At 39.7% G+C, this 257,148-nt stretch overlaps 2 protein-coding genes across 3 annotated transcripts; both read right to left on the bottom strand.

Annotated features, from left to right (window-relative positions):
* Nucleotides 1-24,292: 24,292 nt before the first annotated feature.
* CNGA3 (cyclic nucleotide gated channel subunit alpha 3) lies at nucleotides 24,293-91,528 on the bottom strand. Of its 2 annotated transcripts, XM_075200123.1 has the most exons (9): nucleotides 91,014-91,528; nucleotides 58,982-59,126; nucleotides 53,974-54,090; nucleotides 52,228-52,407; nucleotides 40,663-40,713; nucleotides 36,287-36,379; nucleotides 30,524-30,631; nucleotides 30,310-30,416; nucleotides 24,293-26,342 (listed from the first exon to the last, which is right to left on the bottom strand). In XM_075200123.1, the coding sequence occupies exons 2-9, from the start codon at nucleotides 59,083-59,085 to the stop codon at nucleotides 24,922-24,924; spliced, it is 2,181 nt and encodes a 726-aa protein (XP_075056224.1). In that variant the 5' UTR covers nucleotides 59,086-59,126; nucleotides 91,014-91,528; the 3' UTR covers nucleotides 24,293-24,921. The 2 variants fall into 2 exon arrangements, with proteins under 2 accessions (XP_075056224.1, XP_075056223.1); XM_075200122.1 differs by lacking the exons at nucleotides 36,287-36,379; nucleotides 40,663-40,713 and having other exon boundaries at nucleotides 91,014-91,526.
* Nucleotides 91,529-108,629: 17,101 nt separating this feature from the next.
* VWA3B (von Willebrand factor A domain containing 3B) lies at nucleotides 108,630-238,202 on the bottom strand. Its single transcript, XM_075197718.1, has 34 exons — nucleotides 238,088-238,202; nucleotides 237,660-237,748; nucleotides 236,943-237,193; nucleotides 234,447-234,603; nucleotides 229,335-229,504; nucleotides 214,941-215,044; nucleotides 208,128-208,238; nucleotides 207,199-207,392; nucleotides 205,710-205,864; nucleotides 204,669-204,807; nucleotides 203,718-203,849; nucleotides 186,759-186,857; nucleotides 185,608-185,790; nucleotides 181,165-181,295; nucleotides 180,356-180,492; nucleotides 177,665-177,802; nucleotides 176,245-176,302; nucleotides 176,012-176,168; nucleotides 156,651-156,769; nucleotides 154,978-155,028; nucleotides 152,093-152,297; nucleotides 149,222-149,342; nucleotides 146,888-147,012; nucleotides 146,323-146,460; nucleotides 146,039-146,136; nucleotides 142,530-142,696; nucleotides 137,320-137,414; nucleotides 136,204-136,363; nucleotides 119,533-119,619; nucleotides 118,537-118,658; nucleotides 116,624-116,716; nucleotides 114,617-114,782; nucleotides 113,655-113,886; nucleotides 108,630-111,256 (listed from the first exon to the last, which is right to left on the bottom strand). The coding sequence occupies exons 1-34, from the start codon at nucleotides 238,200-238,202 to the stop codon at nucleotides 111,061-111,063; spliced, it is 4,695 nt and encodes a 1,564-aa protein (XP_075053819.1). The 3' UTR covers nucleotides 108,630-111,060.
* Nucleotides 238,203-257,148: the final 18,946 nt, after the last annotated feature.

Raw genomic sequence — 257,148 nt, 5'->3', positions numbered from 1 at the left:
CTTGGTCACATTGGTAAGATGTGTGCTGTGACTGAGATCTTCTATTAAATAGAAAGGTTTGACAATATGGATCTGTATGTTGGTACATATATTGCTGGTTTACATTACACAGAAAATAAAATAGCTGCTCTTACTGGTTCACAGCACTATCTAGTGCCTACTGTGAACTTATACGTTGGTTGTGCAATCAATTTCTGGTTCTATATTGTGATTTACATTGCAGTCATGTGTTTTAAATTATGCTGTTTGGAATCAAGGTAGAGTACCTTTTCTACATGCAGATTAAGGGCACCTAGAAACTTTTTTTTTTTATTGTAATAATGCAAGTCCAGCTTCAATTGTTCTGTAGTTGTAATAATAATGATCTGGAGACTGCCATTTAATTATATTGGTGCTCAGGAGAGTTACATCCTTAAGGTGGTCTGCCTACATAGCCGTAAGGCTGTAAAGCTGCACAGTTTGTATCCCATTTTTCTAGCCGTCTTCACTATTGATAAGAGGATTATGTATTTTGGAATTCTGTATATACCTTGGTGAGTGTAAAGTTTGGAGGTTCATTGCTTGGGAAACCTGAATGTCTGAGCATCGGAGCAACCTTCTTGTCTTCAGCACGTAGTTATCCATATCTTCAATCATTAGTCTACATTTACATTTCTTAAAATCGTGAAAGATACGAAGATGCTTTTACATCTGCAGCAATTGCTGATCGGTTTGTGGTAAACTACCTATCTGCCATCTCAAGCACCATTATTGGGAGGCTACTTTAATATATGCTATTTGTATGAACTTGTCCTATGTTTAATGTGGGAATCTGAATTTGTAAATGTTTTATATGTATATTTAAAGCCTATTTATGTAACTTGGTATTTGTACTGGCAAAAATGTGTGTGGTTTTGTTACTTTGATTTTAGTAATGAATGAAAAGTATTGGAAGCAGTATTGCTTTAAATGTCTAATTTAAGTTCAAGCTACACAGTTGATTCAGTAATTCAATTTTTTGTATTATGCAAAGAAAGGCAATATAGTACAGTTCATCCTCCTTTATAAAGTATCAAATATGTATTTCTTTCTTTTAGGGGTTTTCTTTGGTAGTTTCACTTTAATCACTAAAATGGGAACCCATCATATTAAATAAAATTGTTTATCTGTCCAAATATTTGTGTAGATCACATTTTAAGTATAATATTGCTGACTACAATAAAATATACTCTACTGTAAATATTTTCATAGATTACTAGAATATGAATGTAGAGTTGTAAGTAATCCATAGAGACCAGTCACTTGCTTTCAGTAGGCAAACTTCTGCTGGACCATTCAAAGCTTTTCAGTCATTGGTTGATAGGAGAGTCTGCACTTTTTTAGCACTATGTTAGTAATTATTCCCCATGTGTCCCCTACATAACAAGTTTCATTTAGATAAACTAAACTTTCCTAGTCTACATATAACTATTTAAATCTGTCTAGCACGCTAGAAAACGGTAATACCAAGGTAACATAAGTGGCAGCTCACTATAATTGCCAAATAGCTTCCTTTTATTCCAAATACAGTAAACAGCAATAATTTTCCTCTTGGCCACGCCATCGGATACTGGTGCTTATAATATTTCTGGTTACTACACTTGGATCTGAATGTTCTAATGATTATCTGACAGTGCAACTAAATTTTATAATGCTGCAACTGCAATAGGTTGCATGTGAAAGTGCTCCATAGTCACGAGTCCTCCTCTTGGCCAATGACCACTGCCTCTCGTCTGTTTACCACTTCTCACTCCCGCCTCCAAGTCTTTTCCCCACGCTGCAGCCCATCTCTCCAACATGTGCCTTTGACCTATCATATACTCACCCCATTTTCAATGATTACCAAAGGCTACTAGACTGTTGCCTAACACCTCCCGTCCACCTCCTTATCCCCCTCTATATGACACCCCCTTGTTCTTCCGTTCCAACCCTCTCCTTTAGATTGTAAGCTCTCATGAGTAGGCCTGCCTTTCTCATTTTCCCTCCCTACCCCTCCTTCATCTTGGGCTACTCTTGCCATAATTATAATTGCCCTTTGTAATATGACTTTATTTATGCCACTATTTCAGTTCTGCTTCTGCTGTGTAAATTTCTGTTTATGTGAATTATGTCTACCTTGTATATACTACCGCTATGTATGGAGCTGAGGAACTTTGTGCTGCCCTATACATAAACTCTGATTGTGATAATAAGAATAAAAGTGCTGAAACCTTAGTAATTGTCTGTTATCTAGGTAGCAGAAGTGTTCTGCACAGGTTTGTGGATTCACACAACAATAAGGGCATGTGATAGGATAGCAACTTTCATGGAGAATAGCTGAAATGTTTAGTTTTGCTGCTTGAGATTTTTGTCCACATATCAACAGTATTTTGACCACTGCCTATAACCTATTTTTTGCTGTTTGTGACGGAAGGGAGAATCGGTCTTGCACTTTTTTTTTTTTTTTTTTTTAATATATAACAAAGCTGCAGTTGTATTTACTCTTTTTATACAAGAATGTAGAAAGCAATGAGCAACTGAAACAATTCTTGACCAATATTCAGGACATTGTGAGTATTCTGTCAGTCCACGCAGTGAATACTTTTACTTTGTGTGATGGACCTGTGCTCAGAGAATTTTCTCACTGTTGTGAAAAATACAATAAAATCATATGACTGCTGGTAGCTTGATCATTGGTGGGTAAACCATAAACCTGATATTGGCTCCTATTCAATGTTCCTGTATGTTGGGCTATTTAGAATAAAAAAGGTTCAAGAAAAGGTTTAGTAATTTTGACCAAAGGCCAATTATTTGTAGTTTTCTGCAAAAACCTAAATACAAATTCCTAGGATGTATATGTTATTTTATTAATGTGTATTAATATACTATACCATAAAAAACATTTTCTAACAATGTATGCCAATACAAACTAATACAGAATCTAAAATGAAAAATTGATTTTATTAGTATTGTGCAATAGGCAATAATTATAAGTATATTGCAATGGCATGAAATAGATGAATGGGAACTTCTAATTAAAATACCACTTATTTTTAAACGAACGTTTAAGTTTTTTTAAACACAAGTGAAACTATGCCTAGGTTTGCATTGTTTAAAAACATACGTCAAAAATTACGCTCTTTGGGGCAGATTCAATAAATAAAAATATTTGCGCAAGGTGCCTCAAACGGCCATGAGACCTGTCACGCAGATTTTTGAATTAGTGCCATAGAGATGTGAGCACATATCTGCGTTATTTTTTTACCATAATACCGGTAGAAAGGGCGACTGCAATATTTTTAGGAACATCTCAGACAATTGAATCTGCCACTTTGAAGCAGACAATTTGGCCTTGGGTCAGATAAGCTTTGAGATGCATTTATTTACAGCCACTCAAAACTGCACTTCAGCATAGTCTACTATAGAGGTGCCAACAGTTCATGTTTTTGGGATTTCTTTAATCATGCACAGGTGAGTTAATATATTTTTCAGGGTCAGTATTTATCCCACCTGTTTCTACCGGCAGAAATAATCAAAAGATGACCTGTTGGTAGCTCTTGACTGGGTTTGAGCACCTCTGGTCTATGTATAATTAGTGGACAAAATGAACAAATGGGATATACCACTATAAAGTTACTAAATAGAACATTAGGCGCTGTACGGCCAGTACAACATGCCGCTGCCGTAGTAGTTGTTACCACTGTATGGAGTTGTGCCGGAGGAATGCAGCACCTTTCTGTTGTAAAATGCTATTTTGGACGTTCTAGAATATCCCATAAAGCAAGTCTGGCCAATCAGTGCCTTTCTAGGTGTTGTGAAACTACAAGCCTCAGCATGCTGTGCCAGATGATAACTGCAAGGGTATGCTGGGACTTGTAGTTTTACAACACCTGGAAAGCCACAGGTTGGCCAGGCTTGCCATAAATGCTCATTTCAGTTCGTATCTGGTGACTGAGAAGGCTAGATATATGGGTAACCTCAATATCTGGGTCATTAAACAATTTGGAGGCGTGCTCTGTGTATAAGAGCATTGCCATCCTGGATGAACACCCCCTGTTAAAGCATTTTTCTGACATAAGGGGTAAAGATGAACAACGTGCCTTGACTTCTTGCACCCATACTATGCCAATATAATGTGGCCCCCAACATTATTGAACCAACAGAACCCTTCACTTTTGGAAGTAAGCAATCGGAGGTGTAGAGCTCCTTAGGATTGTGCACTTATCCATTTGTTCAGAACATGGCGAAAGATAATTATTCTGAACACATGCACTACCTATGCTCTTTGCACTGAACCTGTATATGTGCAATGCCTGGTGTGATGAGCACTGAAACATGACTCCTATTCTGCTATATGGAGTTTTCCTTGGATTTATGTTACTGTCTGCTCACACTATAGGTTGACATTTACAGGCAATTGCAGTTTTGTTTTTGCACTTCAAATTAATGACAAGATATAACAATTCTGGCACTTTTGGCCAATTTTGCCTTTGGACAGTCCCTTGCCAAACATTAGGAAGTTGATTCATCTTGTTCATTGAAGCTCTTGCCAAATGCACCCCAACAGTCACCCTGCTTTGAGTCACTGTGATCTTCTCTTACAGCCATGCTAGCTATAATTATAAGTAGCCTGGGTAGGCCAGCATTTTGTTTTATACATGACTCTGACCATGCTGGGATATTCTTTGCATAATGCATTAGCCATACCTGTCTGGTAGAGCATGTGGTTAAATATGCTTATTGTACCCTAATTAACCAGGTGCTCTTTTTTTTTTTTTACTTTAGTGCTTTGGCATGAACTCTGTTATATTTTAAGCAGCATTAATGATTGTGCAGGCATAATCTGTGTGTGTTAGGGAATTTAATCTCTTTGGGGCAGGGACTGATGTGAGTTCTCTGTACAGCGCTATATAAATGTTGATGATGAAACTGAAGCAAGAAAGCTTGTTAGTGCTTATGAATCCTAATCGATGTGTCATTCTAGAAGTTTGATGTGCAATTCTAAAAGTAACTTTAAACAATGATTTAGAAACAATACTATGTTTGTTAGGCATTGCAATGGCAAGGCTACTGTTGCTTTTGTATGGAGTTTTCACATTTGACTCTTAGCCAATTTGTTGTAGTAAATGCATCATTAATGCACCAGTACATGTTAAAAATACATTTTATTGTCTGATTCAGTCACTCTGAAACATGACTTATTCCATCAAGCAGTCTATTTCTAATAACTTTAGTAGCGTTACAAATCCCTTTTCATAAATGGGGTATATTTTTCTACACGGCTATACATGATGCAAGAGAAAAATTACCAAGTTAGAAATGTCTAATGACCATGTGTGCTGAAAAATCATGAGCCAATAAAATGTAAATACACATTCGGTACTGCTCCTTTTCTATGGTCACATAATAGGTTATTATTCAAGTTTAATGTTTTTATATTAATCCATCTAAATATTTTACAGCAAGCAAAGGAAGAATTAAAAAAGTATTAAGCTGTGTCAGTGTGTCTCTCACCGTGATCTGTTGCTCACTATTCTAAGCTCTGGTAACACTGTATCCACTTTACGATAAGCAAAGTCCAGAATAACAATCTCGGAGTGTATAACCTAACACCCGTTATTTGCAGATTCACAGATTTCGCAAAAATGACTTCAAGCATCTCTAAGAAAACAACATTTGAGTCCATATTTAAGAAGTAAAACAAATACCATTTGAAGCAGAGGCTATTCAGCAGAAATATATGGGTTGTTGTTGATCCAGTTTCTTACAGAATAGTTCTCTTTAGTAAGAACCATATTATATTGTTCCATGAATAGAATATCAATAGGCACATCTTTTCTGGTGAAGTTTCTATCCAGTTTCTTTATGGTAACACTTCGGTGCTGTGTCTCTTCTCCAACTGGCAACCATTGGTTTTGTTCCTCCTTGCTTGCTAGTGTTGATATTTCTTTTTTCCCTGTTCCATCCAACATTCTCTGGGAATAATAATCTCTTAATGTAGAGTCATGTTGCTGCATGGATTTTACTTTTTCAATAAACAATTTCACTTTATTTTCAAAATGATCTTCTCTATCAACAACCATTTTCTTCATGATGCTTGAAGAGCTCTGTAACTTGCTTCCACCATTGTTTAACAAAAAACTTGTGGATTTTGGTCTTTTTCTCACCAAACTTGTATTACTTGCTGGCCATTTTGTGTCATTTGCGAGTGTTTCATCTTCTGTTCTTGGAAACTGTTTGAATTCCATTATCTCTGTGCCAGAAACTTCTACAGTAAGGCTGTTTTGTTTAGGTGCCATTGAAGATGTTTGGGAAAGTGGATGAACAGGTGTATCCAGACATTGGCTTTTAAGTTCATCTTTTTCTAAAAATTTGACTTGTGTCTGTCTGTTCCCAGATCGTCGTCTTCCTGGTGCTGAATAGAACCTCTGAGAAGTATTCGGATAGGTTTTCCTAGTTGAGAAATCCATTCCTTTGGATTCACAGCCATGGCTGATATCAGTTCTGTAGCTTCTATCTTTCTCTGACATTCGAGATGTAGGTCTACATGGTGCAGAGACTGCCCTTGGAGATTTGCCATTTTGCAGTATAGCTCTTACTGCTTCTTCTGTTCCATCATTAAGTGTTGTGTTAAGATTAGAGAACATTGTCCGTGCCAGGTGTTTAATCAGATCTCTGTTCCCAAGGAGCTTGGCATGTGCCAACTCTGATCGTCTAAGCTTCAGTGTAAATTGGTTATATAAAATTTTCTGGTCAAGTGTCAGTGAGTCAGCTGCTTGTTTCTTCATAGAATCCAATGAGAGAATTTTCTTCTTTAGTAGACTTTCTTCTTTTGCATTGAATGACATAGTGAGGGGAGATTTCTCAGCTTCTCTTGGTTTCTTCTCTGTCATTTTTGAACAGAAACTTGTAAAGTGAGACAGATTTTTACTTGATCTAGGCTGCTTTACTTCCCTCTTCGTTGCTGCGAACTTCCAATTCTGTCCGGTTTTGTTGTTGGAAATAAGGCTGCTTTCTATTGAATGTTGTCAGGGAAGTTAAACAGGTAGCTCCACTTTGATAGAGCTACAGGTGATCTTTGATTTATAGCAGATTGCCCTAGAATCTACCATCTAGACAATGGGACTGTTAGCTATTCAGCTGCTATTTAAGTAACACATTCCTGAACAATGTCAGACCTGCTGTGCAAAAAACAAATACACTTTGTTGTTGGTAACCAGACCATTGATATGGCTATGTATATATACATTTAGCAAAGCAAAGCTTTTCTCTCTCTCTCAAGATACTTATTAATTTACAGTTTAAAATGCATTCACCATGAAATATTTTTGGCATTTAAGATTGATCGCAGCTGCAATACAGTTGAATTACAATAAATATCGATATTGTCTGACCTATAATCAAAATTCACCAGCTTTACTTAATACTTATATGAATACTTATAGTATAAAATGTTGAATATATCTGAAAATAAATGTTCTTTAGATGGTTAACATGTATTATTTTCCAAAGCTAAACAGGCTTGTATGATAATGATATGATGCTATTGAATGAAATAGTTGCATATTTATGTTCAGATATTTGCTCTGTGAATTATAAACATTATTATGCATAAATCATAATATTTCTGACCACCGTGTGATGTACGAAACAGTAATTTAAAACCACACTAGTGAATTTTATTTGAAAGTATTGTGTGAACATCCGCTGTTCAGCCACAACATTAAAACTACCTGCCTTAGATTGTGTAGGTCCCTCTGGTGCCGCCAACATAGCTCTGACCAGTCGAGGAATGGACTCGACACCTCTGAAGGTGTCCCATGGTATCTGGCACCCAGATATTAGCAGCAGATCCTTTAAGTCTTGTAAATTGTGAGGAGGGGCCTCCATGGTTTTGACTTGTTTTTCCAGCACATCCCAGAGATGGTCATTCGTATTAAGATCTGGGGAGTGTAGAGACACCTTGAACTCTTTGTTATGTTCCTCACATGATTCCTGAACAATCTTTGCAGTGTGGCAGGGTGCATTATCCTGCTGAAAGAAGCCACTGACATCAGGGAATACAGTTGCCATGAAGGGGTGTACTTGGTCTGCAATAATGTTTAGATAGGTGGTACGTGTCAAAGTAACATCCATATGAATGCCAAGACCCAAGGTTTACCAGCAGAACATTGCTCAGAGCATCACACTGTCTCTGCCTTCCCATAGCGCATCCTGGTGCCATCTCTTCCCCAGGTAAATGATTCACACCCGTCCATTCACACGATGTGAAAGAAAACATGATTCATCAGACCAGACCAGACCAGTCTTCCGTTGATCCATGGTCCAGATCTGGCACTCGTTCACCTTGTAGCCACTTTCGGCAGTGGACAGGGGTCAGCATGGACACTCTGACCAAACTGTAGCTATGCAGCCACATACATTTTGTGAAGATACTGGGTTTATCTGGCCCAATGCTACCCACTTCACTCTGGCTGGCCACCCATGGGTGCATTCCTATGCCAGGGAAGTCTACCCAGTACCTTCTAGGATTCGTATGGTCACTCAGGCAAAATGCAGTTATAAAAATACAACAGTATCTTTATTGTCATACAAACAACACTAGAATATTATGTACACACAGTAAATAAATGCCAGGCAGGTTTACCACATTATCTGTCCCTTACCCCAATAGCTTAAGGAGAAATAGTCACCTGGCTGTCCAGACCTCACGACCCATGGATCTCTCTCAGCTGCATATATAGACTCATATATAGTTAGAGAACGACAACTCAACAGCTAGATCTTGCAGTCTTCATGAATGAAATCCCAGAATGAACACCCTTCCCCCCCTGGAGTCGTTCCTTATATCTCAGGTCTAATTTCCACAGTCTTTCCCCTCCCTGGGCAAACCCCTGGGTCTATTCTTCTTAACAGTTGGTCAGTGCAGGACTAGGGGGTTTGGACAGGGCAGAGAAGATGAGCTGTCCTTTCACAGAAGCCCCCTGCTGGGATGCAGACAGAACGTCTGGACTAGTCCTGAGGAGAACAATTGATGCTAATTGGCTTCCCCTACTTCCAAGGATAAGGTAGAAGTGAACCCCTCCTAAAATTAACCCCTTACACTACTTTGTAATGTCACAGGGTCCCCAGCTGTTCCATGCTTCCTGTAGAGGAATTAGGGGGTTGAATGACTGCAGCTCCTGCCCTCTCACCTGTATTGTGGACACCACCTGATCTTTACCCATAACCCTCCTGGCTTCAGTTTAAGGACAATAAATAACATTAATGCAATTCATCAATATATAATACACAATATACATATGTACATTGAACTACAATGTCCCATTAACCACATGTAATTGGACGATGCAGTTGTAGTCTGATGAGCTGGGGAACAAAAGCAAGGGCTGTAAAAAGTATTTGCTATAATCCACATTATGTGAGAAACGAGAAACAGAACGATTAGCGTATAACACTCATTTGTCACACATTTCATCTGCCATGCATTATGTCTTCTGCATCCTTTCTGTCATAGCCAGCATTAACCTTCTCAGGAATTTGTGTTCCAGTAGCTCGTATACACTAATCTCATATCTTTTCTACACTGATATCACCGAGCGCTCCTCAACAAGCCCTGGACAGCTTTCTTCTGAATTTGGCATTTTATCCAAATTCAACATGAATTGAACCCTAGCATTCAGTATGGGTTGCTGGCTTACCCTATATAGTATGGGCTAGAGCAGAAATTGCATAAATTAACTGCTTAATAGACAAGTCATCCACACAACCACTCACTTATGCTCAAGCTATAGAATAATAAATTAAATTCCCAGACTATTTAAATGAGGGCATTAGTGCATTCTCTGGAACGGACTGGCACAACCCTCTTGTCTTCTACTACTCAAACCTCCCGCTCACAAAGTCATAACTATACATTATTACTTATGTGACATGATCAACCATGAGGAATATAAGGTGGGCATTACCCAATGTCTTAACACTTGCTACAGATCTTAAGTGGACTTACAGCATCATGCATGCTGATACCTGCAAATACATATAATGAAATGTTTATTAACATATGTATCATAAAGCCTACCTATCACCTAACAGAACATTCATAATTGGCTTAACTGATTCTCATGCTTGCCCTAAATACTCCACAGCAGAGGCTGATTTGTTCCATTATCTTTGGAGCTGTCCAATGATTAGGTGCTTTTGGCTCCAAATCAGAAGGTATGTGAATAATCACATGTTAAGCTATGTACTTCTATTGCCTAAATAGGCCATACCATTGAGTGTCATCCTTTTTTTTACCTGAGAGTTACAAATGAGGGGGCAAAATTTTGTTCGCTGTTTCAGCAGCAGCCAGAAAATTCATTTTTAGGTGTGCATACACCATACTACCCCTTCTATTGAGCGGTTTAATAATATATTATTCCACTATTTTATGATCAATTCTTCTGTATTATGTGGCTTGAGACATCATAAAGTTATGAAAAATGTACCCAAAACCTTTTGGCAACATGGGACATCTATAGTCACATTCCACTTTTGACCACCAAAAGTCAGACCCAGAGATGTTTTCTGAACAGTACAAGGCAAGAGATATGCATCCTAGCAAAGGGCACTCCTATTTAACCTTAACTAAACATAGAACTCCTATTTCACCCAAGTGCAACTCTCCACATCCCTCGACCTACAAAACACCTAGCATTACTTTAGAGTTAACAGGAGATAGTAGTCACATTTTTGCTTGTCATGTCCAATTGTATTATTAACTTAATGGAGCTCATTTATCAGTGTAATGACAAGGTTGTAATTTAATGTTGCGAACTATATGAACTTTTGTCAAGCCAAAACTCAATATTATCTGTATTTGCTTTTCCATGGATGACTTTACTATACTAGACAGAATGAATTAACAAATTAACAAATTAATTAACTTAAAAATGTATTTCTGGTAGGTGCTTATTACTTGTCCTTTGTTTATATACAAAGTCCTTTTAAAATGTAGTATTTCCCTTAAAATAATCAGGGTCCAAGACACCAGGGCGTGTTAGACTCCGCATCTCTTTGTCCAGTAGCATTATCTACTGGCAGGCAGCTATCCTCTCACACCTTGGTTCATGACAGACTAAGAAGCTCAAATTCTAATGGTCTTCCTCACATTTCACTATGCTCTCCATTTCCAAGAAAACTTCCTCAGACTTTTCTACAAATTGAAGGCTGATCTAACCTCCTGGAGCCCACTTTCTCCTGACTGGCCAGGATTATAGCAGTTAAATGAATATCCTCTCCAAATGGCTTTCCTTTAAACCAGTAAGGGTTCCCCTCTCCCACATTAATAATATGCATAAAACCCTCACTTTATCTGGAATAATAAACTCCCGAGGATCTTGGTCAACATTCTGAAAGATCGATTCCTGAAGGTGACAGGGGTCTCCCTGATATCAAACTCTACTACCTGGCGTCACATTTCTTTCATATCTTTGCTCCCCCCTGGATCCACCTCCTGCCTTGATATCGAATCTGCCTATTTAAACATTTCTGACCTCCCTACGGGGCCTAACTACTAAACAGCGACCCCTCGACACCAAATTGCTCCCAACTGTTCAATTTGCCACAAAGCTATGAGACTTATACCCCTTACAACTGAAGTTTACCTACCTGGGATCACCCTTGACTCCTATCTGGCAAAACCCCAGGTTTCTCCCAGGGGCATTTACTGCAAGATTTCTTAGTTGTATCCAGGCTAATTTCAAATTCCTTGTTTATTTCTCCAGACGTGATCAATGGCTATCCTTGGCAGAGCTCCAACAGAAATCTCCCTCCCAGATACTGAATCCTTTTCAATTCTTCCAAATACAACATTTTTTGCATTCTTTATCCCAAACACACATGTTCTGGGATATTACTTTATTTGAAAATAGATGTTGATTTCACTGATTGGCTAAAGGCATGATTTATTCCCAAAGGGAAAAGCTGGGAAAGTGGGGAAAGGGAAAAACCGCTCCGCACTAGACAACAACCAACCTCACTGCTTGGATAACTCAACTTAGTGAGGGGGTGCTAAGGTCATATATATGGCATATGAATTAGAAGAGAAAGAGAGTTTTGACCTAAGAAGCACTCCAGGTGTGAAGTAAATAAACGTTTAATACTAATATTTTAATGGTATGCGTTAAAAAGGTGTATGTCAGTATACAACTGATTAAAAAAGCGAAGTATTTAAAAGTAATAGTGTTGAAAAAAATAGAATTAAAAATAATGTAACCCTGTGGTGGAGCCAATCTTAAGAGTACTGATAATGGGGGAAGATCTGCCAAATAGAAATTCCTTCCACATGTGTATACACAATAGATAAGGTGAGAAATAGCCAAGGAGAATGATTATAAGGTCCTATAGTATGGTAACTATGTTACATTCACCAAAACCCTATTCCTGTTGTATTCATGTAGACTCTAGATGGCAGTAGAACGTGAACTTCCTCCCTATGATCTTGACTCACTGGAGAATGTCCCTCTGTTATTAATAAATCAGAATCCTAACCATAGTCAGAAGCTGAATCGCTGGATATTCCCAGATAGACAAAACATATATAACGTGGCTTTAATAATTCCCTAATGGCATAACTTCAGGGAGACCACTCTTATGTGCGGTTTATATTGTTACCTTACCAATAAACTGTACAGTGTAGTGACAAAGCGCCTTATTTTATGTTATAATAGTGCGCTTATAACCAAAAGAATTTATAACCAAAGGGATTCACCCTAATAGGAGACAGTGTAATACAGTGAAACCACTCATTCATACATCCTATATTACTGCCATGCCACAAGGCTGCACAGTGCAGCGACAAGGTACATTATTCAGTGTTGTTAATGTGGGTTTATAGGCAAAGGGATTCCCCTGGTAATAGGTTATAAAGTATAGTAATAGGTCGCTGTACTTAAATTTGGTATACACTTGTAGAGAGAAAGATATCTACTCTAAAGGTCAGTTATTCCTTACAACGATAAAGCGCCGTAATTGTAGTTACTATGCGCCTGTGAGCAAAAGGATTTACTTTAAAGGTAAGTAATACGGTTCAGCGGCGAGACACCGCACTGAGAATTATGTTATTTATTTTATTTCATAGACAGAGAGATTCCCCCTAGTAGTGAGTAGTTAGATAGAGAGGCACAGCGCCGCGATTGGCTCCGCCCACTTCCGGGTTTGACGTCACCTATTGTGACGCCGGCCCGACGTACGTTTCGCTTGAGAGCTTAGTCATGGAATGCTTAAGATTGGCTCCACCACAGGGTTACATTATTTTTAATTCTATTTTTTTCAACACTATTACTTTTAAATACTTCGCTTTTTTAATCAGTTGTATACTGACATACACCTTTTTAACGCATACCATTAAAATATTAGTATTAAACGTTTATTTACTTCACACCTGGAGTGCTTCTTAGGTCAAAACTCTCTTTCTCTTCTAATTTAAAGGCATGATTTCCCAAATCTATAGTATTTTTCTCAACACTACCCTTCCCTCCCAAAAATATCATGAAGAGGCATGGGAGGACATGAGACTGGAGATTGCTAAAAGTTCCATCTCAACAAAGGTGAAACTTTTTACAAAATCTACTGTAAATGATGATATACCCCAGCGAGGCTCCATAAAATGTTTCACTGTTTTCCACCTCACTGTTGACGTAGTTGTGGTCATAGTGGCACAGTGGTTCATATTTGGTGGACGTGTCCTGTGATCACTCCCTTTTTGGACAAAGCTCATAGTCTCCTGAATGGCCTCCTGTTGACCCATGGGCAGTGAGTAGTTTCCCAACCCTGAGGCTTTTATTTTCACTTCAGTGTGACCATGTTACCAGTACATTCGGAGCTTTTCGTTACACTATGAGATACCCTATTATGAGCTGTTTCAAGGTTATACCCCTTCTCTATTGGTCCGGTAAACCCTCCCTCCCCCCTACCTAGTTTCCATCTATCTTACTACTAAAACTGTCCTTAAACCTTAAAAACAATGCTTATATATTTTCACTCCTTGGTTCCTGGTTGTTATTGCCCACTTTTACCCTATTCCATTTTGTTTTGTTTTTCTGAGACCTGAATACATTGTCATGTTATATATTTGCTATTTGAAGCTCTTTTACCTGTAACCTTGTTGACCACTCAAAAATAAAGAATTACATATAAAAAAAACAGGTAAGTGAAGAAAATGATAATAAGAACTATCAGTATCTAATACTGCTTAATAACTCCTATTTATTGTCCTACTGGGCCTTGTCCAGATCCTCCTTCTGGTTTCTCCCCAATCTTGAAGAATACAGACTATGTATAACTGCCATTCTGTGTAGGAAGCAACAGGCTTAAGTACAGATAGGGAGTGCGAGTGGTAGCTGTTGCTGGATGGCAGGAATGGCAGCGCCAGGGCCGGATTTACCGCTAGGCAACCTAGGCACCTGCCGAAGGGCCTAGCGGCTCTCGGGGGGCACAGCTGGGGGGGACAGGAGCATTTTTTTAAAAAAAATCCCCCAAAAAATACGGCCCCTCCCCCGACTCGCGGGGGTGCCACGAGTCGGGGGAGGGGGGTCGGGTGCCGCGAATCGGGTCCCGGCAGCCTCTCCTCCTCTCAGTGTCTCAGTGAGAGAGAGCGAGGAGAAGAGGCTGCCGGGACCCGACGAGCGATCACGTGACTCTTTTTTTTTCTTTTTTTAAATCTGTTTGTACTGACCGAGGAGGAGCAGCGCGCTGGAGAAGAAAGGCAATAGAAAGGTAAGTAAAACAACGGAGGGACAGAGGTGGTGATGGTGAAGGGGCACAGAAGTGGTGATGGGCACAGAGGTGGTGATGGTGAAGGGCACAGAGGTGGTGATGGTGATTGGCACAGAAGTGGTGATGGTGAAGGGCACAGAATTGGTGATAGTGATTGGCACAGAGGTGGTGATGGTGAAGGGCACAGAGGTGGTGATGGTGAAGGGGCACAGAATTGGTGATGGTGATTGGCACAGAGGTGGTAATGGGCACAGAGGTGGTGATGGGCACAGAGGTGGTGATGGTGAAGGGCACAGAGGTGGTGATGGTGAAGAGGCACAGAGGTGGTGATGGTGATTGGCACAGAAGTGGGGATGGTGAAGGGCACAGAGGTGGTGATGGTGATTGGCACAGAGGTGGTGATGGTAATTGGCACAGAGGTGGTGATGGTGATGGGCACAGAGGTGATGGTGAAAGGGCACATGTGATATTGTGAAGGGGCAAAAGTGACAATGAAGGGGCACAGTGTGATGATAGAGGGACAAAAGTGACAAGAGCACATACTTGGATTTATGCGTATTATTTTTGCAAACAACTTAAGTAAGTATTTCTGCCCTGACTTCAATATTTATTAAGTTGTTTTGACCCAACTACTTAAAAAAACAGGACTGCTTGCTAATTATTTAGGGGTGCCTTTTTCTGCAGCAGGGTTGCCTTGCTCTTTTCACATGTTAGGTACGCCCCCAAAGATGCAAGCCACGCCCTCACCTCCTTTGGCGGCGTGCCACCGCTGCGCGCCGGCACATGCTTTCATATCTACGTAACTATAGGGGTATATGGTAGGCTGCAAAAATATAGTGCTATGGATTGTTTCAGGGAGGGGGCCCAAAAACAGTATCCTGCCTAGGGCCCTATGAGGTCTAAATCCGGCTCTGGGCAGCGCCATTATTACAACCAGTGGGCTTAAGAAAGGGACTTAGAAGTTGGACAGAAAGTGATGGTGCTAGTACCTGCCAGAAAGCACAAGTTAGAGGTGACCTGGGCAGGGCCACATACCGTAGTGGACAGACATTGCCGGGTTGATTACATATTGCAGTAGATCGAACCGGGAAGCGGGTGGGTACCTATCACATTAATAGGTTAAAGGAGTACATCACCAGGGAAATAGGAGCTGTGGCAATCTGCTGCCCACCTATGGATGACCCAGAGATTGACCCCATACCCGACATTCCCGCAGCGACCAAAAAGGACCTAGGGGTGGAGACGGCGCCCATAGGCCAGCAGTTTACAGGAGCCAAGACTCAACAGATGATTGGAGTATTGGCAGTAGAACGACCTCAGTTCACCAGCAACCCTAGGCGCACTCATGTAGTGGCCCATCATGTCAACACCGGGGAGGCTCAGCCTATTCTGCAACCCGCGTATCGAGTGAGTACCGAGGTGCTTGACATGATCAAAAAAGAGATTGATAAAATGCTGGCACTGGGGGTCATTATACCATCCAATAGTCCCTGGGCGGCCACTGTGGTGTTATTGCCCAAGAAAGACCAGATTACATGCTTCTGCATGAATTGTAGGACACTGAACGAAATGATGGTGACAGACGCGTATGCTATGCCCCGGGTAAATGAGCTGTTAGACTGGGCGCGGCTCGCTATGTGTCTACGCTGGACCTTAGTAAGGGGTACTGGCAGATACCCCTTACCAGGGAGGCACAGGAGCAGTCCGCATTCACCACTCCGTTTGGACTATTTGAGTTCACTGCCATGTCCTTCGGAATGTAGAATGTCCCACCCACCTTTCATCCTACAGTAGACCATTAGCTGACAGGGTGTGAGGAGTTTGCCCAGGTATACCTGGATGAAATAGCTATTTTTAGTGAGACCTGGGAGGACCACCTGCAACATGTGACCCAAGTATTAGCCCGAATTAGGCAGGCAGGGTTGACGATCAAACCAGACAAATGTTAGATGGGGATGGTGTTGTACCTCGGGCACAGGGTTGGTGGAGGAAATATTCGACCGGAGCCGGCAAAAATTGATGCAATCCTGAATTGACCTCACTCCACCAACCAAAAACAGGCACGCGCCTTCTTTGGGACAGCGGGGTTCTATCGCAAGTTTGTGCCCCAGTATAGCACTATTGCCAAGCCACTGACTGATTTGATGACCAAAAAGTACTCCCGACAATTTGACTGGACCCCTGATTGTGAGCAGGCCTTTTCCCAGCTTAAGGATATGTTGTCCCGGTCCCCTGACTTCCAACAGTGGTTCATTGTGAAAACAGATGCCTCAGTCTGTGGAATAGGAGTTGTCTTGAGTCAAGTAGGGGAGGATGGTTGTGAACACCCAGTGGCCTATCTCTCCCAGAAACTTGTTGATCGCGAGATAGCATATGCCACTGTTGAAAAGGAGTGCCTGGCCATGGTTTGGGCTCTCGAAAAGTTGCAGCCGTACTTATATGGGCACGAGTTTTCGTGGTCACAAATCATAATCCCCTTAGTTGGCTACAAGGCACCGCAGAAGACCATGGACGGTTGCTGAGATGAAGCTTGGCCCTACAACTGTATAACTTTTTCATCTCTCACAGAAAAGGGTAAAGCACACAGGAATGTGAATGGCCTGTCCCGTCAGCAGGAACCAGACTCAAAGCCTTGTCACGCCCCTGGAGGTGTCTAGCTAGCCTCTCTCACCACGGGATACACGGACTAAAAAGTGAGGGGAGAAATGTAAAGAAACTTGCATGGTGTATGGAATCAGTGTTACAACCCCTTTATTCTAATCCGTACCCGGACTGCACTTTTTAGCCATGTTGTTATTGGGAAGTATCAGTGATGGAACTCCAGGAAAAATACTTCAGGGGTTAAATTCCACCTCCATAGTGAACACTCAGGAGCTGAGTGAATTAAGCTACCATTGTTATTTCTGCTTGCTCCCTATTGTCCTCTGGTGAGCTCTACAGACAGCCAGGAGCCAGACCCAGCAGGGATCACCTGAGGGAGGACACCTGGGGAGGTAGGGGAGGGGGCTGGATAGTGTGAGAAGTCCACCAATTGAGACCTTTTGCAACTCCCCTGGGTCGGTAGTTCCCAAGGTGTGATTATGAGGTGATAAAAGACACTACCCTGGGAGCTGGACACGTGTGTGGCTGACTTTGTCCAAGAGGTGATGCTCTGCCAGAGATGTGCTGTGAAACATATCTCACTGGTTTTATTTGAACTGATTTCCTCACTTGTTGGACCTGCTATTGTTAAGGGGGCCATGCTGTATTTAATCCTGTTCTGCAGAATAATATCATCTAGAACACAGCTATTTCTTTGATCAATGTAGAGATTGAACAATTCACTCCTACACCTCCTCGCAATATTCCTCTGCTGAAGGGGCTCTAAATCTTCCTCCTATTTCCGCTCATGTGCTCTTTGAAATTCTGTAGAATATATTGTAAATTACAGAAATAATGCCTCTATGTAGAGGTGCACAAACACAAGATTCCACAGGACTTCAAAAGAGTGAGTAAGTGGAAAAAATACTTTAGGAACTCATATGCTTCATTCAGTTTAGCAAATTTCTATTGGATGGAAGACGAGCGAGCCCATTTTTCCCCCAATGTAAGGTCTGCTATATATTAAATTCCAGCTCAAATGTAAGCATCTGAAAACGTAGAAGAAAGGCCTAGGGAAATATTCCGATTGGCTCAGAGAAGTGTAATGGAGTAATTGGTAAGAAGATAAATGTCCTTTAGTCTTATCTTCAGAGATATTTGAGAGTTGGAAAAAGATGTAATTGTGGAGGCCACAGATAGATGAGAGAAGACATAGCTTGTGAAATTTGGATTCTATATACAGTCACAAGATTGTATTAGCAGACTAAGCTTGTGGCTACTTGTGCTCAGATGTCCAGTAGTATAACTTGGTATCATGGAAGCCTTGGCCTCATAACTGTTGGGTTCTTGAATGTGACTGTCCAAAAAAACTTGAAGAAGGTTCTCGGTAAAACAGCAAAAACTGAAAATGGCATCTGAACCATGAGGGCCTGGAAGTGATATAGTAATTTTGGTAGTAAATTAATTTTGATCATGATGATCCTATCTAGGCATGAGTTGATAAGGGGCAAGATCTAACTTAAGCCTCATAAAAAATAGAGGGGTGAGGGGGTTTTGTGGTACAATTTTTCATAGAAAGAGGCAACATAAATTGCCAAATACTTAATTTTCTTTGGTAGACATCTAAGAGTAAAGCTAGCTATGAGCGCTTCCTCTATGTTTAGGAACATGTAACAGCATAGCCTCTAATTTTTAAAAATTTGTTTCTTAGCCAGTGATTCAACTAAAAAAATAAATATATATATATATATATATATATATATATATATATATATATATATATATATATATATATATTGGGAGAGAGATCAAAGGCTCTATAATGATCAAAGATATCAGCAAGTAGGGATATCTTAACATTTGCATCATCCCCCTTTAATCAATGCACATCCACTGAGGACCTAATCATAGCAGTTAAGCAGTCATTATTGTGGCCTGTGGAGGTGAATATAGGACTTGTACACCAATAAGAAAATCCCAAGTCATTCCAAAGATCTTCACAGTTTATTTTGAACAAAACAAGGCCAAGAGATTCTTTCAAATTCTTTTTCAGCATCAACCTAAAATATAGGTGTCCGGGTATGAATAAGTTACTCCTCATGTTATCACTAGCTTATACCATGGGATGAACCCCACCTGGTTGTTGTGCACTAATACAGGAAGATCCCAATTTAGATTATTAGAGAGAATTTTAGCACAAATGCTTTATATCAATATTAAGCAGGAAGTTGTGTCTGTAACTTGCATAATTATGGCTGTCTATACATTCCTGCAATTCAGGCTATTATCACAGTGTTTGGAAAGAGGCTGGACATGCATTCATCATCATCTGATAGTGTGCTGGGAAGGGAGGAGGGGTTAAGAGCTAGAGGGCACAAACAATAGGAGAGATGGCAGTAACATAACAGAAAAATAAAGCATCTTAGTTAGTTATAATTTATTTTGAATAACCTATTGTTAGGGTTAAATCCACTTTGCATCCTGTGATGACTCAGATCGGCCATGTACTTCAGCTACATAGGTGTGCCTCCAATTAACTCTAAACTGTAGTGCAGATGCAGATATACCTTCCCGTGTGAGTTTATTGGAACACTGCTCTATTTAAACCCTTACTGGCCATGCACTATGTGCCAGTCATAGCATTTAACACTTATGCTCTTGGCTCCTGTATCCTGACCTGTTTGTTCCTATCCCTGCACCGGTTCCTGTTTCAACATTTATTTGCATCCTGATTTCTGGACTGCATCTTACAATTTTTCTGGTTCTGGCTTTACTAATTTTGTTCACTTTGTTTCTTTCTGGCATTGCTTTTGTTTTCTCCTATCTTCAGCTAAGCATCAACTCAGAATCTTGAGACTTGGACTGCAGTTTCCTCTAGGGCTTTGCAGTTATTATTGGACTCTGTGAGCATTTTCACCAGCATTGTGGCTAGAGACATTACTTACTACCTCGCATTGTCTAAGACTGTGTTACTATCTTCAGTGTTCTACTTCATATTTTGCATTGCCTCAGACTGCCATATTCCTGCATGATTAATTTGTATCTTGTGCCTTATCTTCATATCAGCATCACTTCAGATATTGTGTTTATTTCACCCCTGCTTTTGGACTCTTAAATAAACTGCGTATTGTTTGGAACTACAACATACCTCATTACTCCTCTGATTTCCTAATACACATTTTACTTTTTCTACTTTTACTGAAGCTTTGTCCAAACAATATTTGTAGTGTTCAAACTTTAATCATTACGCCGTCACAGTCAAGATTAATATAGGACACACACCTGTCTGTTTAGGTCACTATGAAGAATCACTGAATCACTGCACTGTGATCAATATGTATAAATTCAATTTTGTGGTATAAGCAGCAATTTAAACAGAATATATATATATATATATATATATATATATATATATATATATATATTTTTTTTAAACACTGTCATGTTAAAAAAAACCTGTGAAAATTGGACAAATTGAAAAATTATGCCACAGTGTAATTAAAGAAAGGGCTTACACCAACACTACACATCATCATCATCATCATTTATTTATATAGTGCCACTAATTTCGCAGCGCTGTACAGAGAACTCACTCACATCAGTCCCTGCCCCATTGGCGCTTACAGTCTAAATTCCCTAACATAGACACACACAGACAGAGAGAGGCACACACAGACTAGGGTCACTTTGTTAGCAGCCAATTAACCTACCATTATGTTTTTTGGAGTGTGGGAGGAAACTGGAGCACCCGGAGGAAACCCACGCAAACATGGGGAGAACATACAAACTCCTCACAGATAAGGCCATGGTTGGGAATTGAACTCATGACCACAGTGCTGTGAGGCAGAAGTGCTAACCACTACGCCACCACTAACCACTACACGAACCCCTTCACTCACTGAAGTATGGGTTGCTTTCATTCAAGATTTCATACTGGATCACTTGAGAAGACTTTTGAGTGTGCTGTCCAGATAGGAACATAAGAAAAGGAAGCTTTTATTTGAAACTGCTCAAGAGCCCTGAGGAGTTACTATAAGTCTTAAGTGTGGGGCAGACAGTTTCACTTTTAACAGGACAGGTGGCGCCATCCTATCTGGTGAAATTATCTAGACTATCTCCACCCCCTTCAGAATCCTACATACTTGGAAGCCTGTAGAATAAAGGAACACAGTAACAACCAGTAAATGTTGTCAAGAATCACAACTTTGTGTTAGTCTAGGTAGATGGAAAATATATTCAAAATAAAAAAATAACTCATTTATTTTAAGATAGATAATGTAAAAACATGGCATTATCTTTATTCCAGACTAATGACATGAAAGAAGAAACATATGAAGTCGCCATTGTTTTGGAGCCTTCTGGATTTTTTGCTCAGTGCTTTATTATTTTCTGAGGTATTTCTTAATTACATTTTGCCCTTCAAGCTAGCATATTTCTACTCCTACGCATACGTTTTTATTTCATTAATTTTTGGAGTTTTTATACTCTTTCTGCTGTCTTTAGTCTCACACACTTACAAAATCATGATAACATAGAAACCAGATTAAGGAACTTGTACACAGGTCCATATTTGTCAAGATAAATGGGAGTAAAGTCATTTCCTGTAAATGGGATTTCTAAAGACAGCTCCCATACATGACTGGGTCTAGAAAATGCATTCAGGTTTAGAAGACAGCTGCAGCTGTGTCCAAAGCTTCCAGGACAGTGGAGGCAATGTCATTGTTTCATGTTTCAGTGGCTCAGCATCAGCATATACAATAGGTAAAGATAGTGTTGTCACATTTTAGCACAGTAGCTCTGCACAACGCTTCTTCATAGTAATTCTGATGGCACAGAGTAAATACTATAGTTAAAATGGTTACATGGGAGGGTCATCCGTTCCCTGCTGCTACCACAGAATGCCAGCAGACAGCAGTGCTTTCTGTCCATATTTATTTCTTATCCTGTCCTTGTGAATACAAAGTGTTATTAAACCATACAGTATATAAAAAAAGACAAATGTTTTTCATGACAATGTATGCTCATTTAAATGTATTAGAAAGCAAATGGTAACAATGGCAAAATCTGTAAATAAGGTATAGAGGTAGAAATGTGCTTTTCCTATATTGAGGTAAAGGACAGAAATAGCCATCAAATTTACAAAAGGATGTTTTAACATCATGTGAACACTGGGGCTCATTTAGAGTAGGAGGCACTAGCACCCGAACATAAGCAGGAAAGTACACACATGAAAAGGCGCATTTACCAACACATGATCCATCGGACATCTCAAGGTGTGTCCAGCTGAACATCAGTAGCATACGTAGCAGGTTTATGTCAGGTGCAACAAGTGTGTAAACTTATGTACCATGATACCATATAAATGTGGCTTGATGGTGTTAGTATTTGCCTAATTTGCATCACCCTACTTGGCACAATGTAATAATGTAATGGTGTGCCATATGATTGGACAGTGTCATTAATAGATACCAAAAAATATTACACTTACGGATTCAATCAGAGGTGGTTAGCACGGTGGTAGTCACTAACGCGTCTACCACTACACCGACAAGGACTTACCCGACTCAGGTAGAAGGTGCCAATGACGATAGGATGAGAACAGCGAAGCTTTGAAAAGAGGACTTTGCAGAATCGCAAGCACACAGAAAGTCATGGGACTTTCTCGGACTGTACTATTATTAGGGGTGTTTGATGAGTAATGCAGGGAGCCGCAAAATGTAAAACATTTTACAGCCACCCTTCTACTTGGTACATTTCAAACTCCCTGCATTACTCATTAAACACCCCTAATATTAGTACAGTCCAAGAAAGTCACATGACTTTCTGTGTGCTGGCTTCTGTATTGATCGTTGTTCTGCAAAGTCCCCTTTTCAAAGCTTCGCTGTTCCCATCCTATGGTCATTGCCACCTTCTACCTTATCAAGTCGGGTCAGTCCTTGTCGCTCTACTCAGAGTCGGGGACACGTACCCCACCCGGCTAGCAAGTGCTGCCAATCATCATTATTATTGCATGTTGTTGCACCAGCCCACCAGTATCCACAAGAGTTACGCCTCCTGACAGGTGTATCTGTGTCTGCATCCAGGTCTAGCTCAGTAGCAATTATGTAAACACACCCTTACTGTACTCAGCCTACACATGCCCATCCCTTCTCTCCCTCATTCCACCTCTCCAAGCGTCAGGAGTAGTAAATTTAGGCCGGGTACAGTAAGGGTGTATTCATGTAATTGTAACTGAGCTAGACCTGGATGCAGACACACATACACCTGTCAGGAGGCGTAACTCTTGTGGATACTGGTGGGCTGGTGAAACAATATGCAATAATAATGATGATGATTGGGAGCACTTGCCAGCCACCTCTGACTGACTGATTGCGTACGTGTAATATTGTTGGTGCACCTCCATCTCTAAATCACCCCACTTTGTTGATTTCAGGTCTAGTAATAATAAAAAAAATATAAAAAATGTCATATACATTTAAACATGTTTTATTTCTATGCAACATTTGTTTAAAAAAAATCTCTTCAGAGGACAATAAATATATTGTTTTCTAAATTGGTTAATTATACTTCAAATTGGCATACTTAAAGTTCATCTGCAAATGAAGACTGAAGCTTATTAAATTTTGAAATATTTTAGAGATTATAAACCATAGATTCAATTTAACAGTGAGGCCTGAGAGTACAGCTTAGTTAAATAGGTTTAAAGCCCTTTAATATGTTAATCATATGTGTCATAAATGAATAGGTATGTTTCAAACAGCAAATAAATGCTGTCTATGACCCCATCATAACCACCCTCACCTGGGGGTATATTTACTACACTGTGGGTTTGAAAAAGTGGAGATGATGCCTATAGTAACCAATCAGATTCTAGTTATCATTTATTTAGTACATTCTACAAAATGACAGCTAGAATGTGATTGGTTGCTATAGGCAATATTTCTACTTTTTCAAACCTGCAGTTTAGTAAATATACCCCCAGATATTGTAACAGAAACACTTTAAACAGAATACAGTAATTTTGTTATGTGTCACCCTCTTTTTTATGCCACCTTAGAACTCTATATGCTGCCAGTACAGAGAGACACACACATGTAATAATACCCATCTAGTGCACCTAACCCGAATAATGTCTTGTGAAATTGATGAATATATGGAGCATACGTGACCATTTATACCTTTATAGTATTCATGGGTAAAATCAGCTTGTCAGAAATATTATTCTACATTCTTATTGTATGCATGTACCAAGAGCAATAGTCATTTATATTAAAATAAAACAAAAAAAAATAGAAAATACATTTCTGCCACTACCCTATCTTGCACCAAATAAAAACTGAAACCTATTGATAAACTTTTTGTGCCATTTTATTGTCTAGAGAATTCTAAAAGCTCTTGAGTACAAAAATATATATTTGAAGAAAAATGAAAATATATAAAAAAAAATGTTTTTATCCTGTATAAACTCAGAATTTACTAAAGCTGATAGAGTAGGAAATACTATGCAGTTCATTAGAAAGAATGTATAAAATGTATGGTCTTCAGTTAAATTTGAAGTAACAAAAACTTTCTTTATGCAGCAGTTTATTTATCATTGTCTTTGGGCTTAGCATTGTCTGTTTCTGCTGCACTGTCTGGTCCTTCAGAGAAGTACTCAATGCCGTAATTCTTTATTCTTTTCTCGACTTTCGTTATCCTTTGTTTAAGTTTTAATTGAGTGGAGTTGTAGTCCGCTAACAGTCTGGCAAACCTAGTCTGTAAACTGTCTAAAGCTGTTTCCAACTTGTCGACTTTTTCATCTATGTCCTTTGGGTCGGACCCTGCCTTCGCCGCGTCTTCATCAATTAAACCGTCCTTCATAAGGATTTGTCGCCCTTTTTCTTCTAGCACTGTTTTAGCGTCTGGGTACTCGGTGAGGGCCTCCATTAAGTCATCCTTAGATAAACAGAACAAGTCGGAGTAGCCGATACTTCGAATGTTAGCTGTCCTTCTGTTTCCTGATTTACTCCCTTTAATGTTCAAAATACTGATTTCTCCAAAATAACTGCCATCACTCAGGACCACAAACTGAGTTACACCATCATCTGCTACTACAGCCAGCTTACCTTCTTTAATAATGTACATTTCACGCCCAATGTCCCCTTTTCGACAAATATAATCACCAGGACTGAAGACTTGAGGCCTTAACTTCAGGACTAATTCTACTAGTAACCCTGCTTCACAATCCTGAAAGATCCTAACCTTTTTCAAAGTATCCAAATGAACATTAATTGCAATTTCAGCTTTCAGCTTGTCAGGGAGGTTCTTCATGACCTCTTTTTCATCAATTGTTTTCTTGTTTGTCCAGAGATAGTCAAACCATTTTATCACCCTGGCTTCCAGATCTTTTGACACATTACGGAACTGCATATATTGCTTTATAGAGTCTATTTTTGACTGAAACTCAGCCCTAGATGCGTTCATATTTGAAATCATGGACCCCACGTTGCCAACAATAGTAGCAAATATAAGAACACCAATTAGAAAATCAAACACCACAAAGAGGTATTCAACATCCTTCACTGGGGGTGGTGTCTCCCCAATAGTGGTAAGGGTGAGGGTTGACCAATAAAGACTATAAATGTATTTTCGTGCAAGACGTCCATATTCTGGATGAGATATATTGGGATAGACCCATGTGTCAGAACCAAACCCAATGGCTTTTGATATTGCATAGTAGATGCAAGCATTCCAGTGTATTATGATAAGGATATAAAGCACAAGGTTCCCAATGCGAAAAATATTAGGATAATTAGTTCTGGTTTCAGTGCGATCAAAGAACTCAAACATCCTGGCAAACCTGAACAGGCGATTAAATCGTACCTCTGGGAAATTAAGTCCCACTTTGAAATAGACCAGGTCAGTTGGCAACAGGGACAACATATCAAGTTTAAACTGCAAAGTCTTTGTGTAATATTCCTTTAACTTCTTGGCATCTTTCACTAGCAAGCCTTGCTCAAGGAAACCTGGAAAAATGTAAAGTATTTGTTTGTGAAAAGGTGATATTTTACATTGTAAAAATACATGTTTGTATCCCAAACTGATGTTTGAGTCATCAATATACTTGTACATGCTCACTAGTCTCCATTGTCTTGCAGCGTATTGAAAATTGTAAATAAAAAACAAAAAAATGTTATATTATACATTACAGAGAAATCTGTAAAGCCAGCAGCAGTCTGGATCAGATGGTATGTAATCTAGATGGGAGCCTAGGATCTGGTGGATCTGCTGCCAGGATTATCCTAACCCTTTTTTGTTTACATTTTACACTGAGGCCCTCATTTGTGGGCACCTGGCCCTAATCTAAATTGCTCTGGATTATTATTACCTAAAGGCGGGGCCCTGCCATTGCTGTGCTTCCTTGTGGCAGGCCCCTTCCCTGCAGTCAGCCACCAATGAGCTGCGCTGTGGATCAGCGATCTGGTCCTCCCCTTCCTTATCTCCATTCCTCTCCCCACCTCTCCACTTCTGTCTCCCATTCTCTCCTCTTCACTCTTCCCATGATGCTTTCCTTCCTCTCTTCCCTCCCCACCACTCTGGCTCCTACAGTTTTTAAGGATATTTAAGTGTATTGGGGGGGATAAATGTTATGTGTAGGGGTGTAATGTTATGTGAGTGTATTTATTACTGTTATGTGGATGCTAGTGAGTGCTGCATTATTGTTATGTTAGGGGCTGGTATAGGGGTATTAATATTATGTGGACCTCTAATGTTATGTGGGGTTCTTTATTAGCCCCAATCCCGAGGGTTGGTGGAGTGAATTATTATTATTATTATTATTATTATTATTATTATTAATTTTTATTTATAAGGCGCCACAAGGCGTCCGCAGCGCCGTACAGAGACAAACAAATTAAAATACAATGGGAGACAGCACAGTACAGTTAACAGTAAGCACAGCAAGACAGTAAGCTCAATGCACAGCTAGAGAGAGCGGGGAAGGGGGAGGAGGATCCGCAAACGACGGGGCCCAAGAAGGAGAGCGCAGAAGACAGGGAGACCCCCAGGGGGGAGGAGGGAGCGAGAGTGGACGTGGGGTGGAGGACCCTCGAGGAGGAGGGCTAAGTAGCTGGAGAGCAGAGTTAGAAGTGGTGGAAACAGGAGGAGAGATGGCCCTGCTCAGAGGAGCGTACAATCTAAGGGGAGGGGTGGACAGACAGAGAGACGCAGGAGAGAGAGGGAGAGTAGGGGGACGGAGGCAGAAGATAAGGTAGGAAGTTAAGTGGGAGACAGAAAGGCTTTAAGAAAAAGGTGGGTTTTTAGGGCCCGTTTGAAACTGGACAGATTAGGGGAAGTTCTGATGGAGGGAAGGAGCTTGTTCCAGTGGAGGGGGGCAGCGCGGGCGAAGTCTTGGATACGCGCGTGGGAGAAGGTTATAAGGGGGGAAGAGAGGCGATGGTCAGAGGCAGAATGGAGAGGGCGGGATGGAGCATGAATAGAGAGGAGGGTGGAGATGTAGGGCGCAGTGGAGTTGGCGAGGGCCTTGTAGGTGAGTGCTTTATTAAGTGTGGAGCTTTTCATGTATTGTGAAGTTGGCAGTATTATTAATGTATTGTAGGGGCTAAGAATGTAATGTGGGATCTCTATTAAAGTGGGGTTATTAATTTAATGTTGGGGCTATTGGAAGGAAATAGGCTTATTCATTACATTTTAATTTTATGCTATTAATTTCTTATTGGGGCTATTGGAGCTGATTGGGGAGGGGATAAGTCAACTTATTAAATGTGAATGCTGTTAATTTAATGTCAAAGCTGGTTGGGAGAAAGGAAGACCTAATTTAATATTAGGGTATTTTGGGAGTATGGAAGGTCTAATTATTACATGTGGGTGCTATTGATTTACTGTTGGAGCTGGCTGGGGGGAGGGAGGCCTAGTTTGTTTACTCATTGAAGGGCTCGACTTTCCAGTAGGTTAATAGTATCTATTCCTTTACCAAACAGGGCTGCAATATTACAGGATCCAGCCAAGCAGCAATTGAACTTGAGACACCATCAGCAGCAGGTAGCCAAAGCTGCAAGAACAGGTGGCAGAGAGCAGAACAGTCTGCCAACTGTCCGATTCTAATGCAACAGTCCATTGGAGGGACTGTCGGCAGGTATGTTCGGCTTTATGCGGCTTTGCTTGTGAAGGGTGAGCTACATGCATCCAATCACTGTCTTTGGACTGAATGAGGGCAGCAATATATTTATGCTTATGTGAGAGACATAAGGCCAATTAACCCTCCTTTTTGCATCAGGAACTGACAGAAGGGTGCAGCATTAATCAGTGCTAAAAGTTGTGCACATTCACCAGGCCAAATTTATGAAGCATAAAATGGACAAGGTTCAGTGCAAAATATATTTTAGTGATATCACCTTGATTTACTCAGGCACAGCTAGCTTTGAATGGCATTTGCATGACCTTTCTTCATAAATGGCGATAGGGCTACTTTCTATTGCAGCTATTTGCAGTGAAAGAAAACATCATATTGCCATAATTTATCAATAAAATCTCACCAAGGCAGCTGAGTTTCACTGACCCAGAGTGAAAAGAGTTAACTTACGCTTCCCGGACCAGTCACAAGCAGGCCCGGTGCTCCCATTAGGCAAGGTTAGGCACTTGCCTAGGGCGCCGGGCTCTGGAGGGCGCCTGGAGGGCGCCTGGAGGGCGCCACAGAATTCTAAAATACTTTAAAACTGTGCGGCGACCGCTGACCATACCTGTCACGGCCGCCGCACTGCATTCAGATGCACGCCTCTCAGCTCCATCTCCTCCCCTCCACTTACTAGTGTCAGTGAGTGGAGGGGAGGAGACGGAGCAGAGAGGCGGCGGTGGTGAGACAAGGTAAGGAGAGGAGGGAGGAGGGCGGCGATTTTTGCGGGGGGGCGCCGCTTTTTTAAAAATGCCTAGGGCACCGTGGACCCTAGCACCGGCCCTGGTCACAAGGCATGTGTGCACGCATGCCCTGACTAGCATGTTCACACATGTGCAAGGTAACTGAAAGCCCAGAGGTAAGATTTTCAGTTCCACTTAGTAATACAAATAAAAATACTAAATAAAATAGTTAAAAATAGATTTAAATGATAAAGAATAAAAATTTGTTTTTAAGTTTTCCCAAATGAAGGGCACCAGCCATTTCTACTATCAGGGGAGGGCTGGCAACATTTTAGCCCAGGGGACAAGATTCGACTCAACATCCTATTTTAAAGGGGAAAAAATGCAGGTGACCCAGCCCAAGGTAGCCCACTATGGGACTGCCCCAGTGGGCAGGTGCCTCCCTGCCCCCTTCCTAGCCTGCCCCTGTCCACTATCTAAAAATACTTTTGATTTTCCACTAGCTTAGAGCTGGCAGAGATGGGGTCTTGTCTTTTACTTAATAGGGACAAAGGTGCTGAATGATATAAGAGTAGGAATAAGAATTTGACCACCGTGTGGTCTATGGGCCAACAGCTGGTGGGAAAGACCATCCTCCTTTTGCAACTCCAGTGCCTATGGGAAGCCTAAATGGCTGGGAAGGTGATGGTGAGGGCAATGTGGTACTAAAGTTGTAGGAGCTGAGCATGTAGCTGCACTGTGCAAAGTCAAAGCTATTAGTAGTGCACACCCAGTGCTCTTCATGAGTGACGTCCACTGTATATAGTACATATGCGGCTTGTAACTGGGTCCCACTGACCAATTTACGTGAAAAAATAGGTAGTGCCATATTGAGGTCACACAGAGTTGACAAGACACCAGTTATCAAACGTGCCACAAGGCAATATAAAGTCCGGTTTTACTGATAATTATTTATGAAGTGACATGGAACATATCATATTAAACATGAGTTTACCATGATGTGCGTTCCTCTTTATACCTCACCAAAATAGCCTGTTAATGTACATGTGAGGGGGTACTATTATAGTGCGCTAGCTCCCAAGGCCAAATTCCAACAGTTTTGGCATGAGCACAACTCACCTGTTCTGAATCTCACTATTGTGTCAATGATGTATATAAGATCTGCACTGTAATCCAGGACCAGCCACAGGATGACATTGTTTTTATGCAGCTCATCAAAGCAAGCCCTACAAAACAAATAAACATATATATATATATATATATATATATATATATTAGTCAATACACATACACATATATGCATACACACACATATATACAGAGATATCTGCACCTGCACACTAGAAAACACCAGTTGTAGAGCACAGGTATAGAGATGATCGATAACCATCTGTAGTAGAAGTTGCTGGCTGGATCAATTACAAATATTTCTTTCTTCTTTCTGTAAATAAAAAAAATATATATTATGGATCCCGGAATGTGGTAGATGTGTATGTAGTGTATTCACCTGTGCTCTAGTCCCTTCTGGTTAAAGTAATATAACTGATGTTAATGTCACTGTGAAAACAATGAAGTAGTTACCGCCAACTAGCCTTTACTTGTCTGTCAACTGATGTGCTGCTAAGTCTCTTATTTTAAATGTGGGGTCATTTTGATATTGTAATACCCCAATCAGTAGGAGAGACCCTGTAGTCTGGCATGTAGATAGGGCCAGGCAATGTGCTTCCTTTATTGCCCCTGACACCCTATAAAAAGAGGTATAGGATTTCTATTGCTGAAGCTTTCTTGATCTTTATACCAAGAATATATACTCTACTTTGGTAAATTGAAAACTACCCACTTGTTCAAACACAGATGGAAAATATTAAGATTATTTATAGGGCTGGACTGAATGACAACCGTAGCATAACCTGGAAACAATAAGTTGTCCAAAATAGTTGTTTACATAAATATATAAGTATATATAAGTTATAATATATACACTTACATGAAAGATGACAATGAAGAAGTCAATGGAGACCCAGTCATTTTGAAATTAAAATATTGTCACAATAAAGGTCAAATTAATAAAGCATCAAATTAATTCTGATAATTTAATTAGTATAGCGATTGGACTATCCTTCCCGATTTGCTATTAGATCTAGGGCTCTCTTCTGCAATATGTTAATGTATAAAGCCGTTTCTGGAAAGTAACTGTACAAAGTTGGCACTGAGGCCCATAGCAACCAATCACAAATTGTGATTAGTATATATAACAGCACCACTCTTGCACATTTAACAATACATTATTGTTCATAAATACCTCTATGTCAAACGACACAAGGTAACATTAAAAATATTACTATTTTCTTCTCTGTGCTGGAAGAGACCCAGGGAAAAAATCGTCACAAAAGAGGCCCAGATCTATAGTTTTACAGCAATGCAATATGAAAATGACACATCCGAAAGTGGATATCTTATTTAACTGGTTAGTGATTGGTGATTATAGGTACCAAAAACTCACTTCTGCCATTTTGTGTTGTCTATTTTAAAATTTCCCTATTTTAGTATTCAAAAATAATCATATCAGCATGATAAATATACATCTTTCTTAATAATTTATGTATCAAATCACTAGCTGCCAATTAAAGATGTATGGTTTAGTTGATCTCCGCAAATCTTGCTGATTTATTACCAATTTTTAATTTGTTACCATCAAAAACACCAAGGAACTACACAGAAAAAGGCTTTTCTACTGCTCAGTAAAAAGAATAATGTGGACCAAGCTTTTCATCTTTCTAAACCCTCTGGACAGATATGGCCTTTATCAAACAAGTGAGTATCATCAAGTCATATCTATATTTATAATGTGTGCAGTATATAACAGACCAAGGTAGTCAGAGTGTCATTTAAAAACAGAATTTAACCATGTGAGTGTCAAAATTTGCTCAGCTGTTCAATGGATATTTAAAGTGATGTGTGTAGGTTCAATGGTAAAATGTCATTACAGTCATATGATAAAAATTCCTTTGTTTTAAAACTGACCGCATATGTCTGATCCTAATGCTTGGTGGGCAGGATCCTTGTTCAGTTTGCCCACATACGTTGGAAGCCTAATGACTCAGGCCAAATTAATTCCAGCAGGTGGCAGATGGCCGCATACAGGCAGATAGTGTTCCTTTTCTGACAGCAGTAACAATCTAATCAATGTCACTTTTGGATTAATATCAGGCACATGCTGCTCTATTAGGCCAAATTCCAGGTTTTAGCTGCAATATCACAGTCACAGTATGTATGGCCAGTTTATATAACACCTTGATATCTTATCTTTGTGCCTTACCTAAATGAGATGATTTCCATAAACAGTAGTAGTGAATCAGCAAGGCATTAATGCTGAGCATATTATCATCAATATACTCGATATAGAAAAATCTGTTATTAAACATGGAGATCTTACTACCTGTTTATTTTAAATAAATTTCGATTTCTGGTTCTCTATCTTTTACTAATGTTGTTCCTCCAGCAAGAAAATAATACACTAAAAGCATAACCGTCTACAGATTATTAGCTATTAGTTGCTAACATTTGTTTTTAAGTGTCAGCATACAATTTGTTTCACAAGAAAGTAGAAACTGGGTCCACAAATCCTATGTTTAATGTCCTCTAATAACATTTCCACACCAACTTCACACTTTTCAGGTGCTGAGAAGAAACATGGATTAATTCAATATTAACTTGCACACCACTTAGAAATGTGTCCAAATGTGAAACCCTTACTGGTGCTGTATGATCACTTAATGGGGTGTCATGATGTAGCATACTTACCCAACTCAGGAACTCTATGGCTATTTGCATACTAATCAGGTTATGGACAGCATGCTAATTTGTGCCATTCGTCTGCTCCAAGTCAACACTGTGTACCAGTGAGAAGTTATTGCAATTAGTACACTCGGTTCCCCTAACAAGAAGGGAGCCCTTTTTTCTTTTTGCTAGCGATTGCGAATAGTTTGTACATAACAACTGAGGACCTGGCACCTGTTAAACAGCATTGTGATTATTGTTCATATTACACTGTTTGTTTGACTTTACTTCTGTAACAGGAAGGGCTTACTTTGCCAACTGATTGGAGGTTCACCTCTGTCACAGACCACTTCTACTGGTTCCAATTGGTCAAAACAACTACTTGAAGATTGCAAGCATCAACCATGTGGTAGGAGGTTATTTCTGCAACCACCAAGCTCCTTCACCAGCATCTGGAAACATTTACGCTTATGTCTGGTGTGTATCTATGAATACCGTCTTGTGGCCTGGCTTGGATACCATATACACTCTGGTTAGCTGATGGGCATAGGCAACTAAAGACCAGAGTCCACCCCTCCCGCCGAACACCGTTTCCCTGGAGGTGGACACAGGTGTTGTGGGTAGTGCACTGCAAACTCAAATAAGGTTGGGAGCCAGATCATCTCAATTCAATGAATATATAATTTTATTTACACTTATCCTGCATATAATCACTTACACTCACAGCCTCTCCAAACACTACAAGCACATTACTTTAGCAGATGGTACATGCAACATGTTTACAGTCTCCTTCTCCACCTACACAGTACTTGTTACAGAGATGACATCATAGAAAGCTACATAGTAGTAGGTGCTGCTGGGAGCAGTAGTTTCACACATATTCTCACAAGGCAGCTAGCAACCTTCTTATAAACCATGGAATCGTCCACTCCATGTAGCAACACTGTCAACGCACAGTGATTCACCCTCACTGTATAGGGGCACTTTCAAGGGGGCTCACTCCCTGATGTTGCATTGATAACAATTACACATATCCAGGGACTCTCTCTCTCAGCCATCCAGCTCCAGGCAGTGCTTTCCCCACTGTGAGGTTCATCTAGGCTGCTCCCTTTACCTTCCATCCCAATATCTAGAGACTCTCCTCTGGCTGCTCTACACAGTGCCCCCACCTCTAAAGGGTTACTTCCCTCCAATTGGGCTTTACATAAGTTAACTCATTCCAATTGGCACCTCTGTAGCCATGCTGCTTCTGCAGTGACCCCCTTTCCCTTTCTATATGGGTGTACTTCTCAGTGGACTCTTTAAGTTAGACTCCGTCTCCTCTTAGTGTGAGAGGGTGCCCCCCCCCCACTGTGGAGCTCATGAAGAGTAAAAGACTAATTTGTCCTGGGATCCAGCAAAGGTAAGCTTCAATTCTTCTTTCTTCCATGTCCTGCCACTTGTGCAGGCTAATTAGGAATGATTCGCTGTCAGTGGCCAGAAAGCTGAGCCAACTAGGTCTCACCTCTGGGTGTTTAAACTTTTGGCGCTTCAGTGAGCCAATTGGGGCTTGCTGCATCATTGTGGGCAGTCAGCGCGACGGTGGCTAGTTAAGCCGTCACACCTGGCGCCATTGGTAGTTCATCAGCGGAGCCAGATAGAGAGGACATCTGGAGTCTGGCGAGAGGCAAGACAAGATGACCGGTGGAAAGAAGGCATTGAGTCAAGGAAAGAAAAAGACAGTGGCGGCTTAGAGATTTGCAGACAACCATCAAGAGGAGGCAGAGACCATTCTTGGATGAGCACCATTTTTTTGGCTGCATCCCTCTCTTTGTGGGGCCCTCATTCATAGAACAGTGAGTAGGGTGTTCAGGCGGGATTCTTCCCTGTCCCGAATATCCATAGTCCCACACCCAGGCCCAGAACAAAACGAGGTGTCGGCAATCGGGGTAGAGTTAAGTGTGTCTACTCCCTGCCGTCACCTCGAACACCCACTCGCCTTCCATACCATATCCCTAACCTTCAGTAACCTGTCTGGTTTCTTGCCTAGACTGAAGGACTGAGAAGTCTGAACACTGAGATTGGACCACGGGGTTCCTGGTGAGGACTGTACAGTGCGTCTCATAGTCGTACCTCAGGATCAGGTAAGGACCTGGGGATTTACGGTTAGTGTTGCCCTAGGCACCTTCACATTACTGCGCTCACTACTGTGCATCTTCCCCTTCAGAGTATAGTTAAACTTGCCTCCATGCGGTTCCTGTCAACAAACCCACTCCCAGGGTGCTGACACTCCTCCTCAGGGTAGATGTTTCTTTCTTGTATGGGATCTCTTGGTTGTTGGGGGTTCTTATTTATTGGGGTCTCTCATTCCCCTTTTTTCATTTAATGTCCACATCCCACTACTCCAGACGTAGACGTGCCTAAGTGCCAGAATCACATAAGTCTGCATAGGAGCATATACATGTGCCCACTTTCTTGGCATGTGCAGAGCGATTTCACACATAATACGCTATGCACACTGGTGTGGTGCTCACTCTGCATCCGCCCCATAGACTTTTCAGTCTTTAGTACAATTTTCATACATCATGCTGGAGGGAGGTAAACCAGCCCCTTGTCTCTTTAATCAATTCAGGCTCATCCATTTATCAGTGAAGAATCAGTCTGGAACTTTTAACTTTACATTGATTTCACTGTATTGCCAGAAAGAGGGGGAGCTCAGCCCACTCTCTGCCTTGACTCCACTAAGTCTGGCCTGGGACATTTAATCTTTAAATCTTTCACCAAAAGCAGTAGTCTGTAGCTACTGCAGCCAGAGCTCTTTGGACTCAGCTGTAATGCTTTTGCATTCTGGGACCCCGGGGAACAGTGCACTATCTGAATTCATTTGAAATCTTATACCACCAGAAGGGACTCCAAGGCTACTACCCTCCAATCCTCACTTGGGAAATTAAAGTGAAGTAACTTGGCCTCTTACCTCTCACTGCCTGCTGTCATTTCCAGCACTTGTACTCCTAATATACCTGGATCACCACTGGGCCACCTTGGTAAGTCTTTTTTTAATTTAAATATATTTATATAAAGTATAAATTGCTAAACACATTTATATTGTAGATCTGGAAATGTGTTTATTCCATTTATTCCTCTGGTTAAAAACTGTCTTTTTATGTATATTTGTAAACAGAATTTGATATAAAAAACAATTTGGTTAAAAATTCTTTAAATTCATACCTATATATTACATTTCTGAAATACAAGACATCTTTGACAAGTCTGATAAGTATGATACAGTGTAGATAAGTATGATACAGTCTAGGCTAGCAAAGCTTTTAGTACTTACTCATTTTCTTTTTTATCATCATTTTTTGCATCTTTTTTGTCTGTTTGTTTTTGCTCTTTGTTCTCATTCACAGCGTTCTGCTCCTTCTTTGTACTGTTTAATTGAGTAGATTTTTACATAGATACTGGAAAGAGGCCTTTCAGCAGAAGAGAATAGCAGAACAACAAGATCTAGCTACCTATTTTCAGCTACATGAATATGTGACCATTTTTCCAGACGTTCTTCAGATTGTGATCTTCAAATAACTGGTTTCAATGTGCACAAATGTTGTCAGTTTAATAGTGGATGGAAATGAAAATCACAATTTATGTTATTTGAGATACTTTGTAAGACAACATTTCATGAGCTGCATCCTGTTAGAAAAATAGTATAGTGATGGGTGTTAATATGGACACTTTGGGACTGATTCACGAAGGCACATATCTGCCGATTCTGTACATATTGCAACTCTGACCATACTCAACTAAATGCAGCAACGTTCAATGCATTTACGTACACAAAGCACAGTTACTACAGCCTACAATTTCTGGAAGGGAACAGGGCGGTGAAGCAGCTGTAGTCAATGTACAGTAAGGGTGTGTCAAACTAGAGCGCACATAGCCTCTTCCGAATCAAGCTTTGGGCATCTCAAAGTTACTTGTTTTTCTGCCGTATCTCTTGCTCCAGTTACAGGGTTAGTCTAAGTCCTGGGTATGAGTGATGACAGTCTCGTATGCATGCTATGACATGTGTTTGTAATCAAGCGCAACTGTAAAATTGTATTTTATGTTTAGTAGACATTAATTACATTCTAATAAATGTATATCATGGCGAAAAAAATATATTAAAAAAATAGTTTTTGTTTTTAACTATTTTATCATTAATGTTTATATTATTAACAGCTAACAGTAGTAAGTCAATATTTTTTTCTTTTTCTGCGCGTTATTTTGCGAATGTATACCCATATAGGCTTTGGACGTATCCTACAATGCCTTGTGTAGTAGAGCTGAGCAGACTTACACACGAGTTCATCAGCGCACATATCTTCAAATCCATTCCTTGTTGAATTCAGGAGTATGCAGAGCTGATTAACGTGCTTTTTTAAACAGATGCACGTTGCGTTCAGTATGCATGCCTTGATGAATCTGGCCCGTTAACTTTGTATATACAGAGGATAATCTATTAAACCTTGTAAGAGATTTAAAGCCTTTACAAAAAACTGTTCTGCTGTTTATAATAAATGACACCGCTATTTGTGAATGTTAGATATTGATGTTTTGCAAAAATATCACATATAGTCCATAAATGGGCAAGAGGCAGCTCAGCAAGCTCTCACAGGGGTCCCCCTGATCCTTCCTGATTAATGCTCCTGGTGGGGCCCCAGGTGAAGCTCAACCCTGGAGTAGCTGCAAGAGCATCACATGACCCCACAATGCAGGAGATGAGATCAGAGGAGGAGAAGGGAGTGCAGTGCAGTCAACACCGTGTGATCGCCCTCCTGCAGGAAATACCGTCATTCCTGATTCTGTTAACAAGTGCACTTTTTGCTGCTGAATAGTATGAATTAGTGGTAATTATTGCCCATTAGTTGCTAATTAGGGGTGATTATTTAATTAGTAGGGGGGGCATATTGGGGCTCTGACTGGACATGTTGGGGGAGAGTTTTAATCACATGTCAGGTGCACTGTCACCTAGAAACACCTCCTACACCACCATTTCACTCCAAATTAGCCCTATGCATCTTTCAATGAGGTTATTTTGGATGTTGGACAGTGAAGCACGACAGGGATCGATGTGGGGGGCAATGAGAGTCATGAGAGAGAGAGAATAATGTGGTGGGCAATGAGAAGTATGGCAGAGGGATCAATGTGATGGCAATGAAAGGAATGAGAGAGGGAGTGATATGGGTGGTAATGAGAGACATGATAGTGAGAACAATGTGGGGGGATTTGAGAGTGGGCAATACGGGTGAGTATGATAGGCATGAGAAATGGTTCAATGTAGGGCACAAGGAGAGGCATGAGAGAGGGCAGTATGGGTGGTCATAATTGGCAGATGGCAGAGTGTGGCAATGAGAGGGACACATAGGCTGGCAATAAGGCACGAGAGGGAGCAATTGTATGAGAGGAGATGGTCATATAATAATAAAAAACTATATAATATAAAATGTTATTCAAATATGGAATCCCCCTTTAAAAATACTGCCTTTGCTCCCCCTGTGCATGTGGGGAAGTGTGCAGGGAGGTGTGCATTACATGTGTTCTGGGGATATGTGGGGCATTTTGTGGCAAGTGGGGGTCTGAGGGTATGTGTTGGTACAGACAGGGCCGGTGCTAGGGTTCGCGGCGCCCTAGGCAAAATTTCGCCACGCCGCCCCCGCCCCCGAACACACTAAATAAAAAAATAATTTGATTTTTGCTTACCTTTTCTTCCTCTAGCTGCTCCTCGCGATGCATGCTGAGAGGGGAGGGGAGGGGGACGTTGGGAACAACTTTATTCACACTGTCGACAGTGTGATACTTCAGAGGCGCCGCCGGACAGGCTATCACATGATCACTGACGTCAGTCAGTGATCATGTGAGATGCGCCGTGGACATTGAAAAACAGTGGCGGCACCCCGCCGCCGCTGCACTACGTTCCCGAGCCGCTGAACCGCTGACTAGATTAGAAAATCTGCAGGTCCCGGCGCCCTAGGCAACTGCCTAAGGTTGCCTAATGGGAGCGCCAGGCCTGGGTACAGAGATCATTTTGGGACTGTTTTTATAGTGCGGGATTTTGTGTTTTAGAAAAAAATATCTTTATTTTGGTGCGTAGACAAATTTGCAGAGGGGAGAAGAAGAAAAAAGGAACAGGAGTAAGATAGAGGAGGTGTGTGTGGTTAAATGTATTGTTTTAAGTCATTACTGAAGAGTTTTAAGTTGCCCTTCACTAATCTTTTTTCTTTATTCCAGTACCTAGTCTGTTTGTTTGTGGGTTTTTAATTTTATATGATAGTAGTGGGGGAATAATTGTGGGTCCTAAAAAGTCATATAGCCTTACGTGTTCCCCGTCCAATCTTGCTGTCCCTCCTGAAGGCTCCAAGTGTCCAGCACAGATTGCCACTGTACTACTAAGGTGGCCTATTTCAAATAGACTGAGCCAGTGTCAATGGCCCTTTGAAGTCCCCATTCGCATAAAACTGCCAACACCACTATTACTGTTTCAATTAGATAAGTGGCAGTAGGTGAAACTGTCAATATTATTACATGTTACTGAATTTCATCCAAAGCTAAATGATAAGTTCTTGTTTAATAACCTTATTTTATATTAATGTTTATACCTTTCCTCTATGTGCCTTCTCTTTTCTAAACCGTGCATATTAAGATCTTTGATTCTTTTCTGATAAGTTGGTTTGTATCCTAAATATTATTTTCATATCTCTTATCTGAACTGATTTTAGTTTAGTTTACTAATTAAAAAAACTACGTAATACTCAATGTGTGATCTTACTGGTGACCTATAAAGTGACAATGTAACATCTCTCTTCCTGGTATTTATGCCTATTTACAACCAAATATTCTACTTGCTTCTAATTGTAATTTTAAATTAAAATTCTCTGGCCCCTTTACTGTATTGTTGTTGGCAGCACATTGCTATTTATTATATATTCTGTATTTGGATTCCTTCTTCCAAGGAGTCCTATAGCATTGACTACAACACACTGGGCTTTTTGGGGTCCTGTTTTCATACTACTCAACATAATCATCTTCTTCTGTATTTAGCTTCGCTCACTTTTTTCATTTGTCTGATCTATAATAAAAGAATGTGCTACTACCTTTCTTAATCAGTTATACAGTTATTTTGTTTATGCTTTAGTTTATACTATTGTGTGTTTAGTTTTGACTAGCTTTTTATATTAACTTTTTTTCCCCTCTGATTAAAATTGCCTGCATTTCTTATATGCAGCTTTGTAGGTGGTGTAACATTTATCAGTCCTTTGGGAGGCCACATTGATTTTCTTCTTCATTTACTTTTACTCTAGCAAAAAGCTGTTGACTTTAAAATTTGAGATGTTACTAGTTCCAATAGATTTGATGCATTATCATGTCTATTGGTTTAGCTAACAAAAGTGATGCCTAAAATGTGTGTGTTGCCTTTGTATAGGCAACAGGCACACGTTAATGAATGGATAATGGCCACAATTCTTACAAACTAAAAACAATAACAGTAATAACAATAAATAGGGCAATTAGGGTTGCTATAGGTAGGTCAAGCACAATGTTCTATTGACTATATAATGAATACCTTTGGGGTAATACAACAACATCTACATCTATATCTAAAGCGGAGAGAACGATCACTACTAGTATATTAGGATGTTAATTTTATTCTACAATAGTAAACAGATGTGAACTTACTCATCCGTGTTGTTGCTGTTGTTGACATTGAAATCGGCAAGAACCCAGTGACTGTGATGATTTAATAAGAAATAAACAAATTAAAAAATATCTGCATCCTAATTTATTCAGTTAAAAATCTGAACAGGTTGCTGAATAAAGCCTTACTGGTTAATCAAATTAATATAGACTATCAAAGTGGGCCTGTCACCTGCACACAGTGGAAGTAACCATTTTGTGGGATGGACAAAATATTAATGGGAAGCCAAACAATTCACTAGTAACTAACACCTTGGGCCTAATTCATTAAGGAACTTAAATGAATATGTTTCTTATTTAAGTCTCCTGGATAAAACCATGGTACAATGCAAGGGGTGCAAATTAGTTTTCTGTTTTGCACATAAGTTAAATACTGCCTGTTTTTTAATGTAGCACAGAAATACTTGATAGCTTATTTGTACACTGAAATTTAAAGTTGATATTTGTGTGCTACATGAAAAAACAGTCAGTATTTAACTTATGTGCAAAACAGAAAACTAGTTTGCACCCCTTGCATTGTACCATGGTTTTGTCCAGGAGACTCAAATAAAAAACTTCTTAATTTAAGTTCCTTAATCAATCAGGCCCCTTATGAATATTAGCCAAACCAGATAATACCATGGTTCCTAGCAAACTGACAGGCTGCATCCAGTTCAATCCACAAAATGAATGCCCACAATGTGTGGGCATTCAAAAAATAAGGTTTTTTTACATAGTTGCAGTTGGGCAAACACAGAAGTTCTGAGAGAGGTTCCCATATGTAAATGGTGTAATAAAAAATTATTACAGGGGCGACAAAAGGATTTTTGAGATAGGAGATTACAAATGTAAAGGTAGAATACATTATTATCAGCAACTATTAAAGGAAAGGGATTACACCCTTAGTATTTGGCAAATTCTACTTCACAGTTTTAATATAACTATGTAAATGGTAAATACATATTACAATTTTACAGAGTATATGAATGCTAATATAGTTTCCACACTACATTGTATGAGTAATACTATATAACTTTTAAAATGGATGGCTCTCTACCACCTGGTGGCCATATGTGGTATGTTTTGTTTTTTTTTCAAAGAAATTGATTTAAGATGGCGGATCTTCCCTAAGCCTTTACCTCAATACAGTACCTCGACCTTGTAACTTAGCATGCAATCACTGTTTTAACAGAGACAAGGTCTTCTTATCCACATGTGCTGGAGAGCGTAACTACTGTCAATAGGGAGCGTCTACTGACACTGGTATCTGGTTGCATTCTTATGGCATCTGTTCATTCTGCCCCTTGAGGAGACTGTGCTTGATATAGGAGTGGTGAGAGCTGGGTTACAAATGAACTTAATGCTGCAATCTGAAGGGGGCATGTGTGGATCAAATCATGCATAAAAAAATTGGTGTAAATACCCGAGTCTGCAGGTATCTCACAACATTCTCAAGTAATACATAATAATAATATGCATGTAACAAGCTATAATATAACGTTCCTGAGTGCAATTAAATTACCACCGTACTTAAAAAGGCTTAAAAATGAAATATATGGGCAGTCTCATATGATTGTCTGCCATCGCCTACATTGACATGTTAATGGCCATATTTCACAAGGTTCCTCTTAGTGGCCATGTTTCACCAGGTAAAGCTAATGGCTTAATAGGCTCATTTTTCTAGGCACATCTCACTCTGTATGTCTCACTAGATAACCTTGAATGGGCATGAATCGCTTCACTAGATGCAGCTTCCTGTGTACATATCACTGTTCACATTTGGTAGTCTCATCTCAGTAAATACAGATTAATAAGCTTGTCACTGGTAGTAATCTATGAATTAGAGATGCAATGTAGAATTAGCTTTGGTCTAACAGTGCAATTCGGCTTGAAGTTTGCACCAGCTTAGAGATACCAGTCTCTGAGCCTCATGCTATACTTTTAATGAGACCTTAATGGTGCACGATGGAGGATATATTTCTAGGCATACTCAGAACAGTGTAAAAAACTGTTTGAAAAAAACCTGACTTATGTAGTAGAGACAGTCCCAATGCCCCATCACTCTCATAAATCCTTTAAGTCATAAATTATGCTAAATTAAACAGCACTTAAGGAGAAACACTGAAAGGTATAATTTAAAGAAATGCCTGGTTCTACAGGGGGAGAAGCACCTTTCTGTATAAGGTTGGCTTTTGATGATGAAGATTATGAAGATACATTTACACTTCTTCAGGCGCACCTCCATTGCACAAATGAGGCCATCTGATGATAAATATGCAGGGGTGGCAGGTTATCCCTTCTTTCATTATTTTAACACTTTTTTTTTATTTCTAATGCATATCTCCCAGCACTACAACACAAACACCAATTGTAATTTCTTGCACTACTCCTAATTCTGAAGTTTAATTAATTGTTTATTTTATACAGACAAGACATAGAGGTGGTTGGTATCATGGAGATATGTGGTAATGGGAAGAGGGGTGTAGGGGAAATCATAAATTACTTTATCCAAAAATAACCAGTGGGCCTAATTTATAAGACTCAAAATGGGTGCTGTGTATCTCAACTTTCGCAGGCGCTCCTTGATTTTCCCACAAAACCCATGGGTGGAACAAGATGATGGGGTTTGTGGAGGAGCAGAAGTTTGCAGTCAATGAGAGGAGAAGTTGGGCATAGTGATGGCGTTCCTTGCTACGTATGATGCCTAGTGCTGAGGGCTACACAGCCATTTATACTTTGCAAAAATACTTGATTGCTGGACTAGCTCTGAGCTGGTTGAGGTTAAGGACACAGTAGGGATAATCTGCAGAAACAAATGCAGTCCCACAAAACATTTAATTATATGAAAAAGCAGATATATATTCACCTAGTACATGCATAGGTGCACACCCTTATTCCACTTTTGGGTTCTGCCCCTATAATAATGGTCAACATGACCAGTTGAAAGATTGTGGATCCAAATGGAAATGAGCATGGTGTAAAGGATAAAGGAACATCTCAAATCCTGCTTATTTGCACTGTAAGACAACCACCTTCATGAATTATAACTTTAAAATTTTTCTCATTTATATCTTAAATATACTAAGGAAACATCGGGACTGTCTTTATAACATATTTTATATCTTTTTATTACAATGGAAGAAATGGCCCTATGAACAAAGTGCAAAGACATTCCATTGAGAATATAGACTGAGGCCTGATCTATGCCATTTGTAAAGACATGTAAAAATCAAGTGCTTTTGGGGGAAAAAAGGCCCCATGGCCGCCCCAAACCTTACGATCGTAAATTAACTTATTGCACCCCTTTTGCTTACTTAAATATCTTGGTCCACAAAGCAAATATCTAATTTTTATTTTGCTTAGGTACAAAATAAGCCATGTGTTTGGCATTCATGTTTACCCAAGTACTCTTATCAAAGGGATAACGTTTCTGTTCTAGCAATTGCCACCACCTTTGAAAAATTGATGCATGGTTTCAGAAACCGTGATTTAATAAAAGCTACATATTGGCAACGTTATAGATGACTTTTTTGACTAATTTCAGATTACAAAAATATGCACAGCAGTTTCACTTGATTATTTGTTCTGTTATATTTCTGGTAGTTCTTACAATGCTGCAAAGTCGAATATGTATGTTTCTCTATGAAGTACAGTGTGGGTAATTTATCATTGTCTATATAACAAGTAGGGAACAAGCAAGAAGGGCAGCTAGGAGCTAGAGCCAAATAAAACAGAGGACATTGCTATAAATGTACTGCAATGACATGATAAATGTCAGCATATTCAAGGTGAGATACAACGACACATTGTGTGCACTGCGCTTAAAGGCATGCTAAGGCAGAGGCGTGGAAACACTTGGGACAGAAACTATTCATGAACTAGTTCATCACAATGCTTTTTCTTTCCCATTTTTATATCAATCCCTCTAATTTGGTGTACAATTTCAAATTCTACTTCTGTCTCTAGAATATTCACTACCTTGCACCTATTTGCATTTTAAACTTTTCTCCTACTAGTACTGCTCACTAAACTCTGTGACAGTCCTTATGTGTCACCCAATACCAACACGTATTTATCCCACTCAAAGTGGACGTGTCACTTACACATTTAGCGTGTATCAGAACAAACAGCATATACACAGGTATAGCACGCTCATTGCGTGTTTCCACTGTATAGTTTCTTCTATGTTGAATTTTTTACGCATCTACATGAAGGTTTTGTGATAGAAGCCATGCGCAAGCATTCCATATACTGGCAAACATACTTTTATACATAATGAGATATCAGCAAAGAGTTACATATTCTGTTTAAAATAGTGAAGTATTGGCTTAAGATTCTATGCAATATATATAGCTCATGAAGACAAGACAGAAGTGCTAAAACATAGTGTATCTCATTTTTTTCTATTTAATGTACGTGCATTTATTTGCTTGACCTTTTATATTAAACTATATTTTATATGAGATATCCCTGTATTTTGAATATATTACACTATGGCATTCTTATTTGCTTGAATTGCAGTACACGATTTCCACATGGACCAATATTGAGGAAGATTCTGATGTTCCTGTGTTTTTATCAGATAAGCAATATATTTATTACTCTTTGGCACGCGGCTATTTATTCATCATCCGTTTATATCAGTTATTTTTGGTTTCACACTATGTTTTGGTGCTTCTGTCTTTTGTTTTATGTCTTAATTTCTAGGTTGTGCATCCGCAAATAGGTGCCATTAGATGTGAAGCTGCCTACTGTATGTGTGGTATTTTTCCTTGTATTGAACACGTTTTGCACTGTATTACACTAAGTGCCGTTTGGTCTATTCACCGTTTTTTCACAATATATAGCTAATTTCAACTATTTAATTAGCATTGATGTTAGGTTTCAAGGTTACCTTAGTCAGTATTTACGCCGGCCTTCCTAGGGCGCGGAGTCTAACGGCCCTCCCGGTCTTCTCCAAGAACCGCCGCAAGGCAGGGTGGGTTTTGCTGCCGGAGAACCGCAGGTCGCGGCCCCCAGGTTAGCCGTATACTCAGAAGGTAGTAGTCTGGAGTAGAGACTAGCGGGATGCAGGAGTCAGTCCACGGTACAGCCCCAGGAGCAGAAGCGTAGTCCAGAATAGCCGGTTCGGTACACAGAGATCCGTCCGTTATGCAGTACCAGGGGTTAGGCAGAAGAATGGTCTGGAGACTAGCTGGTTCGGTACACAGAGATCCGTCCGTTATGCAGTACCAGGGGTTAGGCAGGAGAATGGTCTGGAGAATAGCGCTGGTTCGGTACACAGAGATCCGTCCGTTATGCAGTACCAGGGGTTTAGGCAGAAGAATGGTCTGGAGAATAGCGCTGGTTCGGTACACAGAGATCCGTCCGTTATGCAGTACCAGGGGTTTAGGCAGAAGAATGGTCTGGAGAATAGCGCTGGTTCGGTACACAGGAATCAATAGTCACAGAGGAGAACACCAGGGTCCAAGCACAGGAAGTGCAGCCAGATACAGGAAAACACGTTGCTCTGACACCTGCAGTGTGTCAGAGCAGTCCTGAAGTAGGGATTTGAATTCCCCGCCCAGATCAGCTGAGCTGCCGCCGGGACCTACCCGGAAGTGCGGCAGTCCAGAACGGGGGAGCGGCGCTGACACGGGTAAGCGCCGTGACAGTACCCCCCCCCATTAGGGATGGCCACCGGACAGCCTATAAGGTTTCTGAGGGAATTTGGCATGGAATTTTCTTAACAGTATTGGAGCATGTAGATCACGTGCCGGAATCCATGAACGCTCCTCTGGTCCGTAGCCTTTCCAATCAACCAAGAATTGTAGAGAACCTCTGGAAATACGAGAATTTAGAATTTCCTTGACCTCGAATTCATGATCTTGCGTAGAGACAGCGGCAGGAGGTCTCTTGGAAGAGGAAAATTTATTAATGACCAGTGGCTTGAGGAGGGAAATGTGAAACACGTTGGGAATCCTTAAAGTAGGAGGCAACTTTAATCTGAAAGCTACTGGATTAATAACCTCCAAGATCTTGAAGGGTCCAATGAAACGGGGAGCGAATTTCCTAGAAGGAACCAACAGGCGAAGGTTCCGCGTAGATAGCCATACCTTATCGCCAGGAGAAAGTAATGGGGAAGGTCTTCTTTTCTTATCAAACGCCTTTTTGCTGGTGGCAGTGGCGTGAAGTAGGTTACGTTTGATTATACCCCACCTGGACGAGAAGTCTGACCACATGGAATCTACAGCAGGAATTCCGGATGTAGGCAAATCATTAAAAGGAGGAACTCTAGGATGAAAGCCTTGGAGAGCAAAAAAAGGGGAAACCAATGTAGAGTCATGAGAATTATTATTGTGAGCAAATTCTGCCCAAGGTAACAAATCAACCCAGTCGTCATGTTTAGCTGAAATGAAGCATCTGAGGAATTTTTCGAGCTCTTGATTAGTCCTCTCCGTTAGACCATTGCTTTGGGGGTGGTATGCAGAGGAAAAATTCAGTTTGATTCCACAAACACGAGAAAAGGCTCTCCAAAATCTTGCAACAAACTGTGTTCCACGGTCTGAAACGATGATCTCTGGGCAACCATGGAGACGAAATATTTCCTTAATAAAAAGTTGTGCCAGCACCGGAGCAGATGGGAGGCCTTTTAGAGGTACGAAATGAGCAGCCCGAGAGAAACGGTCTGTGACTACCCAAACCACGGAAAAACCTCTTGAAGAGGGTAAATCAGTGATAAAGTCCATGGAGAGATGACTCCATGGACGATCCGGAATGGGTAAAGGCTGTAACAACCCATAGGAGGCTTGTCGAGGTACTTTGTTCTGAGCGCAGACGGAACAAGCCGTAACGAACTCCCGAACATCAGAGTGAATCGATGGCCACCAGTAATTACGGGAGACAAAATCCAGAGTCTTCCTGATCCCAGCATGACCAGAGAACCGAGAGGCGTGAGCCCACTTGAGGAGTCTTGATCGAAGATGAGAAGAAACAAAGGTCTTCCCGGGAGGAATCGCTAGATGAGCAGGGGTGGTGGCCAGTATACATTTGGAACCCAGGATGGGTTTAGGAGTATCCTCAATAGTATCAGTGGCATCAAAGGATCGAGAAAGAGCATCCGCTTTCTTGTTCTTAGATCCTGGTCTAAAGGTGATGATCATATCAAACCGGGAGAAAAACAGGGACCATCTGGCTTGCCGAGGGTTTAAACAAGAAGCTGTTTGTAAGTATAGAAGGTTCTTGTGATCTGTAAAAATCGTGATAGGAAACCTAGCTCCTTCCAAATGATGTCTCCATGCTTCTAAGGCTAATTTGATGGCCAGGAGTTCCCTATCTCCGATGCCATAATTCTTCTCGGCAACAGAAAGTTTACGGGAAAAGAAACCACAAGGAGATAATTTTCCACCAGAGTCCTTCTGTGACAAAATGGCCCCCACTCCCACCGAGGAGGCATCGACCTCCAGAAAGAAGGGAAAGGTAGGATCTGGTTGATGGAGGATAGGAGCTGTTGTGAACGCTTTCTTTAGGGAAGAAAAGGCCTTTTCTGCCTCAGGGGGCCAAAGTTTAGTATTGATAGCTTTCTTGGTTAATGCAGTAATGGGTGCGATCACCGAGGAAAAGCCTTTAATGAAATGCCGATAGTAATTGGCAAAGCCTATGAAACGTTGGATTGCTTTCAGGCCTATCGGCTGAGGCCATTCAGAAACTGCCTTTATTTTCTCGGGATCCATGCATAGCCCAGATCCAGAGATCACGTGTCCAAGAAAGGGAATATGACTTTTTTCAAAGATGCATTTATCCAAATTACAAAACAGTTGATGTACCCGAAGGCGTTCAAGTACCAAGGAAACATGATGGCGGTGCAACACGATGTCTGGAGAGAATATCAGGATATCATCCAGGTAAATAACTACGAACTGGTAGAGAAAATCTTGAAAAATTTCGTTGATGAAGTTTTGAAAAACTGCGGGGGCATTACATAACCCGAAGGGCATAACTAAATATTCAAAGTGTCCATCATGGGTATTGAACGCAGTCTTCCATTCATCCCCTTGTTTAATACGGATCAAATTGTAGGCACCCTTCAAGTCTAATTTGGAAAAAATAACTGCACCTTTTATTCTATCAAATAGCTCTGAAATCAATGGTAACGGATATTTGTTCTTCACCGTTATGGCATTCAGCCCACGATAATCTATACATGGACGTAGACCCCTGTCTTTCTTTTTAACGAAAAAAAAACCGGCTCCTGCAGGAGAGGATGATTTTCGAATAAAGCCTCTTTCTAGGTTTTCTTCTATGTATTTAGACATGGAGTTGGACTCTGGTAGTGATAGCGAAAAAACGCGTCCTCTGGGTGGTATCTTGTCGGGTAAAAGCTCAATAGAACAATCCCATGGTCTATGGGGAGGTAATTTGGAGGCCTCCTTTTCGCAAAACACATCAGAGAATGAACGGTATTGGAGAGGAATACCAGTGGACTTAAATGATGATGCAGCTTCGTTCTTAGTGAATTTATTGATTCTGGGAAGGCAACGAGAATGACAGGCCGGGCCCCAGGCAAGAACTTCTGGCTTATGCCAATCTAATGTAGGGGAATGAAGTTGGAGCCATGGAAGACCAAGAATGAGGGGATTAATAGCCTCTGGAATGACCAACAAGGAAATAGATTCAGAATGCAGGGCTCCTACACGAAGAGAGAGCTTGATGGTACGTTTCTTGAGTGATCCTCCACTAATACGTTTTCCATCAATGGCTGTGATGGCAATCGGGGGATCCAGGGGAAGGGTAGATAAGGACAACTTCTCCACTATGTCAGCTCTTATGAAATTCCCTGCTGCTCCGGAGTCAATGAGTGCTGGAAGAGAAAGCTGTTTGTCAAAGGATTGTAACAGAACCTGGATAGAAAAACTAGAATCAACGGGAGAGGAAATACGTACACCTAACTTGGCCTCTCCATCGTTAGTTAGGTTCGGTCGTTTCCCGGACGCTTAAGACAATTGTTTAGCAAATGGCCAGGCTCTCCGCAGTAGAGACATAAACGATTTTTGAACCGTCTTTCCCTCTCTTCTTGAGAAAGGCGAGCTCTTCCCAACTGCATGGGCTCCTCCTCAGACATCACCGGGCTCTGAAAACGTGGGACCAGACGAAAAGGAGAACGACGAGAACTCTCTTTCTCCTGAGAGCGTTCACGGAATCTAATGTCGATCTGGTTACATAGAGAGACCAAAGCATCCAGAGAAGTTGGAAGTTCACGACCTGCCAATTCGTCTTTAATGCGGTCGGTCAAACCCTGCCAGAAGGTTGCTACCAGGGCCTCATTATTCCAACGTAACTCAGCCGCCATAGTGCGAAACTGAAGGGCATACTGGCCTATGGTCATGGAGCCTTGACGCAGACGAAGGATGCCAGAGGCAGCGCTGGAAACTCTTCCTGGTTCATCAAAGACGTGTCTGAAAGCTTCCAGGAAGGTGGAACAGTTATGTAGTGAAGGATCATTGTGTTCCCATAGGGGAGATGCCCAGGCAAGAGCTTGACCGGTAAGTAACGAGATAATATACGCTACTTTAGCTTTTTCAGTAGGGAAGTTCCCTGGCTGGAGTTCGAACTGGATATCACACTGATTTAAAAATCCACGGCAGGCCTTGGGGTCCCCATCGAATTTCGGAGGATTAGGGATGCGAAGTTGGGAATTCACCGGGAGAGGAGCGGCACCACCCCCCTGGGCAGAAGCAGGTTGGGGGGGAATCGGTAGTGGATCAGGTACCGCTGCCTGAACTGCCTGGGCTGACACCGCCCCCTGCAGTGTGTCCAGGCGAGCAGACATGCTCTGAAGAAACTGAAGCAACTGTGCCTGGTTCTTGTCCTGTTCCTCTACCCGGGTAGCTAAATGTTCCAATAACTCCCTGGTTGAGGGGTTCCCGGATCCGTCCATCAAATAGATATATGGTCAGAGCAAACTGTTAGGTTTCAAGGTTACCTTAGTCAGTATTTACGCCGGCCTTCCTAGGGCGCGGAGTCTAACGGCCCTCCCGGTCTTCTCCAAGAACCGCCGCAAGGCAGGGTGGGTTTTGCTGCCGGAGAACCGCAGGTCGCGGCCCCCAGGTTAGCCGTATACTCAGAAGGTAGTAGTCTGGAGTAGAGACTAGCGGGATGCAGGAGTCAGTCCACGGTACAGCCCCAGGAGCAGAAGCGTAGTCCAGAATAGCCGGTTCGGTACACAGAGATCCGTCCGTTATGCAGTACCAGGGGTTAGGCAGAAGAATGGTCTGGAGACTAGCTGGTTCGGTACACAGAGATCCGTCCGTTATGCAGTACCAGGGGTTAGGCAGGAGAATGGTCTGGAGAATAGCGCTGGTTCGGTACACAGAGATCCGTCCGTTATGCAGTACCAGGGGTTTAGGCAGAAGAATGGTCTGGAGAATAGCGCTGGTTCGGTACACAGAGATCCGTCCGTTATGCAGTACCAGGGGTTTAGGCAGAAGAATGGTCTGGAGAATAGCGCTGGTTCGGTACACAGGAATCAATAGTCACAGAGGAGAACACCAGGGTCCAAGCACAGGAAGTGCAGCCAGATACAGGAAAACACGTTGCTCTGACACCTGCAGTGTGTCAGAGCAGTCCTGAAGTAGGGATTTGAATTCCCCGCCCAGATCAGCTGAGCTGCCGCCGGGACCTACCCGGAAGTGCGGCAGTCCAGAACGGGGGAGCGGCGCTGACACGGGTAAGCGCCGTGACAATTGAAAGTCTTCTTTTCTCAGCTGAGCTCTGTTTAAACAGACTTTTTGACTTCTCCAGTAGTGTTTATCATCAGTTTTCAACAAAACTAGCAGCTAACCACATAAGAGACCCAAACACATGGGTCTTTTGAATACTTACAGATTACAGAAATCATCACACAAAAAAATGCCCTAAGTATCCTCTGCCCAATGACACCCCCTCCATTAGAAAAATGATTTCAGGAATAACACTGATCTGTAAGGAGAGAACATCCTTTGAAAGATAACACTGGATATATTTCCAAATCTTATTTTGGGACATTTCCTTGTCACTATCAATTATTACATTGTTATAGTATCATCAGATGAATACTCTATCATATCCACATGCAGACAAATCATATGAATTTACATATGTGGAACACTTGTTGACATCTCACCCTCAATATTAAATAAATATGGAATAAATGTACCATATTTATAGATTTCAAAACTCGCGAGATCCGAGATCCGACGACGTCACAATGACATTTTACCTCGCTTTGGAATCCGAAATAGCGCGACAGTACCGAACTGACTCGGCTCGGTACTTGGATCCCCGATGTTCGGGTGGGTTTGGTTTTCGGGAAACCGAGCCCGCCCATCTCTAATATAAACGTCATAATTTTGTGATCAAAACCTCACCCCCACCTAAATATTTCATATTTCCAGATGAAGGCACCACAAAGCTGGCCCGTGAGATAATAATTTGATTGAAACTGATTATTGAAAAATGTGGTTGCTCAGTGAGCATCATATCACACAATAACAGTGTAAATTGACTTCCAAACATTCTAATCTAACTTAATATTATTTTATTTGAAAGTACCTATTTGCTCTCTGCAGTCTGTCTTGGTTTTCTAGAACAGACTGTGTGTTGCTGTTCCTGCTAGAGACCTCTTTCATCTCGGGCCCTCTGAAACGCTCCAGAAAAGAATCTGGACGTTGATCTTCCTGTGTCAGATGTCTCATTGCCCAGTTCCGCAGCGTGAGGATAAATCTTGACAATCTGCGGACAATACAGTAGTACATAATTTCTTCGTTATTATTCCAACTTTTCTCTTAAAATATGTTGTATAAAGTTCCAGATAAATAAAACATAACATTATTCAAGAACAACTAAGTAAACTAATTTAATATATTTTTCTTATATAAGTATGGCAGTCTAATACCCTGTTCAGCATTACAGTGGATGCAGGTTTGTGAAACAGTAAATTGTAAATTAGTTTTATCACCAATCTCCACAACAAACAAATTACCAGTCAGAGGATTTGTAGATGAGGGTTTGGGAAAGTGCTGGAGAATGTGTCTTTTTTGTGGGGGTCCCCAGATCTGCATGATATATCGGTATGTACCCACTATACTAGGTGGAGGTGCTGTCTTGATGGACATGCAGTGAACCAATCCTGTCTGCATTCTGGCATTCCCTGCTTGAGCACATCTCCTGATTGGCTCTAACTCCATTTAGTTAAATTTGCACACAATATTAATTTACAAAAATAGCTGATTTTAACAATGGTGTTTATACTGCCACTGACACACACACACACACACACACACACACACACACACACACACACACACACACACACACACACACACACACTAATGTTTAATGGGAGAAGATTTTCATAGTAGTATTTTCAATAATAGTTCAACTAGTTGTTTTCTTGACTTGAATGGGTTTTTTTGCACTCTGATTACTTTTCTAATAGTATTATAAATTACATAAATGTATTTAATATATTTTGCTATGGCAATAACAATGTTTTAGGGATACTATTCAATTATTATATTACAATTAAACATTACACGCTGTTTGAAAAATACTAAAATAATCAAAGGCATCAGAGTAATTAGCAGTCACCACTGTTTGGAAGTATATCATCATCATCATAATCTATTTATATAGCGCCACTAATTCCGCAGCGCTGTACAGAGAACTCATTCGCATCAGTCCCTGCCCCATTGAAGCTTACAGTCTTACAGTCTAACCACTAAGCCACCGTGAGTATTTTTATTTATTTTCATTTCCTTTCCATTGTACAGTACACCGCACTTCTGCCTGGCTGACAGGGGGAAAGATCTATGATCTACAAGATCCGCTCTTAAATATAGGGCTGTGATCCCCATTAAATAAATTCATTAGTCACTAAATAATTAAGGACATTACTATTGTTTAATAATTATTGACATTACTAATTATTTATTAAAGTTGTTTGCGTTTACACTGCAGAGCACTCCAGACTCTTGGTCCAAATCTCATGAAATTGAATGTGACATCTTGAAACGCTTTAAGAGGTGAGTGGGAAATTTGAGTTTTTATTTGGATTGGTAAATATCGAAAACTTGATTCAGTGGAATCCAAACTACTCCCCTCTAATTGACATACAGACGAATACACAAATACTGCAACAAAACACACATACTGCACAAACACTACATTAAACACATAGACATATTGCTTTCAAACAATAATTTATTCTTTTAATATGATTTAACATGAAAAATGAATTGTATCAATGATAATAAAGCAATCTGTTGGAACTCCACTACTTATTGTCTCTTCTATTACCTAGCCAGTCCTCCCCTTCCTGTAAAAGAGCTCCTGCGGGACTCGGTAAGGCCTCTTGGATCCAATGCAATAACATGCTGGAGCTCAGATGATGTGTCCTCACACACTGAGTGAGCCCTGCAATATCAAAGGTTAAAATCACAGTTAATTGTGTATAGAGAAATTCATCACAAAGCCAAGAAACAAAACCAAATTTTGCCCAGGGTGAAATGAGAGATGACTAAAATAGATGAGAGACATTAGAGAAATAAGAAGAGATTTCTAGAAAGTCAAGTATACAAAAAAACGTATGTACACAATCTGTACTGCATGTGCAAAATGTGGCAAAAGTGAGCTTAGTGGAATAAAAGTCCAATTCAATGCTTGAAAAATGTAAATATAACATATATGAATTGTGCGTGATCTTTTGGAGAAAAGTTATCACGTGGATCTAATAGAAATAAAATAAGAAAAAAAATGTCTCATATGTAGTATTTAAAGTATACGTACCAGCACTTCAAGAACAAGTATAGACATTATCTGACATATATATGCTGGCTTCCCTACTACATTAATGAAGACAGTTGGCTAATGCTTTTAAAAAGCTCATGGTTGCATGTTTTTTTATCTTGCAAGTGATATTACTATTTTGGTTTATATCTAAATAAAATGATATGGCATTTACTTGTTGCTCCCAAAAGGCTTTGGTGCCATTACCAAACTATCCAGTCCATCTCTCAGTGACGGCATTCCTACTGTGTCACAGACCTGCATTCTTTACAGCTGATCAAAATTATTATGATATGCATGATTGTTACAGCTTCCACAATGTCTGATGTTGGATGTTTATGAGTTGTGTGTTATCACCAGTTTTGCAAAACTGCATTTTTTTTTATCTGTTTTTTATGTGTGGCGGGTAAACATGAGACCAAACTGCACATAAAATCGCATCTTTTTAAACCACATGGTTTGAAACTGCCATATCGAACAGTGGGAGATTGACAGTGAATGACACCCTGGTAAGAATGCAGAGAAGGAAAAGGAGAAAGATGAGGAAGGAGAAGGAGGAAAAGTAGGAATGAAGATCCCTATGATGCTGTCAGCATTGTATTTAAGTCCCTGAAATGTTCTCTATATCGTAGGGTGATCATAAGGATGATTTCAGTGTTACCTGTCAGTCATTAGGATGCTCTCTGTATTATTGCCAATAAAAGCTATTTTGCCAAGCTTTAGTCACGAGACACCTTAAAGTTTTTGCTACAGGTACGCAAAGATAATACGATTTGTTTTTTTCCTTCTATACTACTATTGAGACTTGGAATAATGTGTTTTTTTTCCTTTTACACTGCTAAAACCAGTGAATATTGGCAGTGGATGAGACCCCAGTAAGCATGATCCATCTTACAGAGACCTGGCTCTATTCATCATCAAGGACACCCTAAACTTAATTACTATGACTTCAGCACTAACCCTGGGAATTCCCTGATGTTTGATTGAGTTGCACCACTTATAACCAGTGTGTGTACTCCACTGACTAGTGTCACGTTTCAAAGTAAGTAAGTAACAGCTGTGGAGCCCAGCATGTGATAAAGAATATAGGTGTTTATTGATTAAAATGCAGATAAATAGTACAAACCAAATAATGCTGAAACTGCATGGGAATATCTGAGATGACTGGATACTGGTTGCAAGGAATACTACAGATACAGGAGGAATAGTAGATGAACAGGGATCCGGAGTGATGTGATGTCCAAGAGTACAGGAGAACCAGGAGACAAACCAAAGGAGAAGGCAACAAAAAAACAATGACCAGCACAGGAAATAGAGGGAGTCAGGTATAAGTAGGGAACACCCAGGTGCAGTACATCTGGTGAACAGAGGTACTGCCAGATATATATACAATGAACACAATAATAAAGTCCAATAATCCTGGAGGCAGGAGCTGCAAAGCAAAGCAGCAAGCTGCAGGCAGATCATGACAACTAGTATGCTGACTCTGCCTATTTGTGTTTGTTTTACAAAGCAGTGCAGTGCTTCACTTACTTGTGTGTTAGGTCCACCTACTGTGACAGGCTCCGCCAAGTGTTATTGTGACTCTCCTACCATTGTACATTGGCTTCACCTGCCACCTATGTGGATATGGGTATTGGTGTGCTAACACCGTTTTATTGTGTTGACCCTGCCTACAGTTGATTTGATCCAGCCTATGTGAGGCCATTTTAAGAATTTGTGCAGGACCCCTTTAAGTTCCCAATACACACCTGATTGCTGAAAACAAACATAAAACCTGCTTGCTGCTGTTGCCAAATAAAGTGTTATACAGAAAGGGCTAAAGGCGGCAGTGTTATGTAAAAGGGCACAGCTAAGGGTTGAGTGCCAGGTGACAGCTAATAGGAATGAACATGGCTGGATATTATTAGTTTACAGGGTTGTGATTGTCAACGTCCTCTCATTGTCTCTGATTAGAAAATAAATGAGTTTTCACACATTGCCAGCTTTATTGAAATCAGACACACTCTGAATCTGCAGTTCTGTATTCAGCACCTTATGTGCTGAGAATGAAAGCGTTCTCTCCTTTCTCCAGGCGTGTAATGTACTGGGTGCGCATATGCATGTATGTGAGCCAGTTGCAATATATTCTAACACAGCTACCACTGGATAACAGCTGGGGCATTTCTCTTTGATTGCGGGATACAGGCTGGTATTGGAGAACCTGTATTAATTTATTTACAATTACACCAAACATGGGAATGCCAGGCATCATTCTGCCAATTCATTCTAGCCCAGATGGTGTTATTGGTCAGCATACACTGCTTGTGTGCAGTTAGAAGTAGGTTGTGAAGTGATTATTATTACTATTATTATTATTACAATTTTTATAAAGTGACATATTTTGCAATGCTATATAGTTTGATTTACTGTATATCCTGTATTGTGATGTCTTCTGCCACTACATTTGGGGTTATAATTATAGCTTTCTTTCTTTATTTCTTTCATACATTACTCTCATATATGACAGGCTGCAGCTAAACTCTGTCTACTGAATTCAACATAAAGATTTTACATAAATATCTATTCTGTGCACTATACCCAACTTTTGTTTGTTTGTGCTAATATTTAGTGTTTCAATAAACCAGGAACAAGTGATATCACAAAGCGATGAGGCATGATCAGGGCTGCTTCGCCCATGGGGAGAAGTAGGAATCTCTTCTCAGACAGCAAGAATAAGATTTTAACCTCATCTCTTGTCCTCTTAATCCACTTTGAGTCACTTGTTTTCTGACTACCATTCGGAGTGCAGTGTGACATCAATCACTTCCTCCTGGAGTTATTGTATTAGTAGCTCAAAACTGGCAGTGCAAGAAACAGGATGGGAAGTGATATAAATGCTGCATAAGTTAAACACTCATCTTCTGGACCCTATGGGCCTGATGCCGAGTTGAACGTACACTTGTTTGCGTAGCATAAATTGTGTGATTTTGATCTGTGCATGTCCACAAAAAACCCAGCAAGTACCTATGCCCATGCAGAGTGGCACCTGCTTACGCCCGAAGATTGGGGAGGGAAGGGGCATTCTAACATATGCCAAGTACAGAGCGGTTGTGTTTGTGGAATTCTGAGCTGATGCAGACCTGAACGAAGATGCAGAACAGGAGAAGAGACGTCACTGATTGGAAGGATTGGAAAAGAAGGAAACCGAGGGGAAGAAATCTGTTTCCTGCAAGGACCAGGTAAGTATGTTTTCCATACTTTTCTCTTTATTCCGGCACAAGGCCCCAGTAGCCATTTTGTGGTGGTCATTAGAGACCTGTAATTCTTCCTGTTTCCTGTGTTTTTGCACCCTGTAGTCAGGCCCCCATTAAAGGTAAGCTAGTGGTGATTCCTAATCCTTAAGTCATTGTATCATGTGATAAGTATTGTATTGTCTTGTTATTATTGTTTGCTGTGTACTGCTGTTCTCCTCTATCTAGTCCATTGGGCAGTACAGTGAGTAGGGTCTGGTCAGAGATAGTGCACCTAGTTGGCTGCAGTGTTACACATGGACACAGTGCTGTTGTTAGCAGGTGGGGGGGGGGGGGGTTGTTCTGTACGCCCCAATAGCAGCTGAAAGAGAATTCACAGCTATCAAGAACACCGGACATTTCAGGTGAGTGGTCCCATTCTGTTTGTCCTTTGTGCTTCTACCCTCCAGGGCACTGCCGGTCGACGGTTACACTTATAGACTTTGAATATGGCAAAACGTTGTGGAATCCTTGCAAGGGCAATTGGTTCAAGACTTCAAGGATAACTGAAACACCTCCATCTGGAGCCCTTTTGTGGATGTCCCAATGGTTGCATCATGATCAGGTTAGATCTGTGTGCGTGTTGTCATTGTATTATATGAAGCCTAACAGCAAATCTCCTAAAAACTACAAAATGACAAACTAACAGTTATACGGGAAAAAAGACACAAGGGTTCATTATAGTGGTGAATGGGCCACTGCAATCTAGTTACTATATAAGAAATAACTTTGAGATTCTACAACATCTACATTTGTAATTAAACTACCACAATTAATAAACATTTTACCACTCTGGGGTTCCAGCGATGTTGAGGGATTTTGTTCTTTGACAGGTACATTTTAGGCAGTCACAGTCAAATCGGAGAAAATGACAGACTTTCCTCAGAACAGGATTAAACCTAAGTGTTTATGTTATATTTATATTATTTTGGCACATGTCCTAAATACAATTTAAGTTAATCAACCATATTTTATTTTAACTACATCATATATTAAATTGTAATACATCACAAGTAATGCTACCACAAGGGAAGCTAAGGTTCGCAGTCACATGGCTGTAATCACATGGCTAGCCGTAAAAAGTCTACATATGACATGCATGTATGAGCAAGTACATACAATGCTTACAATGTGGCAGACATGGTAATATCTTTTCCCTTACATTTTACACAATATTTCTGGTTTAGGTGGTTTATTCCAGATCTGAATTTTCTTTGTTCGTTATATGAAATGTGACATTACTATACCTGCTGGCTCCATTTTCAATTCTTTCTATATCTTCATCAATAGTTCTGATTGACAGTCTGTGCAACACTGGGTATGATGTTTGCGTGTTCACTATTGCAGCCATCTTGAATCACAGCCAAATGGTCTTCACAGTGCAGGAAATGGCTATACAAACATAAACCAATATTCGTATAATTAGTTATTGTTTTTTATAGTGTTAAGCATTACAATACTGTACCTTAATGATATATTTAAAGACCTTTTAGAATCATAGGGGTATATTTAGTAAACTGCGGGTTTGAACAAGAGGAGATGTTGCCAATAGCAACCAATCAGATTCTAGCTGTCATTTTGTAGAATGTACTAAACAAATGATAACTAGAATCTGATTGGTTGCTATAGATAACATCTCCACTTTTTCATACCCACAGTTTAGTCAATATACCCCATAGTGTCAGATTGACACATCCACCAGAGTCAATTGCATAGACTTAAAAAAAAAACCCTACCAAAAAGAAATGTTATTTTCGTATTTCTCGATCCACTGTAGTTTTATTTGGGGATAAAGATAAGCATGTTTCCCAACACTCAATTAGCAATTAGAGGCATCAGTATAAGAGACACTCCTCTGAGAATCCATTTAGTCCTGGCTACAAAGATAGGTTAGAAAGAAGGTTTTTAAAGATATTTTTTCTGTGTGGACTAGGGATGATTGAAAAAGAAGAAAATATTTATTTTTGTAAAACTATTGGATTACAACTGAATATAATGCTGTACATAGTGTATAATAAATATTACCTCACAGGTAATTGGGATGGAAGAATCTTTAAAGATGGCATTCTAGTGCTGTGGGCCATTACTTTATCTTTGAAGGTTATTCATTTGCCCTGCTCCCACTGCTTCGTGCTCACTTTCTTCCCCAATTTAATTGCCCCAGCCCTGCAGCCCAAGGTTGGGGTTATTTATTTCAGCTGCACTACCAATGCCCAAGGGTGGCAGCTTGGCATAATCATGCCGGGTCCCCCTGTACACGGACGACCCCAGTTTAAAGATCCCAGTACCATGCTAGGCGCTAACATTTTTATTACAATTATTTCATTATATTTTTACACAGCCCTGTCCAGCTTCTGCACTGGATATAATTTGATATAAGTTAAAGTTAAAAAAGGTAAGAAAAGCTGATTTGTTGTTTAGCATAGCTCACATGCAGAGGACATTGAGGTAAGTGTGAGACATCTGCTCAGAAAATAAAGCTGCATCTAAGATTGAATTTAGTGGATAATATAATTGGTGCTTAGAAAGGATAACTGAACAAAGGTGTCACTCACCGGACTGTGAGTGCTTCTTCCCGGACATTTAGGAACCGTGGCCGTCCTCCATCCTGAGGGACTGCGCATGCGCAGCCCTTTCTATACCTCCAGTGTATGTTCCTTTAACTTAATTGGCAGATCAGGCAACCTCCCTATATTAAGCACCTGTGGTCATCACCACATTGCCTGATCTTGGAGTCTCATTCCTCATGAGTCTCTGAAGGTGTTCCTGTATTCCTCGTGTATTCAGCGCTGCTGATTCCTGTGGTTTCCAAACCACTTCTATTCCTGTGGTTTCCATACCACTTCTACCATCAACTGTATCATCAGGACTGTTTGCTGATTCCTATCCGCTGCCTCCGTGCACTACAGTCTTCTAAACCACTTCTACCATCAACTGTATCATCAGGACTGTTTGCTGTTTCCTATCCGCTGCCTCCGTGCACTACAGTCTTCTAAACCACTTCTACCATCAACTGTATCATCAGGACTGTTTGCTGATTCCTATCCGCTGCCTCCGTGCACTACAGTCTTCTAAAACACTTCAACGTTATTGTATATCAATGTGACTGTTTGCTCATTGCTATCCGCTGCCTCCGTGCACTCTAGCTTTTACTTCACTCACCTGCTTCTCATCAAGTCTGTTTGCTGATTCCTATCCGCTGCCTCTGTGCACTACAGTCTCCTGCTTGCAACTCGCCTGTGTTCATCATCGTGACTGCCAGCTGACTATTATCCGCTGCCTCTGTGCACTACAGTCTCCTGCTTGCAACTCGCCTGTGTTCATCATCGTGACTGCCAGCTGGCTACTATCCGCTGCCTCCGTGCACTACAGCCTCCTGCTTGCAACTCGCCTGTGTTCAACATCGTGACTGCCAGCTGATTACTATCCGCTGCCTCCGTGCACTACAGTCTCATCTCATCTTTGCTGTGGCTTCCTCGAGACTGCCGCTTTCATGACCATCTGCTACACTTCATGATCAACAGCTCCTGCCCTGCGCTGCACTCCTGTTGCCCATCGCTGTTGGTTCCTGTGGTTGCTACTGGTTACCTCCGTGTGCCGCTGAGCCCTGCTGCTGTGGTCAGCGCTATCGTCCATCTCCTGCTGATCCACTCTCCACGCCTTCACGTGTTCCACTGGTCTCTACCCTCCTGTCAGCATTGGATTTGTATCTCATCTACTACCCTCTGCTGGATCATCTCTATTCTCCTGGGGCTCCTATGAGTCCAGTTCCACGTGTTGCTGACTCCTGTGGATTCGTGTCCCTGTTGGTCTACTCACCTGTGCGCTGCACCTGCTAGACCTCTGCCTCACCTGTCCAGGGACTTTTCTATCCAGTCGGCCTCTAGCCGCTCAGGTACCGTTGCAATCCCATCTGACTGCTACTGCTGAACCACGGTATGCATACTTCTCATTGACTGTGCTGTGTATTGCATATCTTGCTGGACTGTGTTTGGTTCTCTCTGGAGTCTGCTATCCTCTGAGTCTATTGCCATCATTGACTGTGTTATCATTGTGCTGGACTACTTCAAGAGACTTTCTAGATTGCAGACCTGCTCAGTCATTTATATATATATATATCTCTTTTGTGCATATTACTGTGGATCGTGTACAAGGTGCCTGTGTATATCCTGTGTTGCAGTCTTCCCCCGTGCACCTCCTCACATATATATTCAGTGGTACAACTTGCTGATGTCAGACCACTGATCCCTGTTTCCGGTATCACCTGTTCCATCATTCTCTCACATAGCAGTGGTACAACTTGCTACCGCAGACCACTGACTACCTGGATACCTCCACTTGGATTCCATTCCTTCACTCTGACAGCGGTGCAACTTGCTACCCGCAGACCGCTGACTCTCATCACCTCCTTGTTTCTGTTGGACATTTCTCCTCACTATAGCAGTGGTACAACTTGCTATCGCAGACCACTGACTACCTTCACGTGTCCTTGTCCATACAGTTCCTTGTGTATTATTACCTCATTATTACCAGTGTTGCTAGTCATAGACTTTCCTGAGCATCTCATCAGCCATCATTTCATGTTCCGTGATCACCCAGCTGCCAGAGTACTCTATTACCATCTACATTGCTCTGGTAAGCCTACCATCTGGTGATCCCTGGGTAAAGACTCCTAGTGCCCGTGACAGTAAGATCAGGCCATGACAGACCCAGATGCGGAACCTACCGCCAAAGAGATGCTGCAACATCTGGTTAGCCGTGTGGAACAACAGGATGCCCGCCAACAGCTGTTACTTCAGTGTTATCAGTCATTAACCTCCCAAGGAACATCTGTGACAGCTATTACTGAAGCTCCTGTGCTTTCCTCCGTTTCCCCATTGCCATCCCAGGTGTCTACAGCTTCCACGCTTCACCTGCCTACTCCGTCAAAGTACGATGGAGACCCCAAAACTTGTAGGGGTTTCCTTAACCAATGTTCAGTCCATTTTGAGCTCCAACCTCTAAATTTTTCTACCCATCGTTCCAGAGTGGCCTATCTTATCTCTTTGTTTTCAGGACAAGCCCTGGCTTGGGCCTCCCCTCTGTGGGAGAGGAACGATCCAATATTACAAGATAGTGCCAAATTCATTTCTACATTCCGAAGTGTGTTCGATGAACCAGGTCGTGTGACCTCCGCTGCTTCCAGCATCCTCCGTCTACGGCAAGGATCTCATACTGTAGGCCAGTACGTCATTCAATTTAGGATCTTAGCCTCTGAACTTCAGTGGAACACTGAAGCCCTAGTTGCCGCCTTCTGGCAGGGGCTTTCCGATAAAATTAAAGATGCACTGACTACTCAAGAGCTTCCTTCGTCCCTTGAAGATTTGATCTCTCTATGCCATCGTGTTGATATGAGATTTCGTGAAAGAGAGGCTGAGAAAACGACTTCTGCTAAAGCACCTCTTCGCTCTAACCCTCAATTTCGTCCAGTGTCATCCGCTGTGATTCCCATGGAGATAGGACGTTCCAAGTTATCTTCTGAGGAGAGGAAACGAAGAGTCAAGAATAGACTCTGTATCTATTGTGCTGATTCCACTCATGTCCTCAGCTCCTGCCCTAAGAGATCGGGAAATGCCAGGCCCTAACTAGTTCTGGAGAGGTGAAGTTAGGGTCCCTGGAGTCCTCTCCATCGTCTATGAAATCTAAAGTCTGCGCTTTTGATGTGACTATTTCCTTTGCTACCAAAACCTTTGAGTCACAGGCATTGATTGATTCCGGAGCAGCAGGAAATTTTATTTCCAAATCGTTAGTAAATCAATGGTCTCTACCAATGATTACCTTAAAAACTCCCATTACTGTGACGGCTATCGATGGATCACGTCTCATCAACGGTCTCATCACCCAGAGTACGTCTCCAGTAACCCTTCAGATTGGTGCTCTGCATCATGAAGAGATATCGTTTTTAATTCTTCCTGTTACGACAAGTCCGATTGTCCTAGGCCTTCCATGGCTTCAGTGTCACTCTCCCCAGATTGACTGGCGCACCCCTCAAGTCACGTCTTGGGGGCCTGAATGTCACCATCATTGCCTTTCCCAAGTCATTCCTCTCAAGGTACAGCAAGCTTCCATCTCAGCTATTTCACCGGGACTCCCTCCTCAATATGCTTCATTTACCGATGTTTTTGATAAAGCTCAGTCTGAACGTCTTCCTCCTCATCGTTCTTGGGATTGTCCGATTGATCTTCTTCCTGGCAAGACTCCTCCCAGGGGCCGGGTCTATCCACTCTCGTTACCTGAAACTCAAGCTACATCTGAATATATACGGGAGAACCTCCAGCGTGGGTTCATTCGACCTTCCACCTCGCCCGCTGGAGCTGGGTTCTTCTTTGTCAAAAAGAAGGATGGATCATTACGCCCTTGTATAGATTTTCGTGGACTCAATGCCATTACTATCAAGAATCGGTATCCCATTCCGTTGATCACTGAGCTATTTGACCGCATCAAGGGAGCCCACATTTTTACTAAGTTGGATCTTCGTGGTGCCTACAATTTAATCAGAATCCGTTCCGGTGACGAATGGAAGACAGCGTTTAACACCAGAGACGGGCATTACGAATATCTGGTAATGCCTTTCGGGCTATGTAATGCCCCCGCTGTTTTTCAGGGCTTCATCAATGAGATTTTTCGGGACTTATTATATGTATGTGTCGTCGTCTACCTGGACGACATATTGATTTTTTCACAGGACCTGCCTTCTCACCACCAACATGTGGCAGAAGTCCTCTCCAGGCTACGGAAAAATTCATTGTTCTGTAAATTAGAAAAATGTTCATTCGAATTACCCCAGATTCCATTCTTGGGGTATATTGTTTCCGGAGTTGGTCTGAAGATGGATCCTGACAAAGTAAATGCTGTACTACATTGGCCCCAGCCAACTACTCTTCGTGCCATCCAGCGTTTTTTAGGTTTTGCCAATTACTATAGACGCTTCATTCAAGACTTTTCTTCCATTGCATCTCCTATTGTGGCCCTGACTCGAAAAGGGGCTAATCCTAAGCAATGGTCTACTGAGGCTATTCAAGCCTTTCAAACATTAAAAGAGTCCTTCTCTTCGGCTCCAATCCTTCGTCAGCCTGATGTGACACTCCCCTTTTTCCTAGAAGTAGATGCCTCTAATGTGGGCTTAGGAGCTATTCTCTCCCAACGCTCGGAACAGCAAAAATTCCACCCTTGTGCCTTCTATTCTCGGGGTCTCCTACCCGCAGAGAAGAATTATACCATCGGAGACAAGGAATTACTGGCTATCAAAGCCGCATTAGAGGAATGGAGATACTTGTTGGAGGGAGCTCGCCATCCGGTGACGATCTTCACGGATCATAAGAACTTGTCATATCTCCAGTCTGCCCAATGCTTGAACCCTCGTCAAGCAAGATGGTCTCTTTTCTTTTCCCGTTTTGAATTAATAATTACCTTCAAACCAGCTGCCAAGAACAAAAAAGCTGATGCCTTATCTAGAGCCTTTGTTACGTCCTCTGATATAGAAGAGGTTTCCAACCATACCATTCTAGACCCTAAATGTATCTCACTGGCTGCTTCATCCACCAAAACGCTACCATTTGGGAAGACCCTCGTGCCTCCTACTCTAAGGAGGAAAATCCTTTCGTGGTTCCATGCCTCTCGTTTTTCTGGACACGCCGGTGAACACAAGACTTTTGAGATCCTCTCTCGAAGTTACTGGTGGCCTTCAATGAGGAGAGACGTCAAAGAGTTCATTGCTTCCTGTGAATTATGTTCGCAATTCAAATCCTCCCGCAGAACCCCAGCAGGGTTGCTGCGACCACTACCCATTCCGTCCAAACCATGGACCCATATTAGTATGGATTTCGTTACTGACTTACCACCTAGTAAGAACCATAACACTATTTGGGTGGTAGTGGACAGATTTTCGAAGATGGCTCATTTCATCCCTCTGTCTGGTTTGCCTTCCTCGTCTATCCTGGCTGAACATTTCATTAAAGAGATCTTCCGTATCCATGGATGTCCATCTGAGATTGTGTCTGATAGAGGAGTACAATTCGTGTCCAGATTCTGGCGAGCCCTTTGTAAAACCTTGGGCATACGATTAGCACTCTCATCTTCTTACCATCCACAATCCAATGGACAAACCGAACGTGTCAATCAAGATCTTGAGACTTTTATAAGGATATTTTCATCAGCCAATCAAGACAACTGGGTAGAGTTACTCCCTTGGGCTGAGTTCGCCCATAACAACATGTACCATGAGTCATCATCCAAAACTCCATTCTTTGTGGTCTACGGTCACCATCCGTCTTTTCCGGAATTTCCTGCCCTCCCGCCCACCCAAGTTCCTGCTGTGGAGACTGCTTGTCAAACCTTCAAAAATATCTGGTCTCAGGTCAAAACCTGTTTAAAGAAGACATCTAATAAATATAAGTCTTTCGCAGATAAGAAGAGGCGGGCTATTCCACCACTAAAAATTGGAGATCGTGTCTGGTTATCTACCAAAAATATTCGTTTGAAGGTTCCATCTATGAAATTCGCCCCTCGTTTTATTGGTCCATATAGGATCATTCAAGTTATCAATCCAGTATGTGTTAAACTTCTTCTTCCTAAGAATCTTCGGATTTCCAATGCCTTCCATGTGTCCTTGCTCAAACCTCTCATCATCAACCGTTTCTCGACTCCTCCCTCAGCACCGCAGCCAGTTCAAGTTCATCAGGAGGAGGATTTCGAGATTACTGAGGTATTGGATGCAAAAATTTCGCGAGGAGTCCTCCGTTTCCTCGTTCATTGGAAGGGCTTTGGTCCTGAAGAGCGTTCATGGATCAAAGCTGAAGATCTTAATGCTCCTGCCCTTCTGAAGAAGTTTTATTCCAAAAATCCGGACAAGCCCGGTTCCAGGCGTTCTGTGCCCACCTTTAAAAGGGGGGGTACTGTCACTCACCGGACTGTGAGTGCTTCTTCCCGGACATTTAGGAACCGTGGCCGTCCTCCATCCTGAGGGACTGCGCATGCGCAGCCCTTTCTATACCTCCAGTGTATGTTCCTTTAACTTAATTGGCAGATCAGGCAACCTCCCTATATTAAGCACCTGTGGTCATCACCACATTGCCTGATCTTGGAGTCTCATTCCTCATGAGTCTCTGAAGGTGTTCCTGTATTCCTCGTGTATTCAGCGCTGCTGATTCCTGTGGTTTCCAAACCACTTCTATTCCTGTGGTTTCCATACCACTTCTACCATCAACTGTATCATCAGGACTGTTTGCTGATTCCTATCCGCTGCCTCCGTGCACTACAGTCTTCTAAACCACTTCTACCATCAACTGTATCATCAGGACTGTTTGCTGTTTCCTATCCGCTGCCTCCGTGCACTACAGTCTTCTAAACCACTTCTACCATCAACTGTATCATCAGGACTGTTTGCTGATTCCTATCCGCTGCCTCCGTGCACTACAGTCTTCTAAAACACTTCAACGTTATTGTATATCAATGTGACTGTTTGCTCATTGCTATCCGCTGCCTCCGTGCACTCTAGCTTTTACTTCACTCACCTGCTTCTCATCAAGTCTGTTTGCTGATTCCTATCCGCTGCCTCTGTGCACTACAGTCTCCTGCTTGCAACTCGCCTGTGTTCATCATCGTGACTGCCAGCTGACTATTATCCGCTGCCTCTGTGCACTACAGTCTCCTGCTTGCAACTCGCCTGTGTTCATCATCGTGACTGCCAGCTGGCTACTATCCGCTGCCTCCGTGCACTACAGCCTCCTGCTTGCAACTCGCCTGTGTTCAACATCGTGACTGCCAGCTGATTACTATCCGCTGCCTCCGTGCACTACAGTCTCATCTCATCTTTGCTGTGGCTTCCTCGAGACTGCTGCTTTCATGACCATCTGCTACACTTCATGATCAACAGCTCCTGCCCTGCGCTGCACTCCTGTTGCCCATCGCTGTTGGTTCCTGTGGTTGCTACTGGTTACCTCCGTGTGCCGCTGAGCCCTGCTGCTGTGGTCAGCGCTATCGTCCATCTCCTGCTGATCCACTCTCCACGCCTTCACGTGTTCCACTGGTCTCTACCCTCCTGTCAGCATTGGATTTGTATCTCATCTACTACCCTCTGCTGGATCATCTCTATTCTCCTGGGGCTCCTATGAGTCCAGTTCCACGTGTTGCTGACTCCTGTGGATTCGTGTCCCTGTTGGTCTACTCACCTGTGCGCTGCACCTGCTAGACCTCTGCCTCACCTGTCCAGGGACTTTTCTATCCAGTCGGCCTCTAGCCGCTCAGGTACCGTTGCAATCCCATCTGACTGCTACTGCTGAACCACGGTATGCATACTTCTCATTGACTGTGCTGTGTATTGCATATCTTGCTGGACTGTGTTTGGTTCTCTCTGGAGTCTGCTATCCTCTGAGTCTATTGCCATCATTGACTGTGTTATCATTGTGCTGGACTACTTCAAGAGACTTTCTAGATTGCAGACCTGCTCAGTCATTTATATATATATATATCTCTTTTGTGCATATTACTGTGGATCGTGTACAAGGTGCCTGTGTATATCCTGTGTTGCAGTCTTCCCCCGTGCACCTCCTCACATATATATTCAGTGGTACAACTTGCTGATGTCAGACCACTGATCCCTGTTTCCGGTATCACCTGTTCCATCATTCTCTCACATAGCAGTGGTACAACTTGCTACCGCAGACCACTGACTACCTGGATACCTCCACTTGGATTCCATTCCTTCACTCTGACAGCGGTGCAACTTGCTACCCGCAGACCGCTGACTCTCATCACCTCCTTGTTTCTGTTGGACATTTCTCCTCACTATAGCAGTGGTACAACTTGCTATCGCAGACCACTGACTACCTTCACGTGTCCTTGTCCATACAGTTCCTTGTGTATTATTACCTCATTATTACCAGTGTTGCTAGTCATAGACTTTCCTGAGCATCTCATCAGCCATCATTTCATGTTCCGTGATCACCCAGCTGCCAGAGTACTCTATTACCATCTACATTGCTCTGGTAAGCCTACCATCTGGTGATCCCTGGGTAAAGACTCCTAGTGCCCGTGACAAAAGGAAAGGCTGACCTCTCCAGTAATCCCACCCTAGAGACCAATCAGACAACCTGCATCACCTTAGGACCACATGGGAAAAACATAAAGCGTATATACTCATTACATTAACATTTACCAGGAAATGAGATTTAGTTTACTAAAATAAATTCCAATTATTAAGATTTTTTGTTGTTTTTTAAGAGATTGGTGCTTATTACGTTATGTTACATTCTATCCTATGATTTGCATTAGGTTATAGAAACTAGGAGAATTCTCAACATGTTACTCATATTACACTCATATTGTTCTTTAATTTTGTTACAGGACAGTTAACCCAAGTCTACATAGTAAGTAGTTGTTTATGTATAAGATTTCTTGTATTGAGAGAAAAATATGTATATATATATTCGTTTGAGGTGTGAAATATTGTATATGTCTATAAGGAGTATACAGAATGATATTCTGCAAATGATGGGTTTGAATTATACTGAACATAAACTGTGGCTTTATGTCCAATGACACCATATGCAGAGATTAACTCATACTTCCTTAATATTTTCTTCACTAATGTTATCTGAAGAGTTTTATTCTATAATCATAACTTGCATACAGCAACATCTCACTTGGAATCCACCAGGCTTAAATAACCTGTCTGCATTTTCTACAGGCCTGTAAAATTAGTTGAAAAATGAGTCATACTTTGTATAAGAGGTTCTGTCAAAGTGCATTGAGCAACTTTGTATCTGTACGAACTCACTGTGAGGGGTGTTTTATGATTTAGTAGGCCAATATGCAAGAGTAGAGCTTGCCATCCTTTCCATACACATGCCTCCTAGCATTTTGAATTAAAAATCAGCACAGAGTGTATGCGTCGCCGCGTACAGAAATGGGACATAGTCACAATGCAATGGGGCATTCAAAATACTTCTGAAGTGCTGGGCCGCCCCAGCTCTCTTTCCTCCCCTAGAAACAAAAAGAAAAGAAAAACGTTTCAGCAGGCAGCACTGTACTATACAGCAGCAGCGGCACTGTCAAGGAAGCGTCCGGACGCTTTTTTGACAGCGCCGCGGCTGCTGTATAGTACAGTGCCGCTATGTGGGGCATATCATTAGCGGAGGGGAGGGGTTTCTGGAGACCTAGAAACCCCCCCTGCGTGCGCCACTGCTTATAGGTACACTTGTCCAAACTGCCCCCAAATCAGGACTGAATTGCTTTTACACAGGACATTTCATTCACATGGCACTGTCCTGCCTAAATCTGAACAGTTGGGAGTTCTGAGTATGTGACAAGAGAAGAATGGTGGGGAAATATAAGTGACAGGGGGAGAGTGGGGGAGGTCTATGGGACATACATCGTTATTGCTGACACTGCTAGAGTGAACACGCATGATGTTAAGTCCAGAGATTGCTTTCACTTGACCTTTCTGTGAGCACTGCAAGATACAATTGTGGCTGTATAACTCTTGATGCAGGGTCCTTATGTCAAGAGGCCGACGTGTGCCTTGACTGGCCGACGGCCAGTGTGCTCTACAAAACCTGCACCCATGGTAGATATGCCACTGCCCACTGGTGTTAAAATTATGCATTTAATTTGCATTTTTAATGTGAAAATAAAAGCATACATATTTACATTTTTACCATGCATTTAGCTTGCATTGTGCTGCATTATTCAGAATGCTTTTTGCTTCATTTAAGTGCATCTGATGCATGCCTGTGCAGTTGAAAACATACACATATAAAATTGCAAATCAAACATGTAATAAATGCAATGCAGTTTACTTGTATTAAAAATAAAAAAAACCTTGAGCCATAGATTTTAAAATTAAATTTGACCTCTGCATTTTTAGTGACCATATGCAACTTGTAAACTAATTGATCAGTGCATATAACCAGGCAACTACAGAACAGTCAAAATTATACCTGTCTTAAAACAATATAAAATACATCTAAAATCGTCAAAACAAAGCAATTTTTGATTAGTATCTAACCTTCTTCCAATGTTAAATATTCTAAAAAAAAGTAGTTGTGTGGCTGTGCTCTACTCTTCAAGCCCCCTTGTAAAGAAACAACATATTCTTAATAAAACACTAAAACAGCAACTGTAAATGTATTAAACTACCAGCTAAGCTCCATAGCTAAATAATTACCATATATTCTATAATTCTTCTGAAACTATGCACTAAATTTGACACAGTTGACCACAAAATACTAAAACAAAGAGCCAAAACAGTGACAGGAATAATTGGTTCAGCCAATGACTAGCTCCCTCCACCTTAGGAAGAATTACATTGAATTTATGCAAAGAGTCAATATTTGCAGTGTTGACCCATTTTTTTGAAGACCTCTGCAATCTGCCCTGGCATGCTGTCAATCAACTTCTGGGCCACAAACTGACTGATGGCCGCCCATTCTTGCTAAATCAATGCTTGGAGTTTGTTAGAATTTGTGGGTTTTTGTTTGTCACCCGCCTCTTGAGGATTGACCACAAGTTCACATTGGGATTAAGGTCTGGGGAGTTTCCTGGCCATGGACCCACAATGTTGATGTTTTAATCCCAGAGCCACTTAGTTATCACTTTTGCTTTATGGCAATGTGCTCCATCATGCTGGAAGAGGCATTGTTAGTCATCAAACTGCTCTTGGGTGGTTGGGAGACGTTGCTCTTGGAAGATGTTTTGGTACCATTCTTTATTTATGGCTGTGTTCTTAGGCAAAATTGTGAGTGAGCCCACTCCCTTGGCTGAGAAGCAACTCCACACATGAATGGTCTCAGGATGCTTTACTGTTGGCATGACACAGGACTGATGGTAGCGCTCACCTTTCCTTCTCCAGACAAGTGTTTTTCCAGATGCCCTAAATAATATGATAGGAGATTCATCAGAGAAAATTACTTTACCCCAGTCCTCAGCAGTCCAATCCTCGTACCTTTTGCAGAATAACAGTCTGTCCCTGATGTTTTTCCTGAAGAGAATTGGCTTCTTTACTGGCCTTCTTGACACCAGGCCATCCTCCAAAAGTCTCACTGTGCATGCAGATGCACTCACACCTGCCTGCTGCCATTCCTGAGCAAGCTCTGCACTGGTGGTGCCCTGATCCCGCATTTGAATCAACTTTAGGAGACCGTTCTGGAGCTTGCTGGAAGTGCTTGGATGCCCTGAAGCCTTCTTCACAACTATTGAACCTCTCTCCTTGAAGTTTTTGATGATCCGATAAATGGTTGATCTAGGTGCATCTTACCAGCAGCAATATTCTTGCCTGTGAAGCCCTTTTTGTGCAAAGCAATGATGACTTCACTTGTTTCCTTGCAGGTAACCATGGTTACCAGAGGAAGAACAATAATTTCAAGCACCACCCTTCTTTTAAAGATTCCAGTCCGTTATTCTAACTCAATCAGCATGACAGAGTAATCTCCAACCTCGTCCTTGTCAACACTCTCACCTGTGTTAACGAGAGCATCACTGACCTGATGTCAGCTGGTCCTTTTGTGGCAGATGAAATGCAGTGAACGTGTTGTTTTGGGGATAAAGTTTTTTGTCATGGCAAAGAGGGACTTTGAAATTAATTGCAATTCATCTGATCACTCTTCATGACAATCTGGAGTATATGCAAATTGCCATCATAGAAACTGAGGCAGAAGATTGTGTGAAAAATAATATTTGTGTCATTCTCAAAACTTTTGACCATGACTGTATGTTATCCTAGCTACCTATAACCAAATGCAGAGGACCCTTTATCCTATCACCTCTTTATTTTAATAATGCATTATGCAGCTATTGAGTGAAATCATTTCAAACCATAGTCTCACCCATGAAGAGAGCTGATCAAAAGCCCACTAACCAATACCAAGACAAGTTACATTAAATACAATATATGTTGTATTATGTAAAAGAACTACTAATAACATTCACATAAATATATATCTCAATCTGGCCCCAAATACTGTAATCCTACTGTAACCTTCTGGTATTTCTGTGGCCTGTTTTGATCAGAATACATCACACATAGTCCAATAGATGTCATCCTTCAACTGCATTTACCAACATGCCCAATATTTGTCCTATCTATTTGAATAGTATTTTGCTGGGGCAGCAGACCAACACTCAGCTCCCTGGCAATACTAGCTGGCAGCGGTAAGAGTCCTCTTACCGCTGCCAGCTAGTACTGCAAGGGAGTTGAGTAATGCAGGGTCCCTCTATGCCTGCATTACCTGGCATTGCTGGTTCACACATGAGTGGTGAAACTGGAAGCCCAGTTATAAAACTTTTCTCCCTATAATAAATACACCCCTATATCTCTCATGATAACAACTATACCTCAAATGTTTTCTGCTCTGGCAAGATCTTGAATCTTTTACATGTATATCTATTATTGTCATAAGTAGCCCTTTAATATAAATGAACTTGTATTGTAGGTTTATTGTTCAACAAAACTGATTATGTAACAGACATCTTTAAAACTAACCCAAACAACCAAATGTGCAAGCTATGTTTAATTCAATCCATTAAAAGACAAATGGGTAAATGCAAGTCCACAGATCTAAAACCATTCCAATGAGATTTGTGACATCATGATCCTATGTTCCACAATTGTGCTTGTTTTTATGGAGTTGACACCTTGCAGGAAGGGCAAATTGTTGCTCAATTTGCTGAGCTGACCTTGATGAACAAGAGAGGAACAAGGTATTCCATACAGAATGCAGGATACATGCAACAATGCACCTGTTTGCATGCATCACATATACAAGTGGTGGAGTGTACATATAAGTGGATCAGTTTCCAGATTAACATAAGCAGACAAAACAATTTTAGGTGAGCAAACCAGGCATCTCAATGGCAGTAATCAGCACTTGGCCTTAATGGGATAATAGTCATAACTCAGCCACTACTTTTAAAGCAACAATTTTGCTTAGTGTAGGCACATTTTGCAGAGGAAGTACATTAATATAAGAGCATAATCAATTTTAAAACTACAATATGCAAAAGATTATACATTATAAATTGCGACAATTGAAATAAAGGAAATATTAGGGTCATGCTGGTCAACTGTGCAGTATTTTAAGAAGAAAACAAAGGAAAACTTCCGAATTACCTCTTATTCTGTGCACCCCATATACACTTGCATTGGTTGGCCTTTTTTCTGTGCCAGAAAAACTCTTAAAGTATGCATTGCTCCAGGGGAACCAGGGGCAGGCTGGGCTGGGGGACAGGGAGGCATCTGCCCCCCTGGGCCGGACCCATAGAGGGCTATCTTGGGCTGGGTCAATGGGCCACCAGCATTTTTTGTCCTTTAAAATAGGCTGCTGAGTTCAGTTTTGCCCTCTGGGTTGAACTTTGCCAGCCCTCCCCTGAGGGGAACCAAATCATCCTGCAGTGTCTTTTTACTAATGCCTTTACATCTGAAAGTCCCAGCACAAAGAGTTACCAGACTTGAATATTTAGTAGAGATATGCACTGACCCCCGCATATTTTGGATTTGGATGTGGTTTTGGTTCTAAAATGTCGTTGCGTTTTGGTTTTGCTCTTGATTTTGCCCAAAAAGCCAGAAAGGTCTTGGTTTTGAATCTGGATTTAATGAAAAATGGTGAAAAATAGGTAACATGATGTAATTTTGAGCAGTGTTTGCTCCTATATTACTATTTATAATAATATAGGAGTCTTTTCTAATCTATTTTATAATGATCTCTTCACAACTATCCAAATTTTCACCAATTTTGGCGAAAGTCTGCAGCGAGCTAGCTGGCTGAAATTAATGGCAGCGTAACAGCAAAAATACATGACAGTTTAATAATTATTTTTTATTTTTTAACAAACAAATTATATATTTTTGGGAGGTTGTGCTGCTCAGAGTCAAAGAGAAGAACACATTGCTGCTCACACTACAGCACAACACCCTTATTTTGCCTGCGTAATAATGATGTCACTGTCTGCCCCTGACAAAAATTTGCTTTGAGTACAAAAGCTAAAATATTTTAGAAGAAAGAAATATATTGTTTTTTTGGAGGATCCTGGTACACTACTGCTCACAGTCAAACACAACACCCGTTTTGTTGCACGCTTAATAAAGAGGTCACTGACACTGCCCCTTACCAAATTTAAAATTCCTTTGACTAGAAAAGATAAAAGATTTTAAAGAATGCTGCTCACAGCCAAACCCTCTTTTTTGCCTGCTTGATAAAGATGTCATAAGATTGCTTCTTTCACTAGAAAAAACTTGATCTTAAATGCAATACATCTAAATGTTTTTTGGGGTGTGCTGCTCAGAGTCATACAGCAACAGCACCTTGTTTTTCTCCACGAAATAGAATTAGAAAGGAATACTTGTTCAGAATGATATCCGACTAAATAGATATAATAGTTCAGAGTGATGTCTATATAATATAAATAGTACTATATAATATATTATGACACAGGCATCCTTCTGGTGATGCACACATGGACAACTTCTTGCTCTATAAATGATGCTTTTATTGTTGCATAACAATAAACAGCATACACTTCAGTCAGGATGACACTGGGCAACCTAACACTGACCTATACATAATTGTCCTGTCTGGTCACTGGCCACTCTATGGCATAGGTCGCACTGCACAAGTGCACAATTCAGGTTTATATACTTGACACTCCTCCCACTGTCCTAGTTTGATGGACAGGTGACACTTCCACATTGCCTTTAAAAGGGAGTTCTCTGCAGGTGTTCTGTAATTACTCTTCGCTGCAGGCAAGCCTTGACAGCTTTACTGTTTGCTGTGGAAAAGACACTTACAAACCATTTTCAAAGCATGTAATTTAAATCACACTTTATTCTTACACCTGTATACCTTAACATTAACCTTAACCATGGTGCACCGCTATACATGTGTGTGTGTGTGTGTGTGTGTGTGTGTGTGTGTGTGTGTGTGTGTGTATGTGTATATATATATATATATATATATATATAAAACAAAAGTTCTGTAATGAGCATATCAAAACGTTGAAGCCACAAATTTGATAGCAGCTACTCCAGTTCGGACACCCCGAAAAGCAAGGGAGTAATCTCAGGATAGGGAAACAAATAGAGCCAGGGAGCACTCATAGTGTGATAATGCTATTGCACTATATATTGTGTCAATCTCAAACATAAACTGTGTACAATTAATAAGTTAATTTGAATGTATGTGGAATTAAAATTACTGCTTATCACACTCCAACCAATATTTGAAGACAGATCCAATCTGAAGATAAATTAGGCCTGAGAAAAAAACAATAAGAAGCAACAAAAAATGGCTGCACATGTGTAGGATAATACCAAAAATGATTTATTGACACCTATGGTTAAAAACCATAACAATAAAAAGAATATAATATTGCTTATCTGTGCCATGAGTGGAACTAGAGAGAGCCTCCTGTGAAACACTGTGGCAAGTGACGCTACCAGAAGACCAACAGGAAACCAGTCTGACAATAAACAGTGTGCGAAAGACCACCATATGTTTTTCGTAACACAACTTATTCAGGGATGTACGGTCTCTCGCAAAGAGCACACTTATATAGATACATTAATCATTGGAAACCATCCTGCCCTGGCACTTAAATAAAACTACCAACATGTGGCTACACAGCGGCTAACAGTCATGACCTCATACTGTTCAAAGAAAAAATTACACCAAAAATGGACACGAGTAATATTGCGGTAATTGACAAAACTACATGGCTTATATCTAAGGAAGCCTATTAACAAAATGGCCACTTATAATAGAGAGTCAGAATATTTTTATACAGGGAATCCAACCAACAAAATAGTGTTTTTTACAAATCAGCAACAATAACATTATTTTAGAATCAAATCTTACATTGCAAAACGTTTTACCAACATAATCTTGATATTAACATGATTAAAATAGATTATAAAAACCCAATAATCAACAACATAATAATATTAATACTTACATACAAAAAATACTTTACAAAAAAATATAAAAAATATGAAAACATTTTATATCAACATTTTATATCAAAGATCAAGACCAAATATTTAATGTTCTAAACATAAAACTAACACTAGATCATGAATTTATACCAGATCTCCAACCAGAACAAATTCATAATTTATATAAAGCTAACCTAATGTCCTATAAAGGAAACTATATCTAAACGTTCACTTTGAGAGTTGTAATTCTCTATTTCCACCTCTATAATTAATGGGAACCTGCTCAGTGCCCTTAAAAATAATTGTATCTACATTGCTGCTATGAAACATACTAAAATGTCTAATAAGACTATGAACTAAAACATTTTTCTTTATATTGTGTAAATATTCTGTATTCTTTAACATTTATTTAGTCTTACCTTTATAAACTAAATTACAACTGTATTTGATCATATAGATAATAAATGTCAAATTACACATAATCCTACTTTTAATTTTATATTCTTTATCATTATTTAAAAAAACACTCATTTTTCTAATCAATATATTTATAGACATTACCACATTGGCATGGAAAACACACGTTTTTAACACCTAACACCTAACACAAGATAATTTAATGTGACATTGGTGGATTTTTTAACATCTATTTCTTTTTTAAATACACTAGGTGCCAATCTGAATTTTAAATATTTTGCTCTTCTATGATCACTTTTGGCTTAGGAGTTAACATTGACCCAAAATGGGATCACATAACAAATTGCTCCACTGTTTTTTGAGGGTTTGTTCGATTCTTTTATGATCATTATTATATCTAGTGTCAAAAACTGTTTTATTATCATCAAAATCTCTCCTAGTTTTATCAACACTATCAATCTTTTTATACTGTAGTAAAGTATCCCTATTAATATAAGAAGCCTTTTCAATGGCTGTTTCCAACAGCTCTTTATCCAAAGCTCTTATAAGCCCTATCCAAAAAATGTTGTTTCAAGAATTGGCACTGTTCAACAAATACAAGAAAATCATTGCAATTTTTTCTAATTCTTAAGTACTGAGAGTAAGGGACATTTGTCTTCCATTTATTTACATGACAACTATTAGAAAGAACAAAACTATTTGAATCTACATTTTTTAAAAAAGGTCCTGGTTTCAATATTACCCAGTTCATTAAATCCTAAAACAAGATCTAAAAAATCTATTGAGGTGGTTCTTGTTTTAATCGTAAACATTAAATTCCAATAATTCTTTTTGAGTTTCATAACAAATTTCTCAACTTCCTCAACGGTCCCATCTCAAATTAATATTATATTGTCAGTATAACATTGGTAAAATGTTATTTAACCTGTATTTCAGAAGAACTATAAATGAAATAATCTTCCCAAACCCCTATAAAAAATGTTAGCATAGGAGGGTACAAATTTTGACCCCATAACTGTTCTGGATAACTGTAAATAAAATTGTTGTTCAAATAAGATGTAATAAGGGGTAAGTATATAATGTATCCCTTCCACTAAAAATTCCCTCTTTTGACCTACCAAATTTTTATCCTTAACTAATAAATTATTTACCGTACTAATACCTTTGTCATGGGGAATAGACGTATAAAGGGCCTGGACATTGATTGTGACCCAAATAAAACCTGTCCTGCCACTTAAAATCATTCAATAACTATAAAACTGAGGTTAAATCTTTCAAATAAGAACTCAATTCCAAAACATATGGTTGTAAATTTAAATCAATAAAGTGCGACAGGTTTGCGATTAATGAATTAATGCCCAAAATAATTGTGCGCCCTGGCAGGACTTTAATGTTTTATGGACTTTCAGTAAACTATACAAAATTAGAACCACTAAATAATCAAATTCAGTACTTGAAATTACTTTATCAATTAAGGCTTTATTTAACAGAACATACAATTCTTTCTGATAGAAAAGGCTAGGGTCATGAACCAATTTCTAATATGTGGTCTCATCACTAAGGATTTTATTAGCTTCACCTAGGTACTCAACCCTGTCCTGAACTACCAAACCCCCACCTTTATCTGCTCTCTAACTACAATTGTGGTATATTTCTTGAGACAATGTACTGCTTGTCTTTTCATTTTTGTTAAATTATGACCAGCTCAAAATATATATCAGTGTGACTCCCCTTATAATCAACTAGATAAAATCTGGAACAGAGTCTACATTGTGGCTGAGATAAACACCCCTTATCATTAGTCCATTTAGATAGGATTTTTCAAAAAGTGTCTCCATAAAGTCAATGATCTGGTAGATTTATTCAGATCAATAAATAATTCAAATTTCTTAACTGGACAACTAGGGGCAAAGTTTAACCTTTCCCTAATAAATTGTTTTGTTGTTCTGTGAGTTTCCTGGTGGATAGATTAAAGACCCCTGGTTTTCCAACTTGGTGGGTTTGTTCTTTTTGGAAGATTTAGATCCTCATATCTTTCCTCTTACTGCCTTAATCTTCTTTTTAACAATACTGGTGACTGAATTCCTGGAAATAAAATTTCTTTCTCAGTAATTTGTGGCCTTAAATGTTGTCTGTGTATTCTGTCTGAAAAAACATTCCATACTAGTTTTCTGTGGTGAAGGTGATCTCAATGCTGTATATCTATTATGTAGAGGAACTTCAAAGTTCCACTGTGATTGTTGTAAACCCATAAGTGAAGGATCCAAATACCTTCCATATTGTGATAACCTAAATTGATCCCTATGTGCCAGTGCAGTGGAATATTTTTTATTTCTAAAATGTATTCCTTAAATCCATCACTATGTGTGTGTATTAGTGTCAAGGCCATTAGTGTTAACAACCTCAAAATTATTATTACTCCAATTCCTAACCTTTAAACTTTTTTAATTTATAATACTTTTTATCCCATTGAAACTTTCTTTGTTTAGTAGCAATCGCCTCATCTTCTATTTTTGTCAATTTCTTTTACCTGAAATTCATAATAAACTGAATTCTTACATTGCTCAATATTTCTATCCAACGTTTATCATTCCTTCACTGCAGACAAACCCTGTCAGCCTTGCTGTTAGCTGTGGAAAAGATACTTTCAAGACATTTTCAGAGCATGCAAGTTAAATCACACATATATATATATCTTAACCTAGGTGCACTGCTGTGTGTAACCCTGTCTGCAGCCTTGCTCATAGACTGTCAACTGAGTAGCTAATTCCCTCCTTTGTCACTATACACACACACACACACACACACACACACACACACCCCTTTTGCAGCGATAACAGCTTCCACTCTTCTTGGAAGGCTTTCCACAAGATGTTGGAGTGTTTCTGTAGGAATTTGTGCCCATTCATTCTGTAGAGCATTTATGAGGTCAGGCACTGATGTTGTATGAGAAGGCCTGGCTTACAATTTCTGTTCCAGTTCCTCCCTAAGGTGTTCGATGGGGTTGAGGTCAGGGCTCTGTGTGGGCCAGTCAAGTTGTTCCTCACCAAACTCATCAAACCATGTCTTTATAGTCCTTGCTTTGTGCAATGGGGCACAGTCATGTCGGAATATACTGCTGCCACAAAGTTGTAAGCATAGTATTGACCAAAATGACGTGGTACGCTCAAGCATTAAGATTGCCTTTCACTGGAGATAAGGGGCCTAGCCCAAACCCTGAGAAACAGCCCCATATCATTATCCATCCTCCACCAAACTTCCCAGTTGGCATAATACAGACAGGCAGGTAATGTTCTCCTGGCATTTGCCAAACCCAGACTCGCCCATCTGACTACCAAACAGAGAAGCATGATCTTGATTCATCACTTCACAGAACACATTTCCACTGCTCCAGAGTCCAGTGTCTGTGTGCTTTACACCTCTCCATCCAACGCTTGGCATTGGTCTTGGTGATATGAGGCTTGCATGCAGCTGCTTGGCCATGGAAACACATTCCATTAACCGTAGTTGAGTTGCTCTTGTTCCTAAATGTTTCCACTTTCTAATAATATCACTTACAGTTGACCGTGGAATATCCAGCTGGAATGAAATTTCACAAACTGTTTTATTGCAAAGGTGGCATCCTATCACGGTACCAGCTTGAAGTCACTGAGCTCTTTTATATTTTATACACCTCCGGCACCGGGAACGGGTCTGATTGAAACTCCTCAATTCAATCATTAACATATATATATATATATATATATATATATATATATATATATATATATATATATATATATATATATGTTATAGCGATCCACAACTCTCTAAAGTTTTGCATCGCTATTTTCCTAGAAACAACGTTTTGCCTCATCTTCAGATACAACTGTGGTGCAAAGAATTGTGTTGTACTTCAAGTCTACGCGAAATCCCAAGTCTTAGATCTGTCGGGTTTCTCAGAATCTCAACTTCTAACCTCAAATATTTAGCGACAAAATAAGTGACAAGATGACATAGACCTAATAAGACACAGAGCTGTGTAAAAACTCTTCATTACTTGCATGGAGGAATGTGTCCAGATTCTATGCAGCATGGGAAAATGGGAGTTCTAAGATAGTGAACCCCATCATTTAGGTATCGGCAGAGAAAACTACAAATGCAGAAGACATATCTGAAAGTGGACATGTCTTTTAAGAGGACAGTATAAATATTATAATAGCCAGGATTTCTAGGTGACATAATACATTTCAGTTAGGCACCAAAAATCTGCAAACATTTGTGTAGAGTGTCTGCTCAAATACCATGAAAATGCAGAAGGGGCGTTCACCTCCATCAATTTTTTACAGTAAAATGGACATAAGCATATGTAGTGAATGATACAAAATATGCTGCCTATCCTTATTTAACTACCCCAGAGGTGTGAGACTGTGAGTGCTATGTGTCTTGTGATGTGTGAGGTAAGCATCAAGGCTACAGTGGCCTGTTAGGAGCAGTGGAGATCTGATTGGCTAATAATGTGGGGCATGGGTTGCCTGCACACAACAGGCATGATCCTGCGTTGATTCCGGAATGCCCGAGTTCTAAGAGACATACTCCGGAAGAATTGTGGTTGGTGATGACCCATAGTGAGTTCAAGGTCATACACACACTCAGAGAACCCCTTTTAGACTGGACAGCAACCTCCAAGTGCAGTTGTGGGAAGGACAAAAGAACACCATACATTGTAAGCATGTGAGTCATTTGAGTGGAGGATGCAATGGAAAAGAGCAGAGTGTGAGAGAGACTACCCTCTGAAAAAGAACATATGAGCTAAGAGATGCTCTTCGACCTGTGGGATGAAGAGGTGAATAGTACAGTTGTGTACTCTATTGAGGCAAATGGTAAAGTAACATAACTCTGTGAACTGAAATTAATTTTCTGCAACCTAAGTGATCTTTGCTGGAGAGAATAAACGTGAAGGATTATGTTATTTGTGTAAGTTAGTTGGCCTGGAGACTACTTCATTCATCACTTGTAAGTGTACACTGATATATCTGCTGCATGTTCTCTAGATTTAATTCCCTGTTAAACCTGAATCTGCAAGAGGCAAGATAATCTGGGATTCTTAACAACATTTTACAATACAAAGTCCCTCTACTTGGGTCTTACTCACAAACCGATTAGACGTTTTCAGACACATAAAAAGCTCCAATCAGGTTAATTGTGGAGACAGACCAAGGTCTGCAAGGAAACTGAATTGAAAATCCTTTAATTAGGTTTTAAAACCACATTTTATCATCCACTACAAATCATAAAATGAGAATAACTCAAGTTTCTTCATTTTAAATCCACTTACATTGGAAAATGGATCTTATTAGCAGAAAATCCTTGATCAACCTCCCACCAACCCCCAGGAGTTTCTACGACAAACAATCTACGAAATTTGATTTAATGTAACATTTAACTAATAAATAATTCCAAATACATATATTTTGGATGAATTGTTCTAAATAATGGGCTGATTGATTTAGACTAGGGATACTTACCTTATGGTACCTTTATGAACAAGTGATCGGATTGAAGCGTATTCTAAGCTGTTAAGTTTATTTCAACAAAGTTTCTGCAAAAACAAATCTATAAAAAATAGAGGTGGCACATATTAAGAATATCTTCAAAAATTAGGATGGATAACTCAGCAGAGGAAAAGGTCTAAGTTTGTAGCTTGTGACTCAAAATCTAGTTATAGATGGATGATGTACAAAGTACATACCAGTGAAAATTGGGACAAAGTGTGTGCACTGAGGGTGTGGACATACCATATGGGGAATATGGGGACATTCCACATCTCCCAGGAAAGTGCTTACAGTTTCCAAAGTGTTAGGCTGCCTTCAACTCCTCTCTATAGGGACCCTTGCATAGCAAGGTGGAACGGGACATACCTCCCATAATTCCTGGAAGTCAAGATAAAGGTCCTGGGTGTGACATGGGCAACACCTAAACTGGTAACGTTGGAAGGTATGAAAGTGTCTATGGTCAGTATATTATGAATGGAACAACCTCTACTGAATACAGTGAAACTATGGAAACAGGAAAGCACATTTATAGGCACAAATCTACCAAAGTGATAAACACTTTACAATGCCAAAATGTGACAAATTAAATTAAGTCAGTCCCAATATTCCCTTACTATATAAATTAATTAAGATATGAATGAGGCATCAAACTAACAGTAATCTATGAGAGCAATGTGAAAGTTGTAATTAAAAAGTAGGTCATTCAAAAGTGATAGTAGGTAGGACTTTGAAGTGATGTTGTTGGTTTTGCTGCCATATGAATTGCCGTCTTGCTCTACAATCCTGCAGATGGTCATGCAAAGCCTCTGCATGGAGGCACTTCCCAAAACAGTAAAGTGTGTTTGCACCCATCTTTACTGGTGGTGAAATAGAAACACTTATTACATTCTGCTGCACATATCGCACATTTTGCTGGTTAGTAAATGATCCTCATATGTGCATGCCTATAAATTCAATTATATAGTATAGGCAAGGCATAAGGCATAAGAAAAAGAAACAAACACTTACACTAACACTTCTATTCCAAACAGGGATCATTATCAAGGCTTTAATAAGATATCGGTCTGTGACAGTTTAGGTAAACACTTTTTTAAACACTTTTTTGACAAATATATACACAGTCACAACAAATAGAAAAACCTTAAACAGTGTATCTGCACCACATAATATCGCCTAAGGTAACATGCCACTAAGTCTTGCATACCATTAATATGACATAGAATTTCATACCTAGCCATGGATAATGCAGAATGTGTGTGAGTTAGGGTTCTCTGGACAAGGATTTTCTTCCATATGCTGGAGCACCATGTGTAGAAGAGACTAAGTTACATTTAAAAATTGCCCCTGCCTTTCATTATACTGCATTCCTCTTCTCATGGTCATGTTTAGCAGTGCCCCTCACATTCAATGTAGAAGAAGGAGATTGGTGAACATGACTGCAGATTTATCATGATAACAGTGCCAATTATTAACCTTTTTCTTTTCAGAACATTTGGTATAAGAGTTTTACAGATATAAAATATCATACCTGTGTACAAATACAATACATGTGCCATGATGTGTTTATAGGGGTATCTATAGGTCTCATTCTCCATTCCCTGGGAGTGGATAGCTCCAGGCCTAGTTGCTGCCGCCCTGCACCCTTTCACAGTTCTAATTTGAGTCCTGTTGAATTAGGGTTTCTATTCATCTGGTAAATCCCAAATCTGTGCTCTTTTTTTAGTGACAAATCCAGGATCTAAACCGGATTTCTCAGGTGTCCGGAGCTAAAAAGACAATCTTTACCCTCCTCCAGCTACCTAGTACTCAAGCTAATGATCAGTCAATGTCCGCTGACATATTACCCAGTAACAAGCAATTTACACTAATTACAGGCTGCTTCTTATTTGTTATTATGGCAGTAGCTATGGCTTGATCACTAGAGGGAGTTTCAGGAGACTGGACCATAGTAGTACTACTGCTCGGTTTATGAAAGAGAATGTGTCACCAGATTTTTGTCCATTTATTACATAATACATTTTGCACTACACAACTGACAAAAAAATCAACATGATTTCTCTATTCTCTTATTCACTCCTGAGAGATCATGTATACATCACATTTTGTAAATGACATAGTTCTTAAGGCACAATACTATATATTAAAGGAAGACAAAGTCCATAGAGTATAGTATTATATAATTATATATGTCATGACCAGGCTCTCTGTTGTATAAAAATCAGTACCAGAATAAGCTTTGTGTTGTGTAATGATTACCAGAATGGACCATATTGTATAACTTTCCACAGAATGATCTCTCTACTGTATACATGTCACCAGAATGGGTTCTGTGTTGTATCCTAATCACCAGTGTGGACTCTGTATTGTATAATTGTCACCAGAATGGAATTTGTAATGAACAATAATCACCAGAATGTTCCCTGTATTGCACAACAGTCACCAGAATGTTCCCTGTAATGTACAATAGTCACCAGAATGTTCCCTGTATTGTACAACAGTCACCAGAATGTTCCCTGTATTGTACAACAGTCACCAGAATGTTCCCTGTATTGTACAACAGTCACCAGAATGTTCCCTGCAATGCACAACAGTCACCAGAATGTTCCCTGTATTGTACAACAGTCACCAGAATGTTTCCTGTATTGTACAGCAGTCACCAGAATGTTCCCTGTATTGTACAACAATCACCAGAATGTCCCCTGTATTGTACAACAGTCACCAGAATATTCCCTGTATTGTACAACAGTCAACTGAATGTTCCCTGTATTGCACAACAGTCACCAGACTGTTCCCTGTATTGTACAACAGTCACCAGACTGTTCCCTGTATTGTACAACAGTCACCAGAATGTTGCCTGTATTGTACAATAGTCACCAGAATGTTGCCTGTATTGTACAACAGTCACCAGAATGTTGCCTGTATTGTACAACAGTCACCATAATGTTGCCTGTATTGCACAACAGTCACCAGACTGTTCCCTGTATTGTACAACAGTCACCAGAATGTTCCCTGTATTGTACAGCAGTCACCAGAATGTTCCCTGTATTGTACAACAATCACCAGACTGTTCCCTGTATTCTACAACAGTCACCAGACTGTTCCCTGTATTGTACAACAGTCACCAGAATGTTGCCTGTATTGTACAACAGTCACCAGAATGTTCCCTGCAATGTACAACAGTCACCAGAATATTCTCTGTATTGTACAGCAATCACCAGAATGTTCCCTGTATTGTACAACAATCACCAGAATGTCCCCTGTATTGTACAACAGTCACCAGAATATTCCCTGTATTGTACAACAGTCAACAGAATGTTCCCTGTATTGCACAACAGTCACCAGACTGTTCCCTGTATTGTACAACAGTCACCAGACTGTTCCCTGTATTGTACAACAGTCACCAGAATGTTGCCTGTATTGTACAACAGTCACCAGAATGTTGCCTGTATTATACAACAGTCACCAGAATGTTCCCTGTATTGTACAGCAGTCACCAGAATGTTGCCTGTATTGTACAACAATCACCAGAATGTCCCCTGTATTGTACAACAGTCACCAGAATATTCCCTGTATTGTACAACAGTCAACAGAATGTTCCCTGTATTGCACAACAGTCACCAGACTGTTCCCTGTATTGTACAACAGTCACCAGACTGTTCCCTGTATTGTACAACAGTCACCAGAATGTTGCCTGTATTGTACAACAGTCACCAGAATGTTGCCTGTATTATACAACAGTCACCAGAATGTTCCCTGTATTGTACAACAGTCACCAGACTGTTCCCTGTATTGTACAACAGTCACCAGAATGTTGCCTGTATTGTACAACAGTCTCCAGACTGTTCCCTGTATTGTACAACAGTCACCAGACTGTTCCCTGTATTGTACAATAGTCAGCAGACTGTTCCCTGTATTGTACAACAGTCACCAGAATGTTCCCTGTTATGTACAATAGTCATCAGAATGTTCCCTGTATTGTACAACAGTCACCAGAATGTCCCCTGTATTGTACAACAGTCACCATAATATTCCCTGTATTGTACAACAGTCAACAGAATGTTCCCTGCATTGCACAACAGTCACCAGACTGTTCCCTGTATTGTACAACAGTCACCAGAATGTTGCCTGTATTGTACAACAGTCACCAGAATGTTCCCTGTATTGTAATGCAGTCACCAGAATATTCCCTGTATTGTACAACAATCACCAGAATGTTGCCTGTATTATACAACAGTCACCAGAATGTTGCCTGTATTGTACAACAGTCACCAGACTGTTCCCTGTATTGTACAACAGTCACCAGACTGTTCCCTGTATTGTACAACAGTCACCAGACTGTTCCCTGTATTGTACAACAGTCACCAGAATGTTCCCTGTATTGTACAACAGTCACCAGAATGTTGCCTGTATTATACAGCAGTCACCAGAATGTTGCCTGTATTGTACAACAGTCACCAGACTGTTCCCTGTATTGTACAACAGTCACCAGAATGTTGCCTGTATTGTACAACAGTCACCAGACTGTTCCCTGTATTTTACAACAGTCACCAGACTGTTCCCTGTATTGTACAACAGCCACCAGACTGTTCCCTGTATTGTACAACAGTCACCATAATATTCCCTGTATTGTACAACAGTCAACAGAATATTCCCTGTATTGCACAACAGTCACCAGACTGTTCCCTGTATTGTACAACAGTCACCAGACTGTTCCCTGTATTGTACAACAGTTACCAGAATGTTCCCTGTATTGTAACACAGTCACCAGAATGTTGCCTGTATTGTACAACAGTCACCAGACTGTTCCCTGTATTGTACAACAGTCACCAGAATGTTGCCTGTATTGTACAACAGTCACCAGACTGTTCCCTGTATTGTACAAAAGTCACCAGATTGTTCCCTGTATTGTACAACAGTCACCAGACTGTTCCCTGTATTGTACAACAGTCACCAGAATGTTCCCTGTATTATACAACAGTCACCAGAATGTTCCCTGTATTGTACAAAAGTCACCAGACTGTTCCCTGTATTGTACAACAGTCACCAGACTGTTCCCTGTATTGTACAACAGTCACCAGAATGTTCCCTGTATTATACAACAGTCACCAGAATGTTCCCTGTATTGTACAACAGTCACCAGAATGTTCCCTGTTATGTACAATAGTCATCAGAATGTTCCCTGTATTGTACAACAGTCACCAGAATGTTGCCTGTATTGTACAACAGTCTCCAGACTGTTCCCTGTATTGTACAACAGTCACCAGACTGTTCCCTGTATTGTACAATAGTCAGCAGACTGTTCCCTGTATTGTACAACAGTCACCAGAATGTTCCCTGTTATGTACAATAGTCATCAGAATGTTCCCTGTATTGTACAACAGTCACCAGAATGTCCCCTGTATTGTACAACAGTCACCATAATATTCCCTGTATTGTACAACAGTCAACAGAATGTTCCCTGCATTGCACAACAGTCACCAGACTGTTCCCTGTATTGTACAACAGTCACCAGAATGTTGCCTGTATTGTACAACAGTCACCAGAATGTTCCCTGTATTGTACAGCAGTCACCAGAATATTCCCTGTATTGTACAACAATCACCAGAATGTTGCCTGTATTATACAACAGTCACCAGAATGTTGCCTGTATTGTACAACAGTCACCAGACTGTTCCCTGTATTGTACAACAGTCACCAGACTGTTCCCTGTATTGTACAACAGTCACCAGACTGTTCCCTGTATTGTACAACAGTCACCAGAATGTTCCCTGTATTGTACAACAGTCACCAGAATGTTGCCTGTATTATACAGCAGTCACCAGAATGTTGCCTGTATTGTACAACAGTCACCAGACTGTTCCCTGTATTGTACAACAGTCACCAGAATGTTGCCTGTATTGTACAACAGTCACCAGACTGTTCCCTGTATTTTACAACAGTCACCAGACTGTTCCCTGTATTGTACAACAGCCACCAGACTGTTCCCTGTATTGTACAACAGTCACCATAATATTCCCTGTATTGTACAACAGTCAACAGAATATTCCCTGTATTGCACAACAGTCACCAGACTGTTCCCTGTATTGTACAATAGTCACCAGACTGTTCCCTGTATTGTACAACAGTTACCAGAATGTTCCCTGTATTGTAACACAGTCACCAGAATGTTGCCTGTATTGTACAACAGTCACCAGACTGTTCCCTGTATTGTACAACAGTCACCAGAATGTTGCCTGTATTGTACAACAGTCACCAGACTGTTCCCTGTATTGTACAAAAGTCACCAGATTGTTCCCTGTATTGTACAACAGTCACCAGACTGTTCCCTGTATTGTACAACAGTCACCAGAATGTTCCCTGTATTATACAACAGTCACCAGAATGTTCCCTGTATTGTACAAAAGTCACCAGACTGTTCCCTGTATTGTACAACAGTCACCAGACTGTTCCCTGTATTGTACAACAGTCACCAGAATGTTCCCTGTATTATACAACAGTCACCAGAATGTTCCCTGTATTGTACAACAGTCACCAGAATGTTCCCTGTTATGTACAATAGTCATCAGAATGTTCCCTGTATTGTACAACAGTCACCAGAATGTTGCCTGTATTGTACAATAGTCACCAGAATGTGATCTGTTTTGTATATTGGATATCAGATGGACCCTGCATGTATACTGGTCATAAGTCATGGCTCTGTATTACATATTGGTCATCAGATGGGCTCTGCATTGCATATGTGGGCTCTACTATGCATGGTAATCATGTTAAAGATAGCATCTATTTCCAGGAACAGAGTACCCATCAGTATGCTCCAATACACACCCACTATTACTACTATCCCTATTAATTTCATGCATTATGGTATGGACAATAGATACAGTCACCTCATGGCTGAAATTATTGGTAATTTGTAAATCCACCTCTATCAAGGTGGTTCCCACAACCCTATAAGGAGCATTTCAGCTCATCCTAGGCATCGGGTCCAAAAGGTTGAGGCTGCAGGGCTCTGACAGTACCATGACACGTGTAAAATATGTCTTCAAGTGTTTACAAGTCCTGATCTTTACAATTGCAAGAAAAAATTTGTAAAAACACGTATGACTGTATAGTTCAGCACAGGAAAAATGAACGTTCCTTTTGTAAGAAAACATTGGAGCTATCATTCAGCTAAGTTAATGAGTATAATCTGTAGTAATCAGCGTAGAAGTAAAAGAAAAAAATCAGTTGTTGATTATTGTGACTGTGAAGCACCATCAGGTGTGACTTGTCATCTCTACACATTAGCTATTACAACAATCCTGCAAACTATTTCTCAATCATATAAATCTTCCTCTAACAGCTGGAGTTAAGGACCTTGATCCATCCTTTCATTTCCTTCTTATAAGAGAAACAGTAGGCAACCCGCTAGTTCACTGTTTGTACTGATGAGATGAATACTGACAAAAGCAGTGGAAAAAAACTGCAATATAGCATTTTATCCCACTGAAGGTTTATAAACTGATTGTCTAAAAATGAAGGGCATCCTGCATATATCTCCAAGTCTTTATCTTAATAATGAAACCATTGTCTCCTGTGTTGCTGTCTTTTGTTGACATGTCTGTGAAAAAAGTAATTTAAATTGCAGAAATGGAGGGAAACCAATTTTGTCTAATCCACCTTAACATCAAGATGATAGGAATACAAAAGAGAGCCAATTCAGTGAAAACCACAATCTTTACAGAAGCCGTTGCTATCCACAGAAGCCTAGAATAATTACAGGATATTTCATTCTAAGCCTCTTGGAGCAGAGTGTCTGCTCTTTTCAGTTTGTTTACATCCACCTAGAATTACTCTATGTTCACAATGTAGACTGGTGTGTGCAAACGTGCATGTAAATCATAATCCACCTATCTATTCTGAGCACACATTTATATTGGTCAGGTGGAAGGTCTACAGTTTGGATTGCTGAACATGTTTCTCAGCTGTTTGGTGATTGAATCATTTAATTCCACAATTACTTTGTTTCATAGTTTAATTCTATAACATGGTTGCATGATATCTGGATTCAGGATACAATATAAAATATTATATATTCTAAGACAGTATTGTGCATCATTTCCCTATAATTACAATTATCTCAAGATAAAATTGGTCACTGAGCAGCGACCTTTCTAACCCAGGCACAATTAGAGCGAGAGCATAATTCCTCTGAACACAGAGAAGCTCACGGAGATGCTATCTTGTTAAGTGCTTTGTTAATTATGATCACCATGGCAACTGATCCTTTTGCTAAATCTTTCTTTATAGGCAAAGCAAGCGAAGTTTGAAATATCCGTGTCCCATATGTGAATTGCTGCAACAAAACTGACTTTTCTGATAACTTACCTTATATCCACAGTATCAGCCTACTCAGAAGTTTTCTATCTTTGTTTATTGATGAGTGCAGTTGTATCATCTTTTCGGCAGCCTGAAATTCCTCTTAGGCTCAGCGTCCTCATAGAATTTGATGTTGAGATGATGTTTTATCATCCTAGAGCTGCCTTAGTTCCGAGGTCAGATATTGATCACTGTCCATTTCTCTCGATCTGCTTCTTCCTCTCATCCCGAGCTCTCCGTATCTGTGCTCTAGAGACCTCTAGCAGCCATACCCTTCATGTTTTCAGCATCCAACTATGAGACAGGTAGCGCCCTCACCAGTTGCATTGGGGGTAATGGATTTCAGTACCACCGGCGATAGTGCTTGCAGTAGCTGGTTTGCTTGCTGCTGTGTCTTCGAAATGTAAATTGCTGTAGTAAGTACAAAGCGCACATCCCGATTTCAGCACTAGGTATGTGGACAGCTCATAGCTAGAACAGGTCTGGGACTATGCCCCGAGTAAGCGGCGATCAGCAGTTTAGAGGCAGAGATCCATCTCTGCGTCCCCCTCCTCCTCTTGGTACAAGGTCCTTTGACTTGTGTTTGTTAATGCTTTTGAAGCACATATGTTGCTCTTCTGCTGCTATCAGTAACGTAGCGAGAAGCATTTGATCTTGCAATTTCGTTTAACATATACCACCTCTTATTGTATGTCACATTGTCCAAGACTTACAAGACTTAAATTTACCAGAGCACATTTACAGAAATGAATCAAGTGTAAATAATTGACACGTATTTTACACTACTGTTGTACATGTATAGCTCAAATACACAGTATATTCTATTTGAACTGAAAATACTCTTTCCAGTAATATGTGGGGCTTCATAAGTTTAACTTTGTTTTCTCTGAAAGCAGCTAAAGTGTTAGAAATACGAAAACAATAGAAAATAATTCCAACCGTTTTACAAATATGACTATATATATATATATATATATATATATATATATATATATATATCTTTATTTGAAATTAAATAGGCTGCAATGTTTACTTTTCAATTAACAACTATTAAATAACATATAGCGACTGATCTGAGATGCTTAAATCTTATATATTTCATGGTTCAGGGTAAATTTTAGTAGTAAAGTGCATATGTTTGACTAAATTACTATGGGTCTGATTCATTAAGAAACCTAAATGTTGATACGTTTCATATTTTGCAAAAAAATCGCTCTGAGCATGCCCAGAACCTGACAGTACGCCAGTGAACGCAGTAACATCCAATTAATCTTCAAGCACAAGTACGCTTACTATAGCCTATGATTTCAAGGGCAGACAGGGAGGGGACTGGTCGTATGCATGTAGTCAAAGTACAATAAGGGCGTGCCAATATCGAGTGCACGCAGCAACTTTCGATTCAAGCTTTGGGCATCTAAAGGTAACTGTTTTTCTGTCATATTACTTGCACCAGCTACAGGTCAGGTGAAAGTGCTGAGTGATAATGATGACAGTGGCATATGCATGCTAGAACATGTGTTTGCAATCAGGAGCAACTGTAAAAATGCATCTTATGTATAGTAGACATTCATAACATCCTATTCATAACATCCCATATATTGTATGGTAGGAGGTGGAATTGTAATTTTTTTTATTGTTATGCCATAAGTGACTATAGTTCTTTTGGGACTTTATATTTCACATATGTATTGGACGTATCCTGTAGTGTACTGTCTGTTAGAGCAGAGCACACCAAGACCCATATTCAACAACAGATGTATCTTTAGATCCACTCCTTGTTGAATATGAACGTGCATATGCTCGATTTATGTGCCTTTTAAAAATAATGCAATTTATGTTAGTTCGCATGCCTTAATGTATCAGGCCCTATATGTATAATTCTTTCATACAGAATAAGGACTTAGGATTGGAAATACAGTATACACTTATTATTAGTAAACATTCACTTTCCTATCATGATATTTAAACTAAGATATTTTACAAATGTGCAATGTGCAGCACATTTGTTATATTGAAATAGCATGCAGCTATATTTGTGCAAAGTATTGTAAGAAAAACACATGGATTACTAAATGGTAGCATGTGTGCAGGTTGATCAGATGGGCTCTGTGGATGGGGTGTTCCCAGCAAAATGTGTGATGGGTGAACTCATGCACCTAGAATTCTGCCCACATGAAAAACATGACATTTTATTTTATGGTATCAAATGCGTACAGTCTAAAGCGTGAATTTTCGGGAGTGTCCCCAGATTTGCATGTGGCAGCAGAGTCTCTTTAAGCAGAGTCTCTTTAACCACCCACTGTCTAGAGATAACGGTAATCTGGAGTCATCCTATGATTTCACCATTTTCACCATCTTGACAGGTAAATGCATTTATAAGCACATATATATCTATGTAGTTAAAACTATTCAAACATACAGAAGTGGATCAACATATATTACATATATGTAATAACAATGGGCCTGGTGTGCTCTCCCTCTCTTGATTAATGTAAGTGATACCAGACAGGACTAGAGTGACTTTTTTTTACTACTTCCAACATGAGTATTTCCAGTTGGACCCACAACATTGCAAATGTAGGTGCTGACTTATTTTCTGTTGGCAGATCCAAAAAAAAAGGATTTCACGAATATATACATATATTCATATATACATATATTCACAAGGTGGATAAATAGACACATTTCCACAAATAGAAATGTATTGCAGGATACATATTTTTGTTTGTTTTATAAATGTTCTACTGTACCCCAAGTCTGATAGTCTGTCACTGCCAGGTAAGTGCAGGGTCGTCGGCTCTGTAATGTTGCTGTGATGACATTGAGCACAGAAGGAGCCACTGACGATAGCTTACTTGTCAGTCATGTGAGTGGTGATTGATCCACAGCTCTAAGCTGTGACTGCATGGAGCCACGTAGACTACTGACAATTCACATTGTTGTGCAGCAAACTACTGCAGATATGGTGGGGGATATTATTATTATTGTAGACTTGTAAGGCGTCAAAGTGCTCCTCAGTGACGTACAGTAGGGAAAACAGTACATACCTAAAACAGGGACATACAAGGTAGACAAAATAAATGCAGACATGAAAACAAAGGATATGAAGTCTTGTAGGCGGGAGTAAGAGGTGGTTATCAGAGACGAGAAAAGGCGCAGGTCTGAGGTTGATCTAAAAGGATGGGAGGGAGAGTATTTTGATATGAGATTTGAGAAGTATGCAGGGGTAGTGTATGCAGGGATATAAACAAGAGCTGGTGGAAACAAGAATCACTGGGTGACATATACAAAAGTTGCTGGGTGGCATAAACAAGAGACAGTGGGGAACATAAACAGCAGTCTAGGAGGACATAAAGGACAGACAGTAGGGAAATAAATGAGACACTAAAGGAAACAAACACAAGACCCAGGAAGGGACCACTGCCAAGGCACAGGGACAGGGAACGTGGACAAGGAGCAGCTGAAGAGAGAAATACAGTAACAATATAAAGGAGATAGAAGAGGGGGCATAGACAAGAGCAGTGAAAAGGTGGCCAAATATAACACACAAGTACATTGAGTGGATGACAAAGAATAGGCAAAGTTGAGAACAGACAAGACAAGAAAGAAAACTGGTAGAAAAGGGTGACATAGAAAACAAAAATGGATAATCATAGGTATTGCAAGACATGAGGAGATTGTACATAGGTAGGACACTGGGTGCTGGGGGCATAGTCTGACTGACAACACAGTTGTCTGTATAACATACTCAGTATCAGAGCCCTGCTGAATGGCAGCAGTGTTTTGTCTCTTCTTCTGGAGCAGTTTATTCTGGATATTTTTTTTAAGGCACTGGCATCCTGTCACTGATTCTTTTAGAAAAACAGGTAGATCTGCAGTGAGACATGACACCTGGATTTGTTAGTTTTAATAGTATGTATGTCTTATCTGTTGTGCCTATGGGACTGAGTCATTAAGGAATGTATCTGTTTTGTGCAAATTGTGCAGATAAATCACGTTGTGTATGCTCAGAACCGGACAATGCGCAACAGAATGCAGCCACGTCCTAGTCAGCTTCGAGCGCAAACAACACTTACTACAGCCTACGATTTAGGGGAGTGAATGGGGTGAGGAATGAGTGGATTCACGTAGGCAATGTACAGTAAGGGCATTCCCATGCAGCCACGTCCAAGTCACATTCAGACGCACACAGAAGTACGCTGGTTTTCTGCCGCATCTGTTGGGGGTCTAGTGTAAGTTCCGAATACCAGTGCTGATGGCCGAGTATGTATGAGAAAACATGTATTTGTATGCAGGAGCAAGTGTAAAAATGTATTTTATGTACAGTAGACATTAAGAACAACCTCATAAATGTTTTTTTACAAGGGAATAAAACATATATATATATATATATATATATATATATATATATATATATATATATATACAATATTTTAAAAAAATGTCCATGTACTGTATAATCTTAAATGCCTATATTATTGACAGGTAACATTAATTGCTTAATATTTTTTGGATGTTCCGCATATATATTGTGCGTATCCTGCAGGGTCTGGTCTAGTAGAGCAGAGTAAACCTATACCTGTAGCCATCACTACACGTATCTTGAGATCTGTTCCTTGCTGACTTTAGGAGTACGCAGAGCTGATTTACGTGTGGTCTAAAACAAATGCAAGACGCGCTCAGTATGCCTTAATGACTCAGGCCCTATATGTTTAATTTCACATAATGTGCTACTTGCCAATATTATTCTGGACATGCACAATTTCTCTTTCTATGTCCCTAACAGGCCAACGATGGTGGACATCCCAACTTATATTCTGGTGGATTATCTCTGTGATATATCTCAGTCCTGCAGTGTATATTACTTATAGTCATGATTTTAGTTTAGATAATAAATAAGCTTCAGAGTTGTGGATCATTTTGAATGGTGTTGTCAGGTTAGATGATGGTCACAGAGCCTCTTATTCACACGTAAAATTACCTGTTTTGTACCCATTTTGGAGGTGCCAGCACACAGGAGTCAGCCAATGCTTTTAATGTGACACATTTTGAACCATGCAGACCCATTATCTACAATGTCCCATAATTTTTTTAAGATATGAATTAGATTCTAAAGAACATCATTTTAGGGTAAAATATATGTAATTAAAGGAGTAGTCTAATAATTATAGTTATTGAGTGTTTTACCTTTTATGGTGTGTGCATCCCCATCTAGGGGGTAAATGTATCAAATAGCGAATTTTGCAAATCGCCCATTTCCGGCGACTTTGCATGGTAAATTTAAAGCGGCAATGGCTTTAAAGACAAAACTTGCCTTTAAAGCTATTGGCGTTTTAAATTTACCATGCAAAGTCGCCGGATATCGGCAATTTGCAAAAATCACTAACTGTGACAGGATGGACCGCTTATGCCACCCTGTCTGTTGTTGCTGGGAACTGGCTGGGCTCACTTTGCCACCGTTCCCTTTTGTTATTCCAGATGCGCCCTCTAACCGCAGTAGGAGGGGCTTACAAATGCTGCCACCACTGGACTCCTGCACAACATCCAGAACCGCGTTCCTTCTGGGTAACTGTCGCTGCTAGGGTACCCCCTTGCTCTTGCACCTGGGCTGGTACCCCTGACCTCCTCCTATGAATCAGGGTTGCTGTGGATGGATCCCCTCTGGCCTATCACACTGGCCAGAGCTGTTGGATAGTGGGCAGAGTGGTGGTACCGGAAAGCTGGGTCCAAACCTCAGTACAGCCGGGAACGGATTAGAGTTTGGTCTAATCAGTAGGTCACAGGAATTTCAGCGTGGAAGAAGTTATCAAGCAGGTCTTTGAAGCAAGTGATGTTTATTTGCTTTCCCACTGGTTTAAGGTACCATTTCAGTACAAACCAGTGCAGTTTTCGACACAGCCTCACATGGGGTAAGCCAGCCAACTGAAGTCTGAGTTATTTTTAGTGTCAGGATGCAATGTGTTTCCCCAAACATGGATTTAAATGCAATTTATACTTAACAAAATTTGCAGTAATCTGTGATGTCCTAAATCACATTGATCAGAGATTTCCTTTCACTTTAACCAGGATACAGGTAACGGCTCCTTGCTGGGCCTTTAGGCATTTGACACTTCACATCAAAAGACTTAGCATTTCCTGCTATCAGCAAAACAGATTCCCTCACCACATATGCCTAATTGGAGATTTCCTCTAGCAAAGTTACAAAAACCCAAACAAGACATTTCCTATACCAAAATACACACAATATAAAAAATAAGGACATTTGCAATTATATATAATAAGCGACCTGCGCTATTTGATTTAAATACATTTATACCATTAGTTATTTATAAGTGATCCAGCCAGAGATATATTTACCCCTAGGACTGCAATCCTGCAAATGAATGCACAGAGCCAGTGCTTGCAAGGTAGGGAAGCTGTAACATAGGAAGTAAGATCTCTGGGAAGGAACATAGATCAGTTTGCAGCCAGACGGCATTTGCCATCTATGCATACTGTTTTTCTATGATCTTTATTGGCCAAAGGGAGCATAGAAAAACTTTGGTTTCCTTTACACATTACAAGCAGGTTCTCTTTAATTGCCATTCATATAGAACTATGAATGGTGGTCCAGAAAGTTTTGCTTATTTTTAAGCTTTTGAAATGTCTTTCTAGTATACTGCCTTCACTATGTCTTTTTTTAGCTTGATTCCTTGGTGAATTGTAATGTATGAAAACAACAGAGCCATAAGAGTGAGGGTAAAAAAATCAAATCTGAGAAGAGAAGATGTTTAATCAGCATCAGCTGTGGTCCAAGACTAACTGCTGCTTGAAGCAATCTGACAAACCTGGCCTGCTCTAGCCAGCAAGATCAAAGGTCTGACAGTACTTGTACACCGTTTACACCAAGGGACCAAAGGGTCTCCCAACAACATCTAAGCATTTCTAGCACCTGGTGCTTTGTTAACTAAAACTAGTGGAAAGTAGCCTTTGCCAAATAGATTGTAAATGCTTTGGGGCTATGAACCATTTCCTAGTGTATGCTAATGTCTGAAGTTGTTGCTGCTTTTGTTCTGTTTGTCATAATATGCTGCAAGGCGTAAATATTGTGGAACACAACAAAACACATACATACATACATACATACATACATACATACATACATACATACATATATGCACACATACACTACCAATGAGAACGGGATGCCTATTCATATAAGGCACTTCCATGACTAGTCATTTCTACACAATACTATCCTCTCTGTTCTTCTGTTTTGGAACAATACATGAATATGTTTTCGTTCCTGAGCCACAATCTTTGATCCTCTATCAGAAAAGTAGGGATTAACTTCAATGCCTTCCTGCTTTCGGCAGGCTCACAAAGTGAGTCCATGGATAAATACACCTGCAAAAGCCACTGATCCATGATCAGTCCAACAGGAACCATAGCCCCTTGTCAGAACTGTCCAAACAAAAGACTCCTGTTAGTGGGGATAAACCCTCTTTTATTCGTAATCTGGTTCCCACTGTGGTGTGGCTTCAGCAAGGTGGTAGTTAGATACTGTGGACCCACCAGTTTGAAACCGGCTTATCGTGGGTTAACACTGAGCCACCATCATACCTCATGTCAGCAGCAGTTCCCATGGTTTGTTTAGCTCTGGGAGGTCTGAGTGTTTACGGTACTGCACAATGGGTATCCACTTTGCCAGGCAAAGGTGCTTAATCAACCTGCTATCTGGGCATCTTGAACCACTCCCACATTTATCTTATTATAGTCTTAAGTGACTGTAACTCCTCTAGGGGACAAGGTAAAGAATCTAGCTGTGCATAGACAACCCACCTGAAAACATTAAACCACATACACGAATATACACATATATAGGATATAAAACATTTTTTCAAATAGCCTGGCACCCGTTCTCACCACACATCTGCCTTGTTATATAATTGGAGGGTCCAATGTACGACGTGCACTACATGAGCAATACAAAATTCCATGGTGTTGCACCAGTGTACCATGGTGGTCTTACCAGCATACAGCAAAGTAGGCACTTATTCTCGTTTTATGAAGATACCTCTCTAAACTAGGTGTGTGGGAGAAAAATCTTAAAAGGTGCATCACATCAAAAGTGTCATCCAAAGTCCAAGCACCCCTCCGCACAGCAATTCCCATTTTTTCCATAAATACACTTGTGATCATCAGCTCCAGGAGTCATAGACACTGCTCAATCAACAAAATGTCTCCATAGATTTGTTTCAGTGAAAACCGATGGGTAATTGTTTTTTTAATTTGCAATTTAGATATTCAGCAAGGAAGTACTTGAAGTGCATGTCATGTTCCTAAACTGTTCCTTTTGAAACGTGGGACTGAACAGACAGTATTATGTGCATGTAAAATCAATGTCAGTATTCAGCAGTGTTCTCCTAGGAGCCCCATCAGCTTCCTGTTACTGGGTCCCTTGTGATGTTCTATTTCAATTGTTATTATTCTGTTTAACCTATGCTGGATCCCTTGTGTATCCAGTGCTCCCAGCTCTACAGCTAGACCACACTGTTTCAATGAATATATGTAAGTTTTCAAGTACAATAACTGAACATTGGATATTTTTAACTTCTGTGCGTGTAAGGTTATGTCATGCTTGGGCAGCTGTAGATGTTACATCAGGTATCAATTCATAGATACCAGTATGTAATACTTAGGTGCTTTGAAGTGTTATTGTCATTTGATTCTTACACAGCGTAAGGGTTTGTGAGGCAAACATTACTATGTCTATCTGCAGCAAAAGTCCTGTTAAAATAGGCCATCTCCTTGCTGAGAATTGTGAATTGTAAGTTACTCAAAAAGCAGCTCAATGACAATCATGGTCTGCAGATCCCTTCGTTAAGTAGAGGGGGAGCGATAGTGTTGGTATTGATGAAAGGATTACTCAGCCCAGAAACTAATACATTGAAGTCCAGGGATGAGCTTGGGAGGCAAGGTCAATCTGTTCTCCGGGACCCCAGTGCTGCACATACGTGAAGCATTAAGATCTTGGTTCCCAACCATTTTGGTGTTAACATGACACCAATGCTAAACTATCATAAGAAATACAATCAAAATTGTGAATTTATATGAGTAAGTTTAAAAAGCAAAGCGATTTACAGCCAATTTGTGTAATTTGCAAATAAAGTATAGCTCATAATGAATCACAAATATTCTAATTTAATTTCAATTTTAAGACTTTTGCTTGTTGGTCTTAAATTCTTGTGATACATCCAGTCTTATATTGTGACATACAAATGTGAGAAAGAGGGTTTACTGTCGCACCAATTGTTGGGAGTTAAACTGCCCTCAGTTCCACTTTCAGAGATATTTCTCTTTTATTGACCATGGGGTGCAACCATTAACTTAACATCATTAATGATTAGAGGAAAAGAAGAAAGAAGTTTAGTCAAAAATGGTGCACAGAATACCCCCTTGTATTAACTATGACAAAAATTTGAAGCATATTGTTTATTTTAAAATGTAACCTTTAATAATTCGTATTAAAATAAATATGATCTAAAAAGCAGCAAAACATAAAAAAAAATGTAGGAAAGTGAATAAATCAAAATGTGTGGATTCGTCTCCTGTATTTGTTGAGGATTTTATACTCAAAGTAATACGATTTTATATTCAGAATAATAAAGTTAAACTTTGTCCTTTAGGATAAAACTTTCCTTATGTGTAGTTAACACCTTTCCATCAAGATTCTTCATTAGGTTCTATGATTGGAATATCTCAGAAATCATTTCTATTATGCCAAAAGCATGTCTAGCCAATTACTATGTTGCCATTAGATGCTAGATTTCAATAAATGTATCTTCTAGTATCCCTCTATTAGATCAATGCCCAGGAATGAAAGTAATTGTTCTGTTTGATAAAAAAGGAATAATAAACTGACTCCCTAAGCATTGTGTTCTTTCGCTGGGTTTTGCAGAAATCTATAGCGATTTATATACCTAGCTGTGACAAGGGAAGGTTTGCTAACTGCCTTCTGAGCACTCTGATTTCACTAGGGATTTGGGGAAATGGCTTACGGACTGACTCCTAAATGCTCTATACTTGCTAAAGACTTGAAGGAGCTAATAAACTGATTTAAATAGCGAGAACCTCTTATGCTATTAATGAGACTGAAATGCAGCCAGCGAGAACGCCGACGCGCGTTTCGCTGACAAGTACCTTTGTCTAGGCAAACGTGATACACAAACAAGCTGGAGTTTTAAATTCTGACTAATCTGCTTTCACTTAACTAGTTCCCCCATTGGTTAACATAAAATAGCTAATTAACCCTTACTGATTCTATCCAAGAACACTGTTACCCTTAAATTACTAATGTGAGAGCTTCTTAATATAATTCAATTTCTGAGTTTATTTTATTAGATTTACCTAATGTATCTTATTTCTCATTAATGCCATTGTTGCACTGTTAGAAGAGGGGAGAAATGTATATATCATGTACTTGATGATAAATCACTTGGTATTCTTTTCACTTATTAAATCTCTTTTACTATTATTAGATTAACATTTTGAAATGATATAAGAACAATCTTTTTCATTTAATAAATTATGTTGTAAAGCTTATCCCTAACTCCTTAGTTAAAATATAGATCAATAATACAAATTCTTTTCTATATATTACTCCTGTGATTATCATATTAAATAACATTTGTTTATAATTATTAACAGTGATTTCAAGTGTTAAGTGAGGACAAACTGTGATAATATGTAATTTACTGAATAAACAATTATGTGATATCAATGCAGTGTTTTGAACATGATGTGCCAGATGATCTCTTAGTGTAATTATTGGCAGAGACATTATGTGTAATGCCACTTTAAATTTAAAGGAATCCAAGTCGCGATGACAAGAAACTGTACTGCCAAACACCTCTTCATTAGAAATGACTTGCGGTCAGCATTGTAGTGCATTGCTTAGCTGCGGAGTTGCTGTAAAGGTAAGTCTATCAATAGTCACATAGTTTTTTAACACTTTCATCTTTTTTTTGTAGAGCAAGTGGGTGTCGGAGCGGTGGTAATCGTTAATACGTTTACCACCGATTATTCTGGCTTCTCTTTTCAATTATTCTTGTTTAATGTCTCCTCATCTAATGCCCAAATTAATTTTCTCCATGCCATATGTTGATAGATGTTTCGAATTACTATTATGTGTTTTGAAAAAATGTTTAGCTACCGTAGTCAGTGTTTTCATCTTCTTATATCTTGTTCAGCATTTCTAATACTTCCTATATGTTCAAGAAGTCTTTGTTTGAGTGGCCTGCTTGTCATGTCAATGTAACTTAAATTACAAGTACAAGTAAGGCAATATATGACCGCTTGTGTGTCAAAGTTTTAAATGCATTTATGATATGGCTCCTCTTGTATTTGTCCTCAAATTATTTGGTTTTATGATATACATGCCTTGCACTTGCCGTGTGGAAAGAATCCTGTGATTTTATTAGTGATCATTCTTTTTCTTGTGTTGCCTTGGAAATGGCTGTGGACTAATATATCTAGCAGATTTATTGATCTTTTCCAACTTCTGGGTATCCAATTTCCAATTATTTATTGTAAATTTGGATCTAGTTTCAGAATGTAACTGTGTTTCTGTAATATATGTTGTATTTGCTACCATTGGTTGTTAAATGTACTGATAAATCTAACTTGTTCACTCTCTGACTTGGCTAATCTTTGTGGAAAGACCAATTCTTCCCCCTTTGTAGTTCTTGTTCATTATAAGAACTTTTTATCACTTTCAGACTGTAACCTCTTTTAGAGAGTCTTGTTCGAAGCTCTTTTGCTCGCTTTTCAAAAGTATTTAGATCTCCACAATTACTCCTTATACGTAAAATTTCCCCTTTAGGAACACTCTTAATTATCGAAGGGAGGTGGGAGCTGGCAGCATGAAGAATACTGTTCGTGGCTGCTTCTTTTCTAAACATGTCCATTGACAATTCTTTCTTATCCGTGATAAATACAGTTAGTCTAGAAAGGTCACTCTTTCTGGGTTAATTTTAAACGTTAGTTTCAGATTTATTTGATTGATGTTCAAATGACTTATTAATTCGATGACAATATCTTTGTTTCCTTCACAAATTATAAAAATGTCATCTATAAATCTCAGCCATATTGTTACATATTGTGTGTATTTTTCATTTTCTACCACCCCAAGTAGATGTTCACATAAGTGGGGGCACATATTATCCCCATTGCTGTCCCCCTGACTTGCAAGAATTTTTTGTCAAATGTGAAATAATTCCTTGTTAGAATTAATTCTAACAGTTTCAGGATGAAGTTATTATGGTTATGTCAGAATTACTCTGTGTAATTGATGATACCCGCCAGCAGTTGGCGCTACTGAGTACTGAGGCGCGGAGTCTAACACGCCTCTGGTTTTCACCAGGAACCCCCGCAAGGAGGTATGGACTTTGCTGCAAGGGACGCTCAGGTCGTGTATAAGTAAAATACCTCAAATAGAAACACTTAACATGTCAGTTACCCTTCTTCAAGCTTGCAGTGACAGAACTGGTCAAGTAATATCAACAATATCAACTGGTCAACAATACTGGGTTTATTTGAGCTGTCACAGTAACTTATGTAATTTAGCATATTTCTATACCTATAATATCGCTGTAACAACTCAGTTTAAGACATCAAAAAGGAAAAGTATGGGCGTGGCTTGGTAGTCTAGCTGAGAGGCTGCACACTGTTTCAGCTCCTGATAAAATCTGTATTTTTTGCCTATAAAATGGGTATACCCTTTACCCTACTCTCCTCAAATGAGCATAGTTGCTATATGTTCCAATAAAAGTTAGACATTTTTCCATTCCAGCCACCTAATCCACCCAGCCTTGCTAGAAAAGAATACAGGCCTACATGCAAGCCATGGTACATGGGCAGAAACCAGACAGTGGACGCCTTTCATCTCTCCACAGGCACCAACATCCCTGCTACCATTTGCCTACTAAGGATCCTGAAGAAATGGAAGGGACCCTGAAGATGGCGCACAGTAAGTCGGCATTCCCCTACTCCTGTTGTCAACCACCTGGGCGGTCTCTGGCGCTATTGCCACCATCCCCACAACTCACAGGTCTCCACTGTTCCACAGAAGTTTCCAGATTCACTGCCTGAGGACCAGCTGTAGCTGAGCGGAGATCCGCCTCTGTTAAACGCATGGCTGTCACCTTCTCTGTGCATGCCCAGGAGATACAGCTCTGCTCCGTGACACTGATCAATTCACAGCGGAGGCTCCAGCCTGGAACTTCACCCCCCTATGAAAGGACATAAGATCCTTACCAGCATGCTTGGTTCCAAGATATTTATTACGGTGATCACTCCAAGGATCCCCCTATCTCCCCTCCACACTGCGGAACTAGAGCATAATTTTGGTTCAGCCAGGGCTCTTTTCTAGCTTTTGCCTATATAGCTATCTACTCTGCAGATGGGCTGTAACCTGTAGCTGTCTTTTATTTCTTTACATTCTACCAAGCAGCTGCACATGGATGCACTCTCATTCCTAATGGTATCTACTACTTAGCCATAATGACTTTATAACCTGTTCCATGGGAGAAAGTGGCCTCTGTTGACCTAGGTATTGGTTGTGATTTCTCTATAAGCATATTTTAGAATTTTGTGTCCTTAATGGGGAAAGACAAAAAGAAGAAGCAAAATAAGGGGTCTGGTAAACCACAGGATCACTCAACACATGTGGATATGAGACCTTTCCTAAAGATAACAAATCCCTGAGCCTCCCCTGTTCACTCAGAACCAATGAAACATTCTTTGCAGAAAAGTGAATTAGACTCTCATATCATTCTTCAACTTAAGAACGAAATCAGTGAGATCCTTGCACATGTCAAATCATTCCCATCCAAGCAAGACATACAAACCTTGGAACAAAGACTGCAAGACTCAATGCAACAACAGGTGTCTCATATCCAGACATCTCACACCTAGGGGATAGACTTTCCACTCTAGCAGATGAAATGCCTCTGATACACTTCCTTCCCAGCTGATGGACACTGTTGCTCAGCAGGCTGTGACCTAAGAGCAATGTAACTAAATATCTATGATCTCAACAATAGGGGTCATCGCAACAACATTAGGATCTGTGGAGTTCCCGAAGATGTTCCTCAACAAGGTCTGACAGACTCTTTAAATCAAATCTTCTGTGAAATTTTGGAATTAGACCCTCATGATCAAATTGAATTCGATCAGGCACATAGGACCCGAAAACCAAAGTGCCATCTAATTAAAAACAGAGGTGTGATCTGCAGGCTCAGTTATTTTGTACACATAGATGAAATTCTAAAGAAAATGAGAACTCTTGATGGCATACAATTTAACAGCAACAAGCTACAGATTTTTCAAGATCTTTCTTGGTGCATCATTGCAACAGCACAGGATGCTGAGACCCTTGACAGAAGAATTACGTAAAAATAATCTAAAATACAGAATACAGGTAGGGATTTTCACTCTTCAAGTAATGCATGCTGGGATGCTGACTACCCTGAGTTCTCCCTCGGACCTTGATGGCTTTTTCTCTGAGTAGGCTCTCCAGTTGGAAACTGAATTTAGAGACTATAAACCAAGCCAAGACTCTACCAATCTCTCCATGACAGATAATTTTCGCATAGTAACAATTAACTCTAAAGGGCTTAATATTCCCGAGAGCTAAATCTTTGAGATCCTTACAATCTGACACAGTAGACATAGCACCCATACAGGAAACCCCTTTTAAACATTCAGCACTACCCCCACGTCTCAGTAACAGATACTATCTTCATCTTTTTTCTGTAGTAACTTACAAGCTAAGACTAAGGAGATGTCATATTGTTCACCAAGCATCCTCCTTTATTGGACGTGGAGATACAATGGTTGGTGGAGGGGAGGTTTCTCTTTGTAAAATGTAAGATATTTAATCAGGTTATTACTGTTGTCAATATTTACTCCATTATTTCAGGTCAACAAGCATACTTTGATACATTTATGAGCGGGTTGATTCCCTCCAGGGTCGATTAAATCCTTCTCAGTCATAGACATTTACAGGGGCTTCAGTTGGTTAGCTGACATGATCAGATCACACGCCAGTGTGTGTAGATCTTTACCTAGCCCTTGCTCCACTTAAACATTGGTCCTGGATAGTGAATCAGATTTTTCCACTGGTTAACAAGCCCAGTAAAATGCTGGCTAGTGCTCATGGAGTTCAGACACCCTCTTTTACTCACTCCTTAAAAGGTACGGGTAATACACCTCATGAAACTGGAAGCATCGCATCAGTTTTTTGGTCCTATTACATCCTGTGGAGCTTCAAGAAAATGGGTAGGAAGAGGTAGGAAGAGATGGGCAGAGAGCTATCTGACGTTACACATTGGTGTAGGAAGTCACTATTCAGTGGAAGTTCCCCAATGTCAAATACCAATCATGCTACCGATAACCACTCTCAGGCAGGCTTGTACACCATGCAGCTTCAGAATCTAGTGTTTTGCAGCCTGTTAGTCAACTGCAGGGCAGGTGCAGAATGACTGTGACTGCAGCCATTACAATTCTCTCGCCCACAGGGCCCGTGTGGTCACCCAATGCTTTGGTGTGCATTATGCTGATGTCATGCATATGTCTTTACCCTCTTAGTCACCAGATCTGGGTCCAGTTGACAATTTATAAGATATACTGGATAGATGCCTGAAACAGCGTTTTCCACCACTACAGGCATCAGTTGAGTGACTTTCCTGTGGAAGAATAGCGCTGCAGCCCTCCTGCACAATACCAAACATTGATAGATTCTCAAAGCCCGATTAAGTGACTTTATATTGGTGTTTGCATTTTTCCCCACTACCTGTATCTACCAAACTCTGAAGACCTATTATTATACTGTATCATCCCAAAAGGATACCAGAATGAACACATAACAAGTCAGTGTCAGCATTACAGGGTAATCACATTTACTCTGGGTCCCATTTTCAGTAAAACTGGTCCTTTTATATTTTATCTATAATCATAGCCCAAGTGTCACAGCTTTAATTCTCTCTTATACTTGCTAATTTTACGATTTCTCATCCTCTCTTTTTACTCATCCAAAAGCTATTTTAATATTTATACATGAATGGAAAAGAGAATCCATCTGGCAAAGCTTTGAAATATCCACCTGGGAAATATCGTTGGCAGTGTGAATGTAAAGCAGCTTAGCGCACAGTTATCCGGTACTGAACACGTCTTCTGAGGTATCCATCAAATATCAAGCTTTACACTGCTGGCACCGTTTACAGCTCCTTTCCCAGGATTCACTGTGATAATACAAGGTATTTGTGCAGAATATTAAGTGTAATCAACTAAATATATAAAAGGCTATTACCTATGGAAAGGAAATATAGATTCTATTACACATTCAACACCAGCAGAGTATTGAAAAGCAAAACTGAAAGCAAAAACGTTACACAGAAATTGCTGGGTTTTGTTTTCTAAAGCATACAGTAATAATATGCTATTATTATGTCTACACAGAACTAATCCCTGTATTGTGATTTTTAATGTGTTTTTTTGCCATTCAGATCACTGGGAAATCCATTAAATAAACAATTAATAAAAAATAGGACACAACATTCCAGAGATGATAAATCTGCTTTATTTCTTACCTGGAGAAACAGGTTAAAGTAACATTTCACATCAAACAGATGCTTTGCCAAGCATCAGTTCTATAAAGTCTTTATTATCTTCACTAGAGTGCAGTTTTCTTATTTTCTATTGCCTGTCACTCACCAAAATGGACATCTACCTAATATCCTGTATAATCTCTACAACTCATTTACTATATACAGACAAAATAAAGGGAGGATCATGCAGAGTATAAAGTTAGACAGGAGTATATTTTTATTGTGTATGCCATTTGAACTAATGTCCTGATAAAGCAAATAGCATTAGCAGATATGAAGATCCCTGGCGTGCGCTGAGTTTGTTTAAATAATGTATATATTCCAATGTATTGCAAGGTAAAAATAGATCTGTGTGTATTTTTATTTAATTTTGTTTTCTATTTTACTTTTTTGTTAAAAGAGAAGATAGCTGGTACAGGAGACCAGTGTGATGGTTTGTATGGGGGGTGAGTGGTAGGTTGTACTTGGATCACTCTTGAGTGTTGTGAGCGTCTGGCTGCAGCCACTAATATGGACGAGTGTTCTCGAAGCAGTAAAGCAACAGGAGACACAAAGTATGAATAAATGTCAAATATATTGTTAGGTTTGTCATATTTGGATCTCAGTGATGTCAGAGAGTGACAAACCTGACATCACTAAGCTTTAAATATAAGGATATATTTCACAGTTGTATATACAATTATTCACAGCACTCATACATAATAATAATAATAATAATAATAATAATAATAATAATAATAATAATAATAAAAAAACCATAAATAATGGTTGGTTTGTAATTCCCACCCTAAAAGCTGTAGGACCAATGTTTTCAGTCCCAACCTATAGGTTAATTACCGCTGCCTGAATGTAACAAATCTTCACCTCAGGAGCTCAAGCTACACAGTATCATATTTTCCATGTGTTGCACTAAATATACTAAGGAAAGCACTATATACAAAATAAAAAAAGTAAATAAAGCAATGTTTTCTAGGCCTATATTTAAATAGATGTTGATTTTATTACAGAAAAAAATGCATTATCATTGCAAGGGCACATTTATAATGTAATATGCATAACCCCAGTACATGTTGGAATAAAACAAGTTATATTTTAAAGAATAAATTTATATATATAACAGTATTATACTCTTCAGAGCTGTGCATAATGTTTCCTCTAAGGTAAGGAATTACCTATAGTCTACAGAGCAGGGCTATCTTGGGAAAATACTGTTTAATGCAGCTATGTGGAATACATTTTTCATGAAGACCGTAGCTCGTACTGTTCCATTTCTAGAGTGCATGAGACAGAGGAAACTGTGGACTTGAAATGTTTATGTAAGTTGAGTCGAGGATCTTTTGCACATACAGAATGAATGAAGTTTACAGAAAAACAGAAAGAAATCTTCATAACAAACATAGTAGACAATAATTGGAGTAATTTTATTTAATATATGTTTTGTGATGTATTTACTAACAAACTACATATTTCAACCTAAATTGAAATGCTAAATTGTTCGAATGGGATATGTCTTAGCAGCAGAATTACCTTAATACGATAAATAGAAACACTGAATTTGATAGCAGGGAAAAAAACTCATCTAGTCTGTCATTGTGTGTGTGTGTGTGTGTGTGTGTGTGTGTGTGTGTGTGTGTGTGTGTGTTTTTTTTAATTCATTATGTTTTTAAACTAGAAAAACATGGCACACCCATGTCTAAACATTAAATTATCAAATGTTGACTGGACAGTACAGCTGTGCAGACACCATTTTGTCATGAAAACCGAACATTATTCAGAGAGGATAAGAAAAACTAGGTTATATGAGGTATTCATGCAGACTATTTGCAGGATGGTGTATCAAAGGGGAAAAGATATGTAGACTCAGCTAAAACACTGTACATTCTTGTGTTGGATAAACGTACCAATGTGTGCAGTGACATCAGTGTGAAATATTTACAGCTCCGTCAGAAAGGGTCTATTCATACTATTCATTTGTCAGCACATTTTCACAAGTTATAAAGGCAAACAAACAGGTCAAACATGCAGAAAGATTTTCATTATTTTCAGTGACACCATATGTACATTCACACAGTAACACCTTGCAACATCAATGTGCTCAATATATTGCGGTCAGAGTAAATGCATGAAAAGTGTATCTAAAATATATCAACATTTTTTCTTTTTATAAATGAAAATTGCATGTATGAATGTGCTTTGAGGACTTGCTCACAATTATCTGCTGTAAGTGCGATTTTAACTGCTAAGTAACACCTGGATAGTGCATTTAAAAGAAGATTTAAAAGAGGATACATTTTAGAATGTAGCACAACCCATTTTTCAAGTGTGAACACGCTACCAGTACAATCTATTGTGTTGGCAAAGGAACAACACATGAAAAACATGGGAAAAGCACATTAAAACACATAACTGAAATGCGTCTATAACATTATTTTCTCAGCACACAGATATGGAAAGCTGTTACTTTCAAAAAGTTTTCTTAGCAAGTAATACAAAACCTATCAATTTAAAAAACAAGCCCTGATATAGAGAATCCCTATATGATATGCATCATATAGCTATTATACAGAGGTGCCCAAACTCGGTATTAAGTGGGGGGAGGGAGGGGGGGGTTCCCTGGCGTCTAAGTCCCGATACCGGAGACAGTTATCAGTCTCATGCAGTTTTAAATGTATGAGGTTAATAGCAGTCTCTGGCAGCCCCACAATGCAGTGCTCAGCGAGGAGCAGCAATGAGCGCACAGCAGAGCTGCAGCACTGCGCCAGAGGTCAGTACTAATGGTAAGTGACAAGCTATGTGAATGGGCCTACAATGAGACCTCTGGGGGAGGCTGCAATGAGACCTATTGGGAATGAGGGGAGGCTGCAATTAAATCTATGGGGAGGACGGGAGGTGCAATGAGACCTATGGTGGAGTGGGGGCTACAATTAGACCTACAGTGGAGGGGGGGCAGCAATGAGACATATGATGGAAGGAGGGGACTGTAATGAGACCTAAGGTGGAATGGGGAGCTGCAATGAGACCTACAGTGGAGGGGGGACAGCAATGAGACCTATGATGGAGGGAGGGTGCTGCAATGAGACCTACAGTGGAGGGGGGACAGCAATGAGACCTATGATGGAGGGAGGGAACTTCAATGAGAGCTAAACAGAGAGGACTACAATGAGAGCAACACAGAAGGGGCTGCAATGCGGAAGGAACTGCAATGAGACAGACATGGATGATGAATGAGCGAGATATGAGGGTAACAATACCACAGTTTTTCTCTCTTGTGTATGATGACACTAAGCCCTTCATTTTAGGCAGAAGGCCCCTCTGTCCTATGTGCACCGACCCCCCCAAAGCCTCAATCCAGCTCTGCCTGTTGGTAGCCCTCGAGGACTGGGTTTGGGCACCTCTGCTCTAATAACTCATCTGACTGTCCAATGTGAATCAATTGATGATACAGTAAAAGAGGAGATATCAGAGAGTGAATCCTCATTCTCTGAGGCTGTATGGTCTTCATCTGAATCTCCTGTCTGGTTCTGTTGATGGTAGAATTGCACAGCACTATTATACTTCTTCTCTGAAAGGCCAAAACATTGATGTGGTTCCACATTTTCACAACTGAAAGACAAGAGATCAGTCAGGAGTGTCAGTCAGAGCCTGTCAGTCAGAATGTAACCATCTAATCTACAGTAAATGACAAAGAGCACAACACAATTGGTGGATCCAAAGTTTATCATTTACCTAATCATTTTTTTTATAAATTAGTTGTATTTAAAAATAGATGGGAAATTAATGTTCAGCACAAGACTTATATTTGGCAGGTCAGGAGTTGAGTCAGACTACACTCCTAGATAAGCAGTTGTAAGACACATCGAGTAAATTACATATGCACCTCTATCTATAATATAAATGTCTAGTGGCGTGTGTTAGTCTGTCTGTGTGTGTGTGTGTGTGTGTGTGTAAAAAATAAAACCAAGCTGCAGCGCCACCTGCTGGGCGGAGTTATACACTGACCTACTAAATTCTTAGTGTGTGTGGGGAAAAAAATCAGAAAGGGCTGAAATTTGGTATACTAAGATGTTTTTATTTGTTAATTTATTTTGTTAATTGTTAAAAGTGTTTATAAAGATTTAAAAAATATATATATATATTTCTTGAAGGAGAAGTGACAGTTGGGAATGGTTGGTGGTTGCCGGGGGTGACAGTGGGGAGTGGTTGGTGGTTGCCGGGGGTGACAGAGCGAGAGGAATGTGATACTCAGGACCGCTGAGAGAGATCCCTGTGTCTGGATAGACATCTGGATAGATGTGGCGATGAAAATGAATGATGAGGTGATGGAGAAGAATGATGAGGTGGTGACATGTGGACAAAACCACGTTAAAAAAGGGCGCTTACGTCGGGAAGTAACGCTCTTCCCCTGAGGAGGCCTGGGCTATGGCCCAAATGCATGACAAGAACCTTTTTAACACCTTAAGTAGCTTGATTTGACTAGAATGCATGAGTATCATGCACGGGTTAACTTGTATACTATACTTTAAAAAGAACAAGGTTGAAGTAAAGTTGGAAATTTCGGTTATGAAAGGGGACAGCTGTGGGGTACACAAAACTAATCAGGGTTTAGAGAGATCTTTATGGTTGCGATTAATAAGCTTATGTACACAAGTGAGTCCTGCACTGAGCTCACTTCTACCAAGAAATTTGACAAACCGCAGCTGTGAACAAAGGAATGTTTTTAAATCCCACCAAAAACAAAAGAAGAATATATACAGCGCTGAATTGCAACTGGTAAAGTTGTATTATATGAATTATAACTAGAAAGAAAAGTCCATCAATTGTACTCATCAGGAATAGTTTGTTGCAAAAATCAAACACATTTATCAAAAAAATAAAACTAAATATAACAACCTAATAATACAACAGTATAATAATAAATTAATTAAATAATATCCGGTAGTTATTGTGTTAGTCTTTAGCTAAGAAACCAATATCTGTTCTATCGAGTCCAATATAAAGCTGTATATCCTCTTTGGCAAGGTAGCACCGAGGGTGATATCTGATATCTTGGGTGCTCTTGACAGCAGCCGGCAGAAAGTCACCACAATCCAACACACTGTTTTAACGCAAATGACAGTGCTCCCAATTTAAAACATTTTGAGGATTAGTTGAAATGATTAGTTTATCGCACAGCGGCCACCAAAGGACTGGCAAGTAAACAGTAATCTTGTTAATCGTTCAGTTATCTGCACCAACCAAAAGTAGATTCTGGGATGCACAACTCCGACTGACGCATTTTGTTTGACTCAGTCAAACTTTTTCTTTCAGTAAAAATATCACTCCAAGAGTCAGCCTTCTCGATTTTTAGAACCAGTTCTTCTATTAAATAAAACTTTGGGATTTTTCTCCTATAATTCTGCTCGTTCCGGCATTATTTACGTCTTCAGTTAATCATGAATGAGGAGATATTATGACTTTACCTATCACATGTGACAGTCAGTATTGTATGTTTACATTTTTTTATTACATGAGAATTTGTGTGCATATAAATGCTCTTATCAACACAAAAAATGCACGTGGTAACCCCCCCACCACACTTCCCCGATATCCTTTGAAAGGTTAGGATGGTCCCTACTTACCACCACCTCCTAGGTGAATCTGTTAAAATAAAGTGTATTTAAGGGCAGACAGAAACTCTGTAGCCAACGGAAAACCAGGAATTGCACCAGCATATGCCTTCTCCCCGCCCCTTTTATAATTATCTAAAGAGATAGAAATCTACACATGGGAACAACGCATTTAGCTAGGAATGGCTTTATCAACCCAGCTACTCTTAACAGAAGATGCAAAAGATTGCAAACCTGCAGACATCTTGATACATAGGTCCATGCGCTTCCTGTAAAAATGGAAGCATTTGCTCAAAATTAAAACAAACAATTTTCTATACTAAGAAAATACATTTTATCATGCATCTGTAACATTCCTATAACTATTCAACAAATACTGTAAGGAATTAGCCCACCTTTTCCCATCACAAAACAACATCTGCAACTTTCTCCCATTGACAGCAGTTATCACACCAGGCAGGAACGTCAGTGTAGATGGAAATGCTAAACTCAAGGCGTGGTCACCAACATTGAGAACATGGGGCTTGCTGAACTTCCCAAAAATCCACTCAATGTCTTGTATTGCTGTTTTACCATCTGCCCAAGAAATGACATACTTTTTCCCATCAGCCCGTTTCTGTACTTCAGCTGCAGAAATAAATGCATTATCTTAATCTGTGCACAATTATCTTTAATACATTACATAGCAATCTCAAGATACAGGATTAAATCTCACATGTGTCAAAAAAATATCTATTTCACATTGATAGGTAAATAGTGCCTTAAGGATTAAATACCTCAATCTAGCTAAGTAACATCTTAAAGAACTTTTATAATTCGTCTTTGTCTCATGGATGAATATAAAAAGGGTGGGATACTCCTGGAAGCATCAGTAAAATACAGTTTATATATACCAGTAATAAAATTAATGTATTAATTAATGTATTTGAGAGTCACAAATAACCTCTAAAAAGTTGCTACATTGACATCCACAATCCTTCATTAAAGACCACAAGTTCATTGTTCTAGTTGGTACAGGGTATCTTCACACATACTGATGTGTTCTTCACTTCTATACAAAATGTTATGGTTTCTCTATTTAAAGCGGTTGTCCAATTGTAATAAATAATTTTCCTTACAAATGTTAGTACTGTGCTGGGGGTCACTCACCTGGGACTTCGCCGTTCACTGCATTTACTGCTAATATTATCAAGTTACTTGGAAAACCTCTATAGAGGGGAAATCATAATCTAATTAGGTAATGGACATTATGATAAGTTTAAACCTCCATAGAAGTAGTTTATTGGGGGTACCTGGTCTAGAGTAAAACTGTTTAGAATATTTTCACATTTTTACCTATAACTAAAACTATATTTACCAAGATGGAATGATCCGGTCTCATCATTCCTAGCAACGACTGGCTGTCCAACCCATCGCTCTTCACATGCCAAGATGTATGCAGTGTCTCGTTCATACTTTTCTGGGCTTATATAATAAACATGTTCCCTTGGAGCAAAAGCTTCTGTATTGTCATAGTATCGTATCTAACAATAAAACAGATAACAGAAAGTTAGGCATTTATTAGGCACAATTAAATATACAGTATTTTAAGTAAATAAGACACATAAAAGTATTGTATACCTGTAAATAATTTGTGATATAGCTAATGCTTTTAAGAAGTGCTATTTTCTAAAAATAAAGATACCATGTGTAAAAACATAATAATAACATAGAATGCTTATTCAAGTACATGGCCATTCAAGACCATTCTAATAGATCGGAGGGACATAGTCTCACATACGTTCATATCGGGGCTGTTTATACACTTAACTTGCTCCATCCTTTCTGATATACTTTCGGACTAGTTGCTCCTAGGGAAGAATCTTATAATACATACCCGCTTATGAGCTTATGATGCTTACTATATCATTTGGGAGAACGCTGCTATATTCCTAGTACTATCACACAGCATTGTTTTCTGGAGGCTAATTTTTACCCTTGTGACTGGTCTCATTTATGACATTTTAATTAAACAAATTCAGTATAATTAAATAATCACGTTTTCAATAATTTCATTAGCGTTGGCTTGTTCTTTTTATGTAAATTATATACAGTTTATTATGTATCCTATATATTATTTATATGTTTATTTAATATAGCTTAATTTGGATTTTCTGGAACTCCAGCACTGTTCGTATAGCTTTTGGGTATGTCTATAGTATTTGGAACTGCAGACTCCATTGAGCAGTAGCTGGTTCTCTATTTTTACATCTCTTTATTACTTAATTTAGCTCCAATAAGGTGAAATTCTGTTTTCTGATAGATGAGATGCACACACTTAAGCTAAGGATCACGTATTGAATTTCAGCTACAACAAACCTGAGTGGTTAAATATCACAACCAAACCCAAAACATTGACTACCCCATTCTGGATGTGGTAAATTCACAAAGAAATACACAAGGAATGGAATTTTCTTAAAATGACCACAACACACTTATTACATTCTTACTATACAAATAAGTGTATTTGTGTGTCGATGCATGAATAAACAGGTGAGTGATAACTGTGATTTCAGGTTATTATGCGCTCCCACACATGCATAAATTACATTCCTAATATACATTTAAGTGTATTTGCGTATTGATGTGTGAATAAACCGGTGTGTGTGATAACTGTGATTTCAGGTTATCATGCACTCTCACACATGCATAAAATTGGTTACTAGAAGTGTGACTTTCTACCACTTTGTTGGATCTGTGTTCATATTATGTCACTTTATTACACAACTTAGTAGACAGGTGGGATACATATTTATTAACACCCCTGCCCCGAGGTAATATAATTTGTTGAAATAAAATATCTGTCCTATACATGGTTTCTGGGGTACCTCTTTGGTAAGTTAGCTTTCAATTTAAAAACACATATGTATGGCCCAAATATATGGGACTCTCATTGTTTAGAGTAGGACCACCCTATTAGCAAAATCACCGTGGAGGGGTGGGTGGCTTTAACATACATTTGCAAATGTGTGCAACCGAGACTTTTGCACTTTTATCTACAGTAGAAATAGCAGACCTGTTGCTGGCTATAGCAGTGTGCTGGGGGGATTTGTCTGTGTTTTTTTCCTTTTAGGATAACCCCACCCTTTCATGCACCTGTTATAGCCTATAAATTGATTTGAGCAACTTCCATATAACTATACATGAATTATCAAACAATATCCTGTTTCCTCTGAAAGCTATGTCAACTGCAATCATGTAATCAAATTAAATTAATATTTACTGAAACATGAATTCCTTGGCTTAGGTATTTAATCTGTAGACTGTGGTACACTTATAATTTACATGTTACATTTACTACAACATAAACACATGTATTCCTTACCCTCACTCCGAGATCAGGTGTACAGGTCAGTACAACCCCTGGACAATAACTCCCAGGGTGCAGAGGATGAGGTCCAATGACAGGGTCATCTTCCTTTAGAGACATAACATTGAGATGATTAAGTGAAGTAGGGAGCTGAATTGTATTGCTATAAATAGATTGAAATGCTTGCGATCTTGGGATAATAGTTTTTGCAGTAACCCATGGCATATAAATTGTGTATTGTTATGTGTTGTATTCATGTTTCTTAATAGATAGAGGGATATGACGTATGCCTAAATGCTGTCACCAACTTACTGAACTTGAGTAACCTCATAACATGGATATAATATTTCCCCAAATATTCCACTCTGATTTCATGATTTTATTCATGAATAAAATGTGGGTATGTGGAGCTAATTGAAAGCTGTACATGCAGTGCAAAACACCCCAAAATGTATCCCTTTGGAATACCCTCATCCACTACCCCCACTCCCACTCTACAGTATTCTTCAGTCTTATGGCTATAATGAAAACAATGCACCAAAATTCATTGAAAGCTTGTACAAAACATGGCTTTGGCCTCATCAGACCACATGCTGCGTGGCTGTACAACGGTAAGCTCAGACACATGCTGCATACCTGCTTAGTAATGACTGCAGGCATAGGGCACGTATCTGAAGAAACAGCAGCACAGCATGTGTAATCCTTGTGTCTAGTTCTACTTAACTGACACAGCAACTCAAAGCTGAAGCACATTTTAGTTGTAAAACTGGAAACCTAGAAATTGCATCAGAAGGCTGCGATCCTCATGAGAGAGTTACACTGTATAAAATATTTTACAAACCGTAGCATCTGCAGTGTATCAAAGGCTGTATAATATAATTAGTCAATAAGTCAATCCAGTTCAGAGTAAAATTTAGCGATTTCACAAGTCGACTCATCATGGACTACTTGTGCTTAAACTAGAAGGTCAGTATACCACTCTGCTGCTTTACAAGAGACAAGCCCCAGAAATGTCACAAAAATGATATCTCACCCTGTCACCAAAGGTAAGGGGTCACGTGACAAGCATATTGAATGTTATTTTATACAGGTCTTAGATCTCCAGGTTTACTTTCAATATGTCTAATAACGTTATTCCTTATAAATGTACAAGTTTACCTAATAAACACTGAAGTTATGACATCAGAACTTAACATTTTACAGATTTTATTCACAGGAGTATATAATATACATACACTAACAGCACTTCTTTATTATATGCCAGATAAACAGCTTTCTAAGTTATATTATCAATTAAGGTCCTACATTTTTAATATGACAGATTATGACAATACCACTATTTGTGATATGTTGTGTATGTTCTTTGTTTACACACGTGTAATAAATATTAGACATTATAATATATGAACATTTATGGAGTTATTTTTTGTGGCTGAACTGTGCAGGTAGCTAGTTGTGTTAAATTATTGCTCAGTGTCAATCAGAAAACTGTGCATTTGTGACATGAGTTAGCTTGAGAGAAAAATGCTCTTCCAGGAAACAGAAATAGCCCATTAAGAAATGTGCTCAACAGCAAGGCACACTCACATCAATGGTGATCATAATATGCTTAATTGTAATCAGTTCTTTTCATCAGCATAAGTAATTCATTCATATTTATTTCTCTCTCTTAATGGCAATTGGGCAGCACGGTGGCTTAGTGGTTAGCACTTCTGCCTCACAGCACTGGGATCATGAGTTCAATTCCCAACCATGACCTTATCTGTGTAGAGTTTGTATGTTCTCCCTGTATTTATGTGGGTTTCCTCCGGCTGCTATTAAATCGACCCTAGTCTCTCACGGTCTGTGTGTATGTTAGGAAATTTAGACTGTAAGCTCCAATGGACAAAGGACAATTACTATTTAATTGGCTGATATTTATTCTCTACCTTTATCTCCTTTCTGTAGTCATCAGCGTCACTCAGCATTTCCTCCCTCTGTATCCTTGCCACCTCACCGGAGGTACTCTGGACAAAATAGGTGAGATTACCACAGTCATGGATAATGGAACCTGAAATTAAATTGCTTACCAGAGTAAGACCGAGCAACAATGGAAAAAACACAGATTTCCTGTCATAAAATGTTGCCACTTTAAAGGAAAAAAAAAGATGTTGATCTTGGGGTAGGGAGATCGACTAAAGATCAAACTTACAACTTTAAGTTTATTAAAGCTATCAAATTGCTGTGATAGATGCATTAGTGATTTGCAATGATTTCCATTTAAAGAAGGTGAATTCACTAGTAATGTCTAACAGCTTCTGGGCTTTTCCCATTCAAGCAAATTAACCCATTAATTTCTATTACTTGCCAAACAGGCTGGTGATGGAATAGTCTGCCATATGGAAACCCTTCTGGAGTGGTTAATTCATTTGTTAACACTGTGTAGTTATGTTGAATATTGGAAGCTTCCACTTCAATTGTATTAATGAACTAGTAGAAAGCTGGGATTGTAAATAAGCGGTTTGCTTGATCATTTCTAAATGACTGATGTGATTTTTCTTTGTGTATATCTGTATTCTGGGGCACAGAGGGAGGGTGGGGCGGGTATAAAGTACCTGGGCCTCCATTTAGGGACTATGTACATGGTGATCGTGGTGGGGGCCCCGTCTGCGCTAAAATATATGCAGACCTATAGCTTCCTAGTGGTCCATGTGGTCACACTGCTCCAAGGTCGTGCTCTTGTGGAAGTAGCGCATGTATCTTGGTGAGACACAATGAGCGACAACACAAGGCCTGAGATTACTCTCAGTAGCCCTGGCTGTAGTATCAAGAGTGTGACTTCTTTACTGTCAGTAAACTTACTGATGGTTGGGACAATTGGCAGCATTGGGCTTTTACAATTACAAGTATTGGTGTATTTAAGTCACATTATTGGTTGTTCATACCTTCTTCATACCATCCATTGTGAGAGCAGACAGACAGCACCCTTTGTCCTGGAGGAAGTGGCTGCTCATCGTTCAGGACTGGGTCCACTATTATAGCGTGGAGAGGAGAATACAAATAATGGTCAGTGATAAAATATTCCAATATAAAGCTTGTTCACATGTCCAGGTAGGCAATACATTTATTTGTAAGCCAATGAATTCTGTTATTGTTTACACAAGCTGGTTTTCATGTACTGACCTATTCTTAATATATTCTGATTTATTTAACAACATGGTAAAAACAGCATAAATGTAACATAACCCTTAATTGTTTCTCTACTGAATATAATGCTCAATAGCTATATTTGATAGGGACTATGGTACTGGTCATTTGAAAGTTTATATCACACTGTTTCTATTTGTACCATGTTATTAAGGTACGCTTATAATATTCATTCATGACAATGTGATATATAACTTGGTTAGGTGACTAAATGATAACCATTACTATTTTGATATTTTAGTTTGTGAAAATAGTTATTAAGTACAAATAAGATGTGACTTACAATAGTCACTTTATAATTAATGGCCTATGGGAATATGAATTACAAGCACATTTGTAGATAACAAAATAAATTATAAATGAAAGTCTTTTGAGTTCTTCGCCCTATACAGAAAAACAATCTTAAATTTGGTGCTGCAGATTATCACAGTAGAGTAAGCAGCACTAAGAGGTATTTACACTTTGATGTATTTTCCTCTAATTTATGTTTTTCCCATTGGTATCTGTAGGTGACTGTGATTGGTCTCTACAAAGTACAATCTGAGCTGACAAACAAGAAGACAATCATTTCTGTTGCTAGTGAATGAGCACTTTCTCTTCTCAAGAACAAAATGTACAGTTAATAGTAGAAGCAAACAGTCAATAAATACAATGCAGCAAAATTTCATTAAACAACCTGCCAGTACAAACAGTTACCAAACTCCTAACACAATTACAGTTTCCAAAGTAATAACCCTGCAGTAATTATGGCCAGATGCGATGGCGCCACCATGCCCCTCATGCATTTGTCGCATGACCTCCCCTCCGGGATCTCCCAGAGAGAGGTTTTAAAAGTGGGCATACTTAATAGCCACCCTCTTAACTTACATTTCATAAGAGACTACACTCTACTGCCGGGAACTACGTTTCCAGCCATAATTGCTACTCTTATTGCAACCGAGGAAGAATCGCCTGGTTGCGGGATGTAAGCGGCTGCAGACTGAGGACAAGACAACAGCTGGAATAACATTGGACCTACTGCACATGCGCAGGAATCGTAACTTGGAAAACGGCAAAGCCTACCTCTACACTGCTCCTGCTCACAAGGGAGGTGAGGAAGAAGTGCCAGAAAAATATGGGGAGGACACCCTGCTACAAACTGTAAGTGCCTCTACCCACTTTTTGGGACCATTCAGTTTGCAATGCTAGCTACAATTAAAGAAACTATTTGGGATATCCACGTATTACCCTCAGGGACAACAGAGATCCCGGACTAACCAAAGACTTTCTTTTAAATACATGTATCAACTCGATCTGGAAATGTAGATTATTAAAGAGACTCCTCATACTAAGGAGTCTGATAATATCCATATGGATATACACTCTGTTAGTTAGAGCTCACAAACTTTTGTATCACAGATTTTATAGGTATGTGGCCAGAACTGCATATATATTACTCTATTTGTACTGCAATATCTTTTTGCTATATAAAAGACATTAATTTTATTGTTATTCCATTGCATATTGCACTACACAAAACTTGGAAATTAGTGGAGCGCTAGGGAACACTACAAACAGTCTTTAAAAGTCTGCAGGTATGAATTAAATCAACAGTAGTAGTCATCGACTAATGGATAAAATAGGTTTATTACACATTGACCATTAGTTTGTCATGTTCTATTGAAGTTAATACCTCAATCAATATATTATGGATAAATAAGACACGCAATGAGAAGGCATGATCTGATGACAGAATGACTTCTGACAATATGTGAAGATATGTATAAGGTTTAGGTATAAAATATATTTACTCTTGGGATAAAATGTATTTATTATTATTGTTCATTTAGAGGGTGCCACAAAATTCCACAGCGTCGTGCAATGGGGAGATGGAGTGCAAAAATGTAGGACCAACAAGCCCTAATACAGAAGCAAGAAGTAACAAAATACTGGTTATTCTGTGGAGATGCCGGCTCCACAGATTGGCCGCGGGCCAATCACGGCGCCCGGCCGCGGACCAATCGCGGCGCCGGCCACGGACCAATCACGGCTCCCGGCCGTGATGAGGTCATAGTGGAGTGGATATGGTCGGCGCCCACGTGGAGGCCAGGCAGTGCGGCGGGCAGTGCAGCTGGAGAGAGGAAGTCCTGAGAGAGCAGCAGGAGCGGCAGCAGAGACTCAGTCTGACCCCACAGCAGCAGCAGCAGCAGTGGGGACAGAGGAGCTAGTCTGTCTGGTGAAGGCAGAGCAGAGCAGATAGCCGCGGAGCCAGAGCACGGCAGGGAGCCCAGGCGGACCGCACTAGAAGGACCGAAGAGGAGCTACGCTGACGTCGCGAGCGGAGGGCCTAGACCAGGTAAGACCCCAGTGGGGACCAGCTCTCCCGGGCCCACGTCCGCAGGCTTTCGGTCACTATTCACTCGGGCCCAGGGCCTTCTTCCTTCGGCCATTAAGTCCGCCCTCCCGTTTGGTAGCTCTCGTTAGGTCACCTAGGGCACCAGGCCCTGAGTAGACCCCATAGAGCACCAGGCCCTGAGTAAACCCCAGAGGGCGCGAGGCCCTCAGGTCACCCCCAGGCTTTAGGCCGCTCCGGTGGAAGCCTGCCTTTGTTCCCCCCCCTCCCTTTTCCTATCTGTATCACCCCTTGGGGGCAGGGTAGGGCAGGAATTCACACACTCTGTATTGATATTGTACTGCGCAATTGAATATTGTATTTGTATTGTACTTTGCCATTGATAGTGTCGTGGGTATTGTACTGTGCAATTGAGTGTTGTATTGGGGGTATTGTGCTGTTGTGGGTGGGTTTGTACGGTGTAGTGGGTGGTTGGGGTGTGTTGTGTCTCCCGCAGGGGTCGGAAGGTGGTGTTTTGGGACTGATCGCCGGGTGGACTCAACTCGTTCCCTGGCTGTGCGTACGGTCTGGGAAGGGCAAGTGGGGCGAGCTACGTCCCATCCCAGGGAGAAGGACTGCGGAGGGTCTCCCGAGCCGGTAAGTACTGTCTATCCCCTTTCCCTTCCCCTTCCGTGTAGACTCGAGGTGGGGCAGATCCTTGGGCGGCGGTGTGGCACGACTTCTTCGCAGGCTGGGGGAGATCAGGGTCTCCCTCGGTGCCTTGGAAGTAGTGTAGCACAGCCCTTCTGAGTTCCGAGGGCGGTCCGGGTGTTCCGCAGTTCCACTGGGGCAGTGCAACCCTGCCCTTGTGAGTTCCAGGGTTGGTCACGGCCGTCCACGGTTCCATTGGGGTGTCTGGCCTGGGCTCCGACAAGGTTGCCTGGCGGTCCCAGGGCAGACGGTGTCTCGTGGGGTAAGACGGAGTCCGCCCGCACGCCGGCAGGAGACTGACGGTTCCTGGTGGGGACTGTGATACCTCGCGGCGCACCGCCGGCGGAGTGAGTCTTGTCCCCACATTTGGTGACCCTCCCCAGAGGGGAGTAGGGAGTTCGGGCGAGAACGTTCTCTACCCCGAACTCTTGGAGCCGCGTGGCTTGGCCAGAATAAAACGGAGAGTCGCCAAGTGGGGCTGAGTAACCCTCTAGTCCTGGGCGGCATTCCGGACAGCCCCTTCTTTCCCTCCCCCCATTGTATTCGTGCCTCTGTTCCTCTCGCACGCAGGGGGGACCGTGACTGCAGCAGAAGCCTCCTCCACTTGACGGGTTCCGCCCGTAGCGACCCTCGGGATCAGGTGAGAACCTTTCCTCTCATTACAGGGGACTCTCCGAGACGTTCTTCGGGAGTACCGCCCTCACAATTCAAAAAGCATAAAATGCAATAAGAGCAAAAAATAAGGCATAATACATTAGATGTAATGGGCACAGAATAGAACAAAGAGGCATGAAACAAGGATAAAAGGATGTACAAGAAACAATCTTATTTTTGCTCAAGTTTATTATCATTTTATTTTTCTATAAATGTTCAGTTAAACACATGGGCATATGTCATGCTGCATAAGGAGGTCACCATATTTACATTTAGCAATAAGAGTGGGAACTTAGCACAATGCCCCCATTGGACAAATGATAGAATCATTATTTGGCTATAACAACTAATAACTTTTATAGCTTAAGAAAACAAGGGTTTCCCATGTCTGATGTTTTGTTTAAGAGTCACAAATATGTGTTAACACTTGTATATTTATCTAGAACATTAGCCTCATGTCATATTTGTTTCAATATTTTCAATGCTTTAAAGTAGTCAATACATGTGCAGAACACAAAGTTGATACTTCCTCGTCACCTTATGACATACTAATTGAAATCACTGTCTTGCCAGAATTTTTATTCACTCCATCAAGTCCAATAAGATTGTGATCATAGAGAACAATTGTTTATTTTGGTGTCTACACACATTACACTGCAGAAACAAATTGATTGAAATGAAACAAAAAACTAAAATGAGTGCTAGAATGGAGAAAAAGAAAGCTATTCCTTGACAGAAGTCAATGCACATGAAACAGAATTTATGTTGAATACTTTAGTTTGGTTTCTATGTTAAAAGCGTCGGTGGTAGTCACACTGGTAAGGAGCACTACAAAAGCTCAGAGGCCCTGTAATGGTCACATAAATGTTAAGGTTTATAGAAATTAATTATTAGGTCAAATGAAAGTGTGTATGCATAATAAACAAGATAATGAAGTCTCAGCATATCTGTTGGTAATTTAAAATATATGTAAATAGGGTGAAATTGTTTAATCATCCACTGTTGCGCTTAGTAGGAGAAATGTCAGGACACAGCTCTCTAAAATTCAGTTTAACAACTCATAAAATAAACAGGTGCATAGAAATGGCTTAAACTTCAAACCGATCTACCCTGAGATATATAAACTGCATAACGACGCTGTCTCTTCTTCCATCCTCCGTGACTAGTGTTCAAGCACAGTGAGAGATCATAGATTGAGACAGATATATAAGAAGCATCTTATGTATTAGCTAAGAAAAAAAACATTCAGAACTTATATTTTAAAAATAAAAAATGCATTGATTCATTCAAAAATACATTTAGCTTAGTACAAGCTATTGCAGGCTCACAAGTCCACTGTCCAACAGCGACATACAGTTTGAAACTATGATACATGTGCACTCATTTGAGTTCATCATATTGGTGAGCACCAATCACTGTGAAACAAATACACAGTAACAGGCGGTGGACTAGTCGAAATATATTCAAGGCACTATGACTAGAGATGGGCGGGCTCGGTTCCCCGAGATCCGAATCCTACCGAATTTAGGGTATCCGAGTACCTCTCCCGTCCATTCGGTTTCGAAATCGAGGCAAAACATCATCGTGACGTATTCGTTTTTCTGAGCTCGGATCTCGCGAGATTTAAAAAGCATAAATACCAGCCTCCACAGCAATCCATCGCCATTTGATAGGGAGAGAGCAGGGTTAGGTCACACTGGCTATATCAGCGCAGGGACAGTGATTGATTGTATTAAACAGCATTGAAAGCTTAATACCAGATTGTTACAGCAGTAAGAGGAGAAGAGAGGAGGGTTTTTTGTTCAGTTTCTGGCACTCCAAGTGCTATTGGGGTGCCCCCATTCTTTTGCTGAAATTTATCTGGCTGTGAAAAAAGTACTATATTGCAGCACTGTAAAAACAATACATTTAGCACTTCCATTTGCTTTTGGGGTGTCCCCCATTCTTTTGCAGAAATTTGACTGGCTGTGAAAAAAGTACTATATTGCAGCACTGTAAAAGCAATACATTTAACACTTCCATTTGCTTTTGGGGTGTCCCTCATTCTTTTGCTGAAATTTATCTGGCTGTGAAAATAGTACTATATTGCAGCACTTTAATAATAAATATATTTAGCACTTCCATTTGCTTTTGGGGTGTCCCCCATTCTTTTGCTGACATTTATCTGGCTGTGAAAAAAGTACTATATTGCAGCAGTGTCAAAAACAATTTGTAGCACTACAAGTGCTTTGGGCTCAGAATGGATTCAAAGCAGTCCACATATGAGCAAAATGAGCAACCAGGTTCTGTCACCAGTCCTGATGGTAGTGTTCCCAGTACGTCATCTGGGAAAGGCGATGTCAAACTACACCGTCTTTTGAAATCAGCCAAAAAAACACACACCCCAAAAAAATTTACTGTGTTGAAGCAAAAACGAAGTGTAACTGAGGAAAAGTTAACTGCCGATAAAATAAAATTTGCCAACATGCCATTCTACACACGCAGTGGCAAAGAGAGAATGAGGCCTTCGCCTTTCTCTATTAGTGGCAGATCCAAAAATGTTACCGGGCCTACAAGTGGTGCACAACTACTGTTACGCGTCAAAGTCGAGCTGCAAGATAACAGTAAGGCATTAGAGGATAATGTATGCTCTGAATCAGAAATGACACCAATCCCTGTGGAGAGTCCATCCAACAGTGGTATGTGTAATCGTGAGCATTCTGTTAGTGTACCAATAAAGAAGGGCCCTTTCAGCACTTCTGCTGATGTGTGCTTGAACAGCCCGAGTGTAGCCGGTGATACACCAATTGAGGATGCCACTTTTGAATTAGAAGAGGATGAGGGGGAGATTTGTGTAGGCGACGAGGGCACTAATGATGATGTTGATGATTATGATGCAGACAGATACCAAATTGCCTTTCTCAATTTCTATTTATATTCTAGACTCTATAACGGCTGAATAGCTTGCTATTTTACACCTAGTGGAGAGGGGGTCTGATGCAGATAGATACCAAACTACCGTGGTCCATTTATTTTTACTTTCTAAATCCACAGTCTATGCAGGCTGCTTTTTTTCTATCCAACTTCAAGTGAAGGGCGGGGGGGGGGGGGGGCATAGATAGCCACCAAACTACCGTGGTCCAATTATTTTTCCTTTCTAATTCCACAGTCTATGCAGGCTGCTTTTTTTCTATTCAACTACAAGTGGAGGGTGGGGGGGCATAGATAGCCACCAAACTACCGTGGTCCATTTATTTTTACTTTCTAATTCCACAGTCTATGCAGTCTGTTTTTTTTCTATTCAACTACAAGTGGAGGGTGTAAAATACACCCAAAGACAATGGCTACATTGCCAATAATCAAAGATGGAGGAGGTAGACAACCAGGTTTGTCTGTATAATTTACAGGCAAGTGTTCGCATTATGGACGGCCTACCAGGGATTAAACTGTTTTTTGGACAATTTATTAGCTTTAGAATTACCTCACTTATCCAACAAACTTGTTGAGCACTAAATTAGGTTATTTTAGACCAATTTTTTTTTATTTTTTTCAAAAATGGCAAAACAAAACCAAACAAAACCAAAACCAAAACACGCAATGGCGGTTTTGCAAAACCAAAACCAAAACCAAAACACGAAGGTAATCCAGATCCAAAACGAAAACCAAAACACGGGAGTCAGTGACCATCTCTAACTATAACCCACATTTTTTATTTATAGATGATATATTTAAAAATATATGACAATCTCACAATATCTTACATTCAACTGATTTGCTCTGTTATAAACTTATATGTTTATTACAAACATTTCTTAAACTAATGCACAGCAAAAAGAGTGTAAATACTGGAAGAAGGAGAATCCTGTAGTGTGCTGCGCTATGCAGGACAAAGTCATGATGTGACTGCTCTCTGCCCCCTCACGTGGATTGTGCATAGCACAGTGTGAAAACTGACATCTCTGATCTTTCATCTGTCACAAGAGCCAATCACTTTCTGAAACTACTGCCCAATCCTGCAAAATCCTCTAGACAATCTGTTAATCACAGATTTAAGTCATGCTTAGCATAAGGCTGGATGTTCCTTATGTCAGGATGCCCTTTGTACCTTAGTGTTGCATACAGAACTCTTGTTACAGCTTCACAGTGAAAGAGAAACAAAAATGTTTTTCTGGTGAAAAAGTTAAAATCATATTTTGTTAAGAAATATATAAGTTATTTACTAATCTGCTTGTTTTAAACTTGGAAAAATATAATTTATAATTAACAAGGACACCCTCTGCATTAACGAATAAACCATTAGGCATGGGTATACAACATATTTATAACTACAGACATGAATACGTAATATCACTCTGTGACAATGAGAAGATCTAGAGAGTAAAGTGATTCACTTCTCAGCTGACAAGTTACAGATTACTGCTGGTTACGGAGCTACGACTAATCTTCTGACGTCTTGGGAAAGCCAAATGAGAAATGGCAAAGCAGCTGCCACAAGGAGAAGAGAATTTGCAAGCATGAGAACAGACACAGCAGCTTCTCTCTGACTTTAGATTACTGGGTTGTTCAGTAATACATTTGCCAATTGCGATATGCAAATCACTAATCATCTAGAAAATACCACACAAAAAATTATATTAAGAACACTACTTAATGGTAATATTTTTGCATTACAAAACATAGGACAAGAGTAATAATGCACTCATGTAAATGTAAGAAAGAGTTTATAAGGAAAACATGACTATCTTAAGGTCTACTTAAGCTAGACATGTTTTGTTTATCAATCCTCTCTTACATTTACTTGAGCAAGCCCAGACCTGGCTTTTATCACCCCTCATCCCATTCATTGGGAGACTAATTGATCCCACAGGATATTTAAAGCACCTTTCCCACAGGTAAGGTGCATGTTCTTTGAGTCAGCTCTGTTCCAGCGCTCAGACGTGGCTTCCTCTACTCTCAGGTCTGCAGGTCTATCCAGACTATCTCTATATCTGACAAAGATTATCACTCCCTGTGTCTGGCAACTCTGCACCTATCCACAGTGATCACTACATTTGCTGCAGACCCTCGCTCCATGTGTCTTGGCAAACTCTGTAGTTTTCCACAAGTGATCACTACTTCTGCCGGAAATCAGCACTCCTGATCTCCAGCACTCCATCAGCCATTTCAGACCATCAGTCTTCTTCCAGTCTCAATTGGATCACCTCCTTTCCCTGCCTCTGGGTTTTCTCTACTGGTCTCACCAACACTCACTCAGAGTTCCGCGATATGCGGGGCAGACACTGCACAGTCCATACCTCTTTGCGGGGGTCCCTGCCGAAAACCATCTGCCTTGTTAGACTCGAATTCTCTGGGCTGGGCAGCGCTTAGCCAGGCAGAGCTCGTGGATCCAACAATCATAGTGCTTGTGACAGATGGTGTGACACATACCACCTGATCTGTTCCAGTTAACAGAGGACGGACATGTCTTTTATTTTGCAGTCCATCACTTTTTTACAAACAAAATAAAAAGCAGCTCCTCAAGCTTAACTTTCCCTTAAAATGGTACGCCAGTTAAATTAAGTACTTAGGGGTTACATTTGCATTAAAAGTGTTCTGGATTCATGAAATGGGCTAATGATCTAAAGGATTGGGCGCATAATCTTGATAAAGATGAATGTCCTTCTGAGACTACTATACATTTTCCACAACCTACCCATCAAAACACCCCCCCCATCTATATCCTCCATAAAAGTCAGTGATTTATCTGGTCTGGTGATTTATCTAGTCCGGTTGACATGGAAACATCAGCAACAGGTGACATGTTCTCTTCTCTGTCTACCTCCAACTTCGACACCCGGGTCTGTGTGCACCCATCCTGTGATCCACTTTTCCCTGGCAAATTAGTCTAGCTGTCCCCTTCTCCATCCTCTATTATCCTCTGTTCAATCCAGCTTTTCCGCCAGGCCTTTTGCTACACATGTTCGCGGTGTGGTTTAAAGTGGAGTGCTGCTCCGAAGCTACCTCTCCCTGAAGGTATCTTCCTCAATTCTCTGCTCTGGGAGAACTATCTGGCTTCTCAAATGGGGAGTTCCGTCAGTATCTGCAAGCAAGACTCATTGCCTCCCCAATTAAGAACCTTTACCTCTCTGGCCACTCCTCCAAAAAGCCTAATCTCAATGATATATAATGCTCTCCTTCATATCTCGAATGGCTGGAGGAATCTATACCAAGCAAAATGGTATGAATGCCTAGACCCAGAGGAGTGGACCGACATACTGTATATGAAGGGGTTGCAAAGTCCTCCATTAAGGTCCACATAAATGAGAATGCTTATAAATTACTCTACCGACTAGCTACTAACTACTCTACCAGGTATTATGTTCCAGCTGGGCTTCACAACATTTTTCCAGGTGTATCAGTCACCTGCTGGAAGAATTGTGATCAACCAGGGTTTTTCTTGCATGTTTGGTTAAACCTCCCTAAATGTTAGCCATTGTAGAAGGAAGATATTTCCTTAACTATGAATGTTTTTAATCTGCACACCCCGCTTGACTCTAAATATATTCTGCTTCTCCAGTCTATTCCAGACTTTCCTAAGCATGCCCACAAGCTGCTCAAATACTGTATATCATAAGTACTGCAATATATCAAATAGCAGCCTAGTGGAGGAACGCTCCCCATCTTGCCATTATTTTGGTCTGCAAATTTAAAAACAAGCTTCCTCAGAAACTTCTCTGCATCTTAGCACAAAGTATGGGCTCCATAGACTTCCTATTAAAACCAACATCTTCTTAATCTCTAAGATATAAATTTGGTATTTGTTTGTATTCATGCATTTATGTTACAAACTGATCTATATTTCTGGATGAAAACCTGTTTCTATTGTGATACTGTAGCATTCACTTGTATCGCTTATGATGCTTTCAATAAATAGTATTGGAAAAAAAACTCTTCAAGTGAGTCATTACTGTATGCCAGCTGTAGATTAGTCCTTATTTAATGTTCTAATCAGGAAATAATTAGTGTTAAGACTCACTTGTAGCAGATGACGTATGTGAAGATTCTCAAAAAGAACTGAAAACCACTAGATATTATTCTACCCCTAAAGCCATTCAGATTTAATAATAAAAAGAACTGTACAGATTACTTGATGAATTTAATTTCACGGAACTTAAATTAAAAAATGTATCCACAGTGTCTTCAACATTATTTCTGTAATCTCATTCGCTAAGACAAGCACATCTGGTTGTTATGATGACCTTTTATGTTTAATGAGAGAATAAACAGCTCTGTGGTTTGCTTCCAACAGCTAAATTATTTTTGGTACTTAATGCTGCGAAAGCAAAGAAAACATGAAATCCCTATTAAAGCACAAGTTGGTAAAAAATGACCATGTAATACAGTCTGTCTAAGCAGCACCACATATTAGGAATATAGGTTATGTCTGAGATGTTGACAATTGGAATCACTGGTTTTGGTCCTTTTAGCACTAAAAGTGTGCCAAAATATCCTGGCAATGGTGATAAATTAATCAGTTATAGTCCCTCTAAACTTTAGGAAGCCAAATCCTCTTCCTGTGACTATTCTCGCTTGCAGAACTGCTCATCTGAGCTAATCTAGCTGTAATGAAGACATACCCATTTGTTAATAAGCTTGAATTAGATACTGTATACAAAGATCTATAACATTAACACACATTTTAAACCAAAACAAAAACAACACACAGGTATATACAGAGCTGTGCTTACTGCCAATGCACCTGACTAGTACAGAAGTTAGAGGCCCCTCATCTGAACTGGAGGCTGCCAATCAATACTGGTCTCCCAAACAGCCTTGTTTCCCATTTGAAATAATAAATCTCTTGTGTGTTAAAAATATTATACCCACACACACAAAGCGAGGGATGGAAGCGGCGGTCTAATGTAGCCTGAGTCCAGTAAGGTGCGTGGGGCAGACCAGCAGGAAGAGGCATATACGCCTGTTAGGCCAGATGTAAATACACACTTATAGTGGTGACAGTCGGCAGCACTAGCTAGTCACTTCTGATTGGCTGCCTGCGAATTAGACCTCTGAAGCTGATAGGTGCTTTCTTCATTGATCATGCATATATTGTAGGATTTTGTGAGCATAATTTTAAATATATATATATTTTTTTACTTCATTCATACGCGAGAATGAGTATTATATCTGCTATAATATATCAAGCCTAATAGTTAATGTGTTTTTCACAATCAAAACAAATGTTAACAAATATTTCTCATGACCTGGTTGTGTGTATGCATATGTGGGTGTATGTACACCTTACGTAAGCCTGACGTAAACCTGGCATATATGCTGCAGGTGTAGAGCAGGACACATGTTGAGTGGCCTCCAACTCAGCATGTGAGCATAAATACGCTATTTTTGGGTGCCTTCTATGAGCGTAAATTATGCCCATTTTGCGACCAGCTCAGCATGAGGCCCAAAAAGTTTACTTTAGTGACCCTTCCAGTGTACCGTTATAAACAGTAGATGCCTAGGTAATCTAACACACTGCAGTTAGTCCACTCTTTGAACAATTTACAATGTATAAAAACAGGTTCATAAAACTCTAAGTTCACTAGTTCATAAAACACTAAAATCCTTTATTCATCCAATGTTAAAACTAGTGATACAGTGTGATGCAGATAAAAATTCCTGCCAGCAGTTTCTCACTAAAGCTCACACTGTAAATCACACCGAATAGCCAATTGTAAATATTATTGACCTCACAACAAGACAATAGTCACACCCACCTAGGTGAAAATAGGTATATTAACTAATTATTAGACATACCAAATTATGTTTCTTCATTTATAAATAAACAGGCTCAAAAGAAAGCCACAAAAACAAAAAAACATAGTAATTATAAAAACTGTTCTCATTCAATCATTTAATTGAAACCAAGAACTGCTAAAACTTCTTTTTGCAATATTAGACAATGTCTATCACCTCCTTTTAAATGGACCTTAACATATGCTAAACACATAAGAGGAGATCTGCATTGGTAGAATGTAGTTTTCTAAAATGGTGCACAAAGTTTGAATAACTTTTAGTTATTCATATTCATTAACCCATTCTGCAAATCCCTTTACCATGTAATAAAAACTACAAGAACAAAACAAATATATTGGGTCTAATTAGAGTTTGACACATTTTGTGTCGATCGCACATGCAAGAATTTGGTGGCAAAAATTGTGGTCTTGCAAGTGTTTTTTCAATCACACTTATTTATCTCAAGATACACCCAACTTGAATTACAGCTGGATTTATACATCTGACGTACATCAGGCACACAAATTTGTATACTACTTCCCAACATATAGCACAGAGACGAGGGTTAACAGTGTTATAAAGTTATAAGTTATAAATGTGAATGTTGCATTACCCTATTCATACACAATATAACGTAATTAAATGCCATCTACATGAGAGAATAAATTTTGACAGTGTTATTAACAAATGTGAAAGTCAAATTTATGTTGAGATATTACACGTGAATAACAGACTGGAAGTTTTAAAATGAGGGTGGTGTTTTTCCTCTGTTAACAATGGTTAGCTGCAGTCATCATTGCTTTGCACAAAAAGAGCTTCTCAGGCAAGGATATTGCTGCTAGTAATATTGCACCTAAATCAACCATATATCAGATCATCAAGAACTTCAAGGAGAGAGGTTCAATAGTTGTGAAGAAGGCTTCAGGAAGCCCGAGAACTGTCTCCTAAAGGTGATTCAGCTGCAGGATCGGGGCTGCAGGATCGGGGCTCAGGAATGGCAGCAGGCAGGTGTGATGCATGCACAGTGAGGCAAAGACTTTTTATGGATGGCCTGGTATCAAGAAGGCCAGCAAAGAAGCTATTTCTCTCCAGGAAAACATCAGGGACAGATTGATATTCTGCAAAAGGTACAGGGATTGCACTGCTGAGGACTGGAGTATAGTTTTCTCTGATGAATCAACTTTCATATTGTTTGGTGCATCTGGAAAAACACTTGTCTGGAGAAGGAAAGGTGAGCACTACCATCAATCCTGTGTCATGCCAACAGTAAGCATCCTGAGACCATTCATGTGTGGGGTTGTTTCTCAGCCAAGGGAGTGGGCTCACTGGCGGTAGCCAGGCGCATGCGCGTAACAGGCAGCCTGTGGGCTGATTTTATGAGGGGGCTGAATTACAGGCATTAGCCTGCAACTGTGTATTTCAGGGACAAGCCCTGATTGGCCCTGCTCTATACTAGTAATTAGCCTGCAGGAGTGTATCCAACTCCTGATTGGTCTGTGTCTGTATTTAAGGCAATGAGGTCTGCTGCCTCATTGCCGGTTATAGCTTCTGTTGCCAGTCTGCTGACCTGCTCTGTGCCTTGTTTCTGTCTGTTGAATATTCTACTGATTAGCCGTGTATGACCCTTTGCCTGGATTTGGACCTTGCCCGTGTTTCTCGTGACCCTGACCTCTGGCTTGAATACCGACCTCCCTGTCTGCTCATGACCCCTGACCTCGGCTTGTTTATTGGAACTGCTATCTGCTGCCGGCCCTTGACCTCTGCTTGGACTCCACTCCGCTTGCCTGGGTTCTCCCCAGTCAGTACACACTTCACGACCCTCTGTCAGTCTGCAGCCCAGCCTGTCCCCACCATCAGGGGCTCCAGTGAACACCTGACTGGCAGAGTGGACACCGGGTTGTGTTGTGGCAGCTGGAGGGGTTCCTAACAACCATAAGGCAAAAATAATAACTAAGTGGCTCAGAAATCAAAACATCATCAAAGTTTTGGGTCCATAGCCAAGAAACTCCCCAGATCTTAATCCCTTTGAGAACTTGTGGTCAATCCTCAAGAGGCGGGTGGAAAAACAAAACCCACAAACTCAAAGCATTGATAAGGCAAGAATGGGCTGGCATTAGTCAGTATGGGGCCCAGAAGTTGATTGACAGCATGCCAGGGCGAATTGCATAGGAGAAAAGCAGAGGTCAACACTGCAAATATTGACTCTTTGCCTAAACTCAATGCAATTGTCAATAAAAGCCTTCGACACTTATGAAATGCTTGTAATTTTACTTCAGTATATTTGTTTGGTTAGCCTTCTTTTCAACTCACTTCGCCACTTTTGACATGTGGTTTCTTCAGAGATCTAGGAAACCACATATCAAAAGTGGAAAAGTGAGTTGAAAAGAAGGCTTATTAAACAAATAGCCATCTCTGAGGATACCACACATCAATAGTGGAGAAATGCGTCAGTGGAACTCCTTTGAACCGTGATCACAGGACTTAATTATAACTCTACTGATCGGATTGACTGACTTAAGGAGAGATCACAATCCCAGTTGGATTTCACCATCATTTTTTCACATTCTCCCTTTTTACGAAGCCTGGAGTGGGGTAAGATCGATATAACGGAGAAAGAACCAGTTTAAATTGCAGAAGGTTGATTCAGTATGTAGCTCTAGCAGGTGGAGCTAAAAGCCGCTTGCAGGACTTCATGAGTCAGATGTATTGAGTATGATCGGTATCTCCAGGTTGTTATACTGACGGCTGTATCATATGAATGATCGTGACTGAAAAAGGATTTGTGATCCACATAATTGTGTGGTATATATTATACAACGAATGAGTGGAATTTAATAGATACAATCGTGTCTTGTACTGTGGGCTAATCCAGTGATCTTTTATTATCAAAAAATCTGGATTATGCACTGTATTATTGTCCGAGACCTTTTTATTTCCTATATGTGCAGTATTGGTGATTTCAACGAAATTTAAGACCAAAATTAGTCCGGATTATTGGTTTGGTTGAGTATGTTTTGATATTTTCTTTTCTTTCTAATTTTTTGTTTTATATATGTATTAATGGTTGTACAAATACATTTTATTATATATTTTCAATCTACGGTGGTATTTAGTAGATAGGATCTATTTGCTCTTGTTTTTGTTTTTTTGTTTCCTTTCCTACCCACCCTGTTTCGAGTAAGAGAGTGCAAGTACCAAATCAGCATATAGATATGAACATAGGCGTTCGTCTTTTTTTGTGGACAAATTTGCATATTTTACATTAAACAACTGGGCATAACCCAACTCAGCATAAGCCCCAAAGTGTTTATGATTGGTTTACAAAACTTAATTTTATATACTCTCAATAAAATGACAATCCCTACCCTTTGTTTTCACATTTGCATTAATTTTGTCTACCTTGTATGCCCCTCTTTAATGTATGCTCTGTATTCCTCAACTGCTTTTCACTACTATTTAATGTTCACAATGCACATACAGAGAGGACAAAAGAAAGCCTACCTAGTACTATGTTCTATTATGCTAGTGCAAGATAAAATCTTACAAACAGCTGTCTCACTGCAATTCTAAAGTCAGGTGAGCTCTGTGTACTGAACGTAAGTGTTTACAGCAAACTGTGATTTATATATGTTATTATTTTTTCTATAGAAAATAAGAACCAAATACAAAAATGTATTATTGTGCCTTAATATATCAATATCAATTTTTAGTTATTACATTTCAGAATTCTCAGTTAAACTACACGTATACACGTAACCCTGAGGTTGAAAGATAAATTACTATCAGTTCAACTTGCATGTTACAAGTTGTGCTTAATAGCACATTGTGCTTTATGCAATAGGGCTATTGGCATATCCAAAACCTAGAAACAGCTTTTACTTGAAATCTACTTTTCTTCCGCAACAACAACAAAAAAAATCAATGGTGACATTAATTACAGTAAGAGGCAGTTCACTTAGTTGGACAAGAAGCGTGTTCTTACCACCCTTCTCGTTGTGTATGCTTCTAATGGGTATCAACATTTTCAGCTCCTCGAGCAGATCAATTTTCTGTTTTGCAAAGTCTTTTTCTTCCTCTTCTAAATTACATTTATCTTGATGAGCATTAAGTTCTGTTAATTCTTTAAGGTTTACCTGAATTGCCTAATAAACAAGAAAAATAAAACAACAAGAACATTGCCATTTACAATGATAAAAGAGCAAAATTACAGCTAAAATATAAAATTTAATAATTACATTTTCAATTAGAAGTTACATTATTTTCACGGTAACTTTACTATTGAGGACACTGTTCTTTATTTAATAAGCACCCAATCATCATCATCACCATTTATTTATATAGCGCCACTAATTCCGCAGTGCTGCACACTCACATCAGTCCCTGCCCCATTGGGGCTTACAGTCTAAATTCCCTAACACACACACATAGACAGACAGACAAACTAGGGTCAATTTGTTAGCAGCGGGGAGAACATACAAACTCCTCACAGATAAGGTCATGGTCGGGAAATTAACTCATGACCCCAGTGCTGTAAGGCAGAGGTGCTAACCACTTAGCCAAGTGTGCTGCCCATGCCTATACACAATGGAGGCATTAACAAATTCATGAGAATGTAGCCGAGCAATTCACATTTTTGACACCATCAACCATGATGTGCAAAATTAGCAGAATGACTGTGATGAAATACGGTAGCGGGCTTCCATAAAACCAGATGTATGGGCAGCTGCTGAGAATGGCACGGGCTGAACTTAGTAGTTCATAGCAACAGCTTGACCAGAGCCCTGCTGAAATGGTGCTTAACATTCCATCCACATTGGCCACATCACCACCACTGTAGCATTGGTTCTCCGTCATCTTACTGACTTCTAGGTAACTGAAATAATCTCAGAACAGTGGGAGACAGAAGAGGAACCAAACACAATTCACTATCCATCTATTCCAGGAAGAGACAGGGCGAGAGCAGAGACTGTGCATTGAGATGCCCGTTGGCTGGCATGAAAGCTAACTGATAATTTGTTGGTGTGGTTCTGTGCCATTTTCCACCTTAATGAACTGTTGTTAAATAATCTATTTGGGCTAATTTGTTTTCTGAACTCACCTCTTGATTCTCTTTTTGTTCTTTTTGGTGTTGGGTAATTTGCAATCCTAAATCTTCCAGTTTCTTGCTAATGTTTTCACTTGGAAACTTTCTGTCTGTAGAAAAACTAACGTTAGTGTCAGTAAAACACAGGTATAGGAGAGTGTTGTTTTAATATTTCAGCACAACTAAAATTGGCCATAACTTCTATTCATTTCTTTCAAAGATTTATTTTAAATATATTTTTTAAAATGTAATATACAAACAATATAATTCACACACAACTCACTCACACAAACTTCTACCAAACTTGGGGTCCTAGAAAGGTATCCACATTAAATCTACCAAATATATACAAAAAAAGTGATGTTTAGTCCACCATCCTGGACTCATGTATGTAAACTATTATTATTGAGAGAGCTGAGCATCAGTTTCCATTCATTAACAAAAATAAATAAATAAAATTAAGCACCAACTGGGAAAACAATAAGCAATTAAAATGGGCAAAGAACACATTTCTTTGTCACTCTTAAACATAACAAGTACTTTGGATCCAGGGTTGCCTAGTGGTTAGGAGGTCTGTATTCATGTTTCCGAATACTGCTGCAGGATTTAAAAAAAAAGGCATAGATCACCCAATCTTGTCATTGTTTGGAGCTTTCCTCTAGCAGGTAATGTGTGTTATGGTAAAGAAATATGACATTCACTCTGAGAAGGAAACCCTGCAACAGATGCATCCAACTTACATTAATGTCTATAGTAAGAAACCTGTAGTACTAACGTCACAATGAGCCGATCAGCAGTGTATAAGGTGAATCTTGCACTACTTGTTTTACTATTTGTTGTGTGGCAGGTGAAGGGTAGTGTGGGAGGTAGGGGTGGGCTCAGGTACCGGTGGGTGGGATTGGAGTGATATTTCGTAGGATACACTGTTCTGGGTTTTGGTTCCTTTCCCTGTCCAAATCCTCCTTCCCTTTATCCTATTTTTCTCTTTTCCCAGATTATAAAAATACTGTAACTGGTTTTCATCTTGTCACGCTAGGTTAAGGGAATTAATAAAAGTATAGTGTTATGTGAGTGGCTGATGGAAGGCATCTTTAATGTGTAAATATATCCTTTTGTAGTAAGTTGCTACCATATCTTCTTGTCCTCATTGTCAGTAGCCTTAATTACCTACGAGCAGGCAATAAAGACTCAATTAATAGTGTCTCCAAATGTACTGTCAGATTATGCTTCATGTAGATGCTGTTTTATCTATAGAAATATCTTCTGTCCGTACAACTTCACACCTGCATCTTATCTCATTTGCAGCTATATCAAAGCCTTCAGCTATTAATGCAAACCTCTGAGGCAGAAAAAGCTTTTTCGATACAGTAGATGTAATTTAGTGCTGAAATGTGACAATAGAGGTTATTTGAAACACTAATAAGAGCTTTCCGAGTGGCCAGTGTCTGATGATAATGCCTCTTAAGAATCTACGAAATCTAAAATGAAATTAATTATGCAGGAAGCAGAAGTAGCACAGTGAGGATGGAGTCTGTTGACACTGGAGTTGGCAGACTATATTCTGGTTGTCCAGTATGAATATCACATCTAGGCATATATTATGCTTTGTAATTACATACATTGATGTAATTTATTCAAGATATGCACTGAAGCACTGTGCTTAATTGTACAGCATGACACGCTACCAGCAAATATTTACAGGCATTTCAAGTAAGAAAGTGTGTATCTAATTTACTCATTCAAGAATTTAAATAGCCATAAATTCTATGCATAAAAATTACAATGTTCATTGAATTATTCTTAGTATACATAAGTGACATTTATAGAGGTTTAAACACTTGTAAATAATATAACTGTCAGTAGTGATAAGTGATGTCATCGTTTCACCATTTTTAGAAGAATTAGAGTGTTAGTGAATATCTAATAAAACGTCAACATCATTCCAAATGCATATTTTTCATTATGAGTAATGAAAATGAAGCATTGTATTTCTTTTGTAGGCAGGTTTATGTGATTCCCCTTCAAGAGACTACAAAGGAATACAAAAATGTTTTATTTATCTAGCAAGACGAATATAACTGAATGGATAAGTGTCTCTGATTTATCAAAAGCAGCTTGTGTGACATCACCTGTCCAATCAGAGAGTGGGTGTGAGGACAGAGCACATACATTCTGCAAAGTGAATCACAGTAAAATGTAATGCCAATTATTAAAATTCCATGTCCTGATATTATACATGGCATCATCTATGATCTCTGCTGCGGCTACTGAATCTTACATTCATTATGCATGTATCCACAGTAGCTAATCTATGTTTGGAGAGGAGAAAGGAGACATGAACAAACGCAGTATTTTTCATACTATTATTACAGGGAAGAGGGCCTTAAATGGCAATAATAAGGATCTTAGATTAGAGCAACACAAAAACAGCCAAACAATCCTAATGGATTGAATAATATCATTACAGAAGCATAGATGTAGAGAGGTGTGTATAGCATTTAAATAAAAAAGGCACACATACACTATGTCAGATTTACAACGAGGATAGTGATTTAATATGTTTTATTATATTTTCAAGATGTAATACAGAAATATACTACGTATCTAAAACATACAATACTTTAAACAAAATATAATATAGCCTCTCTTTTAATGTATTACTATACTAAGTTATATATTGTTGTTGTTGGTTGTTGTTGTTGGATCATCCACAGGGCTACAATGACATTGACAAAACTAGTGAAATGTTAATTTAAATAACATATGAATAGAAGGTCTCAGAAAGAAATAACAGTAATGGAGCAGTAATATGGAATATCCTAGCATGAGAATTAGCATCTCCAGACCCATAATGAGCTATTTTTAATGTTAAACATTGAAACAATGGCTTTCTCAAAATCATTCTAAGTTATTTCAGGAAAAAAATAAAAAAAATAAAAATACATTACAATAATTGCCCATGTTATAAGTCAGTCCAAAGGGCTACAGTTTGTAGATGGAACAAAACACATGTAAATAAAATGCAGCTGGCAAAACACAGTCTACATAAAACGTAAAAGATACACTCAAGATCACACGCAAAAATTAAATCTAAGCCATAACTAAAAGACACGCACAGGCATTAGTTTCTGTGAATTCCCAAGTACATAGCATGTTTTGTTAGAGCCACAATGGGGTAAATTACTGAAAAGATTTGTCCAACAAGCAAATAAAGTACTAGATTTCAGTGCATCAGGCCTAGTTCCTTATTAATTTACATATAACAATATTAAGGTAATGTAATAATATGTCACTGACGCTTGGAGATAATTATAAGAACACTGGTGGCTTGGGAATCTCACGGCTACTAATTTGTTATTGCACATTCACCCACCCCAGCAAGACAAACACCTCTATTTTACCAAAACCCAATGCTAATAACTTCCCTGTTCCAAGGCATATGTAGGATGGCTTCATCTATCTGTCCTCTGATGCATGAAATATAATAAAATGATGGAATACATAAATTACTTTTTTGAAAAACAAGAATGTTGCATGTGGTCTTCCTACAATTTATTTCTAGGAATATATTTTTGTTGATGGCAAAACCGAACCCTATAAAATAAATGTCTTTTTTGTCTCATTTTCCAAATGATGTAGATCAGGCTGAGGGGATATTTGTAAATCTCATAAATAATCATTATTTATCATTTTACTTTGCCAGGTAAGCCACTTGCCTTTCACTGGCTATTTGTAGTACAGTTAAAAATTGTAAAGTCCTTTTCCTAAATGAAAACTAATTTTTCTTGGTGAAACAAAGTCACCCCCTCCAGGCTGGAAGGTCCAGTCTGAATTCATAATTTCACAGTATTTAAAGTAATAGTTTCATTGAAAGTAATAGTTTTCTACTAGTGAGAATTGGTATCATTTTGACAAACATTTCAGCTTCGTTATAGATGTTGTAGGCAGGTGTAATATTTTTTGTGCTGTCGCTGATATGAAAAGGGAGCATAGCGTAAAACAAATGCTAAACAAAAAAGTTTCTCACCGCATCATAAATAGGTAAAATTCTAGTAGAATTTTTTTTTGCCTTTACTACCTTTATTTTACATTTAATAGGCGGTATAAAACAGCAAGCTAGCTTTAAAGAGGTCCTTGAATCACTGAGCTACACATTGTTCAAAGCTTGAACAATTAAGGGGCATTGGGTAACACCTTCAATGTAACATACATGATATAAGATGAATAAACTTAAAACAGCAGTGGCGCACGCAGGGGGGGTTTCTGAGTCTCTAGAAACCCCCCCTGCGCTAACTAAGTGGCCACTATAGCTGCACTGTCCTATACAGCAGCCGCGGCGCTGTCAAAGAAGCGTCCGCGGCGGTGCTGTATTGTATACAGCACCGCCGCAGACACTTCTTAGACAGCGCCGTGGCTGCTGTATAGGACAGCGCTGGCAAAACGGAGCTGCTGCGCATGCTCTCTCTCGTTTTTTTTTTTTTTGGTTTCTTTTGGGTCGGCGGGGGGAAACCCCCCCCCCCCGACAATCCTCCGTGCGCCGCTGAACAGAGTAAAGTTAGTTAAGGATCATACTAGGGAGAATTATAGGCAAATGTAACAGTTTTACTGGAGGGATGCATAAATGTTAAATGTCTTTGGAATCTACAATAGAAAATAAGGATCCAACATTCATATAATGATGTAGATTTGTAACAATGGAGAGAGTTAGACCAGCACAGGAACAAAAGAAAGTTTATTAATTATTATCATTAATAATTAATAATAATCATTAATCTCATTGTAAACATTAAAGTATAATATCACACCTACATTTCTACCATATAAAGGGGGGAGGGATAAATGACACAAAAAAACATTAAGCTTATACTCAAAATTTCATTCTACTAAGGATAATTCCAGAGAATGTGTGACGCTCTGCCATTTAAATTAAGGATTCAGCAAACAAATGAGAAACCTAACACTGTATATTTTGGAAGTCCCTCCACAACAGAAGGATATAAAAGTGATTGTCTTGTCAAATTATAAAATCATCTGAATGCCTATGAACTATTTATATCCAATTTGATCATGAAACAGTGGAACCAATTATGTTACTTGCAGATATGAATGGAACTGAAAGTGCATAAAAAATAAATAAATGGGATTTTCAGCCTGTGTCAAAGCGATTGTGAGGAAACGTGGTTTGGATGAATCACTAAGTACTGTTAATGATGAGTGGACTGTACCTTGATCTACATTGTCAGCGCTAGAAGAGGAGTCGCTGTCACTGGGTGTCCTGGACTGTACATATTGACTAGTTGATTGTCTTTTCCCACTTGGTACAGATCTATTCTTCTTTTCTTCCTTTGGTGGTGTTGGTTTCAGGAGGGGTTGAACAAGTTGGACACTTGGGCTAATATTCAAGAATCAGAAAAGAGTGAGTAGTATAAAAAGCAACAAGCCAACATGTGCCATATTGTCAATTGCAGTCTTCACCTTGAAAATATATACACTAACAAATAAAATGACAGCGTAATAATTACTCAGAATGTTGTATAAAGAATAGATTATGTAAAAGAATAGTTTAGGAAAATAAAAATCTTCAAAATTTCTTATTATGTAATTTCAGCTTTGCTGCAGATCAATGCAAAGTGCACACTTGAAACTAGTTGTTAATCCATGCTGGAACTTGTAGTCCCACAACAGCTGGATAGCCACTGGTTGCCAGTTGATACCTGTTGTAATTACTTTCTCATGTCTCTCCCTAAAGCTCATGACTTAGGGCATCTATGTTGTTATACTACTAGCATGTTGTCTCCTCACTTTATTTTGCGTATTGATGCTTGAGAAGACAAATTTATCTAGAAGAATGAATAAATGTAAAAAAAAGGAAAAAAATGCAATGTTTTTCGTTTTCAGCACTGCAGAGAAAATATCAAACTAAAACAAATGAATGGAGATGAAGCATAATTGCTGTAATGTCTTCCGTGCCAACCTAAAGCCCCAAGCGCTTTCTATCAAATTGTATTTCTAATAAGTATTTGTAGTGCACAGATAGGGCTGAAGGTAATTATAAAGCTTTAATTAGTTACTCAACAGTTTTTTTTCCTCTCTTGAGTAGCCAAGAAAATACACATTTGCACAAATGTGCCAAACAGCAAAATATAGCACAAACTAAGTCGCCTGTTATAACATATTCTTTTTTTAAATGACTGGTATGCATTGCATATGCAGAAACATGCAAGGGATAACTATAAAATAAAACAATGTACTGATGTTAACAGCAATGCACTGATTTTAACAGTCTAACTTGTGTATGGCTGTAAGGTTCACTGTAGAAAATATCAATTTAAAATCGCATTATCATGGGAAGATTCCACAATAAAGGTTTTATCTTAGAGCTCTGTGGACATTCCCAAGTGTGAGCACTTTCTGTCTGCTCAGTAGGATATGTCAAAACACAGCTCTTACTGTATATAGAATATTTACAACAACTGTGTATTATATATGGAATGCAGTATTCCACCTTGTGCTCTCAGGATGCTTCGGTTATGGCAATCATTTCTCAAAGAAACCATTCTATTTTTTCATAGTTCACTGCACTGGGGGTTAACCAGCCACAATTAAATGGCATCCTCAATGCTAATCAGACCTCACAGTGGAAAGTCCGATATATCTTTGATGTGATTAAAGAAAGTAGTGAGGAAAATAACATGAAAGACTGTAAGAAGAAATAGTAAAGCAGAGTGTAAAGAAATATTATATTATAAATTTGTAATTGGTGCTGCCCAAGGCATTGTGGGAATAATTCAGAGTTGGACCTATGCCAGTTTGTGGTAGTGTAAAAGGTGTTATTTCGCACATGTACACCAAAAGAGCACTCGCAAATGTGTGTCTTCAGAATCAGATACATCCAATATTTATGACCCTTCATGACTGACGGGTGTGATGTGGGAGGGAAGGGGTATTCCTACACAGCTTGAGTACAGTAATGGCGTGTTCAGGCAAATGTGCCTGGCTCAGACCTGGTCACAGGCATACATACACCTGACAGGAGCTCAAACTCTGGTTTAAATATTAATGATGACGATACTAAACATGACGATCGGCAACCCTAGTTGGCCACTTCTGATTGGCTGGTTGTGTATTCACTCCTCACACTGCAAGTGCAAATGATGATAATGACTAATGGCAACAGCTGCTAGTCGCTACTGACTGGATGATCACCAGCTGTTAACAGCTCGTTCATTGGTCGCGGCTATTTAACAAAATGAAGCTGACGCTTCTTTGTGTGGTTTTTTTTTTTTTTTTAAAGAATTTATTTATTTTACATGTGGCTGTTCCTCGATAAAAATGCTATTCATCATACAAAAATATGAGGGTACTTTAATAATCTAAAACACCATAATGATTGTACAAAGCCAACTAATGAAGTCGTCATTGAAAATAAAACTCTGCATTTGGGCATAAATATGCTCTTTTTCTGCTTGGCATAAGCCTGGTCTACATGCTAGTGATTCAGAGCTGTATTCAAGCTCTTAATATGGGTGAAAATATTCTCTTTTTGCGTGCAACTTATTAGAGCGAAAAATACGCCCAATGTGCATTTAACCTGAATAAGGCCCTGTGTCTGAGTACACTCTACATTAGCAATTGTGCACCCCACAAGCTTATTTGCCATAAACCTAAATCACTCTCCTTCATTCCTTTTACAGGGGCAAATGGGTGGTTGGTAAAGACTATTAAAATAGGACATATTGAAAGTAGAAAAAATGTATTAAGTTGACAAACCTTTTTTGTGTAGACTGTGCTTATACTTAGTTTGTCTATATGGTAAATACAGCCCTGATCATGGAAACAAGCAGGGCATGTATAACAACCTATTTCTGCAAGGATATTTTATTTGGATATTAAACATTCCGTTTTTCTTATTTCACTTTGAAATATACATTTGCTTGAAGCCAACGTGAATGTCAGTGAATAGCTGACTTTGTCATCCCCTTACAATTTTCACAAAAAATCCTGTGTGTGTTGTCAGCAGATTTCCATAAAATGACTACCGGTCTTCAGTCACTTTTTGCTTTGAACAATTACTGGCTTCAAGTAGCCATGCACTTAAGCTCACACACATACAGCTGCCTTGTCTTCCAAATATCTACACTAACAGGGAAATCATTTACAGTGTCTAGCACTGGGGCAGGTTAAGGAGATGATTTTACATCTTTTGCAGTTTTACATAAGCACGTTTTTAAATGTGTGCGCCACAAAGAATACTATCTCTGGACACCGTAATGTTAAATTGGTCTTTTTTTTTACTCCACACCATGCTATCAAACTTATGTCACATTGAAAAGATAATTAAAGGAGCAATAGTCCAACCCAACCCCCATCTACTCCCCAAAGAAGACCCTGCATTGCTGCACGCTCCGGTAGAACAAGCATACAGTACTTACCAACATACCTCCTAGTATTCCCAGCAGTTAGTACCTAGGTCCTGACGGCCAGGATGGTGGGACAGTCGCCTCAAATCGGGACTGTCCAACCTAAGTCGGGCAGCTGGGAGGTATGTGCATGTGATTCGTTAACATAGGAATAATGGCAAGAATAAAGCACTTAATAACTGGAAGTAAACTGCCCTATTTTTGTGTTTTACATGGCCCTTACTGGCTTCTTTGTTTGCACTTGTGATGGCAAATTCTGTTTTTTGATATTTGCATATGACCAATAAAATATGACTGTATAGAATTATACTTACATTGTATAGTCAATCATCTGAGCTTTTCTAATATAGCCACAGGAAAAAGCGAATTGTGATGGGCTAATTTTATTGAGCTCACTCCTTAAACAATTTTCCTGAAGAAAGAGAGAAGAGGAGCATGACATTTAGAAATGGTAGTTATGTTCTACGTTGGTACAGTGCAGTACGCTACATGAGGGGTTAATGAACAGTACACCATGCAGCTTATAATATGACACAGCAGCAGTAGCGAATGTACTGTGTTGTTAGTAAACAGACGTGTGACCTGTAGTGACACTTACTTTCCTATTGGTGTACTTCATAACAGTGTACAATTTATCCGCTGCTTCAGTCCTTGGTGTTGCTATGACCACTGCAGGAACATAAAAACCTCCTCCTCCTCCTCTTGCCCCAGTTTTAGAAAAAACACAATCTCCAACCTGAAAACACACACATAATATATTAACACATATGTCCTTTATTTTTCTGCTATTCAATCTTAAAAATCAATATTTTTATAATCTTTTGAACAGATTATTAACATTAATATACTATTTACTGCAAGTATGAATGGCTGGCTTTAGCCTAGCTGTTAAAAAAGGATACATTTTCAAAGGAGTTTTAATACTTTAAATGGACCTAACACTCCTAAATATGTCAAATTGGAACCAGCAAGTCCACACATACTGTACCCCCTCTGATGAAAAAAAAAACACATCTCTTCTACAGTTACAGAGTATTCCTGTCTTTCCAAGGTGTCATCAACCGGAATAATTTAACATAATTTTTCAGTTCATATGCACCAAATATATTTTGTTTGTGCAATGAATTAATTTTAACACAAATAATAAGATATAATAGTGTAACCTTTAGAGTCGGACAGGGTAGAGCTCCTCCGGTTTGTATTATAAATCTGATGGGAACAATCTGATTTTCTCCTTGCAAGAAATCCACAAGGGCACACTTGGAATTAATACTTCTTAACACAGTTCCTGTATGGAAGAATAAAGTCATTATATAGGGAAGGAACATTCCCATTGCAGTGTGAATTAAAATATGTTAAAATAAGAAAATTAAAATGTGATTAAAATAATAACTGATTGGGATGAGGTCTTAAAAGTCCCCAGGTATGTTTCTTCTATTCCCCTGAGTTTTTGACCAAATGGTACATTTTTCATGCAGCTTATTACTCAACGCCTAGGTTGGCTAAATTCAAACAACATTTTTGAAAAAGGAGTATTTGATGAGGTAACAAATCCACAATATCTAGACTCTGTCGGTTAGGTAATCTAACTTACTCAGCCCTCACCTGCTCTCAAAAGTTCTAATAGATGAGACTACACTCCAGGCTCGAAAGCTGGTAGCCAAACACTAGATCTCACAAATTACTTCTTCCCTTGAGAAATAACTAGCCAGGGTCATTTCTCTTCTCAATAAGAAATAAAGAAGTTGCTGAGATAAGTCTCCCAAAATCTGGTAGATCTAGCAAGAAGGTCAATAATATCACTAAATGCACATATTATTATGCATTATTTATACGACAACCACTGGTTGAAGTGGAAACTTAGAAGTGGTTCTATGAAAAATGTAATTGGAATGTAAGTGAACGGAGTTTAATAGTTTGACAAAGAAGGCAGTAGGAGAAGGGGCTGTATTGCATACTACCATATACACCACCACTTCCACCACTGGTGCTATACATATTATGAAGCACTTTACAGAGAATATTTAGTGAGTCACATCAGTCTCTGTCCCAATTTAAATGTTCTACACATGCACGAACGTGTAGAGAACATACAAGCTTCACACAAAAAGGGCCCAATTCAGAAAGTGAACGCATGCAGCTGTGACTGTTCGGACCTTTTGACACCTACAAATACTTACGCCTAAGAGGAGTGATGGGAAGGGGTGTACTAATGGTGGCCATGTACAGTAGGGGGTGTTCCAGCAATTGCATACAGATTCAGACTGGGACGTAGCCGCAGATCCAGTGGAAAAGGCAGATTTACTTGTGGGTGGTCAGGGGCAGGTGTAAGAAGCGTATGTTGATAATGATGAACAACTGAACTAGTGAACCACTTGTAATTTAAGGTTCGCAAATGATTTGCAGATGTCTATTGAGGGGTTAGTAGTTGCTCGGCCATAGATTAGGAATTGCTGCATATGGAGACGTTGTTAAAGCTGTGTTATCTAGGTTGTTATCTAGGTTATCTAGGTTATTATCTAGGTTATCTAGGTTATTATCTAGGTTATCTAGGTTATCTAGGTTATCTAGGTTATTATCTAGGTTATCTAGGTTATCTAGGTTATCTAGGTTATTATCTAGGTTATCTAGGTTATTATCTAGGTTATTCAAGTTACAATTTTGCTTCATAAAAATTGTAACACAGAAAATAAAAGGTTTTTGTACATGTTAGCACGTTGAATGTAAGTGTCTGAGGTGTCTGTTGTCAAGGGGACGCTTCTGCTACTCAGTCAGACCTGGACACACCTCTGAATGCGGCGTACATATGCATACAGTTGCATGCAACTTCTTCTATTGCAAGTTATGCTTATGGTTGTGTTCCCTTCTGAATCAGGCCCAATGCTTTATTATTAAGTAGAAAAGCAGCTTTTTATTAGTTCATAACAGTCTACTGGGAGATTTTTCTTTCTCTTTTCCTGTTTTGGATAACCCCACCCCTTCAAGCACCTGCTGTGAACCTATAAATTGATTGAGCAACTTTCATTTCTGTATTGCATTAGCATATAGCATATAAATACCAGGCAGCTTTATTTTTTCACTGTGATTTAGAATTGAGCTCCCAACTCTAAGTCTGTCAACATATTTAACATTTGTCCCACTACAGCACAACATGGTTTTCCAAGGTGCAAAATTACACGTTAAAGCTGGATTTACTCCTAAATCTAAATAAGGCCCTTAGTGTGCATTGCAACGTGACTAAATGTGCATGTGCCCTATATGCCCTATAGCCAAATTTTAACATTAAGGTGTCATACACTACTGGACAGCATGGTGGCTTAGTGGATAGCGCTTCTGCCTCACAGCATTAAAGCCAGGATTTCATAAATGCAATGGAAAATCTGGGTACAAAAATGAACAATGTGATGATTTAAAGTAAGACTTAATAAGGTGTATCAGATTGTACATAAGAACAGCTTTATTTTGGGGATGCAGTAAACTGTAGCAGTAGTTAGTACCTGGATAATAGAACCCATCAATCTCAGACCTTGCGATGACCTTTTGACTTCTCAGAGTGTCCAATAGTTTTCTTTTTGGTTTTGTTTTAATATTTTTCTTCTCTTTCCCTTCATTATTGGTCTGTTGAGAACACAATATATTTGCAATAAAAAAATAAAAAAATGTTAATGATCAAAGACAAAGACAGCCATCTGGCAGTTATTGTTGTCTACAGAATAGGCCGAGATCCTTAATGAATAGGATAGCCTACGTAAATGCTTATAGATCCATAATTTTTGGGGACAAATAGAGCAGCTACTTGATTCTACTTCGTGAATCACAAGGTTTGCTGCCATAGTGGGATTTTTTTTTTAATTGTGTCTCTTTGTTGAAAATTTTCAATAAAACAAGCAAAAACAACTGCAAACAACATAAACCCGCCCAAAACAGGAATACAAACTGTCAGATACGGTTTTGCATCCAATGAAAAGAAAAGAGGAGTTACAATATAGATGAACAGACAGTAGTGCGCTAGAATCTACGTAAAAAGAGAAAAGTAAATCAAAATATAAAGTCGTTACCTTAACGGGCAGTGGAACAACAAGGTTATATGTAGAATATTTAAGGGGTCTACACAGGGCCAGACACCTAGCCATAGGGGCTTTTATAGAATATAGAAAAATGATTATATACAGCGCCTGGTAAATTGCAGCAAAAAAGTATCCTTCAAAAAACCGTACAGAGGTTTTAAATAATTATAACAGAAAATAGAGAGAAGGAAACTTTCTGCGCTATCCGTTCCCACTCTAACATACAATAAGGAACCAATATCTTCTTTTTAGGTAATGTTAATTGCCATATAGAACGTAGAAACTTCACAACTTCAGGATATTCAATCCCCGCAATTAGAAATAGACTTACAATTAGTATAAGCCCGTGTTCCCGTAGCAGGTACTTGTAACGAGGAGACCTGATCTTGTCCGCCCGCTTTTCACATATGGTAACAATCAGAGTACTTCAGCAATCTCCCACATGTCTCGGACACCACATTAAAAGAAATATAAAGACATCTAGTGTACTACGTTTTAAAATTTAATACAAATACAACAGGGGATTTGGTTACCCGTACCGGATAATTGAAAGAAAAACGCATGGATAGTTAATGATGTTCCGGAGCATTTTTCTGACAATGGTGTAAAATCACGAGAGAGGGTTCCCAGTCCGTCTGTTGTCCACTTCACCAACGCGTTTCAACTGTAATCAGTCTTTCTCAAGGTCATTTAATTTTAAAACGTAGTACACTAGATGTCTTTATTTTTCTTTTAATGTTGTGTCCGAGACATGTGGGAGATTGCTGAAGTACTCTGATTGTTACCATATGTGAAAAGCGGGCGGACAAGATCAGGTCTCCTCGTTACAAGTACCTGCTACGGGGACACGGGCTTATACTAATTGTAAGTCTATTTCTAATTGCGGGGATTGAATATCCTGAAGTTGTGAAGTTTCTACGTTCTATATGGCAATTAACATTACCTAAAAAGAAGATATTGGTTCCTTATCATAGGGGCTTTTAGACAAATATTGATCCTTAATATTTTACTTAGAGGACACTTTAAGGTTATATAAAGAGTAATATCATAGTGAAATCAGCATGGGAAAAAATCACTACAAAACATTTTTTATGACCTTAAACCTAATGTTCTATCCTGTCTATACCGGAGGTATTTTCAATGTACTTTGCAGTGTCACAAAACAAAGTACATTCATCAATACAAACTATGTTGCAGATGCTTCTGCAAAGAAAGGTCTACATAGTCATTTACAAAAAAATGTAATTTATCATAGAGCCAGTTTCTAAACAAATGACCTTGAAATACAACTGTACCAATGACTGAACTTAGTGTCAATTCTTTTAAAAAAACAAGTCAGGTATAATTAATCTTAAACATGCACAGTAACTCTGTAAAAATATTTATTTCCTAGATGTATATAATATGTTATTAGCATATACTTTCTTTGGTGAACAGCTAAGAGACTTGGGGGTATATTTACCAAATGACAGTTCCGTCAAATTAAATTTTTTATTAAAAAGCAATTTTATTAAAGACAAAGGCCATCGGGTTTTGTCTTTAATAAAATTGCTCTTTTAAAAAATGATGGAGATTCACCACTTGGTATATATACCCCTAGGTCAGCTTTGGGGAGATCTAACACTGTAATTAGATTGTTTGAAATTTCAGAGGAGAAGGAGAGTTCAGATTACTGATGGTTTAGCTGTAAGGTTCAATTAATTTGCCACCCACTCACAGTCTCTGTTTCAACCAATTAAATATGTATCAACTACTCCACTGGTTGTGTAACAAAAATGTTAAAAAGCAGAAAGAGCAATGGATTGCAAAGCTTTAATGGTCAGTTAAGGGGAAGAAAACTATAGTGGGTGTGGTGGCTATGGGGGAGGAGAGGTGGGAGCAGCAATCCCAGATAGCCACCACCCCGAGGCTCCAGCTCTGCTCTCATAAGAGCAGAACTGAGGCCTCTTCTGATAGGCGATTGCTAAGAAGAGGCTGTGCTCCATTTAGAGCAGAGAGGGGAGCCTAAAGGGCGAGAACGGGATCGACGGGCCCCTGACCACATTTTGCTATGGGGCTGGCAATGAACTATTCAGCCTCTGGGTCAGTAGTTACAAATGCCTGGAATTTTACAGAATATAACACAGTTTATTAGTTATGACTTGAAAATAAATAAATAATACGATGTGACAAGGCAAGTGATGGTATATTGGAGAGAGGAGTTATGTATTCTGTGTATATTTTCAGTATGTGCTTTCTTCAATCTCTACTTCATGGTAGTACAATGTTTTGGGATTTTCTTTATGTACCTAAGTATGTTACCTGTGCATGTGAACAGTCCATTAGTGACTTTTTCTTGGTGGCTTCCTGTAGATCTGAGGCCTGCTGAAAATATGTTTTTCCAGCTAGTATTTCATCTTCCAGCAGCATTACGTCTTCAGGAGATACAGGCCACCCTAGCCTGTCTAAAGCTTGCAGAAGGGCCTCTTTATATTCCGAGTATGATACTGGAACGTCACTGTCAAACCTTCAAAAAGCAATATTCAAATGTTACATATTTATGTATAATACCAATAAGGACATTTAGTTCTCTATCATTTATAATAAAAGTCAAGGGGAGATCATCTAAACTGGCATTATCTTATAAATGACATTAATCACCTCACATATAGTGGATACATACAGTATATGTTGGGGATAACAGACACATCTTAGCCTCTCCCTCTATGATATATATATATATATATATATATATATATATATAGTATATATATATATATATAGGGCCATCTTTTCCATTGGGCACGATGGGCAGCTGCCCGGGGGCCCCACGGGCAAGGGGGCCCCATAGGCACGGCTCTTAATGAGAATAAATAATCCTGTAAAAGAAAAAAACCTGCAAAAACAACCTTCAAGGGTCACTGAGCAAGTACATCTATCTATCTCTATCTCTATATATCTATATCTATATCTGTATCCGTATACATCTATATATCTATATCTATATCTAGGGGCCCCGGTGCACTGCTTTGCCCGGGGGCCCATAATGTTGTTAAGATGGCCCTGTATATGTGTGTGTATATATATATATATATATATATATATATATATATACACACACACACACACACACACACACACACACACACACACACTGGGGAGTACTTGCCTTTAAAAGCATTCTGCAGGTTAAGCTCAACCCAGTTAAAATGCACAACAATGATCATGTTAAAATTTTAAAAATCAGATTGAACTCATGTATATATTTGGTTTGGAACTCGCTAGAGGGGGAAGATATTACCGTGAGTTGGTCAGCTTGACGCATACTGCAATATATGAACTCACTTTCCAGGGTTTTAATAGAGTACAGCTTGAAGTAGCTAGAATAGCAAAACTAATGTATTTGTTGAGTGCAGACGATAATGTATTTTTGTTTTTGCAATATGATCACAACACTTTGCATCTTATTTTTCATTTGTGGATATCTACTGCCTCCTTGGTGACTGCAGCCGTGGCTGCACATGATGTATATAACTCCTAGCTCTGCTTTCAGCAGCGGGCATTATGCAAGTCACCAGGCTACTCACAGCTACTCCAAGCTGGCTGCTAAACGTCATCATCATCATTTAATTGCATAGCGACCAGCAAATTCTGTAGTGCTTTATAATTGGGAGCAAACACAGTAATAAAACAACACTGGGTAAAACGGACAAACAGAGAGGAAAGAGGGCCCTGCTCGCAAGGTTACAATCTATAAGACAATGGGAATTTGGTACCTGAGGTTAAGCGGTACATATTGCATTTTGGTCCAGCCAAATTGGTAAAAAGTGCTTAGTGGGCTAAATGATCCAGTAACACAGATATGATGGTCAGGGGGTCAGAGGTTTGTTTTCCTGTCTGAACTGTGTAAAAGATGGTAATAGGGTACCCTGGTGAGGGTAAGAGGGTGGTTGAGGAATTTTATAAGTTTGCCTGAAGAAGTGGGTTTTTAAACAACGGTTGAAGGTTTGAAGAAAGTCCTAATGTGTGAGAGAGAGAATTCCACAAAAGGTGTGCAGCCTGAACAAAATCCTGCATCCGGGAATGGAAGCTTGTAATAAGTGTGGATGAGAGGCACAGATCTTGTATAAAACAGAGGTATAGAGTTGGGAGATATTTTAAGACAAGGGATGTATGTTGGTGCATTTTAATTGATGGCCTTATAGGTTAGTAGAAGTATTTTATATTGGATTCAGTGCAAAACAGACAACCAATGTAGAGGCTGACAGAGCAGAGCAGCAGAGGAAGAATGATTTGCAAGTAAATTCAATCTAGCCGCTGTGTGCAAAATAGATTGTAGGGGTGAAAGAATCACACATAGGCAGCAAACTTGTGGGGTAGGATTTATGGTCATGTTATCAACAGAAATAGAAATGTCAGGTAGGTAACTACTGTTGGCAGGTGGTAATATTATTAACTGTGTTTTAAAGACTGAGTTTGAGTTTGACAAGGGGACATCCAAGATAAAATGGCAGAAAGACAGTCAGTAACGTGGGCCAACACAGATGATGAGGGGTCTGGTGAAGATAGACTAACTTTGGTACAATCCACTTAGAGATGATGCTGAAATTCAAAGACGCTTAATAGTTTTCCAAGAGAATTGGTATAGATAGAGTAGAGCAGAGTACGTAGGACTGAGTTTTGTGGTACTCCAACTGATAGAGGAAGAAGAGCAGTAGTGGATCCAGAGAAATTAACATTGAAAGAGTGAATAGATTTGTAGGATGAGAACCAGAATAGGACAGAGTCCTGAAGACTTAAGGATTGTAGCGTTTGTATGAGAAGAGTGTGGTCAACAGTGTCAAATGCAGCCGAGAGATCCAGGAGAATTAGGAGAGAGTAATGACCTTGAGATTTAGCAGTCATCAAATCAGTGACAACCTTTATTGGTGCTGTTTCTGTGAAGTGTTGGGAATGAAAGCCTGACTGATAACTATAAATATATACTCTATTTGTATATAAATATAAACAAATCATATTTCATTGTTACCAAAACTCTGGGTAAATATTTTCACTATTTAGTAACATTTGTAATTAAATAGCTGGTATACAGATGTGTAATACATAAAAATGATTTTTACTCAAAACAGTTTAGTCAGTTTGTGTTTCTTTTTACATTAACCCTTAACTTCTCCCAGTCAAGCCTTACAAATGAAATAACAGCTTACTTGTCTCTTTCCTCCTGTGATAAAACCCGCCACACGACTAGATTAAGGCGCCTAGTAACGGATACAAACGGTGGATTAAGCACACTGAAGTTGATTAGCATAATATCAGTTAAGCAAATAGATTATGCAGTTCAAAGGATAGCCAAATCGATTTGCATTCCAAATGCACCACAGCATTAGACCGCATCTCATATTTTAACCATGAAATTATCATCTACATAGAGGTGAGTGAACAGCATCTCCCATCAACCTTGTGATTATTTCAAGGCTACATTTATAAAGCATTTAGAATGCGCCCAGTTCAACCCTGTGATATAAACTCTTATTCTGATAACACGGTAATTAGATGAATAATCTTCTGCAATATTCAGACTAACAAATCTACAAGTTTTTGGACACATGGCTCATGTTTGTGAATTTCATTCTTAGATTTTTATTTAGGGATGAAAGACATTATTCTATATGTTATGTAAAGCCTGTATGGATATCTTCCACTGATGTACACTGGCCAAACTTCTTGTTTCTTTACATAGAACTGTAAGGAAATTATAGGAAAACAAAGATGATTTATTTCTAAGATGAAAATCGCGCTTAAGTGAACATGCATCATACAGACATTTATTTGATATATTGGTGTTTATTTTATTTTTTATGTAACCTTGTGAAATCAGTAACGGATACTATAGCTGGGCACTGGAGTCACTGTCTATAAGGCACAGAAGGTTACAGAACTACCCACTTATACTCAGGTATGCTATGCTTTGTTTATTCAAGCTGTTCCCTAACTTTCAAAGTTTTAGACATTCCCTGCATTTATACCTCTTCAGTGAAGCTTAGCTAAATTTCCAAATTATTTGGTATTATCCATTATTATTATCCTCTTCCCTGGCATGATACTATTATAATCATTATCCATTTAAAATCCATCCTAATTATTTCACCAACACGCCTCATTCCACTCTTATCCTTCCATGTGCCATAAACTTCCTTAATATTCCTGATTTCGCTACTATCCAACCAATCATTGTTATCTAGCCTCGCCTCCATTCAATTAATTCTCAGCCCGATCTTCACACCCACAATGTTTTATTGTTACGCTCCAGAAGTTACGCAACATAGAAACATAAATGTACGATGTCATATAAAAGACTGAAAGATTCATTTAGTCTAACCAACTTATGTAAGGAAATGTCACACCTTTATTGCTTGTGCTATTGTTGAGCAATGGCTTCTGGAAACAATATTTTAATTATTTAAAATGTTACATCTGATCAATGCATACACTACAGTTACTTCCTAATATTACACCTAAGCTTGTAGCTATCAGTGTGTGACCTATAGACACTGAGACATACTACAATATTTCTAATAAATAAATAATTATTTATTCACTTTAGTAAAACAATATTCCTTAAACCATATCTTTATACATTTTATACAAAACACAGTAATTATTAAAGCTAACTGGAAATAAAGTGTGCAGAGACAAATGAATATAAAACAATACTTTTGCTCATCCACATTAATTCACAATTTTCCAGGTTATGTTTACAAGAATATGTCAAACATGCATAGATTATTAACCTGGCCTGCAAGTGTCTTGTGAGGACAGGAGAAAAGAAAATCAATGCTGTATAATCTAGTAAATAGCATACATATAATGTAATATTTACCTTTCATATGACTTAATTGCCTGCTCAAGCTTCTCCTTGTAGTCTGTGAGATTCACAGCTTTGGGATTAATTAATGTAATAGATTTCCTGTTTCCACTCACATGAGCCAAGGGGAACACCTGAAACAATTCCTGTACATTAATATGTACAATTATAACATACCTGAATAAAAATGAACTGTATACAGAAAAGTATAAAGTAAATAGCAAATTAGCAGTACAGTCATTTACTTCTAGTGAAATGTTGGAAGGTACTGTATATAAAGTATATGTGTATATTTAGAAGAATTTGCTTCTACTGTGGACTTGAAATGTGTTCAGCGCAAAATGACTTGTTTCTTTTTATTTAGCTTTATACTATATACCAGTGTTTTTTTTTGTAAGAAAGAAGGTGCCGGAACTCACATCACATAGTCAATCACTGTACACACACGAACACACGTCAGTTGTAGAACGAAACAGAACGGTCACCGCCCACAGTAAGCTCCCAGCACGTGAACACACGATCAATCCCAAGCTGAGCAGCGCCATAAGCCGAGCAGTGACATCACAACCACCGCAGACTAAGTACACATGCATCGGACTGGACACACAAGTAGCCCGCATGCACCGTTTTAATGATTTCGCCGCCGACCTGCTACGCTCGTCAGGGCGATTCAAGTCTATGTGGGCCAAACATTAAATGTTCAAAAGTTACTTTTAAAACTTGGAAAATCCGTTGAAAAAAGATGGCGGAACTCAGTTTTGTGAGTTCTATGACAAAAAAAGCACTGCTATATACCCAGTATAACATGTTGTGACAAAGGGGAGCCTCAAACACATTTTCTACATTTTTTGCAGCAGATTCTGAATCTGAAATAGACTGAAATAGGATTTTTTGAAAGAGAACACAAAGTAGCCTATAGGGTAAATCAAAATAAATATTCCAAGCCCTTTTCTAAAGTTACTAAAAGTACTTGCAACCTCAAGTTACCAGAGAGGTTCAATACATTAGCTCACAAGTCCTACAAATTGTTCATTGAATTCACCACTGTTGACAATTCTTTTTTTAAACACTTTTTACTTTCTATGACATCCTATAACACAGTATAGCTTCTTCAACACAAAAATAAAAGTAATGACAAAACAGCATTCCAAACAAGTCATAAATATGATTCTAATCTTGGGAAGGCTACAAGACCATTGCAAAGACACTGAGCATTCCCTTTTAATGAAGTAGACAAAGTATGAAACTACAACCATACTGCATAGATCAAACTGCCTCCTAAACTTAATTGTGTCTGATGAGACTAAAGTATAACTTATTTGCCTGAAAGATAAGCGGTATGTATGGGGGGAAATTAAATACTACATGCCACCCAGATGCCACCCAGATAACACCATCCCCACCATGATGGCAATGGTGTCATCATGTTATGGTAGTAGGGTCTGGCAATATTGTCAGGATTGATGGTATTATAGTGTACATTACAGACAAATACTGAACATAAATATACTACCCTTTGCCAAAAAGCTCAAAATAGTAGGAACTTTGTCCTGTACACTGGAAGAACAACACTGGAATTGCTTAAACTGGAAAAATAGACATCCTTGAGTGGCCAAGTTAAAACCCTGATCTTAGTCCCAATGAAAACCTATGACAATACTGCAATCTTGCTGTCCATTGCTGGTCCTCAACAAACCTGACCTAGATTGGGCAAGGGGAATAGGCAATATTGCCTATTTCGAAGATTTCGAAGTTCATGGGGAGTTATCTAACAAAAATACTGGCTGTGACAGCTGCCAGAGGTAACCCAACTAAGTATTGACTAAGGGGGTGAATTCTTATGAAATGATGATAGTTAATCTATATCAGGTAGAGAGAAAGAAAAAGAGTGGGAGCCTGTCGCACCAATGATGGAGAACAATATACCCACTATTGCATAATATGGCAGAATTAATCTTCCTATTATATAATGTGGGGTTCCACCTATTACTGGAGTAGTATCTAACAATAGCAAAAAAGAGATAGGTAAGGTACACTAAAGTTCTCAATTTGGATTAAATTGGAAATGATAGAGTGTAGATTAACACTTAACTTTTATTATTGTTAGTTAAACCAGCGATATATATAAAAAATATATATTCAACTGTCGCTACATCCCTCCCCGCTAATTCCGCTATTCAACTCCCCTGATTTTCTCCCAGGTTTCATCCTAGCTCATTTCGGCCATGGTACTCGCGGGGAGTCAGCTATCTCAATCAACTAACCTCCTCTACAACCTTTCCTCAATTCTCTGACATCCAATCTCAGTTTCATATCCCCTCAAAACACTTTTACCAGTTTTTGCAACTTCGCCACTTTCATAGTGTTGTCAAAAACCGCCTCTCAGCTCAACCCCTCTCTACTTTTGAAGCCCTTTGCTTACGTCAATCTTCAACAAAAGGCCTCATTTCTACTCTTTACTCTGAGCTTGCTCCCTCCACTGCGAATTTTAAAAGCCCACATGAAGTGGCCTGGGAAAGGGACCTTGGCGAGGAATTACTAGATGAGGAGTGGTCTGAGATATATGAGAATACAGCCTCCAGTTCTTTATGTGTCAGAATTAAAGAAAATGCTTATAAGGTGCTCTAACGTTGGTATTATGTATCCTCACGTCTTAGTAGAATTCACCCTAATTCTTCTGATCGGTGCTGGCGAGGCTGCTCCCACGAAGGCACATTCCTCCACATATGGTGGTCGTGCCCAAAGCTGTCAAGTCTGTGGTGGGAAATTAAAAATCTGATCCACTCAATTCTGCAGGTGGACATCCCTCTGGAGCCTAAGTTCTTCCTCCTCCCCATGGGAGTTCCCTCGGCATCCCGCCATCAGAATAAACTAATCAGACACATTCTCTCGGCAGTTTCCTGTCAAATTGCGGCAGATTGGCGGCGACAATCCCCTCCCTCTTTTCAATCTATAATTAATAGAGTATGGCAGATCCAACGGATGGAATTTATGACTAGTATTATCCGCTACTCCTCGAGAGCCTTCACCAAGGTATGGGACCCGTGGCTATTTTTCTTTCAGGTACCTCCACCCTTTACTTAACTCAGTACTATTAAAAAGTTTAGTCTATTGTCCCCTTTTCTCTTTTCTTTTTCTTCTGAGCTTCTTTCACTCATAATAATGGATCTAGTCAATCTCCTCCCTCTCTCTTCTTTCTCTCTTCTATCTTCTCTTTCCTTTACCTGATCCCCCTCTTTCTCTCTCTCCTCCTTATTCTTTCTCCTTTCACAAAAACTTTGGGTCACACTTTATCATTCTTGTTTAAAGCCAGGTTGACAGGTAGAATTTTTTTTTTTATTGATCTGTGCTGGACACAGTTACTGTGTGAGTTGCTCGTTACTATCTACTCGTGTTTTCAAGTTGTCTACTGTACTCCTTGTATATGTGACTTTGTTAAATAAAACGTTTAAAAATAAATAAATAAATATATATATATATATATTCAATAAAAAAAATGTATGTATTTAAAATTGACTGGATGCACCAGGCGCCATAGCCTCAATATAATGGGGAATATAATATATAAAGAAAAGGCAGGATATTTTCAGCTCACTACCTCCTAGTGAATCATATTAAATTCACATTCAATATACCACGTCTGGTACTGGATTATCTCGTTAAAGTGTATAGTAGTAGCTCCAATGTGGTTAGCTATTTTGTTAATTTGCATGCTTTATCATAGAGATATAAGGAGGTGATTTCTTTCTGCCAAGAAAAGCTCCTAAACTAAATAAATTCTGTTGGAGCAGATATCATGATTTGAATCCCCTAATGGTCAAATATCAGCTGGTGCACCCAGCGATACGCTGACGAGCGTTTCGCTGTGTGCTTATTCAAGGCAAAGGAAAATTCAAGGCAATTGTGACCAATGCTAGAAAAGCTGGCCAGTGGCTAGAGAGCTGGTCTCTGTTTATTTAGTGTGTAGCGTCTCAAGACACTGTGTGAAATCTTTATGGTGTCAAATACTTTACCATCCTGACATTAAAACAAAGTAAAAAGCAAGAAGTTGTTCGCATGTGTTTCACCAGAAAGGTGCTCTTGCCGCATGTGTCATCCTACAAATCATTATCTCCTTATAAAAAATCTCTCTGGAGGGCAATCCAGTATGGTAACCAGTCACACACATAGCTCAGAGGGGCATTCCAAAACCTCTCTGCTCACTACATCAGTGGCATGATAGCCACTTAATGCTGTGAAAATTCTGCAGAATTAACACCATTAATTGCAGCCTGAAGCAACAAACCAATGAAAATAGTAATCACCAAGCTAAGTTTTATAGCTTGCCACAGTGTTAAAAAAAAAAACACCTAATTTTTCTCCTAGTGCTTTCTCCTAAAGACACACACCAAGTAGATATGTGCTAAGCACCAGCATGAGCTGTACTTTGTACACTAGAAAGGAGACTTGACCCTGCTTTGTACATTAGCCTCCAGATTCTACTTTTTGCATGCTAGTCACCAGACTGAATGCTATTTTGTAGATTAGCCACCAACCTCAGCTTTACTTTGCATACTAGCCACCATACTGGACCCTGCTTTGTACACAAGCCACCAGACAGGCTATGCATTGTCCAAAAAAGTAATAATTGTGGGGAAGAAAAATAACAATAAGACAGTTGAAAACAGGGAGTTGGACCAAGCTATAGCTACAACAGAACCACGTGTTCAAAGGGGCTCAGGCTCACAGTTCTCAAACTTTCCCTTGAACATCTAGTTACTAAGCACCTTGGGGTGCTTTTCTAGTACATTTGCCTCAGGCACCAAAACGCCAAGACTGGACTAGCTGCTCCAATCCATTTTTTGCTAGTCATATATATATATATATATATATATATATATATATATATATATATATAAAGATTTTTTGTTTGTTGGTGAATATCTTTCACAGCTCTCAAGGTAAAGTTGCCAAATCTTATATGGCTGTTTAGTATCGGAAAAGTAACCTATTACACCACATAGAGACAACGCGACAAAGCGAAAAATATTGAAAACATAATTTTTGGTTGTAAACAATTGTTTGACTGCTGGAAGGAAACTTCGCCACAACACGACATAATAACAATGTGACAAACCAACAAATCTTATTTCCTAAATAGCATTTTTGGCCTATTTAATGAAAATCATTGCATAATGAACAAAGAAAATTTCCTGATATACTCATTGGCCAAGTAACAAACAAGATCTTCCTCCAGTAAAGTACTAAAAGCATAGGACTTACATGGTTGTTTTTTTATACAATCACAAACATAATAAAGTTCTATGCTTATATTAGTTTATTTAAGGTTGAGTTGAGTGTCTGAGCGACTTTCCTTTGTTATTGTTTCAAATACTTGATTCGCAACCAAATTCGTTTTCTTTTAACATACAGCTTATCACAACCAATGAAAAGCATTATATTAAAACAGTGCCATAATTAAATCACAAATCACTTTAGTTTAGCTATGATAGGTTACCTGGCAAAGATTGAGAAAAAAATATCTTGTATATTTACAGTCAAATCACATTTTCAAAGAGAGGATCTAATAAACATATATTTAAATAACATCTGTTATCGCAGACAACAAACACTATGGAGAATCTATGATATGGGTTATTAGAGAGTGTAAATTAATTTGTTTATATGCCTTTGAGAAGAATATCATTACTATATACAAATATCAACACGCAGACACATTTGAATCTCTACAGACCTTTTTTCATTCAGTCAAGTCTCAATTACATGGTTTAATTAGTTCAGTAATGGACTCTGAAGGTAAAAAGTATTTACCATACTAAGCAACCTTTTATTAATTAACACAAAGACAGTACAACTGCATAATAAAAGTATATATTAACATAGACTTAAGAAGATAAATTATGGTTCATGTTACACTGTTTCTCTGGATCAGCCTAAAGCACCTTACTCCCTGGAGTAAAAAAGCATGTTTGTAAAAGCTCGTATGGGTATGGAAATGGAATCTATTAGTTCCAATGATCCTGTACCCAATTAAACTTGTAACCGGGAATGAAGGCAGCACAGCAGCATGTCATGTATGCTGTCTGTCCTATTTCCTCTCAGAGGGAGGGAGCACAGTGGGGTCAGAGTAGTGTCTACTGTTTCCCTTCCCTCGCTGACCACAAGTGCAAGTACAGGTTACCTCTGGACGTCAAGCTCATCCATGATTCACATGAGCTGACAGTGGTGTTTTTCTAACACCAGTGTGTAACCATCCTTGTATCTGCAGCTATTTCTAAACCTACCCTTGAAAACCTTATAGAGTACAGGTTATTCACATTAATAGCGGACCTACTCTGACATCTCTCAACATTTCCAATGCAAAATGTGTTATTGTTTTACTCAAGGGAGAATTTCTGAAAACATGCATGTGTGTTTTGAGGGGAACTTAGGATTCATTACGTTAAAGCTTTTGCAAATGGGCTTATGTAATACTTGATGACATGTGAAATATTCCCAACCTTCCACCCAGGGGTAGGCTGGGCTGGGGGGAAGGGGGGCATTTGCCCCCTGGGCCAGTCCCACAGTGGGCTACTTTGGGCTGGGTCACTGGGCCACCTGCATTTTGTTCCTTTAAAATAGGCTGCTGAGTCGAGACTTACCCCCAGGCTAAAATTTGCCAGCCCTCCCCTGCTTCCACCAGTAGTATTCTGGCCCCATCCCCTGATCCCTTTAGTAGACTGTTTCGCAGAGTTCTTATTCCCCCTGAAAGGGTATTTAGGTTTTTACAGTTGTTACAATTCATAAACTATTAAACAAAAAACTTTACATTTGCAAAAATCTTTGCAGGACAAAGTCAAAGCATCTAGTTCACATTTAAATAATATTTGTTATTTCCTTCCATTCCACACAGCCCACTTTGAGAGAGATTACCATACATATCTTTTAACATGACTCATTTCACCTGGGACAAGAGGGACTGTTCCAGTTTATCCCAACTTGTTTTCTTATTTTATTGTAACTAAATGTTTGCTATAAAGGCTATTAAACTTTTTTTTTTATTTAATTAACTAAAATGTAGAACAAAACAGTATACCAGGAGATGCACAACAAAATAGGTGTTTATTACCCCTTTTTGAACCCAGCAAGGATTCACTGAATGAATAAATCAGTGAATTCGGGTTAGACCTCCATCCTGGCAGTTTCTAGTTGGTCAGTTTGTAATATCTATTAACACTTACAGAGGCACATACATGCCTTTTACAATAAACTTTAATGTACAGTGCATAGTTAATTATATGAATCACAGCTAAATCACAGTTCTTTAATGTGTTATTAGTGACCCAACATTGCCAATATTTCCAACTTTTTAACAGTCTTCACTATTCTGCTGTGATAAAATTCCACAAATATAAGAACATTAATAATTCTATTTTAAAGGGGAATAAAATATTAGTGAAGGAAACATTGATAAATAATCTAACATTCAAGTCCAGTCTGTGATTTTTGGTGGTTGTACAGAAAATGAATGAGAACTGCCATGTGTTAATGAACTAAATTATGCTGTGCCCAGCACACAGCTTCTTGTCAGTCAATGAGCATTCTAATGAGGGGTATAATTAATTAATCTCCTGATACATATCATGTAATGCACTCTTGTTATCAAGCTATTGAGAGCACACACTGGCATGATGATAATGAAGGGCTGCCATAGCAACTTAATGTGGTTAGCGGAAAATGAAAACGGGAAGCAAGGATGATTACAAGCGTTTGCTATACTCTAGGCAAGAAAAATGCAAAAAGTTCACCCCACAGAAGCAAATGTCGGCCAAATATATGTAAATATATATATATATATATATATATATATATATATATATATATATATGTTATCTGATTATGTTATCTGATTATGTTAGGACTGACTAGAATGGGAGGACTTTGGCGTGAGTTGGTCAGCTTAACATATATTGCAATATGTGGAGCTAACATTCCCTGTTTTAAATATAGAAAAGTAGTTAGTACAGCACTGATTATGTGTTCGGAGAGTGCAGATTATCCCTGTTTTTTGTTTATACAATGTGGGCAACTCCCTCTTGCACCCTAGTCTGTACATGGAGAGTGCATAGGATCTATGCATCAGCAGGGATATAATTCATATTACACATGCTTCTTTAAGATATGGATCCCCTTAGTATGATTTGCCTAAACTGTATTGCTTTGCCCATTTTACAGGGTTTGTCATATTGATAAAACAATATAATTGCACGCATCATTTTCTGCAGCCACTGCAATGGAGGAACAGTTCCTCAACTACAAAAAGGAAAATAAAATTATAATAAAACAAATAAATATATGATAAACCAAAATCTGAAAGGGATATTCTTTAGCAAATACAGTAATATCTACAATACGTAATCAGTGTGTAAACAGGTTAAATCCAAAGAACATGATAACCAACTAAAATTATTACAATTTAGGTGTTCACGGACATGAAAAATGGTTATACCTGTAAACAGATAGTAAAACAGTACATTAGAACTAATGAGAACATGTATAAACTATTCATGTCAAATTTCACAAGGATAGAGTACCAAAATTCATCATTCATGATCTGTAACCATTCAAATGTGACATACTTCACTAAATGTGAATGCAGAAAACATATAGAGAGAACATTATGTAAGCTTAAGAAAGTACTCTATTTATATATTCATAATATTAGGGATTTCAGAAAACATTATTTATCTGTCCATTACAAATCATTCCATCGGTATAATTTCAGTAAATTGAGCTTCATGACAACAGATAACAGGAGGGGTGGAAATAATTGCATAATATGCATGAATATATTATATGGATACATCGGTTCCAAAAGGCCTTAATGCTGAAATTCTTGCATTTTGAATGTAATTACGTGGATTACAACTGTTTTTACATCGGGCATCTGAAGCACGCTAGATAAATAGTATTGGATTTCCAAACTCTTTTTTCGTTTCTATGTACAGCAATGAACAGGTTAATGTAGATCAACCTGTGTAACAGTTAGACAGCCAAATAAATTTCCAATGCCTACTTTAAATGCCAGCGACTGTAAGTGCAATTTGTGTATTTTCTTAAGCATCACAAGTTTCACTTGCTCTGATGGAAGCCCTCTGTCTTCCCTAATCAGTGCACTCTGTTTGTACGGGATGATTGCCACAAAATCATTGGATGTGTTTATGGAAACACACTATATCATACTACATCATAATTACCAACTTCCTCTCCTGGAGGGGAGGTGAAGTGTGAGGAACGGAGGGGGATGGGGTGGAATGCATAATTTTGCCAAAATGACGCCATTCATCACAAATCATGAAATGGGTGGCTCCCACCCTGCCCACAAGGAAGTGGTCAGGGTGCGGGAGAATGACTTGGTTGCACACATTTAAAAATATATGATAAGCCACTGTTAAAGGATTTTTACCTCCTTTGTGGGTTTTAATCTCCTTAATATTCTGGCAAATGTATGTATGACCATTTAATACCGTTATATATATGACTATTATCGTCAACCAACTCCTCGCAAAGGTACTTCTAAATTAACCAAGAAACATCATTCTTACATTCCCTTAAATCGACAAGCTTCAAGAATAACCACAACAAGATATAACGTCATTTAAAGTGTGTTGTATTATATTTAGAGATGGGCGGGTCCGGTTCTCCGAGAACCGAACCCACCCGAACTTTGGGTATCCGAGTACCGAGCTGAGCAGCTCGGTACTCTCCCGCCCATTCCGAATCCAAATCGAGGCCGAACGTCATTGTGACGTCGTCCGATCTCGGGGCTCGGTTCTCGCGATACTTCAACTTTATAAATACACGCCTCCACAGCAATCCATCGCCATTTGACAGAGGGAGAGAGCAGGCTGTAGTCATAGGCTAATTAGAGCAGGGACAGAGAATACAATATTGTTCTTGCAATTGCTCTAACCAAAATCGCTAGTGCAGGGAGGAGGATAGAGGTTTATTATTTTTTCTTCATATTTGGCACTCCCCAGCGCTTTTGGGATGTCCCCCATAATTGTGCATAAATATTTCTGGCTGTCAAAAGTCATATCTGTCAGCAGTATCTACTAAATAATTTTTAGCACTCCTCAGTGCTTTTGGGGTGTCCTCCCTAATTGTGCATTAATATTTCTGGCTGTCAAAAGTCATATCTGTCAGCAGTATTTACTAAATAATTTTTAGCACTCCTCAGTGCTTTTGGGGTGTCCTCCCTAATTGTGCATTAATATTTCTGGCTGTCAAAAGTCATATCTGTCAGCAGTATCTACTAAATAATTTTTAGCACTCCTCAGTGCTTTTGGGGTGTCCTCCCTAATTGTGCATTAATATTTCTGGCTGTCAAAAGTCATATCTGTCAGCAGTATCTACTAAATAATTTTTAGCACTCCTCAGTGCTTTTGGGGTGTCCTCCCTAATTGTGCATTAATATTTCTGGCTGTCAAAAGTCATATCTGTCAGCAGTATCTACTAAATAATTTTTAGCACTCCTCAGTGCTTTTGGGGTGTCCTCCCTAATTGTGCATAAATATTTCTGGCTGTCAAAAGTCATATCTGTCAGCAGTATCTACTAAATAATTTTTAGCACTCCTCAGTGCTTTTGGGGTGTCCTCCCTAATTGTGCATTAATATTTCTGGCTGTCAAAAGTAATATCTGTCAGCAGTATCTACTAAATAATTTTTAGCACTCCTCAGTGCTTTTGGGGTGTCCTCCCTAATTGTGCATTAATATTTCTGGCTGTCAAAAGTCATATCTGTCAGCAGTATCTACTAAATAATTTTTAGCACTCCTCAGTGCTTTTGGGGTGTCCTCCCTAATTGTGCATTAATATTTCTGGCTGTCAAAAGTAATATCTGTCAGCAGTATCTACTAAATAATTTTTAGCACTCCTCAGTGCTTTTGGGGTGTCCTCCCTAATTGTGCATTAATATTTCTGGCTGTCAAAAGTCATATCTGTCAGCAGTATCTACTAAATAATTTTTAGCACTCCTCAGTGCTTTTGGGGTGTACTCCCTAATTGTGCATTAATATTTCTGGCTGTCAAAAGTCATATCTGTCAGCAGTATCTACTAAATAATTTTTAGCACTCCTCAGTGCTTTTGGGGTGTCCTCCCTAATTGTGCATTAATATTTCTGGCTGTCAAAAGTCATATCTGTCAGCAGTATCTACTAAATAATTTTTAGCACTCCTCAGTGCTTTTGGGGTGTACTCCCTAATTGTGCATTAATATTTCTGGCTGTCAAAAGTCATATCTGTCAGCAGTATCTACCAAATAATTTTTAGCACTCCCCAGTGGTTTGCGCTCAGAATGGATTCAAAGCAGTCCACATATGATCTGAATGAGCAACCAGGTTCTGTCACCAGTCCTGATGTTAGTGTTCCCAGTACGTCATCTGGCCAAGGCAATGTCAAACAACAGAGTGTTTTCAAATTAGTGCAAAAAACAAAAACCCCAAAAAAATTTACTGTATTGAAGCGAAAAAGAAGTGTAACTGAGCAAAAGTTAAGTGACGATAAAAAAAAAATTGCAAGCATGCCATTCTACACACGCAGTGGCAAAGAGAGAATGAGGCCTTCACCTTTGGCTATTAGTGGCAGATCCCAAAAATTTACCCAGCCTACAGTTGGTGCACAACTACTGTTACACGTCAAAGCCGAGCTGCAAGATAACAGTGAGGCATTACAGGAGAATATTTGCTCTGATTCACAAATGACAACAATCCCTGTGGAGAGTCCATCCAACAGTAGGATGTCTAATCGTGAGCATTCTTCTGATGTGTGCCTTAATAGCCCGAGTGTAGCCGGTGATACCCAAATTGAGGATGCCACTTTGGAATTAGAAGAGGATGAGGGGGAGATTTGTGTAGGCGACGAGGGCGCTAATGATGATGTTGATGATTATGATGCAGACAGATACCAAATTGCCTTTCTCAATTTCTATTTATATTCTAGATTATATAACGGCTGAATAGTTTTCTATTTTACTCCTAGTGGAGAGAGGATCTGATGCAGACAGATACCAAACTGCCTTTGTCCATTTCAATTTATATTGTACAGTATATAACGGCTGAATTTATTAGTATTTTATACAAGTGGAGGGGGGCCTAGAGAGACAGAAACCAAACTGGCTTTCTCCATGTCAATTAATATTGTACAGTCTATAATGGCTGAATTTTTGGTTTTTTTAAAAAAGTGGAGGGGGGCCTATAGAGACAGAAAGCAAACTGTCTTTTTCCATTTCTTTACATATTTAACTATAAGTGTAGGGTGTAATATACATCCAAAGACGATGGCTGCATTGCCAATATGCATAGATGGAGAGGAAGACAATCTGTTTTGTGTGTAGATTAAATGAAGGCCTACCAACGAAGAATTAAACTGTTTTTTTGGATGATTTATTACCTCAACAATTAGATTACTTGTCTCTAAAACAGTTGGAGCACTAAATTGGGTTAATTTAGGCCCAAAAACATGGATTTTCCCAAAAAATAGCAAAACAAAACCAAACAAAACCAAAACCAAAACCAAAACACGCAATGGCGGTTTTGCAAAACCAAAACCAAAACCAAAACACGACGGTAATCCAGATCCAAAACCAAATCCAAAACCAAAACACGGGGGTCAGTGACCATCTCTAATTATATTATAGAACAATAAACAGCGTAACAATATCGTACACAAAATATAGATTTTGATGCCATATACCACACTTATTGCCTGTAATATAAATGTATAAGTAATTGTGTGTGTGTTTTGACTATTGTCTAAAGGTGTGTGTGTGTGTGTGTGTGTATGTATGTTTTAAGCTATGTGTATGTGTATGCATTGTGTAGTGAAGGGGGATGGGAAAATCCATACAGACAAGCATGCACACATCTCACTGAAGTCCAACGGCCATTTGTAAACACATGGTATTTCAACCAGATCTATCTGCTCTACTTTCCCTTTAAACCAACAATCCAACAAAAACATTTTATTTTACAATCTGATCACTTCCTGCACTTTCTATGCATAAACACTAAACTGCATAAAGCAAACTATTTCCATTCAAAAACTCCATTGCAGCATTAACCACAGAACTATGTAGAACACTATTGCTTCCATGACCAAAACTTTACCATGTATAACATAAACGCATCCATTTATATCAACAATATATCCCAAACTATGTATAACATAAATGCTTTCATTTATCTATCCCAAACAAGGCATGCATTTATGTAACACTGTCTATACCAAACCAAAATCTTTACAATCACATTTACCATCTGTATTCAAACTTTCATATCACTTACAACAAATAATCATTCATTCTCATATCATATTCGAACATCCTCCATTCAACAACACTTTACAAATCCGGTCTCACACTCACCTTTACACACTCCATTCAAACTCCATACTAATCAGAGCCTATGTAGGCCATGAGGTTTTTTACTTCACTGCATGCTCACCTAGGAGCAAAAGGCAGCATCTCCCCTCAGTCTGTGCACCAAGCATGAAGAGCAAGAACATTTTCCTTGAATCCAGTGTAAAACCCATCTTGTGGGTGGATCCTACTTTTACAGAAACTGCTCACAGCATTCAAATGTTAATTACAGACCAAATGTTCAAAACCTGTTTAAGTAGTTACAACCCATAGTCCCAGGTGGAGGGAAGATTTTTGTTCCCAATCAGTGTGCTAATTCAATTGTGGCTGAATCTGTTCATATATTATAAAATTAAACATAAATAATAGATTATTTATGTACTCTTCATTAGCCACCCACCACTTCACTGGGCTTCTGCTAATAAAGAGGTCTTAACTTTTAACAATGAGTTATCCTATAATTGATCATATATTCATGTGTTTTTAAATTGACAGAAAACTTACTAGGGTAAAACTAACCAGTCTCACGACGGTCTAACTCAACTCACATACCTAACTTGTGTGTGTTACCTGAGGTCCTCTTTTTTGAGGACCTCCTGTTGCATGTTCCTGCCACCAGATAGCACTTTGAGCAGAGGTAACCGACAATCAGTGGTAAAAAATATATACTGACGGCTGTCTAGTGGAGAACTGCAAGTGACTAACAGTTACCTCTGCTCAGACCCCAGTTGCTACCAATAATATATAATTATAAAACAGGCACATCCCCAGTGCTCAGTGGAATAGTTTCACTGTAACAAGGAGACCATGCTCTCATGAAAACCAGAGACTCCCTAAAACCCTTATTCACCACTTTATTTTGCATAAAAATATTCACTTTAATCACTCGTGGTCCAAATGGAAAATAAAATATTCTTGTCTCCTTTTTTGAGGTTCTTCTTTTTAACCATCATACTGCAAATGGGGATGACCCCCCCCCCATAAAAAAACACCCCCACCACTTACTACGAGCAACAGCAGCTAAATTATACAAGTCAGTATTAACCAATATTCCACTTCAGCACCTGACAACCCTAATATATGGTTGTGATGAGTGAAGGTTTTAGGAGAGGTTTATTTCAAAATTGTGTATGTGTGTTTTTGTTCTTTTATTCTTTTGGCATGATATGTCTATAATGCTACACATTTACATAGCCACATTTACATAGGAGCAGACATTTGCATAGAAGTTTGGCGGAGTGAAGGTGTTGAAAAAAGCTGTGCGCAGACCCCCGTGTTTTGGTTTTGGTTCTAAAACGTCTTTGTTTTATGGTTTTAGTCGAAAAACCTTGTGTGTTTTGGTTTTGGAACTGGATTTTATTGAAAATTTTGTAAAACGGTACAATCATGGAATTTTGAACTGTTTTTGTTCCTACATTAGTATTTATACCATTAACATTCACTTACTGTCTATTTTCTAGTGACCACCTCATAATTGTTAATATTTTTGACAATACTGTCCAAAGGCTGCAGCGAGCTGGATGGGTAAATATAGTGACAGAGCTAAGACAAAAAAACATGGCAATTAAAAAAAGATATGATCCCTATGATGCGTCAGCATGGTGGCTTACTGGTTAGCACTTCTGCTTCACAGCACTGGGGTCATGAGTTCGATTCCCGAACATGGCCTTAGTTGTGTGGAGTTTGCATGCTCTCCCCGTGTTTGCATGGGTTTCCTCCGGGTGCTCTGGTTTCCTCCCACACTCCAAAAACATACTAGTAGGTTAATTGGCTGCTATCAAATTGACCCTAGTCTCTCTATCTCTGTCTGTCTGTCTGTGTATGTTAGGGGGATTAGACTGTAAGCTCTAATGGGGCAGAGACTGATGTGAGTGAGTTCTCTGTATAGTGCTGCGGAATTAGTGGTGCTATATAAATAGCTGCTGCTGATGATGATAATATGAAACATAGTGGCAGGGCACTGGCTGATAGGATAGTCTTTTAAGAAAACAGATAGACCAAGGTGGGTCTCACCCAGTAGTGAAATGGTTGAGAATATTATTTTCAACATTAGACAGCATATGTGACAGATTGTAGAGAGGCAGTAATAAAAGCTCATTAAATCAATAGAAGCGGCCTTAATAGACATTTTAGACAAGACAATAGACCAAGGTGGGCTGCACCCAAAAGTGAAAGCATATGTGGAAGCTTGGACACATGAACTTAACTAATCTGCTAAAACCTGATGCATTGATGATGGAAATTTGATGCACATCCAATGCTAACATAGCTGTATGGCTTTAGAGATCCACTGTGCAACAGGGTTTAAGCTGTCATACTTGGTTGCTCTTGCAAATGCTTGTTTCACAGACAATTGTTGTTTAAACCTATGCTTACTCTTATTGGTCCCCTTCTGTACAGAAGTTTCACCCCAGCATTAGCCATAGCATGCAAGGATGTCTCTTGGGAATCATGGATTGCATTAGGGGACTCAATTTGCATTTGAAAATTGGATGCCGATATACATACTAATAATGAGGAGGTTGATGATGAAGGTGTTGACGGTGAAGATTGTATGAGGTGTCTCTCCATTCTTCTGCTAGCTGATGCTGGACTCCTTGTTAGTGTACACAATTTTCCACTATTTGATAAACTACTTGAAGGAACTCGCTTCAAATGGCATAACAGTGAGTAGGTGCCTAGATGGTCAATGTCCCTAACTCTGCTTATTGTGGCGCCACAAAAGCTACAGATGACTTGACAAATATTGTCTGGGTTGGGAAAAAAATATTTCTACACACAAGAGGTGGATTTATTGGTCTTTTGCCAAGGCATTACAATGCGTTTATCATTGGCATGAGGTAGTACCACTGGTGGCTGCCTTACTTGGACAGAATCATCATCATCCCCCTCATTATCTTGTTCAAGTATGACACATGCATCTTCATTTTCATACCAACGATTATCCCCCTTATCATGTTGCACATTAGAAAGTTCCAAAGTAGCGTCGTCAATTTCAATGTCTAAGTCATCATCATTACTACTCATGCTCACATTTACAAATGTTTGAGAAATTTTGGATGAAGGCTGCGCTATAATTACAGTGTCAGAATCTGAAATGTCAGACTTACATATAGCACTCATGGACAACTTTAGACCCTCCTCAGGATTCTGCAAGTGCCCAATTTGTTCTTCAGCCTCAATGTTCTTTTAATTCACTGCTGTAGCTGTTTTGGAGGTGACAGACCTACACTCAGAGTGAGAAGGTGGTGCATGGGAAGTTACAGAAGATGCATGACCATGTTGGGCACTCAATTTTGCAATGGGCATTCTAGTACGCGTAACAGCAGCTAGCAAAAATTGGCCATGGTCTGAGCTATTAATTGCCGCTGCAGGTGGTGTATGAAATGTTAGCTATTTCATTGTTTTAGACAAATCCCCACATTCATCAATATTTTTTTTCCCTTAATCCTTACATCAAGAGCTCATGTTTTCTTTGAGATTCTTTTTTTTACCAGTAGAGGTTGAAAAAGTACTACTAGTGCCAGTACTAGTACTGAGTTGCCCCTGATATGTAGACTGATCCATGATTGAAAACAGGAGTAAAGTTATATGAAGTTGGAGCTACCACACCAGGCAAACATCCAATTAGATAATGAAAAGAAGGACTGTTACTTTGCAATTCTTCAGACACAACATTATCTGGGCAGCTTAGTAATTAGCAATTCTGCTTCTGAGCATTGGGGTCATGAGTTCAATTTCCGACCATGACCTTATCTGTGTGGAGTTTGTATGTTTTCCCCGTGCTTGCCTGGGTTTCCTCCCACTGCCCAAAAACCTACTAGTAGGTTAATTGGCTGCTATTAAATTGACATACACTTTGTCTGTGTGTATGTTAGGGAATTTAGACTGTAAGCTAAAATGGGGCAGGGACTGATGTGAGTGATTTCTCTGTACAGCGCTGCGGAATTAGTGGCGCTATATAAATAGCTGCTGATGATAAAGATGGTTATGCAAATTTATACAACTAATAGGATCTAGCATTCTGAAAAATTAGACTGATCACACCCGTTAATATACATGACGAAAGAGTTTTTTGCACATTACACCTGTTTATTGTACTTGTTTCTATTCATTTTATTTTGCTATATTAAGATTGAAAACACAAGGTAAAATCGATAGTGTTTCGTTCCTAATACATGTCGGTTGGATTGGGTTTTAACATCTTGGCACATTTATGGGGGTCCATTAGTATAGTAAAATCATATACCACGGGTTATTCAGGGAAGACAGGTCGATAGAAATTATAACGTAATGCAGGGGCAAACGCAGGTTTTGTAGAGGGGGGTTTCTACACCATGCCACCAGTGGGCGTGACCAGCATGCACAGGGGCATGGCTATAATATTAGACAGTGCTTGGCTGCTCTCCAACTCTTCCTATCTCTATAATATACATGGGCAATGCTGCATGCACTACTGTTAGGTGCACGCAGCTCTCTTTTCAAGCAGAGCCGTGTGAAGCGGGGCAGGGTCCAGCCACCTCAATTATACAGTGCCCTAGGCTTGGAGGGGGGTTTCCAGTCACTAGGAAACCCCCCCCCCTCCTCGGTTTGCCTATGGTAATGAGACCGTTGGGTATTATTATAAAGGGACGGAGACTTATTTGTGACACAGGGTGCAGATCATCAGAACAGATTAACTCATTTACAAGAACGGATGGATACAATTAGAAGTTCTGCCTAAGAACGCAGCCATGAAAAAAGAATGATCCCAAAACATCCTCCAAGAGCAACTTCTCCCAACCATCCAAGAACAGTTTGGTGACGAACAATGCCTTTTCCAGCATAATGGAGCACCTTGCGATGAGGCAAAAATGATAACTAAGTGGCTCGGGGATCTAAACATCGAAATTTTGGGTCCATGGCCAGGAAACTCCCCAGACCATAATCCCATTAAGAACTTGCGGTCAATCCTCAAGAGGCAGGTGGACAAACAGAAACCCTCAAATTCTGACAAACTCCAAGCATTGATTAGGCAAAAATGTGCGGCCATTAGTCAGTATGTGGCCCAAAAGTTTATTGACAGCATGCCAGGGCAAACTGCAGAAGTCTTCAAAAAGAAGTGTCAATACGGCAAAGATTGACTCTTTGCATAAACTTAATGTAATTGTCAATAAAAGCCTTTGACACTTATGAAATGCTTGTAATAATACCTCAGTATACCATAGCAACATCTGACAAAAAGGTCTAAAAACACTGAAGCAGTAAACTTTGTGAAAACCAATATTTGTGTTATTCTCAAAACTTTTGGCCATGACTGTACATCTCATATGTTTCGATCATTTTTCTCATCCACCATCTAATATATCCTGATTAAGCACAGAAAGTGTTTGTAAAATTTAATTTATACAACTGTTTCTTAAAAAAATATTCTTTCCCTGCATGGAAAACAAAATTGCAATTATACCCATTGCATTGCAATATGGTTTGTCAAAAGCAAATTTGCTCCTTTGTTTTTGCTTTGCTCCTTACAGTAAATGGGGACCTATAACTTTTAACTACTGAGGAGCCAAAAAATGACGAGAAGATAGCAGCTCCACAGTGGTAACAAAGCAAGAAACTCCACAACAACATTAGGTTTTCATATTGTATAGACATTTGCATAAACAAAATAATACAATTATTTTCCATTTGTACCAACACCTTTGGGAAGTATTAATATTTAATATTATCCCTTCATATTATCACTTTAATATTATCACTTAATATTATCCCAAAATGGTATATGTGCACCTTATAAACAAAACAATACACTTATTGGGCATTTCTTGTCCCTAGTATGATTACACCAATATGATTCCAGGGGAAATTGAAATAAAAGGATGTGATAATCACAACAATGCTACAGAGACCTGGATTACTAGGTGGCCCCCAAGTGGCAAGAGACAAAAGCTGTGAAATAAATTCCATAATTTATTCATTGTAGATCTGGTTGTCCTTACCTCATCAAAGACTTTAGAAAGGACGTGCTTGTCGAGTACTGGGACATATGTAGCAGTGTGGGGAACAGTTGTGGGTGCCAGGGCATCCATTATCGTTAGCCTTCTCGCAACCAGTCCATGTTTCTTCAGCCAGCGTAATGAAGAAATGTCCAGACTACTGAAATATTATTAACAATGAGGACACTATAGCATGCTGCACATGATACAATGAAAGCTCTAAACTATTCACTTACTCTTTTAGCAACTTCTTAGGCCTTTCTAGCAGACTTGTCTCGTCTATAAGGCGTAAATCTGTAATCACAACACAAATCTGTTTTTTAGAGCAAACATAATAAAAACTATAATGCAAAAGATGTCACATTATTTATTGTACCCAACATACATTATGCACGTGCACTGCTCAGTGCTGCATCTAGAATCAGTCGCATATTTTAGTAAAGATAAGGTAAGGTACTTAGGACTAAGAAGGGGACATTTTTGAAAACTTCAAGAGTAATGTTGGAAATATTATTTTACTGAAACAAAAGCAAATTCTTGATATGAATGTCCCGCTACACAGATAGGACACCAGAATGGGAAGGATGTCACTTACCAGGTTTTTTAAAAATTGATAGATTGTATTGTCAGGATGCTCTTTATCAGCAGTCAGAATTTTATGGCACCTATTTGATACTATGCTCACTGGTATACTCTAACACACAGCAACTAATCATATTCTAACTCATACTTGAACACTTTTAAAACCTCCCCTACGGGAGATCCCAGAGGGGAGGTCGGGTGACAGATGCAGGAGGGGGTGTGGTGACGCGGTGCCTCCCATCAGGGCTTGATTATGCAAATTGTGTCATTAAGTCCCATCTCCACCGACCCGGAAGGATGCCCACTCTTCTGGGAGTCCGGGAGGAAATTTCAGGAGAGTAGGCAAGTATGTTCTAACTTACTCTAACATTACTCTAGTGCAGTTTACCAAGGAAACAAATGTAATTTGTTGCTATATGTTTCAGCCTATTAGTGCACTTAGATCAATTTCTTTTTTTTTCAAATTGTATAAAGAGTTTTCCAAAACAAATAAACAAACACAACATACAAACAAATGTACCCAACAATCAGTAATGCTAGTAGTATATGACACTGAGAAGAAAAAAGAAAAAGAAAAGGACATTGACATTTATCACATACACACCAGATCAGTAAAATTGTATAACATTGTAGGACAATTGAATAAGAAATGCTACAACACAGAATATATCATTAAGTGTGTGACAGGAGCATTCACAGCACAAAGCGAATTAAGATTTAGGGCTAGATTTACTAAGCTACGGGTTTGAAAAAGTGGGGTTGTTGCCTATAGCAACCAATCAGATTCTAGCTATCATTTTGTAGAAGGTACTAAATAAATGAAAGCCAGAATCTGATTGGTTGCTATAGGCAACATCCCCACTTTTTCAAACCCACAGCTTAGTAAATCTAGCCCTTAGAGCCTTACCAGACAACAGGAAAAGTAGGCAAGCATAAGTGGCATAAGATATACCCTGTACAAGACATAGGCTCAAAGCACAATTTCAATAAATAAGTTATGTTTCTATGAGATATGCATTTTTTAGTGCAGTATTTCAGTTATATTTAACCTTTAATTTACATGAAAAGCATTACCTTTAAGGACAGAAGTTGTTTTCAGGTCCTTGTTGAGTAAAAGATCTCTGGTTTCTGGGGAAACATCCAGGTCTGTTATACTCTCAGACAGTCTCACACCGTGACTCAATGCCCTGAGCAGGCTAGACCTTGTTTGCTCTGTTGGTATTTCCACAATAGGAACAGAAATGTTTTACTATATATCTGTGATTAGATGTACTGTACATATATACTGTATACCTCACAAACTTCTATTACATTTTACAGACTAGTTACGATTTTATGAACCAGCAGGAAAACTTTTCAACAGTAACCTGCAGTCAGATATTAAGAATATATATGCATAGCACTGGCATCACATAGATAAATGTGTAGGCATCTACAAAATAGCTGATATAAGTGTTATCTCCATTTATAAAAACAAATAATCAAGCAATTCCAATTAAATCAAAAACGATGTCCACTGAAGTCCTTCCTGTTCATATTCCCAGCTGAGAGCAGGGGTCAAATTTGCCATTATAAAGAGGGTGCAGTTATGAAGGATAATACAGAAATATGTCTGCAACCAATGGACTGAATCTATTAATGCCTGAGGCTGATCCCTGAAGCTTCCTTTCAGTATTCTTCTAAACATTTCAGATGAAAATCTTAAATAAGCAGGTTTCTTGTCACAGTGCTCGTTTATCCCAAGAGAAAACCACTTGTCTGGGACATCCATCAGAGACACACCATGTTTATTCAAGCTGCCTAGTCCTGATAGGACAAATCATGAGGTACAAAGCTGAAGTCGATGGGTTGCAGAAGGTAGATTCATAAGGGGCAACGATTAAGTCGTTGGGTTGGAAAAGGTAGAATCGTGAGCGGCAAAGATGAAGTTGATGGGTTGGAAAAGGTAGAATCGTGAGGGGCAAAGATGAAGTTGGTGGGTCGGAGAAGGTAGAATCATGAGGGGCAAAGATGAAGTCGATGGGTTGGAAAAGGTAGAATCAAAAGGGACAAAGCTGAAGTAGATGAACAGGCAAACAAACAAGACTCTTTGAAGCAACAGAGAGGCACAAATCCAAACTCTACTTGTGCAAAACTTAGTAGGAGTGAGGGCTTTATAACGGATGCATACAGTTGAATATTTTTTGTCTTGATCGTCTTTACCTTTAGTGGAAGTGCTGAGTGTGCAGTAAGTGTATATAAGAGTGTTGCAGCAGCTAGTATACTTTTGCTGTGTAAGGTGATGCTGCAGTTGTGCACTGCCACCTGTCGCCTGTAGCCAGTATTGTGGCGGATTCTCACATTAACCTTCATTATTTGTATACTATTGTCCACTTGAATTACAATTTGCTTTCTGATACAGTATAAGGTGGCTCAGTGCTTGACCGTGCTCGGTCAACACTGACACAGGTGTTGAATTTCTCCTGTTTAGTTTTTCAGAGACTTTCACAGAACTCTAATTTGCATCTCTCTTCTGGCTAATCATTTTATGATCTTGTCTGAACAACAGGTTCTCGTTTCTATCTAAGTATCAGCATATATATGTTATGTTAGTCTAGTTCAGACATGGATTTGAACCATATATGCCCACTCACTTGTGATCCTTGGCTATGTTTGGACCACTACTTTTACGCCTGCACTGACTTCCAACTTATGATATTTTATCAGCTATCTCCTAGTAAGCCATTAAAGCATCTGCTGAGTACCACCAATACCTAGATGTTCACTGGGTACACCTTCTGATACATGTAAGTCAAGTCAAGTAAGAAAATAAATTAAGGCTTAAAAAACAAGCAGTTAGTCCTTGCTGAAAATAATGGGCCTGATTCATTAAGAAACTTAGGCAAGAAATTGAGTAAGTTTTTTTACTTAAATTTTCTGGACAAAACCATGTTACAATGCAAGGGGTGTAAATTAGTTTATTATTTTGCACATAAGTTAAATACTTTTTATGTAACACACAAATACTTGATACCTTATTTGTACACTGAAATTTAAAGTTGATATTTGTGTGCTACATGAAAAAATAGCAAATATTTAACATGCAGAATAATAAACTAATTTACACCCCTTGCATTGCAACATGGTTTTGGACAGAAAACTTAAGTAAGAAAACTTACTCAAATTCTTGCTTAAGTTTTTTAATGAAAGAGGCCCAATATATATTGTTTCTTCTTATATAACTATAAAAAATATACTTTGTAATATTTATTTGTTATTTTTATACATTGCATACATTGCGTAAGCAGAAATCATATGCAAAAAAAAAAAACATGTTTACATGCAGACTGCTATTTCCATAAAAGTAATTTTGCTGATTTAACTGGATGAGGCAAGTAGTGTCATCCCTTTAGTACAGCCCACAGTAGCTACAAATGGGGTAAGTTTGCCTGAGACAAATGACACAAGCATATGTGCATGGTCTGTACGATTCACCACGTCAACTCAAACAATCTATATTCACATGCATACTGTAATGAGTAGGTGGAGCCAGTACAGTGCGACTTATTATATGTTCTCCAAATCATCATAAGCTGCAACACAGTATTTGTCTAAAACAAAATCCTATCCATTGATCCTAAAACCCTATGGTCAAAGGTTTATGATGTTGCATAAGTTCATAAGTGCATAAGCAAGAGATTTGGCGAAAGAAATGCCACCAATACTGTTAATAAATTTGGAAGTTTTATTTTTCCATCTAGCGACATGAGGAAGCAGTGAGGTTACCTGCGTGCCGACCTTTCTTCCCCCGGAGTAACCTAGGTGGAGTTACACTTGATTTGTTCAGGAATTGTGAAGACGATTTGAGTTCCTGTGCAGACTTCAACCTTGGGAGAGATTTCTGACTTTGTGCCTCAAGGGGCCTAAGATTTACAGGGTAAGAGTCAACAAAGCACATAACACAAATTTTGCTGTCTTGTCATTTTACACTAAATATATCGCCAATAATTTTAAATGAGTAATGGATACAATCTAATCTGCTTACAATACAAGATTTATAAGATTTACCAGTTTGCATAACAGCACAAAACACTGGTATATATACCTCAAACATTTAGAATGAATAAACTATACAATTTGATACATCTGGCAGCATAACATGACAATTGCAATAAGTGGTTTAATGATACATTTGTCAAATCAGAACAATCCTTATACAGTATCTACAATTGAATGTCAACAACCTGATGATCTTCAGCTGATGGGGGTAATCTATAGTTCCACAATGGATGAAGGAAAATGAGTTACCTACCTGGTACTTCAAGATGTATAAATCATATAGTTTAATGGAAATTTTTAGAATAAATGATTTAAAGATCTGAGAGTGTCAAATATTTCCTCTCTTTGCCCCAATCATTAACAGGGATAATGATTTTAGATTAATTAGATCACAGATGCTCCTAGACAGTACACTGCCACCTATTGTTTAAGCCTGTGCTACAAAAATGATACATGATAAGAAATGTTTGTGGAGTGGGTTCATATTTACTCTGCTATGATTAAGCCCATTGTACAATATACTACATTGTTGCTACCTTTGTGAAAAATCCTTGTCTCCATTGTGGTACCAGTCTAACATCAAGCATTCGCTATGAAGCTTTTTGATCTTCTCCAGATTAGATCTTCCCTCTTCGATCTCATTTAAAAGTAACTGAATGTCTTCACTCTGCAAATCGGAAATGTTGTGATATATTTAATCTAATTACATTTTACATAGCCCTTCTTAGTACAGTACATTGGTACAGTCAGTCATGTTCAGGTGGTTTGCATTGTGCATGGGAGTTAAGTGACTAGTTGGAAATCCCAGAAAACCAGAACAATTTTTAGAGAGCAGACATCTGGCTACAAAAATAAACTATTTAAAATGCTCCTCAATGTCCCACATCAAGAAGCTGATTCCCTAAAATTTCACTTTACTTTTAAATGGCAAAACAAAAAAATATATATGGGTTTCGCTGTATTTCAAGAAAAATTCCCCCAGCTCAGGATTTCGAGGTCATCCATTAATACAGCCAGCCGCGAAAATACATACAAGATCTATACCAGATGGTACATGGTCCCTGAGAGACTTCATTCCATCTTTCCCCATACCTCAGATCTCTGTTGGCGTAACTGTGGGGCGGTGGGCTCTTTCTTTCATATTTGGTGGGATTGCCCTCTGGTGTCTAGATTTTGGGATGGTGTAATATCACTGGTTCGACAGGTCACCTCAATCAACGTGCCTAAGAATCCACTCTCGGTGCTTCTATACCAACCTATCAAAGGTATCACAAAGACTTCGGATAAGCTTATCCGGTGCATATATAATGCAGCTAAGCTACAAATAGCTAGTGAGTGGAAGAAGGCCTCACAACCTTCTAGAGAGGGCGTTATGAAAAGAACTTGGCACACTGCATCCATGGAATATGTGACTAGTCTTCTCCATGACACAGTTCCCACGTTCCACAAAGTGTGGGATCCTTGGTATAACTTTAACAACAGTTCTATGCCAGGCCTCTTATAAGCTTTAGATGCTCTCCCCTCCCTTTCTTTTTCCAATCTTTGTGACTCCATCTCTCCTATTCTCTCTGTGCTCCTTCTGTTCGCCTCTCCCCCTTTTTTACTATCATACTGATATGTTGGGTTCTCAGCTGGACACACATACCCAACTGGGACTGTCCTTTTCCCTTCCCTCCAACCCCCTTCCCCCTTTACGCCCAATAAAAAAATAAAAAAATTCCGGCAGTTTATTCTATCTGCTTGTTATGTACAATGGTGCGTGCAGGATTTACCTTTGGTTTTGGGAAAATTCTCTACTTCAATATTTAACTTGTAGATCTTTAACTTCCTCTTGGAATGTACCTTGTTGTGAAAACTTTATTTATATGCTTTCTGTTGTTTTTTTGCGCTTTTTATTTTTCTTATTTGAGCTTTCGTATTCCTGGTACTTGGAAAATGTTTTGGACATGTACTGTTGTACTTTATATACATCTGCTGTTATAAATAAAAAGTTTAAAAAAAAACAAAATTCCCCCAGCTCTTCTCCAAATTATAGGCTGATTTGTCCTATCGGAGCCACCTCATTATCTCATGTCTGGGCAGGATCATAATGGTCAAAAATAATATTATCCCTACGTGGCTCTACCTCTTCCAGACCCTTTGAATGGCAGTCCCTCTCTCCCTGCTAAACAATATACAGAAAGGCTGTGTTCATTTCATCTGGACAGTAGGACCCTGAGGCTTTCGGCTGAAAAAACTATCCCTAGAGAGGAAAGGAGACTCCCCAACATAAAACTGTACTACCCGACTTCTCATTTCTCCCACGTGGCTGCATAATATGCACCCACAGCATCCTCTTGGGTGGATAACGAGTCTGGCTACCTAGATAAGCCTGATCTACCTAGCTTATGGGGCATGCATAAAGCACACAGGCCACGACTTCCAAACTACCACCAACACTAAAATTCTCAACTAAACACTGGGACCCAATTGAAATTGAGTATCACCTCTCCCATCTCCCCCATGACTCCTACCTGGGCTAACCCAGCATTTCCAGATTTACAAACTGCCTTTGAGTCTATCTCAAGGTCCCCACGATTTCTGTAGAAAGGGCCAGTGGCTTTCCCTTACTAACCTTCAGCAGAGGTATGTAACATTTCTTACACTCTCCACCATCAGCTTGCACTCTAAGAGACCTCACATCTTTTAAACGTATTCGCAGCCATCACTTGACACTGCTCTGCCTATTCGGAACTACCATGAGGTGGAGTGGGAGAGAGACCTTGGTCCCCCCCAGGTTAGAAGGGCTGGGAGAACATAAGACGAGTAACTGTTGAAAGTTCAATTTCTACTAAGATTAAAGAGACCTTCTACAAAATATATTAAATGTGGTATTATCCACCAGTGAGGCTTAGTAGAATGTTTCCTTCAGCCTTACCCAATTGTTGGAGAAATTACAGTCACAGGGGCATTCTAGCTCACATGTGGTGGTCATGTTCCATAATAGAACCGCATATTTCAAGCCCCAGTAGCAAGGGGCTCAAGGGTGTTTCTTACCCTTCCCAGGGCCTTAATACATTTCCAAGAAACTAGCCTCACATATCTTAGTTGCAGCTAAAAACTGGAAGAACCCAATTCCCCTTTCCTGTTCAGCACTCAAAAAACAGATCTGGCACATAGCAGCCATGGAGGAAATAACTTATTACCTCCATAAAAGAGGCCATGTATTTACCCAGGTATGCCCCCACTGGCTCTTTGCAGAGAGTAGATCCCTGCCCTTCTCTTAATCTCCTCCTTGTGCGGTGAGCAGACCCCTTATCTTTTACCATGTTTGTTACAACTGCATATTGGTCTGTGCATACAGTTTTGGATCCATTTATCTGTTATACGAATTTATGTATCTCTACTTTTGACCATGCAAAAATAAAGAATTGCCCAAAAAAAATACCCATTTACAAGTCCTCAAGTCTATGTAAACAACTATCTAACATCAGCTGAGACATGAATCCCTTACTCTTACTTTTAACGATATCTCCAACTGCTCCATGATCTTGGGACCACCCCCCCAACTTCTTAACTCTCTTCTTAAAGACACCCTGTGCAAGGTAGGCACATGTAAGGTGATCTTTTTATGCTCAGCTTCTCTCACAGGTGTTTCCATATCTCAGTGGGTGGATGATTTTGGAGATATCTCTTATGAGGAATGGAGTCTGATGCTAAGGGGCACAAAAGATGCCACTTCTTGCCCAAGGTATCAACAAGTACATTCTTCATAGGGTATACCTCACCCCCACTGGGATGTTTAAAATTGGTAGGTGAAGCACTGTTGATTGCCCTAAATGTAAAACTATCCTGGGCATATGCAGTGGGGAACAAATTCTGGGTGGACATATAGAATTGTATACTTTTAACAGTGGCAGCAACTCCTGCTTTATGCCCCAAGATATGTCCTTTTGGTATCATCCTAGAAGAGAGCCATAACAAACGCTTATTGAAATATATATTTAACATAACATCATTAGCTAAGTTTGTTGTTGCTAGGTGCTGGAGGATGGTGACAGATCCTCCCAGTGTATACACAATTGGATTGCTCAATGACATTATGAACCATGAAACATTAATGTATGCAAGCTGGGAAACCACACATACATATCATAAAATCTGATCTCACTGATACATGTCCAGATTTGCAATATATCTGAAACAGGAGGAAATTGATTGAGAGGACAATTGCATTCACATGGGATTCCTAAATTATAATAATAATAATAATAATAATAATAATAATAATAATATATAATATACATACATATATATATATATATATATATATATATATACACACACACACACTCCAATCAGCTCAACATTAAAACCAAATGCCTAATATTGTGTTGGTCCCTCTGAGACCTCTGATGGTGTCTTGTGGCATCTGGCACCAAGATGTCAGCAACAGATGCTTGCAAGGTGGGGCCTCCAAGGCTCTGACTTATTTTTCCTACACATAAAGCTACAATGCACTGTGTGTTCTGACACCTTTCTAACATAGCCAGCATTAACTTTTTCAGCAATTTGCACTACAGTAGCTCTTCTGTGGGATTGGACCAGACAGGCTAGCCTTCACTCCTGACATGCATCAATGAGTCTTGGGAGCTCATGACCCTGCCTCTGGTTCATCGTTTGTCCTTCCTTGGAAGTTAAACTTCAAACCTAATATTGAATGGTTTAGTCTTTATTCAATAAAGTCACATTTTTCAATGCTTAAATTTTACTTTAGTGTCATTCTTAAAAACATTTGCTATTTTTGCTGTAAACTTGATCACATTAAAATTGCATTATTCCTTTCTGAATTGAACAGTCTTTGCAAGCAGCTACTAAAATCCATATTGCCACTTTGTCAATTCGATTGCTCTTACTCCTTTAGGACATAGAAAAAGCAGTGAACAAGCACCACCTCCTATTCTCTATTAAAGAAATGCTATATGTATGTGGAAACTTACCATGAAAGGCTGGGGGGCATCAGGATCCTTCAGGTAACTGTTGTAAGAGTGGAAACGGCCACCTGTCTTACTGGAGAGCTGATACAAGAAGCGGTTTGCCTCTGTGTCGTCACAGTTGAATGCAATTGTGTGTACTGGAATTTGTTTTAGGATATTAACTTCAGCAAGTATTGTTTCAGTGGGCTGAAAAATAAATAAAAAATAAATGTAAAAAAATCTATCGTCTTATGTCTCATTTTTTCAGGTACACCATTTCATTTATAAACAACATAAACCGAAAATAAATAACTCGCATAAGTGGTATCACTAATCTATCTATTGTATTGAATCTGCTGAAAGTTACAAAGTGACTTGTATTCAGCTATGGACTTCCAGCTTCAGACCTCACCATAACATACTTGTCCAAACAAAATTCAAATTTATCTTCAAAGTTAATTTGTTTATTAATGCTTTTTACAATTATGTGGGGAATATATTGTCTCTACAGCACAAAAAAAATCAATTGCTTATTTTTTTATCTAAAATTCATAAATAGACCAATAAAATATCTGTATTCTGAGGCCTAGGTGGAAGCAACTGTTCACCCATCAACATACTACTGCTCTATCCAACATCCCCTCCGATTTTTTTATCTGGGGGGTGGTTGGAACTTGTGGTTGGTAAAAAAAAAAAAAAGAGGAAAAAAAATGCTAGGAAAATAAAAAAAAAATCACAAAATCATTTGTATACTCTCCCCGAACAGCGCCTTACTAAACATGCACCTAGTTTGCCTATATGTAAAAACAGCATGGATTGACCAAATGGAAACTTAACCCTAGCCACACATCAAATGTCATTCATTGGGTGTCAAGTGTTGTAAAATGCCATAGATGGTTAGTCACACGAATTATGATGGGTTGGTTGGATCAGAAGACAGAGTTCTAAGAAACTAAGCAATCTGGATTACATATTTCCAGAAAAAAAGGCAATGACTGTTCTGGGACCATAAAATCCCTATTCATGAATTGTTAGCCCAGTACGTGTGACACCGGCCAGCTATCTGCTACTTGCTACAGGCTTTGGAACTCCATTTATTGACTTTGTTATACTATACTTTGTTATACTATGCCATCATTTATGTATTTATTTACTTCAAGCTGTTTAGTCAGTACCTGATCAGGACGACCATCTGTAAGTAGGTAAACTGCCTCGGTATTACTGTCAGATAGTGCAACTTGAAGCGCCTTCAAGGTGTTTGTCGAGCTCCCAACCTTTGAATAAAAAGATTTCCAATCAAATGAAAGTCATACTTTCTCCACCCACTAAAAAGTATATATTGTGCACTGTTCATATAAACAGTGTAAATACAATGTTATTCTACATAAAACATTAGTTTGTATATGAAATAATGTACCCCTAATTGTAAAATATATGGATAGTCACTGATTCAGGCTATGGAACTCTGAGGTGAATTCTATATCTGTAATAATTTACTGTAGGGTTGTGTTATTCATTATAATACACAAGTTCAAAACAAAAGCCAAATTAAACGCACAAAGAAATTATATATATATATATATATATATATATATATATATATATGCACACACTACTAGAAATTGTATTCAGCAGTGAATATGGCATTAATTTAAAAAGTGAAACGTGAATTCTGAGGCTAACTCACAGACAATATTGGTCTAGAAAGGTTGATAACATCTCTTATAGTGAGCAGTTATTAAATGCCCATGGTCACTATGTACAGTAAAGCTTTCTCTTCCTGACAGTATCTCTAACCAACTGCATAGCGCCACCATTCTGTATGCTGAATGTATTATTTGTGTTCTACGCTGTATAAAATTAGATGTATTGACCTTTTGAGATAATGATTCTCTCAGAATTGCCACTTTATTTATGTTAACATTTGTTGCTGTTTTTAGCAGACCTGGATAAATCCTTATTACTCTCCAATTTTCATTATATACAAGCCTAATAGGAAGGACTGTAGAGAAACTTGTTTACTGTGCATTGGTCCATTTGTACAGTGCCATGTATTATGGAAATACTTGATAAATAAAAACAATATTAGTAATAATAACACTAGACATTTAATGAAATATACAAGTTATATATGTCGGAATTTTAATGTTGCTTTTCAACTTATTTGAATATTGTGCCCTTCATCGGGGCATGAAATTTCCTTAGTCCATAAAGGCCACATACTAGTTCCTTTTGGGTGCCAATGGAAATAAACTGTTGAATGTGTTTATTCCAACTAAGTGGGTATGCTAGGACTTCCTGGGAGAATATTATTCTAAGCTGTAGTTTATATGTGTTGTGTATATAATATAATAATATGTTTATTTATTCTGTGTTCAAGTTAAAAGGAAAAGATAATGTAATAAGTGCAAATTGTAATTTTTGCAATAGAATCACAAGCAATACATTGAATAATGGAACAATTGCAACACATGTTAAAAATGTAAATCAACATCAAATACATTTATAACACAAAGGCTCTACTGCCTTTCTGTCCCTGTGATAGTTCTGAAACCAGCTTTAAAGGCTCTGGGTGAATCATAAGATAGCAAGGAATACATTTGTTTAATATTCATAGCTTTTTTATTCTGGTTGTATACAAGGTCAGGTAACTGTCTTCAAATAATGAGCAAAGTGTTTTGTCTATCATGTTCTCAGTGAGATATGTCCGCCTGATCAGCTCGCCTTCTGTATGGAGTTAAATGGATCTCCGTGTACAATGCTCCACAGGCAGAATAATGCAGGTGATTTGTCTACTAAAGCATCCAGTCTCTTACTACCATTCAGAATGTTTTACTCAGCCGTGCACGGTGAAGAATAACTTCATATAACTGTTTATACTAAACACAAGAGTGACATGAAATAATACTCATTGAATGGTTTCTTGTTCACATATTTCCCTTATTTTATTTTGTGGGAATACAAATATATCTATGTACATCTATTTACATACCGTACAAATCTTTTTACATACCGTACATGTATCATAGGTAAAACCTTATAATTTTTTGTATCCATCTTTTCTCTGTGAAATACGTGTACATATAGTTTATAAAACTTCCAATATTTAAAACAGACAAATGCTGAACATGCTAAATTAGTTTAAATACAACAAGCATAACAAATAGTGAAAACACACAACAGTATATACAATGAATATGCTTATACTAGGGATGGTGTTGAGTCAGAGTAAAGATAGATACCAGTTTCAGTAAATACACTGGACCACAATTTGCTTTTTCTCCAGATTTGTAGAACACTAATTAATCATTTCAAATCACTGTTTTTAATTAGTATCAAAGGTTCATTTTTTATTTTAAACATAAATATTGGAAGACCCAACTCTCTTGTTTCTAACCTAATCATATCCAAAAGTTCATAGGAACAAGTTGCTTGTGTGAGGCATTTCTGTCCGAGTTTTGTTCTTAATAGTTGTTTTTCAATAATAAACACTTGACCAAATGATCCTAATTAGAATAATAACCCAGCCAAATGGTAGGCAGTGGTAGGGTGTGGCATTGAAGCCAAGTAAGGAAGACATATAGCTGCCAAGCTCCATCAAATATTTATCTACTGTTTCTGAGAATTAAGCACTTAATTTGCAGGACAGGCAATACCTACTTTTTGTGGTTATCTACTTGTATGCCGAGGGGCAAGAAAAAGAAATATAGCCAGAGGTTGCTTAATTTTTTTCTGAGGCAGCCTAAGCAAAATCCTAACCGTCCAACAAACATGGCAACAATGCAAACTACTGATCAAAGCATGATTTGAAACATCTTGATACACTACTAGTAGATATGAAGCAAACCTTTACCAAAGATATACAAATAGCAGTGTCTGATCTCAAAACTGAGATATCATCACTTGGAGAACACAATGCTACTCTGGAGGCACAGGACTTATAAGTCACTTAGATAGAGTCCTAATAACACTAATTAACAGTTCCAAAACACTGGTCAAAGAGAATCCATAACATAACTATATAACCTTCTTATGCATACCAACACAAGATCCTCTACTGACCAGTGATTTCAACTTGCTATCAAATCCCATGGTGGACAGACCCCAGAGAGTTGCTGCTCCCACTATCATCATCATCATTTATTTATTTATATAGCGCCACTGATTCCGCAGGGCTGTACAGATAACTCATTCACATCAGTCCCTGCCCCATTGGGGCTTACAGTCTAAATTCCCTAACACACACACAGACAGAGAGAGAGACTAGGGTCAATTTTGATAGCAGTCAATTAACCTAATAGTATGTTTTTGAAGTGTGAGAGGAAAACCGGAGCACCCGCAGGAAACCCACACAAGCACAGTGAGAACATATAAACTCCACACAGATAAGGCCATGGTCAGTAATTAAACTCATGACCCCAGCACTGTGAGACAGAAGTGCTAACCACTTAGCCACCGTGCTGCCCACACGGTGGCTAAGTGATTAGAAACTCCAAGAGGTATATTTACTAAACTGCGGGTTTGATAAAGTGGAGATGATGCCTATAGCAACCAATCAGATTATAGTTATTTATTTAGTACATCCCTCAAAATGACAGCTAGAATCTGATTGGTTGCTATTGACAACATCTCCACTTTTTCAAACCCGCAGTTTAGTGAATATACCTTTAAGCCTTTTCAACTTCAATGTAAATAACATGAAGTTATTGACATTCTAAGATGTTTGCACCCTAAGGAGGGAGATTTTTCTTTCTACTCTACTCTAGCCTCCATGATACTTATACATGCATGGTCCTGATACTACTATGCAAGGCCATGGGATCTATCTATAAGTCTGGGACACTCTCTGACCATTGCCCTCTTGCTACTTAATTTATACATCTACAATGCAGTTTAGATGTAGACTTAATGGATTCCTCTTAGTGTCCCAGATTTGCTCAATTTGACACATTGTCCAGATGATGTGGCTCATTTGGAGTAGGATGCATCTTGCAAATGATAACAACTCAAAAATAGTAATACGACAGGCATATAAGTGTGTCTTCAGACTGACGGAATCATGGGATATGTAATCAATGTGGCATCTGTACACAACCTAATGTAATGTATTATACATTACTATGTTGTGTACAAATAGGGTAATGCAGTCAGGTACACAAGAGAGAATATGCCTTATTAACAAGAGAGACACAGTTACCATATATAGAATAATTAAATATAACACCTCCACATTGTTAATAACTTTAAAAAGTAAATGATAACTGTTTTTACTGCAGCAGTCCATATAAAAATGACAATTATGTAATGTGAAAAGACTGACACTAATTAATTTAACAAATTGATCTATTACGCTGCTTTTAATCATCATTGTTATTATTACTGTAGTCAGCCTATGAGGTTCTCTGATGCACACATTTTGATCTTGCCCTTACATTACTCTTTTTTTTTTTTTTTTAACTGAAATAAAGTTTATTGAATTTTCTAAGATAATTGCAAAGGATACAAAAAAAAAAAGAAATAGGGAAAGGGTAGGACATAAAGGGGAAAGGGGTACATAGTAGGGATGTGCACCGGCGACTTTTGAGGTCTCGTGTTTTGTGTTTTGGATCTGGATTTTCATTATTTTTGGGGTTCGGATTTGTCTCGCAAAACACTTGACGAAAGGTCTCGGTTCGGATTTAAGGTTTTGGATTCGGATTTTTTTGGAAAAAACATAAAAAGTTTAAAAATCAAGCTTTTGGGCTTATTTTCACTCCTATGCTATTAGTAACCTCAATAACATTCAATAACAAGCATTTCCACTAATTTACATTGTATTCTGAACACCTCACAATATAGTTATTAGTCCAAAACGTTGCAACGAGGTATCTTTCTGGACTGCGTAGAGGAGTGGGTCACCACAATATATATAATAAGAAAACCATCAACTTGTATGATTCGCTCCAATAAATGTACCTGGACTGCGTAGAGGAGTGGGTCACCACAATATATATTAAAAACCCTGAACTTGTATGATTCGCACCAATAAATGTACCTGGACTGCGTAGAGGAGTGGGTCACCACAATATATATTAAAAACCCTGAACTTGTATGATTCGCACCAATAAATGTACCTGGACTGCGTAGAGGAGTGGGTCACCACAATATATATAATAAGAAAACCATCAACTTGTATGATTCGCACCAATAAATGTACCTGGACTGCGTAGAGGAGTGGGTCACCACAATATATATTAAAAACCCTGAACTTGTATGATTCGCACCAATAAATGTACCTGGACTGCGTAGAGGAGTGGGTCACCACAATATATATAATAAGAAAACCATCAACTTGTATGATTCGCACCAATAAATGTACCTCGACTGCGTAGAGGAGTGGGTCACCACAATATATATAATAAGAAAACGATCAACTGGTATGAATCGCACCGAATAATGTACCTGGACTGCGTAGAAGAGTGGGTCTCCACAATATAAATTAAAAACCCTGAACTTGTATGATTCGCACCAATAAATGTACCTGGACTGCGTAGAGGAGTGGGTCACCACAATATATATTAAAAACCCTGAACTTGTATGATTCGCACCAATAAATGTACCTGGACTGCGTAGAGGAGTGGGTCACCACAATATATATTAAAAACCCTGAACTTGTATGATTCGCACCAATAAATGTACCTGGACTGCGTAGAGGAGTGGGTCACCACAATATATATAATAAGAAAACCATCAACTTGTATGATTCGCACCAATAAATGTACCTGGACTGCGTAGAGGAGTGGGTCACCACAATATATATTAAAAACCCTGAACTTGTATGATTCGCACCAATAAATGTACCTGGACTGCGTAGAGGAGTGGGTCACCACAATATATATTAAAAACCCTGAACTTGTATGATTCGCACCAATAAATGTACCTGGACTGCGTAGAGGAGTGGGTCACCACAATATATATAATAAGAAAACCATCAACTTGTATGATTCGCACCAATAAATGTACCTCGACTGCGTAGAGGAGTGGGTCACCACAATATATATAATAAGAAAACGATCAACTGGTATGAATCGCACCGAATAATGTACCTGGACTGCGTAGAAGAGTGGGTCTCCACAATATAAATTAAAAACCCTGAACTTGTATGATTCGCACCAATAAATGTACCTGGACTGCGTAGAGGAGTGGGTCACCACAATATATATTAAAAACCCTGAACTTGTATGATTCGCACCAATAAATGTACCTGGACTGCGTAGAGGAGTGGGTCACCACAATATATATAATAAGAAAACCATCAACTTGTATGATTCGCACCAATAAATGTACCTGGACTGCGTAGAGGAGTGGGTCACCACAATATATATAATAAGAAAACCATCAACTGGTATGAATCACACCGAATAATGTACCTGGACTGCGTAGAGGAGTGGGTCTCCACAATATAAATTAAAAACCCTGAACTTGTAGGATTCGCACCAATAATGTACCTGGACTGCGTAGAGGAGTGGGTCACCACAATATAAATTAAAAACCCTGAACTTGTATGATTCGCACCAATAAATGTACCTGGACTGCGTAGAGGAGTGGGTCACCACAATATTATTAAAAAACCCTACACAGGTCTGAATTCCACCCAAAAAGTTTATGGACTGCGTAGTGTAGTGTTCCCCACAATATTATTTAAAATTTTTGCAGCAACAGTCAACGTTGTTTAATATCTGATACACCTCTATCTGGACTGCATAGTGGAGTGGCCCCAATTTGGTACCGGGGCCACAATACCTCCTCCAAACATGGTACAGACCATTCGTCATTGAGATCCCATCAAGTATGTTAAAGACAGACAGGGTCGAAGTGTTATTGGTTGACTTTGTAAACCAAAAAACTGTCCCTGTTGCACATAGTCATGCAATGAAGACTGACTTTTTCATTTAAAGGCACCATCTTTCAAGTGTAGTGTTTGTAAGTCTAAGTCATATTATACTTTTGGTAAAATTGGTTTATTTTGTTCCTCTTTATGGTAACTACTAATAGAATTGAAGTATTAAATAGAAGCGGCAGTTCCTCTTTATGGGAATTAGTAATAGAATTAAAGTATTAAATAGAATTAAAGTATTAAATAGAGTGGTATAGAGTTGTAGTGTGGTATAGATAGAGTGGTCCCCACAATATAATAATAAAACCCTCAACTGGTCTGAATTCCACCAAACAAGTATCTGGACTGCGTAGTGGGGTGGCCCCGGTACCCAATTTGATACCGGGGCCACAATAAAATAAATACACCCTCAACTGGTCTGAATTCCACCAAACAAGTATCTGGACTGCGTAGTGGGGTGGCCCCGGTACCCAATTTGATACCGGGGCCACAATAAAATAAATACACCCTCAACTGGTCTGAATTCCACCAAACAAGTATCTGGACTGCGTAGTGGGGTGGCCCCGGTACCCAATTTGATACCGGGGCCACAATACCTCCTCCAATTTCCAAGTGTAGTGTTTATAACATCTTAACACTACACTAATTCTAGCACGTCAAAACCTCTTGTTTTAAATTTTAACATTTAACTTTTGATTTAATTTATTGAATTTTTTGGCATTTTCTTTTACTTTTTGAACATGGCAAACGACTGTTGAATGGTCACATAATGCCAAAAAAAAAGTTGCAAGATGGAATTGTCCTTGGGCCTTCCCACCCACCCTTATGTTGTTGAAATAGGACATGCACACTTTAACAAACCAATCATTTCAGCGACAGGGCCTACCAAACAACTGTGGCTGAAATGATTGGTTTGTTTGGGCCCCCACACCAATAAAACAATTCATCTCTTTCTGTATAAACTAAACAGGCTCTACTGAGGAAAGATGTCGTCCTCATCCTCAACCTCTGATTCCTCTCCCCCTACAGTGTGTACTTCCTCCTCCTCACACATTATCAATTCGTCCCCGCTGGACTCCACAACCACAGTCCCTCTGTACTGTCTGGAGGGCAGTGCTGTACTTCATTGAGGAATTGATTATTCATTTTTATAAACATCATTTTTTCAACGTTGTGAGGAAGCAACCTCCTTCGCCGCTCACTGACCAGGTTCCCCGCTGCACTAAAAACTCTTTCCGAGTACACACTAGAGGGAGGACAACTCAGTTAAAAAATAGAGCCAGTTTGTACAGGGGCTTCCAAACTGCCTTTTGGAATTCTACCACGTCACTACCTCTAGTTAATTTAGATTGCAAGGCTTGTAAATATAAATACTTTGAAGATAAAAAAAAGCAGACTGCACAGACTGTGGAGCTAGAAAGTGAAATTAAATGGACCACGTTACTTTGGTGGCTATCTATGCCCCCCCCCCCCCCGCCCTACACTTGTAGTTGAATATAAATAAAGCAGCCTGCATAGACTGTAGAACTAGAAATTCAAATATACAAAGAAATGGACAAAGGCAGTTTGGTATCTGTCTGCATCAGATCCCCTCTCCACTAGGAGTAAAACAGAAAACTTTTCAGCCGTTATATAATCTAGAATATAAATAGAAATTGAGAAAGGCAATTTGGTATCTGTCTGCATCATAATCATCAACATCCTCCTCAGCGCCAGCTACATCAATATCCTCCTCCCAGTGTACAACATTCACACCTTCATTAGCCAAATCTGTAACTGGACTGTGGGTGATCCTTCCAGCATATGCAGAGGGCGTGCTGCAAATGCTGGATGGAGTCACCTCTTCCCGTACAGTGATGGGAAGGTCAGGGTTCACAACCAACAACACCCTTGGACTCGCCTTGGGGATTTGTGATGTCATCTGTTTAGAAGGCAGAGTTCTTTGCTGTTTTGTTGTTGTTGCTGACAGCATAACTCTCTTAAATTTTTTGTAGGGGGGGGGAGGAGGAGGAGGGCTAAGATCCGTGGGTGAAGCTGAACCACTAGTCATGAACACGGGCCAGGGCCTAAGCCGTTCCTTGCCACTCCGTGTCGTAAATGGCATATTGGCAACTTTACGTTTCTCCTCAGATGATTTTAAGTTTCTCTTTTTGCTACTTTTTCTTAACTTGGGCTTTTTGGATTTTACATGCCCGGTACTACGAGATTGGGCATCGGGCTTGGAAGACGACGTTGATGGCATTTCATCGTCTATGTCATGACTAGTGGCAGCAGCTTCAGCATTAGGAGGAAGTGGGTCTTGATCTTTCCCTTCTTTATCCTCCAAATTTTTGGTCTCCATTATATGTAGCACAAGATACTGCAGAATGTGTGAACTTGGTAATATTGCAGTACCAATGGACTTATACTGCTGGATTGGTTTTGCAAATTTGGTTATAATTATATATATTTTTTTTAATTTTTAATTTTTTATTTTTTTTTACTTTTTTTTTATTTTTTAAAAACTTGGGAATATTGGGGAAATAACTATGCCCTTAGAAGCACAGAGCACAGGACACAGCACCACTGGACTGAACAGGACACGGCACAGGACCCAGCAGCACTACGGAACTCAGCAGGACAGAGCACAGGACACAGCACCACTGGACTGATACTGCAGAATGTGTGAACTTTGTAATATTGCAGTACCAATGGACTTATATTGCTGGATTGGTTTTGCAAATTTGGTTATAATTATATATTTTTTTTTTAATTTTTAATTTTTTATTTTTTTTTACTTTTTTTTTATTTTTTAAAAACTTGGGAATAATGGGGAAATAACTATGCCCTTAGAAGCACAGAGCACAGGACACAGCACCACTGGACTGAACAGGACACGGCACAGGACCCAGCAGCACTACGGAACTCAGCAGGACAGAGCACAGGACACAGCACCACTGGACTGATACTGCAGAATGTGTGAACTTTGTAATATTGCAGTACCACTGGACTTTTACTGCTGAATGTGTGAACTTGGTAATATTGCAGTACCAATGGGCTTATACTGCAGGATTGGTTGTGCAAATTTTGTGGTAATTAAAAAAAAATTAATTCATTTTTGGTATTTTTTTAAAAATACTGGACTGATACTGCAGAACACAGCACAGCACAGCACAGCACAGCACAGAACTAAACAGCACAGCACAGAACAGCACAGAACTAAACAGCACAGCACGAGATCTACCAGGAGAGAGGACCACCTAACACACCCTCCCTCTACCCTGATCAATGCCCGAGTGAAGATGGTGGCGACTAGCGGGGAATTTATAGGATCCGAGTATCGCGAGATCCGACAACGGGATTATGAGTCAGAGCCTCAGTTTCAGATTTGAATTTGGCGCCAATACCCGGATCTGTCTCGGATCCGACTCGGATCGGCAACGTTCGGGTGGGCTCGGATTTCAGAAATCCGAGTGCGCTCATCTCTAGTACATAGTGGGGACGAAACACAACAATATGTCATAAAACACCAGCAATCTAGACATGTATCACTTTGTAGTATTTAAATATAATTATAGTCAGTTGACAAATAAAACTAAAGATTGGCACTCTAAACATAAGTCACTTTAACTTTACAATACGGAGACTAGTCCATTCCATACATTACTCTTTTTTAAACCATCCACAGTCACTCCCGAGGTTTAAAGGGTAGTGAAGTGTTTCTTTTTGGAACCAGGTTTCACAACAAATTGGTCACCAATATTTCATTAGCTATATGTCTCATTGCCTATTATTGGAAACAGAGAGACCCACCCTCTACCTTATAAGTCATAAAGCATGTTTTGTTTTGAATGGAAATGGAAAAATTGACCACCTGCTATTCCATCACTCCCATTAATAAGATTTAATCTCTGGGCTATGATACGTAACGTAACAGTGACCGAGAGGTACCTTATGTGCCACGTGATGGTACCTGGTACCTTTTAGGGGTGAAAAGTAATTCAATCAACAACAGTTAGAAAGCACAACTGTACTTTATTGTGCAAAACACATATGCTAGAAAATACAGTATTAAATAAATGCCAGATTACCGAACTCACTGTCCCCTACCCCACTAGACAAGGACTGCTGTTCCCTTAGTTTTCTTGTCCCCTGGTCCCAGCTGCTTGGCTTCATATTCTACCCACTACCAGCTTGCAAGGAGTTGAGCATAAGGTCCCCCTGTTCCAAAAAGTACACCAAGTAACAGGACTTACATGGTTTCCACGATCTCCAACAGATATAATAGAAAGCTCAGGCTAGCAGAAGCTAGTCATTATTGGCACTGGCAGATTAGAGTAAGGGGTCTAATGAGTTCCCCAGGCTTCAAGAGTGTGCGCTGTAAGGTGGTGTGCTCTTTGCTTCCGGGAGCCAACCTGATGTAACTGCAGAACGATATCAGTAGGTGGGTACAAAATCAGTAGGCCAAAGTGGAATCAGAAACAAGCAGAAGGTCAAGGTCACATGCACAGGTTCCAAAATGAGAGACAAGCTGATGTCACACAAACAGGTTCAGAATGAGAGGAAAAATTAAATTAATACACAGAATGATTAAACTGCAGGAAACAGAAGGGAAAGTTAGAGCAGGTAAGACCTAGCATTCTGGCAGTGATTACTACACAGATTGAGGATTTAAATATCTGAGAGGGTTTTACATGTGTCAAGAATCACGTGACTAAAGCCAGGACTTCCTGGATGTCAGAGGTAACATGATTACAAGCTTTAAATGAACCAGGAAATCAAGTCAGAGATAACAGATGGCTACAAACTCAAAGAAATCAAGACGTGCTAGAAACAGAGGATGCAGGCCTGAATGGAAACATTTGGCACTGAGAAGCATAACAAACAGGTACTGGCATTGGCGTGGATGGAAACTGAACACCCCACAAAAAGTTTTTCAGGAAATCGCTTATGGAACTCCTTGATAAGATGTGGAGCATGGACATCAGAGAATTTTACCCAGGAGCGTTTCTCTGGGCCATAACCTTTCCAATCCACCAGAAAATATTGGATGCCAATGGTAATGCCAGAGTCAAGAGTTTGATTAAAGACAAATTCATCTTGCTGTTATGGGGGAAGGTGGTAAACAAGAAGAAGAAAAAAGCATTTGATTATAAAGGGCTTCAGTGGAAATACGTGGAAAACATTTGGAATTTATAGAAGTGCTGATAACTCCAATCTGAAGACCACTGGATTTACAACTCACAACATTTTTAAAGGTTCAATTTATCGAGGGGTGTACTTCATCCTGGGGACTTAATAGTGTGGTTATCAACTCGACATGCGACTCAATCTCCAGGAATCAAGGGTTGGAGACTTTTGTCTCTTCTGTCACCAAAGAGCTTGTAACGAGCTATAGTTCATTCAGGGCTGGACTTGACCCAAGCCCAGATGTCTGAGAATTTCCAAAGAAATGGTTCAACTTTCAGAACATCTGAGTGAGGGAGCAAATGTAGAGTAGATGTAGTTAACAACCAGGTACAGTGAAGAAAGGTGACATAGAGGAAGCCTCATGAAAGATTGTAGTGTGCAATTCTGCCCAAGGCAGTAAAATACTTTCTCAGTTATATACTTCAGAAATATACCATTAAAAGTTAATAAAAATAATATAAATAAGAATAGGTTCACAGTAAGGGAGCTACTTCATAGCCTTTGATTAAGCCACACGGGGCTATAGTTTTCATTTCATGAATTCAGAACATCTCTCTTGAGCTAGTCCATTTCACAGATCCACTTCCCTTTGTCCTAAGACTATGTGTTCTATTGCTTTAAACCTTAAACAACTAGGATCAGATTTATATTTTTTTTGTAAAATAACTTTTTATTGAAAGTCACTCATATAGCAAACAAAACGAAATCATAACAACAAGTGGAAAACACTGAAAAGACATCACATTCAATTATAAGAGAACAGCATGCAAAATAGTCCCTAAAGGTTAAATGATACTTAGAAGTTTGGAAATGAATAACTCAAGTTTGATAACAATTTCTTATCACCTATTAGAGCAAGTCCTGGTAAACTCCAGGTAGTGAAAATAATTCAGGTGGTTACAACAAGATATCCACTATCTATCATAAATGCTATGAGCATTTGGGCATGCATAAGTGGGGTCAAAATATAGAGGAAGAGTGAAGAAGGGATCAAATTTGGACCCGCACCTATTTCCGTTATAGGAAGCTTTGTTCTGGGAGCTCCGGAGGGAAGTCAGGATTGGCACACAAAAGTGTCAGACGCGAGACCGGGGAAGAGATGAAATCCAACTTCTGCAATCTGCCCCAACTAATCAGTCCAACATTGATTAATGTTGGACTTATAGTAGGATGTTGTAGGATGGGAAATTTGCGGAGCCAAGGAAACACTTCAATGGGGTAATGAAGGAAGCCATCTTCGGGGTACCCCTACCTCTACATGTTTTTGAATACAGTTGTAATTGTTGATCACACACCCCATTTATATTACAATTCTTTTCTATTCTACAGTGAAAAGGAAAGTTCTTTTTTTCATTCTCTAAATGACCCCTTTTATAGTGTAAGTAGCTATGTTAATCTACTGCCTTTATAAAGTTATAAGTAATAATCTCATTTGACCTTCCATCTAGCACCGGGTCAAGAAATTCTATTTTGTTTTTATTAATATGGCTTTTAAATTTCAAATAGAAATCATTTGTTTCTATATATTTCATAAATCCTTTAAATTCTTATTAAATTCCCTTCTGTATAATTAAAATATTGTCAACATTCCTTTTATGCAAAGTAATATAGTTCTTATACTTTTCATTCTCATAAATAACTTAATGTTATTCAAGAAACTTGGGGCAAAGATTGTCCCCATTGTAAGCCCATATTATTGAAGGTAAAACATCTCTAAAAAAATTTAAATAATTATGTCTTACGAGTAAATAAATTAAGTTCACCAATAAACTTTTTATGAAATATACTTAAAGTGGGGTCTGCATCGAAGAAATTTTTCCCTGACATAACCTGTTTTTGGAGTTCAATACACGTATAAAGCGACTGCACAACAATAGTTACAAGCACATGGTGTCTTTTAAGTATGATGGAAGCACCATCACATATTGTTTCAGAACAATATCAATATCCTATCATATATGTGAATAGAGGGAATTAAGCCCTGCAAGTATTGGCCTCTCTGGAGGATCAGAGAATATTTTATGAATGTTTGGTGGATGATAAAATACTGGAATGATGGAGTATTTTATCCAGTGTCGGACTGGGGCATGAGGGGCCCACCGGGGGACTGCAATGGTAGGGGCCCACCAGAGGGGGTTTGGTCAATCACCATAGAGGCGAGACCAGACACTATATATATATATATATATATATATATATACACATATATATATATATATATATATATATATATATACACACACAGTGATAGCACAAAAAGTATAAAGTGGTTAAAATCTACTTACCCATATGTTGATAGCTACAGCCTCTCTGCTCCTTCTTAATTCAGCGGCGGCGGGAACATCAGACAATCAATCAGCTGACAGGGGGAGGGGGCGGGTCACATGATCGCAGCTGTGATCGTATTTGAAAGATGACTGGCTGTCACTGACAGCCAGTCATCTGCAGCTGTGGGGACGCCGGGGAGGACAGCGGGCCCCCTGGAAAAACTATGTACTTGAAAAACAGTCAGCGGCAGAATGTAAAGGAGACCAGGAGATAACATGTGGAGAGAAAGGAGCGGGGCAAGTAGAAGAAACAAGCAAAAAAAGAAAGAGTAAAGATTTGACAAACACTGTCTAAGCACAGCAGAGGGGGTTGAAAGCTACAGAGAAAGATGCTGAGAGGGGAAAACAGATAACAGCCACTTGAGATGGAAATACTCTAAATGACTGCAGGCTCTGTGCTCACTTTATCACGCTGTGAGCAGCTCACTGACAATGGCCTCGATTTAAAGTTATCAGACAGCACAGCTTGCACCTGCTGCATAATGACCAGAACTAAATCATCCAGTCTGGCGAGTACTGGTCTGGCAAGGTCAGTGCTATCTTATGTACAGACTGAGACAACCACAATGAAAGGGTCCTGGATCAACCCCTCCCCCCTCACCTCCGATGGCACAGGAATGACACATGTATTGTTACTTAGGCATATTTCTGTCATACTGCCCTAATATAGCCACACATTACCCTTTACCTATACAGAGATCAGCTTGTAGGAAATGAATGTCCCGTTCTAGCATCCGACAATCAATCAGCTGACAGGGGGAGGGTCACATGATCGCAGCTGCGATCACATGTAAAAGATGACTGGCTGTCAGTGACAGCCGGTCATCTGCAGCAGCAGGGACACCGGGGAGGGCAGCGGACTCCTGGTGAGGACAACCCGGGTAAGCTGGATGGGCTCCGCCTACTTCGAAAAGGGGGTGTGGCCATAATGCAGCGGGGCCTATCGGTGATTTTTCCGGTATCCCGGTGGGCCAGTCCGACGCTGATTTTATCTATCAATATTCTATCAAATATTTATATTCATTTAATCAATAATCACATTTTTAAACCAGCCAAAAGCATATATTTCAAAGCCAAAATAAATTCTGCAGTGGGCCCCTGTTTTAAATCTCTATAGGAGTTTTTATCACCAAGCAGTCTCAAAGATTACTTTACATAATCTGTTCTATTTAAAATAATAATATCACCACCATTATCTGCCTTCTTAATAACTATATATCTATTCTCAGTTAAAACTTTTAAAGCATGTTATTTCATATGAAGTAAAATGTACTCATAAAATACATTTATATACCTCTCTTTTGACTCAAAAGGGTAAAATTTATGGCTTAAGGCCTGACTTTGATTGTTTATTCTTTTCTTGACTATTTAATTCTGCTTTATCAAAATGTCTTTTTAGAGTCAGACGTGTTCTACATTTATTAAAAGTCAATAAAAGTTTGATAATATAATTCTTTATTGCTGTGTCCATGTAAAAAATGCTACATTAAATATGTTGAATGCAGTTTTTTGCTGATATACCTATATAAGATACATAATATGGCTAGCACAAATATATTGCTGTGGACGTATGTTCAGGAATAATGTTATTCCCCTAGCATAGATTTACACATACACAGAAGATGTTTTCCTGCACACCCGCCTTTTGGTAAATCAGGTGACACCAGTTGTTCGAGTGGGTTCAAGGAGGACAGAATCCTCCCGGGGAGCAGAAGGGCATTAGATAAATGTACACATGCGTGGGAAATAAATACTGGCGCATGCTCTGTAGATTTTTGATCCGCCATGTTTTCAGTGGTACCTCGGCAGCTTTGCTATGCAATAAACATATGTTTAGTGGTGAAATGCTAGCGAAGATGTTCTTCTGTATATGGTCCCTTGTTAAATATGGACTGTTGCATGAGATTAACATTATTCCCTTAAGGCAGTGGTTCCCAAACTGTGTTCCTAGGCTCCCTGGGGTGCCTCTGTGGTAATCAAGTTGGGGGACTACTTGGTAATTATTTTGGCTTAGGGATGCCTTGAAAAAATTATGTAAACCCTAAGGGTGCTTTGAACTGAAAAAGTTTGGAATCCACTGCCTTAAGGGGTAAGGCATGCATGTACAGTGGATGTGCCATTACATATGTGCACTCATAGTGTACACCACCATAATTTCGGTGGGTGTTCATTTGAAAGTGACACAGATGTACTGTATGTTTTATGCATGCATTATTTAGATTATATGGCATTATGAATGTATCTATGGTAATTTTAAGTTCATGAGACACGAGCATGCGCAGTAGCATTTATTGCCCATCAACACTTGCGCAGTATAAGATTAAGTCTAATTAGAACTCTGAAATATACGGTTAATGCACCTGAGGAAGTCTTTACAAGAGATGAAATGTGTGAACTAATCTTAGGAATATTGATCATCTATAGCCAAATCACATTGTATCCTATAAAACCAACAAAACTTTATGAATTTTTCAAATGAAATACACACTTGTTATACCCTTGCACACGATGGCCTCTCTGTATATTATTTGTTTTCAGATTGTTAAGTTTGCTGACATACAGAGACTTCAGAGAAGGCCCCATCTTGATTTCCGTGAGAAGACGGCTACATGTACATAAACTGTGCCATTCTCACTAAAAATACTCTTTCTATGTTTTCAATTAAACGCTACATGTCACAATCACTTTTGTGCATGTCATTATTTGGTATGTTCACATATTATTAGCCAATTTACTTTATATATCACCAAAATATATGTTACCTGAAGTTCCTTAACCCAAAACCAGGCTTCTTTCATGTTTTCTTCATTAACTTCTGCTAACTTTGCCTTCCAAGCCTCTATTTTAGAATCAAACTTTACCAAGTTGAACGTCTTCTTGTGTTTAAGTTGCTCCTGATGGAAAACAATTGTATTAATTATCCTAGACCATTACAAAGAAATAAAATGTATTAAAACAGACTGGAGCTCTCTTGAAATTATCATTTTTTTCTAATTAGGAACATAAGTATAATGTTAATGTAATAGCACCTGATTCATCTTCGGGCGCAACTTGCATTTAAAAAACAAGAACAGTACTTGAGCGTATTCAAATGTAAGCAGATCTCAAGGTATATGTCCATTTGAATCCGGGTAGAAGTACGCTCTGGCTAAACATTACTTTCCGTACAGAAAAGAGTGCAGGATGCGCACATGCATATGTGCAATATAAAGTCCTATCAGAACGCTAGTGCAAAAAATATATTTTATGAAATAAATTAACAACTATTAATGCGATAATTATTAATAATAATATTTGTAAAAAATAAAAAAATTAATAGTAAATACATGAATCGGGATGTTTTTAATGTGTACTGTACATATAATGCATTTACATAGGCTCTCTCACTTGAATACACATGTTCTGTGCTAGCTAGTGGCACGCATAAGTGAAGTTTTTAAAACAAAGTCTATGGCAGGTTAGTCATCACTATCAGTTGGCACTTACACCAGTCCTGTAGCTGGTGCAAATGATACGGTTAATAAACACGTACTTGAATTGGCCGCATCAGCGTTGGTATGAACTCAAGTCATAGGCAGTCATAAGCGTCATTTGTGTTCAGACATGAATTATATGCAATTGCATTCGTTGGCATGAGGATTATTTTTTTTTACTACACATGGATGTCAATTACAAATATTAAAATATTATTTTTCAATGGGAGGGAGTTTTACCTCCATAAGTTGAAATATCTTTTCCTTCACCAAAAACAGCTTATCTTTCATGGAGTGTGATGTGTCGATGAGTATGTAGACCTGATCTTCAAGGATGGTACCAAACAACTCTCTGCTCCCTTTCTGGAGCCAAGTGATTCTATAAAATAATAATAATTGCCACAAAATGTCAGATCACATTGTACTGGAAGAATCCAGAACCACTTTCCATTGTAAACAGAGCTTGCCAAATCTACCGCATGGAATACATCTCCAACATTATATATAATATGTTAAATAAATTCCCTTGTACCTGGAATTTCTGGACTGAACATTACATGGCTGCCCCCGTCTATAAGACTATATCAATTCTCTACAACATTTACTCAAAAATATTGGATGTGACTTTCACTTTATCCCCCTAAACACTTACATTTCCCTCCCTCCTTTCCTTATATCCCCCCTTCCTTTCCCTTATCTTCTACTGCAGATACACATTGTACCTCCCTCCTTTTAGTTATTGCTATAAGATTTCCTATACTTATGACCGATATGCTATAGGAATAATGTTCTATTTGGAATGTCTCTAATTTTTACTTAATGTGAATTTAACCCTTTCCCTCTATTTTTTAACGTACCCCCCTCCCCCACTCTGTTTATTGTTTATAAAATTACTGACAAACAATAAAAAATAATTAAAATAAAATAAAGAAGATATTTACATATAATAAAAACTTCAGGGCTAAAACCAAATTTAAGCTAAGTTCAAAAAAATGTTGTGGTTTGTAAACTGTAATTTAGCACAATTAACACATTTATCTACACTACAATACTTTAGCACTCAAACAAGCAAATAGTGTAACTTATACGTGTATTTGTTTTAGCCTTTTAAATTGTAAAAATACTAAAACAAGATATATAAAGGCAAATATTTGGTCTCCTTTTTCTAAAGACACTGTCCTCACATTTCCATTAGATATGTTTTTAGTAGTGTAAACCGTACTAAAATATCTCTAAAGCATATGAGAAATAAAGTACTGAGATACAACTATGTAATGTCACCTTCTTTTTATTTTGTCTAGAATGGTCATCATTCTGTCCTCATACCACCGGCATTTTTCCTTACTGATATGCACGTGCACCACAGAGCCATCTTTCCAAAGCATATGGACGAAACGGTCACAGTATTTGGCATTGATTAATTTCAAATTGTTTTCCTGTAGATTCCGATACATACGATAAATTAGCATGATGGAGCATGTCTTACAAATCATTCTTAAATGTTGTGCATATTTAATAAACAAGGTAAAAAAAAATGTGTAACACAGCACCATTGCCAATCAAGACTAGGTACACTGCAATCAGAATTATTCTGCCTAAATCTGCATAGGTAAACACAGGCTGGGGGGACAGAGGGAAAAAGCCTGTAGCCAATAAGCGCAGTACATGTTAACAGAGGCTTGAGCAGATCATCAACTCCTGCATGTCCGTGTGTAAGTTTGAAGTGGGAGAGGCTTGGTCAAGATATAGCCTATCCAAGAAATAGTAGTGTTGTGAGCCTCTGTGTACAGTGTATCTTATCACAGCTTACATAAACATAAGCTTTTAAAACTCATATTTGTTTACAGCAATGATAGGCAACCTAATACAGGCCAAGGGCAGCAGGTATTGCCCTCTAACATTCAAAAGGGCCGTTCGTTACCCTTAATCTCATTATAAGGTAAAACAATACATTTAATGTAAGAAAGAGACACCTATCTGTAGTAACATATCAGCAGGTATTTTAAAGAAGTGTTACAAGCTATCATCATCATCACCATTTATTTATATAACGCCACTAATTCCGCAGCGCTATACAGAGAACTCACTCACATCAGTCCCTTCCCCATTGGGGCTTACAGTCTAAATTCCCTAACACACACACAGACTAGGGTTAATTTGTTAGCAATTAACCTACTAGTATGTTTTTGGAGTGTGGGAGGAAACCGGAGCACCCGGAGGAAACCCACGCAAACACGGGGAGAACATACAAACTCCACACAGATAAGGCCATGGTCGGGAATTGAACTCATGACCCCGGTGCTGTAAGGCAGAAGTGCTAACCACAAACAAATCTGACAATAAATAAGGAAGGGGCTGGAGAACGCAGTTTAAGCCTCAGGGGACCACATATAGCCTTAGGGCTGCCTGCTGCCCATCACTGTGCTACAGTATGTACACTAATGTCCTATAGTCCATACCAACCAATCAGAAGATTGCTGTCATTTTGTACACTGCACTAGAAAAACAGTACTTTCTGTAAAATCTGCAATTGCACAGCAGGCATTGCAGTGTAAACAATTATTACAAGCTGTAACTAACAAAACTGACAATTGGAGCGTAGAGCTGAGGAAAGGACCGACGGGGCGTATTGATGGAAAGAACCCAGAGCCACAAGTGAAGGCTCAGAGGGCCGTATGCAGCACAAGAGCCATCTGGGGCCCATCACTGGCTTACAGGGGGAAGGAAAAACTGCATTGAAGCACTGAGTAACTGTGTCTGCTGTACTTACTGCATCTGTCTGCACAGACTCATCCTCTGGTTTGGTCTTTATATCCACTACCCCATCACTATGGCGAAAGGCACAGTCTGCAAGTGCATCATAAAACAGCAGTTTCTGTGGTTTTAAGCCAAACTTCTTCAGCCATTCCTTCGAGCTAACACAATCCTCAGAAGTCTCTTCCGACTCAGAATGGTCGTTGTTTTCTATGTAAACAGGGAGCATGCCTTAAATTGGGTAAATGTGGTGTATCACTACTGAGACACATGCTACCAGACTATATTAAACACAGACCACCACTAAGTAATATTTTAATAATGCTATTGCTTGATAGACAATATTTGATTTATTAGTTGTTAACTCTAAAAAAGTGTAATTTCCAAAGGTTCTGATCTATCTTTTCCTCTAGAATGAGCTCTACAAATGTACTTAAAGCACTTGTGCACTAGGAAGCTTTACCCCTGGGTGGAAGTCCAGAGGAGGTCACTGCCCCTGAAATTTTACCTTACTTTTCAATGTCTACAATATCTGCCCCAGAGCGCAAAGATGTAAAATAAAAGTCTGAACTGTTACTGTATGACAGACAGGGAGTTGCTATGTAGGCAAAGGACCCACCCCCTATGCCCTATACATATTTTTGCCCCTCCCCTTCAATACAAGTTACAAGTGATATTTACAGGTAAACCTAATACAAGAGGAAATGTATGTTGATTTTAGTTATATGAGTGTTAGAATCACATAAAAGTTTACGTGTACCATATTAGCTGCTAGAAAATAAATTATTTAAACAAATACAAATACGACCCGGGACATTGTACTTCAGATCGGTGACAAAGTACCAATGAAAAAGGATTTATATTGCAAAGATAAATAGAGTCAACTGAAGCACAGATGTGGTTTTTATTGTATTGTATACTAATAAATGTAAAAATACTATTTACCATCTTCTGAGTGATATAATGTCTGTAAAATATCCTGCAATTGCTTCAGAGTCTCCTGAGCTTCCCTCATCTCCTTTATAATCATAAGTTCATCTTTTCTTAGGTCAGATTCTAAAAAAAAAGAAGCAGACACTTATTTTTTGACTATATAACATTATAGCTAGTTAGGAGAAAACAGAAGCCCACACAAACACAGGAGGAGCATACAGACTCCACACAGACAGTGCCCTGTTTGAAACTGAACAATGGACCAATGCCGTGAGGCATAGGCTACATAACCTTAGTGTATTAAGTAGTGAGCATTAAGGTATAGGCATCAGGGCAATAAACACTAGATAATAGAGGGTACAGAGTACAATAGGCATAATGTTGAAGAGAATAACATGCTGGTCAGTGTAGGCTATAACACGCCAGTCATTGCTGGGTGTGATATGCTGGTTATTGTGGACAAAAAATAAGCTTGTCGTTGCTGAGTTCAATATGCTGGCAATTGTGGGCAATGCTACACTGGTCATTGATGGGTATGATAAGCCAGACATTGTTATAAAAAAAATAATATGCTAGTCTTCTTCGTAGTCAATAATACACTGTCCATTGCTGGTTTTCATATGCTGGAGATTACTGGTTATATCTCCGCTATATGTTAGTGATTGTAACTAGTAACATGCTAATATTTGCTGACCATGATATGGTTGCTGAGCATGCTATGTATGCATCATTTGAATACTTGTATAAGAAAATTCTCATACACCCAACAAAGCCAAAACTAGTCATTAACAAAGCCATTTTCCCAAGAAATTTTGGACAGCTATCTGAATTATTATTATTATTATTATTATCATTTATTTGTTGGGCGCCACAGGGTTTTCGCAGCGCCTTACATAATACGAACAGTAGACCATACAGGGTAAAACATCACAGAACAATAAACACTAAGTACCAATGAATATTTCCGAACATATGCAGGTGCAGCCAATGTTTGGCTTAGAGTTCGGGAGTTGGGAAATTTGAGTTCATAGTTTGGAAAATACAATTGTTCGCCTTATGCCAAAACTAGTTGAAAACAAAAGGCATTGATGAAAGCCCCTATTTCAAAGCGTTTAAAAAAACAGAAGTGTGCTGTTGCCAGATATGGTATAATACTGTGGCAATCTTCAGATATTTTTTTTAGATGCATGTGAAGAGGCTGATGGGCATGTAAGGAGATGTGATGACATTTGGGGAGATCTGATGGAATGTGTGTAAGTCTGTAGGCATGTGGTCTGATTGGCATGTATGGAGTATTTTGGAAGGTCTGATGGCATGTGAGGAGGTTGATGGGCATTTAAGGGCACATGTGGATTTCTGATGGCATGTATTTGGAATTTGAGTAGATCTGATGGCACGTGGGGAGGTTGATGGGCATGTTAAGGGGCATGTGGGGAGGTCTGATAGCATTTAAGGGGAATGTGGTGAGATCTGGTGGCATACGTGAAGGCTGATTGGTCTGCATGCGGCATGTGGGGTGGTCTGATGGCATGTCTGATGGCATATATGAGGAACGTGGGTAGATCTAATGGGCATGTGTGGAAGCTGATGGACATACAAGGGGCATGTGGAAAGGTCTGATGACATGTAAGGGACATGTGGTGAAATCTGGTGGCAGGTGGGGAGGTCTGATTTGCATGTGGAGAGGTATAATAGCATTTGAGGAGGTCTGATGAGCATGTAAAGGGCATATGTGGAGGTCTGGGCATGTAAGGGACATGTGGGGAGGTCTGATGGCAATTGGGAAGGTATGATGGGCATGTGGTAATATCTGATGAGCATGTGGGTTGATTTGACGGCATGTACAGAGGTCTGATGAAACGGTGGGAGGCTGATCTGCATGTAAGGGGCATGTGAAGAGCTCCAATGGGCATGTAAAGAGGTCAGAGTGGCACATTAAGAGGTCTGAAGGATTGTGGATACAGTAGCAGAGTGAACTGCTGTGAAGAGACTATAGATTAGAGATGGGCGGGTCCGGTTCTCCGAGAACCGAACCCACCCGAACTTTGGGTATCCGAGTACCGAGCTGAGCAGCTCGGTACTCTCCCCCCCATTCCGAATCCAAATCGAGGCCGAACGTCATTGTGACGTCGTCGGATCTCAGGGCTCGGTTCTCGCGATACTTCAACTTTATAAATACACGCCTCCACAGCAATCCATCGCCATTTGACAGAGGGAGAGAGCAGGGTGTAGTCATAGGCTAATTAGAGCAGGGACAGAGAATACAATATTGTTCTTGCAATTGCTCTAACCAAAATCGCTAGTGCAGAGAGGAGGATAGAGGTTTATTATTTTTTCTTCATATTTGGCACTCCCCAGCGCTTTTGGGGTGTCCTCCATAATTGTGCATAAATATTTCTGGCTGTCAAAAGTCATATCTGTCAGCAGTATCTACTAAATAATTTTTAGCACTCCTCAGTGCTTTTGGGGTGTCCTCCCTAATTGTGCATTAATATTTCTGGCTGTCAAAAGTCATATCTGTCAGCAGTATCTACTAAATAATTTTTAGCACTCCTCAGTGCTTTTGGGGTGTCCTCCCTAATTGTGCATTAATATTTCTGGCTGTCAAAAGTCATATCTGTCAGCAGTATCTACTAAATAATTTTTAGCACTCCTCTGTGCTTTTGGGGTGTCCTCCCTAATTGTGCATTAATATTTCTGGCTGTCAAAAGTCATATCAGTCAGCAGTATCTACCAAATAATTTTTAGCACTCCTCAGTGCTTTTGGGGTGTCCTCCCTAATTGTGCATTAATATTTCTGGCTGTCAAAAGTCATTTCTGTCAGCAGTATCTACTAAATAATTTTTAGCACACCTCAGTGCTTTTGGGGTGTCCTCCCTAATTGTGCATTAATATTTCTGGCTGTCAAAAGTCATATCTGTCAGCAGTATCTACTAAATAATTTTTAGCACTCCTCAGTGCTTTTGGGGTGTCCTCCCTAATTGTGCATTAATATTTCTGGCTGTCAAAAGTCATATCTGTCAGCAGTATCTACTAAATAATTTTTAGCACTCCTCAGTGCTTTTGGGGTGTCCTCCCTAATTGTGCATTAATATTTCTGGCTGTCAAAAGTCATATCTGTCAGCAGTATCTACTAAATAATTTTTAGCACTCCTCAGTGCTTTTGGGGTGTCCTCCCTAATTGTGCATTAATATTTCTGGCTGTCAAAAGTCATATCTGTCAGCAGTATCTACTAAATAATTGTTAGCACTCCTCAGTGCTTTTGGGGTGTCCTCCCTAATTGTGCATTAATATTTCTGGCTGTCAAAAGTCATATCTGTCAGCAGTATCTACTAAATAATTTTTAGCACTCCTCAGTGCTTTTGGGGTGTCCTCCCTAATTGTGCATTAATATTTCTGGCTGTCAAAAGTCATATCTGTCAGCAGTATCTACCAAATAATTTTTAGCACTCCCCAGTGGTTTGCGCTGAGAATGGATTCAAAGCAGTCCACATATGATCTGAATGAGCAACCAGGTTCTGTCACCAGTCCTGATGTTAGTGTTCCCAGTACGTCATCTGGCCAAGGCGATGTCAAACAACAGAGTGTTTCCAAATTAGTGCAAAAAACAAAAACCCAAAAAAAATTTACTGTATTGAAGCGAAAAAGAAGTGTAACTGAGCAAAAGTTAAGTGACGATAAAAAAAAAATTGCAAGCATGCCATTCTACACACGCAGTGGCAAAGAGATAATGAGGCCTTCACCTTTGGGTATTAGTGGCAGATCCCAAAAAGTTACCCAGCCTACAATTGGTGCACAACTACTGTTACGCGTCAAAGCCTAGCTGCATTATAACAGTGAGGCATTACAGGAGAATATTTGCTCTGATTCACAAATGACAACAATCCCTGTGGAGAGTCCATCCAACAGTGGGATGTCTAGTCGTGAGCATTCTGCTGATGTGCCTTTGGAATTAGAAGAGGATGAGGGGGAGATTTGTGTAGGCGACGAGGGCGCTAATGATGATGTTGATGATTATGATGCAGACAGATACCAAATTGCCTTTCTCAATTTCTATTTATATTCTAGATTATATAACGGCTGACTAGTTTTCTATTTTACTCCTAGTGGAGAGAGGATCTGATGCAGACAGATACCAAACTGCCTTTGTCCATTTCAATTTATATTGTACAGTATATAACGGCTGAATTTATTAGTATTTTATACAAGTGGAGGGGGGCCTAGAGAGACAGAAACCAAACTGGCTTTCTCCATGTCAATTAATATTGTACAGTCTATAACGGCTGGATTTTTTGGTATTTTATACAAGTGGAGGGGGGCCTAGAGAGACAGAAACCAAACTGGCTTTCTCCATGTCAATTAATATTGTACAGTCTATAATGGCTGAATTTTTTGGTATTTTATACAAGTGGAGGGGGGCCTTGAGAGACAGAAACCAAACTGGCTTTTTCCATTTCTTTACATATTTAACTATAAGTGTAGGGTGTAATATACATTCAAAGACGATGGCTGCATTGCCAATATGCATAGATGGAGAGGAAGACAATCTGTTTTGTGTGTAGAATAGGCCTACCAACGAAGAATTAAACTGTTTTTTTGGATGATTTATTACCGCAACAATTAGATTACTTGTCTCTAAAACAGTTGGAGCACTAAATTGGGTTAATTTAGGCCCAAAAACATGGATTTTCCAAAAAAATAGCAAAACAAAACCAAACAAAACCAAAACCAAAACCAAAACACGCAATGGCGGTTTTGCAAAACCAAAACCAAAACCAAAACACGATGGTAATCCAGATCCAAAACCGAATCCAAAACCAAAACACGGGGGTCAGTGACCATCTCTACTATAGATAGCCCTTTGAACCCTCCTCCGCTGGACACAGGAACGAGGTAAGAGCTGTGCTGATTTTATGATTATTCTGATCATTTTGGCAATTTTGGATATTTTCTTTTCTGCATAGCAAGATATTGTAAATTATATTTTCAATGTATGTGTGTATGGTATGTATGAGCATGATTATACTGGGCAGAGCCGTAACTAGGGTGGTGCGGGCGGTGCCGTCGCCCAGGGCGCAAGCCCCAAGGGGGCGCAACAGCCGCCCGCTACCTAGCTCTTTTGTCAGTGATAAGAAAAGCCAGTGATAAGAAATGCCTTTGAATTCCACAGGAAGTTCGGCATTTGGAACGCAAATACCGAACTTCCTGTTTGTGGAACATGCGTTCCACTGCAGGAGTCAAAGAGGGTGCAGACCTTGGTAATGACACAGAAACCTGACTTGTTGTAGTGTCTCTGTGTGCGTGCGCTATTTTGTGAAAGGTTACAGTGCATGTGTGCGTTACACAGGTGGTGTATATATGTATATCAGGAGGGTCACTCCTTTCCGATGCGCTGACAGGTACTAGACAGCTTGCCAGGATCTTTGCATAGATGTTCCGGTAGAAGGAGCATGCTGCCATGTCTGTATATCTCGGTGGTCTCCTACACGGTCCCTACGTCCTGGTCACTTTTTCGGTCTCTTTCTCTCCTGCACTTTTTGCCGTCCTGCTCACATCCTTTCCGGTCTTTATACTGTCTGTGTCTCTTCCTTTCTCCTCCTTATACATCAGGTCTCCACCCACCTCCTGTATCCTAACTTCTTGCAGTCTCGCCGCTCAGTTACCACCTCAGTCTGACCCTCATTGCCCGTCTTCCTTTCCTGGTTCACACCTTCCTCCTCGTCAGCTCTGCCTTCTTCTCACCTCCCATTTCTTTGCTACACCTCCTATTTTGTCACTACAGTTCTTGTACACCTGTCCTGCCTTTATGCCGCCTTACTCCATCTTCTGATGTCTCCCCCTCTTACTATGAGATACCCAGGAAGTGCTGTCTGGTACTTTTACATTTTTGTTTCAGGTATGGTCTACTTGGAGATGATGTACTACAGTTCAAAGAAACTACAATTTGTTTTAAAGTTGTTAAAGAATATGAATAACTTCAATTTGGTTAGGTTCAGTTTATATGTCATACCCAACAAACTCCTTTGGAGTTCTCTATGTACCATCTATTTTTGAACTTTTTTATTATAGTTTTGCATTAATAATATTTCTCCCCTCCTTCTTGTTTATGTTTTTATGTGCTAATGTTTTATAATATGACCCATGGTCTGCATTTATCTTTATACCTCTTTATTAGTTTACCTGCTATTTTGCAACCTGTTTTTCCTGTCACTGACTCTGCGCCTAACTTCTAGGGATAATTATCATAGTTTGTGTGATTTTTTTCAAGTGCTAGCCACACCCACACATTAGGTTGGCCACACCCACTTGTCAAATGCCACTCCCACATAGATGGGGGGCTCCGGTGCCCTGTCTCGCCCAGGGCACTAAAATGTCTAGTTACAGCACTGATACTGGGTATATGTATATATAGTAAAATATATAAAATAATAGATATATTTTGGCTCCTGGTTTCTGATTGGTTGGCCACCCCTGTTCTATTCCTTTTCCCCATTTTTTCCCCACGACACCTTGCAGGGTTTAGCTGCATGCTTTTTTTTTAGTTGGAAATTTGAGGAATTGGAGATGGGAAATTCCTAAATTCTCCCTCAAAAAATATCTCTATCTACACTTCTGGGTGCAATGTCCAAAACTGGCAATCCCAAGTATTTGTTTCACATACTATAATATACCCGAAAACAAAAGAACTTAAAGAATGATTATTGTGAATATCCTGAAGATATGACATAGCAAATTAATTCCATTTCAACTCCTGTTTACATACGTTCATATTCCTTGGAGGTTTGCAAGTAAATACAGACAATCACAACAGTAACTCACTCTACCTGAGAGATGTACGTCTGCTGTTGCTTTTGGCATAGTTGGATATTCATTGCCTTGTGTTGACAAAGTGTCCTTCTGTTTATTTCTCTCTGAATACACATGGAACCTAATTCAAATGATAAGATATTTTAAAACTATGTACTCTGTATCTATGTTATATCTTGTGATTATCAGAGACAGAGTTCAAATACGTGGTTGCCTTGTGAGATGTAATCTAACACAATGTAATCAGAATTTGATAGTTAATATGTAATATGATGACCACACATGCTTCAATATCGCAGGGATAATCATCATTTACCATGATATTGCTGTGCAAGATTACTGCAATTCATGATAATAACATTCCAACTTAAATCAATGCAATCAGTATTGGGCATGTTTGCAAAAGCAATGATACCTTTCCACTTCAATACAATAGACAATGATTAGCACTTCAGCACATTAATAAGTGGATATCTACCTATAAATTGTACATATTTAGCCATAATCACAACTAAAACTGAATAAATGTTCCCTCCAAATCACTTTAAGCACATTTCTTCTCACTTAACAATAATTTCGTGAATGGTCATAATAAATCAAAATAGAATATTCATTCAGTACCAGAGCAGTAAGAAGTCTTAGGGCTAGATTTACTAAACTGCGGGTTTGAAGAAGTGGAGATGTTGCTTATAGCAACCAATCAGATTCTAGCTTTCATTTTGTAGAATGCACTAAATAAATGGCAGCTAGAATATGATTGGTTGCTATAGGCAACATCTCCACTTTTTCAAACCTGCCGTTTAGTAAATATACCCCTTAGTCTAAGAAATTTGCTATAAATCAATATTGCTCTATATTTTCCACCATTAGGTGCACAGAACCTTACTCTGCCAAAGGACAGCAGTGGCAGAGAGGCAACTCCTTCTGTGTACAACATGTATGTCAAGATTTGTTTTCATTCTAATTAACCGAGGGAATGAATTAATTAACATGAATTTATCAGAGGAGGACGTATAGTAAAGTAACCTTCATCATCATCATCATCATCATCATCACCATTTATTTATATAGCGCCACTTATTCTGCAGCGCTGTACAGAGAACTCACTCACATCAGTCCCTGCCCCATTGAAGCTTACAGTCTAAATTCCCTAACACACACAGACAGACAGACAGACAGAGAGAGAGAGACTAGGGTCAATTTTGATAGCAGCCAATTAACCTACTAGTATGTTTTTGGAGTGTGGGAGGAAACCTGAGCATCCGAAGGAAACCCACGCAAACATGGGGAGAACATACAAACTCCACACAGATAAGGCCATGGTCGGGAATTGAACTCATGACCCCAGCGCTGTGAGGCAGAAGTGCTAACCACTTTGCCACCATGCTGCCCTTAACTAGCCTTGGAGGGTTAGTTAAAGTATATGGCCTATCAGAAGAGGATTGCTATCCTTTTATTACGGTGAATTACCACTGGCTCTGCAGACCACGCTGGCACCTGCACTGTAGTCTACTGGCACCACCAGCTACCACAAGGTCCCGGATAGGGTAGGGTCCTGTCTGTGCAACTTTTTTTTATGGTGTGGGTCAGACAGGTGACTGATCAGAGGCAGAACTAACCATAGAACAAGTATTGCATTTGCACTGAGCTCATCCCGGAGGCACTTCCCACCCTGATGGCTGAGGCTGGCTGGCTGCAACACAGCTCAGTTATAGAAGAGATGCTGAGGCCAGGCTACCAGGAAAGCAGACCATAGCCTGTACTAGAAAGTGTCGCCTTTATCTATACCCAGGGCCGGACTGGCCATCTGGCACTTCTGGCAAATGCCAGAAGGGCCGATGGCTATATGGGCCGGCCCGACTCCCCCTGTCTTCTTGGTGGCTGGAGGAACCAGCCACCTCTGCTGCGCGCTCCCCAGCTCCCTCCCCCGTTATGCTGTGCAGCCAGTTACACTGGTGAGTTTCCTGTCTTTTTTAATTTGTTTTTTTTTTTACTGAAGAGGGGGGGGGGTGCCGCGATTCTCAGGGGGGGGGGGGGTCGCGGGGGTGCCGCGATTTTCGGGGGGGGGGGGTGCCGCGATTTTCGGGCGGGGGTGCCCGCGATTTTCTGGGGGGGGGGGGTCGCGGGGGTGCCGCGATTTTCGGGCGGGGGTGCCCGCGATTTTCAGGGGGGGGGGTCGCGGGGGTGCCGCGATTTTCGGGCGGGGGTGCCCGCGATTTTCAGGTGGTGAGAGCCAGGGAGTGCTGGGAAAGGGAGTGAGGGCCAGGGAGTGCTGGTGTCACGGGCACTAGGAGTCTTTACCCAGGGATCACCAGGTGGTAGGCTTACCAGAGCAATATAGATGGTAATAGGGTACTCTGGTAGCTGGGTGATCACGGAACAGGAAACCGCAGATGATGAGATGCTCAGGAAAGTCTATGACTAGCAGCACTGGTAATATGGAGGTAATAGTACACGAGGAACTGTAGGACAAGGACACGTGAAGGTAGTCAGTGGTCTGCGATAGCAAGTTGTACCACTGCTATAGTGAGGAGGAATGTCCAACAGAAACGAGGAGGTGATGAGAGTCAGCGGTCTGCGGATAGCAAGTTATACCGCTGTCTGAGTGAAGGAATGGAATCCAAGTGGAGGTATCCGGGGAGTCAGTCGTCTGCGATAGCAAGTTGTACCACTGCTATGTGAGAGGATACTGGAACAGGTGATACTGGAGACAGGGATCAGTGGTCTGCTACTAGCAAGTTGTACCACTGAATATATATGTGAGGAGGTGCACGGGGAGAGACTGCAACACAGGATATACACAGGCACCTTATATACGATCCACAGTAACATGCACAATATGTATATAAATGACTGAACAGGTCTGCAAATATAGGAAGTCTCTTGAAGCAGTCCAGCACAAGTTAACACAGTCAATGATGGCAATAGACTCAGCGGATAGCAGACTCCAGAGGAGAACCAACACAGTCCAGCAAGATATGCAATACACCAGCACAGTCAATGAGAATTATGCATACCGTGGTTCAGAAGCAGGTAGTCAGATAGGAGTGCAGGGATACCTGAGCGGCAGGAGGCCGACTGGATGAGAAGTCCCAGGAAACCTGAGGCAGCAATCAGTAGGTGCAGCGCACAGATAAGTAGACCAACAGGGACACGAATCCACAGGAATCAATAACACGTGGAACTGGACTCACGCAGGACCCAGGAGAGTGGAGACGATCCAGCAGAGGAGTAGTAGATGAGATATAAATCCAATGCAGACGGGAGGGTAGACCTGCGGGACACGTGAAGGCGTGGAGAGCGGATCAGCAGTAGATGGATGATAGCGCGATCAGCAGCAGCAGGACTCTGCGGTACACGGAGGTAACCAGTAGCAACCAATAGTTGTCAGTAGCGATGGCACACGGGATAGCAGAGCAGACCAGGAGCTGTTGATCACGGAGAGTAGCAAATGGCAATGAGAGCAGCAGTCTCGAGGAAACACAGAAGAGCTGAGAAGAGACTGCAGTGCACAGGAGCAGCGGATAGGAATCAGCTAACTTGTCACGATGATGAACACAGGCGAGTTGTAGGCTGGAGGCTGTAGTGCACGGAAGCAGCGGGTAGACATCAGCTAACAATCCCGATGATGAACACAGGCGAGTTGTAGGCTGGAGGCTGTAGTGCACGGAAGCAGCGGATAGACAACAGCTAACAGTCACGATAATGAACACAGGCGAGTTGCAGGCTGAAGGCTTATAGTGCACGGAGGCAGCGGATAGGAATCAGCTCACTGACTTGATGAGGAACAGGTGAGTGGATGTAAAGTAACGGTTGGAGTGCACAGAGGCAGCGGGTAGGAACCAGCAAACAGTCACAGTGAAATATAATAGCGATGAAGTGGATTAGAGGACTGAAGTGCACGGAGGCAGCGGATAGGAATCTGCAAACAGTCGCAATAATAAGTAGTAGCGTTGAAGTGGTTTGGAAGACTGTAGTGCACGGAGGCAGCGGATAGGAATCAGCTAACAGTCACGATGATATAGTTGATGGTAGAAGTGGTATGGGGACCACAGTAGTAGAAGTGGTTTGGAAACCACAGAGGTAGAAGTGGTTTGGAAACCACAGGAATCAGCAGCGCTGAAAACACGAGGAATACAGGAACACCTTCAGAGACTCATAGGGAATGAGACTCCAAGATCAGGCAACGTGGTGTTGACCACAGGTGCTTAATATAGGGAGTGTTGCCTGATCTGCCAATTGAGTTAAAGGGACATACACTGAAGTATAGGAAAGGGCTGCGCATGCGCAGACCCTCAGGATGGAGGACGGCCACGGTTCCTAAATGTCCGGGAAGAGGCACTCACGGTACGGTGAGTGACAGTACCCCCCCTTTTAAAGGTGGGCACAGAACGCCTGGAACCGGGCTTGTCCGGATTTTTGGAGTAGAACTTCTTCAAAAGGGCAGGAGCATTAAGATCTTCGGCTTTGATCCAAGAGCGCTCCTCAGGACCAAAGCCCTTCCAATGAACGAGGAAACGGAGGACTCCTCGCGAAATTTTTGCATCCAATACTTCAGTAATCTCGAAATCCTCCTCCTGATGAACTTGAACTGGCTGCGGAGCTGAGGGAGGAGTTGAGAAACGGTTGATGATAAGAGGTTTGAGTAAAGACACATGGAAGGCATTGGAAATCCGAAGATTCTTAGGAAGAAGAAGTTTCACACATACTGGATTGATTACTTGAATGATCCTATATGGACCAATAAAACGAGGGGCGAATTTCATAGATGGAACCTTCAAACGAATGTTTTTAGTAGATAACCAGACACGATCTCCAATTTTTAGTGGTGGAATAGCCCGCCTCTTCTTATCTGCGAAAGATTTATATTTGATAGATGTCTTCTTTAAACAGGTTTTGACCTGAGACCAGATATTTTTAAAGGTCTGACAAGCGATCTCCACCGCAGGAACTTGGGTGGGCGGGAGGGCAGGAAATTCCGGAAAAGACGGATGGTGACCGTAGACCACAAAAAATGGAGTTTTGGATGATGACTCATGATACATGTTGTTATGGGCGAATTCAGCCCAAGGGAGCAACTCTACCCAGTTGTCTTGATTGGCTGATGAGAACATCCTTATAAAAGTCTCAAGATCTTGATTGACACGTTCAGTTTGTCCGTTAGATTGCGGATGGTAAGAAGATGAGAGTGCTAATCGTATGCCCAAGGTTTTACAAAGGGCTCGCCAGAATCTGGAAACGAATTGTACTCCTCTATCTGACACAATCTCAGACGGACATCCATGAATACGGAAGATCTCTTTAATGAAATGTTCAGCCAGAATGGATGAGGAAGGCAAACCAGCCAGAGGAATGAAATGAGCCATCTTCGAAAATCTGTCCACCACCACCCAAATAGTGTTATGATTCTTACTAGGTGGTAAGTCAGTAACGAAATCCATACTAATATGGGTCCACGGTTTGGACGGAATGGGTAGTGGTCGCAGCAACCCTGCTGGAGTTCTGCGGGAGGATTTAAACTGGGAACATAGCTCACAGGAAGCAATGAACTCTTTGACGTCTCTCCTCATTGAAGGCCACCAGTAACTTCGAGAGAGAATCTCAAAGGTCTTGTGTTCACCGGCGTGCCCAGAAAAACGAGAGGCATGGAACCACATAAGGATTTTCCTCCTTAGAGTAGGAGGCACGAGGGTCTTCCCAAATGGTAGCGTTTTGGTGGATGAAGCAGCCAGTGAGATACATTTGGGGTCTAGAATGGTATGGTTGGAAACCTCTTCTATATCAGAGGGCGTCATAAAAGCTCTAGATAAAGCGTCAGCTTTTTTGTTCTTGGCAGCTGGTTTGAAGGTTATTATTAATTCAAAACGGGAAAAGAAAAGAGACCATCTTGCTTGACGAGGGTTCAAGCACTGGGCAGACTGGAGATATGACAAGTTCTTATGATCTGTGAAGATCGTCACCGGATGGCGAGCTCCTTCCAGTAAGTATCTCCATTCCTCTAATGCAGCTTTGATAGCCAGTAACTCCTTGTCTCCGATAGTATAATTCTTCTCTGCGGGCAGGAGACCCCGAGAATAAAAGGCACAAGGATGAAATTTTTGCTGTTCCGAGCGTTGGGAGAGAATAGCTCCTAAGCCCACATTAGAGGCATCTACTTCCAGGAAGAAGGGGAGTGTCACATCAGGCTGTCGAAGGATTGGAGCCAAAGAGAAGGACTCTTTTAGTATTTGGAAGGCTTGAAGAGCCTCAGGTGACCATTGCTTAGGATTAGCCCCCTTCCTAGTCAAGGCCACAATAGGAGATGCAATGAAAGAAAAGTCTTGAATGAAGCGTCTATAGTAATTGGCAAAACCTAAAAAACGCTGGATGGCACGAAGAGTAGTTGGCTGGGGCCAATGTAGTACAGCATTCACCTTGTCGGGATCCATTTTCAGGCCAACTCCGGAAACTATATACCCCAAGAATGGAATCTGGGGTAATTCGAATGAACATTTTTCTAATTTACAGAACAATGAATTTTTCCGTAGCCTGGAAAGGACTTCTGCCACATGTTGGTGGTGAGAAGGCAGGTCCTGTGAAAAGATCAATATGTCGTCCAGGTAGACGACGACACATACATATAATAAGTCCCGGAAGATCTCATTAATGAACCCTTGAAAAACAGCGGGGGCATTACACAGCCCGAAAGGCATTACCAGATATTCGTAATGCCCGTCTCTGGTGTTAAACGCTGTCTTCCATTCGTCACCGGAACGAATTCTGATTAAATTGTAGGCACCACGAAGATCCAACTTAGTAAAGATACGAGCTCCCTTGATGCGATCGAATAGCTCAGTGATCAGCGGAATGGGGTACCGATTCTTGATAGTAATGGCATTGAGTCCACGAAAATCTATGCAAGGGCGTAAAGATCCATCCTTCTTTTTAACGAAGAAGAACCCAGCTCCAGCGGGAGAGGTGGAAGGTCGAATAAACCCACGCTGGAGGTTCTCCTGTATATACTCAGATGTAGCTTGAGTTTCAGGTAACGAGAGTGGATAGACCCGGCCCCTGGGTGGAGTCTTGCCAGGTAGAAGATCGATCGGACAATCCCAAGAACGATGAGGAGGAAGACGTTCAGACTGAGCTTTATCAAAAACATCGGTAAATGAAGCATATTGAGGAGGGAGTCCCGGTGAGGTAGATGAGATGGAAGATTGCTGTACTTTGAGAGGAATGACTTGGGAAAGGCAACGATGGTGACATTCAGACCCCCAAGACGTGACTTGAGGGGTGCGCCAGTCAATCTGGGGAGAGTGACACTGAAGCCATGGAAGGCCTAAGACAATTGGACTTGTCGTAACAGGAAGGATTAAAAACGATATTTCTTCATGATGCAGGGCACCAATCTGAAGGGTTACTGGAGACGTACTCTGAGTGATGAGACCGTTGATGAGACGTGATCCATCTATAGCCGTCACAGTAATGGGTGTTTTTAAGGTAATCACAGGTAGAGACCATTGATTTACTAATGATTTGGAAATAAAATTTCCTGCTGCTCCGGAATCAATCAATGCCTGTGACTCAAAGGTTTTGGTAGCACAGGAAATCGTAACGTTAAAGGCACAGACTTTAGATTTCATGGAAGATGGAGAGGACTCCAGGGACCCTAACTTCACCTCTCCAGAACTAGTTAGGGCCTGGCATTTCCCGATCTCTTAGGGCAAGAGCTGAGCATATGAGTGGAATCGGCACAATAGATACAGAGTCTATTCTTTACTCTTCGTTTCCTCTCCTCTGAAGATAATTTGGAACGTCCTATCTCCATGGGAATCACAGAGGGTGAAACTGGACGAAATTGAGGGTTAGAACGAAGAGGTGTTTTAGCCGAAGTTGATTTCTCAGCCTCTCTTTCACGAAATCTCATATCAACACGATGGCAAAGAGAGATCAGATCTTCAAGTGACGAAGGAAGCTCCTGGGTAGTCAGTGCATCTTTAATTTTATCGGAGAGCCCCTGCCAGAAGGCGGCAACTAGAGCCTCAGTGTTCCACTGAAGTTCAGAGGCTAAGATCCTAAATTGAATGACGTACTGTCCTACTGTATGAGATCCTTGTCGCAGACGGAGGATGCTGGAAGCAGCGGAGGTCACACGACCTGGTTCATCGAACACACTTCGAAATGTAGCAATGAATTTGGCACTATCTTGCAATATTGGGTCGTTTCTTTCCCACAGAGGGGAGGCCCAAGCCAGGGCTTGTCCAGAAAACAAAGAGATAAGATAGGCCACTCTGGAACGATGGGTAGAAAAATTTTGAGGTTGGAGCTCAAAATGGACTGAACATTGGTTAAGGAAACCCCTACAAGTTTTGGGGTCCCCATCGTACTTTGACGGAGTAGGCAGGTGAAGCGTGGAAGCTGTAGACACCTGGGATGGCACTGGGGAAACGGAGGAAAGCACAGGAGCCTCAGTAGTAGCTGTCACTGTCTGTCCAGATGTTCCTTGGGAGGTTAACGATTGATAACACTGAAGTAACAGCTGTTGGCGGGCATCCTGTTGCTCTACACGGCTGACCAGATGCTGCAGCATCTCTTTGGCTGTAGGTTCCGTATCTGGGTCTGTCATGGCCTGATCTTACTGTCACGGGCACTAGGAGTCTTTACCCAGGGATCACCAGGTGGTAGGCTTACCAGAGCAATATAGATGGTAATAGGGTACTCTGGTAGCTGGGTGATCACGGAACAGGAAACCGCAGATGATGAGATGCTCAGGAAAGTCTATGACTAGCAGCACTGGTAATATGGAGGTAATAGTACACGAGGAACTGTAGGACAAGGACACGTGAAGGTAGTCAGTGGTCTGCGATAGCAAGTTGTACCACTGCTATAGTGAGGAGAAATGTCCAACAGAAACGAGGAGGTGATGAGAGTCAGCGGTCTGCGGATAGCAAGTTATACCGCTGTCTGAGTGAAGGAATGGAATCCAAGTGGAGGTATCCGGGGAGTCAGTGGTCTGCGATAGCAAGTTGTACCACTGCTATGTGAGAGGATACTGGAACAGGTGATACTGGAGACAGGGATCAGTGGTCTGCTACTAGCAAGTTGTACCACTGAATATATATGTGAGGAGGTGCACGGGGAGAGACTGCAACACAGGATATACACAGGCACCTTATATACGATCCACAGTAACATGCACAATATGTATATAAATGACTGAACAGGTCTGCAAATATAGGAAGTCTCTTGAAGCAGTCCAGCACAAGTTAACACAGTCAATGATGGCAATAGACTCAGCGGATAGCAGACTCCAGAGGAGAACCAACACAGTCCAGCAAGATATGCAATACACCAGCACAGTCAATGAGAATTATGCATACCGTGGTTCAGAAGCAGGTAGTCAGATAGGAGTGCAGGGATACCTGAGCGGCAGGAGGCCGACTGGATGAGAAGTCCCAGGAAACCTGAGGCAGCAATCAGTAGGTGCAGCGCACAGATAAGTAGACCAACAGGGACACGAATCCACAGGAATCAATAACACGTGGAACTGGACTCACGCAGGACCCAGGAGAGTGGAGACGATCCAGCAGAGGAGTAGTAGATGAGATATAAATCCAATGCAGACGGGAGGGTAGACCTGCGGGACACGTGAAGGCGTGGAGAGCGGATCAGCAGTAGATGGATGATAGCGCGATCAGCAGCAGCAGGACTCTGCGGTACACGGAGGTAACCAGTAGCAACCAATAGTTGTCAGTAGCGATGGCACACGGGATAGCAGAGCAGACCAGGAGCTGTTGATCACGGAGAGTAGCAAATGGCAATGAGAGCAGCAGTCTCGAGGAAACACAGAAGAGCTGAGAAGAGACTGCAGTGCACAGGAGCAGCGGATAGGAATCAGCTAACTTGTCACGATGATGAACACAGGCGAGTTGTAGGCTGGAGGCTGTAGTGCACGGAAGCAGCGGGTAGACATCAGCTAACAATCCCGATGATGAACACAGGCGAGTTGTAGGCTGGAGGCTGTAGTGCACGGAAGCAGCGGATAGACAACAGCTAACAGTCACGATAATGAACACAGGCGAGTTGCAGGCTGAAGGCTTATAGTGCACGGAGGCAGCGGATAGGAATCAGCTCACTGACTTGATGAGGAACAGGTGAGTGGATGTAAAGTAACGGTTGGAGTGCACAGAGGCAGCGGGTAGGAACCAGCAAACAGTCACAGTGAAATATAATAGCGATGAAGTGGATTAGAGGACTGAAGTGCACGGAGGCAGCGGATAGGAATCAGCAAACAGTCGCAATAATAAGTAGTAGCGTTGAAGTGGTTTGGAAGACTGTAGTGCACGGAGGCAGCGGATAGGAATCAGCTAACAGTCACGATGATATAGTTGATGGTAGAAGTGGTATGGGGACCACAGTAGTAGAAGTGGTTTGGAAACCACAGAGGTAGAAGTGGTTTGGAAACCACAGGAATCAGCAGCGCTGAAAACACGAGGAATACAGGAACACCTTCAGAGACTCATAGGGAATGAGACTCCAAGATCAGGCAACGTGGTGTTGACCACAGGTGCTTAATATAGGGAGTGTTGCCTGATCTGCCAATTGAGTTAAAGGGACATACACTGAAGTATAGGAAAGGGCTGCGCATGCGCAGACCCTTAGGATGGAGGACGGCCACGGTTCCTAAATGTCTGGGAAGAGGCACTCACGGTACGGTGAGTGACAGCTGGGAAAGGGGGTGAGAGCCAGGGGGTGCTGGGAAAGGGGGTGAGAGCTAGGGGGTGCTTGGAGAGGGGGTGAGAGAGCCGGAGGGGGTGCTGGGAAAGGGGATGAGAGCCAGGGGGTGCTGGGAGAGGGGGTGAGAGAGCCGAAGGGGGTGCTGGGAAAGGAGGTGAGAGAGCCGAAGGGGGTGCTGGGAAAGGGGGTGAGAGAGCCGAAGGGGGTGCTGGGAAAGGGGGTGACAGAGCCGAAGGGGGTGCTGGGAAAGGGGGTGAGAGAGCGGAAGGGGGTGCTGGGAAAGGGGTTGAGAGCCAGGGGGTGCTGGGAGAGGGGGTGAGAGAGCCGAAGGGGGTGCTGGGAGAGGGGGTAAGAGAGCCGAAGGGGGTGCTGGGAAAGGGGGTGAGAGAGCGGAAGGGGGTGCTGGGAAAGGGGTTGAGAGCCAGGGGGTGCTGGGAGAGGGGGTGAGAGAGCCGAAGGGGGTGCTGGGAGAGGGGGTGAGAGAGCCGAAGGGGGTGCTGGGAGAGGGGGTGAGAGAGCCAGGGGGTGCTGGGAGAGGGGGTGAGAGAGCCAGGGGGTGCTGGGAGAGGGGGTGTGAGAGCCGAAGGGGGTGAGAGAGCGGAAGTGGGTGCTGGGAAAGGGGGTGAGAGAGCTGAAGGGGGTGCTGGGAGAGGGGGTGAGAGAGCTGAAGGGGGTGCTGGGAGAGGGGGTGAGAGAGCGGAAGGGGGTGCTGGGAAAAAGGGTGAGAGCCAGGGGGTGCTGGGAGAGGGGGTGAGAGAGCCGAAGGGGTGCTGGGAAAGGAGGTGGGAGAGCCGAAGGGGGTGAGAGAGCCAGGGTGGTAGGGGGTGCAGGAAGAGGAGTGAGAGAGCCGGGGGGTAGAGGGTGCAGGAAGACGTGTGAGAGAGCCAGGGGAGTAGGTGGTACAGGAAGATGTGTGAGAGCCAGCGGAGAAGGTGGTGCAGGGGGTTAAGTGAGAGGGACAAAGGAGAAGATGGTGCAGGGGCATAGGTAAAAGAAAGTGTAAAGAGAGAGACATCTTAAGAATGGGAATGTCAGGGATGCAGCCATCATAAAACACAAGTAGTAATGAAGAATGGAAATGCACAGAGGGGACAAGTGTTAAAAAAAATAAAAAAATCAAGCCTTCATACTCCATTCACTTATATTTTCTATACCCCCACTCCTAAATTTCTGCTTCGACCACTGCCCTCTATTCCTGCTCCCGACTGCCTGTGTGAGCTGACAGCTGCTGATCCCTCCTCGCCCAGCGCGCCCACTAGGAGAACAGAACACAGGATGCCATAATCAGGTAAGTTCATATATTTTCTCGTGTGCAATATGTTTTTAACCATCCTTTCTTGAACTGGGGACACTACAGCGTATCCAATAATGTTTAACACTATGTATTGCTCATTATTGCGCTGTAATGTTTTTTGCATATTTATCTGTACAGAGATTTTTAATTAAGAGGAAAAAACATTGCTTGTCATAAATTTTATCTGTAATTGTGTCAATATATCTATTTTTGTTTGCATTGTAAATGATGTATTAAGCTGCTCTTGGGACTCACACTCAGTATCTGATATGCTGTAGCAATTTTTATTTGTGAATGAGTTTTTATCTGAGCTTTACTAATGATTTGGGGGCACTACTATACCATAATATGATTTGTGGGCACTTCTGCATGACCAAATATGAATTGAGGGTAATACTATGTGGCATAATATGACCTTGGGGCACTACGGTGTGGCATCATATGAACTTCTTCCAAAGGCAAGTCTTTCATTGTTGAATATGATGGGAGCCCAAAGAAGTTGCTGTATCGGGGCCCAAAATTCCTCTTGTCAGCCCTGCCTGTGAGTCAAGGGGGTAGACGCCTCCAGGTAAATAATCTAAATGTTTCCTATCTAATCAAACTGATGGATCACATCCAATTATTTCTCACCCACCTCCTCTATCCCCCTTAATTTATATACTGTGTTATTTAAAATGAATAGAAAAGACGCATATCCAATTACTGTAGTAAAACAAAAATATTTTTCTCTGTCATTTTGCTGTAGATGGAAATACTTTTAATGCGGCCGTGTGGATTCAACTGATCATTCAATAGTTATGTTTTTTTTAGATATATGTTAGTTTTATTTCATGTGGAATGATTCATGAAAATTCTGCCATTACTATTTAATTGAGGGAAAAGGGTACCTGTTACCTATGTGTGTAAGTACTCTGTTCGTTGTTGCTATTTTGTGGGAGATTTGAAAAAAGCAAAACATTGTTTCCTACAGTGGCGTCTGTATAATTGGTGGTATTGCTGTAGTATGGGGGGGTGTGCTGATGGCAGTGTTGTAGTGTGTTTGGTGCTAGTATTGCTAATAAGTAGGAGAGGGTATTGCTATAATGTGGGGGTGATGCCGGTTGCTGTAATGTGGGGGGTGATGCCGGTTGCTGTAATGTGGGGAGTGATGCCGGTTGATGTAATGTGGGGGGTAATGCTGGTTGCTGTAATGTGGGGGTAATGCTGGACGCTGTAATATGGGGGGTGATGCTGGTTGCTGTAATGTGGGGGGTGATGCCGGTTGCTGTAATGTGTGAGGTGATGCCGGTTGCTGTAATGTGGGGATGATTGATGTAGTATGAGTGTGTGTGGGGGGTTATTTATTGCTGTAATTTGGGTACTAATAATGTATTGTCATGGTGTTTATTGATGTAATTGGGGTGCTAATAATGTAATGTTGAGGGTCATTAGGAGAAATAAATACCCCCCCCCCACACACACACACTCATACTACATCATGTTGTACTGCGCCAGCATCAGTGTGCAACAATATAGTGCATGGAGCCCACAACACGTGGGCCTGTGTGCTTTAAATGCCAGGGCTGATTTTTAGTCCCAGTCCGGCCCTGTCTATACCTATGTCTGTAGTTGCTGGTCTGCCTTGGCATTGTCCTGCTTCTTGGACTGTCTAAGGCTGGGCTACAAAGAGTATCAGGAGGGCAAATTGCTTCCACAGGCCAGACCCCACCACTATTGAGGGACATTGATTCATTTTGTACTTGTGTTGGTGGCAGGGAGAATCATATTCTAACTAAAAATATTTTGTGAATTATTGTTCATTGTCAAAATTATTCAGAAATACAGGACAATTGTAAACGGTCCACAAATTTTCACCACTGTAGGTAGTTTATTTTGCATAAAGGATATTTATTTACATGCAAGTGCTGAAATACCTGTTATATGTAACTTGCTGAAATTGTGCAGCCATAAATGGCTTTTTTTATAAAAAGTATGTGAGTGGACTTACATTTCCTCTTTCATTCATAACATAGATAACGCAACACCATCATGATCAAGGTGTTTTTCCATTAAAGTTATATACAAGAAAAGCATTATAATATAGCTTCATTGTGATTACATTGCTAAACACTATCAATATTTAAGCAGCAGCAGCAGCTGTCCTTGAAGTTTGTTGCAACCAGAATGAGCTAAACTGATTTAAAATAAAAAAGAAGTAAAAGTGGTCCCAAACACATTAGTTCGCACCCCTATAGAGAAAGTCATTAATTAAGAATAGAAATATTTCAATGATAAATATTATTCAAACTGACCCAAAACATTACATGAGATAACTTTTAAAAGCACATAACTATTTTAATTTTCTGCTTCTACTCTAATAACATTGCATTATAAATTAAGGATATGGCATGACGATATATACCTCGCTGATGTTCGATGACTTAAATCTCTCATGAATTTCAAAGTTTCCATTTGAATGGGGTTATAGCACACAACATGAACTGGGCATGGACTGTCTTCAATACTTAGCATGAGTTGCTGTACTTTATCCTCAGGAACATCTCCCACAGAAAAGTAGTATATCGCATCAACCTGTGATGTAAAAATCAAGTGACATTAGCATATTATTATTAAGATATATGTTTTGCACATATGTAACATTATATAATTTAACAATGCAATTTATTTCAAAGGCTAGAAAAAAGACAGGGGTCAGTGATTCACTTAATCAGAAATAGACACTTTCAGACACTGAGCTGAGGCTTGGATAAGGCCTCCCCAATACATCAACATCACAGAAAAAGTCCACCTTTGACCTAAATTGTAAACCTTCTCCTGCTCCAACTAGAAAACAGACAGGGGTCAGTGATTCACTTAATCTTTCTCCAGACAGGTGAATTATGAATGCCTGGAACTCAGTGTTGTAGACACAAGAGGACTTGGGGACAAAAGATTTCTACTTCATAATTTAAAATCAAGATGACGTTTTCTTTGTAAAAAAAATCCAGTGCAATATGTTTCCAACCAGGATAACCAGATTTTTTATACATATTTCTATTAATTGCTTTTGGGATTGTAATATCTCTGGATCTGTTAATTATTTTGATGGCTTTGATCCAAGGTATCTCAGATAAGGAAGCAAATTGAAATTTTGCGAACAGCCTATTCTCTCTCTTGAAATTTCCTTGTTGTTTATATGGCATACAAGTTAATGGTTTAAATAATGATACCAACCTACTTGCACTGCCAAGGGGATGCATTTAACTAATATGTGGAGATCTCCTGATGTATCCTGACCTATTATTTTGTAACTGAATTAACAAAATGTGTTCTATGGAGTTGCTGTCTTTGGTCAAGACACACTGGGCCTGATTCATTAAGGAACTTAGGCAAGAATTTGAGTACGTTTTTTTACTTAAGTTTTCTGGACAAAACCATGTTACAATGCAAGGGGTGCAAATTAGTTTTCTATTTTGCACATAAGTTAAATACTGACTGTTTTTTCATGTAGCACACAAATATCAACTTTCAATTTCAGTGTACAAATAAGCTATCAAGTATTTGTATGCTACATGAAAAAACAGCCAGTATTTAACTTATGTCCAAAATAATTAACTAATTTACACCCCTTGCATTGCAACATGGTTTTGTCCAGAAAACTCAAGTAAGAAAACTTACTCAATTTCTTGCCTAAGTTCCTTAATGAATCAGGCCCTCTAATTACATTCTGTGGAATCTTTGGGACTCTAGTCATTATGCTTCTCTCTGCATTTGCTGATTATATGTATTGTTAGCATGTAACTTTTATTGTAACATGTTTAGGACATACTACAACTTTTTCCTCTTCGATTAGTGATGATACTAAACTTTATAGGGCTCTACATTCAACTATAGATTTTCAAATTTTTTATAAAGAGAAATAAAATATATTTTAGGGAAAAAAGCAGATCCAGACTATATATTTGTGTTGGCAATAAGAAAGGGGCATCACTCTGTCTAGTGACCGTTCAGGATAAAATAAAAGGCAAAATAAGTGTCAGGATTCTAATACATAAACTTGTCATGGGTTTGTGGGTAGACCGAAACAGTCTACTGACTGTTTCAAACTTAAATACAGTTAGAACATGTACATTGTCATGGCGCTGGGTTTGTATCTCTAGAAGGCTAATACTGGCTTGACAACATAACTTATTTTTACTTCTCATTCAATCATTCACAATCAGGTTTAATAATGTAATTACTTGGCACATTTATCTGATAATTTCACAGATGAAAATAGGGTACCGTTATTATTTTGAATTATATATATATACACATATATATATATATATATATATATATATACAGTCAAGTCCATAAATATTGGGACATCGACACAATTCTCCAATTTTGGGCTCTATACACCACCACAATGGATTTGAAATGAAACAAACAAGATGTGCTTTAACTGCAGACTTTCAGCTTTAATTTGAGGGTATTTACATCCAAGTCAGGTGAACAGTGTAGGAATTACAACGGTTTCTATATGTGCCTCACACTTTTTAAGGGACCAAAAGTAATGGGACAAACTAAACAATCCTACGTCAAACTTTCACTTTTTAATACTTTGTTGCAAATCCTTTGCAATCAATTACAGCCTGAATTCTGGAATGCATAGACATCACCAGACGCTGGATTTCATCCCTGGTGATGCTCTGCCAGGCCTCTACTGCAAATGTCTTCAGTTCCTGCTTGTTCTTGGGGCATTTTCCCTTCAGTTTTGTCTTCAGCAAGTGAAATGCATGCTCAATCGGATTCAGGTCAGGTGATTGACTTGGCCATTGCATAACATTCCACTTGTTAGCCTTAAAAAACTCTTTGGTTGCTTTTGCAGTATGCTTCGGGTCATTGTTCATCTGCACTGTGAAGCGCCGTCCAATGAGTTCTGAAGCATTTGACTGAATATGAGCAGACAATATTTCCCGAAACACTTCAGAATTCATCCTGCTGCTTTTGTCAGCAGTCACATCATCAATAAATACAAGGGAACCAGTTTCATTGGCAGCCATACATGCCCACGCCATGACACTACCACCACCATGCTTCACTGATGAGGTGGTGTGTTTTGGATCATGAGCAGTTCCTTTCCTTCTCCATACTCTTCTCTTCCCATCACTCTGGTACAAGTTGAACTTTGTCTCATCTGTCCATAGGATGTTGTTCCAGAACTGTAATGGCTTTTTTAGATGTTGTTTGCCAAACTCAAATCTGGTCTTCCTGTTTTTGTGACTCACAAAGGGTTTATATCTTGTGGTGAACCATCTATATTCACTCTTGTGAAGTCTTCTCTTGATTGTTGACTTTGACACATATACACCTACCTCCTGGAGAGTGTTCTTGGTTTGGCCAACTGTTGTGAAGGGGTTTTTCTTCCCCAGGAAAAAAATTCTTCTGTCATCTACCACCAGTTGTTTTCCGTGGTCTTCCGGGTCTTTTGGTGTTGCTGAGCTCTCCGGTGCGTTCTTTCTTTTTAAGAATGTTCCAAACAGTTGATTTGGCGACACCTAATGTTTTTGCTATCTCTCTGATGGGTTTGTTTTGATTTTTCAGCCTAATGATGGCTTGCTTCACTGATAGTGACAGCTCTTTGGATCTCATATTGAGAGTCTACAGCAACAGATTCCAAATACAAATGTCACACCTAGAATCAACTCCAGACCTTTTACCTGCTTAATTGATGATGAAATAACGAGGGAATAGCCCACACATGTCCATGAAATAGTTTTTTAATTTATTGTCCCATTACTTTTGGTCCCTTAAAAAGTGGAAGGCACATATAGAAACCGTTGTAATTCCTACACCGTTCACCTGATGTGGATGTAAATACCCTCAAATTAAAGCTGAAAGTCTGCAGTTAAAGCACATCTTGTTAGTTTCATTTCAAATCCATTGTGGTGGTGTATAGAACCCAAAATATATATATATATATATATATATATATATATATATATCTATATCTATAATATAAAAGCCTAGCGGCGTGTGTTAGTCTGTGTGTGAAAAAAAACAACAAGCTGCAGCGCCACCTGCTGGGCGGAGTTATACACTGACCTACTAAATTCTTAGCATTATCTAATATATAAAAGTAAAAGCCTAGCGGCGTGTGTTAGTGTGTGTGTGTGTGTGTGTGGAAAAAACTATTTTCTTAGAAAGGGCTCATCCAATTGACCTGAAATTTGGTATACTGACATCATTTGACGAAAAAATTAGAATAGTGAAGTCAGTTAACTTCCATCATCCCCCCTTCCCCCCGTGGGAGCGGTAGTAAAGGCTAAATTTACGAGTTGAGGGCTCAAACTCATTTTCGTGAGGCAATTTTACCTCATGAACACACATGTATAGCGCCGTGTGTTAGTGTGGGTGTGTGTGGAAAAAACTATTTTCTCAGAAAGGACTCTTTCAATTGACCTGAAATTTGGTATACTGACATTATTTGCCCAAAAAAATTAGAATAGTGAAGTCAGTTAACTTCCATCATCCCCCCTTCCCCCAGTGGGAGGGGTAGTAAAGGCTAAATTTACGAGTTGAGGGCTCAAACTCATTTTCGTGAGGTAATTTTACCTCATGAACACACATGTGTAGCGGCGTGTGTTAGTGTGTGTGTGTGTGTGTGTGTGTGGAAAAAACTATTTTCTCAGAAAGGGCTTATCCAATTGACCTGAAATTTGGTATACTGACATTATTTGACAAAAAAATTAGAATAGTGAAGTCGGTTAACTTCCATCATGCCCCCTTCCCCCCGTAGGAGGGGTAGTAAAGGCTAAATTTACGAGTTGAGGGGTCAAACTCATTTTCGTGAGGTAATTTTACCTCATGAACACACATTAAAAAGGGCACTTGCGTCGGGAAGTAACGCTCTTCCCCTGAGGCCTGGGCTAGGCCCAAATGCATGACAAGAACCTTTTTAAGACCTTAAGTAGCTTGATTTGACTAGAATGCATGAGTATCATGCACGGGTCAACTTGTATATATATATATATATATATATATATATATATAACCTGGTCTGCCCCACACAATCAGGATCCATTATTAAAACCACCCTTTAGAAAAACTATATTTGTGGTTTGTTATTCTACCCAGCAGAAGCCATTGATAGTTTGTTTTACAGTAACACAGTATTGTTCATGATTGTTTCAAGATATATGTGCCTATCACGTAACAGCTGAGTACAATTGTACCTGAGATCACATTATAATTTATTATGCAGGTGTTTACAAGAACAGCATTGCTACAGTGATAGGATACACAATTGTATATGCTAAAGACACTATACTTGTCAGATATATTGTTACTCTGTTAGTTTACTACTCATTAATCCCATAGCAAGTGAACCTTCTATAGAACCACTGTTGGAGTCACATAGGAGGCTTACATCACAACACTTATAATTACAAAAGACAACTCACTACTAATTTACTGAATAAGCTAGCATTTAGAGACTGAAGAAAAGAATGCAGGTTTATGAGATCTACATATTATGTTTCTTTACAACCTGGTCACCCAGAGCCTCTGACACAGCTTCAGCTGCACTATCCATATTGGCCACTGGGGAGTGCTGTAGATTCCAAATCCATTCCACAGCTTCCTCTATGGAGTGCTGAGTGACATGGATAACTTTCTGCTGCCACTTCACGGGCTCCTGTGAGATCCTATAATAATAGACCATAACAGATTACTAGACACCAGAAAAGTGATAAAGATTATGTACAAATCCGAGTTCAGTCAACCATTTATTTCAAAACTGAAGTTTCATGCCATGCAATTCATTATTTGCAGCTAATGAAAACACCCAGTGAGCAAAATTCTCTTGATATTAAAAGGAAGTTAAATATAACTAAGTACATGATGTACAGTATGCTCTACTGCCAAAGTACAAGAAGAAAGGGACCAGCTGATCCATATATACTACAGTCTGTCCAGCAACGTTATGCAAGTTTCTAAAGGGGGGATAGTTGGATGTACAATTACAGTTATATGGAAATAGCAAATTGAGCATTTAGAAAAGATATTTCATACATTACTTTAATGGGATGAAAATATTTTATTGTTTTGATTTTTACCTTGTAATGAACAATATATGATCACCATGATTTGCTCTTAGTGGGCCTGATTCATTTTCAGACATAAGTCAATTTTTGTGTTTTATCTTGTGTGAAACAGATCTGCACGTGCTCAGAAACGGAACTTACACCAATGAATCCAATACATGCATACAATTCATGTCCAAAATGACACGACTGCCACAAGGGGCAGACGCACGTAGGCAATGTGCAGCACGGATGTGCAGACGCAGATACAGCCGATACAAGTCCTACGCTTGTTTTCAGACATATCATTTACACCACCTAAAAGGGCAGGTGTAGGTGCTGACTGATAGTGATGACTGGTATGACTTAGACTTTATTTGGAAGAGTACAGATATGTGTGGCTAGCACAGAACATTTAAGTAAGCAAGTAAGTTAGACCGTTAAAACGCGTTGCATGTAAAGTATGCATTAAGAACATCTTGATTTATGTATTTAATGTAAAAATAAATTATACAATTTTTTTTTAAACCAACCATATATTTATTTATGATGATAATGTTTAGAGTTGTTTATTTATTTTATAATACATATTTTTTTAGTATGCGTTCTGATGTGACCTTATATTACACATACGCTTGTGCTCTGTTCTCTCTATTAACATACAGCAAGCAGAGCTGTAACCTAAAATTTTAACACCTGGGTCGACAAACAAATATGCGATCCACTAGCCCTCAATTTTAACCAAATGACACTAAAACATTCATAAATTGCACCCCTTTTCAGCGTTGCACCCTGGCCAGTCCCCCCTATAGTACAGCCCTAGTTATGGCACTGTGTAAGCAGAGTGTACTTACACCCAGATTCAAGTTAAAATACATCTTGAGATCTGCTTGGATTTAAAAATGGTCAAAATGACGCGCAAGCTCCGTGCTCTTTTTTGCCTCACAGTACTGGGGTCATGAGTTCGATTCCTGACCAAGGCTTTATCTGTGTGGAGTTGTGTGGATTTCCTCCGGGTGCTCCGTTTGCCTCCCATACTCCAAGAACATACTGGTAGATTAATTGGCTGCTGACAAAATTAACTGTAGTCTGTGTGTATCTGTGTATCTGTGTATGTGTGTGTGTGTGTTAGGAAATTTAGACTGTAAGCTCCACTAGGGCAGGGACTAATGCAAATGACAAATATTCTCTGTACAGCGCTGTGGAATTGTTATTGCTATGTAAATAAATGGTGATGATTATGATGATTATCTGTTGCTAAATCAATCTATGCACCTAAGTCACAGAAGTAGTGACCTATATTGCTCCCTGTACAATAAATTAAAATTTGTTTGTGATAAGTGGATTTTTACAATAATGCTATGTAAACCTCTATCCAGTAAAACCTTTGCACCTGGTAAATTAGCCAACTGGTATCACAACTAAAACATAGTTGACACCACAGGCCTCAGTCCTTACATAGTTCCCCCTTAGTGGAGAGTGGTTTTCCAAGTTATTTAATCAAACAATTAGTAGAACTGTCCAACCGATTGTGTATTATTATTATTATTATTATTATTATTAATTTTTATTTATAAGGCGCCACAAGGCGTCCGCAGCGCCGTACAGAGACAAACAAATTACAATACAATGGGAGACAGCACAGTACAGTAAACAGTAAGCACAGCAACTCAGTAAGCTCAATGCACAGCTAGAGAGGGCGGGGAAGGGGGAGGGAGGATCCGCAAACAACGGGGCCCAAGAAGGAGGGCGCGGAAGACAGGGAGACCCCCAGGGGGGAGGAGGGAGCGAGAGTGGACGTGGGGTGGAGGACCCTCGAGGAGGAGGGTTAAGTAGCTGGAGAGCAGAGTTAGAAGTGGTGGAAACAGGAGGAGAGATTATTAATATTACATTAATAATGCTTTACTTACCCAGAATCTTAAGGTTCCGTTTTTAGAGTTACATTACAAAGACACACTTACCAAATTAAGTTGAACTTAGAAATTTGCGCCACCTGTTCTTTCATAACAAGGCATAAGGCATCCCGACATAGATCAAGTTGTACTTTGTTAATGGCATTAAGGTCGAGAACAATGACTATAGATTGCTCCTGGATCACCCCAAATACTGAGCGACTTGAACTCTTCAGCCAATCCAGTCTCTGATTATACAATCCAATGATGTCTGTTACAGATTCAACCTTCTGCAAGACTTCTTCTTTTTTAGCTGTCAACTAATTTGTAAAAAATGAAACCAGACAGTTACATCCAAATGGGTTATTGTAAAAAAAACAGAGTGAAGGTTTATGTTGTATACGGTATATTACTGCCACCTTAAAACATACAGTAGCACAAAACTGGCAATATAAGGAGGGTGGTCTTATAAAAAGGGTGACAAATAATAGAATTATTACATTGTATGTGAGTACTATCTTGATGGGTAACATTAGAATTGCAATTTATGATCTAATCGGAAAAGTCTGGGAATTAACTTGATTTCTGATGGAACAAGTGGATGGTGGTTCTTTCTGACCCACTCGAACTTCCCAGAAAGAAGAAGAATATTTTGAGTAATGTGTCTGTCTTCTAGGATTTGTTTGCTGCCCATAACTAGAATAGTTATATGCTGCAAGTAGTGAGTGTATACTTCATTGTTCAATAAATAGGTATACTGATTGTCAATATATTGCACAAACTTACATTATATATTATACCATTGCTGTTATACTGTCGGAAAAGTCCATGAGAATACCGCGAGGACACAGGACGCCCTAGTTTGTTTACATAATCTGTACAAAAAAGAATAGTATAATTCAGACCAGTATAAATGATATTAATGAGGAACGATGACAAATGAAAAGGCTTCTTTCAATTTTCTGAACACATGAACAGCAATCAATAAGTGTGATGTCACATACTGTCCCCATCACCATTGCCCTCATTATTTAAATCATGAGTTGCAAAGGATGTCAAGTGTAGTAGTTAGTCATATATCCATCTACAAGGTGCTCAAATCTGTATTTATGTGAAATCATTAATTTAGCATTTCCATGTTTTTCATTTTTCTTTTCCCCTAACAGACATAGAAACTTTTGGTAAATGAAACAAGAAACTGATCAGCTGTCTACCTTCCTTCAGCTGGAAACCAAGTTGTGCCAGGATCTTAGGCAGCGTCAGCTTCTTCCTTCTGAGCCTGAGGCCCTGCAGCCATGTTGATGATGAAACTAGAGCAGTTGCATCCATATTAGATGACATTTTTCTGGAACTCAATTCTTGTTGCTAGAAATGTTTTTATCACACATCTAGATGAGAATAAACAGATTTTTATGACATTTTATATCTGCAATTCTAGCAAATAGACAAAAATAAATTACACAAGTAAACATGTTCTCTAATATAAAGTCTCACATTAAGACCACCTCAATCCTTGCATTGGGTAAAAGGATGTACAGTTAAACTGGTTTAGGATTACCAAAACACATGAATCCATATGAATTACACAGAAAACACATGAATCCGCATGGATTACAAAGTTGCCTGTACACTGCCTATTACAGCATAAACCATGGAAACGCAGCATGCACTGTAGCCAAGCTGCATCGCTATGCCATATACATCTGGCTTTACATAGCTGATCTGGTAAACCGAATACAACATGAGTTGAAAGAAATTAAAAAAGATAAACACTGGGCAAGAACACTACTCTCCAACTCTGTTCTAAAACACAGATAGACAAATAGCGACTCTTCACATCCTTTTAAACTAACACTTTAACTTCATGAAATTATGGATTTGTAGTTTAACAACTGGATAGTAAAATAATGCAAAAGCTGGATCCAAACTACTATAAAAAGTAGTCTGAGCCTGTAAACAGATGTATATCTAACATAAATAAGAGGACATTTATGAAAACTGGTGCAAAGGAAAAATGTAATGGTGCCATTAGCAGCTAATGAGATTCTAATTGTATTTTCTCTAGTGCAGTTTAGAAAATGTAAGCTCAAATTTGACTAAATTAAATGGGCAAAATCCCTTTTTCCTTTACACCAACTTTCATAAATTTCCTCTACTTTGTTGCTTACAAAGTGTTCAGTACTAGTCTCATTTTTATACACATAACCTGATTTTCAATGGACAGTAAGTTTTTTTAAAAACTGAGCATCATCTGGTATGTGTGGTCAAGCATGAAATTGGCACAGCACCAGCAGGGTTTGAAAAAATGGAGATGTTCCTTATAGCTTCCAATCAGATGTTAGCTGTCATTTTGTAGAATGCACTAAATAAATGACAGCTAGAATCTGATTGGTTGCTATAGGCAACATCTCCACTTTTTCAAATCTGCCGTTTAGTAAATATACCCCAGAGCGATAACCAAAACATTACTGCTCAATCCTGGGACATACATGGTCCTAATCTTTTACATATTTAATAATTTACTCTCAATACAAATTATATTATATTTAGAGGTCGCCCCTACAACCAATGCCCTGGCTTCTGCAACACTTGGTCAGCCCCATAATGAATACTGTATTATCACCTCTCTCATACACTGTATATATTTCTAGTCCCGAGCTCAGGTCCTTATCCTGAGTGACAGAGCTATGCAGTAATGTTTGGATTTAGGATTGAGAGCTGTGCTGATCTAAAGAGCACAGAGCAGTATGTGGCCCACCAAAGAAACAAAAGTGCAATTTTTGCAATGCAATATTGTCACACCTTCTAGCTATATCCATACCTAGAAGGTGTGACAATATTGCTATATCCATTGTCACACCTTCTACCTATACTCATAGATTTCTAATTGAACAGAAAATGATGTTGCTAAACCAAAGTGATTGTATTCATCAGGTACTTGAGTCACATTTAATGTCTGTTCTTTTGCTTATCAACTTCTCAATGGCGACCACTTTGAACCCAGTCACTCTTAACTATTCGTAGTTTTAACTTTGTACAATCAAGTGATAGTTCTAACAACATCTTCGCAGTGCTGGCTCCACCCCCTGCCCTGGTCAGTACTTTCACCTGGTCCAAATTTCCTGATCATTTACCTATTTGGCAAGTTCCCTTTTTTCCCTATAGTTTAACCTTTGATGTGATCCAAGGGCTATGTCCTGCTGCTATTATTATTATCCTTATTTATAGGGGCATATTCAATTGTGCAAGGAGTGCCTCCAAAACGCAAGCGAAGGCACTCCGCTTTACTGCAACATCGCAGATTTCCCTTTGCCCCCCATAGGGAAGCGAAGGGAAATTGCAATGTTGCGGTACTATATTACCAGAGGCAGGCTGGGCTGTGGGGCAGGGCGGCATCTGCCCCCTGGGCCGGTCCTATAGAGTGCTATCCTGGGCTGGGTCAATGGGCCACCAGCACTCTTTGTCCTTTTAAATAGGTTGCTGAGTTAAGTCTTGCCCCCAGGCTGAACTTTGCTAGCCCTCCCCTGCGTATTAGCATAAAAAAGCGCAGCTGCAATGTTAATTGAATATGCCCCATAAAGTACTAACATTGCAGTACATTGAGGGAATCAAAACACAAATTAATAACATACAATGACATGAAACACATGATCCCTGCTCCTTGTGTATATGTTAAGTAAACAACAATGACGGAAAGTACATGATCAGCCTATTGAAATGATGATATCAATCAAATTAGTTCTGGAAACCTTATAGACATTTCTTCTTTCTCTGACCTAACATTGCACCCATTGTTATCACAGCAGTGCCTACCACTTATTCATGTACAGCACTTGATAGTTATAGCAGTCAGGTCCCTAGAGGCAAAGTGCACAAGACTAGGAACTACACATATTTGCCAAAAACGTGTGGAAAATTATATTAGCATGCAAATTTGCACAATGGTATAATAAATAAATCTGACAGGTCAACTATTTCTATATGTATACATATGTAATACATACCAGCATGAAAACAGTTGAAGAAACCTAAAGCTGCAGTAATGGCAGTGCAAGGTGTATTTCATGTGTGAGATTATAAATAGCAATCCTAAATGAAATGATATAACGACCTGCATTCAGACTCTCCACTCCCTACATTTGCACAGTGCGGGTCCGCTCATCACGTACCTGCAGCCGCTGGATCCCGGCTCGTACACTTGTTGACTATAGAAACGATGGTTGCTACGTTCTGGCCAATCAGTGCACCGCTCAGCCCCCGGCATGGAGCAGTGTAGGTGAGGGTTAGAGCAGAGGAGGTCTGTAAGAGGCTGCCTGAGTTGGGGCGTTCCCTGCTTCTGCCAGACCTGCTTGTTTACTATGGACGTGGGAAGGTTGCGTTACTAGGTGAGTATTTACCGATTACAAATCAGACGTTTTCGCAAATAGCGTTTTCCTTTCAGATGACGTGGAGGGATGCACTGCGTTACTCAGTTGTACACCCACACGTGGCGTATTGCCTTACACAGCGTTCATCGAACCTTTAAAATATAAGGAACGCTTTGTCTATGCGCATGGAATATTGAACAACTATAGAGGCATTCAAGATCAGTCAATGTTCAGTGTATGGATAAAGGTGTGCATGTCTTCAATTCCGAGAACTGAAGCTTCTTTAATTTGATAGAGGACATGGCCATACCGCAGGGGTTGTGTTTAACGTTTTTGAAGTGTTAGGGGGGTATTCAATTGTTCGTCCGGACCTCAGAAAAACTCGCGCTCTAAAACTATTACCATTAATATGGTAATATTGCGCATAAATACCGTTCATACGGTAATTTACTCGCTGAATTTCAGCTCGCAGCTCAGCGAGTAATTACCGTTTTAACGGTAATAGTTTTAGAGCGCAAGTTTTTCTGAGGTCCCGACGAACAATTGAATACCCCCCTTAGTGTCCTTTATCTCCCTACCCTCAAAATATCAATTCATTGTCATGTGTACCAGTGGCAGGCATGTGTGGCACCATTTGCTATTCAAAGTATCAGTGAATGGGACATACACTATATGGACAAAAGTATTCCGACGCTTGACCATTACACCAACAGGGACTGTAATGACATTGTATTCAAATATATATATACTTTTAATATGGAGTTGGTCCCCCTTTTGCAGCAATAACAGCTTCCACTCTTCTTGGAAGGCTTTCCACAAGATGTTGGAGTGTTTCTGGGGGAATTTGTGCCCATTCATTCTGTAGAGCATTTATGAGGTCAGGAACTGATGTTGGACGACAAGGCCTGGCTCGTAATCTCCGTTCCAGTTCATTCCAAAGGTGTTTGATTAGGTTGAGGTTAGGGCTTTGTACGGGCCAGTCAAATTCTTCCACACCAAACTCATCAAACCATGTCTTTGTAGTCCTTTGCTTTGTGCACTGGTGCACTGTTATGTTGGAATAGAAAAGGACGTTCCCCAAACTGTTGCCACAAAGTGGAAGCATAACATTGTCCAAAATGACTTGGTATGCTGAAGCATTAAGATTGCCCTTCACTAGAGATAAGGGGCCTAGCCCTAACCCTGAACAACAGGTTCATACCATTATTCCTTAGGCAGGTAACGTTCTTCTGGCTTCCACCAAACCCAGACTCGCTCATCTGACTGCCAAACAGAGAAGCGTGATTTGTCACTCCACAGAACACGTTTTCACTGCTTCACAGTCCAGTGTCGGTGTGCTTTATACACTCCATCCAACGCTTGGCATTGGTCTTGGTGATGTGAGGCTTGCATGTAGCAGCTGCTCAGCATTCTAAACCCATTCCATTAAGCTCCCACTGCACAGTTTTTGTACTTACATTAATGCCAGTGGAAGTTTGGAACTCTTCAGCTATGGAATCAGCAGAGCGTTGGTGACTTTTAAGCACCGTGCATCTTAGCAGTCGTTGACCCAGCTCTATGATTTTACATGGTCTTCCTCTTCATGGCTGAGTTGATGTTGTTCCTAAACGCTTCCTCTTTCTAATAATATCACTTACAGTTGACCGTGGAATATCCAGCAGGGATGAAATTTCAGGAACCGTGTTATCGCAAAGGTGGCATCCTATCACAGTACCATGAGCTCTTCAGAACAACTAATTTTGTATCACAAATGTTTGCAAATAGATATTGCATGGCTAGGTGCTTGATTTTATACACCTCTGGCAACGGGTCTGATTGAAACACCTCAATTCAATAATTAACAGGTGTGGCCAAATACTTTTGTCCATATAGTGTACCTCCCTATTTTCCTGCCCATGGGAAAAAGATGACTGCATTACAAAGCCCTTAAATCGAGACTGTAATATCTAAATCAGTACATTTGGGTGGTATGCTAACGAACATAGGGGCCAATTTGTCAAGGTCCTTTGAGCTGAAACCCGCATTATTAAGTGTAGAAGTTATTTATAACTATAGCGGTCCCACTGACATCGTACGTAAAAGCTTCTATGGAGACTGCTATTTTGCATGATTTACTGCGATGAGCAGTGCGGGGTGGTGTTGCGGACTGACTGCTGTCGGCTTCCTTGGTTGCCAGTCAGTGGAGAGTAACAGGCAGCGACTTACATGGCTGCCTGTTGCTAAGTGTGATGGGGCTGCGCAGGCTCTCATGAGACATTGACTCGTGACTGTGCTGTTCCACCCAGATGGATGTCAACAGGAACAACAGGGGATATGTGATAACGGAATATGTGAAAACAGGAAATACGGGATATGTGAATACAGGTACAACAGGGGATATGAAAATACAAGTAGAAACAACAGAAGTATGAGCTTCAGAGGACATAGAAGGTGGTCCAGCATAATGTTCACATCCCAGGCCCAGATCGTCAGTAAAGACAGAAGTGTATAGTAAGTACTGGACAATTATATGATGTATGTAAATGTTTTATTTTTGTTAATCTTTATCTGGTAAGTTTTACCTTCCCTAAGATCTTCCTCTTTCACTGCTTCACATCTGCCGCACCACTTTGCAAATCTCTATAATAGCTGCCCATGTTCTCCAAAATCCCATTCCAATTACTCACTGTGACTAGACCGGCACACACTGCCAAGATATCATCCTCCACCAGCCATCAGTTTGCAGGGTTACATGGACTGTCACCCAAGGACCATTTGTTAAATTTCGCCTGACGGACAGCTAGAGGGCTTATTGCGTACACATGGGGGAGTTAGAAGGAAATGACAGGAAGTGAGGGACAGCTAGAAGCCCTGATACGTACCAAAAGCATGGAAGAGGTTAATTTCAGAAGGGATTGGGTGAGATCTAAGATCTGTAGGTGGGAAAAGCCAAGGATTACCCATTGTCCTCCACAGGACTGGTCCAGACACTGTGGCTTGGACACAGCAGGGGAGCCACTGTGGAAGGCTGACTCATCTCCACTCCCATCCCCTGGTCCAACAATCACCAATGTTTAAGAAGGAGAGACCCAGGGGGTTGCCTGGAGTAGGGAAAAACACAGAGGGAATTTGACCATGGAAATAAGGACCCACTCCGGGGGAGGGGATTTTCTGAGGATTGATTTCCTGGAAGCTGGAGGGCTGACTTGTGTTGAGTTTTTGTGCTCTACCAGCAGACCCATGTGATCATCGCTGTCCTGTATCTTAGGAAGGATGCTGTTTCTCCATCTGGGGACCTTCATCACCTCATTCCATCGGGAGATACTCTGGACAAATTGTTGCGCCCATAGGAGTGGGGAGACTGATACCCAGAACCCCACCACGCTGGTGGAGAGTTGGCCAAGCGGCCGGGAGAAGCAAAATACCAGGACTCCCTGAACCTTCTGTTGACAGACTCTTTTGCCTGTGGAATTGTTGCATGACTAAAGTGGGTGGGGAACATTGCTGGGACTCTTATTGACACTGGTGATCCACTGAACTATTGTTTAAAGTGTACAGGCTTATGCTTTGTTGTGTTCCTGTAGAAAAAGTAAAGATAGCTTTGTATCTTTCGTTCTCCTCCTTGCCTGTGTGATTCCTGAACCTAAGAGTACAGGGTAACCTAGTTAACTTTGGTCCTAAAAAACTGGTATACTCACACTCACCCTTACCTACAAAGCCCTCAACAACACCACCACTTCATACTTCTAAAATCTCATCTCAAAATGCTCTCCCTCTCGCCCTCTCAGATCCACCACTTGTCTGTGATTCGTCTCTCGTGAGCACCTCTCACACCCACCTACAAGACTTCTTCTGTACCACTACCCACTTATGGAATTCCCTACTACACCAGATCAGACTCTCCCACAGCATTCACACTTTAAAGAGTATATGAAGACCCATCTTTTTATTAGAGCTTACCCTACTTTCACCTATACTACCAACACTAATGTACCATCACAACTCTCCCAGTCTCCACTCAGAGCCACACTCGCACCTTTTGCTTCAGCTGTATTAATAGGTTTTAATGTTGAGACTTGTCGGTGTATATATATTGTAGATGTGTGGCTTGACAGTGTTAGTAGTAAATGATGGTTTGCTTCCAGCTGGCCCTGTTTTTTAGTTTGGAATCAAAGTTGATTTGTTTTACTCCCCCATTGTACGTTGCTGTGGACCTTTGTAGCGCATTATAAATAAATTATAATAATAATAAACTTCACATTACTCTATTTGTACACAATATAATAATATTGTCATATACACAAGACAGAACAGAACTTTGACTGTTATTACCGTGTTTCCCCGATAATAAGACACTGTCTTATTTTTTTTTGGGGTCAAAAACACACCATAGGGCTTATTTTCAGGGTAGGGCTTATTATAATTAACATTGTCATTGCTCCTTTTATCCCCATCATGCCCCTCAGTGCTGCTTTAACCCCATCATGCCCCCTCAGTGCTGCTTCAACCCCATCATGCCCCCTCAGTGCTGCTTTAACCCCATCATGCCCCCTCAGTGCTCCTTTTATCCCCATCATGCCTCCTCAGTGCTCCTTTTATCCCCATCATGCCTCCTCAGTGCTCCTTTTATCCCCATCATGCCTCCTCAGTGCTCCTTTTTTTCTCCATCATGCCTCCTCAGTGCTCCTTTTTTTCTCCATCATGCCTCCTCAGTGCTCCTTTTATCCCCATCATGCCCCCCCCCCCCTCAGTGCTGCATACCTGTTTTTTTCTGTGTCCTGCCTCGCGTCTCAGCTCTCCTCCGCGGCTCTCAACAATGGCGCTGGCACGTCAGGGGGAAGGAAGAGGAGCACGCTCACTGCTGCAGCCTGTGATTGGATGCCGGCGCAAAATCGCGGCATCCATGTCAGGAAAGGTGGGCGAATAGGGTACCAGTGTGTACCGTATCGGAGCGTCGGGGTAGGGCTTATTTTAGCTGTAGGAAGGGAATTTAGGGTAGGGCTTATAAAATGACTAGGTCTTATTATCGGAGAAACACGGTAATAAACACAAAGTTACATTTTCAATATATTCAATGTATTAAATACAAATTAAATTAAATACAGATATTTTCTGTTTTCCCCATGTCAATTTAAGAATGCAAATAGAATATAACCACTAAAGATTAAAGTACTGTCAGCTACAGTGATCAACACGCAATCAGCCAATTAGAAGTGGTTAGATAGTACTGCTGATAATCATCATCATTCCATGTAGTTTCACAAACCCCCCAAAGCCCACAAAAAATAAGCCTCCTTAAATGATTATTTGCTGATGCATCTATATGTAATTGTGTCGCAGTTATGTGAACATACTCTTACTCTTTTCGATCTAGGCTCGCCCACTTCTGTTCCACTTCTCAAGGGGTGAGAAGACACTCCGTGGCTGCGGACAGCTAAATTTTACTTTCTTTCAAGGTTTACTAAGTGAACAAACCCATGTTTCCAGCTCATACACATGTTGGGGTTCTTTACCTATGTTAACAGAATAACCACCTGTAATTTAATAAGTCAGTCAGCGGTATATTAAATATCTATAGTAACGATCGATCGGAGCACAGGATAAGAGACCACACAAGTGTCTGGTTTCCAAACTGAAACTGCTTTACTCCAGAAATAAATCATATAATTATACATAACAGTTTTTAGTGGTATAGTAATGTGACAACCAATTAGAAGAATTAGAGACATAGATTCGTAACAACCAATTAGAAATCAGTAAATTATGAATACAATAAGCTAATGATACATTATGCGTATTCTGCAATTTGTAAGTTTTAAACAAGTCTTTCTTATATTTTTATCTTCTCACCAGTCTAAATGTTACTTTTCATAAAACATTCAGCTGTGCGTCCTTGGCTTGTCCATATTCTCTGAGAACATCTTTTGCAACATTTTTAAAACTTCAATCTTTGTCTTTTCTCATTCTGACTACAATACCTACTAATTTCTTTTAAAGCTATAACATATTGATTACTTATATGGATATATCATTTTTATTTTGCAAACCCTCACATTCCCAAATTTTAATCATTATTTTACAAAAAATTCTGCCTAACAGGAATCAGGCAAACAGACTAGGGTGATAGTACTAGAGGCCATGTCCCTATGAGGTGATGCTTGTCATCTTTCCAGGCAGAGGGTAATAACAGTTGACACACATCCATCACTGTAGTCTATTCACAACCTTCTAAGGGGGAGCTATGAGAGGAAGAGATACAGAATCAAAACAAAAAAAGTACAATCATTTAGACAAACACATTTCTCTTTAAACTTGACTTTCATCCCAGGTAGGAAAGTGTTGTAATCAGAGTTCTGTCTTTTCAGGATAATCTGTTATTCTTTTAAGGGTTTACAACCTTTTGTTAAATTGAAGCATTATTCCAGAAGCATTATTTCCTCATGTCTTTTCTGCAATCTTAGTATATCTTTCCTAAAGGCACATGACATGTATATATTCCACCCTATCAACATGGTTAATACTACAATGATAATAACTAGTGGATGCACTAACAGGTTAAACATATTAGTCATTGAGGGGGATGACCCCGTGAATACATCCCAACAATGTTTTTCTAAATCATCCTTTAATTTGGTGGCCATACCTTTCAATTCATTTCCCTCAATGATAGTTACCATTTTTGCATGATTATTTGTGTAATTTACCTGTTTAAGGTGGTCATTTAATAATTTTGTTTTATTTATAATTTTCACTATTTCTTCTGTGTCTAGGGTTAACTGAGACAAACTTAAACTATTGTATATAAACATTTTGTCTAGCTGTGACATTTTATCCTTATAGAATATTAACAACTTCCCTTGTCACTGCAAATGTGTTATGTTTATTAAACATCCTGAAAATGGGTAGGTCAGCCCGTAAGCTTGTATTATTACTTTATCATATGTAATTAAACAGATCATTTGTGGGGCTACCTCTATTATTGTTTGATACTCTTTTAGCAAATAATATTTCTATGCAAGTTACAATAAATGGCTGAACAAAGGCTTTATGAGGCCTTAACAAAAAATCATATTTAACATTTCCCATCTTTTATTCAATTTTCGTCCCTTTCTCCTCCTATCTACCTAATCCTATCTATAGGACCACATTCTTATTACGCAGGTGCTTATACACATGTAGAAGGCCACATGCATAGAGTTGTACCCCTTAAGGATCTGTCAACTCATACCCCACTAATGATAAGCCTGTGATCCTATCTGTCCTAACTTGATTTATGAGGATATGCAATTTGGCAAATGTCCATTATTAAAGTAATTTTATCGTTTTAAAATAAGCATTGCCCAATCAATTGTATGTGTGTCCAAAGCACATGGTGGTTTATTTTAACAGATGTAAATAGTCAACAATTCAATACATTATTATATCATGATAAAGTACAGTACAGCACAGCCAATACCAAAAGATAAGTACATACCAAATGCAATCGCTTGCGCACGCTGCGCACCCACCGGACCCGATGGACAATATTCTGTATAGAATATTGTGTCAGAGTTGACTGAGGCCCCAGTGAGATGCAACTAATATATATACAGTCAGTGTTTCATTGTGAACAATAGAGATGACGTAGATTGTTTCTATAGGTCCAGACGTTGGGTGGGTCCAGGCCAGACAGGTAATAGGTTGATTCAATCTAAGGAATCCAAAGGTGGGGGTCTTCTCTCCAGGGGGTCTGCTCCTTTTCATAGCCAATATCATACAAATGTTTTACTCTCTAATATCAATAACTAAAGTATGCAATGTGCGATCTCTTCGCCGACTGCACCGGACAGCTGCTGATGATTAGGGCTTCAATATGATATCAGGCATGACACCTTTCCTTTTACCTAAACCTTTAATAACACTACAATGTACATATAATCACTATATATATATATATATATATATATATATATATAGACTAATAATAAACCGAATACTATCTGCTCCTGAATTACAGTGTAACAGAACCAATATGAAATGATATAAATAACTAACTGTTGTAATGCGAGTGTGTGCGTGCGTATTTTACCGTGCGAACGCACCACGTCACGTAACACGTGGCGTACGCTTCGCAATACGCACGGCAAACCAATATTAAACCAATATACTTTCGTTCATCCAATTATACGACTTCAACAGTCCACCCTTTGATAGTACAATAAACTATCACCTTAAAGATGTTATAAGCAGGATCTCAGTACCACGTTTCATTGTTATGTAATACAAATCCCCCTTGGTGTATGTCCACGCTGTTCGTAGATCTAAACAAGTTATCATAAGAGAGAGTCTTAATCCTCTAAACGACTTCTTCTTTTACTATAAACCGTACACTTCTGGAGCTTGGAGATAACTTTTTGTATGCCCTTCAAGGGTGCAATAAAACACTTAATACATTATTTGGAAAGGTACATGGTACAGTAGAACGTGTATCAGCTATACAGAATTCTCTACTACAGTTCTTCAAGTTTAACAGGTTCTTCTGTCCAACGCATGTCTTTAAGCTCAGAATACATTTAAACACTTCATGTTCATCAATAGCATCATCCTATGTCTATCAATAATGTCATATGCAATCTCCTTCAGCTTGCGTTAATATACACACATCTAATAATGTCACCAGTTCTTTTCATCAACACTTGTGGGCGGGCTATTGTCTGTTCGTTCTTCCCAGTCTCTCAATACTCAGATTTAACAGTGATTGGCTTGCAAAGCATTGGGAGACTTCAGACTAAGGGACCTAGGTGTCCTACTTTTTCCCTTAGTGACCTCCCGCCTATAGTTTGGGTACCTCAAGAATATTTAGTGGAAAGAGAACTAATCCTACTTGATATAATCACTGAGGCACGTGTGAGCACGCCCAGCACTTTGTTTGGTCTAAAACCTTACCCTCCCAAGAATTATAATCATTCTCAAGGATGCCTGCTCAAGTCCGAATATTACTGGACTGGCATCGCTGGGTGTGTCTCTTTTTTTTTTTTTTTTTTTTTTTTTAACTATGGGGTCGCCGTACTTACGGACGTAATGCTACTCAGACAATAGCCCCTCGCACTTTCTCCAAGCTCCAAGGTTTCTAAATTTTCCTTTACCCCTGAATTGAATAGAGTAATTGACTGGACTGATTATGCTACTAACTTCTTTCTCCCCAATACCTCCTTATCATTACCCGAACCAGTCTCTGTCACCTGCTAATAATCGAAAGAATTAGCCGCCCTGAGAAAAAAATGTAATGAGAGAACACAAAACAGGAAAAACTACAACTTCATGCTGGACAACAGTCTTAGCCTTTGGCTCAGGTGCTACTAACTGCATTCGAGGCCTTCCAGTACAGACTCATGAGTGCCCTTGGACCCTTCTCTGAGTGTTGGCCCCTCTGCAGTGGGTGGTATGGGCACCAGTGTGTCTCTGCTACCCTTAAAGCCGTGAGGCTGGTAGCCTACACCTGGTACCTGTCTGGCAAATAACCTAAGCTTAAGAAATTACTGCTCCACAACTTACTCTCCTGATCCAACATCCTGACAGTTAGTGTGACCTTTCAGGAAACAGTGTTTTGGACGTTCTCGGTTGCTGTCTCACTATTTACCTTCTCTCAAGGTCTAACCTAGCCTCCCAGTTACAATCTCATCTCACGAGGGGTCAAGAACATTTCAAAAACTGACAGGTTAGGAGTCTGCCCAGGGGTGATCTCTTGGCAGCGGGAAAGGACTAGTGGCACTTCAATCAAGTTCCAACTCTTATTCTATTCAATTCATTCTACCGAGTACCACTACTTTATGTTCACACTGGTTTATGGCTAATTGAAAGTATGTGATTTGTTACCACTACTCATACATTATACATCTATTATCAATAACATGAATACCCCTATCATCTATTATAACTCTAGGACTATCACATTGAATAACAAAAGCTTTGAGTATGATACAGTAATACATTAGACACATTTCAATACACCTCTACCCAGACATTTTTCATTGGTACACCTGTGTATACTTGAGGATCCTGCATGGTGGTAATTGGATGACGTGTATTTGTTTTATCTGGGGGAAAACCCATCAGCAGGAGGGATATGGGATGGCTCTATTGGTCTACCTTGTCCATCTCTCCAGAGTCCACCAGACTCCTCACCACATCTCTTCACCTTCCAGACAGTTTATCCCTCGGGTAACACAAATCTTCCTATATTAACCAATATGTGTATGCGTGCATGTGTGTTCATCTTTTTAAAACTAAAACAATACAACGAGAAACAAACAAAACATAGATTTGTTAGCTGTCACATAAAACCCTGCTGTCTATTTGACAGCTATGTTCTCCCTGGTGTGACAGCCTTGTATGGTTGTGCGTGTAAGTGTGGACCTTACTAGCAGCTACTTCAGTTGGTAACTGTGTCACTGTATAAAGTCCTCTATGTAGTGTCCTAATCATGTGCTGGTATTGCTAAAAAACGATTTCTCAGTCACCTCAACATCGCCCTCTAGACTAGAAAAATGCTAAAGACCAATGTATATCAATCGATTTTCCCTCTGCCAACTCACATGTCATTCTCAGTACCTCATATTCAGCTACTTGACTAAGTGGGAAAGGCAAAGAGGTCTCTTTCTATAACACTTTCTTCAAATATAACAGTATCCAGTACATGCCTGTCTAACAGTGAAAATTATAAAACATGAAAATTCTACATTTTCTAGGGTTTCACATTATGTCGTATCTTGTGGTAAAAATCCTACTCCAATGTTCCACACAGAGATGCATATCTGTATGCCTATCCTCTAGCAATCTCCTGTCTCCACCCTTTGTGCATCCATAAAAAGGCACATTTTTGTACAGGAGGCACGAGCCAAAACAAAAAAACAAAACAGATATGCAATCTATAACACATGAATCGTATTTCCACAACAGAACCTTTCTGCTTAAAATCAGCAGTTTCTATACACATGAAAACAAAACCCCTGACTGTTTCTGTAACTTATGTCAATCTAGTGTGTGTATCTCTGAATATGTTTTAGCCCCATTGTTGAGACTGTGTCTGATTTTATCTCTACCAGAGCAGAGAGAGAGAGAGAGAGAGAGAGAGAGAGAGAAAGGTGGAGAGGTAGAGAGAGAGAGAGAGAGAGAGACTAGCGTTTGTGTAAAGAATGAGAAATAGGAAAGCAATGAATGATGGGAATACAAAGGTTTGAATAGAAACATACATGTAGAAAGGGAGATTTTTACAACAAAATGACAGCTGGATTGGACTCTGACTCTATGGGGAAATGGCTGTATTCATTCCACTGTTCCCCTTAGCTATTTGCTAACTATGACCCCTCCCCATACTTAACTAGGGGTTCTTAACAGTGCAATCCAGTGTCGTCCGTCATTTGTTCATTAAGAACTCGGTATCTCATTGACTACATACCTTTTCAACGGACTTTTCTAACTTATAATAGAGAAATGTAAAAATGTACTCTTAGTGACTCATATTTTCTCTGACATACATAAAACGATATTTTGGAGCAAAGTATGTACATACTTCATTGTTGGATAATGATTCTCAGCCAAACAAATTATCATGAGTCACTGCAGCCTAAAACAAAAGAGTGTTCCAATTGTCTATTGTTAATTAGTCTTTCAAGAGTAATTCTTCTATTTCTCTATCTCACCCCTTTTAAACACTTGTCTATACTTCTTTTGTGTCCCCTCTATCTGTGAAAGAAAAACAAGATAGTTATCTTAAAACAGCAAACACAACAAACATTTCTATTCTTTGCCGTCGGCTAGCAATTTAGGAAAACAAACATGTGACAACATAAAACGAACAAACAAAATCAACAAAGATTACTTTTTTAAAAAAAAATAAGTTTCTTTCTACATTTTGCACCTTAATGCTCACCACAGATTAACTCTAGAGTCGGCTATATTTCTCCCCCAGGAATTGGCTGCTATGAGGTGCACAGGAAACTGTTGAGAAGTCTCCGAGACTTGTGTGCGCCGTCTCTGTGGGTGTCTATGTGATTCCCCCTTAGATGGGCCAAGTCTCTTTGCTTCCACTCTTGTCATTGTACAGTCCTGTGCTTGGTGTCCCATTTTAGTGCATCTAAAACACTTTCTCAACTCATGTTGTTTCTCTTCTTTTTTACAATCTCTTGCAAAATGGCCTTCTTCGTTACACTTAAAACACCTGATTTTTCTATGTTTCTTATTATGTGGGTTGTATGCTGGTGGTCGTGTGTGCAATCCCTCTAGTGCTGGGATACTTACCATCATTACCCTATCACTTAGTGCTTTTTCCTCTTTACATATATTTTTATCATGTCCTATAGCTGACTCCCTGAGAACACTTACAGTGATTCCTTTCCAGTTTGGTAATGAAGTTTGCACCCTTCTTTTCAAGTTTTCCCTGAGGCCATCCATTAGAACTTTAACAGCAACCTCCCTGTAATATACATTATCTTTTATGTCTGGTATCCCAGTATATTTGACCATCTCCATCAGAGCCCTGCCAAAGTAGTCTGTTGCATTTTCACTATCTTTTTGCTGGATACTAAAAATTTTACTCCAGTCCACTATCACTGGGAAATATATGGCCAACTGTGTGATTATATTTCTAATATTGTCCTGATTATCATCCTCGGTTAAGAATTCATCCTCCTCCAACATACAATCATTAATGAACTTTTGTATATCAGTATTGAGAGGAAGACAGGCCTTCAATAATACTCGCCAATCTTTATTAGTTGGCTCATACACATTACCATAATATCTAATAAACTGCTGACATTTGGTCAAATCTTTCCTAGAATCAGGGAAATCAGACAAAATTGAAAATGTTTCAGACCTAGTGCATGGATCATGCTTTGCTACATGTTTTAAGGGAACATCACTATTCCTGTCTGCTTTCCCATTGGGAACTGCTGCTGTGCAGACAGGATGTAAGTCTACCAGATCACTAAAACTAGTTGCTGAAATTGCTGCTGCAGTACAATGGATGTCTCCCCCTGTGTTAACCTTTTCATTATTCTCACCACTTTCAGCAGCTGCCCCTGCTGGTGGGACCGTTCCTCTTCTTTTTCCTGAAACATTACTTTTAACGTTACTTAAAACAACATACAACTTACTAGTTACAGTTTTTACATTTTTGGTATTGGCTGTACTTCCCGCCCCAACCGAATTTATCGGGGGCGTGTTTGCGCTCAGTTCGCCACGCTTTGCAACGCATACTTCCGGAATGCTTGTTTCCGGTACGCTTACTTCCGCTGAACACGTGTTTTTCTTTACACTCACTTCCGCTGTGCGTTCGCTGCTCTGCCACGTGTTACCTTCCATTTGCCACAATTTTAAACAGTCATCATGTTCAATTCTCGTTTTTGTTGATTTAATCAACCGCACTTTATCTCTAACATTATTTAACACCTCTGAGTCAAGAGTACCTATGTTTGGGAAAGGTTTCACACACTCCAGGGTCATCTTGACCCATTTGTCGCAGTATGCTGTTGCATACGCACCATATTTATTAAACATACGGAACCTTGCGGAATCAATTGGTCCTTCCTTAAGCAGCACAACATCAACCATCTCTAGCGTTTGCTTAGCACCCATTGTGAAAACAACCTATTTCTCAATGCTACGCAAAAAAAGACTTTTTACCTGTTCTCCTTTCAAACAGAACTTACTAGAGATTTTTTATCCATGGACGGTTTCACAGGCTACGCCCACGCACCTCCTAACCCAGAAATATCACTATGGACAACAGAAATATCAGCTCCTCGATATCCTGGCTCTCCACAAAATTCTGTTGAGTATTACTGAACTGGTAGTACCGGGGTTTTATACCCGTTTGTACCAGCGTAATTCCTCTCAGCCGTTCAACCAAAGTCCCAAGCACGGTTGTACAACCATGCGGTCCGATCGCACCGCTTAGCAATACTAACTATTACTAAACTTTGTGATTACTCTTGGGGAGAAAGTTTCCAAAAGCTTTTTAACTGTTCTCTTTTCAAACAGGGCTTTTGCTGCCAGTATACCTGCCTTGTATACTACCTCGGTTGCAAGCCCGCCTCGTCAAGCGGCAACCGATATCCCTGTCTTTTTGACAGTAAATCAACTTTCACTTCAAAATCATACAATCACCAAACATATACACCTTAGTTTTCTGCACAGAAAATAACTTTCCCAAACAATGGCACTATCTTTTCAGAGACTTTACCATGTGCTTACAGTATGCACATATTAACTATCAAAACTATTGTTCAACCACGTGGCAAATCTACCGGAAGTTCGCGTACGCACAGCAGGAAATACACATACACTCAGCAATGCGATACACTTAAAACATAAAACGACAATAAAAAGAAACATTTTTCTTTCTTGTCCCTAGATTCTAATTAGCGTTCCTTCAGTCTATGCAACAACGGACATTCGGTTTCGCAACACACAGTGAACCACAGGTCTTAGACGTATTACGTTCTTTCCTGCTTTATGCGACGCGTCCGTCCATCCACCCTTTGTTGAGGAACCGAATATCGTAAGCGTTGCATACCTGCCGGTAACGTAACTCCTAACTCAAGAGCCCCCAAATTATTAAAGTAATTTTATCGTTTTAAAATAAGCATTGCCCAATCAATTGTATGTGTGTCCAAAGCACATGGTGGTTTATTTTAACAGATGTAAATAGTCAACAATTCAATACATTATTATATCATGATAAAGTACAGTACAGCACAGCCAATACCAAAAGATAAGTACATACCAAATGCAATCGCTTGCGCACGCTGCGCACCCACCGGACCCGATGGACAATATTCTGTATAGAATATTGTGTCAGAGTTGACTGAGGCCCCAGTGAGATGCAACTAATATATATACAGTCAGTGTTTCATTGTGAACAATAGAGATGACGTAGATTGTTTCTATAGGTCCAGACGTTGGGTGGGTCCAGGCCAGACAGGTAATAGGTTGATTCAATCTAAGGAATCCAAAGGTGGGGGTCTTCTCTCCAGGGGGTCTGCTCCTTTTCATAGCCAATATCATACAAATGTTTTACTCTCTAATATCAATAACTAAAGTATGCAATGTGCGATCTCTTCGCCGACTGTACCGGACAGCTGCTGATGATTAGGGCTTCAATATGATATCAGGCATGACACCTTTCCTTTTACCTAAACCTTTAATAACACTACAATGTACATATAATCACTATATATATATATATATATATATATATATATATATAGACTAATAATAAACCGAATACTATCTGCTCCTGAATTACAGTGTAACAGAACCAATATGAAATGATATAAATAACTAACTGTTGTAATGCGAGTGTGTGCGTGCGTATTTTACCGTGCGAACGCACCACGTCACGTAACACGTGGCGTACGCTTCGCAATACGCACGGCAAACCAATATTAAACCAATATACTTTCGTTCATCCAATTATACGACTTCAACACCATGTCTAGAAAAGATGGTTTCTTAGTAGGTAGTTAATGAGTCTATAGTAGTTCTGCAGGCCTTGCATGTCCTTTGTTCAGTATTTAGTAGTTTCTTGTTGCAAACTGTGCAGTTCTTTGGGTTTGCTAGTCCAAATAATTCATGACACTCATAGTCTGGTCAGGTTTCAGAAGTAATCTCTGTGATCATCAGAGGTTCGGGATTTTCAGTGGTTCCCTTTTTGGAGAGATAACAATCAAGTGTCAGTAACTTCTTAATCAGCCATATATTTAGTTTCATTATCACATATACGATCAACAGCGTTGCAAAACCATTTGCTACTAATGCCAATATTTCCAATATCCAACATGAATCATTACTGACAACTTTACCAGTGAGGTTATGTATCTACACAAAGGCATTTTCAGAGTTTACTCTACTATGAGTGCAAATTATTGAGCACTCCTTCTCATATG

Source organism: Mixophyes fleayi, chromosome 2, assembly GCF_038048845.1.
Source record: "Mixophyes fleayi isolate aMixFle1 chromosome 2, aMixFle1.hap1, whole genome shotgun sequence".
In the NCBI taxonomy this organism is placed as follows: domain Eukaryota; kingdom Metazoa; phylum Chordata; class Amphibia; order Anura; family Limnodynastidae; genus Mixophyes; species Mixophyes fleayi.
This window is presented reverse-complemented; position numbering and strand designations above follow the sequence as displayed.

What these genes read in the sequence shown, in the direction of transcription:
- CNGA3 (XM_075200123.1), bottom strand. Translation starts at nt 59,085, where the DNA reads ATGGCTGCAATAGTGAACACGCAAACATCATACCCAGTGTTGCACAGA. An exon ending in TGGTGTTTTCTAGTGTGCAG is followed by an intron (nt 30,417 to 30,523) that starts GTGCAGATATCT and finishes TTTGTTTTGTAG; the next exon opens with GGCTTGCTTTGATGAGCTGC. An exon ending in AATAGTGAGATTCAGAACAG is followed by an intron (nt 26,343 to 30,309) that starts GTGAGTTGTGCT and finishes ACATTTTTCCAG; the next exon opens with GTTTCCTTGAGCAAGGCTTG.
- VWA3B (XM_075197718.1), bottom strand. Translation starts at nt 238,202, where the DNA reads ATGGATGCAACTGCTCTAGTTTCATCATCAACATGGCTGCAGGGCCTC. An exon ending in TGGACTGTTCACATGCACAG is followed by an intron (nt 149,343 to 152,092) that starts GTAACATACTTA and finishes TGTTCTCAACAG; the next exon opens with ACCAATAATGAAGGGAAAGA. An exon ending in AACAAAAAGAGAATCAAGAG is followed by an intron (nt 136,364 to 137,319) that starts GTGAGTTCAGAA and finishes CTTGTTTATTAG; the next exon opens with GCAATTCAGGTAAACCTTAA.